General features: G+C 35.0%; 1 protein-coding gene and 1 non-coding gene across 2 annotated transcripts; both read left to right on the forward strand.

Annotated features, from left to right (window-relative positions):
- The first annotated feature begins 18,744 nt into the window (after window positions 1-18,744).
- Window positions 18,745-169,983, forward strand: KCNJ3 (potassium inwardly rectifying channel subfamily J member 3). Its single transcript, XM_063115736.1, has 3 exons — window positions 18,745-19,446; window positions 29,493-29,709; window positions 169,397-169,983. Exons 1-3 carry the CDS (start codon window positions 18,745-18,747, stop codon window positions 169,981-169,983), a joined length of 1,506 nt encoding a protein of 501 aa, XP_062971806.1.
- An 83,203-nt stretch (window positions 169,984-253,186) lies between these two features.
- On the forward strand, window positions 253,187-253,294 carry LOC134365409 (U6 spliceosomal RNA). Its single transcript, XR_010022089.1, has one exon. It is a non-coding gene; the product is annotated as a U6 spliceosomal RNA (small nuclear RNA).
- Window positions 253,295-288,358: the final 35,064 nt, after the last annotated feature.

Consider the following 288,358-nt stretch of genomic DNA (forward strand, 5'->3'; position numbering starts at 1 on the left):
ATTCTATTTTTCCAAAAACTTTTTGAAGTACCCTCATGTATTTGTACAACCAATGTGGATTAATGGAACCAAGACCTGCCTCTTTTAATAAGCACAGCAAATCATTTTTCTACCTAGTAAAATTTAAGAATAGTTTGTGTTTCTTCTGAAAGGACCTAATCGTATAATAGTTATTATTATTTCCTTGGATTGTTTGCTTTACCACATACAAAGGGATGAACAATATGCCTCCTTTCTGTTATTAGCATTGCCTTGGGTTCTAAGGGACTTGAACCAACATTTTTATTAAGGGTGTGAATACAATCCAGAAAATAAATCATGTGACCTTTTATTTGTTTATTTATTATTTTTGTTATTCTGTGTAATAAGACATCATTCATAATATTTGTTTGGAATGGCACTGGAAGAGTAAACTTGCTTAAGTTGCTGTCACCTGCCTTGCATAATATCCTAAATGTAATTAGAAGAAAACTGTATTATCCTGGAGAATAAAGATATACATAAGATATACATGAGATGAAACTATTTTATTAACTTCATATAGTGATTTGGTGAATTCATTTGTAAAAACACTTCCAAAATCTTTTCCTTACAATGTTGCTCATTTCAAAAATTGGTTAAGTAGTCAAAAAGTTCAGTTAATGTTTTATACTACACTGCTTTTTTTAAGAGTCATGATATGAATTAAATAATATTAATAACTCCGAGAAGTATACCAGTTAAAAAAAAATTGTTTCATTTTTTTTCCTAAAATGCCCCAAACTTTTTGGTCTATAAAACCATATTTTTATATTACATTGTTTAACATACTTCTTGAACATATTTTGGAAGATGCTAACTTAGCAAATCTTGTCTTTATTAACACATTCAATAACAAACATTTTTGAGCTCCTACTTTGTTCTAGGCAATGCATTACGCTCTGGGACTTAAGAATATAAGATAATGTTCCTATTGTGAAGGAGCTCATAGTTTGGGATTTCTAGACATATAAATGGATAAATTGCACACTGTGATCTGTATGTTTTATAGAAGTCCAAACAGTGTGGTACAAGGGGTTAAGGGCTACATATTTGTCTTCTAGATAAACTTGAGGTTTTTAAAAATTATTGCTTTTAGAAAAAAAACCATAATCCTGCTGTGAGGACTGGGCACAAGAAGAGGTTTTAAAGCAGGATAAGAACATGCTCAATTAAAAATGCTTTCAAGAAGATCACTTGGCAGGAATATGGTAGAGAGACTGTAGTGAGGAGAGCCTGGTGAGAGAAAGAACAGATGGGAAGCAATTGCAATATTTTTGAAGAGTGATCCTGAGTTTCTGAACTGAGGCAGTTGGAGTGGAATTGGAGAAGGCAGGCCAGATTTGACAGACATTCTGAGTAAAAAACTCACAAGAGAAGCTGACTTGTTGAATATGGGAAAAAATGAGATGAAGAAAAGGGTGTCAAAGATTGCTCTAAGATTTCTACCTTAGGATTTGGCATGGATGGTAATTTCAGTAACATCTCGGGACACAGATGGAGGAGCAATGGAGTGTCATAAGAAAGGGGGCATCGATTTCAGATTTGGACCCATAAAGTTTGATATGTTCCTTAGTCCAATTTCTGCTGCTAGAACAGAATACCACAGGCTGGGTAATTTATAACGAAAAGAGATTAATTTGGCTCATGGTTTTGAGGACTGAGAAGTTTAAGGTCAAGGGGTCTACATGTGGTGATGACCTTCACGCTGGTTATTCCATGGAAGAAAGTAAAAAAGGAGTATCAGCATGCAAGAAACTCCAGCTGAATTCATCTTTTTATCAGGAGACCACTTCCATGATAACTCACTCTTGCAATAAAGACATCAACCTGTCATGACCTAATTACTTCTTAAAGCTCCCACCTCTAATACCATCACAAAGGCAATTAAATTTCAACATGAGTTTTGGAGGGGACATTCAAATCACAACAATTTGCCTGTAAGGCAGTAAGATGGACATATCCAAGTGGAGGTAGAAATATTGAAATGAAACTCAGAAGACATCAGGGTTGACAAAGTAGATTTGGAGGTAATCAATCTATAGATAATTGAATTCTGGAGCATGGAGAAGGACATCGAAAGAGCATACAGAGTGAGGAGAAAACAGAAACAAGATAGGGATGTGGCTAAGACTAACACACATAGTGCAGAGTACTGAGGGAGAGCTCTTGTAAGAGATCAAGAGAAAGCAACTTAAAAACATGTAAGAGGAGAGAATAGTGTTCTGGATGATAGTGAAGGAAAGAGTTGCAATAAATGCATCAATGCATCCCTCAGTGCTGCACAGAGAGTGTACTTCCCTTCTCATTTTCTTCTGTAGTCTCTCTATTACTGGTGTGCTTAAAAGTTCTTCTTTAGAAATGTTAAATATATGTTGATTTATCTTGCAATTTACAGACTAAGAATTGCAAAAGTGCAATTTACCAATGCACCTTCTATTTAATGATGTCGTTTTTCTATATTGAATTCTTCATTCCACTGGCATTTATTTTGGGTAAAAATGCCATATATAGGTCTAAGTTGATGTCCCGCTCCCATCCAAGTCGATTTATCTGTCTCAGGTAGTCACCACTTCACAATGATTCTGCTTCAACTTTTCTATCTCACTTGTTTCACTTGATCCAGCCCCAGTGACTATTGTCAGGATCAGCTGGGGATAGACTGTGACCAACTTCACAACACAAGCCTCAAGCCTCCTACCCTAAGGCTTCCCTACTGATACAGAGATTTGAGAGGCTGCCGTTTCTGTCTGCGCAAAGATATGTGTTGGGGCACAGCAGTGGATCCGGAGTGATTAACCTTTTGCAGGCATATTGTTGATCAACCAATGACAGATTGGAGGCTAAAGATGAATTCTTCTGCCTTCTAACCCCACATGGAATGTTGTGAAAAACAATTGTTTTTACTGCCTCTTAGAAAGTGGTCTTCCAAGGTGGAGCAGTCAGTCAACTCAGTGATGCATTCTTGCACCCCCCCCAATGTCTTTCTCTCTTCCTTGCCTTGCTCCCCTTCTTTCACTCTTGCTGTCTGGGATTAGGCTCTCCTGCAAAGGGGTATCCTAAAACCCTTTGCCTCAGGATCTGCTTTGCATGGACCCAAAGCTAAGACATTTCTCAGCAATAACAAAAACATTTATTGAGTCCATTATTATTTCACTGGTTTGTGATTTGTTTATGGTATAATGGGTTATTAAATGGGTTTCTGGGTGTAACATCTGTTCAGTTCATGTCTCATTAGCTTACTTATTATAATTATATAACACATTTTAATATCAGATACTCCAATTTTCTTCGTATCTTCCTTCATTTAGTAGGGGAGGAAGGTTTCCTCAACCTTATTAGGATCTCTGGCTGGGCCCGAAAGTAAAACTGACAAAGACAGATTAACAGAAGAAAAACATACAAATTTACTTAATAAAAGCTTTATGTGACATAGGATCCTTCAGAAATGAAGACCCAGAGACCCAGGAAAAACTGTATTTTATGCTAATTCTGATGAAAGAGGTGGATAGTTGTGGAGAAACATGATTGGTATGACCTAATCTTAACAAACTGGGAAGAACTCAGCAAGAAAAGAATTGTTCAAGTTCTTTTCTTGTCTCTATATGACATGTCCTTTACCACCGCCCAACCCCCAAGTATAACACCTCTGTCACATGGGTCTTCAGGGGAGAAAGGAGGGGCGAAGTCAGAGAGTGATCTTCCTAGGTTTTATGGCTTGCTTCAGGGTAGAGAAATTCTAGTTTCCTAGGACCCCCTTCAGGAGAGCAAAGGAAAAGTTCACTAAGACCTTCCTGCTTCTGTAGTTTTCTTAATTTCCTTCAATTTAAAATACTCAGTATATCCAAGTACCATACTCAGGGGAATTATGTTCTGAGTCTTGACAATTTCCAAAATGTTCTTACTTCTGCCTCTCAATGTATACTTTTATCATAATAACATGATCAATATATGTGATCAATATAATATGTATATCAATATAATGTGATGAATGTCTAATGTGATCAATACATAATTATTCATAATATTATCAAAGTTATATCTGTGTTTCATTCACCACATGCCTCAAAAGCCATGAACAATGTAAGTTACCAAGTCTTTAGACTTCTAAAATGAGGTGCCAGAACGCTTAGAGACATACTAAGAGTACATGAAATTGGCTAAGTCAATATTACTCCATTAGCTATTTTGGGCTGGATATAAGAAAACAAAGAATTCTTTGAGGTTAAAATTCTGTGGTGAGAATTGCTTTGTAAAGAACTGATGGATTACTATCTGTTCTCCTCACAACTGTGTATGGGTGGGGGCAGGGCAGGGAGGAAAAGAAAGATGGAGCCAAATAGAAAGAATTTCAAGCAAATATTTTGGAGGTCTTGATATGGATCCATAGGCTCTTGTGGGCCACTGGAACAAGGAACTGAGTCACAGCAGAAAAGTACAAAGAAGAAGTGTTATGCCTGGATAGAGCAGCCAAGAAAGCCCTAGATAAGAGGGCTTTCATGAAGAGCAAGCTACACTTGATAGGGCAAAGTATTTGTGGGGAATAGAGCTTGGCTGCAAGCCATTTCAGAAATGACCCCCAGGGGTGCTCCTGCTGTGAGGGTCAAGGAGGAAGGAGATGTACTCTCAAAGGCAGGAGGAAGCTGAGGGAGGAGGCACCGGCAGCCAGTGTCCCTGGTCCGGTCCATCTGCAGTTGGAGGGCACAAGCTGGAGAATTGTAAGAGTACTTGAAAGGACACTCAAAACATCTTCAAAATGGAAATCTTCCATTGAAGAGTCTAATACCCTAGAGTTTCAGGTCCTTTTAACTCTTTGTCACTGTATGAATATGAGACAAAGAGACTCTGATCCTGGGGGCGGGCAGCAGCAGGGCACACTGGAGCTGCTGAGGAGGATTGATTTGGCTCAAAGGGGGGGCACTACCTGAACCGGCACCTGCTGGACTGTTTTCTCTGCCCAACGTTCCAGTTCTGGTGACTTAGACTATTATTACATATATTATCACTACCTCCCCAGGAAGACAAATTTAGTCCCATTAGCACTGGGTCAGGGCAGAAGCCAGCTCTCTGCCACATCATGAATGCAGAACACCTGCCTTCCACTGCCCCATCTGTCAGCCATGTAGAGCCACAACCTTTACCAAACCAAGGTTGTGACCTATTAATGTGCCTAAGGAAAGCAACTCCCAGTAATTCCCAGATGGATTACCTTTCTAAGCGATGCTACCTGCAGTGATTCCATGGAAACTTCCCATCTTTATCTGTCCTGTAATATAGTACTAGCTTTTCGCACTGGAGAAGGAAAGAGACCAGTCTCTTGTTAGGGAACTGAGATAGAAGGGCACCCATTACACATGAGCTCCTGAGGGCCATGGCTTTCTATTTACTAAAATGTGGAATAATTGGACTATTCCAGGAGGGGTAAGAATAGAGTATGTAAATTAGTAGAGGAAGAATGTGACCAATTCTTTTCTTGAAACTTGAACAAATAAAGATTCTACTTGAAAAAAACTTGAAAGAATAAAGAGTCAATATGGCTAACCTCTTATTCACTGCCACTTTATCCCAATGTTTTCTCTTTTAATTAATCTAGCTTCCATCATCCATCACATTCTGGGGAGAATCTTCTGGAATCTTCATTATTGTTAATGTATAAGTTAAAATCTGTTCAGTTTACATAGCCTTATTTTTTTCTTAAGGGATGGTAGCACACAGAAAAAAAACCTTTGTAAACCACAAACCCTGTCACATTTCTTGGGTCTTGCCTGAGAATATAAGTATGGAGCTGCCACGAGCAGGCATGACACACTCCAGTTTAATAGTTCCCCTCCCCACTGCCCATTCTGAAACTGGAATCAAGTCCACTTCATCCCACAGCAGCTAGGCTAGGCATTCTTTGAATACCCCAAATACTCAGTGATAGGTTCTGAATATAACTAGCACCATTTTAGGCAAGGCCAAGCACAAAATGGCCTCAACCCCTCCCCACTTCCCTTTATGAGAAACCTCATGATTTCTGAGAAACAGAAAATCTTTTGCTTCCACAGGGGCACAATTCCCCACCCTGCTCGCATAGCTTCCGCATTAGCATAATGCCCCTCCTTGACTGTATCAGCCAGCCCTTGGCTATATAAGCTATACATAAGCTTATATAAGCTATATAAGTTTTCCTACCCCCGCACCTGATGCTGTCCTCCACTTTGGGCACAGCCCAGCAGATTCTTTTCCTTTAATAAAGCTTAATTGGTAACCAGCATTTCAGCTCACTTTCTTTCACTCAGAAACCAAGCTTTTTTAAAACTTTGTGCCCTGTAGGGTTATACTTTTCTATAGTGGTAACAAAGAATGCTGCTTATATTCAACTTCTTTTATTTTTTTTTTAATAGAAATCTTAAAGAAACATCCTTTTCTCTTTTTATTAAAAATCCCACTAATCCTTTCCTATGCCTGCACATTTGTAAGATTTATGCATTATATCAGACCGTTAGTGCCTGGATGAGAGACATTTTTTTGTGACAGGTAACATACGGCAGAATTGCTCATCCCTCTGTGACTAAGGCTTTGCTACTAGCTTCTCTGCCTCATTCCCCCTTCCCTCAAAAAGAATGAATTAGGCCTTACTTGAGACTTCCAAGTCCCTCAAGCAATTTACTTTCGTCAGGTCTGCTTATTATTCATCCAAATGTGAGAGAATCCTGAAAGTGGGCACAGATTGGGATGAAGTTGTTATCTCTCCCTCACCCACCCCCTTCCATTCCATCTATTAAGTTCCAGAAAGTGATGAAAGATGCCCCTCAGAGACCTGTAGTTTCCTTAACTTTCCCTCAGGGACTAACAAGAGAAAGGGAGAAGGGTCTAAGCTGGTAAGCTTCAACAGTTGTAGCTCTCCTTTTATCTGTTTTATTTTTCCTCCCTTATAAACTTTCTTTTTAAGAAAGAGTTCCAAGAAATGTATTCCTTCCCAACCCCCACTCATAGTGCTAAAGGTAGCTAGGGTCATGAGTTATTTAACACTGGTAGCAAGTAGCAGTAGCAGTAACCTGGCATTAGTGCAGCCAATCCTAACTCCTTGTAAACAGACAGTGAATAAGAGGCAATTCTGGAGACCATATTTTCAGGATAACATTTCTGTCCCACCTCTCCCCATTTTCATCATAACAGTTGCATGAAAATAATTTATTACTTTTAAGTGTCCTTGATTTTGAAAATGAAATTCTCTTACTCTAAAATATGTATAAAGACATTTCTCAATAAATTTTGTGTATATATATATATATATATATATATATATTAATTATGGCTACAATTCTTTGCTATTATTTGAGGCATACACTGAAGTTACAGCTTTTCATACTGTTTGAAAGGCACGTAAAATTGAAGTATCAGTGACACTTTTTATAGTACAGCTATTTTGCCTTTAAATAGCACTGATTTAAATGTGCATTATTATGTTAGGTGGGTTTAGTTTCTAAAGTCATTATTTGAAATACTCTGTGAATGTTGCTAGATTATTTGCACAGTTATTTTAATAGCCTGGCCCACCCTTATCTCTGAATTTCAAATGCTCTTTTTCCAGTTGTGTCATTTGTAATCCATACAGAGCACAGCAGAAGGTGAGTGGTGAAAAGCTGCTTTGGTGCAGCCCCTGGTCTCTTTGACTTGGTGAGAAAAATATTTTTAAATGAATCAAAAAAAAAAAAAATCAAGATTATAAAGCAAGGGTTATTTTGGAGCCTCTCTGCTCCTCACAGAACTATTTCAATCTGCTTTGAACCTTATGACTTTATCCAATTCAAAGCCTTCTAAGAGATTTCTTTTGAGTTTTTAGGGATCATTTCTTCTTGTGTCCCTTTACGTTTAAGCTCTTGTACCTGCAAGTACTGCCTTGGCTTTGCTTTATATCAAGGTGAATGTGAAGTGCAGGCACTTCATTGGTTTCCAGAACAATCATGAAACTGATGAATTTTGTGAATATTGAAAACTATCATGGGGAGGAGTCACCACTAGGATAGGAGTGACAGGCCTACTCTACCTCTCTTCCTCTTGTCCTTCTTTCTCTCTTGCAGGAGTAACAAGCCATTCTTGAGGTCTCACCCTGAGATAGCTCCATCCACTTTCAGATGTCCCAGAGTCTGGCAGTTTCACTTCCTAAGAAGTGTTCTGTTGATTAATTTTCACCTTTTCACTACAGGAAAAACTTAAAGGTTTTGTTTTGTTATTCTTTTTGTAGCAGTTGTGCTGTTGTTGAGAGTGAGTAGAGGTTATCCTTTTGTTGGACTGCTGAGAAGCCAATTCTTTTCTTATGTAAAGGCAAGGATTTCCCAGGGGGTGAATAGGGTGATAAGTGGATATCTCCTCCTTTAAATGGGCAAAGATATCATGAATAAGACTGAATGAAGGCGCCTTTTGAACCAGGGATAGCAGAGCCAGTGTACATAACCTCAGATACAGCCAACCTTTAGAGAGTAACAACAAATTGGGAGAGTTTGGGACTAAAAGCAAGCACACTCTTATTTCTGTTGAGTTTAATAGAGAAAAAAACAGTTCGTTATTTAGAAACCTACAATGTTATAAAGGAGAAAAGAAACATTAGAACTATTTTAAATTTAGTTATTGCTTTAATTTTAGTATATTTTTGTGGCTACCAAATCATCTGCAGGCTTGCTAGCAAATTAGAAGTTCACCATGAGGATTTTATTTTCACAAAAGATAGCTTCTGAATTTATTTGTTTTTTGCTAATCTTGAAAATATTTTGTGACAGATCTTAGGCTTTATACTTTATGTAGATTTTCTCATTTAATCCTTTTATCAAACTGCCTCACAGAGGTAGGTGCTATGTCCATCTTATTTAAACAATGACAAAATCCACACACAGAAAATTTAGTAATTTGCCTAAGGTCGCCAGCCTGAAAGTACAAAGCAAGGATTCACACTTTAAAGTCATACTGATTTCGGTAATTTTGAATTGCATTTTGAGCATTGAATGTTTCAGTATGATGAATAGAGTCAAATGTTAGTGAAATGGAATACCTAATAAAACAATACCTTTTAATTATTTTTAATAGTCTTTAATATATAAAGTATTTTAATACTCTTCAGACTACTCCTTAATAGTCTTTAAAATATGAAAATGTATGATAAGTTTGTGATTACCTTGCAAGTTTTACTAATTGATTTCATAAAATACTTTTACAATACGTATTTCTGTCCATTGACAGTGCTATCTATGCCTCTTATCCCTCATTAAGTAGGGTTGGAACAGGAGACAATACAACTCCTCAGAACAACTGGGGAGTTAACAATCTTAGCCACCTTGTGTACATTTTGCTAAGACATTGTCATTGTGTCATTTGGGTTTGTTCTGTTAATGCTGACTTCATTAGTAATTGCAGGCTCTTCTAAAAATGCAGATGCCAAATCCAATCCAGAATAAAGAAACTGAAACCACCAACAATTAACGAAAAACAAATGACAGTTCCCTTTTAGTATGAATAGCTCCTTGACAGCAGAGACTCAGAAATGCTTATTAAATGTTTTGTATTAAATGTTTTGTATTAAATTGTTTAGGCATTATCTTTTCTTTCTGGAAAATCACCATAGTAGTGTGTTGGCCACTGGTAACATATCTAATTTAATGGCACAGTTTAAATGAATTCTGATGATTATATTGTCCTTCATTTATGTTACCTTTAACAATTGGTATGCAACCTTTCACAGCCATAGAGGCAGCCTTGTCATTCATTGTCATTGTCAAGAAGCATAAATAATCACTATGTGACATTCTGACACAAGGGTTTATTTAGTGAAGTTTGCATCTTGACATTGACAGAATATGTGAGGACATTTCATCAGCAGCAACTCAGCTTCACAGAATGCAAAAAAGAATGTGCACTGTACTGATAGCTAGAAATGGGACTTCAACTCTCTCTCCCGTTTTTCTACCCCCCTCCCACTTCTCTACTTGTTACATCCCTATTCTTTGATTTCACTAAAACAAACTCGCTAAAAGGATTTTCTCTCTTAATATGTAAAAAGCTAATTCATTATTTGGTATTTTCACATGTTTTTATTAATTTATTAATATTTCAGCTTGATGCAAAACAAAATGTATATGTTGAACAGCAGGCATTTTCTTCATGTTATGTATATAATAGAGTGTGAACGTCCATTCACTCTCTCTAATAAAGAAATTTCTTATTTTTAAAATTCTTTCAATCATCTAAGATCTGTTTGGAGAATAGACTTTCCAATTAGTAGCTGGAGATGAGATAAGGAAAAAAGAATAGCTTTAGAGCATCTTTAAATTTAGTTTTTACTTCAATAGAGCAACAACATCAACTATGGGGTCATAATAAATAGGTAGACATTCCCAATAAGTGGATTGAATTTTTATTTTCAGATGAGCTTTGAACAATAATTGCTACTTACTCAACCTGAAATTCAAGTTGCATAAGCACCCCCTTTGTAAGTTGGAGGAGGGACCACATGACAAGGAAGTGAAGAGTTTTAATGCATTCCCACTCCACTGCTAACATAATCCCCAGGGCCCTCTCTGTTATTTCCTGGAGAACTATGAGAATGATCTGTGGACTGCTGGGTGATCATGAAAGTGGGTGAGTTTATGCTGTCTTTTTAAAGGGTGAATTTGAAGCAATTATCTTTCCCCAAGTGAAAACCTAAATGAAAATTGTTGTGAGGGTTCCCTGAGTAAAAAGTAGGAGGAATTCTACAAATGAGTGTTTAAAAATGACATCCTAGTTTCTGGTAGTTACTGTCTTTATTTCTCTAATACGTCGCCCCTCCATCTCCAAATAATGATATTACATAAAGCAAATGGCCCGTATAGCTGCTCCCAGCTCAGCTCTCTGTGATTGTGGCCACACAGGGATGCGCACTTCCAATGGCTTATCAGTAAGCCTTTGTGATGAGAATTTTAATTTTTTCCCTCCTTCCTTCCTTCCTTCCTTCCTTCCTTCCTTCCTTCCTTCCTTCCTTCCTTCCTTCCTTCCTTCCTTCCTTCCTTCCTTCCTTCCTTCCTTCCTTCCACAGTTTAGGAAAGTATTAGGCATAGTGCATAGTAGTGAGAAGGATTATAAAGAACTTGTACATACACATACACAGAAAGCAGGAGCATTACTAATGAAAAAACCTAAAACGTTTATGGGCTTTACAATCAGTGGTCCCATTCATGGTTATTATTTGTGGCTGTGTGAGCGGTAGGACTGAATTAAACTTCAGTCAGTGCACAAAGTGTCCTGTTTTGCTCAGGTGCTTTTCCACTGAGAGGAAGATCCTACCATCACCAAAAGTTTATATCCACACATGTTGGACTCTGGTGATTTATGAGAGAGCAGGGAGCCATGGCTTACTAATCCCAACTGTCTCTCTTTGGAGCCAAAGTAAGAGGGGCTCTCAGGAGTGAGGAAGGAAGATTGATGGCACTTCTGTGTGTGACATTTCCCAGGAAAGCACTTTTACTAATAGGAATGCAGTTCCCATAGATCAGTGTTTCTCAGTCCCAGCTGTGCTGTCAGAATCACCAGTGGAGATCTGAAAACATTCTGATGCCTAGGCCCTACCCCCAGAGGGTCTGATATAATTGATCTGGACTGAGGTCCCAAGGTGATTCTAATAAGGAACTATAATAAGGCAATTTGATTTCAGAAAATTATATTCATCATTTTCCCTTTCCTTCTAACCTGGGATACCTGCCATGAAATGTTTGAGTTCTGGCCCCCATCCTTTCGTCACCGGTCTTTACTGCTTTACTGGTTTTGTCCTTATTTCTCTCCCCTGTTCTATTGTCTACCTGCTCCATTATCCCCCTTTCTCCTTTCATGAAGTCTTAGTTCGGCCTCAGTATTGGAGGACACTGAGGAAGTTAGATAGATAAATTCCTATCCTCTTGCTAACTATAGTCAAAGCTAAGATCCACATGGCCATAGGCTATCCTCCCCTTCCCCCAAATGGGATTTATGTGATTATACCAGGACAAAATTGAAGATTTATGCATATTTTCACAATCAGTTAGTTACACTATTGAAGTGTTTCTGGATGTTTGTAACAAAACTTCTGAAGAGACACTGGTGAGTTCCATTTCTCTACCCTGTCTGGCATGGAGGTGTGCTGTTGGATCTCTCTTCAAGAAGAACTTGCCCTTCAGCTGGAAGGAGTGCGGTTTGCTGCTGGCCTCTAACTACACGGCACCTTTCCAGATCCAAGGCAGCATCCAGCTGAAGACATACTCTTCCAAAGGCAGCCCCCAGCCAACGACAGCTCAGAGGGCCATTAGAACCAGGCCATCTCTGCCCAATGTGGGCCTCTTCTATCGAGCAACTTTTGCTCTGGATCTCCCATTGGGTTGGTCAAGACTTTATCTGATTTACTTCATAGTCTGAGTCTCTCTCTACGCAGTTCTGCTTCCTCCACCTTTCTTTTCAGGGTGTCAGATCTGCATCACAGTTGAAGGCTCTCTCTGCTTCATCCTGCTCCTTCCCCTTTTATCTTTCATAGGCATTGCCCCCTAAGAAACCTCTTGCCTGAATTTTCTTTCAACATCTGCTTCCCAGAAGCTGCACTGACACAATCTGTCTTTTTTTTAAAAAAGAAAATGTAATTTTATTAATACTATTTTTTACATTCTAGGATGTCGTTGTTGTGGACAGCAGGGAGGGAGGGGAAGAGGGGAAAGGGGAAGGAAATGTGATGGAAGAAGGAGGAAGGAGGAGGAGGGGCAGGATTGAGGACTGTGGCCCCCCTCATTCCCACGGGGGGGGGGGGGCTTCCAGCAGGGGCTTGGTCATTGCTGGGCTGGGTGTGAATGTCAGGGGAGGTGTGGCAAAAAACCTTGTCCCACACCATCCCAGCTCGGAAACCTGGGGTCCTTCTTGCTGAGGGCTGGTGGTCATCGCTAGGCTGGCTATGCATGAGACACAATCTTTCATAATCTTTTTAAACCTTTTATTTTCTAATTACAAAAGTTGCATTACTATCTCCTGATTATTGGAAAATAATTTCATTCTTTTCTTTATACATTAACACAGAAAATTAGAAAAAGAAATGTATTCTACCACCCCCAAAATGCTAGTTTGTATTTTTTTCTTCTAGTGTTTTAATACATGTTTACAAGGCTCTATGACATGGGTACAAATTATATCTCATTCTTATTTTGTAGATATCTTACCTCTTAGAAATCTTGTCATTAAAAATCTATTTTCAGAATTCTGATATAAGGTAGTTTGGGCAGAGGTCATTTAATGCTGAACAAAATGTAAGTGATTCCAGTTTGACGGGTTTGGAAAACTCTTATTAGCTGGAGTAGTATCTCCTAAAGCTATCTGATGCTCTGCTAATAAAGAAGTCCTCTTCCTTTAAGTACTTACACATTGCATTAATTATTATTATCATTATTATTGCTGTTAGTATACTTTGTTGGCCTAATGTCTTTAGCATTTTTGACCTGCACAACACTTGGCATGGTGTTGGATAAAAGTTTTGTGCACATTAAGTATTTATTAAATTCTTGTACATGTTTTGACATCTGGGACTTCATTAGTGTTCTCAGGGGAGAAATCCTCAAAAGCTTAACTTCCACTGACATGGATAAGGATAGAAAATTGTTATTTTTCCTTGATGTTCTGCTAACAAAACTTGACGAATGATAAAACAATTATTTAATTTTAAACAGATGTTGAGTTCTGGAAGACGTTTTAAAAATCCTTATTTTTTCATAAAACCAGAGTACTCCAATGTATAGCTTTGCAGTAAAGAGAGAATTTAAGTCAGGAAAACCTTGCTAAATAAATGGCCTCCAAGTGACAATGGTGTATTGCCTTCCTCTGAATCCTCAGGCAGAGGCCAGGTTTGGAGCCAGGATTAAAGACTGGATGAGTCATCCTCCACGGTATGGCAATGCCTCTGTTCTCACGTCTCTGCAATCAAGTCTCAAACTGATTTCTCCTTTTCACTTTTTCCTTCTTTTTTTGGCAAGAGAGAAAATAACTTTAGTATTCTTTTTTTAGGAGGATTAAAAAAAAAAAAAAAAAAAAAGAACACCATTCTATTTCCCAAAATTGCATATAGAATTTCAAAGAGTGACCTCTTCCCAGATATAGCGAAACTTATGGTGGCAATGGGAACCTATCACCTTTTGAAGCATGAGAGCTTTAGCTCCCCAGGCCTGCCTGTTTCTTCATTGTACTTTTGGAGAATGGTAGGATTATGAGTAAAGGAGTGCTAAATATGATATCATTTTCCCCTGAGAGTAATTAATATTTCTGGCCATGCAGACTGTCACGTGGTGTGTCACAGTGGCAATAAGTGAATGACAAGAAGACAGACTCCAGGGATACTGAGATGTTCAAAGGCTTGCTTTTGTCGCAGTTGACCGATTAAGTCATTTTTAGAATTCGGACCTCTCAGGGGCAGAGGTTTTTTCTTTCATATTAGATATACTCTTTTCCCCACACTGTTCAGTTACATAATAGGATAAGTGCATGTACAGAGTTATGCCTTTTTAGTATAAAATCACATCCTTCGTTTTTGAAGTTATTGTTATTCATGATATTACTAATTTTGGACACAGTAAATAAGACATTGCCAGAAGTACTTTCCAGGCAGAATAAATATGTAGCTTGCCCTGAGCTGAGTTTGTTGTTAAATATAGCTTTGAGCCCTCCACCCCCATAACTGTAAGGTAGTTTGCTTATAATCTATCACCCTATCTTTAAACATTAGACTCCAAATGATTGTGTATTCTGCAGTTAACATTTTCCAGATTTTCCCAGCTTTGTGGCCAGGCCCGAAATCATGTGCCTCTCCCTCCTGTGACCCATTCTGCCCACAGTGCTTCACTTCAGCTCATCAGACAGCACCTGATTAGGTGGCTTTCTATCATCCATTCCCTACACTTCCCGCCCGGCCTTAGCACGGTGGGGCTGGCTGCCCTCCAGAACCTCATCCTGGAAGCAGCTGTCCTTACTGGGAAAGATGATTTTGGTTCATCCGTAAACATTTTCAAGGAGTTTGACTCAATGTCACAAATAGGTCAAAGCTTCAGTCACATTTAAAGTGTGATACAATGGCATAGTGAAAAATACTTATTGGGAAGTACTGTGTCTCTCAAAGAATAAACACCTTGAAAATGGGCAGGTGATTTGGAATCCCTGCTCCACTGTGTCTCTAGCTATGTAATACAAATACTAAGTTTAATTTTCTAAGCATGTTGCCCAACACATTAAAGTAGACTCAATATATTTTAGTTCTCTGTGAAACTCTCTTAAATGTTTACCATGTGCAAGGTAAGGGTGAATCACTGGGGTACAGGACAGTATCAAAATATGAAGAGGTGAATGCTCAGGGTGTTTGTCCTTTCGTAAGGGAAATCTTGATGATTTCTAAGCTGAAATACGAGCTAGAATGTGAAAAGTGTCATAATGCAATTCTTGGGAAATGAGAGTTCAGAGAAGGAAGAAATTACTCTTGGGGGGAAGACAAGAAAAAGCTTCATGGAAGAGATGGCAAGTGAAATAAAATATGAAGAAATTCTTCCTTTCCCTTACATACTAGTGACTGTGACTTGGACTTTGCAGAGATAGGGCAAGGATATTCTAACTGAAGAGAAAAAAGGTGAGCAAATGATGTTAATGTGGGATATGTATGGGGAATTGCTAACAGTCATAGATGGCTAGAGCAGAGCCCACATTCAAAGGAAGGAAGGAGATAATCTGCAAAGCTAGGTTAGGCCATCATGTAGAGGGCTTGGATCTTAACCTATATGGGAAGTTTGGCCTACAGAGAAAGGAGGCTGGCTATGGAATAGGAATCCTGACTCCTTTCTAACTCTATCACTACCTAGTAGGGGATGACGGAGCACCCAGGTTCTGGAGACATATTGTTCTGGATTCAAATCTTAGTTCCCACTTCCCAGCTCTGTGACATTGAGCAATGTACTTTCTCTTTATAGCCTCAATTTGCTCATTTGTAAAATGAGAGGATTAGGCTATACCCTGTCTCTTGAAGTATAAAATTATTTGGTATACAAATTTTGCTATTGGAAAATGGCAAAGATTTTTTTTTAAGTGGGAATGCTTATAATCTTGAAATGAAATAACTGGAGAAATTTTTGGTTTCTACTCCAATGCTTAACTTAAAATGATTCTAAGGTGATAAATGTAGTTCACAGCATGTGCAATCTCCAACAACTCATTCATAATCTCTTCTTGGCCTTGTTGCAACTTTACAGCCCAGTAAATAACATCCCTCACAGCAGAAATAATAAAACTATTCCCTCTCTTTTTCATACCAACACTGGTATGAAAAAGCTCCCAATTTTTAGAGGAGAAAATTGAGGCTCAAAGGTTTTCAACTACTTGATCAAGGTCACACGGCCTGGAAATGTCATGGCCAGGACTCAAATCAGGTCTTGTGACTCCAGGACTAGAGCAGTTTCTACTTCCTACAGTGTCACTTTCCCTTCTTATGTAATGCTAAAAGAATAACAGAGAGTTACTGACCTCTTATCAGAGAGTCTGCAGCACAGGCATCTGTAACTGGGATAAATGTTTTAACCAAATGGTAGTGAGAGTTTCTGCTTATGGCTGACAAGCTGACATGCACTTGCCTGCACTAAGGTTTAGGGTTAGGGAGGTAGAGGGAGTAGCTATTGGCAGAGAACTGATACAGTGATTATGCACTTATTTTTCTTCGAGTGGGAGTCTTACAGCAACGTTTTGCTTTTATAATTCCATGATCTGATGATTTTCCAACAAAATCAACTTTATGTATCTGGACTGAATGGACTATGCCATAAGATACCATGGCATTTTAAAACACACATGAAATGTGGTAAATAAGCTGGTATTTACTCACGGCCACTATATTAGCTATTTCTGTACTTTGCCCCTTCATTAAGTTAACTGCCAGTGCCATTAAAAAACAGCTTTCTTCCCTCTATTACAGCCACACGTTAACTCTAGGTATTCTGAGACTTTCTCATAGAGCCGTTTTCAGAAAGGATCAGGGGCTTTCTTATTAGTGTCTCCCCTCCTTTCTGCTCCCATCCTAAGCCCCCCAATGTTTCTTGCAACTTTCAATTCTGAATATGCCCATCTCAGAGCCAGCTGGGATCTGTTTATGATGCATCCCCAAATCCAGGCATCCGTTTAAATGAGAGCCTTAGTTACAGAGACACATTGTACTTCTCTCCTTTCGGAGAGCAGCATTTGCTGCTTGCTGGGGGCTTTCTGACTGATGCAGGGGGGCGAGGAAGGAGAGTTGGCTGGCGATTGGGAGCAGATTTAGAGCTGCTGCTCATTGGAGGGGCTCACTTTTCTTGAGCTGCCAGACACTGCAGGCTCAACTGAGGCTCGGAGGTGCAATTCAGGCTGGTGGAGCAGCGGGGGAAGGCAGAGACAGGCGGGGCTAGCGCGGCTCTGCAGCTGATCACACGCTCCAGCACACACACCACACTCCCGTCGCCCCTGCTTGCGCCTCGCATCCTTCACTCCGTGCCACCGAGAGGGGGACAGGGAGTGGGGACCGAGGAAGGGAGAAACAGAGGTTTCCATCGTGCGGCAGAGGAAAAGCTGGAGCGGGGCTAGTGATTAACCTGAAAGTCTGACCTGCAGCCCAAGGCTCTAGCCCCGTCCAGCAGCACTGCTGTCGCCTGGAAGGAGAACACCGCACCAGGGAAACCCCGAGACCTCCGCTGGAGTCAGTCTATGCGCCGAGCGCCAGGATCCTTCTGGGGGTCACATCGTGGTGGCCTCGGGGAAGTGCGGAGCTTGGGGTACCTGCACCGGCGCCCATAGTGGTACACCAGGAAAAGTGGGGACGAGGAAAACAGCCGTGAGCGCTGAGTGCGAGGCCAGGCTGCCGCTGCCGCCCGCTGCGCCGCCTCCTGCCCTCGCCCGCGGGGTGAGTGCCCAGGCGTCGCGCACTGCCGCGTCTCGGCTGAGCGCGGGGGCGGCCTGCGGGCCCTTCAGGGTCCGCCTAAGCGCCCTGGTGGCGCCCGCGGAAACTCGGCGGTCCGCGAACGCTAGGCGGACAGGTTTCTGGAGTCCGGAGCGGGGGACTGTGAGCCCGGAGGGTGTGGGTAGGGGGCGTTGCACCAGTGCCAGGCAGACATGCCTTTGGGCGGGATTTTGGCTAAAAGATAGGAGGCGGGAGCGCCGGGGGGAGCCGGGAGCCTTACCGGGAGGGGGGGGCGGGAGATCGGGGAACGGCGGGGAGGGGGGAGGGTCTGGTCCAAGCAGGTAGCGGCAGCTCCGGCAGCCCAGCGAGTTGGCAGATGGGGTGGACTGGCCTGTCAACTCGTTAATTTCAAGCAGTCTGTTCGAGGGTGCTTCAGGATAGTCAGGAGAACTGTGGCAAGGTAAGAGGTGGCCCGGGATGCCGGTGGTGGGGGAAGAAAAGAGGAGTCTCGAAAAGCTTGGAAGCAAAATTGCTCTTGGGTTTCTGGTCCTTGCATCCCTCCTGCCTTGAGTGCGGGAGAACACTTTCTGGTTGGAAGACTCACCTTGGAAAGAAAGCCTCTGACCCACGGGAGAAGGAGAGGCGTTTGCAGGGGGCAGAGACCGCAGTTACCTGCCGGCTGCGCCCCCCACCCCAGGAGCTCCCGCTTCTCCCCCCTTTCCCCCGCCCCCACCTCCTTATTGGTGCTGGTTTGCAGCGCTCGGCTCCTGCGCCTTGGCTTCGCGTTTGAATCTGGCTCGCCCCTCCGTATTATGTCTGCACTCCGAAGGAAATTTGGGGACGATTACCAGGTAGTGACCACCTCGTCCAGCAGCTCGGGCTTGCAGCCCCAGGGGCCGGGCCAGGGCCCGCAGCAGCAGCTTGTGCCCAAGAAGAAGCGGCAGCGGTTCGTGGACAAGAACGGCCGGTGCAATGTACAGCACGGCAACCTGGGCAGCGAGACGAGCCGCTACCTCTCGGACCTCTTCACCACGCTGGTGGACCTCAAGTGGCGCTGGAACCTCTTCATCTTCATCCTCACCTACACCGTGGCCTGGCTCTTCATGGCGTCCATGTGGTGGGTGATCGCCTACTCCCGGGGCGACCTGAACAAAGCCCACGTCGGCAACTACACACCCTGCGTGGCCAATGTCTATAACTTCCCGTCAGCCTTCCTCTTCTTCATCGAGACCGAGGCCACCATCGGCTATGGCTACCGATACATCACCGACAAGTGCCCCGAGGGCATCATCCTCTTCCTCTTTCAGTCCATCCTCGGCTCCATCGTGGACGCCTTCCTCATAGGCTGTATGTTCATCAAGATGTCCCAGCCCAAGAAGCGCGCTGAGACCCTCATGTTTAGCGAGCACGCGGTGATCTCCATGAGGGACGGAAAACTCACGCTCATGTTCCGGGTGGGCAACCTGCGCAACAGCCACATGGTCTCCGCGCAGATCCGCTGCAAGCTGCTCAAAGTAAGTGCTGCCCTGCTACCTGCCGCTTCCCCGAGCCGGGAATTAACTCACCTGAGAACCCCCCCGCCCCCCGGTCTTTGCTATCGCCAGGTAAACTTCCGGGGGGCGGGGGAGGGAAAAGAAAAGGGGCTGGGAGATTGGTCAGAGGGACAGTGACAGTTCTGTTCTTTTCTCACTTACTCTAGTGCTCTTATTTGTATTCATCCTTTCGGATGTGCTTGTATCACTTCCTGGACTAGTAACACTTGAGGAGCGGTGTTGGCTCCTGGAGCCTTGAGGGAAATTAGTGCCCTGCTCTCCTTCCTATCCTTGCTGCTTGGCTCTTCTGAGCGCTTTTGATTTGTTGTCAACACTGCTGCATGCAACTTGAGGTACTAAAAATGAACTGAACGGTTTTAGTTTTAAGAAATAGGTGTTGAACTTGCCTCAATTTCGCTTTGGGCTTGTTTTTATTCTTTTTCTCCTAATAATATCAGCAGGAAGATTATCCCTCTAGAACCAATAACTCTATCTATGGTCTTTTTAAAAATTTTTATTTTATTTTTTATTTTTACTTTTAGCACAAGCATACAGATCCAGGGATCAGTTAATAAAGTGGAAAAAACCACACCTAGTTCATTTAGAGTTTTATTTTTACTAAAAGTTTTCCTAGAGAAGTATTCTGTGAAAGCTTGAGTGCTTTTCCTGTAGAGTCTCTTGTTAATTTTATTCTTAATTGCCTGTTTCTATGAAGCCTTTGTCAATTACAGATTTCACTTCAAGCTTTTCAGCATCCATTAAAGAAGATTGCTTCCTACCATCAGCGGTGTAAATGCTAAAACAAATTGAACATGGAGTGGTTATTAAAGTAAAGTCCATCTAGTCGTTAGAGGGCACCACCACAAACAAGAGGAGTCCTCCCTAATCATTCATCCAATTAGAGTTTGGGAATGAGAGTTTAAAGACCTGTTTCCTCTCTATGTGTCATTTACAGTTGTGTGTGAGGGATTTTCCTTAGGAGTTTTCAAATGTTCATAAATTGAAAAAGATGATTTCAAATAAATAGCTCATAAATTGAAAAAGATTTATCTAAGATTTCATAGGGAACTATAACGAAATTAATTTAGTATTAAAAAAATGAAAGTCCAATAAATATTTAAGTTGAGATATTGCTGTTGAAATTTCAATTTCCACTCTACGAGTATATATTGTTTTGCACAGTCCCAACCTAGGTTGAAGGTAAAAGTGATCCAATGTGATTTAAAAAGTTTTGTTTTAATGTCATTTTCATTATTCACTTATAAGATCTTACCCTAATTACTCTTGACCAAGTTGCTCAGTAAAATGTTTGAATTAAAGCAGTTCACTTGTCCTGTCACTTAACATCATATGCATATTTATTGTGCTCCATACAGTAAAATTGGACTACCACAGTGGAAAATTATGAGTCTAGTTCTGAAGTACACGTTCATTAAGATAACTGTGAATAAATAATTTGAATAGATCATATTATTTTATAATTAACTTCAGTGAACTGCATACATTTTTAAAAATTTAACTTAGCATATTGTTTTATAGACTGCTGTTTGAAGTGAGCAGGTTGTTGGATCAAGCTAAGCAGTTGTATCGGAGACGTTTATTGTAGCAGTAGTTGTTGTATGTGCCTGTTTCTATGCATAGACTATGACACATCATCTCTTTCTTTAGGTAAGGCCTATAGGGCAGCTAGGAGCACTTTAATTGTTAATATAGTACCAAGGTCTTTGCAAGGAATCCATGTTTATGTATCACATTGAGAGTCTTATTGAAGAGCAGTTTGCCACATTGATTAGTCTAGTGGAAATTGAAAATTAAGTGTTAAAGGTTATTTACTGCTATTCTGTAGTTTTCAAGCATATAAAGTTGTTTATGAAAACATATCTTTTCCAGGCAACATATTTTAGATGTTTTTAGATTCTATTAAATTTTATTGTAATAAAGCCAGAAATAATTAGAATTAATCTACATATTATTATTATTAATTTTTAATACAAAGGTACAATGAATCTGAAGCACTCAGTCTCTACAGTGGTGCAGGGTACTTCTAATGATTTTTCTGCATAAAGCTATGTAGCACATATACTATAAAGAATGTCTTGATTAAAAAAATTTGGAGCAAGGTGCTATATTAACACAAGGTGATAAAAACAACATTTAATTAAAATGATACGTATAATATTCCTATAAAGTTGTTTACTTTAGATTTGTTGGGATGATGTTATGCTAGAAGTAAAAATGACTGACATGTGGCACCAATTTATATTTAAGCAAAACTATGGTAAAATCCTCCCATGCTTTTTCTGAAAGGAGAGGGTTGATCAGTGGCAAGTCGACAGCCAGCCAGTGTAGTTCGTTTGAAGTTGATTTTTCCTGTAGCCATTGTAATTAAAGTGAATACTTGTGGTTCTTGTCATTGTTTAGACTTCGTTAAAAAGAAGTCATGTTTTATTGGGGAACTCAGCAAAATTAGAGGAGAGATTTACCTTTAACAAGTTGCTCTCATTTTCTTTTAGAGACTGAAGTGAAGTGACCTAAAACAGTTAACAGTGTTTTTCATGAGAAGCTATACCAAAATCTTTAAATAATATTTTGCTATCATTTTATACATTCTTCTTATAAAATAGTACACATACTCAGTCTCCTCTTTTAACCTTTGTTTAACATTGTAAATGTAAAGTTTACATGTCCTTAATACAGAATATATGGAATTTTTAAGGCAGCAAAAAGCAATATAATATTTAACGATAGTAATTATAGTGCATGTATGTTCTTCCTATAACCTAATTTAATTTCACTAACATTTTTTTACTGCTGTTTTCTTGTTTTCTGAATAAAAGCTTCTGTATCAATATAACTATGAGCTTTATTTACTAATTACAAAGCACTTTTGATTCTTGGGAAGAAACTAAGAACATGGATATGGTTTTCTAAAACTTGCTACTATAAATTTTCCATGCATAATTCTTTTGAAGTCCCTATCTTTTGATGAAAGTTTTTAAAAACTTTTTTGCCTACTTTTTAGTTATGTTTCTCATTTATATAAAAGAAAATTTTATTTCAACTCTATTCCTGTCTTCCCAGATTGAAAATACTGAAATTTCTTTCAATAATCAAATTTTGATCTTCCAACTTTATGCCTGGAGGGATCAGTCCTTTTTCTACTCAACCAAATAAACAAACAAAAAAAGTAGATTAAATAAAAATGAAAGGATATAGTTTGAAGTTATTTTTGAAAATCTATAATTTAATTATAAATACTGCCATAAAAAGCTCTTTTAAGATGACTATTTTTCTCTTTTCCTTCTCTCACTTCCATATTGATTTTTTACTTGAATTATCAATTACAAATCTATTTTAGTTGAATAGAGTCTAATTAATATTGTTAAGTTAATATATTGCCCAGTTCAAAGTTCTTATAAAAATGCCTGGATTAGGGAGTTGAGACCAATGCCTTAACTTCTGGACCCTGTAATTTAGTGTTGGGTTTAAGGGATTTGGAAATCTCACTTACTTCCTTCTGTCAGTCTAATACTAATGGTTGATTCCCCTAGAATTCTAAGTCGTTAAGGGTAGAATGAAATAATAGAATGAAATGATCTTCTTTGATACACTGTTCAAGAATTTACAAGTTTATTATCCAACTGCTGTCATATATATTTGTATATATAAATCATATATATGCATATATTCATTCAGTCAAACCTTTCTTACACAAAGAAAACATAAAATTATCTATTGTTGAATCCATATTTTGAGACAAAGAGATAAGGATAAATTTTTCTCATGGAAACATATCTTGTATCTTAATATTTCTCCTCACTGCTAATAGTCATCATGTTTCTTTTCTAGTAGGTCAGCTATGCAATCCTTAACTTGCACTTGCTGAAAGGTAGTGGAGTACATTCTTTTCCTCTTCTGACATCACTTGCATTATTTTTGTACTAACCTTTTTTATCCTCCATTTATATGGACACTCAAAACTGGATGATGTCTGGTTTCCCCATGTGAATGTGATCAAGTACAAAGGCAATAAAAAAAGAAATGTTCTCTGCAAAACCATTAAGCGTTTTATCCTCTTCATATTTCCTAACATTTTGTTAATCTTTTAACCATAATGCTTCCTGGACCACAGGATTCTTGGATTTTTCTCATATATTTATTGGTTTGTCATAATTCCACCTCTTACCCTTAAGCGCGATTACATTTTTGACTTTATATGATCTTAATTGGCAACTCTTTTCAGCAATTGATCTTAGCCAATTTGAACTTTACTTTTAATCTTGAGACAATGATTTACCTCCCTTTTAAAAATTAAAACCACAACAGAATATCTATGAAAAAAAACCTTTTCTTTTGAACACCATCCAAGCTGTTAGGAAAAATATGAAAGAGGTCAAAGACTGAGTACCTTAGAACTGTTAAGGGGTAGATACCATATTGCTTGGTGAGTTCTTTAGGTGGATTCACTATGTCTTTAAAAAATGAGCACAGTTCCTATTTAGTCTAGTTTTACTTTCTCTGACACAAGTACAATTTTCCAATAAGTATAGAACATGGATTATTTTTTAAATCTATTATTATTATTCCTTTTTTTAAAATAGTAGTAAGATGTTTTGTTTTGAATGTTTTCTTTTTTATTTTTAATGTGGTTCCTGAAAAGTACAGGGTAGCTTGTGTTCAGGGAATAAAGTGTGAATAGAAATGAGGGCCATGGAGACCCACAAATACACAGCAGTAGGTAAGAACAAATGATAAAGAGAAACAAGAAAAAGCATTTGATGGATTGAAGGGTGTTTGGTGAGTAGGAAGAAAATGTGCAAGTAGGATTACAAATCCTGTCCACAGTTATAAATTCCACAAAAGGCCCTCAAGGAATTATAAAGCTGCTCTTTCATTAGAATGGTATAAAAGCTTCACACGTCCTATTACAAGATAAATTACATTCCATTCTATAAGGTATGTTCTTTTCGTAGAAGTGAACATATTTTTATGGGTTAATTAGCTTAGCATTAAAATTTTTTATTTTAGACTTAATGTTGGTTATAGTTTTTTCCACCTGAGTATTTATGGAATTTCTAACTTAAGGAGTCCAAATAAATGTACAATTTAATTGCAGACTATCCAGATAAAATTCTAGGTCTATACTCTCCTCTACCTGACTTAAATTTTGGTCTGAGCCGTTGCCATAACAGCTTTGAGTCACCAGACATATTTGTCCTTGACCTTGGTACCTGCTTGTGGCTCATTTCCCAATGTTAGCTTCCAGATAGTGCTCAAACCTCACCCCATGTAATTTTCTTTCTGACTTCAGCATATATTCAGCATGTGCCTGCATATGTATATGCATATAATACATTCAAAGATGAGAAGTGAAATTATAGATAAAATGGTGGGAAGGTGGTAGGAAAGATGGCTCAGCCTCGTCTCCTCTTTTCTCCTCTCTTTTCCCTTCTCCATCCCCTTTCCTCCCCTAATTTTTCCGATGGGCACTTGAGAGATGTGGTGGGGTGTGGGTCAAGGCTTGGAATATGAAAGAGGTAAATCTTGAGAGTCAGATAGTAGTGATGAAATGTTTTATTCAAAATTCCTCGAGTCTAACTCTGAGCTAGAAAAGTATATGGCTGCAGATTAGAGAAATGGCGGAAAGGCAGCAAAGATATGAATGGCATTAGCGAAGTGTGGCCCTACCAAGTGACTGTGGATGCTTGGCCACATATCCCTCAGAAGGAGGATGGCCACATGTGGATCTGCTTGTCCACAGTGCTAAATGTGTATCCCAGAGGGTGTGTGTGTGTGTGTGTGTGTGCGCGTGCATCTTTGGATAAGTATCAACAGTCTATCAACTGCAATATAAAAGCTATTTGTGTTAAAGTACGTGACCACGATGGCCCCTTCCAGGCACCTGTGATTTTTGATTCTTTTCCATCTGTAGCAGCACTGTAGTTGATTATCTTGTAGGCCTTTTCTGACTCTGAGAGAGTTCAAAGTCATTTAACACTGTTTCTTTGAAATTGGTAAAATGACTGAAAACTGTACACATAGATCCATTTTTGTATAATGAAAATGTATGTGATTGAAATATTATTTATTAAATAGCATTTTTTAATATTAAATAGCATTTTTTGGAAATTTTTACCACAACCTAAATTGTACAAAATAGTTTCAAAAATCCATGATGTTAAAATTATAATTTTTTGCATGGTAAATTAAAAAAAAAATAAGCCTTAGATTATTTTTCTCTTAATTCTCCCAATTTCTCTCTTAACTCCCAGAATTTGCTGTAATGTAAGTAACCAGACAGGCTTTAAAATGGTGGAAAGATTTTTATTTCCTTCCTAAGATTCCATAAAATTGAAAATAAAAGTTGAACAGAAGTCACTCTTAGGTCATAGTTTTTGAAATTATGTTCTAAATTTTTAAGAATTACTAATTTTCCATTCACTGTCTTTCCTTTCACCTCTTTCTGACTTTCTTATTTGTTCTACAGTTTTTATCATTCTAAATATTTTTTTCATAAAATAGAAGTCAACCTTATTAGTCAGCTTTTTAGAAATTTAAATTATTTCATGCATCAATCTTAACTTTTAGCAATTGTTTCCAATTCGAAAATATTTTGAAATATTGTTGATCTAGACCACATTTATTTACACATTTTTATCTAGGAAATGATGGTTTTGTGTTCCCTGTGAAATTAGGAAGTTTATAGAGAGCTAAAGGAGATAATTGGATCACCAAGAAATTGCTCTATCAATGGTTTTTTTCCTTATACTGCAATTCTTAAGATGACATAAGTGAAGAAAGGTTAAATTGTTTTTTATCTCAAAATATTCTGTTTATTATCAAATATTTCTGGGTGAAATATAGTACTTGATAGCTAAATAAGGCAATAGGAAACTGACTGTCAGTGCTACTGATTTATTACATATTCAAGTTACAGATCACAGTTTAATTTTATAAAGGCACATACATGGCACATACATACTCCTCTTTTTTCTCTCTCTATTTCCCCTTCATATACATGTGTATATCACAGTGCTTGAACAAAAGTTCTCTCACTCCACTTATATAAGTTGAGGGACTTAAAACTAACATAGGCTTTTTTTTTTGGCTGCAGAAAGTCTCTGAAATTGCACCAGAATTAGGACAGCCTAGGTTAGAATTATTTAGAAGCTTAGAATAGAATGTGTATGCCTCTAAAAATGCATTTGGTAGGTATATGTAGGTTTCTGGAACATCAAAAGTATTTGGCTAAGCACTGATAAGGTAACTTAGACATCAAACATTCCAGCACTACAAGCCCTGCCACACTAAGACCATGCTTTTCACTTTTGACCTGGGCCAAAGCCTTATCTCTAATTCCAGTGATTAATAGACTTCCTGGTATATTTCAAAGTCAAAGAAGCAAACAAAAATCAGGTTGTTGAGCATGTCGATAGCTAGAATAATCGATGGCCTAACAAAGGATGAAGAGCTGAACGATAAAATTTTGGATATGTATAGTATCTCAGCCATTTAAAGAAAGATTAAACTCTATTGTATCCACTAGAAAATAATTTTCAATGCATATATAGGAAATTTTACTTACCTGAAAAATATATGTCTAATCATAAAAAGCATCTTTCAAAGAAATGAAGTTATTACTTTTCCCCTAGTGTCTCGTAAAAGGAAGACATGGATAGGATATAAACATTTTTTCAGGGGGGGGGCTACATAGATGTAATTTGGAGAATATAGAACTACATTTAAAATCAGAAGGGATATTGAGTCTGAATGGAATAGATCCATGCATATTTAAGAATAAATTACCTATATCTGAATAAACTACTGTGCTAAAAATAAAATATTTCTGATTCCAGGTTGGCATTGTCCTGATAGCCTGCCTGTTTCTAGGCCACTTTTTTCATGGGTTATTGAATGATTAGGGGATATAAAATTTATAGGTTACTCTAAAGCCTTTAAAATGATGCCCAGTTATAAATAACAAATAAATAAATAAGGGAGGGAAATTTAGTGTTGGTGTACATATATAATAATTAGAAAAATATATCTTCTTCTGGGAAAATTATTTTAAAATAAATGGGAAATTGAATTTTTAAAGAATTGTCATGGTCAACACTGCCATTTAGTGCAGAAAGAGCAGAACTTAGAATAGTTAGTAAAAGGACCCAAATTCTGGTTATTAATTATAGACATCAGAATACCACCTTGTGTTTATATAGCACCTGTGTCTTAGTAGGTGAGAGAACAGTGATACCGGGTTTTTGTTTTTATGTATTTTTGTTTTGCATTTGGCTTTTATTTTGTTATATCAATTAATACTTGTCATACAACTGTGTAGTTGGGAAGATGTTGGTCTCATCCATATTTTTCTAATTTGAGAATAGGTTAAGAAATATAGGTGAAAGGGAGAGCTTTTTCTTGTTGTTTGGAAATGCCTTGTTTTTTCCAACACTGGTTGCTAGAACTGCTGTTTTTATTTTTGCACCATCAGGTTTTTTCATGAATTTCTTTTTGTCAGCGATCATTTTCTTTTTTTCATTTTTTCCAACCACCCACAACGTAGAAAAGAAAAATGGTCTCAATGTTTTCATTATTATTTTTTTTCTGCACAAATAATATTCCTCAGTATCACTTACTGCAAAGGAACCTCGCTAACTGACTAATTTTGCTGTTGAGATTCTTTGCAGCAATTGCTGCCATAATAAACCACAACCAATTTGAAGACCTTTGTTCTGTTTTGCCATGAAGGACATCTTACTAAACCACATTTCTCAGTGCTTTCTAACTCATTTACTCTGCATAAAAAGAAAATATATTTCTTGGAACTCTGCAAGTAAGAATTTTGCCTTCATACTACCGTTTTATTGGACAGACCAGTGTTATAGACCCTCCTTTAGTTATTAAATAAACTTTGCAGAATTTGTTAAAATATATTGAATTCTTCAAAGTCCCATGATCACAGCAGTATGCCCCCCACCAAATTTTTCTGCATGCAGCTCTAATTACCCAGCCCTTATTTTATCACCATCATTATATAAATTAAACCCCAAAACTTGCTTGTACATGGTTATTATATATAGCAGATATGGATAATAAAAGGAAAATGAATAGAAAAAAAGGATATGTAAGTTTTCTTTTATGATTTGCTGATTTTTAATAGTCATATTTAATTTTCTTTTAGAGTCTTAGCATGTGAACAGTTTATTGAACTAAGCTTTAGAGTGATTTATACTGAAACTGCATGCTACTACCTTATGAAAATTTTACTAAACTATATTTACCAAATACAGATTTTTAAAATTGTCTTTTGATTAAGGAAAGTTCAATTTAGCACAATTTTCACTGTTTTAAAATTCATAAAATAAATATGAGTAGAAAAGTAAACAATTATAATGCAGTTTATTATGACTTTGAAAGCCATTAGCTAATAGTATCTGCCTTTTATTATTATGTGAACTCTTGTGTACATAACATAATTTGATATGATAAAATCTTCACTCTTCTATTCCAGTTTATATCTATTTGTTACTTTTTTAAAGTCCTGGAAAAATAAATTATTGTGTTTTGCTTTTTAACAATTCAATAATTTTGTTCTAAAATTATGAACAATCTTTTTCAACTTTAATAAACTCCATAAGAATTGCCTACTTAGTAGCTTTGTGAGGAAAAAAATCTGGCATGCAATAAGTTATCATGCAGTGATTTATGTCAAGCAATATCACATGTACACTCAGTTCCACAGTTTATGCTAACAGCCATTGTTGGACCAGGCATTTCTCCAAAGCTCAGGATTTAGGGAATGGTAATTATAGAAAGTTGTATATTATAAATAATGCATGTATGTTCCACATGAGCTATGTGGGATTTCGGCCCATTTGCTAGAACATAGCTGCATGATGATTTGTTTGGATTTTGTTGTAGATGACTGATAGTGCAGAATGTTGGCAATGATGTAAATTACTGTTGGGCTGCCTTGAAAATTTCAGTACAAGTGGTGATTTCTTCTCTTTTTCTATGTGCTTGTCTAGTCTCGGCAGACACCTGAGGGTGAGTTCCTTCCCCTTGACCAACTTGAACTGGATGTAGGTTTTAGTACAGGGGCAGATCAACTTTTTCTTGTGTCCCCCCTCACAATTTGCCACGTGATCGATGCCAAAAGCCCCTTTTATGACCTATCCCAGCGGAGCATGCAAAGTGAACAGTTCGAGATTGTCGTCATCCTAGAAGGCATTGTGGAAACAACTGGTAAGTAAAAAACATAGATATGCCATCAAATTTCTTTACTCAATAATGACATTATATTATATGCACAATACCTGTCATGAATTGGGCTAAATGATTCAGAGTTCACAATAATGAAAGTAATGACTTGCCTCATTTCTTTGTAATATTAAAATGATGCTACTTTGGAAATTAAGATTTACTGTTTTTTTGGGTATATACATAATATGAACTCAGGAATACTGACTGTAAAAAAAAAAAAAGGAAAACAAAATGACTCCTTAAAAATGATTATGATGTTCTGTTTTAATTAGAAACTTGGATTTCCTATAAACATTTTTCTTTAAAGATTTAAGGTTAAAAACAATCAGGGTCATTAGTGAGCAGACTGAACTCAGAAGGCATGCTCTTGCCTGGGGGATGGTGAATGTGGGTGTCATTGGTAGAGCTTTGATATCTACTATGTGTAACCTCAGTGGAAAATTCCCTCTGTGTGTGTGTGTGCGCATGTGTGCTAAAGTAGCATTTTAATTGTAAAGTGGGTCAGTAGATTTCCCCAGCTGAACCTTGACCTTTTTTTTTTTTTTATTTAAGAGACTTTTCTTCTTTTTCTGTTTCAGTAAATCTATGTGCTGTTTGTTAGTCTTTAAGATTCAGTATAGCCCTGGTATGCTCCTAGTACTCACAATTTGCTATTCTCTGAGGGGACTTAGGTTGGCAAAGGAAAGAAAGAATAAATATGAATATATTATTTGGGGATTTAATATGGCCCAGTTAGTTTGGGAACCTGCTGGATGCTTGAGATTAATAATGAGGTATCTACATCACAATATATACAATACATTAGCTCTCAATTTTTTTCTACCAATATCATCTTAATCTTAAAATGCTAATTATTTGTATAACCTATGGCAGTATTGAAATTAATGTTGGCAATAATATAGATAAATTCAAGCTTTATAACAAGGTAGTATTACTATTATTTTATTATTATTAGTGCTTCAGTTTTAAAATTAAGATTTTAAGGACAGTGGGAAAAGATTTAATGTGTCAAGGTATGTCTGCAATTTTATTTCTATGTGCTATTTTATGATTTAAATTCCCCGATTAATTTTTCAACTTAAAATTCAAATGACATCATAGAATTTTTTAAATTACCACATATGAGTAAAGAATGAAATCAATTTATAAAGGCTTTTAGTCCAAGAAATCTTTAAATTTGAATTTCTGTATTATGATCTCATTTTTTGAAGTAATAATGTTATTAGAGCTTGAAAAAAACAGATGTTGCCATTTTTATTGATTTATTTCTTATACTAGATGGTTCTTTCACACACCTGCTTATAGTTTACCAATTGCTTGTTATTATTCTACCCACTGATATGAGTGAAGTTTTTGTTTCATTTGACAGCCTTAAAAACCTCTTTAGATTTGTCTAGCTAGCTATTCATCCATTTTTTCCTTTTTTCCCTAAATACTGTGTGTATTTCTTAAGGGTAAAAGCATTTTCCTGCAAAATCACAGTCTGCAAACAGAATAGTTTCTCAACCTTACTTTGAGTTTCTTGATCTTGAGGTATTTGAAGAATATAGGCCAGGAGTTTTGTCAAAGGTCTCCTAATTTGGGTATTTCTGAAATTTCCTTATTCATTAATTCTTTTGATTTTTGACTTCTGCATTGGTACCTTAAGGGAATGTTGAAGCAAGGTGCTTTTTAAATTTACCTATATTTCAGAGGATCATGGTTAGTAAATAAAGTCCTACATAAGGTCATGAGGAGTTTTATAACATAAATAATTTATAAAGATTATAGATTTTATTTTAACATTTCTTCCCTTCTGGTTTTTTTTTTTTTTGTGTGTGTGTGTGTGTGTTTGTTTTTTTGTTTTTTTTATAAGTAACTAACAAACAATACTCTCCACAGAAAATGTGAAAACTTAGCGGGAGACTGAATTTCTTATTCAGAGATTGCCTTTTATGGAGAAGAGATTAGAGTCTGTTTCCTCTTAATCTCTTAAGTAAGCTTGCTTTCTAGATCTATTATAGCAAGACAAACAGCAAACCATTACTTACAATTTATAGAACTTATTTCATGGAAAATTTTATCTAACATTTTGTTTGCGTATATGGCCCTAACTAATTAAATCCCACACGGTTTAAACTCTGTAAAATCTGTCTCTATTTCCATGCCTCCCTGAGCATGGGAAAAATAACATAGACATTTTTATGTTCATTTGATTATTTAAAATTTTACTGAGATTTATTTAGATTCATCTTTAAAGGTACTTTTTACTTTATCCTTCCAATCGCAATACATTTTGTTTTCTCGTAATATTTATTGCTTGGAATTATACAGATATGATCACTTGGGATTGTGCTGAGGCAGGAAGAATACCATCTCTACCTCTCATGTTGTTTGGTACAGTCTGATGAATAAATTATAACTCAATGTAACTTTCCATCATATTTAGTATTAAAATACCAACTTTTTCTCATTTATTCATTCATTCATTCATTAGATAAGTATTTATTTATTTATTTATTTTTGTCTTTTTCGTGACCGGTACTCAGCCAGTGCGTGCACCGGCCATTCCTATACAGGATCCGAACCCGCGGTGGGAGCGTCACTGCACTCCCAGCGCCGCACTCTCCCGAGTGTGCCACGGGGTGGGCCGATAAGTATTTATTGAATGTATGCTGTGTCCTTGGATGTATTTGAGATTCTGGAGATGTAGTGGCAGCCTGGACAGACAGAATCTCTTTCCTCATGGGGGTTATATTCTAATCGGAGAAAGCAGAATACAGAACACAAATAAATAAGTAAAATATTATCAGTTGATAATGTGTCAGGGATTTTAAAAAACAACAACAACAAGGTAATGGGATAAAGAGTGCATGCAGGCTACTTTGGGTTGATAGTCAGGGAAGGTCTATAAGGAGGTGACACTTAAGTGAGAACTGACAGTGCAGAAGGCCCTCCCTGGCATGTCTGGGGGAGGAGCATGGCAGGCCTGTGGAACAGCTGCTGCAAGGGCCCCAGGTTGGGAATGAGCTTGATTTATTCTGAGAACTAAAAGAGGGTGGAAGTGGTTGGAGCAGAGTGAGCAATGAGGAGACTGTGGTAGGAAGAAGTCAGAGAGGTGGAGGGGCCACCTCTGCACTACAGATGATTTTATTGCATCAACAAGAAGTGTTAGGATTTCATTAAAAAGCAGAACCTGCATTTATATGAAAGAGTAATAATTTAGTAATTTCAAACTATATATATATATATATATATATATATATATATATATATATAACAGAAACCTCCACTTATTTTTCTAGTGGGTTGCATGTCGTGTATTTAAAAATTAGTAACTCTAATGTCTTGAAAATACGTACAGTTGTAGACAGGTGTCACCTGTATCACCGCCCCCCACAATTGCTCACTTCACAGCAGTCCTCTGGTAAGAATCTTCTGATCTCATTTAGTTTTTGCTTCTTCTCATTCCCATGGTCTCAGCAGGAGTGGTGGGGGGAAGGAGGTGAGAAATTAGAAGCTTTCTAATTTCCTTGAAAGTTTCAGCTTTCAGCTGAGGGATTACTACTTTTATTACTTTAAACCCACTTCCTTGCAAACTCAGCGATGATTGCCCTCCTTGCTTCAAATGAGCTGGATTTGCACTCAGCAATGCACTCCTAAGATTTGCACTCCTAAGACTCACCTCTTCCTTGATAACCTATGCATCCTTGCTCATCTAGCAAATTCTTAAATGTAGTCTACCTCTAACTCTTGCTCTCTTTTCTTCTTCTCCCAGGAGAGACAGCACTGCTAGCGGCAAACAAAGCACTGCAGATTTGGCTCATTAGAACTCCATGCTTTCAAACTTCAATCTGGTTTCTGCTGCTATCTGGCAGTCTTTTTAATTGTTTTTTCTGTACTCTCAGGCTCACTCCCCATGTGATCTATTTTAGACCTTTTCTCTCTTTTCACATCCCCAGTCCCAGCTGTCCTAGCCCTTCCTTGGCATATCATCTCTACACCTATTCTATCAAAAAGAATGTGACACTTCAATTTTTATACATTTCTTTACTCTCTTTATCCTCTTCTTATAGTTATCTTCTCTTTCTCTTTCCTGGTGTCTATGGGAAAAAGTGTCTTTATTCTTTTCTCCAAACCATCTCTTTCATAGTAATGTTTCTCATGCATTGCTTCAACCACCTATGACTAAAGCTCCAGTTCTTACCATTGACTCCTTTCTGTTTGCTCTGAAATATTTTCAGGTCTTTTCTAGTGGAAAAGAAGTAAAATTCCATTATTTGTCCCTTTATACTCTTAAGATTTATCCTGGGATTCAGAGAAACCACGCTCTTCCCCATTCTCTCTCTCTCTCTCTCTCTCTCTCTCTTTTTTCTTCTTCTTCTCTATATTTTCCAGTTGTTCCTTCTTTCCTGCATCACTGCCCTTTCCTACTACTCCTCTCTCTTTTATTTCCTAGCTCTCTACCCTCATCTTCTTTCCTTTTGTAGTTCCCAAGTCCATCATTCCTTTTAACTCCAGGTATGAGACCTCCCCCCCAGCTGTGGTCTTGTATTTGCTATTAATTTCTAGGACTTTTTTTTCACTTCTAATCACTATTTTAATTCAGAGTCATCTTGTCCAAATTCAAAGGCATCATCTTACCTTCAAATTACCTCATTTGGAAAGTGTGTTTCTATTAATGAGAGCTATTTTATCCCAGTTCCCCACCTTTCCTTTTTTAGATCCAACTAATTTGTTAGCTCCACAAATATCTACTGAGCACCTAAAAGAGGCTGAACACTATTCTCGACCTTAGAGGACACATGAGTTAGCAAAACAAAATTCCTGCCCTTATGGATACTTACATTCTTATGTGGGAAACAGACAATAAACGGATGAAGTACATCATTTAGAATGTTAGAAAGTAATAAGTTCTATGGAAAAAAATAAATGAATCAGGGCAAGAGGGACTGGGAGTGGACAGAAGTCAAGGAAGGCTGCAATGAGAAGGTGACAGCTGAGACAAAACTCAGGACCTTGAGCCAAGCAAATAACCAGGAGGAGGGCATGCTAGGTAGAGGTGTCATCAGTTGCAACTGCCTCAAGGAGGGCAGGGTGCCTGGCTGCTACTCCCTCTTAATAATTTCTCTCAACTCAACCCTTTTTCTTTGAGCCCACATAATGATACTTCTAAATCACAGCAGTCATCTCAGAAATGGATTTAGTACCTGCAGGATCTCTGCTAGATGCAGATTGCACACAATTGTCCTGTCTGTTTGCTTACAACACTGCTTTCATGATATACTTGTGCTCAAAAGTCCCTATTGGCTGCCATAGAAAATTTCACGCATTTCTTCCTGGGAAAATTAGGCTGCTCTTCTTCCTGTAATGCTCATACACTGTTGCTCACTCTTGCCTCCCATATCTATGGTCATGTCATTTCTCAGTGCCTGGAATAGCATTTCTGTCTTCTCTCACATAGAACAAGAGTGGCCTTATTTGTTGAATCTTTCCTGGACACGTTAGTCCATAGTTTTTCTTTAATGCCTCATTCAAACAAAAGTTTTTACTATTCAAGGGCTCCTAAGTACATGCTCATTATAGAAAAAAATTAAAAAATACAAATATGAAAAATATAAAAACTTCACTCAATTTCATCTGCTGCACTGATACTTGTAATTAATTTCAGGTATTTGTATTCAAATATATCATTTTTGTGCCACATGTGCTATTTTATAACTGGCTTTATTGGGTAACCTATTGTAAACATCCTTCTTGTCAAATTATAATTCTACACCATTAGTTTTAGTGGCTTTATTACATGCTAATTTATGTATCTATCTTAATTTTTTATTATCTGTCTTCTAGTTTGGGATTTTTAGGCATTTCCTTTTTAATAAAGTGAATACTTTTACAGTCTATAGTTTAAATTTAGTAACCACCAGCTTTGCTATTTTAGATAAATTCATAGAGATGAAATTCTTGGGTAAAGGGACATATAGTGGTTTCTAATACCCATGTTGGGGTAGCTATCCAGAAAACTGATATCAGTTTACAGCTATATATAAAGGTGTCCATTTTCTCTTACACTTGCCAACAATAGGCATAATTGCTTTTATTTTTGACAATTTGACATTATTTTGTTCTCTTTGATTAGCAGTGAGATTGAAATTATTGTATCTGTCTATTGGTTATGAATTTTATTTCACAAATTGTCAGTGTGTATTGATCATTTTGCTTGGAACTTTTTCTTATGCATAAATTCCTTGTATAATTAATTAGCACATTATTGTGCAAAATAATGTCACTAGTAGTTTGTATACTTTTATGGAAAGATTTTCATGTATATATGTGTAATTTTATTATCTTTCTCTCATATGTGCTTTGTTACATCTTCAAATAAACTGTAAACTTCCAATATTTTTTAAGGACTGTGTTTTATGGCTATTTATTTTGTATGCTGTAGACCCCAAAAGTGGGAGATCCCAGTAAACACTTCTGATCTGTTTGTTTTTATTTTTAAGTGATTTTAATTGAGTTAAAATTTTATACGCTTGTTTTCTGAATCCTGAATACCAGACTCAGAAATGAGTCTGTAATTTCTTATAGGAAATCAATCAATAAATGCTGGCTGGGTACCTATGTTATTAGGTGCAAGACAGTACAAGGATGGTTAAGAAGGAAGTCCACAGTCCAGAGGGAGAAAGGAGTTGAGCTAAATCAAGTATTATCACTATGTGCTTAAATGTAGGTCAGGCAATAGTAGGGGCCTAGAAGAGTGGTCCCTGATGGATTTTCTCTTAACAAGGTCTGAAAAGGTCCTTCTGAAGACATGGCATGAGCTGAAGCCGAAGATGAGGCAGAAGCTCATCAGGAGGGTACAGGGAGCTGGGCCTTCTGGACAGAGAGACAGAAAGTGCAAGCACTGACGGTTCATTTTGTTAGGGGCATCATACATTCTTTGGTATTGGTAGAGTGTCAAAAGAAAGTGAAGGAAAACTGGCTGCAAATGAGCCTAGAATTATCCCTGGGGAAAGTTGGGACCTAATTCTGCAGTCAATGAAGTCCTTGAAAGATTTGAAGTGGTGAAATGGCATTATGATATTTGCATGATAGAAAAATCCCTCTGGCTACAGATGGAGGATGGATTGAGTGGGGCAAAGACCAGAGACAGACCAGTTATTGGGCTGTTACAACAGGCCTACCCAGAGGTAACTGGGTCCTGTATGAAATTATCTGTCTCAGGCAACTATGAGACTGTTGAAGATAATGAAAAAGTCCCTAGCTTTCAAAGCTGTTACTTGTGATGAAAGAGCAAGGATCCTTCTCCCTAAAGTTCTGCAGGCTTCTAAAAAGAAGCTGAGATACCCAAAGAAATTTAAAAAAAAAGAAAATAACAAATAGAAAAGCACTAACAAGCCATTGACTCTTCCTTATTAGTGAAAAACAGCTTGAAATACTCTAATGAATAAATCACACAACAGAAACTCAACTTGTGAATAATTGAGATGTGGTAATTTTCCTCTCTTGATTCTACAATATTTAACTTTTTAAATTTTAATTGATCATTACTCCTTAGTGATACAACAGAAAGTGATCAGCAAGCCACCCACTGTTATTGTAAATGAGGTAGCACTGTCCTGACCATCTTTCCTAATTGCATATTCTGAATTATTAGCCTTTTAGATCTTCACACCTGTTGTAGCCAAAACCTAAATCAGGGGTCTCTTGTTTACCTCTCCAGTTTTTGTGTTTCTGCCCAGATTGCTGTTACCTTTTGAAGTAATTGCTGTTTTAGAATACTTACTATTTTTATCAGATAAAAGTCAAAGACACATGGATCTGTATAGATTGAACTCCTCAAAGTAACCTCATCCCCGTAACTTCCATGATTACATATTTGTTAAATATTTGTTGTCTCTGATATGAAGAAAAGAAATCAGCAAACTTTCTGGGTAATCTAGATAACTGTTAAACGTAACCATAGGGGATTTCTAACTGAGGAAAAGTAGTTTTGGTTAAGCATAGTCCAGTGACAAGGAACTTCACAATTTAGACATTAACTAATTCACTTTCAGAGTTTTTCACTGGTAGATCTTGGGACTACCGGCATGAGAATCTCATGAGATGCTTATTAAAATGCTGAATTCTGGGCCCTCACCTAGTCTTGCAGAGTTAAAATGTCTAGGGTTTTGGCCCAGAAAATTTTCATTTTTCAAAAGCCCACATGTGGCTCTTATTAAGAGTAGAATTCTTCCATTCAACAACCAAGAAAGCCACTAATATTTATTGAATTAACTGCTCAACTGCAATATATCTTGACCTAACCTACCACACTGGCATGTGGAAAGATTGTAAAAGAACATAGCTCTTTAAATTTCTAAAGTCTTTAGAGATGAAGCTTTGTGTTGAGTCAGACTGTGCTGAAAAATGTATCCCAGTGCAAATTAATGTGGGTAGAAAACAGGGAAAATCAGGAATATGAATTAAAATGCATTGCTATTTATCATCGTCACCAAGAACAAGATGTGATATCTATTGCAGAACATTGTGTGAAGATGTAATATAAATGCCAAACAAGGATGGTAGTGCTACTCACTGATGGAGAGAATTCTGATCATTGAAATTGTTATACACTCATTAGACCAGAACACTGTGTGCAGTTATTTACTGTTTCATTAGAGGCAATATCATTATGCTCATGGAAAAGTTCAAAAGGACAATTTTTATAATTTTACACTAAGACTAAACCTGGCTATCAGTGATTAAAACTAAATCATTTCAGGACTCTCTTTTCTGGAGAAATTTTGCATAGATAACAGATTTAATAGAAATATGGATTTAATAGGCAATAAAAATGAGTCGATAAGATTTGAGATCCACATAGAGTGAGTTTATCGTGACAAGGATTCTAGGCCCAGTTTGACATTGTCTCACCTTTGATTAGTTTTTACTTTGTTATTTCTATGCCTTAGGCTCTGTCTGAAAAAGAGCTAAGATCATTGACCTACTCAGCTCATAGCAGTGACCTTAGCACTGAAATTGGAGTGGGAAATCATTGCTGTTGTTGTTATGGTTGCTGTTCAATATAAATGTTGAATGAGATAAAATAATATAAATTTATAATAGAAATTATGACATCCTAATATTTATTGATGGTGGTGGCACAGTGCCATCATAACATTGAGAAAATACACTTATGGGGCAGCGTGGGGAGGGAAGGAAGGAGACAACAAATTAATTATTTGTTGTCCAAGAGGAGCATAATCTTAAGTGTGTTGATTATATATGGGGTATATTTGTTTAACCTCTTTTGCCAAAAATATACTCATAAGCCTGAGAGTGGCTCTAGTTATGATTCATTCCTGCTGCCTACCTCAGAAAAGAGCTATGTCTAGACCATTTCAGCGAGATGATTAGATCTTAAAGGCTTTTGAAGAAAGAACATCTTAGTCTCCCTTAAATTGCTATCAAGCAATTTTTCCATATGCCTCTAAATTAATTTTTAGTATAATTTAAATCCACTTTGTTTACTTTTATTTTAGTTTCAGATTTTTTGTCATTTAAGTTGGAAAGTGTCTTTTCAGTTTTCAGAGCCGTCTTCAGTCGCTTGTAGTACAGCTCTGTGCTATACCTCAAAATTTAGATACAGGTAAAATCTGGTTCCTTAACTTTCTCCCAGATACACGTAAATATAAGAGGATAAGTATGGGAGAGGACGAGCACATCGTGCTTTGATGACTGGAGAAGGTTTGGACCTTATGAACGGAATGTGCATGTCTGCTTGTGTATGAGCTCTCAGCTCTTTTTTTAGTACTTTTTCTGTACTAAGGGTTTACTTTCTGACTCATGCTCCTGATTCAGCAGTTCCCCAGAAATGGCTTCAATCCGTCTGTATTTGGCAGCACTTCTTAGAGAATATAGAGAGAAAATGCTGTAGCCTCTTTGTGTGTGTGTGTGTATTTATTCAGATTAGCATTATCGGCTCCAAAAATATTTTAACATGTGTTTGTTATCTGTTTTTTTCTATTTTTGCTTTGCTGTGCATTTTTTCCCAGTGGCCTTTTTAACATATGCTTCATTACCCTCCATTTTAATTTTTATACATTAAATTCAAAGGTTAAACTTACATGACTAATACTATTCATTAGTTAAAATTTTGATATTTTATAGCCTATAAGTTGTAGAATGGTAGTGCCTCACAGTGCTTTATGAAAAAGTACAGGTGTCTTAAGTTTTCAAGGTTGATTTGCTAAAATTGAGGATGGACTTTGGTCTTGAATGTTTTATGTTGTATGTTGTGCAGTACACTAGGAATGTATTGGCTTTAATTCAGTTATTTATTATTCTTTAGATTCAGTCTAACAAACTGAATTTAGCTTATCTTTAAATATATCTGAAATGTTACTAAAGGAAGAGATGTAACCTTTATAGAGTGTCCTCCTATATTCCAGGTTCTGCTAATACAGATATTAGTTAAAACATTGTATCTTATTTGGACTAATCATTTAATTATATCTGCCTGACATGATATCTTTCCCAGCTTAGATATGCCTGGTAAAATCTAACATGCCACTTTCAGCTTTGAAGAGGCATTATTTCTCATTTTTCTTGACAGTGGAAGCCAGAATATTATTGGAACCAGAATAAGTTGAGAGGAAGAAAAAAAGGCAAAATTATGATGTTTGAATCTTAGCTGTCACTTAGTTGAATAGCAGAATTAGAATGATAGAATTGTAAAGATAAAATACACCTTAGTGATAATCTAGTTAAAACCTTCCATTTTACGGAAATGGAAACTATGATTCAATGAGGTAAAACAACTTGCCTGTCTCAGAGTCTGTTGGTGGAGTAATCTGGAATGTGATTTTATGCTTTAAATCTTATTCCAGCATTCTTCTCATTAACAGTAATATCTCACTTATTTAAATGAGTTTCTTGCTTTCCTACTTTAAAATAGTTTATAATGACATGGAGACTATATTTTGTTTAGACATATCAATTTTCTTTTCTATTTCTAAGAGCTAAGTTTTAGATCATATCAGCTAGTAACCTGAGTAGAGAGGAAGGCCAGTCAATAGATGCATGCATTATAAATAGATCTGTTCTTGAACTAAATTGCAAAGTCCTTTTTTGGCAAATACACTAAGAGTGGTAACTATTGAGACATCCATGTGTTCAATAACTGTGTCAGGTACTGGGTACACAGGCTGAATAAGAAAGTTGAGGGTCCCAGACAGCGGAACTTATATTCCAATGAAAGATAAAAACACTTACACAAGTAGTGATGAATAGTGTAAACTGGAAAATGTATCATACTACTGGGGAACATAAGAGACCACACCTAGGCTTGGGAAGGACGAGTGGGAGTTAGCTAGGCAAAGAAGTATGGAAGGAGTATTACTTAAAGAGCGAAGAGAGTTGGAAGACTTCGAATGCAGGAGAAAGAGAAAACTTGCTGTTTTTAAGTTACTGAATAACATTCATATGGTTAGAAGTAGAGTGTATGTAAGGTAATGGGGGAAAGAAGGAGTTTCAGGACATGATGGTACAAGTTAAAGGCTGGAAAATGTGTTACTTTTAACTCATTTATGTGTTTGCACATAGTTGTAATGAGTAGTAGGGAGCCACAGATGGCTTTTAAGCAGGAAAATGACATGATCACAATTGCGCTTTAGGAAAAAAATCACTCTTCCTGACCTTAGAGAAAGTATTAAATGGGGCAAAACAGAAGGCAGTTAGACGAATTAGGTACTCTGACAGTAATTCAGATGGAAGATGATAATCTATTGCTAGTGGGAGTTTGAAGAAGCATCCATGGCTAGGATATCTGGAAGACATGTTGAAAGCTTGAAGGATGTTACATTTCATGTTGCTCTTGATGAAGTTTAATGTCTGAAGATGAAGGAGAAGACAGTTAAGATGGTGAAACAGTGCAGGCTTGGAGGGGTTGAAAATGCAGAGAATACGTAGTGGAAGTTTTTAAATTCAGATTTGGACTGAAGTGTGAGATGTCCGAAGTGAAGTAAAGCTAGAAGTTAAGGCTCCAAGGTATTGGGAGAAGACTGTGGAGAGCCTGCAGTGCCATGTCTTCAATTATTAGGCAAAGAGAAGCTATTACAGGGTTTAGAGCAGGAGAGTGTTATGATCAGATTTGTTCTTAACATCTCTGGACAATAATGTGTAGAAAGTAATAACAGTATGTATAAAATTACCTTTCTCATTTCCTTGTGTTCTGTGTTCATTTTGTCCCTCTGTGAGAGGACAAATGGATATAGTTTGAATCCATTTAGCTTTTTGAAAAATGCTTTAAATCAAAGTGATAGGTACATTTTATAAATCAAATCAGATATGCTCAGTGTTTCAGTAAAAATAAATGGTACTAAATTATTTTTTAACCAGAAAATTGCTGCAAATTTTATTCTTTAAAAAAATATTTAGAATGAGTTTTTCTTCAAAACATGATCTTTTAGAGATCCACTCCACAGTGATTTGAAAAATAAGTGTCAAATTATAATTGGAATTTAAAAAACTTCTTTAGAGGATAACTATGAAAGTTTTTGAATTCACTGAATTATACATTTGTATTCTATAACTTATAATTAACTTCTAGAGAGAACTTTTGAATATGCCCAATTTGTCTTTCAGACTTCTTTAAAAAAAGAAATTATGACTCTGTGAAGAAAAAATAAAATCTCAGAAATTTGATATGTGTTAAATTAGATGAATGCTTTGTGTGAAGATAAAATGATAAATTTTATAGTTATAGAGATTAGTCTAATAGTGACAATGTCCCATTAATAAAATACCAGGAATAGCTAAGATTACAAAATGTCAGTGTATGTGCGTGTGTGCGCGCGTGTGCGTGTGCCTCCTGGCTTCTGATGCACACACTTAGGTTTAAACAAAGGCCATTATTATTATTATTATTTTATCTGTGTTGTTATAAGAACAAATTAGTTGAATAAGTGCTGACTAAAGATAAATCCTACCCTATTTTTGAGCAGAATACATATCAAACTGATTTAGGGAGGAAAAAGTGTAAATAAGTCAAATTTTCCTACAGCTCAAAGATTTTCTTTTGATGTGTTGCCAATGTCAGTCTAAGTTGTCATCTTTCCCACTCGTGCAGTGGTTTTTACTCTTCAAGCAAAAGTGATAATAGAACATAACTTGTTGAGGAATGCCTTCCCTGACACATTTCATTCTCTGGAATTGTGCCAGCAATTACGTGTCATAGGAATGGTTTTAGCCTTTTAGTGTCAACAATGCCATGCCCTGATATGATGTGGTTTCAAATGGAAAATGAGAATTTAAACTGTGGGAATAAAATCTGATGTAATGGGTAAACGTATACTCTATGTTACTGTTAAGTGTAATATTTTACTTAAATTATTTATAAATACAAGTAAAATGTTATGTTTAATATTAATATACATATATACCTTTGATTCAGAGAGGAGACATGAAGTATTATTTTACTCTGAAGAGTTTTTAATGACTCATCTGTGCTTTTAATGTTTCCTTTGAGAGATTCTTCTGCTGCTTAATGGTGCATGTTCAAAAGTAATTTTCTTAGACATTCAAAAATCTCCAAGAAATATTGATATAATATCAACTACAGTCATTTTTTTTAACAGTAAAATCTTTCAGATTGTTACTGATTTTGATCATATTGCTAGTCAGACAATAAACATTTATTTTGGTTTTTTCTCTCTCAAAAATTCTCTTCTGGAGAGTTGTCCTCTATTATTTTCTACTTTTTATACCTTGCATCCTCCACCAAAGTTTTATTTGTTTGTTTTGAAAATAGTAGTAATAATACCTTCCCCACCTAAATTTCAGTGTTAACCTGAGAAATCAAAGAGATAATGTATAGAACATGTGTTGCAAAGTTGAAGTCCTATATAGAAAAATGTTTACAAGGTTAGTGAGTGTCATTGTGTCTTTCATTTTTCCCTTTTATCCCCCTGCTGTCACCTGTTAAAAAACATAAACTTTCATAGTTCTTCTAGTATTTTTTCTTTGAAATATTTGGTAGTTTTCCTGTATCAAACTTTATTTCACTAGTTCTTAACAATGCTCTTACCTTTCCATGTTTATTAACTTACTTGAGTAATCTAGACAGATCTGCCAATAATTGGGAAATTATTTTAATTTATGGAAAGAGCATGATTTAAAATTATTCAATAATATTGAATATTATATTGAATATTATATGGTTTTCTACATTAAAAGTTTGCTTAGATTCAAAACTTTTAGAGTGCAGGTATTATATATGAGGTTAACTTTTTGAAAAAAGCATTTAGTATACCCTTATACCTGCATGGTCAGCTACTGTGGTAGAAAGAATGTTGAGTTAGATTCCAGTTCTGCTCTTACCTGGACATGTTATCTTTGCCAAGTCAAATAATATTCTTGAGTAAAGTTTTCTTTACTTATAATAATATATAAATAATATTGCTTGACCTTTTTTACCCCTAAGGCAAAGGGAAATTAACATTTCATAAAATTACAGAGTGCCATAATGTGAAAGATATAATGATTTTGATGAATGAAAATGACTTAAATATCATTTTTACATTTTATTCTTATCTTAGTAGTATTTTATTTATGCCATTATTTCTCAGTTATGTTTTAAGTCTTCTTCTGGTATACCAAAATTTTACTAGTATTTTGTGTCATATTGCATTTGGGTTTAGTAAAGATAAATCCTCAGTTATTCATTGTGACCTATATATTTTTTTAATAATAGTGTCATTATAGTGAATAAAACCACTAATACCCTTAACATTGTTTATTATTTATAGAAATAGCCTTGTGGCTTACTTTTATCTACCCTGTTACATGCCTGTCTTTATATATTTTTGCAATGCTTTGCTCCATGTTATGAAGGCTGGGAAGCCATAGAAATGTCTGGACTACCTTCTATTGATGACAGTTTGGAAGGGGAATGTCAAAAAGATCATATATTCTAAAGCTTTTGTGATGTTACAATAAACCTCTTTCCTATAGATATACTTTCAGGATTGATCTCACTTTGTGAGAATTTATATGGTTGGTTTCTGGAAACACTGGGGCAAATCTGTCATCCTTAGTAAAAAGATTCAGTATTCTCACAGTATTTTTAATTTCCTGTAGAAGAATGTGGTGCATGACATTTCAACTTGCTAATTTTAAAATATGTCAGGTTTTAGAGGAGATTGGACTGTTATATTTGGGAGAATTAGTCTTGTGGTGATTATAGGTGTACACTTTGGAGTCAGATTGCCTAATTTTAGTCTCTATATGTCATGTATTGTTTGAGAGATTCTTGGGAAGTTGATTAACTTCCCTTTGCCTTGGTAGCCTCTTATGTAAAATGGAGGTGGAAATTATACCTATCTCAATTTATTTGGGAGGGGGAAGGGAAGAATTAAATTAACAATATTAAAATAAAATAATATAGTTAGTGTACTTAGCACATTATGCAGTTCTTCAGGGCCACCTAGTAAATATTAGTAATCGCATTGATAACATCAAAATAATTAATATTATAATGTTTTTAGTTTAATTCATTAAAAAAACATTCATTAAAAATGTTTATATATTAACATCTATAAAGATAGGAGCCATGGGCAGCTCCCACCACCCAGCACAAGGGAGGAGCATGCACAGGGTCCTAGGTAGGAGCTGTGGGCAGTCCCCACTGCCTGGCAGAAGGTAGGAACATGCATGGGGTCCTAGGCAGGACCCAAGATATGGTCTCTGCCCCCAGCAGAAGGCAGAAGCATGCATGAGGTCCTTGGAGGGAGCTGCGGGCAGCACCCACCACCTGGCAGAAGGCACAAGCATGCCAAAATAACCACTCCTACCTGGTGCCATGACCATTGCAAAAGTAGCTCACCTCCACAGTAGCAGCCATAGCCACTGTGCAGGTGGCCCACCAGCCACTTGACTGCTTTTGACACAAAGAGAGTAACCAGCAGAGACTGGAAAAAGGAGGAAGTATCTCTTCTTAAAGCCCACTCCAGCTTAATAGAAAAAGCAAGTGCTTACTAGATGATTAGACATCAACATAGAGTTACAAGAAAGACAAAAATCCAAGAAAATGTACTTAAGAAAGAATGTAGCAGAACTAATGGAACTGAAAGATTCATTCAATGAAGTACAAAATGCAACCAAGAGATTAATCAGCAGGCTAGTACAAACAGAAGAAAGAATTTCTGATCTTGGAGATAGCCTTTTTGAAATAACCCAGGCAGACAAAAAAAAAAAAAAAAAAAGGAAAAAAAAATTTTTTTTAAATGAAGAAATCCTGATAGAGCTAGCAGACAACTCTAAGCACACATTCAAATCATGGGTATTCCAGAAGGGTAGGAGAAAGGAAAAGGCATTAAACATCTATTCAACAGAATAATAAAGGAAAACATCCCAGGTATATGGAGAAACATGGACCCTCAGATCCAGGAGGTTCAAAGATCCCCAAACAGATTCAATCTGAAAAGATCATCTCCAAGACACATTATAGTCAAACTGGCAAAGCTCAAAGACAAAGAGAGAATCCTAAAAGCAGCAAGAGAAAAGCATCAAGTCACCTATAAGGGCATTCCTGTTAGAGTGACAACAGACTTCTCAGCAGACTTCTCAACAGAAACACCACAGGCTAGAGGGAATGGGAGATGTGTTCAAAATACTAAAAGAAACAAAACAAAACAAAACACAAAAACTGACAGCCAAGAGTATTACACCCAGCAAGGCTGTCCTTCGAAAATGAGAGAGAAATAGTGTATTTCCCAGAAAACCAAAAATTGCAGGAGTTTACAACCACATGGCCAGCACAGCAACAAATCTCAAGGGAGTCCTATATTGGGAATCCAAAAAATGATAACCACTAGCATGAATACACATGAAAGAACAAAACCCACTGGTAGAACAAAAATGCAAATAAGAAAGGTAAATAAACTAAATCTTACCACCTGAATAAACCAACAACCATCAAAGACAAACAATGAAAGAGGAAGAAAGGAACAAAAGATATTTAAAACATCCAAATGAAAATTGATAAAATGCTGTGGGTAAGACAGTACCTTTCAGTGACAACCCTAAATGTAAATGGATTAAGCACCCCACTCAAAAGACACAGACTGACTGATTGGGTTAAAAAGCTAAACCCAATTATATGCTGTCTTCAAGAGACTCACCTTACCTGTAAAGACACACAAAGACTAATAGATGGAAAAATACGTGCTGCACAAATGAAAACAAAAAATGAACAGGAGTAGCTATTTGTATAACAGATAAATAGACCTTACATCAAAAAACATTAAAAGAGACAAGTACACCACTACATAATGATAAAGGGATCTACCCAGCAAGAAGACGTACAATCATAAATATATACACACCCAACATTGGAGCACTCAGATATATAAAGCAAATACTATTAGACCTAAGGAAAGAGATAGACACAAATACAATAACAGTTGGGGACCTGAACACCCCTCTCTCAATATTGGACAGATCATCCATACAAATCATCAGAGAAACACAGTATTTAAACTACGCAGCAGATCAACTGGACCTGGAAAATGTCTAGAGAACATTTTATCCAACAACTATAGAATGTACATTAATCTCATCAGCATATGGAACATTCTCCAGGATAGACCATACATTACATAACAAGTCTCAACAAATTTTTAAAATTTGAAATCATTTCAAGTAGCTCTTCAGGCCATAATGGGTGAAAGCTAGAAATCAATAACAAGTGAAACTCTGAAACTGTACAGATACATGGAAATTAAACAACGTGCTCCTGAATGACCTATGGGTCCAAGAAGAAATTAAACAGGAAATAAAAAAACAAAATCTTTAACTAATGAAAATGAAATGAAGATACATCATACCAAAACCTGTGGGATACAGCAAAACTAGTACTGAGAGAAGTTTATCACAATAAATGCTTACATCAAAAGAATAGAAAGATTTCAAATAAACAACGTAATGGTACACCTTAAAGAACTAGAAAAACAAGAATAATCCAATCCCAAAATTAGTAGACAGAAAGAAATAATTAAAATCAGAGCAGAACTAAATGAAATAGAAACCTTCAAAAATGATACAAAAGATCAATAAAAGAAAAAGTTGTTTTCTTGAGAAAATAAACAAAATAGACAAGCTGTTATGTAGGCTAACCAAAAAAAGAGAGAGAAGACCCAAATAACTAAAATCAGAAATGAAAAAGGAGACATTACGACCAATACCACAGAAATACAAAGAATCATTAGAAACTATAATAAACAACTGTATGCCAACAAATTTGAAAACCTAGAGAAAACGGATAAAATTTTGGACACATCCAAACTACCAAGACTGAATCCAGAAGAAATAGAAAATCTGAACCAATAATAAGCAATGAGATTGAAGCAGTTATCAGCAGTCTCCCAACAAAGAAACACCCAGTACTGGATGGCTTTACTGCTGAATTCTACCAGATATTCAATGAAGAAGTAATACCAATTCTCTTTAAACGACTCCAAAAAACTGAAACAGAAGCCATTCTCCCAAACTCATTCTATGAGACCAGCATCACCCTGAAACCAAAACCAGGCCAAGATACAACAAAAAAAGAAAACTACATGCCAATATCTCTTATGAACACAGACGCAAAAAAACTCAACAAAATATTAGCAATGAGAATACAGTAACACATCAAAAAAAAATTATGTACCATGGTCAAGTGGGTATCATCCCAGGGATGCAAGGATGGTTCAACATATGCAAGTCAATAGTGTGATGTGCCACATCAACAAAATCAAGGACAAAAATCATATAATTATCTCAAAAGATGCAGAAAACACATTTTACAGAATTCGACATCCCTTCATGATAAAGACTCAGCAAATTTGGTATAGAAGGAAAGCATCTCAACACAATTAAAGCCATACATGACAAACCTACCAACAATATCACCCTGAAATTTTTCCCTTAAGACCATGAACAAGATAAGGAGGCCCACTCTTGCCACTCCTATTTGACATAGTATCAGAAGTGTTATCCAGAGTAATAAAGCAGGAGAAATAAGTGCATCCAGATTGAAAAGACAAATTCAAACTGTTCCAGTTTGCAGATGACATGATGATATATAGAGAAAAACCTGAAGACTCTACTGAAAATCTCTTAGAGCTAACAAATGGTTTCAGTAAAGTTGCATGATACAATATCAGCACACAAAAATCAGTAGCTTATTTCTACTCCAGTAGTGAACCAGCAGAAAAAGAAATCAAGAAAGCAAGCCCATTTACAACAGTCACCCAAAAAATAAAATATCTGAGAATCAAGTTAACCAAGGAGGTGAAAGATCTCTAACAAGAATTACAAATCACTGCCAACAAAATTTGAAGAGGACACAAAAAGATGGAAAGACATTCCATGCTCTTGGATTGGAAAAATCAACATTGTGAAAATGTCCATACTACCCAAAGTGATCTACAGATTCAATGCAGTCCCCATCAAAATACCAGTAACATTTTTCTCAGAAACAGAAAAAGCAATCCTAACATTCATATGGAACAACAAAAGACCCTGAATAGCCAAAGTAATCCTAAGCAAAAAAATAAAGCTGGAGGCATAACACTGCCTGACTTCAAATTATACTACAAAGCTATAGTAACCAAAATAGCATGATACTGGCATAAAAAATAGATATTTGGACCAATGGAACAGAATAGAGAACATATCAATCAACCCACATACTTACTGATCTTTGGCCAAGGCACCAAGATTGTACATTAGGAAAGACTGCATCTTCAATAAATGGTGCTGGGAAAACTGAACATCCATATGTAGAAGAATGAAACTAGACCAACACCTCTCACCATATACCAAAATTGACTCAAAATGGATTAAAAACTTAAAAATAAGATGTGAAACTATAAAACTCCTAAAAGAAATCAGGAGAAACACGTCAGGAAGCAGGACTGGATAAAGAGTTAATGAATAAGACCCCCAAAGCACAGGCAACAAAACAAAAAAACCAAATGAGATTATATCAAAATAAAAAGCTTCTGCAAAGTAAAAGAAACAATTATCAGAATGAAAAAACAACCTACAAAATTGGAGAAAATATTTGCAAACTATACATCCAACAAGGGTTAATATGCTGAATATAGAAAGAACTCAAACGATGTGACAGTGAAAAAACAAGTAACCCAATTAAAAACTGAGCAAAGAAGCTGAATAGGCATTTCTCAAAGGAAGATATAAAATGGCCAACAGACAAATGAAAAAATGCTCAACATCATTCAGCATCAGGGAAATGCAAACCAAAACCACATTGACATAGCATCTCATGCCAGTTACACTGGCCAATATCAGAAAGACAAAGAATAACAAATAAAGGTGAGGATATGGAGAAAGGGGAATGCTCCTACACTGTTGGTGGGACTATAAGTTAGTGCAGCCATTATGAAAAACAGTATGGTGCTTCCTAAACAACTACAGATACAACTAGTATACTATCAAGCAATCCTGCTGCTGGGTGTATAACCAAAGGAATGGAAATCATGCTAAGGAATACCTGCACTCCCACGTTTATTGCAGCTCTATTTTCAATCGCTAAGAGTTGGATTCAACCAAAATGTCTGTTGATGGATGACTGGATAAGGAAAATGTGCTATATATACACAGTGGAATATTACTCTGTTGTAAAAAGGCATGAAATTCTGCCAGTTGCAGCAACATGGATAAAGTTAGAGAAAATTATGTTAAGTTAAATAAGCCAGGTACAGAAAGAGAAATACCACATGTCCTCACTCATAACTGGGAGCTGAAAAAAAAAAAAAAAAAGAAAGAAAGTAAGAAAGAAATATGCAACAATCAAAATAATTCCTTTAACTTTCAAAAGGAGAGGATGGAACTGAAGACTCCAGAGGTGAGAATGGGGGAAGGGTTGGGGAGTGGTTAGAGACAACTTGGTAAAGAGCCACAAAAATGTTTACATTGTGTAATGATAAAAAAAAAGAATATGCAATAAATAAATCTATAATATATAGATTTTCTTAGACTAATTCTCTAAAGCTGTTAATCAAGGATAGAAAGTGTGTAGAATCACAACATATTTATAACAAAATTTTATTAATGAGTGCGAAAAATGAATCCTTCCTCAGTTTCAACATTAGATTTTTTTTTTGGCCATTGGCCATGACATTGTTGTTATAAGGCTGCAGCTCAAATCAATTGAGCTAACTGGCCAGCCTTCGATATGTTTTTAATTGACAAGTGAAGGTTTAGCATGACTAGAGTGAATTGCAAATTAGATTTATTTATACCAGTTTGGGAGGATTGCATCTAAAATTTGTACTTTTCACCATCCAAACCATCATAGAGGAATTTCAGCTATCCTTTCATTTTAAATGCTATAAAATGTCATAATGTGGTAAAGTGAGTAAGTGGCTTCTCTTTTTGACTGATTAAGCCACAGTCATTTAATTTTCTTTTGAACTGGACCATGAAATTCAATATAGTATTTAGTGTTCAGAATATCCCTCATAGATCTTATTTTATCGACAACTGTATGTTTTATTCCTGATTCAGGACTTTCTTTTTTTCTGTTCTTGTTACATAGTATTTTTGTAAGTGTTTTTCAATAGGTTAATCATTTTATAAACCATCACAGGTAAAGTAGTATATTGGCTTATAACGTCTAACAACAAAGCTAATGACTTATTTATCATTGAGAAGCAAAGACTGGGGACTAAAATGCTACATATCTACAGCAATACAGACTATAAATCAGCTTTTAAAAACAGCATGAATAAGAATAATTGATGTTTTATTATAAAGCAAACTGACAAAATAATTTTAAGTCAGAACAATTTCATATCAGAAAGCTTGATTCTTCTAAGTAACATTGTGTAAGTTAGACATTTGGTCGCAAATAGAAAATGCAACCACCAGTAGCCTAAACAGCTTGGTGTTTATTTTTTTCTGTTGGGAGATGTTCATAAGCTGGCAGTCAGGATGGCCCAGATGCTCAAAGGTGTCTTCAAAGACCCAGATTGCTCCTGCCCTCCCTTACTGTCTTTAACATTTGCCATTCCTACTTGGAGTCACCTGAAGCCATCATTTCAGTTATAAGCAAAAAGAAGGGGGGAAGAGAAAGGCCAACAGGGATTTCTCTTATAGACACTTTGCCATTTTATTAAGGAGAAGACCTTTCCTGGACATTTTTTCTCCATCCATTGCATAGGTCAGAACTACTTCGTCCCACTGGAAGATTTTTAGGAATTGAGCATATTTTTTGGGGGGATGAGGGTGGGATTAAATAAGGGTTGTTTTAGTAGGGAATAATGGGATGGGGGAATGGATAACCTGAGAGAAAAGGAAAGTTTTAAAAGTTATGTCAATGAAGCTATATATGAAAGGTATTGTTTTTATATGAAATGTCTCCAGCTTAATAATTTAAAAATGCAAATAATAAAATTAAAGAGTTCAATATTTTTCCCATAAAAGCTAATTTAGGCATGAAAAATTAAAGGTAGAGGAGTATTAAAATTATTCAATTTCGTGACTTGGTGTTAACTTATATTACTTTTTAATATGGAATAAGGCTAAGGTATAAGTACAGAAAAGCAGCACCAACTTTTTTCACTGCTTCAGGAATTTTGCATATATAAATGTTATAGAAATATCCAGTTTATTGTATCTATACTTCATTATGCATTCATACAAGGAACTTTTCCCTCCTAAGTATATTCTAGTTTGAATCTCATCACAAAGTAAAAATGTTCTTCCAGTAGCAATTTTTTTATCTATAATATATTAAGTCATGCCCTCCAATAAGTAAGTATTCCCTACTTGAGGTATGATTAGTAAGCCTACCAAAAATTGAAATCACATTTGAAAGTAATTTAGAATTTTGTTTTCTAAAAAGAAGAAAGGGTATAATTCATTTAAACTTTATGGTGTGATTCATATAATAATAGAAGCATGTGGAATAAAGAAGTACCATATAGAGGAGGGTGTGATTAAATGCCCCTGAGAGTTTGAAGTGAAGGTAGCCTATTCAGATGAAGTGTCATTTCACTGGAATTTTAAAAGATGAGTAGAATTTTAGCCAGTACCAAGAGCAAAGGCTTGAAGGAGTGAGACAGTATGACATGATTTGGGTGACGTTACCTACCCTTTTACGTGAGACACAAAATAAGAGATGGGGTTGCCCAGTCGTGAAGATATTCAAATAGCTTCTTTGGGATTAGCAGAATTCTGAACTGTTTTGAAACTTGAACTTATATGGTGAAATTTTTATGTTAAAATTGCTAGCTTCAGTTGTCTATCTTTATACTTTTTGTCAAAGTACCCATTGTGAATAAGATAATTTATCTAGTTAATTAGAGGAAAATCTTATTTCTAAAATATATGTGTTAAATACATATTTGAATTGTTCTGAATAAGCCAGATAACTTGTTGGGTATCTTTTTCATATATGTAACTAGTGCTTTAAAAAAAAATAATGATGATACCTATGTGTTGCCACCTTATATTTTTTGCCATGTGAAACTACCTTTTCAAATAGGTGATAGGTGAACAGATATTGCTCTGGGAAAAAAAAAAAGAAAGTTTTTGTCTGTCAGTACTTTTTCAAGTAAAACATTTGATTCCCTTTTTTTTTCAGTGCAGGGGATTTCTGGGATAGCCCAGGCACTCTCAAGCAAACAACATTATTCTACCAAATGAGTTTGTCAGATGAAAATGCTAATTCTTTTCAGTGGGTCTCTGTGTGATAAAAAATCATCATACTGTTCTACCATTATATAATGCTAGTACAGTAACAATGTACTGATGACAACATGCTAGGAAAGAGACTAAAACATATTAAAATGCACCTTTTATTTACTCACAACCTCCTCATGTGTGAGATGTTATTTCTCCGTATGTTCAGATGAGGAAGTAGTCTGAGAGTAACTTGCTTTTCATAAGTCAGAGTCTCAGTTTGAACTTTGGCCTGTGTGAGATAAGTGAAAATACTTACCTATTAGTTTAAAAAGTGCTAGCAATATAATTTATTAATGTTTTCTGTCATTATGAAACTCAGTTTGTAGAAGTACAGCTTGGTAAGGAGTGCTGCACCTTGTTTGATTCTGCATACCTGTGCATTTTATATTTCTGAATATCTTATTCATCCCAGGACAATCTTGTTGCTATGGCGTTTGTCATTGTTTCCTAATTAGAATGGTGTGTATGGGTTTTTCTATTTCTCACTCTTCACTGCCTTCTCTTCTTGACAGTTGATACTTTTTTACCCATTGGTGTTTGGGTAAATAAAAGACAATTGTAGACTTCTACTGATTCTTTAGAAACATAAAAACATCTTACAGGGTCATTTTGGAACAAACTCAAAAGATTTGTGGATTCAATCAATTTTTTTCCTTTGTATCACCACTTGGCTTGAAATTTTGCATGGACAAAATTCCTTGTTGGCATCCTGAGTAGCTTATATTAGTATTTGCTGTTCCTTTCTGAGCTCTTTGCATTGTTTTACTAACTGCCCATCAAAATTCAACGTGTATCTTTAGGGCTGCTAAAAACAATCTGGCAAGATATCATTCAAAGCATGTATTATTTAAAGTTCACTTGAAAGCACTAGGGATTAATCAAGGATGGAAAGTACAAAAACACATTTAGCTTTTATCAGTGATTTATTTTAAAAGTGGAAAACAAATCAAGTGTTTTAGCAGATTTTTTATTTATTATTTTATTTATTATTTTTTTAAATTTTATTTTGTCGATATACATTGTGGTTGATTATGGTTGCCCCTTACCAAAACCTCCCTCCCTTCTCCCCCCACAATGTCCTTTCTGTTTGCTTGTCGTATCAACTTCAAGTAATTGTGGTTGTTATATCTTCTCCCCGCCCCATTTTTTTTTTTGTGTGTGTGTGTGTGTGTGTGTGTGTGTGTGTGTGTGTGTGAATTTATATATTAATTTTTAGCTCCCACCAATAAGTGAGAACATGTGGTATTTCTCTTTCTGTGCCTGACTTGTTTCACTTAATATAATTCTCTCAAGGTCCATCCATGTTGTTGCAAATGGCAGTATTTCATTCGTTTTTATAGCAGAGTAGTATTCCATTGTGTAGATGTACCACATTTTCTGTATCCACTCATCCGATGATGGACATTTGGGCTGGTTCCAACTCTTGGCTATTGTAAAGAGTGCTGCAATGAACATTGGGGAACAGGTATACCTTTGACTTGATGATTTCCATTCATCTGGGTATATTCCCAGCAGTGGGATAGCTGGGTCAGATGGTAGATCTATCTGCAATTGTTTGAGGAACCTCCATACCATTTTCCATAGAGGCTGCACCATTTTGCAGATTTTTAAGAAACAGAGTCCAAGACTACCTATCACGATATTGGAAAAAGCAAATAAATAAAAACTTAAGAATTGATTTTTGGTTAACCTATTGATACATATACATTTTGTTTTCAAAATCTACTTTCCTTTATATAAACTTAGAGATTAAACCAGGCATTTTACCTATAATAAGAATCCATTTTGGTGTTGTAACAGATTCTGTTCCTAGGAGATTCTGTTTTACCTTTTTTCTTTTAGTTTCAAAATTAGATTGCTTTTCTTTTAGTTACTGTATACTGAACTGGTTATCTATCCCTAACCTAATTCTCAAGTGAATGCTTTTTTTTTTCTTACTCTATATTAATTGTAAATTTAAATGTAAAAAGCATAGATTTCTACCTTTTGCAAATTAATCTCTACAGTTTTGCTTTTCATTGAGACATAATAAACATTTATAATAAAGGGTGAATGGTCAGCTTTGTTTCCACTTTGCCTTGAAGAGCAAAAATGTGTTTTCGCAGGAAAATAAAATAAAATATAAAGTAAGTTTATCTTTCTGAATATTTTCATCATTTTAAAATTGAGGCCCTCTTTTGGATGGAAGAAGAAGCCCAAGTCAGTGATGTCTACCTGCATTAACTCAGGTGAATGAATGCTTATATAACAGAAACTTCTAGGAAAAATTCCTCAGCCTTAATTTTAAGGTTTGAAGCTCTAAAGCTGAAATTACTAGATGATAAGTGCCTCACATCATAAGGAGATGCTAGATGCATTCATGAAGCACTTTCAAAAATATAGATAAACTGATTCAGTAACTATTAACCCCCATTTTCAACCTCCATTTGAAAAGGTATTGATAAGAATTATTAATATAGGGTGTGCCAACCTATTGGGGAGTTTGTTGTCGTGGGGAATTTCTCCATCCCTATACAATAGAAGATTGAAGAGGAGAAATCCTAGTGAGAGTTCCTAGGCGAAGCTGCCACGTACTTGGCCCTGTTGGGGTTTGGTGCACATAAGACAACGTCAGGAGAAGATCCAAGTTCAGTGTGTCCTGAAGCTTATACAACACTGAGACCCCTCTTTATGTTACTTTTGCAAATTTCGACCTTGTGAACATATTTCTAAGGTCCTTTTCAGGATTTGGATTGCATGGGCCCTTAAGTTTATGACTTCCTTAATTTCATGATAATCCACTTCTAATATAAACTATATTTGCTTCTCACTTGGTGGATTCAGAAGCATGGAAATTTGTTGAAGATGTCTAAGACAGAATTCCACAAGACTGAGTGCTACTAATGCATCTAGCATTTTATATGGCAGGGATGCCTTAGTTTGTCATAAGCTAACTCCATATCAGAGGGAGTAGATGGGTTTCATGCATTCCAAGGGAATTCTGCCAAAGAGAGCTTCTAGCTGAGGGAGAGGACACCCTAACATTAACAACAACAAAAATCTGGGATGATTTCCCATGGTCAGAATCTGAGAAAGAAGTCATTACAACTACAGTCTCCATCCCTTTCATCCCCTGCAAAGACAGTGAGTTAGTGAAGTATCAACCACAAGAAATTTTGTGGAACTTAAAAAAATACAAAGCAAAACAAAAAAACCCAACAACCATTACATATGTGTCCTATAAGAGAAACAGTACCTGGTAATTGTTAGAGTGGAGGGCAAGACATTCAGGCTGTGTTCAACAAGACCTAGAGAGGTGCTTGTGCAACACCCTCCACCATTGATCACAACTTCTCCTGCTCTTTAATTTTGCAAGAGCCAGCAGGTGGAAAGAGGGTGAGAGAGGAGATGGAGAGAGTGAACAATCAGTCTACACGCTCCTACTGATATGGAGTGAAAATCTTAAATTTGAAGTTGAAGTTTGACTTTAGATAGGACTGAACCATTTAGTAGTAAAAGTAGTTTGTAATTATCAGTAAAGGGACTTTTCTATACCTTAAGGTCACCTGAAAGATTGAGATGCTGTCAGAGTATTGAAGAATGAAGATCCAACAGAGAAAATTGAAAGGCAGAGAATAGAGAAAAGGGAAGCTATTTTTTTCCTTTCCACATCAAGTTCAGGCTGCTCAATAAACTACTTTCATTTATGTTCAATCAAGTAATAATCATGGCTTTAGCTAACTGGACTTCGCACTTCTCTTGTGAGCCTGTTTCCAGGTTATTGCAGTGAATATCTTTTTTTTTTTTTTTTTTTGTGACCGGTAAGGGGATCGCAACACTTGGTGTGGTGTCGCCCACACCGTGCTCAGCCAGTGAGTGCACCGGCAGTCCCTATATGGGATCCGAACCCGTGGTGGGAGTGCCTCTGCACTCCCAGCGCCGCACTCTCCCGAGTGCGCCACAGGGTCGGCCCTGCAGTGAATATCTTAATCTGTGCTCCTATTTACATAAACTGCCTGAGATTGCAAGACAACCAGCCTTACAGGGTAGGAATAGGTTTAACTATGGCAGGTTTCCTCCAAACATGAAGGGCAACACTGGAAATACACTCAGCAAAACCCTACATGATTTTGTTTTCTTCTGGGATGTAGTTAGTTAAATTTACTTGAGTTATTGATGTTGGTACAAAATGTTGATCATTGAGAAGTCCAGAAGTCCAATTTAAAAGCAAAAAGAGACATATATAAAAACATTGCCAACTGTTCTGGACATTTAGCTTTTTCTTTATGTTATCATATATTGCTTCATTTAATTACCATTTTAATATTTGTTTTCTACAGATTATTCAAAATTTCTGAAGAAAGCCATTGTTTGTAGATCTTTTCCTTCCTCCCGCCATAATGTCTTTTAGGAGAAGCAAAGGAAAACTAAGAAATTTTGATTTAGAGTGACAGGCCCTGGACTGTTTGATGGAAAAATATTATGGCTTGGGTTAAAAAAGTTCAACTCTATTATTCTAATTTGATGCATTAAAATCTATAATTCAATTTTGAGTTTTAAGTAATAATTCTTGAATGTTAAGGAAAGGCTACTGTCTCTCTATTAAAGTCCTAGGACAATGTAAAATGTGTTGTACTTTACTGTTTGGAAACTTACAGTGTCTTCTGACTCATTCTCCTAATTTGTTTCCTGTGCTCCTCCTATTTCTCTTGTTGTAAACTATACACAGTTTCCCTGAGCTTATCATACATTTGTTGGTATAATAAATCTAAACTTAATTATTGTAGCTCTTGATGCAGTTCATTTTTATGTCTAGAACCTGGGCCTATTTTAAAACTGAGTGACACTCAAGGTCGTAAAAAGTATGTTACCTTTTTGCCATTGTATCTTGCCTTTTTCGAGTGGAGGAAAGTGACAGGGAGTCATTAGTCCTAAGTAAAAAACAAAACAAAGTAACAGAACAAAACAAAATGTCCTGACAGTGGATCCTGCTTGTGGCCACTGTGGATTAACTTATTCTAGTACCATTTACCAACCCTGAGGGTTTACAATGTGTATATTCAATGTAGCAATAGGAATTGTAAAGAGTAATGAATGTGGGGAAAAAAGAACAGACTCACTCCTAAAATTTTGTTTATATATAATTCATGTATATATATATGAAAGGAAAAACAACAAGAACAAAAGGGATTTTAAACTTCCATGCCAGCAAAGATGGAGTAACAGGGACAAGGTATGCTCTCCCACCTGAAACAACTGAAAAAGAACAAAATATGAAAAACAGCAATTTTAAGGACATTGGACATCAGACAAGAAAAAGCAGTGATCACTGAGGGACAAGAAACAACTGAGTTCAATGGATGCAGCCCTACGACTGCCCCAGCTTACTTCCTGGAGCTGTTCTAGACTGTGGTGCAGGTGTTGGGGGTTGGGAAGGGGAGCAGTTGGAGCAAGGTGGAGCCTGGAGGTTTCCCTGAATTAAGGAGAAGAACTGGGAGTCCAAGAGAGGTCAAAGTGGCTAGAGTTCACAGGGCAAAGTACCGAAGAGGAGAGAGCCGCAAAAGAGAAAGAACTTTGATCTGTAGAGGTCTACAGACTTCAGCTGGGTACCGATCAGCTCATGCCCATGAGGAAACTACCTACGGCTGGAGAAAGAACCACTCAAAAGAATTAGAAGTTAACAGTAGCTGAAAATCACAGAAGGCTAGGGAGAGTTCTTGTTCACACCAGCCGGAGATGAAAACCATACAACGCATGGGGCATTGTGTAGAATATTCAGAAAGGCTTTTTTCTTAGTATTGGTGCAAAATAGCTTTAGATTAAAATTTGTTCTAGATCTGCCTAAGAATGTTTGAAAGAACAATTTGAAAAGTTGCAACTATTTCCAAGTAACTTAATCGTGCTCAGAACAATGCTCATAAATATTTATGGGAATACAAAAATATTTAGCAGCCAACAATGTGAAGTTCTTAGTTTCTGGCATCTAATAAAGTAAATTTTACAATTTCTGGCATTTGATTAAAAGTTACCAGACATTTAAAGAATCTGAAAAATATCCATCAAGAGAAGAAAAATCAATCAAGGTCATAAAAGCATTTTTTAAAACTGAATTCCATATGGACATAAAGCTAGAGGAAGAACTGAATCAGTGGAGATATATTAAAAAGACCCCATTCAAGCTTCTAGACATGAAAATTATAATATCTGAGATGAAAAATACACTGGATATAATTAATGTAGATTAAACACTGCAGGAGAAAAAATAAATGAATTTGAAGACATGGTAATGAAAACTATTCAAAATGAAACACAGAAAATTTTTTTTTTTAATAAAGCATCACTAAGGTGGGAAGTATCTTAAATGTAGAGGGAGGAGACAGTTGAAAAACAACCACACTTTCCAAATTTGATGAAAACTATAACCTCATGTACCTACATATCCAAGAAGCTCAATAAATCCCAAGAGGGAAAAACATGAAAAAAACTACACTATGGCATATCATAATTAAGTTAATTAAAACCAATGATAAAGAGACAATCTTAAAAGCAATGAGAGAAAAAAGACACATGTACAGAAAAATAAAGATAAGGATGTTGGCAGATTTTTCTTCAGAATCAAGGAAGTCAGTTACAGTGTAGCAATGTCTTTAAGATACTGAAAGGAAAAAAAAAAAGTAAAGCTACAATTCTATAACCAGCAAAGGCTGTCTTTCAAAAAAGGTCAAATTAAACTTATTTCATAAATATAAAGGATGGAATAATTCATCGCCAGAAGATTCACATTGGAAAAAAATGTTAAAGGAAATCCCTCAGTAGGAGAAAAATAGTATAAGATGGAAATCTGGATCTACACAAATAAGTGAAGAACATGGAAAAGATAATCGCTTTAGTAAATATTTAAAAAACCCACCTAAAGTACTTAACTTGCTTTACTGTACTATTGTTAATGCAGTAAGTAAAGAAACTGGAAAGCATAAATCATAAATTATGTAAGTAAGAAAAAAACATCATTTTCAGGCTTCTCAGATTTCCTTTTCTTTTTTTTTTTTACTGGTACGGGGATCGTGACCCTTGGCATGGTATTGTCCGCACCGCGCTCAGCCAGTGAGTGCACCAGCCATCCCTATATAGGATCCGAACCCGCGGCCCCGGCGCTACCAGCGCCGCACTCTCCTGAGTGAGCCACGGGGCCGGCCCAGGCTTCTCAGATTTCTAATTACTTTTTTTTTTTTTGGCATGGCACTGTTTTTGTACTTTTCAACAGAGTTGAGTTTGTTAAATTCTGTAGTGTGAGGTAGTATTAATTAGCCTGTTAAACTGTTTGCCATTAAGATAAAAAGGTCTGAAATTGCTACAGAGAACTAAATGTTATTTTTCATGATACTCCCTGCCTTAGCTCCTAAGAAAATTCACAACTAGCTCTGTAAAATCACACGTTGAATGGAGGGCAAGATTTTTTTTTTTTCCCTTCATGTCTCGCATTTCCATAAAGAGTTCAAGTTTGCAGTCTCTGTTTGAGGTTCTTAGAATAAGTGTCCATTTGGATTTTCCATGGGTGATAATTTGATGGTGCCCTCACTCACTAATAGTTGGTCACTTTTTTTCTTTTCTTTTTTTTTTTTTTACTTGACTCCTGCCATTCACCCTCCTCCTTGCTACTTGGGAAAAGACCATCTATCCTTCTATACCTTCTTCTTCATGCTGCTATCATCTCCTACTCCTCAGAGACTCCCAACCTTCATCTTATCTTGTCTTTTGGAACAGAACAACTCAAGCATGCGTGTGAGTCTTTCAAGTACTTCTTTTATGCCCAAAGGCATAAAGCTTATTTGAGTCCTTATGTTGGTTTTTTTTCTTTCCTTTTTTTTTATTGTGGTAAAACATATATAACATAAGGATTGGCATTTTAAACATTTTAGAACATGTAATTGCATGGAATTAATTACATTCACAGTGGTATGCAACCACTATTTCTACGTATTTCCAAAACTTTTTCATCATCCTAAACATAAAGGGCAGGAGAAAAGAAAGTCAGCCACACAATGAGAGGTCCCCTTCAGATTATAGTATGGGAAGAGTGTGCCAAAAACTATACAGAAGAGTACTCAGGCTAATACTTCAAGATGTGGCCTGCCATATATGCTTTGACAAATGTATTTTTCCTGCCTTTAATTTGCTCTTTGGGAAATAAGTATTTTCATACGTACTTGGCAACTGACTGGTATGGTATCATGTCACATAGGCATATATATGAATTTTCTTCTCTGTAAATAAAAATGAGAAGCAGTGAGGTGTAGAGATGAAACGGATTGGCTGATGGGAAGAAAAACCTCCTTATCAATTTGCCTTAGAATGAAATGAAATAGAAGTGGATACCAAGGATTTCCTGGAGTGAAATAACAGTTGATGTTGATAAAATATTCTCTTATGGTACTCCTTTTATTAATATGCTCTTTGGAGTTTTTTTTTTTTTTATCATGGTTGTTTGTTTTTATTTATATCTTAAAAAGGAGAAAGGAATACATATTTATTTGAGTCTGTTTCATTAGAGTTATCTTTAGTTCATATCTCATTAAAACAGAGTTCCTATTAAAGATTTTATTGGCCTCTGAAATACTAAATAAGCCAATAACCAGACTGGGTTATGTTGGTTCCTCTTCTCACATGAAATACAAATGGAAATTTAAATTATTCTCTTACCTTTCAGAAGAAAGCAAAATAACTGCTGTATTTTTCTCATTTTTCTTTTTATTTCTTGGTGAATCTAGTATTATTTATGATGTTATGAGGGGGCTAAATAAAGCTTTATAATCCAGTTTTTCTTGGCCAGTTTAGATCTCTTGTATACAAAAACTGAACAGAGTTTGCAAGTCAGACTTTGTTTTCATAGAAAAAGTTATATGATTTCTGGCATGCATGGTTAAATCATCACGCTACCCAAATAAGCAGCCATTCTGAACCTTATGATGTTTCGTTGTAATGGAGACCCTTCTGAGATTGCCATCTGATAACCTTTGTGTTGGATTTAATGTATAGAGATATATGTGTCATCCATACTTTTAAAAATAATGCTTTATCTACTTTTTTAAAAACACATAAGTAGAAGATTTCAAATAGAAATGCTGATTTTTTTTTTTTTTTTTTTTACATTTCTCTTGAAAAATGAAATTTGACAATACCAGGCTTTCTTTCTAGAACGAATATGAGTAGCATCCATACCCCGTGCCTGTGGCATTGGCTCTGCAGGTTCCTACAGTCCTCTCACAGTTTGTTTCACTCATTCATGTTACCTGCTTGGCCTACTATTTGAGTTTGCAAACCTTGCTTTAGAAACTAAAGACACAATCAGCAGGTGCACTTTCTGATTCAGCCCGGTTCTAAAATATGTCGCAGGTGAAGACACTGAAATCTGAAAAGTTAAATCTCTTCTCCGATAGAAGTGAAAATCTAGTGGGAGTAAAAATTGAAATTCAACACTTCTTGAATGAGAATGAAATATTGAAGGATACCTGTGTTTTTGGCCCATAAACTCCCTATGTCATGGTATTAAGTATAGGTTATTTTCCATTTTTAATGCCAAATGCTACCTTTGAGTTATCAGTTTGATCTTTACATGTTTGTCAGTGTATTGTTAAAACAGAGGGAGAAATTTCCTTATTGTTTTTCTTCAACTCTGTGCTGTGATTGGAAACTATTTTTAGTAGTGGTTTCTGTTATTACTTTCCTGATTGGTCATATGTTCCCTGTTGTTGCCAAAGATTAAAAAATACCTCCGGGTCTCTTGGAAACTTGTTCAATACACATTTTACCTCCCACCCCACAAGCCAGTATTTCCATTTTCTTAAGAGAATTTTAGTAGTATAACTATTTAACAGAAGCCATTCTTCATTAAGGAGGGTGTTTTTGTTTTCTCATTAATACTTCTTGCCATTGTGGTGACTGATGCTTTTTTAGAGAGAAATTATAGGACTCTGATGTCACGCCCCAGATGAGACTTTCCAGTTTTAGCATCTGTCCCCTTGGCGCATTTCCTGGTGTTGACAGTTGGGCAAAAAGACACCCCTGGGTTTTACAAAGTCCTCCTGCTACAGATGGTAGGCTTTTGCTTTTGAAGAGTCTGTTTTAGCACTGGCTTTCTTTTTAATCTCCTTCCTATATTTTTTTCAGTGAAAGTTTTATGTAATCAAAAAGTGACAAGTCTTGCATATAAAATCAGTATAAAATTATTTTAATGTGGCACATGATATGAAATAAAACCACAAGTTTTTGATTGGCAGAATCTACCAGTTCAGGCTCTGCTTTTGACTTGCCAGACGGAAAATAATGCAAATTGCAAATAAGACCAGGACAAAGCTCTTCAGTTGCTTTTCTTCAGCTTTTGTACTGGGTACCAAATAGCTGAATACTTTAGTAACTGCAGCACAGATTACCACAGAACCTTGTAACTGGAAATAGTGTTGAGAGGATACTTAGTCTCTGTCACTGGGCAGTACTATATCTGTACTTTTCTGAGAAACACAGCTTTTAGTAATTTTAGGAAATATTTATTAAGTAGTTATTATGTGCTAGTCCTTATTTTAGCATTTTATATATGTTTTTTAAGTCTCTCACCACCCTATGAGATATATACTGTCATAACATTTAACACATGATGAATCTGATTGTTGGAGAGGCTAAATAGCTTTTTCAAAGCCACACAGCTAGCTAATAGTACATCTTAGATGTGAACCCTTGCAGTCTGACTCCAGAACACTTTTTGATAACCATTATGCCATACTGCTTGATTATCTTCAAGACATACTACACACCTCTTTTGCTCCACATTTGCCTGATAAGTTTAATTCAAACTATCTTATAGAAAGACAAAAATATAATTTTGTTTAGGTTTGCTATATATTTTTTCCCACTTTTGTATTTTAATGAAAAATTTTAACTTAGGTTTTCTTTTGTGTTTTGTCTAACTCCTTAAATGCATGACACAGAATAAATTGTGTTAAAAATTGTCAGAATTGAATTATTTTATTGATATTGGGATATGGTCATTTCTTCAGTCAAATCTTCTGCTTATAGGAGTAGGTAGAGTTGGATGAAAATTTGAATAAAATAAATTTCCAATATCTATATGGAATATTATAGCTGAAAACACAATTTAAAAGATTGAATTGAGCTTTAAGATGGCGGATCAAACATTCAAGTTTAGCTCCCCTCATTCCCCAAATTTCATTGAAATGATAGAAAAATGTACGTGCAAAGAAATGAGTCCATAACAATCCTGGGAAACAGAAAAGAATACAATCGGTAGACAAGATATTTTGATGAATTTTGTAGTTTTCAGCATACAAATCCTGTATATTTTTTATTGTGGCAAAGTACACATAACATGAAATTTACCATTGTAAACATTTTTAAGTGTACAATTCAGTAGTATTAAATACAGTAATAATGTTGTGCAACCCTCACCACTATCCATCTCCATGGACATGTTGTCTTGTAAAACTGAAACTCTGATTCATTACACAACTCCTCATTTCCCCACCTCCTCCCCCAGCCCCTGGCAATCACCATTCTACTTTCTGTGTCTATAATTTTGAGTACCCTAAGTACTTCATGTAAGTGGAATCATTATAGTATTTGCCTTTTTGTGACTGTGATGTCCGCAAGGTTCATCCATGTTGTAGCATATTGCAGAATTTCCTTCTTTTTAAAGCTGAATAATATTTCACTGTATGGTTGCTTATCTTTTTATCTGTCAATAGACACTTGAGTTGGTTCCACTTTTTAGCTATTGTGAATAATGTTGCTGTGTACATGGGTGCACAAATGTATCTTTGAGAACCTGCTCTGAATTCTTTTGGGTATATACCCAGAAGTGGAACTGTTAGGTGAGATAGTAATTCTATTTTAAATTTTTTGAGGATTCATCCTACTGTTTTTCATAATGACTGTACCATCTGCCATTCTTACCAACAGTGCACAGGGTCCCAATTTCTCTGCATCCTCTCCAAAACTTGTTATTTTCTGTTTTTTATTAGTAGCTTTCCTAATGGGTATAAGGTGGTATCTCATTGTAGTTGTGGTTTTCATTTCCCTAATGATTAATAATGGCGAGCATCTTTTCATGATCTTATTGGCCCTTTGTATATCTTCTTTGGAGAAATCCCTGTTCAAGTTCTTTGCTCATTTTGTATCAGGTTGTTTGTTTGTTGATGTTGTTGTTGAGTTTTAGGAGTTCTCTATATATTCTGGGTATCAATCCCTTATCAGATATATGATTTGAAAATATATTCTCCCATTTTGTGGGTTTTGTTTTTACTCCATTGATAATGTCTTTTGTGATGCACAAAATTTTTAAATTTTCATGAAGTTCAATTTATCTATTTGCTCTTTGGTTGCCTATGTCTTTGGTGTCATATCCACCAAATCACTTCCAAATCCAATGTCATGAAGCTTTTCCTATATGCTTTATTCTAGAGCTTTACAGATTTAGGTCTTAATTCTTTGGTATATTTTGAGTTAATATGTGTATATAGTGTTAGGTAGGATCCAATTTATACTTTTGTACATGGATATCAGGTTTTCCCAGCACCATTTGTTGAAAAGAGTGTCTTTTTGCCATTGAATGGTCTTGGCACCCTTGTCAAAAATCACTTGAATATATATAGAGGGTTTACTTCTGAGCTCTCTAATCTGTTCCACTGGCCCATGTGTTTGTCATTCTGCCAGTACCACACTGTTTTGATTACCATAGCTTTGCAGTAAGTTTTGAAATCAGGAAGTGTGAGTCCTCCAACGTTGTTATTGTTTTTCAAGATTGTTTTGGCTATTCTGGGTCTCTTGAGATTCCATATGAATTTTAAGATTGGCCTTTCTATTTCTATAAAAATCATCATTGATATTTTGTTGGGGATTGCACTGAATCTGTCAATTACTTTGGGCAGTCCTGACATCTTGAAAATCTTAAGTCTTCCAATCCATGAACATGGGATGTGTTTTGCATTTACTTATGTCTTGGTTTATTTCTTTCAGAAGTGTTTTATAGTTGTATTTTCTGTTAGATTTACTGCTAAGTATCTTTTTGAGTGATTGTAAATGGTGTTGTATTTTTTATTTGAATGTCTATGTGTTCATTCTGTGCATGTATATAGAAATATAACTGATTTTTCTATATTTAGCTTATACTTGTAACCACGTTAAACTCACACATTGTTCTAGGAGGTGTTTTTGTTTGTTTGTTTGTTTGTTTTTTAGGTCTGTCAAAATTTTCTACATAAAAAAATCATGTCACTTGAAAAAAAAAGCCCAGTTTTGTTTCCTCCTTTTCAAAGTGAATTAATTTTCTATCACTTCATAACTGTGCAATTTTGAACTTTCAGCACTATATTGAATAAGAGTGGTAGGTGTGGACATTTTGGCTTATTCTTCATCTTAAAGAGCAGCATTTAATATAGTACTGTGTGTGGTTAGTTTTGTAAATATTCATTATAAAGTTGAGGAAGTACCTCTCTATTCCTATTTTTGTGAGTGTTTTTTATTATGAATGGGTATTGAATTTTGTCAAATGCTTTTTATGCATCAGTTAATATGATTTATTCATTTTTCTTTTGACACTGCTTTGGCAGAGGAAGGAGAGGTGTCACCTCATAACTGCCAGGTAGGGGTAGAAATCCAGGTTCCCACTTAGCTTCCATCGACATCATACTTCCCTCCCTACTGCTAGGTAGGGGTGTAGTTCTGGCCCCCTACTAGGCCTCCACTAATAATCTGTCTGTTCCTACTAGGAACACCATCTTACTGCTCTCCAGGTGGCCTCTATTTATTCCTCAGGTAGAGGGAGTGGCGTGGTTCCTGATGAACGTCTTACCCATCTACAGGCCTCTTCTGACATCACCTCAATGGGAGGAGGAAGGACACCTTGTTACTACCACTTGGGTGTGGAAGTTCAGCTCCCCCTGTGATCTGCACTGATACAGCAATGGTGGGGATGGGAAGGTGGAGGTCATTACTACATGGCAAGAGTGAAAGTTCTAGCTGTCTATTCAGTCTTCTTAGAGCCTATTCTAATGGGAGAGTTAGGATACATTGTTGTAGCCATATGAGGGTGAAAATCTGGGTTCCCCACTTGGCCTTTGCTGGTCTAGGTGGAGTAGGGCCAAAGTTTTTTTCTGTGGTGTTTGACTGGAGTAGAGTGATTATTATTTATGTGTTTTCTGTCTTGCTGGGCTGTGTTTTTCATTGTTCTTTGGCTAGAGGAGAGCAGGCTTTTGTTGTATTTTGTAGTCTGTGGTTATTGGTGTTTCTCAGTTGCCGGTTCTTTTGCTCTGAGTCTGGGATATACGAGGCAAAAGAAACCTCAGTGAATTCATAACAATGTCTTCCCTTGGATCCTGAGGTACATTGCTGTCTCAGTCTGTTTGGGCTGCTCTAACAAAATACAATAAACTGGGTATCTTTTAGACAATAGAAGTTTATTTCTTACAGTTCCAGAGTCTGGGAAGTCCAAGATTAAGGCACTGGCAGATTCAGCATCTGATGAGGGTCCTCCTTCTGGTTCATAGATGGCACCATCTTGCTGTGTCCTCACATGAAGAAGGTGGCAAGGAGTCTCTCCAGACCTCCTTTATTAGGGCACCGATTCATTTATAAATGTTCCACCCCATCACCTAAACACTTCACAAAGACCCCTCCTCCCAATATCATCATTTTGGAAGTTAGGATTTCAACATATGAATTTGAGGGGGGAAATAAACATTCAGTCTCATGCAATTGCCATTTTGCCTTTTTCTCTCTAGCTTTCAGCATTTTTTATGTTTATATATAATGTCCAGGGTTCTTGTTTGTATTTAGAAGGAGGAACAGGGATAAGTATACCTATATCTTTCCAGAAGTAGAAAATCCCTCTGAACCTTAATTATTTTGTTTTTAAAACGTATATAATATAATCTATGAGTTGGTTGCCTCCCTAAAAAAAAAATTATGGAATTTGTTTTTTCTTAGACAAATGTTAAAATACTAAAGAATGTAATGAGTATTCCCATTATCATTACAGGTGGTAAGGATATATATTTATACTTATGCATATATATATATATGTGTATATGTGTGTATATATATATATATATATATATATATATACACACATGTTTTCAAATAATTCAACACATTTTAATTTCAAAATTTATCTGGAAAAAGAATCACAGTCAGCACAAGAAAATTTATAAAGGCTTTTAAAAATACGTAGGATATTCATAGGCACCAAACTGCTCCCCTTGGATGTTTTCCTACTATAATTTCCTGGAAAATTGTTTGTGAAATACATTCTCTAAATTATTGCATCATAATGATGTGGATACTGTTTTATCTTAATAGCACATTGCTTGGGTCTTAGCAGTAAAATTTAGTCTGCCTCTTGTAGAATGATAGTATGAACTTCTAACAAGAAAGCTATTTCCTCCTGCTGCTGTTGAAAGAACAGGGAAGCCCTAGAACATTACTTTTGCACGATAGGTGGTGCACACCAAACTTGTCATACTTTTTCATTGCATAAACCACCTTAGAGCTGTACTTTACAGTTAGTAAGAAGTGAGTTGAAAATCATGCCTTTTTCTTGGGAAGTCAGTATTGTGCTTGTCATGCAACATATACTTTTTGAGCTAGGAACAATTACTTCTTTTACTCATGTATGAATGGGATTAGGGCCTCAGTTCTAATAAAATTATTTGCAAAATAGAAGATTTGTGAAAGACAGGACTACAGAATTTTTGAGGGGGAAATTAAGAAAGTTTATTAGTATTCAACTTTACTTTTTATCTTTCTGCATGTATATGCACTAGCACATACATTTATTCATTTATAAAACTTATGAAACAAGGTATATTTTTAGTGTCCAAGATTTGTCGTTGCTGTGGACTCATTAGGGAAGAGTGATACTAATCTGGTTTCTACTGCTGTGCCAGGACAGCAGAAGTGGGGCACAGCATTAATGTTTCTAGAGGTCTGAGCACTCCCTATACTACCCTGCTCTGCTCTCCACTATAAGTAAACATCTTTACAATTTCTTGTTCATTCCAGATAAGAGAAAGGAGATGATATTGCTTTAATTTGAAAAGGACAAATAGTACAATATGTAGGTAATTTCTCAAGAGAAGTGGACTTAGAGTTGTAGGTCTTGGAAGTGGAAAAGCCTTGAGCCCAAAACCCTATGGAAAAGGCCAGATATTTGATGGGTGGTGTGTGGCTATTGGATGCTGAATACCAGCGACTGTGGCTTTGCGAAATAAGGTGAAAGATTCCAGGATCCAACACAGAAAAAGAGTCTATCTTTGAATGAACTACATAGGATTGGTCAGGGAGCCTCTCTATAGTAGCCAATTCTCACCGAACCTAAAGTTCTTCAAGTTTTCTGAACAAAATATGTCTCCCTGGGGCTCTATTAAAACCTTAGGGGGCCAAGCCCGTGGCGCACTCGGGAGAGTGCGGCGCTGGGACCGCAGCGACGCTCCCGCCGCGGGTTGGATCCTATATAGGAATGGCCGGTGCACTCACTGGCTGAGTACTGGTCACGAAAAAGACAAAAAACAAACAAACAAAAAACCTTAGGGATTGTTGAGCATCCATGCCCACATCAGCCACCCCAAAATACAATACATGACTAAGACAGAGCTACCTATCAACCCTGTGTGACAAAAATAAACTATGTTAGATTATTTTGATCTTTTGAAAAGTTACAAAATAAGACTTTTGCCCCACTTGAATGCTGTTCATGGACCAAACCCATAATTGTTGGACACATGCCTAGTAAATAACACTCTTTTCTTAAAAAGAAAGTGACTTCTATTTTAAAATCAATCTTAAATTATTTGATTGATTGCCTTTTTTTTCTCTTTCTCTTTCATGCACTAGAGATATAATGGCCTTTCCAATAAAACTTGTGTAAAAAATAAAAATATGTTGGCATCTTATAGGTGGTTCATCTTGACTGTCCCCTGTAAGAACTGAAGAGTAGAAAGTTATATGTGGGTTCTCTGTTAGAGGCTGGTTTTTCTTTTCCAATTGTTATGAAGTGTGATATCATCTAATGAGAGCAAGTGAAGAAGTGATTCCGGAGGACGTTTCTAGGATGCCTGGTGCTCTCGAAACTGAACTCATCCAATTGTAAGATACCTAGTTTAAAGTAAATAAAAGAGAATTAAAAACTATCAGTCATCTATCAGTTGACTACTTAGAAACCTGTACTTTTCTTTATTCAGTTGTATTAAAAAAGTAGAATAACTTACGTTCTCAAGAAACAGTGTTAAAACCCCAATTTTTCTTTTAACTAAAGCTGGCAGAGACAAAACTAATAGACATACTAGGAAGCACAAATTGTTTTATACAATCATAGAAGATTAGACATTTGGTAAACATACCACAGATATGGACATATTAACAATTATCTGTCAGCTGCTTGGCTTTCCCCTGATTTGACAATGAAAATTGAAGTGGCTTGCAAAGCACTTTGTAAGTTTCAGCTGATCAGACTCATTGCAGTAGAGAACTATTAATATTTTTATTCTCTAACATCAGCAGGAATCATTCCCATTTAATTTTTAAAGTTACCAGATGCACTGCTTCATGGGAATCACTGCTATCACTTTTGGCTGGAATGTGCAGTGGCAGGGCAAATTGTGTCAACAGAGGAGTCAAGCTGTTCATAAGAAGCTATTAATTTGGTATAAATTATAATTTAGGAATTTAGCCATTGAACAATTAATAATACATTCACTGACATATAAAAGACCTTGCAAATGTATTTAGTTGATATCATGTGATCCCCTCAAAGTAATTAAAGCTTTCCCAAATACCTACATGTACAGCAGGCTTATCTACATTTCCATGAAAAAGTTGAATATACTCGAAAGTCCCAGCAGATCTTAATTATGGTTTATGAAGGTAGTTAGCTTGCCAACACCTAGGATGGTAACCTAGTTGTCATCAATCTCAACATTGTTACAGGTGTGTTGTGAGCAAATAAGCAAAACGATTTTTGTTGCATCTGATTGTGATGATGTTACATAGATATAACTCGGAATTGTTGAACTCTGTGAGTGTATAACTCATGTCAGAGGACTGTAACTCAAGATATTGTATCTTTCGCTTTTCTTTATTTTAAAATGTGCTTGGATAATGGTTTTATCAGTTTTATGACTCTTCAGAGTAACATAATTTCTCTGATACTCATTTCTCTTATCTGTAAAATGGGAACAAAAATATTTTAGGGAATGGCGGTGAATGCATATTAACCACTAAATAATTGTTCATTCACCTACCTTTGTTTGGACTCAAAACTGTCAAAGCTGTGCTTAAAATATTAGTTTACTATAAATGTCTTACAGAAGAAAGCCTAATAAATATGAATAAAGCAACTACATCCTCCGATTAGGATGTTACATTTCCAGAAGTTATTTTTCTCATATTTCTGCCATTGAACAGTACTAGAGAGGAGACATATATAAACATTTTGTGCTGCATATAAATAACATGTGTCCTTATGAAGAGCTTCTTTCTAGTTTACTTGAAAAAAAAATTATATTATGCTGTTACAATTAATCATGTGATTAATTGACAAAGGCTTCATTTTAGCTTCAATTTCTTTAAGGTTTAGTCATAAGCTTTGCTAGTTTATGATACTATTATACTACTAATTATTGCAAATATAATTGAAATATCTATACTCAGCAAATTTTAGGTAAAAATAGTTTATGTAAATTATTGGACTTTTAAAAATTTTACAAACTTCATCATTACTTAATGCAATGGTTTTTATTGCAAAACTGATTATAATTAATTTTCTATAACTTTATATGAATTCTTATCTTAAAATTATATCATTTATTGGGATAGCTTATAAACTATGGCATAATTCCATTGCTTTGTGTCAGCCTAATACAAACACATAGACAAACACATAAGCAACAACAAAAACCTTATGTAATTGATTTATCCTCAATCCCATAGCTACTTGTGCTTTTTTTATACAATTTTATCACAGGTTAGAACTAATTAAAGGTATGGCTTTCATTTGCCCTTGTGGATTTGTTATCAACCAGAGGCTTTTGCTAGTTTTGCTTTCATTGAAACTCTTTATGGATCATGAATACCGTGAAAAAAGGTATAAATTGTGAGCCTCGTGTGACAACAGAAATCTTCATAATTGCTTCTATTTTCTAATAATAACGAGTATTTTTCACTTTTTCCCTTGATGATAGAGAATTATTTTCCTTCAAAAAAACTTTAAAAATTTGCATTTGGAATTTGACAAAATCAAGTCTTGCATTGATCATTATAATGAAAAAAAAAAACACAGAAAAACAAAACTTGGTTATCCATATTTCTTCAAAATGATAAATTTAGATGAATTTATTTTGCTGTTATTTTACTAATTTTTTGAAATGGAAGCTTAGCTTGTTGACTTTTGCCATATGTTTTTAATATATGCTGTACATTTTCCTTTAAGACACAATTTTTCCTCTAAGGAAAGCTTTAGCTGTATCCCATAAGTTTGTATACTGTAGTTTTTCATGAAATATCAAACCATTTTCTAATTTCTATTTTTATTCCATCTTTGAGCTAGGGTATTTAGAACTTTATTTCATAATTTGACAAAAATATATGACATTTCAAATTAAACTTTATCATTATCTAGTTTAATTGCTTTCCAGACAAAGATTATATCCTGTATGATTTGCATCTATTGAGCTCTACGTCTTTAGTAATCAGGGTTATGATCTGAATTGTGTCCCTCTGAAATTCATGTGTTGCATTCCTAACCCCCAATACCTGTACTTTTCTGTGTATTTATTACATTTCACTTAAAAGGTTGAAAAATTAAAATAGCCTCTCACATAAGTAATAAAATTATGAAATTATATACTCTAGGAAAATAAAATAAAAATTTTATTGCTTGTTTCTATTATATTAGTTTGTTAGGGCTCCCTCAATAAAGTACCACAGTCTGGGTGGCTTAAACAACAGAAAATTATTTTCTCACAGTCTAGAAGCCGGGAAGTCCAAGATCAAGGTGTCAGCAGGGCTGGTTGCTTCTGAGGCCTTTTTCTAGGCTTGTAGATTGGCGTCTTCTCCTTATGTCTTCACATGATCTTCCTTCTGTGGTTGCCTGGGTTCTACTCTCCTCTTTTTATAAAGATGCCAGTCTTATAGGATTAGAGCCAACCCTAATAACCTCATTTTATCTTAATCACTTCTTTAAAGATCCTATGTCTCAACACAGTCACATCCTGAAGTATTGGGGTTAGGACTTCAACACATGAATTTTAGAAGGAAATAATTCAGACCATTATAATGATGAAAATTACTTTTTGCTCATTTAAGATAATTAACTTCCTTTATATTCATTTGAAAGTAATTCCTTCTTATAAATCTTTATGAAGGTGAAATAGCTTGATGTCATCTTAAATGCTGAACAAAAAATTTTCTTGAATACAGAAACATTTTGATGTATTCAAATTGAGACTTTTTAAAAAAGTACCACTGTCATTATAGTAGTAATAGGACAAAAATCAGTAGTTTTCCTTTATAATAGCTTCTATAAACTAGAAAACATGGTGGGAAAAATCGAATTCATATATAAGAATAACATAAGCTACCACATAAACTACAAAATACATAAGAATAAATCTGAGAAGGAATCTGGAAAATATACAAAAAGAAAAGTACAAAACTTTATAGAAAGGTATAAAAAAACTTGAAGAAATGGAGAGAGACATGATGTAAGATACTAATTTACTAAAAATAATTTATTTGATACATCCTTGTCTACAGAAATAGGAAATATGATATTTTATTTATTGATAATAACAGTTTAAAAGGTAATAACAAAACTTTCCTGAATATTTATTGTTTGTAAGTTCCTAGAGTTTCTCAAATCCATATTATCTGTTAGGTCCAAAAATTTCTCAAATATTTTCTTAGATCTAAACTTTCTCTGTAAGATCTTATGTAAGCCTTTGTATCTCTCTATAACTTGGTCTCCTCAACTTTAAAATGGGGATTAACAATTGTGCCAGTAACACATAAAGTGTTAGGAAGATTGAGGCTTTATTAAGCTTTTGTAAGTAAGTATATACAACTCTATGTAAATAAGATAATGCTGTATAAGATATAATTGATAACGTGACTAGATGCAGATTAAAACTTCTGTATCAGAAAAACATCATGAACAGAGTTAAAAAATGAGCAACAGTCGGAAAGAACACATATGCGAAATAAAACAAATTCTAATGTTGAAAACATTCAATACATAAAACCAACCAGTATATGAGACTGTTTAAGAGACATAATATTGATCAGTCTTTATGTACCAGTTTTTCTTTTTCTAAGATCTTAGTTTGTTTGTGTTGTCATTGATCTCAGATGAAGACCCTAATTCTCTCACATGGGGTATGAATTTTGTCTAGTGATTTATAATGCAGTGACCACTGTTTTTGTAGCAAGCCTGTTTCAGCTGTTGAAATATTTCTTTTCAATGGATTGCTAAAACTGTAATTATGAGGTCAAAGTCCAGTGATATGACCATTCCTCATTGCTTTCAATACAGGTTATTCCAATTATACTACCCCAGAAATGGATAGTAATGTTTATTAATAGCAGCATTTCTGATTGACTCAAAGCCATTTATCAATAGCATGGCATGTTGGCTTATTAAAATTGTGTTGACGCTAACACTAACAAAAATGTCTCTTTTATGTATATATTTTTTATTTATTGTTGTCGTTACCCAGATTCAATATTGTAAGGAATCATCTTAATTGTAGAACTTATTCCAGATTTTAGCACTGAAGCATAAATACCTTGTTCTTAGCGTAAGTTTTAATTTCCAGTGGAAATATTTTTTTCTTGTACTTATTCTATTTTAGCAAGTTACATCCTAGAGTGTAAATATTTTTGTTTGTTTTAACCATGAGAATAGCTTTTAATCACAGTTTTAAAAGTATATTTGAAAATATACTGTACCTAACAAAACTCTGAAAGAATGGAGTTAAAAAAGGCTTCCAGAAGCTACTGCAGTGGTAGGGGAGGGAAATGACTTTTGGCATTTATATATGACAGATTTTAAACAAAATTCAGATAGTATTTTCCAAAAAAATTTATATATTTACTTCAATTGTATGATATATAGAGTTGCTCATTTATCCATGAAATTTGCCTTATTCTTTTCTTTAAAAAATGTATTATTTTGCAATAATTTTATATTTACAGAAAAGTCACATAATTAATAGAGTTCTCACTTACACTTCACCTAGCTTTTTATAATGTTAATGTTGTCCATAATTATAGTACAATGATCAGAACCAGGAAATTAGCATTAACTCAATAATTTTGTACTGCAATCCTTATTTGGATTTTCCAATTTTCCACTAATATAATTTTTTAAAAGAGCTTTTTAGTTTAGATAGTTATGAATTTATAGAAAAATTGCAAATATTAGTAAACTTCCCTTTTATTCCCAATTTGTATCATAAATAAGCATTGATTTTATCAAATTCTATTTCTGCATCTATTGGTCATTTTTTTATTCCATTAATGTGATGAATTACATTATTTTTTTAATATTTAATGAACCTAGCTCTTCAATAAACCAAGAACAAACATTAATTATACTTCAATATGTGGTATACTATCAGTGAATTTGATTTGGAACTAGTATTATAGGAAGTATTAGCCTACAATTTTTTTGTGTGTGAAAATTATATGTAATGACCTTCTCAAGTTTGTCATGAGGTTATACCAGCTCTTGAAACCAGTTGGGAAAATTTTACTCTATTTGTAGGAAGTTGTGTAAAATTGCTATTATTTGTCCCTTAAATATGTGATCAAATTCACTAGTGAAGTTATCGAAGTCTGGAGTTTTAATTGTAACAGGTTTTAATTTCAAATTTAATTTGTTTATTAGGTATAACATTATTCAGGTTTTCTACTTTTTTGTATCAATTTTGATCAGTTGTGTTTCCAGGGAATTTGTTTATTCTAAGTTGTCAAATTTATTGATGTAAAGTTGTTTGTGTTACCTTTGTAATATCTGCAGGATGTGTACCTCTCTTTTCATTCCTATAATTAGCAATGTGTATTTTCTTTCTTTACTTCCCCTATCATATTTGCTTGAAGTTTTTTCACAGTTTTAAAGCTTTTCAAAGAATAAACTTCAGAATTTATTGTTGTTCTCTATTGTATGTCTGTCATCTTTGTCATAGATTTCTCCCATTAGCATTCTTTTTTCCTTTCTTCTACTTCTTCCTGGAGTTTATTTGCCATATATATATATATATATATATATATATTTTTTTTTTTTTTTTGCTTTTTGAGATGAAATCATAAATTGTTGATTCTTAACGTTTTAATAAATTCAAAATATTACCTGGTTTTCATTCTGATTAAATTTTGTCATGTGTGTTTTTTTTTTTTTAGAGTTTTGTTGCTCAATTTTTAATTATTTGAACATTTTACTTAATCTGATATTTTATGCATTTACAAACATTCTATTTAAGAATCCATGCCACTAGAAAAACTAAGAATACCTGTAATGTATGTAGCAACACGAGGTACTCAAATTCAAATAATGTTGCTTTTTATTGCAGCATACTAGATTGTCTCTGACCATGGTAAGGCATTTTACTTTCAAAAAGTCTGTGAGGGCAAAGGCAGGCGTTTTATACTAAGGTTCTCATTCACACTGTCCTCACAACCTGCTTTTCTTTGTTGCTTGAAATTGAATGTAGATTAATATGTTCTTTATTGCTTAAGTGTACTTATAAATGAAGTTAATGCAGAAAGAATGTAGATAACGTAACAAACAATTGCATCTAAAGGCTAGTGTGATAGAGTGGACAGTTTGTATTTGGCTCTGATTTGTACTAGTTTTCTGATATGAGGTAAATTAAACTTTTTTTGAGTTTCTTCTTCTGTAAATTGGAGATAATTAATACAGATATAGGACTCTGGAAGATGTTATCACAAATTCTGTTACATTTTAAGTCTGCAGTTTTCCTTCCACACCATGTGCCTCTAAAGATGCCACTTTGGGAACATTCCTTTTTTACTTTCATTCTGCCACTCTTCAGCATCTTTATGTTATGGTCCCTGGATATACAGACAGGAACATATCTTTATGTAAACAGCATACTTGTTACATGCTTTCTTTCTTTTTTTAAAACAGCTTTGTTGAGACATAATTCACATGTCATACAATCGACACATGTAAAGAGTACAATCCAGTGTTTTTTGGTGCATTTGCAAAGTTGTGCAACTATCACCACGATCGTTTTTAGAGCATTTTAATTGCTTAAAAAGGATGCTCCATAGCCATTAGTAGTCATTTCCCATTTCTCACCCCATCATCTCCTCTCAACCCCCTGGCCCCAGGCAATCACTTATCTACTTTCTGTTTCTATTTATTTGTCTATTCTATTCTGGATATTTAAAAAATATTCCTCCTATCTAGCTGTAACTGTATATCCCTTGACCAATAGCTCTTCGTCTCCATCTCTCCTCAAACCGCCAAAACCTCTGGTTATCACCGCTCTACTAGCTACTTCTATGAGATCAACTTTTTTAGATTTGATATATGAGTAAGATTGTGCAATAATTGTCTTTCTGTGCCTGGCTTATTTCACTTAACATAATGTTCTCCAGATTCACCCATATTGCCACAAATGACAAGATTTCATTCTTTTATGTGGCTGAATAGTATTCCATTGTATATATGTACTTGTACTAATTGATCTGTTGATGGACACTTAGGTTGATTCCATAGTTGGGCTATTGTGAATATTGTCACAATAAATATGGGAGTGTAGCTATCTCTTTGATTTACTGATTTTATTTTCTTTGGATTTATGCCCAGTCATGGGATTGCTGGGTCATGTGGTAGTTCTGTTTTTAATATTTTGAGGAACCTCCATAGTGTATTTCTTAATGGCCGTACTAATTTACATTCCCACCAATGATGTGTAAGGGTTCCCTTTTCTCCACATCTTTGCCAACGTTTATTACCTTTTATCTTTTTGGTAATAGTCATTCTAACAGGTGTGAGGTGATATCTCATTATGGTTTTGATTCACATTTCCCTAAAGATCAGTGATGTTGAACATTTTTTAATATATCTTGGCCATTTGTGTGTCTTCTTTTGAAAAATGTCTATTTTAGGTGTTCTAATGGGGTTATTTGTTTTCTTGCTTTTGAGTGGTGTGTTTTCCTTATAAGTTTTGGTTATTAATCCCTTATCAGATGTACAGTTTGAAAATATTTTTTCGCATTGTGTAGGTTGTCTCTTCACTCTGTTGATTATTTCCTTTGTTGTGCAGAAGCTTTTCAGTTTGACATAATCCAAATTTTTACTTTTGCATTTCTTGCCTTTGCTTTTTAGATCATATCCAAAAAATCTTTGTCCAAGCCAATGTTATAGAGCTTTTTCCCTGTGTTTTCTTCTAATAGTTTTATAGTTTTGAGTCTTACATTTAAGTCTTTAATCCATTTTGTGTTAATTTTTGTATATGGTGAGAAATAAAGATATAACTTAATTTTCTCTGTGTGGATTTCCAGTTTTTTCAATACCATTTATTGAAGAGATTGTCTTTTCTTTATTGTGTATTCTTGGCACCTTTATTGAAAGGTTATAAATGTGTGGATTTATTTCTTGGTTCTCTATTCTGTTCCATTGGTCTATGTATCTGTTTTTATGACAGTACCATGCTGTTTTGGTTACTGTAGCTTTCAAGTGTATTTTGAAGTTGGTTAATGTGATGTCTACAGTTTTGTTCTTTTTGCTCAAGATTGCTTTGGCTATTCAGGGTTTTCTGTGGTTCCATACAAATTTTAGGATTGTTTTTTCTATTTCTGTGAAGAATGCCAATGGTATTTTGGTAGGGATTGCAGTGAATCTGTAGATCACATTGAGCAGAATGGACATTTTAACAACATTTATTCTTGCAACCTGTGAACACAGGATATATTTTCATACATGCTTTCTTTTTAGTAACATTTGATCACTCCTTCCTACATTCTTACATTCTTCATTTTGTATACATAAACAACAGAACTTGATAACATTATCAAAAAGAGTTAGCTATTACCTATGAATGTAAATAATAATGATAGTGATAGTAGCAATTGTCACATATATTAATTATCTCCTGTATGCAAGTTTCTAGCTAAAGTTAAGGACTTTATGCCTGTTATTTTATTTTTCAAAACAACACTGTATTATATTCTTATGCTATGATATCTTCTAGCCCAAGTGTGACTCATTTTTATATTGGAAGTCTATATCTTAGATTTTTATAAAACTAGTTCTATGAGTAGTTATACATTCATGGTGCCATTTTTATTAAAAGTGTCATATGGTATAAGAGAGAAAAGCCCTTCATTTTCAATCTAATTTAATATTTAGGACAAAAGTAAATGTATGTATTTTGACACCCAAGAAATTATAGTAGAAAAAGCACAAGATTTATATGAGAGGATTTTGACTGAAATCCACCCCTGGGAACTATATGATCTTGGAAAAATTATAGAACTTATCTCTGAGTTCCTGTATCCTTCCACTTAAAATGGGTTAAAAAATGATAATAATGTCTTTATAAGTCATTAGAAATAAATTAAGAATGAATTTAAAAGGAACTTTTAAATATCAAAGAATTATATAAATATTTTCAAAGCAAGAGTGTATTTTTCACAGTGGAATAAAGAACAAGATGTATTGGCAGATAAAATATTATAAATCAAGAGTATAATCAAGTTCTATTTCAATGTAACAAAATATCCTTTCTATCTCTGTTTTTTTTTTTTTTTTTGGCTTTTTTCTAGATGTGCAACTAAAGAAAGCTGCTGATTTTGTATTTTTGTGCAGTAGAGCAGTATAGTAAGTGAGGTGAATATTTTGGAAAGGGAGGTTTAGTATTGAGGCAGCTGGTTCAGGCTGATCCCTTATTAGAAATAGTTCTTCTAGGCTGTCAAAAGTAGGAATAGGAGCTTAAAATATAATTTTTATCCAACCAAGTAAACTCTTTGCCCTTTTCCCTTCTTAAATTTTCCTCTATCTCCCAGCTTTACATATGTGCATATTTTGTTTCTTTTTTCTCTTATTACGTAGTACGAACTAGAAGAAAATTTTTGGATACTTTATTTTTGTAAACTTATTTTTAATATTTGATTTTGATGCAGTCTTAGACCATTCAGGGACTTACAAGAAAATACCTTAGACTGGGTAATTTATAAATAATAGAAATTTATTTTTCATGTTTCTGGAGGCAGACAATTCCAAGATCAAGGTGCCAGATGATTTGGTATGTTGTGGGGCTCTCTCTCTGCTTCATAGATAGGACCTTGTTGCTGTGTCCTCACATGGTGGAAAAGGGCAAGGGTGGAACCCTCATGACTTTATCACTTTCCAAAGGCTCCACCTCTTAATACTTGGATATTTGGTTCCAATATGTAAATTTGGGGGGACAGTAATATTTGACCCTGGCAGATGCATTTTTAAAAATTCCCTTTTTACTATTGGAGAAATATGTAGCATTTCAAATTTATTGAACATAATTTTGATTAAGTAAGGTTCCTTTATTCCAGGCATTTTATAAATCTGTTAACAATGGAGAATCTCTTGACAATTGTTTCCTATATTTAAGCCGAGAGCATTTGCAGGGTTTTTGATGAAAGATCTCAATTCCAGAGCAAGGATTGTTTTTAGTATGCCAAGTATGGCACTTGGTCAACAACATTGTGCAGAATTTATACTAGGTGTTGATTGCTAGAGAAGTGGTGCATTTAATGAAGTTTAATACAAATTAAAGACATAAAGCATACAAGACAGCAATGTAAGAGCTCTGCCTAATCAAATGCTTTTGCATGCTAATGCTGGATGTATCTGGAGGAATTACAATCTAGGATGTCAGATGAGTGGTGTTAAGGGAGATGCTTCTTTTGATGCCTTGAACCCAAATGCTGATCCCTTGGATTAAAAGTTAAACTGAATGTAAAGGAAGGCAGTTTAATCAGTCAGGAACCAAGTTTTAAGGTAAAGGGTGCTTCTAAAGTGTTTGTCTTGACAGCTATTTTTTAGCTTTTCCTTTAGGGCATTATGTTTAGTGATTTCGAGTTTGCATCTTACACTGTTAATTGGACCCTTGGATTTGCCCTAGAGGCCTCTGACAACAGAAAAACAAGTTTCTTTCATGAGCAAAAAAAGTAAAGTGGTTGATGGAAATTCTCTGTTTTTGCTGACTCAGGACCAGATGGTGCTCCTAATGCTTCTATTAAAAGTCCATTTATAATGTTTGTGTCTGTGGCCAACCCAGAGCAAGTCTCATGTCTGTAAAGCAGAGGATTGTGTGGAATTAGATTGAATCCTGAAACAAACTCCCAGTGCTGAGATATTAATGTTAATTTTTAGTTCTTTATACAGTTGGACTAATACTTCAGTCTAATGTTCAGACTGAGAATAACTTTCAGATGCACCGGAAAGATTTTGTATTTTTGATACTGATGCGATTCTAGGAGCCTGCTTATTTACCATTTGAGCTGGTTTCTTTTGCAATATACATAAAAGGCCCTCTTTATATTGGTTTTAATTCACTTAATTTGCTTCATAAAATATTTCAAACATATGGGTAAGAAGAAACATTTGTTTATCTAACACCCTATTTTAACAGTTATTTACATTTTAAATACTTGTTTTATATCATTTGAAATATTTGTTTATTTTGTTTTTAAAAAATATGTATCTATAGATATAGATATATAGATATAGATGTATTTCTTATATAGATAGATACAGATATAGATATGGGTATGATATGGATATAGCTATATCACATATCGATGTCTTTCTTATATAGATAGATATGGATACAGATATCTATGTATATAATCACTAAGACCTAACACCCTTTTTTATTCACTTCTTCCTTCCCCTAAAGAAATTCAATACCATGTGTTGTTTTTTATTTTCATCATACTGTTATGTACCCATAAAAGTAAATATTGACTGTTCTATTTTTAAAATGTAGGTAAATTATATCAGTTGTGACTTTTTTTTCAGTAAATGCTCACATTTATCATATGTAAAAATTATAACCAAATTCAGTGATAAGGGGCTTTATAGTAGGAGGCATGAATGTAAAAATGGAATGAATGTGGGAACATTGTACATCTCCTTTGTGTTAGGTAATATTCTTTTTCTTTTAAATTTTATTTTATTTTGTCAATATACAATGTGGTTGATTATTGTGGCCCAATTACTGAACCCCCCCCCCCCAACAACCTCATATCTGTTTGCTTGTCGTATCAACTTCAAGGAATTGTAATTGTGATTTGTGACTTTTATTTTAAACTTCACTGTATGTTTTGAAAGCTAAGATTTCATTCACGTATTTTAACAGCTCTGTAGTCTTCCATTGTATGAATGAAGTGTTCATTCATCACTGTTTTAAGAGATCATTTGTTTCCAATTTTACGTACTATCAACCTTGTTGAATTGAATATAATTTTAGAAGTTTCTTTAGGTAAGACAGAGTTTTACAAGGATACAGAACTATTAAAACAAGTGCTGGCCGATAGGAAATGTACATCAACAGATTTTTTAAATACCATAACACATCACCAAATTGCTCTACAAAGTGATTGCTCCAATTTATATTCTTACCAGCCATTCATGAACTCTCTAACAGACATATCCTAACCAGTACCTCGTGTTACTAGACTTAAAAATTTGAGTCAGTCAAGTGACTATGAAATGACATCTTGTCATTGTTTTAATTTGCATTTCCTTGATTCTAGAGAAATTTAGTCTTTTTTCATGTGATTATTAGCCATTTGATTTTCTACTGCATTAACTGCCATTTACTAATCTGAGGGAGTTTTTTTATTGTTTTGTGTATAACCTTGCATGAGATACTTGTGTTATAACAATGTCTCTCAGTTTTTGGCTTTAAACATTTATGTTTTTCTTCTTTCTGGGCCTCAAGCAGATTGTATGGTGCCTGCCCATATTGAAGGCAGATATTTCCCACCTAGTCCACTCAAACTTACATGCTAATCTCTTCTGGAAACACCCTCACAGGCACACCCAGAAACAATGCTTTAACCATGTTTCTAGGTGTTCCTTAATCTAGTCAATTTGACACCTCAAATTAACCATCACACGTGGCAAAAGAGACTTTCCAGTTGTGGTTAAGTTAAGAATCTTAAAATGGAGAGATTATCCTGGGTTATCCAGATATACCCAATGACATTACAAAAGTTCTTGTAAGTGAGAGAGAGAGGTAGGAGAGTCAGAGAAGGGGAAAAAACAATGGAAGTAGAGGCTAGATTGATGTGGTCACAAGCCAAGGAATGTGGGTAGATAAGTGTATTAGTCTGTTTCTGTTGCTTATAATAAAATACATGGAACTGAGTAATTTGTAAGAAAATTCCATTTATTGCTTACAGTTTTGGAGGCTGGAAAGTAAAAGAATGTGCTATCCTTTTAAAACCCTCAGAACCACACCACTGATCACCATTATTAATCCATCCACTACTGCATGGTCCTACAACCTAATCACCACTTCAAGGCCCACTTTTCAATTACCATAATAGGATTTCTCACCCTCTTAACACTGTCACAGTGGGGTTAAGTTTTGGAGGGACACTCAATCCAAGGCAGCAAGGAATGGTTTCTTCCCTAGAACTTATAGCAGGAATACAACCCTTCCATTACCTTGATTTAATACTTCTTATCACCATATGTGTAAGATAATACACTTGTGTTGATTTAAGCCATTAAGTTTGTGGCAATTTGTTACAGCAGCAATAGGAAACAAACATACCTTCTGATGAAATTGCTTTGCAAGGCTCTGATCTGATTCAGTGTGGGTAAAGGTAGTGCCTTTAGTCTTATGTATACAATAATAAATGCTGTGTCATTTAAAAAGTTTATTATTTTTGTAAGGTTGATCTAGGAGTGCAGAGGTATTTAGAGAAGGTTCAGTCTTACCAGTTATGGTTCCATGATGTATACACAGGCCTCTGGAGAGTGAGTCAGGACTTAAGCCTGGCTGTAGATAAGGGAGACAGCTGGTTTTAAGAAGGAAGTTCTGTACTAGATGTTTGAAGGTGTGATAGTCACTTACTAACAAAAGTGATCCCAGCAAAACCAGTCCATCTCTTGAGAATTTGGTTTTCCTTCCCTCCCTCCTTCCTTCCTTCCTTCCTTCCTTCCTTCCTTCCTTCCTTCCTTCCTTCCTTTCTTCCTTCCTTCCTTCCTTCCTTCCTTCCTTCCTCTTCCTTTTCCTCCCTCCTTCCTCCCCTTCCATTCCTCCTTCCTTCTTTCCTTTCTTTTTTGCAAGAGGATTTATAATATCTACTATCTCTGAAGGGTTGTTGGAAGAAACAAATTAGATCCTGTATACGAACTGTCAAATGATATACAGAAGGATAGGGTCCATTCCCCAGGGCCAACACAAAGGAAAATAGTATTAGAAAGAGGAAATATATTGGTAATGAAAATGGATGAGACCCTTTTAACTGTGGCCATTACATTACATTGGATACTGACTTGAAAATGTTGTAAGTAGCCTCCTGTTGTTATTGAGAGGGCTGAGAAGCTTCAGTTATTTGGCCAAGAGAAATTAAAAGGGGGGGAAACCACAATATGCTGCAGGTGGTCTCCTGAGAAGTGCAGAAAAATCTTCTTCTACCATGAATTATCTGCTGAAGTTAGTAATTTAAATTTCCAAGCCTCAGTTTCTTCATCTGTAACATGAAGACAATCCCAAGGCTTTGCAGAGCTGTTGTAATGATAAAAATGAAATAATATAATGAAAATACCCAGTCCGGTCTATTTATATTTGTAACTTTGGGATTCACATCCTGACAGTCAATTTTGTGAAAACTTCACCTAGTTATTAAAAGCTTAAATATGTTGGGTGCACTTTTTAATTTGTTTTATATGCTGCTACCAGCGTGAATCCAGTCTCTTGCTGATGGCTACCTGAAAAAAGCTTAGAAGCTAATGTAGTTTCAAGAAGAAATAAATGGAATTTTTTGCTTCTCCTCTATGGCCCTCTAGTTTTTGTCTTTTTCAGGTGGTTCTGCACAGTTCTAGGTGGCTGGGAGTATCAGGATTTCTTACTAACATGAATGCTTATTCTTTTGAGCTACTTCTTTTCTCTGCATTACTACTGGTAGCTGGAAGATGTGAGATAGTGGGATTTACATAGCCAGTGGTCATCTACTTTGGTGGCATAGAGTGGAAGAGACTTGCCTTACTAGAGAAAGAGCAGAAAATGTGAAAGTAGGTGCTCAATTCAGAGTCTGCCCAGCAGCAATAGAGAGCATGAAAGGGCTGGAATGCAGAATGATCAGTTACAGAGGAAAGGAAAGCGAGTTCTCCTTTTCCTTTCTACTGAAGACAAGTGTGGGATAGTAGGAGCTTGCATGCTGGGAGACACAGAATTAAACCCTGGCTCTAGCTTTTAGCTTCTAGATACTGGATCTGGACAAGTGACTTTTTGTATGGCCTCAGTTTTCTCTGCCTTGAGGATATTTGAGAGGTTGAATAGAAACAAGTGAAAAGATTTATATCTGAACCTGGCATATATAAACTGACTGTTTAATAATACCACATCCCTTCTCTTTCTTTCTTCTGTTGTACAACTGCTAATTTAAGGAAGGATTTTTTTTTGAGTATGTGCTGTTTGTCATAGCCTCTGTCTGACAGTCTATAGATTAAAAGATAGCTGGTGCATGTATATCCCACCTGAATTATCCAAAGTTATTTAACTTTGAGGTATTCTCTTTGTCTTCAATTGTGACATCAACTTTTGTTGTCAGCTTATTATATCATTGAACTGCTTAAGCAAAAAAAAAAAAAAATGCTATAACTATTTCAGTTATATTCTTGGCTAAAAGAAATATTATTACTAAGAGTAATAAAAATAACCAATTACAAGGAAAGCTAGGGGTGAAAACATCTCAGGTTATAAAATACCCTTCTCTCTTTTACCCTTCAGGTTTTTTGGTTTGATCAGGTTATGCTTGATTAAACTTCAGAATCTCGCAGTTCCCAGTTGCCAACACCACCATGGTATGGCCTTTAATGACCATGTAGGCCTTTGTGTAGCCCACTTGCCTTCCATGCCATGTCACATTTCACAGCAGAAAGACAGTTGACTTGGCTTTTGCCTGAATAATTAGAGTAATAGCCGCTACTCTTCCTTTTACGCTGAAGATCACCTTTTTGATTATATTTTCCTTTAACTTTCCTGAGTGAACTTTGACAACTATTGCAATTGTCTACACTAGCTTCCATCTACACTAGCTTTCTCTTGGTTCCTTGGATGCACCATGCTCCTGAGTCTTTGCACATGCTGTTTGCTCTGACTGAAATGCCCACTGATGCCCCCACCCTCAAGCACACACCCAAATACACAGCTTTGTCTATAAATCCTCTTATGCTTTAGGTCAGTATTTCTCAATCTGGGCACTATTGTCATTTGGGGTCAGATAATTTGTTGTGGGGGAAAGGCATGAGGGCTGTTTTGTGCATTGTAGGATGTTTAGTAGCATCCCTGGACTCTACCATTACAGTGCCTGTAGCATGCCTCCCCCGACTCCAGTTATAGCAACCAAAACAACTTTGCCAGATTTCCCATGGGAGACAAACTCACCCTCGGGTGAAGACTATTGCTTCAGTGCTTACTGAAAACATTATTTCCTTTCTAAGGAAGGCTTCTCTTATCCCCTAAAATAATGTGGTTCTTTCCACCCTTTATTCGTTCTCAAGGCAGTCTATCCTATGAAACTATCAGTTTCCTTTGTGGAACTTATTACCAGTAAACTTACAAAATAAACAAATATGTATATATATATATACACACACATATATGTTTAAAATTTTTTTATATTACCTTCACTTGCTAGAATGTGAAGTCCAGAAAGGAAGTGACTTCCTACTGCCAAGCACACTGCATTGTAATATAGCTAGCACTCAATATGCACTTGCCAACTTAATGATCTTTCATTCTGTTCCTCTTTATTTCCTATTACATGAAATCAGTGTTTCTGAAACTAGTGAATCTTTGAAATCATCAGAGTCCTCACACTGAGTTTTATTATCGTGAGTATATTAACCTTTAAGCAGGTGGTTCCCTAACTGTGTGCCGAGGGGCTCCAGTGAATTCATGGGGGTGCTGTGGAATTTTTGCAATTTTCAAGGGAAATACAGTAACATTTGCCCTACACCCTGCAAACCACTAGCTCGAGTTAGTTCACAGTTTCAACATTAGAGCACATTATGCTCTAATTGATAATGTCACATCTTTTGATGATGTCACATCGTTGCGAAGCCATCTTTTTTACAGTTGCTGTGATAAAAGCAACTACAATAAGAAAAATCAATGTGAAACAGAAAATGAGTGTGATGATGTTCAGTCTGATTCTAAGATTCGAGATATGGTGAAGTGCCAAACAATTGCACACATGCCATTAATGAGTAACTGTGGTTATTTAAAAATGAAATAAGATGCTATTTTTTTAAAAAAATTATGTGTACTCGTTTTTAAAATAACTGTGATATTGCTAAGAACATAATTAGTAGATTGTTAATTCATTAACTATTTAATGAATAGGACAATTAGATGTTTCTTTTGGCCAAGGGACATAATGAAAAAAATTACTGAGACAGTAAAGGGGTGATGAAGTAAGAAAGTCTGAAATCTCTGCATTAGCCAATTTAAGCATTTTCATTCTAAACACTTTCTTTTTATAGACACTATTTTCCAGTTGCAGTAATATATTTTAAGAAATCTGACTATAATATATTTGTGTCATGATATATCATTATGATTTGAAACAGAATATATAGTAAGAAATTTAAAATAGATATTAGTTGCAGGTTTTCTTCTGCCATAATAATGAAGCTCAGTGTTCAGAGAAACTGGGATTGATTTTAGAGGATTTTCTAGGTTACCCCAAATAGAAGTAATTTTAATTAAAATGACCCATCATTATTTGTATTTTTCATTTTCATAGGGTCTATTTGTCTGCTAATGCTGAAACTAAACTATTACCGTAAGTAGATGTTGGGCCTTATCATTGATTGTATCTACAAGGACACTAGGCTACTCATAGGTTATTAATATTTTGGCTGTACTAGTTAAGTCTCTTACAAGAATTTATTTGCAATAGGTCTCAACTATCACTTTTCATTGAACTGTAAATACTTTTGATTTTTTTTCCCAGATAACTTTCACTCATTTGTGCTGCACACAAATTTTATAAATGAAATTGAAATTAAATCAAATTCATTTCAGCTGAAAATCCAATTCTATTTAATTGCTAGGGAATTCTTTACCTTTTTTTTATGGACTGTATAAGCCAATCTCAACATTCTGTGGATATATGAATTACTACAGAAATAAGCGGAAGAAACTAGTAATAAACTTTGCTTATTGGTACCATTCCTCCCTTGACAGATTTAATGCAGAAACTTTTAGTAATAAACTCAAACCTTTTAAAAGACTTTCTTAATAGTTGATTATATCTGCAGACTTGTATAATTACTAGTTCTGGAAAAGTACTGCACTAGCAGATTAAATTTCAGAATGAGCTGCACACCTTAACTGAGAAGACTAGTATGTCATTGAGAGGCTCTTCAGCAACCTACAATTCTCAGTTTTAAACATATTCATGAAATATAAATCTATAATCATGAGCTTTCTCTGGCTTCCTCGTACTCTCCTCTTAGTGCATATCTTTGCATGTCACTGCCCTCTGAACAATTCTCTTTAAAATTCAGATATTGTGCACCAAACTAATTTGTTAACAATTTGCATCACTGAGACTTCCTGGAAAGATAAGTAGAATTCATGCTGGTGGAAATCTTCCTAGTTCTAAATTCTATTCCAGCACAGCTCTTGGAAACTGGAAGCAACATATTTGGAAGCTTGAAGGAACTGAGAAACAGAATTTTTTGCCACTGTTTTTTTTCTTTCTTTCTTTCTTCCCTGTAGTGTTTTAAGGATATATAATTGTATAGTATCTTGATCATTTTGTGCCATTGCTAATTAGATAGTTTTCTGATTTAAATGAGTTGTCTTTAGTCTGTTTTATTCACTTTACTGCTGATTATTTATAAAATATTATTTTTGTAATTGTTGTTTTGGAATATCATTGCAGAAGTAGTGGACAAGGAGTGGGTTACAAATCATAAAGATCCTTAAAAATCCTGTAATTTTCATTCACTAGTTTATCAGAAGCAGTTTTTTTTATTATTCCCTAGTCTAGTCTCTGGATGTCAGCTCTCCTAGAGTAAAATATTGAAACCATCATTTTGAAGCTGCCAACAGAATTTGATTTATGTGATAAGTTTATGATAGTAAAAATATTAAATTTCCTTTCATAAACAGTAAGTCTCAAGAAGACAATTTTTTAAAGGTTATTTGTCCAGAAGAGAAAGAAAAAAAGTTATTGATTCTGTCCTCCAGAAAAAAAACAAGGCTTTTCAATAAATGATGTTGGGACAGGTGAATAGTAGTCTGGAAAAGGAAATAAATTTGGATCCATACCTCATATACATAAGATAAATTGCAGATATATCAGATATTTAAATATAAAAATGAAAACTGAAAGTACTAAACAAAAATATTGACAAATTGCTTTATAAATATGGAATTTACATGGAAACATTGAGTTTTACTGTGATAAGCTAACTTGATTGTGGTGAGTGGGGATCTAGAGAAAAGTTTGGAGCTACTAGAATAGAGCAACTGAAGGAATAAAGGCAGATGGATAGAACAGGGCAGATTCAACCACAGGAGTTGAGAGGTAGTGTATCCCAACAGGTGGAGCCCTATACCTTGGGCCAGTTATCAAGTAGTTCTTCTCCATCACAGTTAGTATCAGCTATATTAATGTGGTTAGAATGTTCTGAACATCCAGTAGAAAAGGAAGGTTCAACACTGTTCAAGAGGCAAGCAGACTCTAGGAACTCAGTATTGTCACTAAATTGCAGGTTTACCTGAGATTGGGGTCACAGGCTGGACTCCTCTAAGCCTTAGAGGATGTATTGATACAAGTAAGGTAGCACTGTGTAAGTTGCTAGATAGAAACCCCTGAAACAAGAGAGTGGTAGCTTCACACAAAAAGGGACTTGTTACTGAGTATCAGAGTAACATGCTAGCTTGAGTTCTTCTTGCTTATGCTTGGGATTCATTGGAGAAACCACACCAGGTTGTGGATGTAGCCCCACACGTACTGGAAACAGATGCAGAGATGGAAATGAAAGAAAGTCTGGTGTCTTACTGAAAATACATGAATTGATGCTAAGAAAGATGACTGGATTTGAACAAGGCCATACACCAACTTTGATGTTAACCAATCTTCTATAATGAACGCTTGAATTTGAGGAAAAATCTAACTAGTGATAAATGTTTTTCTGATTGTTTTGCAAAGAGATAGGATAGTTTTGTATCTAATATGCTGAGTATTGTACTCAGAACATCAGTCTCACTCCCCTGTCCCTGTCTCCTTATGTCTGTTTTCTACATGGGATAGTACATTGAAAGAAAGAGAGAGAGAGTGCAAGAGATAAAAGCTGAGAATGACTATGGATGAGGGTTTCTTTCATATCAGTACACTTTTTAATTTGTTACATACTCCTGGAATATATGAAAATTCTAATGTGCAATTCATGAGTGTTAAAATACATCATGAACTAGAGTTGTTGAAACACAAGTAGTATAAAATCTACTTTAATAGTCGGTTTTGTGTTTGAAATATGGTTCTTGACAGTACAATGCTGCATGGTCATCTTAACTTTTTACTCTCCTTTTTATTTTCCCTCAAATTGGTGGAAAAGAAAAGGCACTTTAGCAAATGAAAGAATGTCTAAAATATTTGATGGAATTTAAATGTTAACTCAAGAAAATCAGAGCAATCTGAAGGATGAGAATTATACTGAGTCACTATCCATAAACTTCTGTTTTCAGAGACTATTTCCTGTAAGCCTTATCAGAGATGGCAGCAGCAATCTTAAAAGGCTTATTGTCTTTATCCAAATAGTGTTTAAAAATCACAGAAAGCTCTAATCATTCAAGCTGTGCAATTAACCATGTGTGATGATTTTTTTCTCAAAAGTGATTTTATTAGCTAAATATTATATTAAAATAGTATTTCCTAGTTTATCTTTCTGTAAAATTCATTGACATATTCAGTGCTGTGAGATGTGTAATCTATGAGCCCTTAAGATGTGGGATGGCAAATTCCAGTGAATAGATTGAGATAAAGCAGTAAAGTGAATGAAATAAGGGACTTAAGAAGAGACCAGCAAGAAAGTTATCACAATTAATATGGAGAAAACAACATTCTTACTATTGAACTTAACCTTTAATTAATATTAATTACTTTAATTATTTTAATGCATTTAATCTTTGCTTTTAATATGTAAATAACTCCTGGCATGATTTACTGCATTTCCCCCAAGCATCACATAATGGGATTACTTCTTTGAGATAAACTGCTGAGATTAGTATCAAAATACGAATTTTAAGAGTGTGTGTGTGTGTGTGTGTGTGTGCGCGTGTGCGTTAGTTGGGGGGGTTCAGTGTAGTACATCTTTAGAGCATGGCTATTTTGCTAGATGGTTGGCTTAAGTGTGATTCTAAAATTAGGAATTTGTGGGTACATTAAAGGCAGCCTTAGGATATTAGGTACCTAGGGTTTAGGGAGAGATTTCATGATCCAGAGATGAACTTCAGTTGGAAGTTCTTTCAGTTTTAGAATACCTTTGGAATACCTTTCAGTTTTGTTCAGATCCATGGTGCTGCCTGAGTCACTTTCTCCTCCATATGTCAAGAACCATTAAGCCAGTGTCAAGTGAAGTATTGTTTCAATTAATGCCTTTTTATTCTGACTTCGATATCACTAGTGTTCTATATTTTGATGCTGTTTTAATAATTCAAACCTATTTTTTTTGGTTGCACGTTTTTCATTTATGCACTTTTAGAAGTTTTGAAGGGTTATTAATTTGATTGAATGTCTAATATTCATACTTGAGAGCATGTCTTAATATGTAAATTATATCTACTAAAAACATTGTGTATCGTGAAGAGATGTTCAATTTCTTTAATACTCTGTCAGAAAATGTCTTTTTAGATACAAACTCATTAGTCTTCAGCTATTTTTATACTTACTCTGCAACTATTAATACCACCAATGTGTAATTGCCTGGAGTGTTGTTTTTAAATTCTGTCCTTTCTTCAGAGTTATTTCCATTTATGACATCCCAGTGAGCTGCAAAGAAGGCCATTAAATGTACTTTTGACATGTTAAGTTGACCAAAATTAAATATTGCTCTCCTATTTTATTAAGTTTAAAAAGTTTATTCAGTAATACTTTAATATTTTAATCACTTCCAAGCAGACTGATTATCATTTGGCAATCATAATTTTCTTTAAGCACATAATTTTTGAAATGACACACATCCTCAGAATGAGACAACTCACTGGTCGAGGACAAATGTTCCTTTAAATAGAAACTATTTCCATGCCTGTAAACTCTGTTTCATTTCATCTCTAAGACTCGTTTTATAGCACTTGGATAAAGACTATACTTATTTATATCCCTATCACTTGCATTGATTTAGTGTTTTACTGAAATTATGATCAGGTGGAAAAATTTAACATGTTACATAAAATGTTTATATACAGTACAATCTTTATTACACCCCAGTAATATAAATATTCAAAGAAAAATAGTCCATTGGTGTGGTGTTTTATAATCAGTACTGACTAATATAATTTCTTGCAATATCTTTGGCTTATTTTAGGATATCATTATTTAAATTAATCATTATAGGAAAAATATTTATAGCCTTCAGAGGAGTAAAGAGCTTTCATTGATTGAAAAACTAACTGCAGTAATAAACAGACAAATATTTTGAGGAAATGGTTAAATCAGGTGGGAAAAGCTATAATTAGCAGTTGCTAGAAGCTAAGCACATCACTTAAAATTACCAGTTTTCATTCAGTACTTTGTGGAAGCAATTTTGTAATGCATAGAAAAACATAAAATTCTGAACATTGTAGAAAAGAGGAAAAGACAAATGCAAAGGTATTTTTAAAAAAATCATGATTAGCCTTTTAGGACATCATACTTTTTAAAGCTTTTATAACCACAATAACTGGCCCCTTTTTACATTTAAAATTTAGATCAACCCTGAAGCTATCCTCCTATATTTTATAAATCTCTCCCACTGTTTTATTTTTATTAATTTTTCTTTTTTAAGACAAAATAATTGCCTTCCTTATAATATTTAGTGAATATCACAGAAAATTGTAAATTACATATATTTTTACCTGGGGAAAATTTTTAAAAAATCATTTCAAAGAAGCTTGGCTAATTTATTTTGCTATTCAGGAGCAAGTATTTTTCAGAAGAGTTTTAACAAAAACACTCGTCTAATTTATTTTTATCAGATTCCTGTGTTACAGTGGTGTTTGCTTTACAGAATTGGGCATCTATATATTTTTAGTTGGATGTTTCCTTAATATATATATTTTTAAAATTTTTTCTTTCTTAAATGTCACAGACTACTAAAAATTAAGAGATTGAGTTTACAACACATTTTATGAGATAAGTAAAAATCAAAAATGATAAAATAATACCATTTCATTAAATATACTAATTGAATTGAGAACACATTTTCTATTTCTATAAATGTCCCTATGTACTGCAGCATTCATTTTAGAATCAGAGGAATTCAATATATGTTTTTCTGGAAGTTTAGAACTTCTCTTCTAAATCATTTGGGCATAAGTAATTGCATAAAACATTGAAAGAACAATGAATTAATTCACAAGCTAATTAATCTTAGTGAATTTAAAGCTGAAGTTTTCAGACATTTCATGCTAATTTTTAAACTGCATAATTTAGTAAAACAGGTTCTTTCCATTCTTGAAATTTTCATACATCTAATACAGGAAACTTTTTTTTTAGTTAAATGACTATAACTCTGGAATATGAATCAGCAAGGACAGATAAGTACTTTTTAAAATTATTCTTATCATTATGTTGAATTAATATTCTAGACCCACTGAAGAAAAGATATATAACTATAATCTCAGTTAAAAAATTACTAGAGTTAAATAATGATAATCCCAGGAAAAATATGATGGTGCTAGACATTGAGCAGTGTTCCATAAGATGACTGAAATTTTATTATCTTCGTTCTTGTATTTTCATATTTCTTAGCAATCCACTGGCAATAAATAGAAAAAAAAAGTAACAAAAACTCTCCACATTAGCAAAAGATAATTTAAGAAGAGTGGAATTATGCTCTAGTGTTCTATTTTAAAATGGCATCGCACATTCCAGTCACTCAGTTCCTAAATGTTCCAAAGAAATCATAGGCTCTCTAAATTTTTTCCAGAAGTCTGTTCAACCAATTTCCTAACACATACACACACACACACACACACACATGCACACACACACGTACACACACATACACACAGTATCAAATTGGAAAGATTCAGATGGGACATGAGCTAAATTTGTCTGATGGACTAAAATAGTAAATCCACCCTGCAAACATCTCTTCACACATAATGCACACATATGAGAACATTTTGTGTAACTAGGGTCTTTTGAAACAGTTTCCATTGAGAATGTGTAGATTGAATTGCAGTAGTCCTTGTTATTTTCCTGTGATTACATCATATTTCCCGACTTTGTTTGTGAATGTATTTGTGTATAGTGGTGGTTGTGTGTGAGTGTGTCTGTGTCTCAAACTTAAGCAAACATTCTTTCAATTTTTTTTAAGTAAGTACCGTGTGCATTTGTTAGTTTAGCCAGATTGACTGTGACTGCTGTCAAAAATTACTGACCCAATGAAAACTGTACAACCATCAACAATCCTATGAAATTTGTAGGATTATCTTTCCTCTTTTCTGTCACTTTGACGAGTTCTATTTATCTTTTGTTTCTACTTCACTTTTTTCACCTCTCTCATTTCCTGCCAGTGAACTGATACTTTTTTATATTTCGATGTGATGTAGGCGAGTGGGAGTAGTAAAATTATGAGTTGAAGCAATAATCACCCTCCCCCTGTCTCCCTATGTAGTATATCCTATTTAAGTATATAAGACTTCGGGAGCATTTTAACTTAAAAAATTTTTCTTTGGAAATGCATTCTCTTAGTAATACTTTTTCTATGGCATAAAAGATTTTTTGGCATAAACCTGCTAAATTTTTCAACTCTAGCTACTTTGAGTCAATTGTACCAATTTAATTTATAGAGATTGTTGGCCAAAAAACAAAAAAACAAAAACAAAAAACATACCTGACAGGAAAAAGGAGATTGGCTTTATGGTAGCCATTAGGAAACATAACATGAACGTGAATATGGAGCTACAATGGCAGAACCAAGAACTAACTCAATGGACCACGTTGTCCACAATCTCTGTCTCCTGCCATCCCATGTAGTGAATAATCCCTAGTTTGTTCATTGATTTATTTTCTCTTAATTCTCCTTCACAAAGAAGAGGAACAACTAGAGATTATAAAGGAAAGATACTAGGCATGATACCTATAAAACTGTGTTTTCTTCTAAATCTTTAGTGAAGAATCTTTATATCTGCCTACACAATTTGATTATTTAAAAGCTAAACATTTCTTCAAAGTTTTCATGACCAAAGGCTTATTTATATTTTCACTGTTGATTTTCACTCATGTTTTGTAAAAAACAAATTTCTAAGAAAAAGTGTGAAGTAATAGTTCATTTTGTCTTTTTATTGAGAGAATAATGATCAGTCATAGCTTCTGATTAGTATTCTCTTACCAAGATTGTTATTGTGAATTGAGATATTTAAAAGCCAAAGCAAAACAACAGATCAAGTTGTCCTTTGAAATTCTTTCAAGAATAGATGACAAATTTCTACCTGGTAATTTTTGTCTAGTAGACTGAAATTCTGAGGACAGTAAGTATTTTCTGCAGTATCGGTCAGAGAGTTTTTTTTTTTATTTATTTTTTTACTGTTTAGATAGAAAATTATTTTCTCAAAATAGAAATGAAGGAAAACATCACAAATCAGTATTAAAGCCAATTGATAAAAAATAAATTTAACACAAAGATTAACATCCTTAATCAAAAAATAACTCTTAAAAATGAATTAGAAAAATCTAAGCATCAATTCGGTGAAGGACATAGCAGATAAGTTGCACACCCCATAGAAACACACATGGCTAATAAGTACATTCTAAGATGTTGTTGTGGGGTGCGGGAAAGGGAAAAGTGGGGGAAAAGGAAAAGTGGGTGGGGCTAAGACCGTTGACCACCCCATCTCAGGACTCCAGGGATTTCTGGCTCCGTTGCTGGCCTGGTTGCGCTAGGTGGTGGGTGGGGACAAGACCCACGGCCCACTGTAGTTTCAGGACCCTGGGGGCATCTGCAAGAGTGTTCTTTTTTTTTCTTTTATCAATATAGAGTGTAGTTGATTTTTGTGTCCCTTTACCAATTCCACTTTTTCCTCCCTCCCTCTCCCCTCCCCTCCATCAACATCATGTCTATTCACTTGTCTCACAGATTGTTGTTTTTAATGATTGAAAACATTAAGCTTCTTTCAGGCTTTTAGCCTGTTACATTATAATGGGGTTTGTCATAGGATTAGACATGGATAGTTTCCCCTTAAGACAATTAAGCAACATTTAAACAATGCAATAGCTTTAGGAACTGAAATAATCTTAATTTAATTATTATTATTTATTTTCTTAATCATCATAATATGTATGCATATGCTTCTTTTGGAGATCAATAATCTTCTTATGAAATTATAGTGAAGATTGGGAATATTCTCCCTTCCCTTCCTTTCCTGGTTTTTTTTCCTCAGGTTCATAGAGAAGTAGATAAAGTTTATAGTTTAGGGATTAGTATAGTCGTTGGAGGGGGCTAAAGTCTTTTGTCTTTAGCACCAAGAATTTAGTACAGTGCCCTAAATATAGACTTTTTCCATGTGAAATAGAGATAATAATATACCGCTTACTGAGGTGTCACAGGATTAAATATGTGTAAATCCCATAGGGGAGAGTGTTTGGCAAATAGTTGATACCACTAAAAACCTAGCAACACTTTTTGTTCTTAAATGAAAGAAAAATTATTGCTACTTTATTAATGGTTTATTCTTTCCTTTTGTGGTACAGAGAAAACCACAACATGCTGATCATTCACAGTTTGGTATAGTTGGGAGATTGATTGATGGAGAATCATTTGTGAAGTTTAACTATGTTGGTTTAGAGTTACTTACCTCTAGCCTAGAAGTGGTTTCTGCAGACCATATGCAAAGAAATTATTGATAAAAAGAGGCCACACGAGATAGCACTGAGGAACCTGAAGGTGTTCACTAGCAACCCATTGGACTTACCAGGCTGGTTATTAGGGTTGATATCATGAGTGTGGAATTTGAATAATGCACTGGTTAGGGTATCTGCCAACGTCAAACTTCCAGAGTTTGACTCTTTCATGTGCTCTTCTAGCTTATGACTATGATGAGGTCCTGGAATTTCATTTTCTGTGGCTTCAAAATATGCCCCCATTAAGAACTGTTGTCTAGTAAGGAAAAGTCAGTTTTCTTTGTGATAGGATTATTAACACTAATTTGTTTTTTATTTCACAAACTTTTTTTTTTTTTTTTTTTTTTTTGTCTTTTTCGTGACCGGCACTCAGCCAGTGAGCGCACCGGCCATTCCTATATAGGATCCGAACCCGTGGCGAGAGTGTCGCTGCGCTCCCAGCGCTGCACTCTCCCGAGTGCGCCACGGGCTCAGCCCTCACAAATATTTTTTAAGTGGCAATAAGCTCCAGTTACATATTGAATATGTTCAAAGATGATCATTGTGCAGTCCTTGTCCTTGAAGGGATCAAATCCTAGTTCGAGAGAAAGAAAAAAAGGAGAGAACAGCGAGGAAGAGAGGAGAGGGGTGTGTGTGTGTGTGTGTGAGAGAGAGAGAGAGAGAGAGGGAAAGAGAGAGAGATGTGAGAACATATACTGAAGAGTAATGTGATAAACTCTCTAATAGAGCAGTATATCATGTTCTTTGGGAATACAGAGGAAATATACTACCTTGGAAAGGTCAAGGAAGAATTTACTCATGAGGAAATGTTTGAACTGGATTACAAAGAGGAGGTTTTGAGGCATGCAAAGAAGGGATTGCAGTAAAGGGAAAAAGGCACAAAGGCAGGAGACAGCCTGACACAGTCAGTATACAGTAAGTATTTCAGCATGGATAGAGGTGTGTGTGTGCCTGTGTGTGTCATACGTGTGTGGGTGCACACATGTGTGTGCACATGTTGTGACAGAGAATTGTGTGAGGTTCAGGTGACATGACTAATAGATACTAAGATAGGTGCCTTTCTTGAATGACTTAAGCTTATCCTGTAGATGATGGAAAATGATGCAACTATTTTAAACGAAGGGAACATGGTAGGATTATATCATAGAAAATAATTCATCAGGATGAAGGATGTTATGTAAGGGAAAGACTGGTAACAGTCACTAGGAATAGTCCTGGTAGAAAGCAGCTGGGGTTCAGACCAAGACAATGTTGATGGGGATGGAAAAGAACCTGATTATTGAAGAGTGAGGGTACCTTAATTCCAGTTTTCAGTCTTTCAGATATGGAGCACAGGAAGTTTGTAGTTGAATTATTTTACTTCAAAAGTTTGTGGAAAAATACAATTAAGAGATAATAGGAATCTTTCCATGAACTTTTTGAAGACCCCTCATATGTATACGGTGTGTTTATTATACATATGCATTTAAAAACTATCACTCAGCCTTTCCTCTTTTCTGAAAGAAAGAATTGATATGAGTAATTTCTGAATAGCAAAGCAGCAATGGTCCCTGTGGTTAAGCAGAATAATGGCCCCTCAAGCATGTTCATGTACTATCCCAAGAACCTCTAAACATGTTACTTTACATAGCAAGGGGGAATTAAGGTAGCAGATATAATCAAGATTGCTAATCAGCTGACTTTAAAATAGGCAGACGATCTTGAATTATTTGGGGGGGGGGGTGTCAATGTATCACAGGGGTATTTGAGTGAGGAAAAGAAAGGAAAAAGACACAACATCAGAATGATGAGACATGAGAAAGTCCCAGCTGGCCATTGCTGGTTTTAAAGATGAAAGGAGGCCATGAGTGAAGGATTGAAGGTGGAGAGACAAGGAAATGGATTCTCCCCTAGAGTCTCCAGAAAGGAATGCAACCCTGCCCACACCTCGATGGAGACCCATTTTGTATCTCTGAATCACAGAACTGTAAGAAAACTTATTTTAAACTATTAGGTTTGTGGTAATTTGTTTACAGCCAGAATAAGAAATTAATTTATCTCTGAAGCATAAATGAGCCTTGTGACTGTAACTTTTTCCCTACCAGCTTGTGCTCAGTTATTTACATGAAGATTACATTACTACCAAAACATTATGCACAACCTTTCCAAAGAAGTCCTACCTTTGAATTTTAGTCTTTTGTTGATTTTAAAAAAGTCTCAGAAAGAGAAAGGCACACAATGAAACAAAAGTACAGATGCAAGAATTTATCCCTGAAGAGTCTGTTTTGAAATTTGTACTTAAGTACTTATGTAATGTGCATTTTAACTACCGAAACAATAGCAGAATTCAATAACATTCAAGATCTTGGCTTCTGAGTGGATTGCTTCTTGGCTACTGATGATATAGTAAGTTAAAGATAGATCTTAAAGGAGAGGAAATCAATGTCCTGCACTGTTTAATAATTTATTTGCAATTGCTATATCTAATGCGTATAGAGATTATGATGTAAATCTGTGACATTTTATTTCTTTCACTATGTTTACATTCATTTAGTAGGAGCTCACTAGAGCATTAATGAATTGAATTATTTAATTCAGTGTTTTAATTAGGTCAGTCTAACAAATGGTGAACTGGCCTTTACTGCTGGACATAGTGTTGGGAAATGTTCTTATTTAAGTGGGTAAATAATATTTTGTAACTTTTAATTTGTTCTTGTGATTATTTTGCCTGTCAGTGATATTGAAGTTTGTAAAATTATTGCTTCATTTTTGGTATTTTAGGAGCTTCATGTTGCTTATGCACACAGTGATTATTGGGAAGGCTTTTGGATGAGGTAGTTTAAAGCAGCATTGTATGCTTGAGAGGAAGAACTATGGAGCCACAGTACCTGGTTAAACTTGGTTCTGCTACTTGTTAACCATGAAATTCTGGGCAAATTCCTCATCTTTTCTATGCTTCGGTTTCCTTATGTTTAAAATGGGGATAATAATAGTGCTTATTTCACAGGGAGATTGCAAGGATTAGATGAGTAATACATTTAAGGTACTCAGAACACTGTCAGGCCCATAGAAGGTGCTAAATAAGTTATAGCTATAGTTATATCTTAAACATGATTGAAAATTGGTGAAGCATACATTTTAAACTGTTATGAAACAGCATATATATTTATATTCGTACGACACACACACGGCAGTCATACATATTCATATTCCTACAACACATACACACACACTTTCACATCCAACATTTATTTTATAGATCGGGAAGTAGAGGCAAAATGACATGATAAAATGTCTATTAATAAAATGTATCCCTAACTGCCTGTCTGGTTTGCCATGCATGAAAGCTAGTGAAGTGTTTCCTCGTAATCTGCCTTGGCGAAAAGATTTGGAAGAGAGATGTGGTTTCTTCAGTGTTCTACTCAGATCAGAGCACAGCGAATCCCATCTCCATTTTGTTTACTTTTTCACTTGACCAGGTTGTGTAAAGATACAAAAGGAAAATAGAGTTAAAATTAAATTACTTCAAACAAAATTTTGCATTTCCTTTTGAATAAATAGCTCTGCATTTAAATATACTCTAAATGAATAGCTCTGCAAAATGCACTGGGGATGTAGATAAAAATCCTTTAACATCCCAGACTATTCCAACACTATTAAAATCCAAGCCAAGCTATTTTTTTATTGTCCCAATGTCTCCTCTGAATATTTCTTCATCAAAACATACTAAAAGTACTCCTTTATTATTTAAATGCAGAAAGGCTCTGTGGTACATGCTTTTCTGTCACTGCTAACATCTTGGATTAACCACATAATTATAATACTTCCATGTTGTTTTAAAAAACATATAGAAGGTAATATGTCCAAATCACATTTTCAGTGCCTTATAAACATTAACTTGTTAAATTCTCATAAAAATTCTATGAGGTAGGCATTATTGTCATCCCTATTTTATGGAAGAGAAACTGAGGCACAAAGAGGTTAAATAACTTGCCCAAGGTGGTACAGCTACGAAGTGCCAGAGTCAGCTTTGAACCCAGGTGACCTTATACTCTATCTTCTTAATTACAAAAGATGTTTTTTCTGCTCTATACAACAAACTCAGTGGTAACTATTTTCATTGTTCTATTTTCTTAAAAATATTCTATGCATGTAGCAACCTTAGATTGTGTTTGGATTACTATTATTGATTGGATTAGATGCAAAAAAATAATTTTTGAACACATATCATAATTAAATACAGCATTAATTCATAAGAGAATGATAGAAGAGCACTGTAATCTTAGTATTTTATAAACTTTAAATAAAATTCATTTTTTATAATATTCTTGCTGGGAGACAAAATTAGAGGTTTATGATTTGCCTTATTTAGATTTGAAGATATTACTTTAGTCATGTATCAATAATTATGAAGAGGGTAAATTTGTTTTGCCAGTTGGTAATATTCCCCCAAAACTTTCAATGTTTAACATAGAAATTTACTCATGACCATTGCAAAATTGGAAAAAAAATAGATTTAGCTTGTCTATCCAAGCCAAAATGATATCGGAATTACAGAAAAAGAGAAAATTCTTTGAGTGGAAAGTGGACATGACTTTTACAATGTAACGAAGACCCAGGTTATCCAAGAAGAGAAACTGAGCAAAAATGGAAGATGGTTTAACTTCCTCAAAGTTGGGGTGGTGTTTTGGAAACCCTATAACATAGTATTTATGGAATGCTCCCAGAGTTGTCCCTTCTGCATTGCATTTCTCTCCTAGCTCTGTGATTCAGGCCAAGTTACTTAACATCTCTGTTCTGCTTCCCAATTGATAAAGTGAGCACAGCAATGGTACCTACCTTGTAGAATCATGGTATGAAAATTAAAGGGTTTAATACACAAAACGTTTATAACAGTGCTTGCAGCATGCCGTGTGCTCCACAAAAGTTATATTTTCTCGCAGTGGTGGGAAATAGGAGGAGAAAGAGTTGGAGGTGGAGAGAGGAGAAGGAGGAAGAAGAGGTGAAGGGTTTTACTGACTTGTGGTCTAAAAGTGCTAAATAGCAGATAAGATATGGCAACATTAAGTCAGTGAAATATTACTCCAAATGTTGCTGCTACCAATTGTTCTCGTAAGAGAATAAATGATTTCTAAATAAAATGTGTAATTTCATGTACACAGCAAAGATTTGCTATAAAGTCATTGTATTAGTTTGCAAGGGCTGCCTTAACAAAATTCCATAGACTGGATTCTTCAACAACAGGAATTTATTTCTCACAGTTCAGGAGGCTCCTAGTCCAAGATCAAGGTATTGACAGGTTTTGTTACTTCTGAGGACTCTCTCCTTGGCTTACAGATGGCCACCCTCTGACTGTGCCCTCATGTGATCTTTCCTCTGTGTTCATATATCCCTGGTGCCTGTCTGTGTCTGTATTTCCTCTTCTTATAAGAATACCAGTCAGATTGGATTAGAACCCACCCTAACAGCCTTATTTTAACTTAATTACTTGTTTAATGGTCTTATCTCCAAATGCAGTGGTATTCTGATTACTGAGGGTTAGGGCTTTACCATATGAATTTGTTGAAGAGGACACAATTCAGCCCATAACAGTCATTTTTGGAACAAATAAATTTAAGACTCATGACTAAATGTCTGGACTAACTGAAATGTCATCATCTCTTTTCAATGTTTCTATCTTGAAATTGATGAAATCTGTCTTTTGAGACTACTGTTATGATATGAACTTCGTCTCCTAATGAAATGGATTGCTTGTAATATAATCACTGCCTACTCAGACTGAGACTATTGTAAAGGGTTTCAGGTGGATACAAAATTTTGAAATAGGGTTTTGACTGTATCTATTTAGAGCTAAAAATGACCACCGGTTAGAAAAATTCGGTGTTCCATATATTTTTACCTAGATTTGTTTCTGATGAACTTTTTAATCCCCTTTGAAAACTGTGGAGAAAAGTTTAAAACTGGGGAGAAAGTTACAAAAACTTCCCTCTATAGACCCTTGGAAACCAAGGGGCATTGAAAGCCATGCATTTCCTGGAAAAATAAGTACTCAAACTTATAAATATTTTACTCATTTCTGAGGCATTAGATAATAGACATAAGAAATATTTTTTTTTCTGGATGAGTGATGTTATCCGCCAAAGCTGTAAGCTATATAATTAACAATTGGTTATTAGACACCATTTATATGAGGAATGGAAATGGCATTGCCTATGTTATTTCCAGTCAGTCAAATTGTTTCTTAGTACTCAACACTATTGTATTTTGTACCATTGAGATACAGATATACATATATACACACACACACACACACACACACATGTATATGTGTGTATATATATATATTCAAGATTCCTCTATTATTTATTATGTCTGGTCAAAGCAAAACAAAACAAAGCATTTTCTGATTGCATCATGGATTGCTGTACATCATTAATAAAGGCATTATCATAAAAAGAATTTTATTTTAGTTAACTGAATTTTTAAAAATTATCAATAAAAGAATTTTTATTTTTGTTAACTGAAAAAAATCAAGAAAGGTTATATACCCTTTTATTTAATATAGTAGTTGCCAAAAGCTGAATTATATAATGTATTGGTTTTCATTGAAGAGCAAACCAAGAATGAATGAGTTAACCATGGAATATTAGAGGATAATGTTCGTTTGTACAGGGGAAGCAGATTTAGTAGCTATCCTTGCAAATATAAGCTAGAGAATATTAATTTGTTATTCTAAAATTTAGCTTACTATACAACTTAGAGGAATCTTTAAGATACCAAGTGGGAACATGCTGTTAATGGCTGATATCAGTTGGCTTATTTGTTGGAATAATGTTTTTTTTTTTTTTCTGCTACTGAATAGGAGGCCATCAAAGAGATTAGGAAGCACACACATCACATATCTACATTTTTCATTGATATACGATCTAGATGAACATAGTTTATCCAAAATATGCAGCTGGCGAAATAGAAATATTGAGAAGTTATAATAAAGAAACTAGCAGATATTATATATAGCAAATTATTGTATCCAGTTGCTTTTTGTAGAGAGTGATTGCTTAAACATAATCTCATGAGCTGAGGAAGTGATCCCAGTGTATATCACAGACTGCGGGTATTCTAGAATTTGAATTGAAGTACTGCACTCCTGTAACTGAGAATAGTGGCAGTCTTTTCTCATTTTGCAGAAGAAGCAATTTACTGGATAGAGTTTTCCTGTGTCTAAACAAATGTTTTATCATTTTCTTATGAATGATAAAAGTAAGTTTCCTATGAAACTTACTTCTGCTTCTCTGCTAGCAAACATAGTCTTTTAGGTAAATATTGATGAAAAATTTTGAGATAGCTAGTAACATTTATTATAGATATGTGTTTTGTATGCACACATTTTTCACTTTTCTAAAGATTGACTTCAAGTATATTTGTTTTCTGCTATTAATGTTTCCATAGTTTTTAAGATGGAAAAAATATCAGTATTTGTGTTTGAGGTGCTTTTTCAACTCAGGTGTGAAAATTACTAGTAAGAGATGTTTGAAAGGATAATTTTCAAGAAGTGAGGCGGTGTGCTGCAAGAAAAAATGAGGACATGCTGGAGAAAAAGGTTACCCAAAATTTACCTCAGTGTGACTATGAGAGTTCTGAAAAACACTATATTATCTGTTCTTGATTCAGAATGGTTTGTGATTCTCACTCAAAAAAGATAAGTTTTAGGGTTTCAGAAACCTTCACCAGGTGGTTGAGGATTTGTTGGTATGAATGTAAACTTTTGCTATTATAGGTTGATCTATGTTAGATTGATTTCATAACTTTCAATTTGTTGAAATCACAGAGATTTGGTAGCTGATATTTTTCTTGGCTGCATAATATTGTAAGAAGAAAAAGCACAGGGATCATTGAGTATTAGATTTCTATCTAATGATATAGCCCGGAAGTTACCATGTAATCAAGGCCTAATAGTAATCAAAGTAAATGTAAAGTAGAGGAGACAGTGGCCACAGGGGAAATTAAATCCACTATGTCTTTGAATTTACTTAGTTTGTTGGAAGATCATGGGGCTTCATATGAGGAAAACACTAAGGGTATTTACTTTATCTAGGAATCTGAATTGTGCAAGTTTTCTTTATGGAAGGCTTTATTAGGAACTAGAGGAACAAAGAGAGCTTGGGGACTAGAGTTTACCTTCTTTGGAAAGCTCTACATATTGTGACTTAAATATACTTAACAGAATAATTAAAGAAGTCAACTCTGATTATTAGGATAATGCATTCAAAAGTGTCTGGAGACATACGGAACACTATTCAAATGTTAGACATTGTTGGTGTATTAAAATATAAATTCTTCCAGACAAGACAAAAAGGTAACCACAGAAATTATACATATATAAGGAAATTAAACTAATTTTATTTATCCTTTGTCCTCACATTTCCTTCACATATTCCAGATTGTCATATAGAATCTAAAATCTTTGATGACATTCAGTACAGAAATGTGTAATTTGTTAGTAAAGCACTAACATAGGAAAGGCTTTGGAAATTCAAATATAAACAGGAAGAGAGGTTAAGAAAGTTTAAAGAGGGTGTGATGAAGAAAATAAGGATTTTCAACAAAGAACATTTGGGACAAAATAAAAGAATACAAAATGAACACTAATGTTATCAAGGTTCTCTAATAGGAATATTATTAATAATACTTTATAATGTTTGAAAAATTCATAGAAATCAAGTTTGATCAAGTCTTACTGATAACAAGCAGCAGCTTTATTACCTGTAGGAAAAAAGAAAGGCAACTGATCTGATATGTGGCATAAATGCCACTCACGTTGGGGGGCATGGTGTTGGCTTTCTCTTGTGCCTAATAAACAGATATCAGATACTATTTTAACAGATCAAGTCCAAAAATAGCACATCATTCAAGACAGGTTAACCAAATTATTTAAAGTAATACAGAAACTAAAAAGGTATCCTAGGATATCTATTTTTCTATCACAGATAATGGAGTGACATGTAGAACAAACTTTAACTTCAGTAAATCTTACTCTAAAAGACAAATTACTAGGGAAATAGAGCAGCAGACACAAAATATAACTTCTACCGTCTTCTGACATTTCTGCTGATTTCCTAATTATAGAGTTGCAAGAACTTCAATTATCTCTTCCACTTGTTTTCATTCTTCCTCTTACTTATTTGCCTTGAATCCAACACTCTTGCAGTACTCCAAGGCCTCCCAAAGGAATGATTAGGAAGGTATAAACATACGATGATAGATACACTAATGTTTAACTGTGTAGCTTGTCTCTCATTTCTCATTGTATTTTCATGGTGAGATTAAATGCTTTGAAGAGAGTTCCCCCCACCTCAAAAAACAATCAAACTGCTTTATAAAGTGTGGATTACCATAAAGTATAAAGTTATTCCCTTTTTTTAATGACTAAGGTTTTGGGGTTTTTTAGATTAGTTCCCAATTAGAAAGCATCCACATCTTCAGTGGATGTGACGATGCTAGCAGAAAGAAGGTATATAGAACATACATCAGGAGTTGAGTGAGAGTCCTGAGAGGTCTTCCAGAGAGGACTTGCTCCCTTTGACAAGGAATGAGGTAATGAGGGCAACCCCAGCAAGGGGAGAGAGTGATCTTTGTATAACTTTGAAAAGAATTCCAAGAGATTACCAATACTTGGATTTCATCAATCTTAGTTAAGTAAGACTTTGATTTTATCCTCACCTTCCTCTTCCTTCCCTCCAATGTGGGGATCCAGAAGCTGTTTGCTGAGTAGAGGATGGGGCTTGGAGGAGGAGGGGAGGAACACAGGGGAGAATACTGAAAAAAATGGAGAAGCCCTACCCCACTATTGGCCAGTGGAATTTGCTGGTCCTGCCTGAGCTAGGAAAGTGTTGAAATTTTAATTGGTTACAAGTAAAGTTCTAGTAGCTTAAAATACATAATATAAGAACCGCTTATTAATTAGTTTCTGAAAGTGATTAAAAGGCTAAACCATATGCCCAAATTTTGGTCCAGGGAAGAGAAAGGAGAGGGCTCCAAAGTTGATTTTAGAAGGCTCTAGTGTTAAAAAAAAATAATAGTTTCTTATTCTTTGTTGAAGCCTTCTGAGATAAGCCTGTTCTGCAACTGCTTACATGTGCTTTACCTCAATTAATCCTCCTGAGATGGATTCTATTATTATTGCTGTTTGAGGAATGTGAGTCCAAGAGAGGTTTCAAAACCTCTCTGAGTTCACACAGCTAGTGAACGGCTAGGCCGGATTTTGAAACTAGACACTCTGACCCAGAACTTTGCTTTTTCACCAATATGGATAGGTGTCAGAACAGATAATATAGGAGGTAAGCTCACATGACTGTGGAGAGCAGAAATAGGTATAAAAGTTCTGAGGTAGATAAAAGGTAGCAGAGTTAAAGCAAGGTTTGGGAACCAGAGCATCAAAGCAGCGACTAGAAAGCCTTTAGTATTAGTCTACAGGAATGAGCCAAATTTTGATACAGCCAAAGATGATGATTCAAGCAGAAAATACACATGATCCAAGTGGTTAATAGCAAAATGGTCAATAGAATGTGACAAGTTACACCAGCAAACAGGATTCATTTATTCATTCAAGAAAAAGGTATCAAAAACCCTACTCTAGGCCAGATTTTGTATTAAGTCCTGAGATGACATTAGTCAGCAGTGCAAATGAGGGCCCCTGTCCTCATGTGGCTTCTTCAGGAGGCAAGTGGAAGTGGGTGGTTTGTCTTTTAACTGCTTTTATATTTCTAGTTCTGAGCACATGACTTCCTAATTTTGGATACATACAAAACAGTTTTCAGATCTGCTGGGAGGCATTCCACCACTTGCTCCTGCTTCTCTTCCTTTGCGTGCCAGAGTTGCAAGCCCCTGACTATTCCTTCACCTGGGCCCCTTCTCAGGACTGTTTATACAGCAAGCAATTCTGAAAAGTGAAGCAATGCATTCTCAGGACACATCTTGTAGTCCTGAGCCATACTTGGTCTCCCTGTGGGCAGAACAGAGGCTTGCTTACTGCTTGTAAAAGTAGCAGATCCCCTAACCTTAGGGCTCTTCTCTGGGCACTTTGGATTGCCCTGTAGGATTTGGGGTTTGGGGAACCAGCACAATTGTGCTGGTGCTCCTGCTTCTCTGACCCAGGAGTCCCGTATCTTGTCAGAAACCATGGAGCTTGACAGGCTAACTTATTAGCTCATAGTTAGTTGTTTCAATGTGGATTGTCCTGCTATTAGCTGTTCCCCCAGCCCCACCCCCATAATCATGCTTTTTAAAGTAGGGTAAAATTCCAACAAACTTCTATTATGAGCAATACAGATTACTCAATCAGTCAATCACTAATAAGTGATTGTATTGGCCTGGAGAATCACTCTCAATTTTGATTATAGCCAAGGGCAAAGACTGAGAGATCTGTGATCTCACAGAACAGTTGTCCTTGTTTATTTTTTTCTGTTTAAGTTATTTGTGTGTTTTTAGAGAAATGACTGTTCTACATAAAAATATTAACTTAGTTATTTAGGTTGTCAACCATACTTCAACCCATTTCAGAAAATGTTTTCTGAACAAAATTGTTTCTTATGATTATAAATAAAGATCACAGAGGTAGGAAAAAGATGAAAGAAATTTTTACCACAACCTCCTAGCATGAATCTTCAGAAGTGAATTAAAAAAAAAAAAAAGAAAAAGATCTCTAAAATAGTTTTATTTGAAATGAAAACCCAGAGTTGTACTAAATAGCACATTGTAAAGTGCATCTTAAAATGGTCAGTTTTATGGGAACAGAATAAATTTAGGCCACAGGCTGATTTAAGATTCTTTTCCTTAGAATATGGTGTAGTATTTCAGGATTTATATTATGACATTTGAAAGTAAAAGACTTCAAGATTTTGGGAAAATAAGTGAGTTAATGAAAAATGTAAGGCTGAGTCATAAGACGTTGTATTGGTGAATTTTTACTGCATTTTTCTTCTCTTTGAGGCAGTCCAATATCTGCAATCTTTTTTCATCACCTCTATTTACTCACTGGAAAATATTCGCTGATGACATTTAATCATTTTGAATATCCAAAGACAACTGCATAAACTCTGTGAGGTCTGTGCCTTCTCCAGCACATGCTTATCAATTTATGGCGAAATCTGGTAACTTCAGACATATACCCAAACAAAGGAAAACGAGGAACACCACATTGTATGAGTGCTCTGCCTTTTAACATATATATATATATTTTAAATGAAATGTGATTTCCAGGACTATAGTACATAAGAAAAGTGTGATTGCTTGAGCTTACCATGACTACCTGGTCCTCAATCTTTTTTTATATTCTTTACACACAAAGAATTTTGAAGTGTTTTATAAAGCTATATCTGTAGTTTAGAACATATATGCCTCTAAAATTTTAGGTTCTCCAAGTACTGGCTGCCGGACACACACACACACACACACACACACACACACACACACACACACACACACCCCTAAAATTTTAGGTTCTCCAAGTACTGGCTGCCGGACACACACACACACACACACACACACACACACACACACACACACACAGGAGATGGGCTGGCATTTAAGTTTCCAGAGTCTGGGGACTGTCCTTTAATGTGTGTTTCTGTAAACTCTGCAAAAGGGAGGGGAGCTGGGCACTTAATAAGTATTTGCTGGTTGAATGAATAAATGAGAATAATATCAAGGAAATGGCTATGGATTGAATATATGTAATTGGATTTAATGCCTGTAGGCACTCGTATTACAAATTCTGAGCCCAACTATTATGGTAATTTTGTCCCCCCTTCCCCCCATCCCAAGCAAATGCCTTGCTATTTTCAAGGGCGGTTATGTGCTCACTTTCAGCGATGTAAAGTGGAGGTGTCTGGAAACTCCTCAAAGCCAATCTATGAGGAAAGTTTGGTTTTGCTGAATTGGGGGCTGACATTTCAAATCTAACTGGAAGACTCAGATTAATATATTCTATAATTTCATGTCTTAGGCTATTGAGTAAGAATTTCTATTGCTTTATTGTTAGGAAGCTTTTCAGATAAAGTTGTTTTTGTCTGATTATAAATGATATATATTTCATTGTCATTTCTCTTTGATGTTTTTGTTTCATTTAAGAGAAATGATTCTACTTTAGAAACTTTTGTTCTTATTCAGTATTTCCTTTCAATGCTCTTTAAAACGTATCTGCCAAAAAAAAAAAAAAATCACCTTCTTGCAAAATGTTAACATTTTCAATTTTAAGTAAAAACCACCTTGCAACACTGTTATTTCAAAATGTTTGATTTGTCATGATATGTTCAGTCTATTTTTAAGGTTCTCCAAATTGAATTTTGAGGTTGGTTCTTGTTCCAAGTTAGAGCAGCATGCAATATGTTGCAGTATGACTGAGTAGAGGAAAGAAAGAGATCCAGGAATAAATATATCTAGAAGAGTGCTCACAGCAAAATTTTCTCTTTTCATTTCCCCAGCAAAGGAGATTAACCTGCCAAGTGGCATCTTGCCCTGAAAGTCATAATGAATCTCATTTATGAACAAGTGTGATCGTCACTTCTGATGAATACTTTCCTTTATGTGAAGTACTAAATATTGTTGAATAATAAATGAATTATCTGACTCCTCATTATTTTCAAACAAAGGTAATTTAGTACTTAGTTATCTTGACATAAGTTTGTGCAGAGTGCTCAGCACATAGTAAGCATTCAAGAAATACCAGTGAAAAAGTATTGAACATCCATAAAAAGTGGCCTACTTCTTTCCTGTCAAAGAACAATTTTATTTTCTGATAACTAACACTATATGACAGTCACTGAATAATTGCATATAAAAATAAATGGGAGACAACATTATAGCCATCAGGAAACTAATAGTAAAGTTAGGGACACAGATTTGTAATCCTAAGGGGGAAATGTTACACAGAACACTAAAGCAGCTTTGTCAAGGAAGACTACCCTTTTAGTAACATTTACAAGTATCTTGAAATAATCTGATTGAAACTCTGCCTTTTTGAGTAATCTTTGAATAGTCATAGTTTCTTTTTATCTTCTATATGAAGCCTGTATATTTTTAATTTTCATTTTCATTTTAATTTATTTTTAATGTACGTATTTGTGGGACAGTGTGCAGTTACAATACATGCATATATTGTACAATGATTCACTTAGGGTAGATAGCATACCCATCACTTAAACATTTATCTTTTCTTTGTGGTGATTATGGTCAAGATCCTCCTTTCTAGCTATTTAGAAATACACAGTGTTATTAGCTGTAGTCATCCTAGAGCACCAGAACTTATTCTTCCTATTTACCTGTAACTCTGTACCCATTAATCCACGTCTTCCCCTCCCCCACTCCCTATTTTATGTTTAGTAGACAAGTGCATTGATGAACAGCAATGTACATATCCCTTGGCACTATCCATGATCTTTAGTAAATAATTTTGATTGGCAACATGAATCTTTACTAGGTTGAATTCAGATTTGTAATACTAAAAAATATATGCTGATTTCATCTATGCAAGTTGTTTCAGTTTTTAATTTTTTCTTCTTACATTTATGCCTTAAGGAAACCTATTATGCTGACCCTCTTGTTCCACCTTTAAATGGACTTAGTGCATAATTATGATGTATTTTCCACAGTTTTAGAGGAAAATTTGTGTTCTATAAAATTGGAGATTGTAAATCTGTAATCTCTTACCTAGAAAAACAAAAATCAAGCAACATCTCTCTGAAGTTGAAATTACATTTTATTGCCTCTGTATGTATGTTTATTATATATTATGTATTTTATTTACATATATTTAGTACTTTTCATTTAGTGGAAAATCAATACTTAAAATTAATTTGCTATGTTTGTTTAACTAATATAATAATATTCTTTATTATATTTTTATTTTTTTAATTTTTTTAAATTTAAAAAAAATTTTTTTAAATTTTTTAAAATTTTCTTTTGTCGATATACATTGTGGCTGATTATTGCTCCCCATCACCAAAACCTCCCTCCCTCCTCCCTCCCCCCCTCCCCCCCAACAATGTCCTTTCTGTTTGCTTGTCATATCAACTTCAAGTAATTGTGGTTGTTATATCTTCTTCCCCCCCTCCCCGGTTTTTTTTTTTTTTTTTTTTTTTTTGTGTGTGTGTGTGTGTGTGTAATTTATATATTAATTTTTAGCTCCCACCAATAAGTGAGAACATGTGGTATTTCTCTTTCTGTGCCTGACTTGTTTCACTTAATATAATTCTCTCAAGGTCCATCCATGTTGTTGCAAATGGAAGTATTTCATTCGTTTTTATAGCTGAGTAGTATTCCATTGTGTAGATGTACCACATTTTCCGTATCCACTCATCTGATGATGGACATTTGGGCTGGTTCCAACTCTTGGCTATTGTAAAGAGTGCTGCGATGAACATTGGGGAACAGGTATACCTTCCACTTGATGATTTCCATTCCTCTGGGTATATTCCCAGCAGTCATATGGTAGGTCTATCTGCAATTGTCTGAGGAACCTCCATACCATTTTCCACAGAGGCTGCACAATTTTGCAGTCCCACCAACAATGTTTGAGAGTTCCTTTTTCTCCGCAACCTCGCCACCATTTATCGTTCAGAGTCTTTTGGATTTTAGCCATCCTAACTGGGGTTAGATGGTATCTCAATGTGGTTTTGATTTGCATTTCCCGGATGCTGAGTGATGTTGAGCATTTTTTCATATGTCTGTTGGCCATTTGTATATCTTCCTTAGAGAAATGCCTACTTAGCTCTTTTGCCCATCTTTATTATATTTTTAATAAATGTTTCAGGAACTTTAATTACTAAAATTCATTTGTTTGCTTTTTTACTATCTTCATATATAGCTTTTTTTCTATTTAAGAATTTTCAAGTCTTTAGCTTATTAAGGGCATTTTTATTTATTATTCCAAAGTCAGTCTAATAGGCTAAAAGTCTTCCTTTTTAATGAATGCTTCATATTGATTTGGTAGCTAACTGCGTAGATGAAATAAATTATGAGTAGTACTTTTTTCTTATGTACACTTAAAAAGCAGGTCTCTTTTGAGTCATAAAACAATACCTAGTACTTTATTTTTGAATTTCTTTGTGAGGTGCTTTCCTTTTTAATCCTCCTGTTAAATCAGTGTGGAGCCCAAAGTGTCATTACAAAGTAAGGAAAGACTTAGGGAATTGGAATTCTACCTAGGAAATTGGATTTTGAGGAACTGATTTTCCCCAGTGAAGTGTGAATGATGGTAACTCAAACTCTAAGAGAAGGGTGTCTTTTGAAACATCTCTGCAGCCTAGTTCACAGAACAGTGGGCCATAGCTATTTTTTATTAGATTGCAGATTTTTTTTTTCATTGGCCATTCTCTGACTGTCACTTGCATAAAGTGGGTGATGGATTAAACAGCAAATGTTGCCAAATGTCTTAATAAAGGTGGTGATGCATTGCTAAATTGCATAATTGTGTGAGGTTTTCTGAGGCATTGAAGGAACAGAAGTATGTCTTTCAGGTACAAGATCTATTTGTACAATAGGGGGATTCATTGTAGGAATCGCCCTGAGGAGATGCAGTCAGAAAAGAAGAAATTCCAACTTGGGTAAATTCGAGAGCTTCTGTTGATTTCTGTAGATATAAAATCCCTCTTCATACGTAAGTAATAAATTCAGTTTTCCAATTATGTTGTCCAAACAATGTTTAAGTATCCCAATTACCTGGCTTCATTATTTTCTTTCTGTGATTGCACTGATATATTGACATAATCATTTGTTTAGTGTCTTCTAAGCACTAACCGTTCTGATAAGTGAAGTGATACCTCTGGGCCATTACTCAGTTGAGGATCCTGGTATGTTTTTCCATCAAGTGCCGGCAAAGCATTCAGCATTTTAATATGGAAGTCTATGTTGCTTATTAATTTTTGAGTCACTGAATTCAAATCATGTTTTAAAGGTTTCTTTGTGGTAATAATAATGAAAAAAGATACTATATAACAGAGAATGGCTTGATGTGGACAAAATTTTCAGTAGGTTACCTAGGTTGCCAGCTGATTACCCTGTTAATTTTATTGCTGTTTATTACCTTAAATTTGGAAAGGTGCTTAAGAGTCACATAACGTATTTATTAGAAGAAGCTATAAAATTCAATTAAGCAAATATTCCTGCAAGGGTAGAAAAGTCCTCAAAAACTTGCTTCAGAATCTGTGGATATAGCTGGCTGAGCCAGCCCATTCTGTTCTAGATTTATTCTAGCACATTCTGTCCTAGCATTGCTTCCCAACAGGCTGTAGCATACAACTGTTGAGTAATGTGTAGCAAAGGACTTACTTATACAGGATGTAGGAGGAGAAAGAGCCTCAAACTAGATGTTAAGATTCCTGGCATCTAGAAATAATCTTTTTCTTATTCGTGTCATTGAGCATTTGCTGAGAAACACACTGTGCCACCTAATGTTCTAGGTGCTTGACAAATAAAGGTGACTGTCACTTTTCTGGTGCCTGAGCATTTCAGTTACATTCTGTGGAACATCTTTTGACTTATTTTCTCATTTGTAAAACTGAGATATTAATGTGCAGTTGTGTTTCTCTCAACACACACACACACACACACACACACACACACACACACACACACACACACACACACGAGATATACATAAGATGAATACATAAGACAGTAAATCCATAAGGATTGTATATGTGAGTCTTTGAATTTAAGAGTTCACATTCAAAAAAAATTAATAAAATTTTAAAGCAATTCATGGTAAAATGTTGAGAAAAAAGGAAGGCATCGTGGGGAAGGTGGGGCTAGGAGAATTGGGAATGGTCTAATCACGTCCCAGATGTTTCCAAGGCTGTGCATGTTGAATTCAACCACTCTTTCTCTTATCTTGGACAGCTCAAAACCTCAATCTTTGGCCACGAGAACCATCTCCCGACTTAGAAGAAAGGTCCCCTTTCCTATTTGTCCCCAGTCTATCCTTTCACTCCCATTTTGAGTTCTTCTCTAAGTGTAAGTGCTGGAGGCCTGCTGTTTCCTCCTGTGTCTGTGACATGCCCTCCACCCCCTTCCTGGGTACTTCAGTCCTTAGTGAAACAAACACTTATTGACATCTTAATATGCGTCAGGCACTGTTCTCTGTTCTAGGAATTTACCCCTGAGCAGTATGAAAGAAAGTCCCATCCCTGAGGGAGCATATGTTCTAAGTCATAACACATAAGTATCTATTTGGTACAGTAACAGATAGTAAGTGTTAAGGATAAATGAAAGTAGAGTGGAATAGGATCAAGTTGAGGAGTAGGTTGTAATTTTAAATAGGATGGTCAGGACAGAGTCAACAAGACTTGTGCCAAGTCTTGAAAGAGATTGAGGGAATTAGCACTTTAAATATCTGAACTCTACCCTAGAAAGCTCGTTTTCACTATTTTTGAAACTTGAAAAAAAAAATATGGACATATTGGTTCATTTGCGTTATTTTGAGCTATGGGTTTAGGTCCTCCCTACCCCCAGCTCTGGAATGTTTACTATTAAAACCTTTGAGTATAGTTTAGGTTATTCTAGTTTCTTCTACAGGAGCACTTACAATTCCACTGAAATTTAAGCAAAATGAAGGACAGAAATCGGCTTCTTTCAATTTATGAATTGTGTAAAAATATGGACATGAGTTTAGAAGCAAGAAGTTTTAGATTTTGAACAGTCCTGAGAAAATACTTAATGAGCATTTGTTGGAGAAATGAATGCATAGATTTGCCCTTCATTCTCTTTACCCCACATATAAAATACTTCTTGTGCCATTTCTTTCAGTGATTTTCTTCTATATTTTCAGAGCACTTATGTTTTTCCTTTACCTCACTAATTTTCAGCTTTTAATTCTGCTTTTTACTGCCTTTGGCATGAATTTTAATTGAACTTAAGTATTTAGGATTTTTTAAAAAATATTTTTCCTTTTCTGCCAACTTCTTTATAATATCTTGTTCATCCTAGTTTGTCTTCTCCTTATGGCCCATTTTCCTGTTTCATTAAGACTTTATATTTTTTGATGACATCAAACAATATTTCGAAAAGTGCATTTTGAATCCCATTTTTAAAATATTTTTTACTGCTGTGCTCTTCCATAATGCCTTTAGAGGACGATTCCGCTTGTTGTATAGGTAATATTTTAAGTAAAAAATGTAAAAGCATAACTGGAAGGTGGTCATGAAAAGCAGGACTCTTGATGGTGTATCATCACCATCAGAGGAGCGAGCTCCATGGCCAACCTGTTTCTATGAGCCTCCTGCCTGTCTGGCTCCCACCTGAATTAGAGGAGGCATCCATTAGGTGTTTCATAACCTGTCTTAGACATTCTCACATTTTCTAAAGCTTCAGATACAGAAGGCAAAATGTAGTATTAAGCCTATGAACTCTACAACTAGATGCCTGAATTTAAATCCCACTTTTATCCACTCTTGTCAGCTGCATGTCCCAGGGAAAATCACCTGTCTTAATTTCTCTGGTTTTCATATCCATTTTTTTTTTTTTTTGGTAACATAGTTGATTGTACATATCTGTGGGGTGCAGAGTTGAATATACAAACCTGCGTGCAATATGTGATGTTCAAATCAGGATAATTAGTATATACAACATTATATAATGTAGTCGTTTCTGTGTCCTTTTACCAATTTCTCCTTTACTCCCCTTCCTCTCCCCTTTTCCCACCTCTGGTGACCTCAGTCCTGTTCTCTTTTTGAAAGTTCAATGAATTATTGTGATCATTGTATCTTTCTTTCTTTTTAAAAATTTATTTATTTTTAAACTCCCACTTATGAGTAAGGACATGCAGTATTTCTCTTTCTGTGCCTGGTTCATTTCACTTAGCATGATTTTCTCTAAGCCATCTATGTTTCTGTGAATGGCAGTATTTCATTATTTTTAATGTCAGAGTGGTATTCCACTGTGTATATTCCAAATCTATAAAATGGAAATAAAAATGCCATTGACTTTAGGGAGTGATTGTTAGGTCTAAGTGAGTAAATGTATGTTAAATATTTAAAAGAATGATTGGAAAGTAGTAAGAACTCTATGAATGTTAGCATATTTATTCTTAATTCTATTTACCACCATTTACAGTTAGCATAGTTTTTATTTATTTATTTCTGTTTCCTGATCTTTAAAAGAGAACACATATATCAATTTTTAGCTTTTGGTACCAGGAAGGAATTGTGTTTACCTACATCAATTTTCCCAGGCTGCTAGAATATTCCCCCTTTCATAATAAATTTAAAATTAAAACAAAACAGAACAACAATAAAAATAATTAGCATTATCCCCACTTTCTTAGCATATATTAATGTAGTTTGGAACTATAGAAGTGCTGCTTTGAGATTTTTCTCTTGCTCTGGCTACTTGATTCTAACTGTAGGTCTGAGTCAGGAATAATGGATAGCCATTCATATGAGTCTTTGATGAAATGACATGCTACCCATTATGTGATGTTTGGAGTTTTTAAGGATTTCTTTCTTTTTTGAAAATAACAATTTTTCCTTGTGCTAGCTTTCTTACCTCCCAATTGTCTACACTGATGTAGATAGAAAGTCCTGATAAGGACAGAAGAGAGGTGGTCATATGGAGAGGCATGGTTCAGAGTGGTTGGATTGCTATATTTACTCTTGAATTAAATTATTGAATCCCTTTTATGATTACTTCAAAAACCTAAGATTTAAGTTCTGACTTTTAACATGGATGCTTTTACATGGGAGTATGCTGACTTTTTTTTTCACTCTGATGGACATGAGAATTAAAATAATTAGAACATCTCCTTGACAAGAGGCACATAGAAGTACAGATATATTGTGGCATGGAAATGAAATGTAGTCAAGATTAATTACTGAATTTGAGTTGAAGTGTGTATTAGCCAATTTCTGTTGCTTATAACAAAATACACGGAACTGGGTAATTTGTAAGAAAATGAAATTTATTGCTTACAGTTTCAGAGGCTGGGAAGTCCAAAGTCCAGGGAACATATCTGGTGAGGGTTTTCTTTGGTGGCTTTACAGCAATGTAGGGGTCTCACGTGGCAGAAAATAGCAGAGCAAAGAGAGAGACAGTTTCTCTTGTGCTCTCCTTTTAAAGCCCTCAGAACCACTCCTCTGAACACCGTTATTAATCCAGTCACTACAACATGGTCCTACAATCTTATCACCTCTTCAAGGCCCCACCTTTCAATTACTGTTATAGGATTTCCCACCCTCAACAGTTACAGTGGGGATTGAGCTTCTAATATATGGATTTTGGGGAACACAATTCAATCAACCCACAGCAAAGTGCGAAAGAAAATGAGTAAACAATGCTGATCAGGTCATAGGTGAATAATAATGTTGTTCTGGCTACGGAGAATTATGACATTTTAAGTATAATTTTCAAACTAAAGAAAATGATTTTTAAAAGTGTAAAAAACATCACAAAATCTAGTATTTGTGATGAGTCTAGTATTTCAATGCATTCTGTATTAAGTTATTCAAGCTTATTTTATAAAAAGCTTTTAGATATCTAAGAATGAAGAACATTTCAAAATTTGGAGGCTTAAAATTTTATTAGCTATGATTTTTCACAAGATATAAAGTCTTTTAAGCATTGGCTTTACTTGTGAAGTGGTAAAAATATTACCTATTTCAAAGGGTAGTTTTTCAGACATGATGAAAGATAATACATGAAAAACAGTGTATTTTAGCTTGTGACACATAGAAGGTCCCCAGTGAATGTTAGTAAATGTTTAATTCAGGGGTGTAGGCTTATGGGATTTCTACAGGGAAATAATAATAAGGGTTTAATCTTCACCACAAAGTGCCAGTTTTAGCTAAGAATCTAATCAATCATATTTATGGTCGAGCTGTTTCTGATACTATGTCCCTTGCTTTTCTTGTCAGTCACGCAAACTTTATTTTTGTCCATTGCCCACATTTGCAAAAATTATTTGTTTTCCAGTTGTCTAAAAAATATTTCACATTGTTGTAATATGGAGAAGTGGTTATGCGAGTGAGAATAAGGGAGAAGCCATTTGCCATATTCTTATGATAAATTTTCTGCTGAATTTCTCATCAGATAATAAAAGTTCTGATTTACTCTATGACAAGTTAAGTGTCTGGGTACTAGACAAAGAGCTATTTGTTTTGCATCCAACCACATAAAGTAGTGTAGCAGATTGAATTATGTCTCCCCAAAACTCCCTGAAGCTTGAATTGTGTCCCCCAAGTTTTATGTATTAGAAACTTAGCCCCCACTGTGACTGTTAAGAGGGTGGGAAATCCTATTATGGTAATTGAAAGGTGGAGCCTTGAAGAGAGGATTGGATTGTAGGGCCATGTAGTAGTGAATGGATTAAAAATGATGGTCAGGGGAGTGGTCCTGAGGGCTTTAAAAAGAAGAGAGTCTGTCTCTCTCTCTCTCTTGCTATCTCTGCTTCTACATCTTACAGTGTGAGACCACTGGGTCACTTATGGACTTTGGACTCCCCAGCCTGAGAAAATTCAAGCAATAAATTTAATTTTCTTTATAACTACCCAGTACTGTGTATTTTGTTATATTCAACAAAAAACAGACTAATACAAGTAGGTATTATCTACATTTTATCGGTGAATAATCCAAGCTTGAAAGAGTTAAGGAGCTTATCCATGTTCATATGCAAAAATAAAGGATGCTGATGTTGAAATCTGGGTCAGTCTGACTTGAAGTCATGTTCTCAAGTCAAGTGGAGGAAGTATTTGCCTATGTTTGGCATGCTTGTAAACTTTTTAAACATTAAACATATATAATCTATGCTAAGAAATATTTACACATTATCAATTTTCCATTACTACATCATTTGAGTTGCTCTCTATTTCAATATAAAATTTTAGGAAGTCCCCATGCTACCAAATGGATTATTTTCCAAACGTTCATTTCCAAATCAGATTTCAGAATGTAAGGATAAGAAATACATTTTAAATTGTCTTTAAACTTTAAGTTGACAAAAAGCAAGCATAGTCAGAAGAGAATAAAGAGATAGATTAAGATGCATAAAACTCCAAAGAGGAGCCTTCTGAATCCTTTGGAGGACTAACAAATGAAATCCTGGGAAGAATGAACAATTTTCCTAAATCCATGCAGCAATTGAAATATGGTGTGGAAATGAAAACAGGTATGTATACAAGAGATGGATTTAATAATTGGTGAAAAAATGTAACAAAACAAAACAAAACAAAAGGAGGCGAATATTTAGTAATAATATCTTGTACAAACCCTCACGTAACAGACTAAAGAAAGAGCTAACAGGAAGTAATGGGAATTTGGGACAAGATAATCTTATCTTGTGCTGATGAGGTGGTACCATTGCCTTGGGGTTGCTAGATTACTGAACTGGTGTAAGTGGCTTGAAAGGAGCAAAAATTTCAGAGTCAGTAAAACCTCAGGCTAACAAGAAGGAGAAGTCTTGTGAAGTTTACCTATTTTGTACTCATATGTCAAAAAGTTCATGAAGAAATAGAATTGAAAGATAATATGAATCTTTCTATGAACTTTTTAATGTACCATTGTAAGCAGACTTACGATTTCTTTCCCCACATCAGAAAACATTTCAATGACACTTTGAAGTGATTTTAAATTTGTCTTTCTCGCTTCCTTGTTAATTATTGAATGGTGGTAGTGCAGGGAAAATTTCAAATTTGGCATGTCATATGAATTACAATTTGGATCAAAGTAACTAAAGATTGTATTTTTACTTTGTAAATTCTTGGCATCTAGATTTCTAGAATTTTTCAATTAAAGAGCTATGATATAACTAGACAAATTATTTTTAGCAGTAAAGTAACCTCCTTTAACTGTTTGTTATATTCAGATGATAGATTATGTAGTGTAACATGAGCATGTTACAATTAAATAGCCAGTTTGTTTTAAGAATGGGTATATATCATATGCGAATTCAAAAAATAACTATCAGATTTGTCAACTTTACAATAAAGTGATTACCAATTTAGAAAATAGGACTTTGAACATTTTGATATTTTGTAAGTTATAAATAGATTTACATGAAACAGACATTGGAAATTTAGTAAATAAAATACAAAATATCCCAGTATTTTCAAACTACATCAATAGATAGAGAAGTTTAAAACAATAATTAAAACCATGCTCTGCATCCATATGGCTCGGTAATGTACCTTTTGTCAGATTATAGGGAGATATTCAAGGTTTTTTTTTAGAATGATTAAGAGATGCTTAAATAAAATACAATTATATCCCATTCAAATATATGTTGCTTCTCTCAAGAACTGTGAAAGTTCTGAAATTTGATTTTACCTTACTCATAAGCTAAGTCAGCCTACCACCACTACATGGATGCTGGCAGAAGCCACAGACTCCTGGGTCAGAGATAAAAGACTTTATTACTCATGGCACAGCAAGCAGCATATTTGTGTTTGCCCCCTTGCCTCCCCAAAACTCCTTTTGTTTCACAGTTGAAGAAACCAGGACCAAGGGCCCAGCACTTTTGGGGCGAGCATCAAACATTGTTGCAAATGGCAAACAAGCAGACCCTCATCTCACTGGGGAGCAAGCAGTTACATGGTTGTCATACTCTGGTGGACTTGACCTACCTAGTTGCTTTTGTGACTAGCTAGAAAAACTGCTCAGTATCAGGAGATAAATAAGCCTTGCAGTCTGGCATACTCGGCAAGAACATATAGGTTGCTCAGAGCCCTGTAAGACTGCCTCTCCCCCCCCCAAATATACCTTGGCCCTATACATTCTTAGCCAAACTCAAATTTTCACATTAGTATGCCACTCTGCAGGCCACTCTGATTAATCTTATTAACAGAAACTGGACTTATATAGGTTCTATTAGTCTCATGCAACATTTAATTAATGCTACTATCAAGAAGACTCCAAGCAGCAGGATGGGGCCAGTCTGCACTATTAACCCCATCCATGTCCCCCACCCTGCCAGGGTCCTAAATTGACTGAGCTGAACAAATCCTATAGACATTAGAGTAAACCTTAGAAAGATATATGACTTTTTCTTTAAGTTTCTGCATTGACCTTTCCTTTTGTCCAAAGGAATTAATCCAGGTACAATAGAATACATTAAAGATTGTGCCTTGGTCTCAAAGAGAAATGTATAGGACAATACCAACTGCTAAAACCATCCTAGCCAGTGAGTTGAGGCCTATCTAAATACCTTCTGTGTCGAAAGTGGTATCATTGATAACTTCAGCTAAAGTCAGGGACAAATATTTACCATTTTTTTCTAATTGGATGGCTTCCACTGTAGTGAAAACCACCCAAAAAGTGCATATAAACAATGAGTCACTGGGAGCTCCCTGAGTAACTAAGGTGGCGCATTTGACAGAGATCTTCCTGGTGATCTCAGGGCTACGTGGTCAGCTGATGATGTTTTCTTGAACAATTGAAGGACTCTTATGACTTTTTACGTACAGGTATAGCGGGAATAGGGGGAAGACAAATTAATATTTGGCTTCCACAGAAATAATAGAGTCCTGGGAGCACACATGTTGCCCCTGGAAGAAAAGTGTTAAATGCAGTTGTTTACTCCAACTGTGACCTACAATGGTCAGAAGACACAAGTTGACAGTGCCTCCAAGCATGGTCACCACCATTTAGTGGGGGATGGCAGACCTAGGGGTCATTTAATATAAGCAGCTTGCTTCCCTTTGGGAATGCTGCACTGGGATGTTTTTCTTTGTGAAGAAGGCTTTAAAGGGGGCTATGAAACATAAAAGATCATAATGTTCCATCCTGCTCTATTCCTCCTGAGTTCTAAGATGTTCCCTCCCCAGTGTTGGATTTGTTGCTCTCCCTGTACTCCCACAACATCAGTGTGTCCCATTCTAGTAGTTACAAATTCAACTTTTCTCCAATCATCATCTACATGCACCCAGCCCTTTCATCTGGATTGTAGATGCAAGAGGGGTAAGTGCATTTTAATAAAATTTATTGAGATGTATTACATCCCCACCTTGCCTCATGTGGGCCCCTGTCATGGACGCAGCGATCAGTTTACTCAACTTAGAGATCATTATCTTTATGACCTGTGGACCATAACAACCCAACAAGAAAATTTAAGTGGCTGAACAAAATTAAGTTTAAATCCCTTAGGCTACCTTTAGGCCAGGCTGGCCTGAGGTGATTGTTAGTGGTAAAAAATAAGCATCACAGCCAAGATTGGTAAGATGGAATCCAAAATTTTCAAAATAGGTCTATATAACTCCCAACCCTTTTATCCTGATCGTTACCCAGGAAATGATCAAGAAAAGATGAACCACTGGTGGAACTGCCACATTTAGTGTCCAAACTGCCTTTACTAAAGTGTGTGAATCAGGAAAAGGTGAGAAAGGTGGAGTCAGAAATCTTTTTCAGTATACCTTTTAAAGACCATGACACTTCTTAATGGCACCAGCATTTAAGAATGCACAGGAGCCTGGAACATCCACTGAATATCTTGACTGTTGGCATAATGTTGGGTGACTTTTGAGACAAAAGTTGTACCATTGTTAGACGGTAAATGATTTGGAAAGCTAAAAACATGGTGTAGTTTAGTTTCAGGGGCCACAATGATGCAGCTGGCATTGGCTGATCAGGCTGGAATAGAGACAGTTTCAGACTCTCCCACCTCCACTTCCCGCCATACCTGAGCTTATTCCTGAGATATGATCAGCCTGAGACAGCTTTAGATAGCCCCATCCAGAAGTTGGCACCTTATCACATAGCAGAGGAGAGGCAGGAGGAAAAAAATATTCGACTACTGATAAATCACTCTGTTCCAAATCACATCAGTCAGATAAGACCAGAGAGATTAGAACTTTATTTGAATAGGCCAGAAAACTGAGAAGAGGAGCAAATGATCCTACCTACAACAGTGCTGTGAAAATGACTAGCCTAGATAGTTAGCTAATTAAATAAGATATTTAGGTTAATTGTCATGTTAAGAGACAAAGTGAATTCTCCATATAAGCAATTATCAGAAACATTCATACAAGGCAGAGAATAAGTAATGTTGCAATGATGAGGAGTAGTCAGGATTTTTTGTTTTAATTCCTTCTACCACAGAATGCCTTGGCTTAAGGAATTTCCTTTATTCACCAGTTTTCTATCAGAAGCATAGGGGATCAATTGTGTCAGTTTGTGAACTTGTATTAGTTCGTTTCTGTTGCCTAGGACAGAATTACCTGGAACTGGGTGATTTGTAAGAAAATGAAATTTATTGCTTACAGTTTGGGAAACTGGGAAGTCTAAAATCCAGGGAACGTATCTGGTGAGGGTCTTCCTTCATGGTGACTTCAGTGACACAGAGTCACATTGCAAGATGGTGGAAACAGAGAGAGAGAGACTCTCACATGCTCTCCTTTCAAATCCCTCAGAACCATGCCCATGGCCACCATTATTAATCCATTCATAAGGATATGGTCCTCAGAATCTAATCACCTCTTCAAGGCCCCACCTTTCAATTACCATAATAGGATTTCTCACCCTCAACAGTTTGCAATGTGTATCAAGCTTGAACAACTTTGGGGGGCCATTCAATCCACTGCATAACATTGGACAGATCATCTAGGCAAAAAATCAACAGAGAAACACAAGATCTAAACAACACTTTAGACCAATTGGACTTCTCAGATATCTACAGAACATTTCATCCAACAATCTCAGAATATTCATTCTTCTCATCAGCACATGGACCGTTCTCCAGGATAGATCACGTGTTATGTCCAAAACCAAGTCTCAGCAAATTATAAAATAATGGGAATTTTTCCATATATTTTTTCAGACCACAGTGGATATAAACTAGAAACCAATAACAAATGGAACTCTGGAAACTATGCAAATACATGGAAATTAAACAACATTCTACTTAATGACATATGGGTCTGAGAAGAAATTAAACAGGAAATCAAAAAATGCATTGAAACTAATGAAAATAATGACACATCATACCAAAACCTGTGGGATACTGTAAAAGCAATACTAAGAGGGAAATTTATTGCATCAAATGCTTACTTCAGAAGAATGGAAAGATGGCAAGTAAACAACCTAACACTTCACCTTAAAGAATTGGAAAAACAAGAACAATCCAAACCCAAAGTTAGTAGACAGAAAGAAATAATTAAGATCAGAGCAGAAATAATGAAATAGAAACCCAAAAAACATACAATCAATGAAACAAAAAGTTGTTTTTTTGAAAACATAAATAAAATTGACAAACCATTAGAAAGGCTAACTAAAAAAAGAAGAGGAAAGATACAAATAACAAAAATCAGAAATGAAAAAGATAATATTATAATCAATACCTCAGAAATACTAGAAATCATTAGAGACTATTATAAACAAGTATGTGCCAACAAATTTGAAAATCTGGAGGAAATGGATAAATTTTTGGATGCACACAAACTACCAAATCTCAGCCAAGAAGACACAGAAAATCTGAAAAGACTAATGACAATCAAAGAGATTGAAGCTGTTATCAGCAGTTTCCCAACAAAGAAAAACCTAGGTCTGATGGCTTCACTGCAGAATTCTACTAAACCTTTAAGGAAGAATTAACACCATTTCTCTACAAACTGTTCCAAAAAATTGAAACAGAGGCTGTATTAGTCCATTTTGTGTTGCCATAACAGAAATACCTGAGACTGGGTAATTTATAAAGAATAGAGGTTTATTTGGCTTATGATTCTGGAACAGCTGCATCAGGCATGGGCCTCAGGCTGCTTCTACTCATGGTAGAAATTGGCAGGCAGCTGGTGGGTACAAGCAGATCACATGGTGAGAGGAAGCAAGAGAGAGAGAGAGAGGAGGGAAGTGCCAGGATCTTTTAAATAATGAGCTCTCATGGGAAATAATAGAGCAAGAACTCACTCATTAACCCCCCCACCTAGGGAGAGCATTAATTGATTCATGAGGGATCTGCCCCCATGACTCAATCAGTTTCCAACACAGTCACATTGGGGATCAGATTTCCACGTGAGTTCTGGGAGGACAATACATCCAAATGCCATCAGAGGCCATTCTCCCAGACTCATTCTATGGGGCAAACATCACCCTGATACCAAAACCAGACAAAGATACAACAAAAAATGAAAACTATGGGCCACTATCATTAATGAATGTAGATGCAGAAATCCTCAATAAAATACTAGCTAATAGAATACAGCAACACATACATAAAATTATACACCATAATCAAGTGGGATTCATCCCAGTGATGCAAGGTTGGTTCAACATATGGAAATCAATAAATGTGATACACCACATCAACAAAATCAAAGACAAAAACCATATGGTCATCTCTACAGACACTGAAAAAGCATTTGACAAAATTCAACATTCATTCATGATAAAGACTCTCTATAAATTGGGTAGAGAAGTAAAGTATCTCAACACAATTAAAGCCATATATGAAAAACCCACTGCAAATATCATCCTAAACAGGAAAAAGTAGAAAGCTTTTCCCTTAAGAACAGGAATAAGACAAGAAGGCCAATCTTGCCACTCCTATTCAACATAGTGTTGGAAGTACTAGCCAGAGCAATTGGGAAGAGAAGGAAATAAAGGGCATCCAGATTGGAAAAGGTGACATCAAACTGACCCTGTTTGCAGATGATATGATCATATATATATATAGAACAGCCTAAACCCTCTACAAAAAAACTCACAGAGTTAGTAAATGATTCCAGAAAAGTTCCAGGATCCAAAATCAACATGCAAAAATCAGTAGCATTTTTATACTTCAAGAATGAACTAGCAGAAAAAATCAAGAAAGCTAACCCATTTACAATACTCACCAAAGAAATAAAGTACCTAGGAATAAATTTAACAAAGGATGTGAAAAAACTCTGCAACAAGAACTGCAAACCACTGTTGAGAGAAATTACAGAGGATACAAGAAGATGGAAAGATATCCCATGCTTTTGGATTGGAAGAATTAACATTGTGAAAAGGTCCATTTTACTCAAAATGATCCACAAATTCAATACAATCCCCATCAAAATTCCAATGATGTTTTTCTCAGAATTGTAAAAAATGATCCTTATATTCATATGGAATAAAAAAAGACCACAAATAGCCAAATCAATCCTGAGGGGGAAAAAAAATAAAGGCAGAGGCATAACTTTAAACTGTACTACCAAGTTATAGTAACAAAAATAGCATGGTACTCGCATAAAAACAGACATGCAGACCAATGAAACAGAATAAAGAATCCAGAAATCAACCCAGGCACCTATAACCATCTGATCTTTCAGAAAAGCACCAAGACCACACACTGGGGAAGAGACTGCCTTTTCAGTAAATGGTGCTGGGAAAATTGGACATTCATATGTAGGAGAATGAAACTAGACCTGTACATCTCACCACATACCAAAATCAAAAGTGGGTTAAATAATTAAATATATGTCCTGAAACACTAAAACTTCTTAAAGAAAACATAGGGGAAACACTCCAGGAAGTAGGATTGGATGCATACTTTATGAATATGACCCTAAAAGCCCAGGCAACCAAAGGAAAAATAAATAAGTGGGATTAGATCAAACTAAACAGCTTGTGCACATCAAAAGAAACAATTAACAGAGCGAAAAGACTATCAGCAGAGTAGGAGAAAATATTTGCAAAATATACATATGACAAAGAATTAATAACCAGAATATACAAGGAACTCAAACAACTTTACAGCAAAAAAACAAATAACCCAACTAAAAAATAGGCAAAGGAGCTGAATAGGCATTTCTCAAAGGAAGATATATGAATGGACAACAGACACACGAAAAAATGCTCAACATCACTTGGCATTCGGGAAATGCAAATCAAAATCACTTTGAGATACCATCTCACTCCATTTAGGATGGCCAATATCCAAAAGACTGAGAATGATAAATGCTGATGAGGATGCAGAGAAAAAGGAACCCTCCTACACTGCTGGTGGGACTGCAAAATGGTACAGCCTTTATGGAAAATGGTATAGAGCTTCCTCAAACAAATATAGATAGATTTACCAAGTGACCCACTTATTTCACTGCTTGGGTATATACCCAGAGGAATGGAAATCATCATGTCGAGTACATCACCTGTACTCCAGTGTTTATTGCAGTACTATTTACAATAGCCAAGGGTTGGAATCAGCGTAAATACCCATCATCAGATGAGTGGATAAGGAAACTGTGGTATATCTACACAATGGAATACTACTCTGCTATAAAAAAAAAGAAAGAAAGAAAAAAATACTACCATTAGCAGCAACATGGACAGACTTAGAGAAAACTATATTAAGTGAAATAAGCCAGGCACAGAAAGAGAAATACTGCATCTTCTCACTTATAGGTGGGAACTAATAAAAATAAATAAATAAATCTACAAACAAAAAAATGGGGGGAAAAAGACACAACAATCACAATTCCTTGAACTTAAGACAAGTGAACAGATATGATGTTGATGCGGGGGTGGGGGAAGAGGAAGTGGGGAAATGGGGGAATTGGTAAAGGGACATGAAAATCAACTACACTGTATATTGATAAATTAAAAATAAATAATTAAAAGGAATAAAAAAAAAAGAAAAAACAACATTTAAAGCAGTCTTCATTGCACACTCACATGGAGCAGTACCATAGTTTACAGAGTGGTGTCTTAACCATAGTGATTTTTGGGGGTGCCTAATACTCAAAGAGTCAACATTGCATTCATTGCTAGTTTATTCGAGTTTTTTATACGTGTGTATTAAGGTTTAAAAGAAACAACATCTATTTTACATATTGCATATGAAATTTTATAGCACAGAAAATTTATATATACATATATGTATGTGTATGGAATATATAACATCTGATTGTGCATACATACAACATACAAACATTTATTCTATTACATTTTTTCAAAATTTTGTTCAGTATCACATATATGGAGCATTAATATGTGCAGGGCACAAAATATGATTTTAAAGATGATTAAGACTATTCTCTACATTAAGGTTGAGGAGTAAGAAAAACAGACAAGGACACAGTAAAAAAATTCTACTCAATAGGATACTGTAAGGTCTAATTATTAAAGCAATTTATGAAAATTAAGACATCCAGTACTTAAAATAATACTGTCATAAGAATAGACAGAGCTGTTAAAACAGAAGATGCAGAAACAGATTTGGCAGGCCTCGAACCTGGCAGTTCAAATCAATTTTTACTTAAATTATTAAGTGGTACTACAATAATTGGTTTACTATTTGAAACGTTTTTCAAAAATATACCAAATTAAAGTCCAGATGGACTAAAAAATAAAAATTAATTAGCTGGAAATATAATATGAATATGTATATGAGCTAAATGTAGCTAAGCTCTTTCTTAGATCAGTAAAAATAAATTAGAATAGCTAAAAGACTAAGATGTAAATACAGAAAACTTTTTATCCTGGCAAGTGCTTTGGTCTCCAACTTTTAACAATGCTTTGTATGAATAGCACTATTTTATTTGCCTTGGCTCTTGAGGGGTCCTTTCACTATTCCAAGTTAAAGGTTATTTTAGAGCATGTTGTTGTGATGTCTCTTTTGATGTCTCTTGCATTCTCTCGTCCAAAATGAAAATAGAATGCCTAGGTTTGTTTCTGTGTAGGATAAAGCCTGGACCACTTCCTCTACTTTTACATATTTATCACAGTTTTTGTGTACTTAATATGTACCAAGCACCACTCTGGGGAATGGTCTGCGTGTATTCATTTCGAATCTCATGGGGGAGAGAAATATGCTTTGTGGCCATCTCCTCCCCGACCCCTTCTAAATCTTCTGTAGTGCATGGTCAGAAGAGGAATAGGAGACTTGGTAGATGTCCAATGACAGATTATGTTAGATGTGATTGGAACGGGAGGGTGGTGACTCAAAACTGGTTCCATATGTCTCTTTCTTTCCTCAGGAAAGGTAAGTGTTTTGGGGGCAGTTTTCTACTTTATTCCGCTTCTCTCTGTCACTTCCTAGGGGAGAGGCAGCTCTTTCCCCCATTGTCCCCTACCAGCTCGATGAACTCTCACCCCACCACATACACCATTGTCCCTTCTTGTCCTACTTCCATGAGTTGCTCCAGGAAGACTTTGGTCTCCAGAAATGTCCTGGTAGGAAGCAAGTGTCAGTGTGCTTTTCAGTCACCTTAGTAAAATGGGATAGGAAAGAAGAATTGCAAGATGTAGCAGAGATGATGGTATTTTATGTAATTTTGCCACAGTGAATAAGCCTGGAAGGAAGGGTCTGTCCCCTGTTGCTTGGGGTTCTCTTTAGAATAAGAATATTTAAATCCTCCTGTGTTTTCAGGTTGTTCCCCAGTTTTCAATTGTGGAGCAAAGGGAAAGTCCCTCTCATCATCTTTTCCTACTAAATAGTGACAACTAAACAAAATTCTATAAGAGGAAAAAGATTTTATTTACCCAAAGTGTAAAATGACTCAGAATAAACTTGAAAAATAATTAAGGACCTTTTTAAAAAGCACTGCAAAAAGTAATTGGGTGACATTTACTTATTGCTTTGATAAGTGCTTATTGACTGATTATTGTTCAAAAAAATTTAAGTGCTGTTGTCCTGGATGAAAGAAATCAATATTGCTCAGGTAAAACCTTGCTCCAAATGATCTCTAAAATTAAAGAAATTCTAACCAAAGGCCAAAACAGGTACTTAATCAAGGAAATTTCGACAAACTGCCTCAAACTGCCTTGTCATGATGTGTAGGACCCAGAGTGTATCCAAATTGTTAGATGAAAAAGAAGGGTTAGGACAAAAATTGTGTGTGTGTGTGTGTGTGTGTGTGTGTGTACACATTATGTGTGTGTGTGTACACATTATATATGTGTGTATATATACATACTTTAATTTTAAAACAATCTTTTAAAAATCTCTATCCAAGCCTTCCTAGCGTAGCATTGCTAATTCTTGACTGTTCTATTGTGAAAGCTCCAGAATCTTCTAAGTTTTGTCAAGAAGATAAATTAGAAACTTTCTAAAGGTATTTCATATATCTTGTAGGACATTGATTTCATTGTAAGAAAGTGGCCCTAATCTCCAGAATAACCCCCTTCTTTTAGAGTAGAGAATTAAATATATATATATCTTTCTACTTTTTCATTCTTATAGGCACATTATAGTATTGGGAGTTGCTGTGGGCTCGTCAAAAGTTTGTTTTGATTTATTTGGTTCTCTTATAATCAGGTGAAGAAATTTAAAAATATTTTGACTAGAATTTCCTTCGCCAGGTCATATATCAAATTGCCTGTGAGTGAAGCTGGGAAAAGACAATAAATTCTGTGTGGTGGATATTATACATACTCATCTTAACTAACGTTTGTTGAGCACTTCCTGTGTGTCTCCGATATGTTAGTGGCTTACATTTAATGTTTTCACTAATCCAGGCGGTATCCACAGGTAAGTATTATTACTATTATCACTTCTGTTTTCCAAATTCAGGAACTGATGTTAGAAGGTGAACTTATTAATCCAGGTTACACAGCTGGTGAATAGCTAGAACTCACACTACTAACCACTGTGCTGGATGGCTAAAGTGTTTCTTGCATATGCTTAGTAGTCAGCAAGGACAATCCCATCTCTCTCTCTCTCTCTTTTTTTTTTTTTTCTAGCCTATTTGCCCTCACTAATAACCAGCCTGCAACCGTGCCCTACTTTTTGCCAGGCACAACGGTCTTTTCCAAGTGCAAACCATGGGGAGCCCTCTAAAGCCTTTACTTAAAGAGTTACTGATAGTAACACATAACCCATGATCTCTCCGAGGTGGAGCATGTTATTCATGGTCTTCTGAGTTCTGCTCCACTCATTTCCCAAACAGATTTTTTCCTCATACATTGACTTCTGGATCAGAGTGGCCTTTACATCTCCCATTTCTCTCTACACTTTATTTAGCAGAAATGATTTCTGTTAGGATCCAAAGTTTAACTTTCTTTCTTTTTCCTACATGTTTTTGCCTATTTCAGTGAATTCTGGTATAACATAGGTTTAAATATATGTGCTAGTTTGCCACTTTTCAAGACAAATTTGTTATTTTTACTTTTATAATTTGCTGAGCAAAATATGAAATAACATGTATTTGATCTGGATATCATCCAGTGAGCTATATCAAATTTCACAACTAAAGATTGAAAATATATAACTCATGATCTGATAAATTCAACCATTTTGCCCTAAGAACAAAATGTTAAGAGTGTGAGAGGGCTTGAGTTAGAGACTCTGGTGATGTCCACTGGCATCTTCCTCACATGTAGAGAACAGTGCTTTACATTACTATTGAGTCAGGGATAGAAGCATTAAAGAGGTTCTTCTCAGATTCTTCAATATGTGTTTTGAATTTAACTCAGTCCTATAAAGGTAAACATACATGGTTTTTAATTCAGCTGTGAAGAATACCCAGGAATTTAAAAAATGCCAACAGCAAATTCTACTCCAAAGATCTATATTAATAATTTGTAATAACAAAAAAGTTCTGCTGTCTTTTGTTTAGTTCTTTACTTTTCTCCTCTTTTCTCTCTTTAAAACTACATTCGACATTTATATTGATTGTGTAATCAGCTTTCAGTTGTGCCCTTCTTTGTAATTTATTTATAGGTTTATTACAGATGCCCATGTTCACCAGAAAGAATCAATGGGCTAGATAGATGGAAAATGTATGTTAACTCAGTATTGACCTTGTGTGTACTTACGCATAGGCAAATACAAAGTGCTCACACATTTTGACTAGAGGAATATCCCCTTCCTGTCTTCCTTAAACCTTGTATGTCCTTCCTTTAATCTACAAAGTCTATATGAGCAGACTCCTAACTAGTTCTCTGATTCAATTTATAATATTCATGGCTTCACTCCCTGCCTTTCAACCACTGCTGCTCATACTTGCTAAATTTGTAACAACTTCATGGCCTTTGCGTTTACTGTCCATATGCTGAAACCCTGTTCTATCAGATATTTTCATGGCTTCCTTTGCTAACTTCATTCATCAGGGAAGTGTTTCTTGGCATCCAATATGCAAATGCATGCCCCAGCATACTGCTTTACTATTAGTGAGAGAGCTGATCATTATTGGACATACTGTTACTCAATTCTTTGTTTGCTTGTTTGTTTTTTTTTCCTCTTTTCCCATTAGAATGTAAATTTCATAAGGGTGTTAATTTGCCTGGCATATAATAGATTCACAAAAATATAAATGAAATAATAGAGAAAACTTCTACTTGAAATTTAGAATATTTTTAAATATAAGGGAGTAAAGTAGTTAACATAATCAAACATAAAAACAAAAGGTAAATATGTGAGGTAATGAAAAAGCAAACCAGTCATTGCCAGGATTTCAGGGGATGAGGAAGGGAAGGAAGGAGGATGACTAGGTGGAGCATGGAGGATTTTTAGGGCAGTAAAACTATTCTGTATGATACTGTAGTGGTTAATGGTAACATTATTCATTAGGCAAAACCCATTGAACTGTACAATACAAAGAGGGAAACCTAATGTAAAATTAAGTCAATGATAACATATCAATATTGAATTATAATTGTAACAAATGTGCCATGCTAATGTCACTTGTCAATAATAGGAGAACCTACACGTGGGAGGGTATGAGAATTATCTATACTTTCTGCTCAATTTCTCTTTAAAACTAAAACTGCTATAAAAATAAGGAAAAAAAATAAAAGTATATTTTTTAAAAAATCAAACACAAAATACCTCATAAAAATAACCATAGTAAGTGAGCAAAAATTGCTGTACATAGTACTATGTGAAAGGGAATATTGACTGTTGAAATTTGATCAACATTTTAAAAATGTCCATTAAGAAAGAATAGGTCTACAATACAGTGTGGATGTCACTGATTAAAAAGGAAAAAAAAAAAAAAAAAGCATCATTTTTTTGTTTTTTGACTTCCTTTTAACCTTTCCTTTCATGCAACACACATTCTGGAATACCTGCTGCATGACACCCAATATAATATATGGATAAATGGGATCCTAAAGCTGAAGGAAGTCATTTCTATTTGGAAATAAAAGCATATCCATAAATACTATTAAAGATATGTAAATTATTGAAAACATAAAAGTACTAACAATTGACTGTAACAAGTTATTCACAAGGTGTTTAATAAAATGTAAATAACTATGTATTGATAGGCTCTGTCAACAGTATTCTTTATAACTTTTGGTTGCAAAGTAATGGGTAGAAAATTTTGAATACATCAGCAAATGTCATAGTAAATAACTTTCACCATTAACTTTCAGTTTATGTAAGTCTTGGGGAAAACAAATTTCCCTGGGATGATGTTTTCATGCAAGTGTTAATTATTCTGTAGAAATGTTCTGAAATATGAATTTTAAGTGTAGTTCAGTGTGAGCCCTTTTATCCTTATTGCAATTTCTCGTTGACCTTTACTTTAGTCACAAATAATAGTTTCGTATCTAAAAGATAAAGCCCTGTGAGTGATTTTAAACAGCTCTGGACTTTTTGTTTTTGTTCTTCTAGGAAGAGAGAATGCCTTGAGGCATTATGTCAGTCCTCAGTTATGAAAGTCATTAATGTGAGGAAGCAAGAGAATACCACAATCATTTTAGTGCACTAATTGCATTCAGAATACAATCTTGCTCTTCCCCCTGATAATAAGAACCTATGTTTGGTTTTCTTCCCATTAATTTCATATTCCTTTTTCATTCTAATAATAACCTGCAATCTGTAGCCTTAATCATGATAAGCAGTCTCAAATCACTTTATCTCATCATAGTGTTGGATAAACACTTCCGATTTAAATTTCAATAATTCCACATTAGCAGTACTGATATGAGCCTTAGATGTCTGATGGAAATTCTGCACAGGGATTACTTAGCAATTACTAGTTTCATTGAGGTTTACATTAGAGCTGTATTTAGCTCTGTGCCTGAAATCCAAGCCCCAGAGAGCAAGCCAGGCCAAGCTTGCATGATCACTGCTGTTCACCTATTAGATATGTCATAAAAAAATGAAATTAAAGTCTCTCTAGTGAGTGATCAAACTCTAAAAATCTCATAGAATTTTAGAATCATGGAAATTTAAAGATGAGACAGCTCTATTAGATTATCTCATCAACCTCCCATCCCTCTCTTTCTCTTGAGGAGCTATTCTCATAATGCCATTTTTGATTATTTTGTCTAGGCTATTGAAATGACTTGGTCTATGAGACTTCTATACTTCCCCCAGGAGAACTTTCCTTGCTCTAATAGATTTCATTGTTGGGAAGTACTTCCTGATTGCTAAATCTTTTTACCCCTTAATTTCATGCTGTTCTCTTGGTTTAACCTTTGTTTTACCGTCCTTTGTTTTACCGTCCATTTGCTTCTATCTCTTACATACAACCCACGTGCCAAATAAGTTTTGCATTTATATCATTGGGATTCAAAACATGGGCAACAAGAAAACTTACAAAAGATAAAAACTGGGTCAACCAAAGTCATGTTTATTAATCCACTATGAAATTTTCTTATTTCATATGTCTTTTAGAAATTGATATCAAATAATTTTTTATATAATTGTCTATGTTCTTATGTGAAAAGCATGAGTCACACTTGATCATTCAGAGATATTTGCAACACTTTTTGGTGGAAAGAAGGTTAAAATATTCCATTGATAAGTATCAGGAAGTGGAGTATGCTTTTCTCATACGTGTTTCCTTGGGCCCCTCTGGGTTATGGGGAAACAACATATCCTTCTTCAGTCTCTGAAATGAAATCCTCTTGAAGCATGGATCTTGGATTACAGTTAACTCTGAAAATATTTTCTTGCAGAAATGGCTAGTAAGTAAAACTACATAAAAAACTGGACATAAATTAGTTTTTTATATCCTATCATATGACCGTGCTGTTCAACAGGTTCTATGGGTCAAATGTGTCCCCCAAATGTTCGTGTGCTGGAAACCTGATCCCCAATGTAACATTGTTAAGAGGGCAGGAAATCTGGTTATGATATATGAAAGTGGGGCCTTTGAGAGGTGATTGGATCATGAGGACTGTGCCCTCCTTAATGGATTAATCCATTCATGTGGTAATGAGTTGTCATGTGTGTGGACTGGTGGCTTTATAAGGAGAGCAAGTGAGAAGGTAGCTCTCTTGCTCTTGCTTGTGCCATCTCTCACTATGTGATATCCTGTGTTTCACAGAAATGTGGAGAGTCACCACCAAGAAGAAGGCCCTCACCAGATGCACCCCCTTCAGCATAGACTTCCCAGCCTCCAAAACTGGAAGAAATAAATTTCATTTTTTCTTAAATTACTCAGTTTGGGGTATTCTGTTATAAGCAGGAGAAAACAGACTAATGACAACAACATCTACTTCCTTCTCCATTGGGAGAACAGAATTAAGATGGCATCATTATTAGTTAATTTTACTTAATACTCAGTTTGCATCAGATGTTTTGCTAAGTGTTTTACATGGAATGTCACAGTTATATCTCAGCATTCTAAGTACTGTTATTATCTCTTTTATCAGATGAAGAAACTGAAGAAGATGAAGTCTCTCTTAAAGAGAGACTTAGGAAAGTAATGCACCTAGTAAAAATGTAAGATTCTAAATCCTGATTTAATCACACTGTCATACTGTCATTCAACATTTATTTTTAAGCTTTTTTTAAAAAAAATTACTAAATGTGTAGAAATTTAAGAAACTATACTTTTTCCTCTAATTACTTTCTGATTACACGCATGGAAGTTTCAAAACTTCTTAAAATCTTGACTGTGGATAAATCACAACTGATGCATGTGACATTTTGTCTGTTTTGTTAGAATGCAATAGTCTGTTATACATAATAGAAATCCCATGGCACTTGAGCTTTAGTTGCAAAAGCCTTTCTTTTTCATCTTGTGAAATTCTCCTGCAGGCCTCAAGAGTAGGTACAGAGATTGACAGGCAGCCCTTGCAACAGCAAGATCATGAGGTTGCTGTTGCACCAAACAGCATATGAGTGAAAGGTATGGGCAGAGACTGAAATGGGCTCAGAACTGTGTTCTCCTCTTATAGCCAAGCAAAAGCTACAGAATGCAAACTTTTTAGTAACTTTTTATTGTTAGGGTTTGCAAACAAACACAAATGTGGAGAGGATGGTACGATAAACTATCCTTATACACATCCTTAGTTTCAACTAACACTTGTAAAAGATAATCAATGTTTAATTTCCCTTTTTGCTTGCTGTAGAATTTTTAAGTCAAATCCTTAGCATCATGAAATTTTATCACTAAATACTTTTATTTATTTTTTCAAAATAATGAGATTTTCTTTTATAGCCACAGTAGCATAATCATACCTAACAAAATTAAGCACATTTAATATCAAATTCATATTTTAATTTCCCAGATTGTCTAAAAATAGTCCTGTTATACTTAGTGTGTTCAAATCAGGAACCAAACAAGCTGTGCACTTTGTACTTTGCATTTGTTGTGTTCCTCTATTACTTTTTAATATGAAATATTTTTAGAATTATGAAACATTACAAAAACAGTACAGAGTTGCAGAATACTCTTTTATCAGTTTCCCTAGTATTAACCACTTAACGTTGGTCACAATATTATTAGCTAACCTTCCGGTGAAATTCAGCTTTCACCATTTTTTTTCACTAGTACATTTTTTTTTTCCCTCCAGGGTCCAATCAAGGATCCTTTCTTGCATATGCAGCCCATTTTTACCCCCCTACTCCCCAAGTCGTTGAGTTACTGAAGAAAATGAAACATCTGGTGAACAGGATATTCTACATTCTGAACTCATCTGATGTTCCTCATAGTGTCATTTAATACGTACCTTGATTCAATGTGTTTTCTGAGAGTTAGAAAATAGACTAAAAAAGGCTTGTTTCAATTTTGATTCATTATTTTTGACAAAAATACTTCAAAGGTGATACTGTGCACTTGATGACAGCACCACATCAGGAGACATGCATTTGCTTGTCCCATTTTAGTGATGGGTATGGGTTAGAGGGCATAGGTAGGTGTAGCCAGGTTTTTATTTGTAAATTTTCCTATCGTTTCTCCTCTTATTGTGTTGGTATCTATTGATACTCATTGCCTGAATCATGTATTTCATTTGGGGTTGCAAAATGGTGGTAATTTTGTAATTTTATTCCTTTTTTAAAAATCTATTATCTGGAATTACTCTGTAAAGAAAATTTGCTCTTAACAGCTAGAGTTGTTTAGTTATCCTGAATTTTAATTTTCTCCCTTTAATTACCAACTTTCAGAGTAAAGGGTTGGTTCTCTAGCTACCTCCCATGGAAACCAGGAATTTGGGGTTTTTTTTTCCTTTTATTTTGTTTGAGTAATTTGTCTCTATATCTACATATATTTTTAAGTATTATTATGAGCTCCTGGATTTTTATACCTTCAGTGTTTCTGTTAATTGTACTCATTCTTTTCATGCTTAAATTCCCTATCTTTTATCAGTACTAGACCAATCAAGCTGGCGTCTGTGCCCTATGCACACAACTCCTTTAGACATTGACAATTCCCTTGTTTTTCAGCACGAGTTGTCAGAGTCTCATCTTGTGTGTTTCTTGCCCCACATCTGGAATGAGCCAATTCTTCAAAAAGACCAAGTTTCTGTGTGTGTGTGTGTGTGTGTGTGTGTGTGTGTGTGTGTGTGTGTGTGTGTGTGTGTGTGTGTGTACACAAATGGTATTGAGAGATCATAGCCTGGATACGAGTGTCAAAACATAGACACTATTTATTTATTTATTTACTTATTTTTAATTTATCAATATACAATATAGTTGATTTTTGTGTCCCTTTACCAATTCCTCTTTTCCCCCCTCCTTTTCTCTCCTCTCCCCATCAACATTAAATCTGTTCGCTTATGTTTACAAGTTCAGAAAGGAATTATTGTGATTGTTTTGTCTCCCCCCCCATTTATTTGTTTGTATATTTATCTATATACTTTTATTAGGTCCCACGTATAAACGAGAACATGTGGTATTTCTCTTTCTGTGCCTGGCTTATTTCACTTAATATAATTTTCTCTGTGTCCATCCATGTTGCTGCGAGTGGTAGTATTTCATTCTTTTTTATAGCAGAGTAGTATTCCATTATGTAGATATACCACATTTTCCTTATCCACTCATCTGATGATGGGCATTTAGGCTGGTTGCACCTCTTGGCTATTGTAAATAGTGCTGTAGTGAACATGGGAGTGCAGGTGTCCCTTTGGCACGATGATTTCCATTCCTTTGGGTATATACCCAGCAAAGGGATAGCTGGGTTATATGGTAGATCTATCTGTAATTGTTTGAGGAACCTCCATACCATTTTCCATAATGGCTACAACATTTTACCATCCTACCAACAGTGTAGGAGGATTCCTTTTCCTCTGGATCCTCGTCAGCATTTATTATTCTCAGTCTTTTGGATATTAGCCAGCCTAACTGGAGTGAGATGATATCTCAAAGTGGTTTTGATTTACATCTCCTGAAAGCTGACTGATGCTGAGCATTTTTTCATGTGTCTGTCAGCCATTTGTATATCTTCCTTTGAGAAATGCCTAGTATTATTTCATGGTCAAATTACCAAGAAATTGACTACTAGAAAATAATCTGCTACAAAAGTTTAGAGGTTGGAAATTTTGTTAAAAAGATTTTTTTCCTGTATCGCTTCAAAGCCCAAATATCTACAAATCATTTTCTGCACAGTAATTTAAACAAGGTTCCATTAGATGTATCTTATACCTTCCTTGGGATGGCTTTCTAATTCAAAGAAAGTGCAGCCTGCCTCGGAAGCTTACAGAGGCTGAATAGAAAGGCTAACACCAAAACGTTTCCATGAAAGAAAACCAGATTATGAAAATTTTGAAAACCCAGTGTGCATCTGTCTGACAGCAGAACTATACTGAAGAATGCAGTCATGCTACTTTCTTAATTCTGTATTTAGAACACTTCAGCATGCAATTGTTACTGTTCACCACCTATATGGTACACTTGTCGAACTTAATGATATGCTCCACAGAAATTAAAAACAAGATAGCAGTGTACTAGTTTTCTAACTCCAGTGTTTGGAGTATAGGAGTATATGCAGATGTTTCCAGATGAATCTGAACAGGTTTTCAAGTATCAGAGGTGGAGTAAGTCATACATACATGATCACTTAAATAGTCTTAATATATGAAATTAAACCTACAATACTAAAGGAGATATTTATGATGCTAGAATACCAGAAGAATTGGATCCATGAAAATCTATTCATTCATTATGACAAAGAAAATAGGTATCTTCCCATTCGCTTTTGCTTCATTGACAAAATGAACTGCAACCAGTTTTTCCAATGTAGCCGGTACTTTATGTAGCAGTTACTGAATGCTTTTCTATAGTAATAGATACTATGTTTGAATGAGAGTAGAACATAACTATTAGATTGGAAGAGTAAGATTCTAATTGCTCCAAGTAAATGAACCACTATTTAATTAATATGCTAAGATCTTTTAAAATATGTATTTTGAAATTGTTCAAATTATTAAATTAAAATATGCTTTCTAAAATTATTAGCAATTGAGTGTACAGTAAAACAGTAAAGAGTTGGATAAAATAATCTGGCATAGTATACAGAAACACAATTTGTGTTACTATAATTATAAATGCTATTAGCTTGACTAAGTAGTAGTTGAAAACAATATCAATCTATAATTACTATATATTGATCATATATAATTTAATGCAATATATTAAAAATTACTCAATATATAAATATGATATTAATATTTGGAAAATTTTCTAACATGAACGGCATTATTTTTATGAAGTACATAACATCATGATATTTTTTGACTGCTGGAAACCTTAACAGATGCTTCTAATAATTTACATCACAAAATAATATTGATATGGCACTCACAAAAAGTGTGGTGTAAAAAACCATGCATATGCAACATAGAGTTGACTTTTAACCATTTACTACTCTTCAATAGCGTAATTATATGAATAGTAGTTGAAAGAAAAAAAAGACAATGATAACAGAAGGAATAGTTAATGTTGATATAGAATAGAAGAGTAGGGTGAAAAAAAGAAGAAAAGGAAAGAAAAAAAAAAAAAGGCCTGGCTAAAGTAAAGAGGACCGAGATACTGTAGAAACTTTCCATATCCTCTCTTCCCACATTCAGTCAGTGACCAAAGTCCAGCAATAATTCATGGTTTTATTTATTCAGACTTTTGTCTCTCAGCCAGCAAATATTTTTGAAGCAGCTACCATGTGACAACCACATAGATTCTAATGCCTACATCTCCCAAAAGTAGTCTCCTATCTCTGATCTCATTGCCTTCATTAACCCTTGAATATATTGATTTCTTTTCTTTTATTGCCCTTCTCAATGATATAATTTATAACTTTATTGCAAGCTCAGTTTATATATTGCCTCCTTTTAAGTAGAATCCCTGACCTCATCCACCATGCCCAATATTAATTATTTACTTTTCTGTTTTCTTGATATTTATACATCCATTTTTTGTTTTATTCATATTGCTTTTTTGTGAAGTATTTGTGTCTTCTATGAAAGGCTGTGAGCTCCATGAAGTCAATGGTTGTGTGTCACTCATCTCTGTTCTCGTGACTTTTTAGTATTTAGCATAAAGGAGGCTCTCGTCATATAACTGCTGAATGAATGAATGAATGAATGAATGAATGAAGAGCTACCACCTCCTTGAAGTAAAACCTACTGGAGTGTAGTGTTTAGTTGCTTTGCTTTTGTCATAAGAGATGTAAACTTGTAAAAAGTCTATTTGGCCTTAAATTGCCCTACACTTGAGAATACATCAGTGTGATATTATTTGTATTAATATTTATTCTTAATATAATTCAAACTAGTCTCCTTAAATATCAAATATCAGCTCTTCATTTCAACAGATTTGAGTGCCTAAAATGTCAGACATCGAAGTCTCACTGCACCAAATTTTAGTGTTTTCAAAGTGATTTAAAAGTCAATGTTCACTGAGCATTTTACCACTGAAATAAAACCAGTGAGCTATCTATAAGAAGCTTAAGATATACCTCTTGCTTACAATGGCATTCTTTGTGTTGAGAAAAATATAAATGCACTTACAAAATAGGAAAACAAATAGTATGTATTTGTAAATCATATGACACAGAACACAAATACACATTTTCATGTATGGAAACTAGGAAGCAGAATCCAGTCACCAGAAGAGTATGTTGCAGAACCCAGATGAGGGGTTATGTAACCAGACGATGGTTTATATCAAAAACACATTTATAGCTAACCCCACAGGGGGTACAGACCCAAGCAACTACTATGAACTAATGACTAGTGGAACCTTCTCAAAAGGGATGCAGTAAAGCAAGTGTCAAGCCCTTTGTGGGAAAGTAGTCATGTGGATTATTTGGTGCTAGAATTCCTATGCAATTTCTCAGGGAGACTTTTGAAAGGGAAATAAAACAAATTTCAAAGAGAAGTGATTATTCTCTAGGTATGTGAAATGTTTGAAATCTTCAATGCTTGAGTATTTCTCTTAAAATTTCTTCAATCTGCTTACTATGGCTTCATGGTTTTCTGTGGCCCGGGCACTACTTACATATTCAGTGTCTCACCCCTTCCTTCTTTTTAGTAGTCTATGTTTTGCCTATAACTGCTTTTTTTCAGTACATTCAGGTGCTTTATGGCTTCCCCTCTGGGCATTCTGGTAGGCAGCTCTCTTGGCTGCCTGGAACAGTTTTCCTTCCAACTTACCCTTTCTTTATCATTCTTGTGTGTTTTACCTACCTTGGGAAGCCGTCTCACCTTCCTTGACCTCCAATGACAAGGGCAAATGCCCCAGCTTTGTGTTCTGAAAGTGCCTGGGATAGAATTTATCACACTTTGCTAAAATATTGTGTTTAGAAATCTATTCTTTGCTAGACTCTTAGAGTGGGGACCAAACCTGTTTTGCTCACCAATTTACCTTCAGTGCCTAGTACAATGCTCAATAACTAATGTGTTAATAAATTCATTAATAAGCTAACTAAAATATCTGGAGAAATGTTAAGCAACAAGAAGCAATTTTGAGGAGCTAGTCACTAAAATGATGGCTCAGGGCCCTGAGGACTCATGCAAGATTTTTCACTAGTAATCATCTATTACAAACAAGTTTCTCTGTACATGAAAACTCCATCATGAATACAGGGTTGAAATAGAAAGTTTAATATTCATAAGATCAGTGGTAAAATTACCAAACAGGATCTCACCATTTGTTTTGTTGAAACAAATCCTCAGTAATACTTCTCTTCCATTTATTGGTCTTGGAAAGCAGGCATGTTGCACATTTATTTAACTTAGACGGGAGTGTGAGGGAGACTGCTTGAGACTTGCCTTGGTTTGAATGTTCCCCAAAAGCTTAATCTCCACTGTAACTGGGTTTTTTTTTTTTGTGACTGGTAAGGGAATCGTAACCCTTGGTTTAGTGTTGCCCGCACAGCGCTCAGCCAGTGAGCGCACCAGCCATCCCTATATAGGATCCGAACCTGCGGCCTCGGTGCTGGAGCGCCACTGCGCTCCCAGCACCGCACTCTCCCAAGTGAGCCACAGTGTCAGCCCCTCCACTGTAACTGTTGATGGTGAGAAATCCTATCATGGTAATTGAAAGGTGGGGCTTTGAAGAGGTGATTAAGTTGTAGGACCGTGCAGTAGTGAATGGATTAATAATGGTGGTCAAGGGCGTGATTCTGAGAGCTTTAAAAGGGGAGCACAAAGAGTCTGTCTCTCTCTCTGCTATGCCATTTTCTCAATGTGGTATCTTACCATCAACTGAAGTCACCACCAAAGAAAGCCTTCACCAAATGCGTTCCCTGAACTTTGGACTTCCAGCCTCTGAAACTGTAAGCAATAAATTTTGTTTTCTTATAAATTACTCAATTCCATGTATTTTGTTATAAGCAACAGAAATGGCCCATGGCATCCTTCGTCACTTGGTGACTACTCAAGACTCATGAATTATTTATTGAGGGCCAGGTATGTACTAGACTCAACTAATCATTAGAAAGGCCACAGATGAATATGTGGAAATATTTATAAAGAATGACTCAGAGGACATAGAATTTTGACCAAAAGAAGTTTTTTTCTGAAATGTTAATCTTGATATCTGAAAATTTACAGGTACTTATAAACTATTTAAAGAATTTTAAACCCTTATGTTATTTTCTTTTTATATATACAAAGTGGAATTTGATGAAGATATTAGTTATTTGCAGTGTCAGTTTTTGCTAATATAATTTAATGTTTGCAAAACCTTTACTATTTCCACAGAATTTTCACTAAAATTTGCTTTTCAGACATAACATTAAAACTAATTTTATATTGAACTAGATATAAATACATGCAGGTACTCTTAAATGGTCATTTCTATTTAAAAGAGCACCCAATTAACAGTATACTGAGATTGGATTTTATGAATTTGGGCAACAGTCCTTGCTCCAAAATGCTACACAATGAATTCAGCAAATGCCAATTCTGTTATGCATATTTAGAACAGACATTTTATTTTTAAAGTAACCTACCTATTTGTTTATATATGTGCATGGGTGTGGACATGGGGGGCCAGGGGATATTTTCTGCAATTTCATTTTAATTTAAAGCAGGTACACTTCATTTAACAGAATTTTGAACTTAATAAATTTGCATATATTTGTAGTTACTGCACAAAACAGTATACATAAATTGGGGGCATCTAGGCATCTTGCACAGTTTCATTTTCAACAGCAGGTCAGAGTGTGTGTGTTTCCATTTCCTTTAGTCTGTTCAGCTGAGCTTCCAAAATCCCCATTTCCTTTTCTTACTGGGACAGTCTGTTCTCTAAGATAACAATCTTTTGCCAAATCAAATCCTTCACTTTTTCTAGCATAATAAACCTGTTTTTATTTTCCCATTCTGATAGTATGACATAAGCATATTTTTAAACTAATTTATTCTTCTTTGATTTGCTGAGAAAATCTAACTCCTATTGGTAAAGTATTCTAGGCATAGTTTTTACTTGGCTTCTTAGTTTTTTGGTTTATAATAATTTTGTTTTTTATTTTCCCACTTTAATCAAAGAAGTTCTCAAAAGGGCCCCTCATTCCTTTTGACTTGTATGTTGATAAAGTCCAGCACCATTCTGTTGCTTAGTGCTCTAACCCAGAAATTCTCTCTTAAGAACTCTGAAAGGTGATATTTTTCCTAAATCAGCTTAACAGATGTTCTGCTAAATAGGCTGCTTCATGTTAATGAAACTGTTTCTGCTTGGCAAGTATGAAGAGATTGGTGCTTGCCTGTTATGACCCCTGCTTGAAACACAATTTACAACAAGCTCTAAACCTCTAAGAGTTACACAATCTAATGGTATTTGGAGGGCACAGTGTTGACAGGAGGCGTAAACAAACAGACTTATATAGGTACTTTCTATAAATGTTCAGAAAATTATCAATTGTCATTAAATATCTGCATTTAAAATATTTTATTCTAAACTAGGTTTTTCTTATATTAGCTATATCCAGTGTAATCTATTTTAATTTAGTGACTATTAATAGACATTAATAAATGTAAACACATTATATCATTGTACAGTTCATTGTAACCGTAAAAAGCAATTTTGTTCTCCAATATAACTCTTAATGATTTTAATAACCAGATTCTGGAAGGAACAATCTATTTTCTGTAACTAACTCAGATTTTAGAAATAAAACCAGATTCTGTCAGATGTCTATTCATGTGTTGGACTAAAGAACACATAGTTTTTGGACTGCATTTCTGTATTCGATTACCTTCATATTAATTACCTTCACATTAAATTGGTGACACGTTTAACATTTGCATTGCAGTTATGCTAAAATTGTCTTAGATGATAAATAAACAACCAGAGTACAATAACTTAATTCTCAAAAGTTACTGCTACCTACTTACCTATTATTGTCTATATTTAAAAATTATAAAGCATGATTTTACAAAGTCATTGCATGGGAAGATTTTGCTGACAAGAGCCATTATATGAAAACCACACACACCTGAACCTTAGAAAAACCTATCCAATAGATAATAGATAATATCTTTTCAATAGATAATAGACAATAAAAGCTTTAGATATCCTACAGGGGATCCCAGTTATCTCTGCCCTGTCCACCTTCTATATGAAAAGGCAAACCACAGTAGAGAAGGGTAGGAGTTCCCAAGTGCTGGTGGGTGGAAGGTTGAGTTAGAATTTTCTAGTATGTTTAGGATCATCAGTTTGCCTGGAAGGGGGATGAGTGTTGGCATTTTGGGGTGGTGATTTGTCAAAACTGGTCAGGAGATTTGAAATAATCAGTGGAGTTAGCACCATCAGGGTTGAGAGATGTCAACATGGGGTGGCAGTGAGAGAACAACAACTAGACTCTCAGCTCAGGCCAACAGGGCTATTCTAGTCTAATGTCAAGCACAAGCGTGGGGCATCACCTTAGCTCCCAAGCTGCCCCCTTGAATGCTGCTCCCTCTGGAGGAGGTAGGAAGTCTGTTGTTACTAATTCTCTCTTCTATACATGGCTTTAAATATGTAAAGTCTTATATACTTTCAAAATCAAGAACTTTTGCTCTGTATTGCTAAATAGGTAGATTTAGGGGCAAAATATTGTTTGAGTTTTTCAAGCAAAAGACAATGCAAAAATAGAATTTACTCAACAAATTTACTATCTCAAAAATGTGTTATGCCAGATATATACTCTTATATATACATAAAATAGATTTTATATAATATTTAGGTCTGAATGCAAAAGTTATAAAGTACTCAATAGTGACCGTATCTTTTCATACACCATGCCATCTTGATTGTTACTTGCCTCCTTGCCCTAGTGAAGTGGAGGTTCAAAATAGCTCATGTGACCTCAGAATAGGTAGGCCAAGGACTGAAGTGCAAATATTATTTTTAAATGTTTGTAGAGAAAGAGACAGATGGCTGTTTCCTTCACAAATTCTAATAGCAACAAGAACTGTTAATTAAAATAAGGGGTAACTGAGAATAACTAAACCTGTACAGAGAAGTAAATTAATCTGGGTAACTTAGACAAAATCACAATTCTCTTCATTTTTATACAATTCATTTTTAATTGACACATAATAATTGTATATATTTATGAGGAGCAGTGTGACATTTTAATACACGTACACAATATATAATAGTCAAATCAGGGTAATTGGCACATACATCACCTCAGATATTTCTTATTTCTTAGTAGCAAGAACATTCAAAATCCTCTCTTCCTGCTATTTTGATGTACAGTATTTATTGTTAACCATAGTTATCCCACTGTGTATTAAAACACTAGAACTTACTCCTCCAATCTAAGTGTAACTTTGTACCCATTGACCAACCTCTCCCCATCCTTCTCTCCCCTCTACCCCTCCGAGCCTCTGGCAACCACAACTCTACTCTTTCCTTCTATTAGATCAGCTTTTTTAGATTCCACAAATGAGTAAGATCATGCTGTATTTTTCTTTCTTTGCCTGGTTCACTTCCTTGACATAATGACCTCCAGTTCCATCCATGTTGCTGCAAATATCAGGATTTCATTCTTTTTTTAATGGCTAAATAGTATTCCATTTTGTATCTATACCACATATTCTTCCTCCATTCATCCGTTGATGGACACAATTCTCTTCATCTTAAAGCAAGGATTTAGATTGATTGTGTTCAAATTATCTATCTGGCCATTGAGCCTGTGTTCTCACTTCGCCTTGCTATTGTTAATACCATGTATAAACCAAATTGAGTTAGAGAAAGTGAAAATAGGTAAGGCCAGCACATGTATAGGAGTTTACTCCTCTTTCCTCAGTTTTCCATTTTGATACAAATGTTTTAAATTATGTTTCCTAAAGCTTCTCCAACTCAAATTAATCTGGGTCTCTTTAACTGAATTATTTAGGCAATAGGCTACTCACTTATAAAGGCATAATTTTGTCTCATCAGAGCTCTTAATAAAATGTATTTTCTTAACCTATTTTGCTCTCATATTCCTGGAAAAGCATCAGTGAATTATGGCTGTATACCAGCAGATTTCTATTGATAATAGGAAAGTTAATGGCTTTCATTAAAACTATATTTTAACATCACTAAATCACAATAAGATTATTGATACTTATTTATCCAGAAAAGAGCCTTGGAATACAATTGCATTAAGTTCCACATCATGTATTTCAAACTTAATGTATTTAATCTGATTAGCTGGCTGAGACCCAGCCAGTGCTCTGTCAGCAGATGGGGAATAAAACAAAGAGGCTATAATTAATGAAATTAATGCCAGATATAGAAACTTGAGACTTGAGGTGACACTTCGGTCATAACATTTTCTTTGAGCTTAGCAGAATGGAGAGACAGTTTAGCTGCAAGTAATTGTTCTTAGTTTAATGGCACATGATTAGATGAGGATGGTTATTTTTCTTATGCTACTGGCTGCTAAGACTGTTGGCAGGCATGACACTATGCAACTGTCAGACAAATTTGATCAGAAAGTTTAGAAAATAAAAGGGTATGATTGAATTTACTATTTTTATCTTCTCTTTCTTACCAGAAGTACAAGTAAAATTTCAGGGTATGTCCATCTTCATCATTCTAACAATAAGATATTGCTGGTAGCCAGTCTTCCTCACTTTCTAAATCCAATTAGTTGTCAAATCCTGCCAAGTTTGCCTCCTAGACATCTTTTTGATCTCTCTCTACAGCCACTTGTTTGGCCATTGTCTTTTACTACACCTTCCCAGCTGGTCTACTTGCTTCAATCTTGACCTGATCAGATATTTTCTCTACCGAACAGTTGTGATCTTTGCAAAACACTATGAGACTGTGTCACAGCCTTTGATAAAGTACATCAATTACCCCCTACTGAGTGGAGTAACACATTTTTTCAGGTGATAAGTGCAATTTCCTTTCAGTATACAACTCCAAATACTCCTTTTCTGATAAAGGTTTTCCCCATTCTAAGGAGATAGAAAAGCCTAACCTTTTACTATGGAAATGGTTTTGTATAATATGACCTTGCTTCCTGAAAATAAATATTAAAATATTAATAATAATAGTAATTATAATAATAACCACTGTTTGTTGAGTACCTCTTGAAAGAGAACAACGGAGATTGTAAGGGAGAGTTCTTAAGTCAGGATGAATTGCCAGGTTTTGCTGTCAAAAGCTGTTGTCAGGATTAAGTTTGGGGTGGGAAAGCAAGATACCAAGTTAAGAACAGTGTCTAAGGGGCCATTTGTATGGATAAGATGTACAATTGAGGTGAAATAGACAATGCCTACTAAAGGTGTGTAACCTGCTTCCAGTGTTCATAAATATTAAGAACAGAAGATTCGTGAAACAATACCAAGGTAGGTAATAGCAAATCTTTTTAGTTGCACATGCAGTTGACCTCAAGGAGCCTTGCTTTGATTACATCAAAGTGCTTTGCAGGAACAAATCCAGATGCAGATGGAAGTTACATAATTTGGGTGGTTCTCTTTAAGGAAAAAGGAATATAGAATTATGAAACCAAATGTACAAAAATGTAGAATGTACAAATAGAATTATAGAATTATGAAATAAAATGTACATATAAGTAGCATGTTAAATTCATCTCTAGTCAATTGACATTTTGAGTTTACTTTCTGTTTCTCTTAAACAAGTCTATGCATATTTCCCTTTGTCTGATGGTGATGGGGAATATTTCTCTATTAAGATTCTAGCATATTTTCATAGCAGTATTAGACTTGGATTTTGTATTATACTGCTTTGTAGTAAGCTCTACTTCTTCTGCCATTTATTAGATATTGTATGTACTTAGAGAACTGATGTCTAAAGAAGGATTAAAAAAACAGTGTGTACTGCTTAAAGGAAGAAGGAGATTTTAAAAAGTATAACAGCCTATAAATAACTAGGAGCTGTAAGCATCAGAAGGAATGAAGCCCTTGTAGATGATGTAAGCAGTAATAATGGCATCTAATCATAGAGGAGAAATCTTTAAATTTTAAAGAATGTTTACATACCTTTGTCTTTGTGGAAACTTTGACATTAGACTTAGGTTTTGGAAATTAGACTGTAAGGACATAGAAAACATATCTGTTCCTTGCCTCCATTCATTTTGTGAATGTGAAAGAACAACAAAATAGGATTTATCTATGTGACTTCTCATTCCACCCTCAAAAGTGATCATTAAAAAATTTTGCAAATCCCTTTAATTATGGATTTATGGACTATTAGAACCAAAATTTAGAAATTGCTGGACAAGAAAACAGATTTGGTGGTAAATCTCTATGTCAATATTTTTTTCACCATATGCATCTTGGTACATAGGTCCACCCTTACAGTGAAATGGCAAAGTGAAATGGTTGCAATGTAGCAGGTAATCTTAAGTAAGGGCTCTAAAGAATAGTTAATTCAAAAGTAAGGGACCAGCCCCGTGGCTCACTCAGGCAAGTGTGGTGCTGGTAGCACCGAGGCTGCGGGTTCAGATCCTATACAGGGATGGCCGGTGCGCTCACTGGCTGAGCACAGTGCGAGCGACACCAAGCCAAGGGTTACGATCCCCTTACCGGTCACAAAAAAAAAAAAAAAAAAAAAAAAAGTAAGGTGGGCTCTACCACTTACAAGATGTGATGCCTTGAGCAAGTTACTTCTTAAATACAGGGTCTTCTGTTTGTTGGTTGGTTTTGGTTTTTAAATTATTAAACCTCAAAAATTTTTATTAATAGACTTTAGTTTTTAGAGCAATTTTAGGCTCACAGCAAAACTGAGGAGAAAGCACAGAGATCCTATTCATCCCCTACTCCAGTGTCCCCACTATCAACATCGAGCACGTCATGGAACGTCTGTTAACAATCAGAGAACCAGCACTGACACATCATTACTAACCCAAGACCACAGTTTATATCAGGGTCCATTCTTTATGTTGTATGCTGAGTTTTGATAAATGCCTAATGATATGTATCCTCCATTGCATATCATATGGAATCGTTTCACTGTCACAAAAATCTCCAGCATTCCAACTATTCATCCCTCCCTCCCCCTAAAGTCCTGGCAACTACTGATCATTTTACTGTTTCCATAGTTGCATTTTCCAGAATGTTATGTTATTGGAATAACACAGTATGTAGCCTTTTCAGATTGGCTTCTTTCAGTTAGTAATATACAGATACGTTTCCCCATATCTTTTTGTGACTAAATAGCTCACTTCGTTTTATCACTGAATAATATTTCATTGTGTGAACATACCACAGTTTATTTGTCCATTCACCTACTGAAGAACATCTTTGTTGCTTCCAAGTTTTGGTGATGGTTAATAAAGTTGCCATAAACGTTCCGGTTCAGATTTATTTTATTTTATTTTTCTGTTCATATTTTTTCATGGACATAAGTTTTCAGATCCTTTGGGTTAATATCAAGGAGTGTGATTGTTGGGGCCTATGTTAAGGATATGTTTAGTTTTGTATGCAACTGGCAAACTGTTTTCCAAAGTGGCTGTGTCATTTTGCATTTCTGCCAGCAATGAATGAGAGTTCCTGTTTCTCCACATCCTGACCAGCATTCCGTGTTGTCAGTGTTCTGGGTCGTCAGTGTTTTGGATTTTAACCATTCTAATAGATGCATAGTGCTATCTCACTGTTGTTTTAATTTGCAATTTCCTGATGTCATATAATGTTGAGCATCTTTTCTCAAGCTTACTCATCATTAGTACATCTTCTTTGGTGAGGTTTCTGTTCAGATTGTTTGCCCATTTTTTTAGATATACGCTTTTCATCCAAAAAAAAAAAAAAAAAGATGTAGTAACTTTCACAGGGATTTGGAATAAATCATTTAAACCTTTTGTCATAGGACTTAACTGACAATATATATGCAGTAAATATTAGATCATATTATTGTTATGGATTATCTACATTACTTCATACTAACATACCTGAAAAATAATCTCCCTCCTCCACCTCCCAACTGGCTTCTTTTCTCATTTTTTAAAATCAGTACCTCCAATATTCTTCCTTTTGATTTGGCTTAAAATATTTTTATTATTCTTAACTCTAAATGCAGACACATTTCTGTCATTTTTTCCCTCTAGAACTTTTATTAAAGATATGCATTAGTGTATGAAACAGTCTCAGTATAATTTTGGGTATTTATGGCAACATTCATGAGATGATTTAATCATACACAGTTCATGTATTTTGTAGGTTAATTGGGAATATTAGTTTGTTAACATCTGAGATGTTTATTAGGCAGAGTAGAATATGACTTGAAATAAAATAACTGCAGGCATTAAATTATATTTTAATTTTTCCTTTCTGTTTGTCATCTAGAACTAAGTGACATATTTAAAAATAAACATCACTAGCTCAAAGGATATTAAAATTGACCAAATGTGTAAGAATATAGTTTCTGATTCTGACACAAATATTGATACTTGTGGGTGTTTATGGCCTAAAAGTAAATCTTATCTTTACCAAACATTATTTCTGTTTTACGATTCCTAAGTGGGAATCTGGCCAAAAAGCTTGATTTCCAAAATTCCAGGTGAGTTAACTCACCTGATCTTCCTCCTTTCTCTCTTCCTTGTTTAGATCCTGGCTATGTTGTCTTGCAGTATTGATGAGCTTTTGAATACTAGGCAGTTTTGTATATTGTATATCTTAGCATCATTTGTATGATATGGATAATTCTGCTTATACATGTCAAAACATTCTGCAAAGATATACTGCATGTGATAAAATTTCTCAAAAGATCACCGGGTCATTTGAGAATTTTGCCTCTAGACCCTGGCTCTCTATGTTAAAGGACTACTTGTAGGCAGATCATTTTTCACTTTAAAGTCCAGGAGAAAATCTAGGCTGCCTTAGGAGTTAAGCTGCATTTTAGCATAAACTTACAGTCCGTTTATCATTTTCTTTCTGAAAATGTCAATGTCAAGGATGTCACTGTCTCACATGCTATTTGCCTCAACATTTTATATCTTTGACTTTTTCTTTAAATGATTTTTTTAAATAAAATTTAAGTAAATTATAATAATATCTAAGTAGATCAGAGACTGTATAGTTCAGGAAAACTTTTAATAGTTTGATTTTAAATGCCTGTTTATGCCATGGCAAAAAAAATTAAATTCTTTCAAAAGACTTGTATGTACATGTTTGTACCAATCAGTCATTTTTCTTTTAAAATACATGTGCTAAAATATCATTTGTTTGTGATTATTAGTGTGATGCAGCATTTTCACACCCAAAATAAAAGACACTCAGAAATAGTTCCCATAAAATTACAGAGAATTTATCTTTCATTTAGGCTCTATAAATAACAGGCCAGAAAATTAGAAGCAAAATTCTCTGACCTTTTACTGCAAATCAGAGAACCAGAACAACTGCTGAATTGCAAATATTTATTCAGGCTCTCTTCTAAGCCTGCAAGCAAACAAAATGTATTTGAATTTCTGCCAAAGGAGATGTTAAAAAATAGCTATAGTTTGTGATTGAAAAAGACGTGGCAGGCTATGTAAAAAGTAAGACTCATGAGTTAAGGGGAAAATAAGTTTTAAATTATCAGGTAAAAATAGATATATCGATTTTATAAGGTGGTCAATAATAGTTACTGATGGTAGAAATTTCGCTAAAACTTTAGATTCAATGGAGATCAAGTATTTCAGTGTATCAAAAATTTCTGGTTAATTTAATTATCTTATGTTTTAATGGTTAAATGCAGATAAATATAATCTCTCTAGTGAATGTATCTATATAAACATCTATCTGTATCTGTATAATTTTACAAAGATGTAAGAAAAAAACTAGTTATCATTGAATGTGATTTATCAGCAAGTATGTCTTGCCTTTTTGTGCAAGAGTTATTCATAATTTCTACAATGATTAAATATGGTTTATTTTGATATTCTCTCCCCCATACTTCACTAATCAATATAAGAAGCTCTTAGTATTGATGTTTCTAAGTCAACTTTTGAGTCCACAAGTTGAATAATTGATATAGCATCATCATGAAAACATAGAAAACAATCCAGATTGACATATTGAAGATATCTATTTTATTAATAATTATATACCTTGCATTTTTGTTAGTGCCCCTCTGTAATGGTAAAGTAGATTAATGATGGGCATGGGAGATCTGTATCATTCAAAAAGTTGACTCCATCTCCACTAACATTTTTAACTTTCTATGAAATCCTCTTCCTCCTGCTGTCTCTCCTCTGGAATTCACTGAGCATTTAATACCTGGAATAATGTTTGGTTACAGGTTCAAAAAGGTAGATAAGAGCTCCCTTAAGAAGTTTATGCTAATTTGAAATTTATTTGTGACTGCAGTGAATTAACAAATAGGAACTGTACCTTTAGTATAGGTGCAACTGGTTATGCTTTGCATAGACTCTTTCCCCACCCCACAATGTGGTTTTCTCACATTGTGGATATGGACTGTGTGACAAACTACTACTTGTCTTTCAAAAATAGGTTTAAAAATGGAAAAAATGGAGGTTCAGAGGGTTGATCCTTCACTCCTTCACTGTAGCACTTTGTAATTGAGCACCTAGAAAAGTGCCTGGCAGAAAGGAGATGTTTAATAAATTTAAAAGTGTTAATTATTATTACTGGTTAATGTTAATTAAGTGTGCCATTGAAACATTTACACTACCTAGTGGGTGAGGAATGTGTGTGCTTGAGTGCATGTGCACACGTGTACATGTGTGTGTGACAATAAATTAGAATAGAAAAATCAGGAAAGACTTCATAGGATTAAAAGCATTTGAACTGAGCTTTGAATGTGAGGAATTTTGTCAAAAGGTGGAGAGATGGAAGAGGACATGCCAAGCAGTTGAAGCATGTGGACCAAGTGATATGAATGGAAAGCAGTGACTTCTATTTAATGGAAAAGTTAATCATTCAAGCAAATTGTATCACAATAGCGTGGACGTTAAAAGGGCTGGCTCTTGAGTTATCTTGACTGCAGCCATCTCTAGTCATGACTTTAGACAAACTTCTTTACCGATCTCTACCTCAGTAGCTTTATCAATCATATGAGAAAAAGGAATAGTACGCACTTCATAAGGTGGTGGGGATAACTATGATAATATATGTATGGAAAACACTTAGGATCTGGACATATTTTTGACTGCGTGGGAGTTATTGATGTTAAGGGTTTTTAAGAGACAAACTGTAATGGTAACTTAGAAATAGATTTTGAAGAAATTAGGAACACATGCTAGAAAATTTGGGGTTTATTTTTATTTCTCATTTAAATTTTATTTATTTATTTTGTATAAGCATCACATTGTAAGTCATGAGATTTGTAAAGTTTTAGGAATATCCTTAAAACAGGGATTAATCTAAGCATTTAATTATTGTAATCTGTCTGTAACACTTAGAAAAAGTTAACATGTATGTTATTGCTTGAGACAATATTTCAAAAGGGTTTTTTTTCCCCTATGATTGGGACTAATATTCCCCCAAATAATTAAATTCCAGCATCACCTGAAGGATGGTATATTTGGGTTATTTTTAAGCTATAAATTTATTGCCTTTTCCTTTTGAAAAATATCTTTCCTGTTGTCAGTCTTATAATATAGTCTATCCTCTGAAAGTAACTGGATTACATTCTACTTATACAATTGGGATGTTTTGGAAGCGAAAAATTAGATCTTAAGAGAAGAAAACAATAACATGAATGGATTTAAGTAGCTGTTGTTTTGATTCTATAACTAACAATTCAAGGAAACATGTTTTAGTGGGTACTATGAAAAGAAAGCAGAAAAAGTGTGCTAAGAATGGAACATTTCCGTTGTTAGGTTAAGGAAGTGATAATCAGTTGAATGTGAATTTGGCAAATTCTATAATGCTTCTAGATAAAATGAGGGTGGAGAGCTGAAGATAGTGCATGGTCAACAACGCAGAGAAATTAGTTGTGTTTGGGGGAAAGTAGTTGCTACTACAAAGTTGAGTCACTTTTGCTCAACGGCAGTAGACTTGACTCAGTTCATAATGTGTGGAATGATATGCCCTTCGTTAGATTCCATGTAAGTATGGGCAACATGGTCTATATCAAATTGCCAGATTAATAAGATAAAAGTTATTTCATTTGTTTTGAGCTGTTTCTGAGGAATGAGGTGATCACTTAATAATTATTTTAAATAAATCTAAACTGAACTTTTAATTAATTGGAATCCCAGTGATAATAATGGTTGATAATAGCCACCAGTGACTGAACCTTTATTATTTATCATGTAATATGGTAAGCCCATAAATAGGTTATATCATTTAGTGTCACAATAACCTTATAAAATAGATATTATTATCCCTTATTACTATTCATATTTTATGACAATCATGGTTTAGATAGTATAAATAACATGCCGTATGTCTTATGAATGGTTCAAGCAGAAACAATCTCAAGTTTATTCGAAGCCTATTTTCTTTTGCTTAACACTGCCCTGTTTCTCCTAAGTATGTTTTCAGCAATATAATCATGAATTCCCTGTGATACTTTCACTCTCCGTTGGCCCTTAGCATCTGCACTTAACATTTCTTTTTGGAAGTCTAACATTTTGCTCTATTGGTCATTGTTAAAAATCTATTTTTTTTTTTTTTTCATTCTTCTGGGAACTCAGAAACCTAAAGTATTACATTTGAAGTATTTGTCCCTAAATTTTTTATTGAAGCTTGATTTTCTGACAAATATAATTGGGCTTTTCTTCTTTTTTTATTTTTACTTTTTTAGAATTCTTTGACCTAGCTTGAGCAATAATGGCAAACCGATGTCTGAGAACACATTGTAAGACCAAGTGCTTGTAAATAATAGAGGATGATATTGGGTTGAATGCATGCCAGGAACTCTGAAAGTCTGTCTGAGCAGAATGTGTTGAGCTTTAAAGGGATTCCATCTATTTGAAAACTGCAGTTTCTGGAAGCAATTTATGCATTCTTAATGGCTTTGCAACTTATATCCCAGAAGAGCCTGACGCCAGTAACCTTAGTATTATTGAACAGTGGTATACACAGTGTCTTTATGTTTTATAAACAAGATGAAAAAATCAACATCATAAGCTTCCTTTGAAAAGTTTATATTTTAAATTTCAGCTCAGTGCAGCACAAGAGGCAGAGTGCAGAGAATGCCAAGTAAGCCTTATAGTTATTATATCCTGGTGGATGGGTGAAATTTTGGAAGGACTTTAGGGAAGAAACAGGCACCTTATTCAGTAATCCTTAGAGCAGTGTGTAGGGTGGACTAGGAGATTACTTTGTGATATACAACATTCTCTGCATGCTAAACTATTAGCTGATTCAAGTATAAAAACAACTGCCAACTTGAAGAAAAAGTAAACAAAGATAGATGTAAGGACAAAAAACAAACCTTTCTTTGGTTAAATTTCTCAACTTTGTGTGTATGTGTGTGTGTGTGCGTGCACGCACATAATGAAACATAGTCATATAGCCTTTATTTAGGGACTCCTCTGGGAGGAAATGACCAAGATTTTTTTGTGTATGCAATTTACATATATTACTTAATTTTATTTAATCCTCACAATATTTAGGTGAAATCAACAGGGTGGGCCTCAATTTACAGGTGGGGAAAGTAAGGCTTAAGGAGATGTAGTAGTTTTTTCGAGGTCAGCCATTAATTAGTGGTGAAGCTGGGATTCGATGTTTGGTGTTAGGTAGGTCTGACATGAACACTTATGCTTTATCCACTATGCAAATGGCCTCTAGGGCTGACATGACCTGCTTATTTTGGACACCAGAATATCAGATGTGATTATTCTGTAGAATCTCCTTGGTTCAGATCATTATAGTGATACCTAAAAGTTTGTTTACTTAGGGAGGTAATTGAGAAATATGGATCCCACATTAAAAATGAACAGTGTACAATTTCCTTAATAATTAATAAACCCAAATGTCTATAAGATACTTATACACGCATATGTTTATACAAATAATATTAATTTTTAATTCTGTTATCAGATTCCGATACCCTATCACTAATGATGTCATGAGGCAGTAAAATTATTGGTCAAGAGCTTAGGTTGAGGAATCAGTATGGGTTACGGACTTAGATCTGCTGCTTATTCTCTGTTACTAAGCTCCAGTATTCTTCCTGAAATGTAGAAGTGATAAAATCTTGTTCATAGTGTTGTTGTGATGATATAGCGAGATAAAATATGTTACATCTATACAGCACAATGTTTGGCACTGAAAGAAGTGTTTTCCAAGCTAGCCGCAGTAACGCCATTCCGCAAGGCACAGAAAAATACCCTAGTAAAAAAAAAAAAAAAAAAAAAATCAACAGCAGTTTCCAGGGCGCCCTTCAGCTGTTTCAAGAACTCCCACATGACCCGCGCTTTTCCCTGGCCTTGTTTAAACCGACCAATTACCTTGCTTCTCGCTTCTGTACCCGCGCTTTTCCCTGGCCTTGTTTAAACCGACCAATTACCTTGCTTCTCGCTTCTGTACCCGCGCTTTTTGCTATAAAACAAGCTCAAAAACTCTACTCGGCGCGCCAGTCTACCGAGAGACTGAGCCGCCCGGGTACCCGTGTGTTCAATAAAACCTCTTGCTAATTGCATCCGGAGCCGTGGTCTCGTTGTTCCTTGGGAGGGTCTCTCCTGACTGATTGATCGCCCAAATCAGGCGTCTCTCATTTGGGGGCTCGTCCGGGATCAGACCCCCACCCAAGGACCACCGACCCACCAACGGGAGGTAAGCTGGCCAGCGATCGCTCCGTGTCTCGTTTCTGTGTCTGACTCCGTAACTCTGACTGTCCCTCTGAGTGCGCGCATTTTGGTTTCAGTTTGTTCCGGGCTGATCGCTCTGGGAGCGACGTGTGAGTAGCGAACAGACGTGTTCGGGGGCTCACCGCCCGGTAATCCTGGGAGACGTCCCAGGATCAGGGGAGGACCAGGGACGCCTGGTGGACCCCTCAGGAGAGGATCATTATGTTCTGATCCCACTGCCGCGTCTAGAGAGGCGCGCTCTGCCATCTGACTCCTTCTTTTGTCTCTACGCTACTCGATCTCGCCGCCGTTTCTGGTTTCTTTTTGTTTTGTTCCTGATAGGCCTCTGTGTCGTGGTCCCTCTCTTCGAAATGGGACAAAATAACTCTACCCCTCTCTCCCTCACTCTAGATCACTGGAGGGACGTAAGAGCAAGGGCTCACAATCTGTCCGTGGAAATCAGAAAGGGAAAATGGCGGACCTTTTGTACCTCCGAGTGGCCCACGTTCGGTGTCGGGTGGCCGCCGGAAGGAACTTTTAATGTTTCTGTTATTTCCGCAGTTAAAAGGATTGTCTTTCAGGAAATCGGGGGACACCCGGACCAAGTTCCATATATCGTGGTGTGGCAAGACCTCGCCCAGAGTCCCCCACCATGGATGCCGCCCTCCGTCAAGGTCGCTGTCGTCTCCAGTCCAGAGAGGCCATCCGCTCCTCCCCGACCCCCCATTTACCCGGCAACAGACGACTTGCTCCTTCTCTCTGAGCCCCCGCCCTATCCGGCAGCCCTGCCACCTCCTCTGGCCCCTCAGGCGGTCGGACCGGCGCCGGTCCAGGCGCCCGATATTTCCGATCCTGAGGGACCAGCCGCGGGGACCAGGAGTCGCCGTGCCCGCAGTCCGGCAGACGACTCGGGTCCTGACTCCACTGTGATTTTACCCCTCCGAGCCATAGGACCCCCAGCCGAGCCCAACGGCCTAGTCCCTCTGCAATATTGGCCTTTCTCTTCAGCAGATCTTTATAATTGGAAATCTAATCATCCTTCTTTTTCTGAAAATCCAGCAGGACTCACGGGGCTCCTTGAGTCTCTTATGTTTTCTCATCAGCCCACCTGGGACGATTGCCAACAGCTCCTACAGATTCTCTTCACCACGGAGGAACGAGAAAGGATTCTCCTCGAGGCCCGCAAGAATGTCCTGGGGGACAACGGGGCCCCTACTCAACTCGACAACCTCATTAATGAGGCCTTCCCCCTCAATCGACCTCAGTGGGACTACAACACAGCCGCAGGCTTTAGAAGTTGTGAGGACCCAGATCTGGGACCAGATCAAGGAGGTGTACAAGCCCGGTACCGTGACAATCCCCCACCCGTTCCAGGTCGGAGACCGAGTGCTTGTCAGACGCCACCGACCCAGCAGCCTTGAGCCTCGGTGGAAAGGCCCGTACCTGGTGTTGCTGACCACCCCGACCGCAGTAAAAGTCGACGGTATCGCTGCCTGGGTCCATGCTTCTCACCTCAAGCCTGCACCACCCTCGGCACCAGATGAGTCTTGGGAGCTGGAAAAGACTGATCATCCTCTTAAGCTGCGTTTTCGGCGGCGGCAGAACAAGTTGGAATGAAAACCCTCACCAGCCTGTGACCCTCACCTGGCAGGTACTGTCCCAAACTGGGAACGTTGTCTGGAAGACAGAGAAAGTCCAGCCCCCTTGGACTTGGTGGCCCATTCTTACACCTGATGTATGTGCCCTGGCGGCCGGTCTTGAGTCCTGGGATATCCCAGAAACCGATGTATCAACCTCTAAGAGAGTCAGACCCCCTGACTCAAACTATGAGAACGCTTATAGACAGATCACCTGGGGAGCCATAGGATGCAGCTACCCTAAGGCTAGGACCAGAATGGCAAGTTCCACCTTCTACGTGTGTCCCCGGGATGGCCGGTCCCTTTCAGAAGCTAGAAGGTGTGGAGGGCTAGAATCCCTGTATTGTAAAGAATGGGGTTGTGAAACCACGGGGACTGTTTATTGGCAACCTACGTCCTCCTGGGACCTCATAACTGTAAAATGGAATGACACAGAGCGATCATGGGGTGCCCTACTGGCAACCTGTGAAAAAACCGGCTGGTGTAACCCCCTTAAAATAAATTTCACAGAACAAGGACGGCAATCCAAAGAGTGGATAATAGGAAAAACCTGGGGATTGGGATTCTATGTGTCTGGATATCCAGGCGTACAGTTGACCATTCGGTTAGAGATCACCAGCAAGCCAGCTGAGACAGTGGGCCCCAACTCCGTCCTTGCGAAACAAGGACCCCCTAACAAAAACCCCCCTTCCCCAACGAGGGAAGCGCCGCCCATCTCTCAACCCTCGGCGGCTCCTAGCCAAGTCCCCACGGTACTGGAGGGAAGTGTTGTCCTGAACACCCTGTCTCCCACCACGGGCGACAGACTCTTTGGCCTTGTGAGGGGGGCCTTCCTAGCCTTAAATGCTACCGACCCAGACGCCACGAAGTCTTGCTGGCTCTGTTTGGCCTTGGGTCCCCCTTATTATGAAGGAGTTGCCTCCTTAGGAGGGGCCTTCACTTATACCTCCAACTATACCCAGTGCCGCTGGGAGAGCCAAGGAAAGCTTACCCTCACTGAGGTCTCAGGACACGGGTCGTGCATAGGAAAGGTGCCCTCTACCCATCAGCATCTTTGCAATCAGACCCTACCCATCAACTCCTCCACGGAACATCAGTACCTGCTCCCCACCAACCATAGCTGGTGGGCCTGCAGCACCGGCCTCACCCCCTGCCTCTCCACCTCAGTTTTTAATCAGTCTAAAGATTTCTGTATCCTGATCCAGCTGGTCCCTCGCATCTATTACCATTCTGAAGAAACTTTGTTGCAGGCCTATGACGATCCTCACCCCAGGGTTAAAAGAGAGCCTGTCTCACTTACCCTAGCTGTTCTTCTGGGGTTGGGGGTCGCAGCAGGTATAGGTACTGGCGCATCCGCCCTAGTTAAAGGGCCCATAGACCTCCAACAAGGCCTAGCCAGCCTCCAGACCGCCATGGATACTGACCTCCGGGTCCTCCAGGACTCAATCAGCAAGCTGGAGGACTCGCTGACTTCCCTATCGGAGGTAGTACTCCAAAATAGAAGAGGCCTTGACCTACTGTTTCTAAGAGAAGGAGGCCTCTGCGCGGCCCTAAGAGAAGAGTGCTGTTTTTATGTAGACCACTCAGGTGTGGTGCGAGACTCCATGAGAAAACTCAGAGAGAGACTAGATAAAAGACAGTTGGAGCGCCAGAAAAACCAAAACTGGTATGAAGGGTGGTTCAATAACTCCCCTTGGTTCACTACCCTCCTATCAACCATCGCCGGGCCCCTATTGCTCCTCCTTCTGTTGTTCACCCTCGGGCCCTGCATCATCAATAGGTTAGTCCAGTTCATCAATGACAGGGTAAGTGCAGTAAAAATTCTGGTCCTTAGACAAAAATATCAGACCCTAGACAACGAAGACAACCTCTAAATTCGCTCTAAGATTAGAGCTTCCCACAAGAGAAATGGGGGAATGAAAGAAGTGTTTTCCAAGCTAGCCGCAGTAACGCCATTCCGCAAGGCACAGAAAAATACCCTAGTAAAAAAAAAAAAAAAAAAAAAATCAACAGCAGTTTCCAGGGCGCCCTTCAGCTGTTTCAAGAACTCCCACATGACCCGCGCTTTTCCCTGGCCTTGTTTAAACCGACCAATTACCTTGCTTCTCGCTTCTGTACCCGCGCTTTTCCCTGGCCTTGTTTAAACCGACCAATTACCTTGCTTCTCGCTTCTGTACCCGCGCTTTTTGCTATAAAACAAGCTCAAAAACTCTACTCGGCGCGCCAGTCTACCGAGAGACTGAGCCGCCCGGGTACCCGTGTGTTCAATAAAACCTCTTGCTAATTGCATCCGGAGCCGTGGTCTCGTTGTTCCTTGGGAGGGTCTCTCCTGACTGATTGATCGCCCAAATCAGGCGTCTCTCAGCACATTGTTAAGTCCTCACAGTGTAATTAAAATTGTCACTATTATTTCTACTATTAATAAATACCAATTCTAACCAAAAGAACATAAGCAAATATTTTTTCCCTGTTCTGTCAAAAGATGATTCATTAATGTTTTAATTCCTAGAAGTTTACTGATCTTTTTGGTTTCCCATGCTTTTTCCACATATAATAATAGATATAATAATGTAATAAAATACAATGATAGCTAATATTTATTAAGATTTTGCTAAACATATTGCAAAGCATATTGCTAAACATATTGCATACAATATCTCCTAAAATTATTCTGATGATTCTAGAACTTAAGTACTATTATTATTTTAATCTTAAACATTAGAAAAACTGAGGTTCAGAGAGGCAAAGGCACCTTCCCAAAGTTAAACAGCATAAATAATGGAGCTGGCATGTGGCAGCAGGGTTGTCTGGCACCAGCGTACTTACTCCACGGGGCTGTGCAAATTCTGATCCCCCTTGACCACAAAATCAAAGAATGATGCTCTTGTACCCAAAAGTTGACACTTTCAGTTGAATATTCATTAACTTTATTTCTGATGCTAAACTCTCTCTTGTTCCTTTTTTCCAGCTATACACAGTACAACTTGATAGAGAGGCAGTATAATATAAGCATTAAGAGAATGAATTCTCAAGCCTGATTTCTTGACTTCAAATTCCAGCTTCACCTCCTCTGTATGATCTTACTATCTTGTAACCACTCTGTGACTCAGTTTCCACCTATAGAAAATAGGAAAGGAGATGATTACCTTTCTCAAAGAGTTGTAAGGATTGAAGACAACTTGTAAAAAGTTTTTAGACAGGTACTTGGCACATAGCCCTATACAGGTATTATTATTACATGCCTTAACTGAAGAAGTTTTTTGCTTTTGTTTTTTAGTGCACGCATGGTAAAACACAACCATTACAGGAGAATGTTCTATCTCTTTCTCTGTCCCACACCCCCTCTTTCTCTCAAAGCAACTTCTATATTAGGTAGAGTTTAGATAAAGCCCCCACTGTGCAGAAGTTATTGATTGTATATTTTCTATGTCACAGCATCCGGAATTACCCTTGGTTTGTAGTTATATTGTCTTTAACCATGTCGTAACCACCTCGTATGCACCATCTCTGGCCAGGAGAAATAATGGAGAATAAGTTAGAGGTATTCTGAAATTTAACTAAGACCTTGTCAAATAACAACTCACTTTGTTATTCTCACTTTAAAAGCTTTCAGACCTGTTTTTGAATGAACATTCAATTCAGTTAAAGAGATAAAGTTAGTGTGGTGTAAAGGCAGAACCTGGAAAGGGAAATGTCAGTAATAAAGAGGTTAGACCACATTGCTTTTACCATTTTAAACATATATAATTATGCTGGAATAAATGACTTTGAACAATAATATATACCCTTTTAAATCTACAAATCAAGGCACAGAATAAATCTTTTTCACAAAATGTTTTTCATCTGAGGATTCAGAAGCCCCAGCTATTTCCAGTAGCAGCATCTGTTGCTTCTCCAGTTTCCACAGAGATGAGCTCGTGTTGATTTTCACCACATTTGTTCAAGTCTGGAATCCAGTTAAAACATGCAAACAGTTGTATTGACAGCTAAGAAGTGCAATCACATAATACCCTTTGAATAATGGTATTCACCTGCATTTATTTTAAATCAAATGGCACAATTGTGAATCTATGCATTGCTTATTTTAAAACAATTTAAATTAGAGTAAGAAATATAAAATAAAGCATTCTAGAAGAATGCTATGATACACACATGTTCTTAGAAAACATAATTATATCTACTTTAAAACTTCTTATTTGAAATTTGCATTTTCAACACCATTTGGGGATAACTTTTGCAAAAAGAAATAGATCTTTGTCTAAACCGCAGATTGACAATCATAGACATTTTCCAGTTACCCAATTTGTAAAGTTTCCGTATCATTATTCTTATACTGATTGCAAAATAATAAGAAACAGATTTTAAAACTCTGGTGGTTGTGAATGGGAAGTGTTTGATATTTGTGTACCAAAACGTAATGAAAAGTGTGAAAGGAACAGCAGAAGAACAAAGGTAAAATGCTGACAAATGTTCTTAGTGTAATTAACATGGTACTGTATTTTAAATGATTTTAGCTGTTTGGCTTGCTGCAAGCCTTTTATACACCTCAAGTTCCCATACTTCGTCTCCCCTGCTATTAGGGGTACTTAGATGGAAAATGCTTAGAAACTCCAAAAGTTGTGAATATGAGTAATGCAACTTTTTAAAATATATTTTTAAACATTTTGAATATTTAATTGATATCAGAGATTTTTAAATTTAATTTTCTGTATTGCTAATATGAGCCAAATTACTAATATGTCAAAATTCCCCACCTATATTACTGCATTATCACTAATTTTCAGGAAGAAAAGGAAATGTAAATGATCATTACAGAATGATAAAAACAGCTGTCATTATTGAGTTTGGCCTCCTCATCACCGAGCACAGTTTTGTGCCCTTGACTTTTAAACTCTTGAAAGGTTTAGAGGGTGTTGTTATATTTAGCTTATAAAAGAGAAAACAGGCTCAGACAGCTTTAAGTAATTTTCATGAGCTACGTATTTAGTAGTGGAATTGGCAGCCAAATTCATATACTTTTCAGTTATATAAAGATGTTGCCTCACATTATATCAGTTTGCTGTAGATAGAAGTAAAGTTTATTTTACATAGTAGAATAGAATCTCCACCTTCCTTTTTAGTCAAAATCATGGACTGGCATTTCAATAACAATACTTACAGATATTTTAATGCAAACAAACACTTGAATATCTGTTCCCACTATAGATGTCAAAGCACCTGAGTACCTTAATAATCAATGGCCTGTTTCCCCAGAGTAAACATTTTATAAGATTTTTATCTCCCCCATTTTTTCCCTTCCTTTAAATCCTTCTAGTACTTCTCCATGACTTCTGAAAACCCTATAGGAAACAACTCAAGGAAACAACACTGATGATTAAGGATCATCAGTGTGGTATATTGTAATGGTAAATAGCCAGGCCAGAATTTTTATGTCTAACTTCATATTATTTTCTAATATATATATATTAAAAATATTACCAAAATGAAATGGGCTAAGGTGGTCATAATCATCAAATTTTGTTTCAGTATTTGTTGGTGTTAGAAATAACCGAACACAGTTCATCATCTAAATTCAGTTTGGTTTTTTTTGGTTGTTTGTTTGTTTGTTTGTTTTGGCATCTGGCCAGTACCGGGATCAGACACTGGAGCTTGGTGTTATCAGGACTACACTCTAATCAACGGAGCTAACTGGCCAGCCCCTGACTTTACTTTAACTCAGTATATACATGCATTTATATTGATCAAAGGACAAACCTAGAAATCTACCTTACATTTCAAAACACTGAATTGTATCGAGTACATCCCCTCATTTCAGATAATGCTCAATTTTCAATGAAGTTTTTAAAATTAAAGTAGGTTATAAGGAAAGTACTATCACTTAACAGTAAAAGTACATTTATAACCTTTTTTCTTAAATTTAAATTAATGTTCTGTACTGGAAAGATACATAGAGAATTTATGAGCATGATTAATTTCAGGGAGAAATTAGAGAGTACTTCAACATTTTAAAAATTATTTCGTATCTTAATGGATACAAACATCAGGTATTTGTTCTTTATTCTAGGCACTTTTCTGTTTCTCTAAATTTTTCTAAGTAAAATCAAGTAATATATCAGGAAATAGATTTTATATCTTTTCTGATTGGGTCATAATCTAGAATTTTTTCTAATGAGACATTTAGTCACAGACTAGAAAATTATTGGAAAATACAGGATGCTGCTGTGTGTGTGTCTATAAAACTTACAAACTATTTTTTAAACTCATTTCATATATATATATATGAGAAAATATACATATATTTTTCCCCCAACCCAGAGGCTACTCCTAACATAGTATTGATTATGAATGCTGATATTTGGTCACTGTCATATTTACACCATGACAGAGTTAAAGTAATAAATTGTTTGGAATCAAGTTCCTAATTAAAATAATAGAGGCATTATGGCAAAGTTAAAAAAAAAAAAAAGCCACACACACATAGAGAAATCACAAAATACTAGAATCTTTTCTCTACAGCTTACAGCTTACTACATCTGTGCCCAAAAAGGTCAAGAGACTTAACTTCTCTGAGCACTAGATTCCTTATCTTTAAAATGGTCATAAGAAGATCTTCTTAACAGGACTAGATTGAGGATTAGAAAATAATAGAGAAAGAGAGAGAGCACCTAACACAATGCCTGCTGTATGATAGGAATTTGTTTTCTACATAAGTTTCTTTTAAAAAATGTCGAGAAAAATAGTATATAGTGATAACAACTAGTTTCCTGGTGATATACGAGAATATTTCAAAAAGTTCATGGAAAAATAGAATTGAAAAATAATATGAATTTTTCCATGAACTTTTTGAAGTTCCCCTGTATAACATAATATTCATAAGGCAAGATTTGGAAGGATTCTATGAATGATTTAATTTATCTTCAATGTGGCTTTTTACTAATACATTTTATCCTAATTCTCTGTAACTATTTTATGTGTGCTTAATAGTCAGGGCGGAAAAAAGGCAGACTATCCTTTTTTATCCAGGATTAAAAACAATAGAAATTACTTACAGTGTGACAGGGGAGAATTGAAATGAATGAAGACTGTAATTACTTGTTTAAATCATACTTAATTATTGAAGGGATGATATGATTTTTTTAATTCATTCATTATTTTACATTTTAATAGCCTTTAATAGAAGTCTGATTGTAAAGGTTGAGGAAATCAGTGAATTTTACTACTTAAAGAAAATTACATCTTTTGAATAATACTCCTATAAGACTGAAACTTGATATATGGTTTTAATTTACTCATCTACTTCCAGTCTTCATAAAACAGATATTTAGAGGTTGACTGAATTGATAGAAACTCAATATAAATAATTGTTTTATGAAGGGAACAAAATTGAGTAAATCAGAGTACCATGAGGTAAATGATATCCAAGCAACATCATATATATAAAGAGCAAAATATTACATTTAATATCCAGCATCTAGTTCCAGATATTCCTAGAGCAGGAATGGACATGGACACAGCACATGGCCCTCATTACTGATTTTAGCATTGGATTTCTAAAGTTTGAGCAAAAGTTCATCCTGACCTTACAGATCCAAAAGGATAGAACCACCAAAGTGACTTTTCATTATCCAACACAGAAATATTTCACCTTTTATTCATTTAGCAAATACTTGGCAGAGTTGTCTTTGGTCCTCTTACCTCCCATTGCAAGCCTTCACTGTGTGAAGAGAAAAAAGTGAGCTCTAAGTTGTTGAAAGCCAACTATCTGTATACGTTATATGGTACATTTTGCATTTCTGTATATGTAATTTTATTTCATGTTTATAGCAATCCTATGAGAGTGGTGTTTTCTAGGCTGTACAGAAGAGGAAAATGATACTCAGTTAAGTATCTTTCTGAAGTTTACACAGTGGTAAAGTTTGGATTCAAAGTCAGGTTTGTTTTATATGTCACATTGCTTCTCAAATGATGGAAAATGATTATATGATTTCTCCACTATCTCCTTACAAAGGTACATATGTTCTGAAATTATTCTGTCGTTTTTACTTTTGGTTTATGAAAATTAAACAATCAATTATGTTATGATGTATGACCCTTCAAACATGAACAGTGTCAGCACCAGTGTTTTTCACTGGAAGAAAGTATATTTATCAAAGCTATTAACTTATAGTAAAACTCGTAACCTGATCTATTACTCAGTTTATTCAGATAAACAGTCCAAAACTTACGTAAAAAAGAAAATGAATTTTTTAGGTCAAACTAGCTTTCCCTGTGCTCCCACTATGCATAATTTATCAAGCATTTTCTCTTTGCTTGTAGGGATGACTTGCCAAGCTCGAACATCATACACTGAAGATGAAGTTCTTTGGGGTCATCGTTTTTTTCCTGTAATTTCTTTAGAAGAAGGATTCTTTAAAGTTGATTACTCCCAGTTCCATGCAACATTTGAAGTCCCCACCCCACCTTACAGTGTGAAAGAGCAGGAGGAAATGCTTCTCATGTCATCCCCGTTAATAGCACCAGCCATAACTAACAGCAAAGAAAGACATAATTCTGTGGAATGCTTAGATGGACTAGACGACATTACTACAAAACTTCCATCTAAGCTTCAGAAAATTACTGGAAGAGAAGACTTTCCCAAAAAACTCTTGAGAATGAGTTCTACAACTTCAGAAAAAGCCTACAGCTTGGGAGATTTACCCATGAAACTTCAACGAATAAGTTCAGTTCCTGGCAACTCAGAAGAAAAACTGGTATCTAAAGCAACCAAGATGTTATCTGATCCTATGAGCCAGTCTGTGGCTGATTTGCCACCAAAGCTTCAAAAGATGGCTGGAGGAGTAGCTAGGATGGAAGGGAATCTTCCAGCCAAATTAAGAAAAATGAACTCTGATCGCTTCACATAGCAAAACACCTCCTTAGGCATTATTTAATGTTTGATTTAGTAATTGTCCAATATTTGGCTGATGAGGTATTCCTCCCTAAGGAATCTGAAAGGTACATTTTCCCCCCAGTCCTGTAAGCATATTTGAGAGTCCTTCCTTCCCGGTTATTGCTACTTTACCGAAAGCAAAAGTTATGAAGGGAGGACATTATAAGGAAGTAATTAATGGGCATGTATTATCACATCAAGCATGCAATAATGTGCAAATTTTGCATTTAGTTTTATGGCATGATTTATATATGACATATTTATATTGTATATTCTGGAAAAAAAAATATATATATATATATATTTAAAGGGGAGGTACTCTCCCAACATTTCTAACATATGTATTAAGCCAAATGAGTGGATAGCTTTCAGGGCGACAAAACTACATACATATGTATATGTGTTCACACATATACATATACATGCACACACATATACACACACATACATACATATATATCTGATAAAATTGTGATGTTTTGTTCTAAGTTGTAGTTCTTGTGCATGTTTACTTTATTAGACTAGGAAGGCTACTGGCATTAATTATTAATACCAAATATTTTAGCCTTAAATTATTTGTCATTTTAAAATCAAATCTGATTTAATGTTTTCTACTGTTTAAGGTCCTGCAAGGTTTTCGATTGTACTTTATATGAAAGAGTCACACAAGTTTGTGCTATTTATGGCCCTGCAAAAATATAACCATTATATATTTAACTTGTAAATTTTAGAACATACCAGTATATGGTATATCATAGAACTTTTCTTATGATTTTTAAAAATTGCTAGTACTGGGGGGAATAAATGTTAATTAATTTGAGAATTGGTCTATTCCTGGACTAATTAAAATCTGGAAATCTGCTCTGTATATGATCTAATACAGATATGAGCTCTGAACAAATGCTGAATCATTGTAATAGTAGCCAAGTTTTATTAAATATATCAGAATCTGTATGAAAATACATAATTAATGGTCCCTGTTTCAAACTGAGTCAGTTGGAAACATTTTCACTCTTTTTCTGGAACTTTCTATTCATTTTAAAAACAATAATTTATCTTTAAAGAGACACACAATGCAGTGAAACAGATGATAAATATTTATGCTTAAAATATGTATGTCTAATTGAGTCTCTTTTTTATGCTGTTTTCTTATTTATGGCATTTGTTGTAACAGGATAGATTTTTTCTCACCTGGGGAAACTATCCCATGCCTGTCACTCATAGTTCAGGAGTAATATTTTGTACAGAACTGAGAGAAATTAAAATTAGATGAATTGAAGATATCTTACATAGTTTTACTGGTGTCTTGGATCCCTGGTCTACCCAAATAATTTTAGCAGTACTGTTTTCTAACCCCAATGTCTGATATTTATGACTCTTTAGTGGGAATCAAAACTATTGATCAGTAGAACCCTTTCAAAATAAAGATTTGGAATGCAGAGATTTTTATGAAAATTTATAAGTGCTCCTTATCAGAATATCATGGGTTTTCCTATAATATTTCTTAGGGCATTGCAATATAAGTCTGCTCAGAATTAATCCACTTTTCATTAATACGTAAATTTTTAATGGCTGATTTGGACACCCATTGCTTCCTATTCTTTAGCAATTCTGTGATAATTTAATTATTGGCAAATTATTACATCAACGATTCCATTATTAACTACAATAATACCTTCTGGCTACCTCTGTATCAACCGAATACTGTAGGTGCAAATATATACCAGGGAATTATTACTGACAAAATGGTCTACCTTGAGCATCCATCCACTGTGAATAGAGTGGGTTGCCCTAATCATTGGTCACCAAACTTTTTTATTGGCTGGATATAAACAAAATAGTGACAGAAAGAACAGGGTCCAAAGGTCATGGTATATTTATTTGCAGTGGAAGTGTAGAGATCATTTAGTCCAACAACTTAAAACTAAATAGAGCCATAATTTACTTTGGAGAGTCATTTTAATTTGTCTTTGGTACCAAGGAGAATGTGGAAACCAAAACAAGCTCTCCAAATGTATTAATCCATTCCACAAAATTTTGCATGCCTTCTATGTCCTAAGCATTTTTTAGTTCCTGGGGATTTGGACGTGACTAAGTCAAAGGAAGTCACTGCTCACCATGAACACTGCATATCAGTGAGAAGGAGACAGACAAAAAACAAATGAGACAATTTTAGGTAGTAAAATATATATTAAGAGAATAAAAACAGGGTAGCATGATGGAAAATGAATGTGTGGAGTAAGAATTGATTATTTTGGAAGAGATAACTGCCTTCAGGAAGGGATAATATTTCTAAACAGAAACCTGAATGATGAGAAAGAGCTACTATTGCCAAAATTAATTTATCTGAGTGAATGGTATTCTTTTATCTTTTCCACATGCGTGTGGGAAAGGTATGATTTCTGCATGTAATTGCAGTTTAACCCCTCTTTCTAGGTTCATGATAGGTCCCGGTATACCCAGGAAAATTTGTTTCTATCTGTTGTTCCTGTGTAATTATTAGTAGTACTCCCTTTCACTCTTACAGTGTCCTGGTTTGGATGATACATGGTGAAGTTTTTGTTGAAAATAACTAAATTATGAAGTCTAATATATTTGGATAAAAATAAAGAATTTTTTTCTTCTCCTTTTGCTGATTTTCTTTGGCACTGATCATTCCAAGCAAAATCATCTCAGTTTCATATATTTTAGACTGAAGGACTTCTTATTAAAATGATTCCATGTAATGTTTGTTTAATCTGTATATGACATGTCTCAGCAGTAAAACGTTATGCATTTTTTTGAGTGTGTAAAAAACAAACTTCTGGTATTTCCATTTCAGAAGGTTGTAAGAGCTCAAATCAAAGAGGGTAGAACTCAATTTAGGCCAAGATAATTTTCAGCCCACCAATGTGGTGGCTATTGGAAAGGAAAACATAATGTGATAATTGAACTGATTAACTCTACTTAAAAACTAGAAACTAGTCCCTTTTCATAGCATTTTCATAGTGTAGCTCCTGTTGTAGCAAAATATTTCATTCTATTTATCAAAATGATGTAAATAAAAGAAATACAATTATTTTGATAATGCTTATCTTCTATTTAAATATTTATCCTTTTCAGCAATATGTGAATACACTTTTGTAAATATATATCAAATGAAAAATAAGGATATTTTATCATTAATTATTTCTGAAAAAAAAATCTTAATGCTGTTGTATGGCTTTAAATACTATGAAAAGTATTCAGTTGTCTCAGGACTCAAGAACTATTTTGTCTGAACAGGACCAGTTCATAATGCATTAATTCTATTGGAGGAAGACTGAGGTTATAGGGAAGCTGACTTACATTCTATTTGTATCATGAAAATTTCTGCCATTCCATACCAGGAAGAGGGTTCAGCTTGACTACACAGCAGGTCTGTGAGCTCTACTTCAGAATTTATGCTTGAATTACATTGTACATATTCAAGTTAGTGCCAAACTAATTGCATTTTTACAGCATGCAATCTATAATTATTTAAATGTACAAGATCATTTAGGTTGCAAAGATACAAACTCTTGTATTCAATACCGCAAGTTTAGTTTTATAAAAACTATATTAAACTTTTGAAATATGATTGGGTTTAACTTTTACAGTGTGCTCATCATTTTTTCACTTTCCAACAGTTAATTATTAACATTCTTTGACTCAATTTGTTCATTATAAAACTCAACTCCTGAAATACAATGATTTAATCCATCACAAGTCATTCCTTGAGAATTACTTTTGTTTTGGCTTCTTATTGGTGAGATGATTTGGCAGTATGGAACCTGAATTTAATAACACAGATGATGGGAGACCTGCGTTTCTTGAAGGAAGATTCATGACCTTCTTACCCTTTACTGAAACAGTGTTTTAAAAGGTACAGTAAGTAAAGAAGACAAATACATAGTTTTCCTAATTTTATTTAGATATGGAACCATCTTATAATAAAGTGTTCACTTGGTTCACCTGAAAGTGTTTCACAGAAAAATAAATGTTCCTAATCTTGGATCAGATGAATTCCGTGATGTGTAATGTGACCAACTCCCAGGCACCTCACAGAATTAATTGAAAAAGCTAAGTTGCTGCAGCTTCTGACCCAGTTAGGTTCAGAGAGGATGGTCCTCATTATTTAGTAGAGTCGGTGTTTTGTTTGTTTGTTTGTTTTTAAATTAGAATTTTTTTAACCTGTAGAGTTTTCTTGAAATGATGGCTGTTTCAGAATACCTGGGTTGTGTATGACCAATGGATGCCATAGAGAACAAATATGATAGGGCCCACTGTTTCCTCATTGCTTACTAAGAATTATACCCGTACTCTGGTTCATCCTTTCCCAGCATAAATGCACCAGTCACTTGCATAGGACTGGCATATATTACTTGAATCCTCAGAACAACTCTGCATGGTAAAAATTATCCCCATTTTATACTTGAAGGAACTGATTCTCAGGAAGGCTGTTTTTTTAATTAAATCTACAAACATGAGGCATAGTCTCTGCCCCATATAAAAAAATCTATGGAGATTCCTTGTTTTTTGTTTGTTTGTTTTGTTTGTTTGTTTGTTTAACAGCTGTATATCCCAGACAATTGGTATGCATGCATGAAAATATTCAGTGACTGTGTGCAGTTGTTTCAAACATGCAGGATGTCTTGTGTAATGAAACTTGAATTTCTTCTTGCTGTGATTTGAAGTGGTGGGTGGAAAGTGATAGGAGTATAAGGAATAGACAGTCTGTTGATTAAAGAAAAAAAATAAGTAGGAAAGAAGAATAAATGAAGAAGGATATATTGGAGGAAGGTGGAAACTGTAAGTGATGCACAGAGAAATACATGCATGGTAAAAAGGTAAAATGAAAGGAAGCCAAAAAATCAGGAGTCCACTGGACATTTGAAAAAATATTTATAAAATGTTTCAAATAAACAGAAAAGAGCCTCATACCCAGGTACATCAAACCCAAGGATAAAAAAAAAAAAAAAAAAAAGATACAGGAACATTTTGCTATATTTGCTTCACATAGTTTTAAAGAAATAAACTGTGATAGAAATAGCTAAAACAGCCACTTTCTCTCTTCCAAATGCTACAGCATTCCCTTTCCCTCCCGTTCTTATCAGAAGTCACCACTATCTGGAAATTTGTGCATATGCCTCTCATGCATGCATGCACATTTTTGTGTGTGTGTATACACATAAACGTATATGTATATAAATATAAATAAATTTAAATATAAATGTATTTTACCTATAATATAAATATATTTTTTATAAATAAATATATATTTATTTATATATAAATATATATTGCATATTATAGGTAAAATATATTTATATTTTATGAATACATATTTAATATTAATATAAGTAAATTATACATATACAAACTTAATAATAGTTTTGTATTGGGTTTTTCTACTTTGGATTTTGTATTGCTTTATTTGTGCTTTTTTAAACGAATCATTTATTGTAGTAACCCTTAAAATGTAAACTTGCACACATCACCTAATAAAATTTAAAGGTAATTAATATATCTACCCTCCTTTTAAACAACACAAGGATCTTAGAGCATTTTAAATTCAGCTATATCTTCTCCTGTTTTTCATATTATTTTTGCATAATATACTTTTTTAATGTTTTAATAAAATTATTTGTTATTTTTAAGTCAATGAATTTTTATAATTACCTATGTATTTACTGATTCTTTGATCACCACAGCTTCTTGCAGTCTGCTCCTTCATTTTTTTTTTTCTTTTATCTTCATTAAGTAAATAAGTAAGTGACGGAAAATGTCTCGGCTCTTGATCATCTGAAATCTGAAATATCTTTTTTTAAATTTCTTTTTACAATTGTCTTCTGGACTTTTTTGCTGATGGAAAGTATACTCTATGTTCACTTCCTGTGTTTTGTGGTAGTGGGTATTTGTATATTCTCTTCTACCTGGGTATTCTTCAGTTTCACCATTATTCTACTAGTCAGGAACCATGTAACAAAAATTTCTTCTCTCAGAATATTTGGATAAGATATTCATAACTGCCTGATGCTTTGGTTTGGCATTTCAGCTTCTCCCAGGATACCTTTTCCTCTGTCCATAGCCACATGCACAGCCAAGCTTCCTCGTCACAGGGCCGTAGGTGGAAAGTTTGGTCCTTGATATGACTTTACAGGGCCCTAGAGTTATGCAGGGACTTTAGTTCTAGTTTCCTGATTCACAAGTGTCTGCATCTTTCCTATCATGGGTGTTAAAACATCAGTTCCTCAAATTAGGGCTTACACTCAAGTCTAATTCCCCTTAAGATGTGAGTAAGAATTCACACACCCAAATACACACACACACTCACATTCCTTTCATGAAATTATTTTCCTTCTGAATTTCAAAGACATTGTTCCATATATATGTGTGTGTGTATCACCTACACACACACACACACACACACACACACACACACATATAGTAGAAAGTCATACACACACATAAAGAGTCAGTTGCAGTTTCTGCAAGGCATGTTAAATAGTTTTCCCCACTCTACCTACTCTCTCCTTGTTTTCTCCCTAGAGACAGAGACTTTCAATCTTTGAGTGAATCTGTTGTCATTCGCTTGCAAATTTCTAATTAAGCTTATTTTGCTTCTTCTGGGTTTTCCATTTTCAGGCATTATCTGTTTGATTTCCACTCTGGTATATGAAGATTTATCTCTATTTGAAACCTTGCTACCCACTATACATCTACTACATTCACTCTACCATAGTTAAATTTCCAATATAGTTATACCATATTTTTTAACAGGTTAATTATCAGTGTTTTCATTAAGTTCTACCACAGCTGAGCCCCATGTATTCTGACAGTTTTCTCACCCTTCACAGCTTCTCCCCCTAAGATTTGATAATCGTCTTCTTTTTTTCTTTGCTCATTTATGTATATCTTTATCACCAATTCAGCCATAGAGTCTTTCCCAATTATGTAAACACGTTCTTGCTAATTTGTCAAGCTCATTAGATATTCTATCAATTTGCCTTCTTAAAGAAATCTCTACCTAGGCTTTCTGACCTGCTCTGCTCTGTAAAGTTCTCTAAGTCTGCTGCACAGCTGTTGTCTTGAGATCTCCCCCAGTTCATCATCCTGGGGATTGCGTTCTAGCTCTTGGTGTAGTAACCCTGTTACATGGAACATGTTTTTTGTTATTGTTGTTGTTGTTGTTGTTGTTTCTTTCTGGATATACTCTGCCTATTGATGAAGCAAATTTTCCAGGAGTTTCTGAGAAAGAAAATACAGTGGCAAACTTTTTGACAACTTATATATCTTAAAATAAAATAATCTTTTCCTGGTAATTAATTGGCCAATTGTAGAAATTATTTTTCTCCTGAATTTCAGTGACATTTTTGCTTTTTTCCCCCTAGTTTCCAGTATTCCTATTAAGATGTCTGTCTGATGTCATTCTGAATTTTAATCCCTTGTATGAAACTAGTTTTTCTCCTTAAAGCTCTTAAGATATTCTATCCTTCGCCAGTATTCTAAAATTTCAAGATTATCTGCCTAAATGTGGGTTTATTTTAATCTTTTTTGCTGGGTCTTTTTAATCTGGACCCTCATGTCCTCAAAGAAAATTTTCTTATTATATTTGTATTTACTTCTCTCTATTTTCCTCCATTCCTTCTTTCTGGAATTTTCATTATTTGGACGTTGGACTTCTTGGACTGATTCCCTACTATGCTAGTTCCTCTTTTATTTATCTCTTTGCATTTTCTTCTCAACTTTCTTGGCATGTTTCTTGACTTAGTCCTCTATGACTGATTATTGTCCATTTATTTCATTTTATGTCATTTATCTTCAAAGATTTTCATTTTTGCTCTTCTAGTTTTAGTTGTCAGGAACTTCTTAGTGCCCTCCAAATGTTTTTTAAAAAGTCCTTTTCTTGTTTTATAAATGCATACTTTTAGCTCTCTCAAGTTATTAATGATGGTATGTTTTAAATACATCTTCTCCCTGCGTTATACCTGTACCTTTTATACGTATCTCTTTATATGTATGATTTGAGGTCTATATTTTATATTAAATGATTTTCTCATATATCTGGTGATTGTTAGATCTTTGCTCATATTTAATAATGGGGAAATTATAAAGATCATTGAGTTTCTGTGTGTATGTATGGGGTAAGGAGAACCATGGTCTTCACTGTTGAGTGACATAGTCGAACTATTTACCTGACGTCTAGTATCTTCAGGTTTCTTCTTTAAGGCCAGTAACATTGCCCAGATAAGATTCTTTTGATCACCTTCTTGTAGGCTATGTAGATTAGGTTACTGGGCACCAATGTTCTGAGAGCAGAGTGGGCTCAGGAAAAGACGATCACTATCCCCAGTTTTCAGAAAAATGTCCTCATATTCAATTGTGCTTAGGGTCCTATATTCTAAATAAATATAAAATATTTATCCAATGTATTTCATCCAAAAATAAACTTTTGGTTTTCTGTCAGGATGTGAGAGAAGCAATCAACAAGTTGAGTTGATTAGAACAAAGGAAAATTTCTTGGGGGGTTGCTTTTTAAACAGGCTTTCAATAAGATCTTTTTGCTATTACCTCCTTTCCTGACTTCTTTGCTCTACGGTGCTTTAAAATCCCTCTACTATTGTTTTAGTAGTTTCAAGAAGCCACAGAAATAAATGTTTATATTTAATTTGCCACTTTAAGACAAAACATAAGCTTTCTGGGCTACTTTTGTATCACTGTCATAATAAATTCCACAAATTTAGCAGCTTGAATAACACAAATTTATTATCTTACAGTTATGTAGCCCTAAGTCCAACATGGGTCTCACTGGTCTAAAAATGGGTCACTAGGGCTGATTTTTCTTCTGGAGGCTCTAGAAGAAAATCCATTTCCTCATCCTTTCCAGTTTCTGGAGACCACCCTCATTTTTTGGCTTGTTGCCCCTTCCCTCCATCAACAAAGTGGCATCACTTTGGGGCTGTCTTATAGTCACACCTTGCTCTGACTCTTCTCTACCTTCCTCTTACATTCTGGGAAACATCGTGATTATATTGGGACAGACAATCTAAAAGATAATTTTGGGCTGGAAGGTTAGCTCAGTTGGCTAAAGCATGATGCTGGTAACACCAAGGTCCAGGTTTTGTCCAGCCACGAAAGAACAAACAAACAAAACACCAAGATAATCTCCTCATCTCAAGGTCTTTAACCTAATTACATCTGCCAGTCCTTTTTGCAAAGTAAGGTGATATATTCACAGTTTCCAGTGATCAAGGTATGAACTTCCTTGGAGATGATTATTCTGCCTACCTCACTAACCTTTCTTCCTTCTCCCCTTTCATAAAAAGAAAATATAATTAAAAAAAAATTTCCCTCAGAACTAAGTATATTTTATGTAAATTTAAAAATAGGGGCAGGGACTTGTTTTCATTAATGACATCCTTCCTTGCGAGGAAATATATTTAACAGGGCATTATTTAATTTTCATTTTAGAAATTCATTTTCTTCACAGTTTGTGAGCAAATTTCTTACCAGGTTTTATTCTTCACATTTTCCTAAAGGAGAAAAAAAAACAAAAACAAAAACAAAAAACAAAACAGATTGAAAATAGCATCCAAAACTTCAACATCTTGAATGTAAGCTTATATATCAAATCCACTTTTTCTTGATTAACTATCTCACCTTTTGCTCTTAAAACAAAATCAAGGGTGGATTTAAGTTTAAGTAGATCAACCTCAGAGGTTGTGTCAGTATTTATTGGCAGAAAAATATTACTGGGACACATAGCTCTTAAAATGTATGAAAGCTTGTGACCTAGAAAATAATTTTAGAAATAAATTCCAATGTATTTTAACCAAATGATCAATGAACTATATACAGAGATTTTGGAAGGGCCCATAGAAGTGGGGGCTTTGATCAAGTTTTAAGTATCAGTGCCTGACTGAATGAGAAGGGTAAATCAGGAAACATCACTTAGATTCTGGTTTATTTTGTAAATGAAAGCTGCCAGTATGTGTTCTACCAGTATTCTATTACTAAAAAGAGGACTTAGGAAATTTTGTGAAATTTATGGCTTCCTTTCTTAGCAAAAATTCCTAAATTAATAATTGTATTTTTATTTCAAATTTTAATCTTCTTCTCTTCCTTACTACTAAAGTGATGAGCTATGTGAGGAGCTGAGGGCAGCCTGCACCTCTGCACAGGCAAAAACATGCTTGGTGGCATAGGCAGAAGCTGAGGGCAGCTGCCACAACTTGGCAGTAGGCAGGAGCACACTCAGGGTCCTAGGCAGGAACCAGGGGCAGCAACCCCTGCCCAACAGAAGGCAGGAGCATGTGGAAAATACCACTTCCATGCAGGTGCCCCACCATAGCCACAGGGGCCACAAAAATGGCTTGCCACCTATAGTAGTAACCACAGCCCCTATGCAGGCTGCCTGCTAGACAGCCAACTGCGTTGACATAAGGAGAGTCACCAGTGGAAACCAGAAAAAGAAGAGGAAGTCTCCCAAAAGTCCACTGAAGAGTAATAGGAGAATCAACTGCTCTGCCAGATGACCAGACACAGAGTAGAGATACTAAAAATATGAAAATCAAAAGAAAGAAAAAAAATGACACTACCAAAAGAACAGAGTAATTCTCCATTCTTAGAGAATATAGAGCAGGTAATCTTTGAAATGGCTGGAAAGGAATTCCAAGCAACAATCTCAAGGAAACTTACTAAGATATGAGGAGAGTCAGTTAGACTACATAAAGAAACAAGAAAAAACAAATCCAGTATATGAACTGAAGAAATTTGCAAAGGGATTAATATCTTACAAAGGAATGTAGCAGAACTCATGGAACTGAAATATTTATTCAACAACAACAAACAAAACAAAACAAACAAACAAACAAAAAACACAGCCAAGCGCTTAAGCAACAGGCTAGAACAAGCAGAAGAAGGAATTTCTGATCTTAAACACATTTTTTTCTAAATAACCCATGAAGACAAAAACAGAAAAAAAAAATTTTTTTTTAATGAAGAAAATCTAAGAGAGCTAGCAGACAAATTTAGTGCACAAACATTCAAGAATCATGGGTGCTCCAGAAAGGAAAAAGGAAGGAAAAGGCCTGAAAAACCTATTCAATGGAATAATAGAGAAAACTTCTCCAGTATAGGGAGAGACAAGAACCTACAGATCCAGGAGGCTCAAAGATCCCCAGGTTCAATCCAAAAAGATCCTCTCCAAAGCACATTATAGTCAAAATGGCAAAGCTCAAAGACAAAGAAGGAATCTTAAAATCAGCAAAAGAAAAGCATCAAGCTAACTATGAGGGAGCCCCTATCAGACTAACAGCAGATTTCTCAACAGAAACCCCACAGGTCAGAAGAAAAAGGGATTATATATTCAAAATACTAAAAGAAAAAAGCTGCCAGCCAAGAATACTATACCCAGCAAGGCTATCCTTCAGAAATGAGGGAAAAATAGTGTATTTTCCAGAAAAATTAAAACTGCAGTTCATCCCACCATACAACCAACCCTGCAAGAAATCCTCAAGGGAGTCCTGCATCTATCATCCAAAAAATGATAATCATTACCATGAATACACAAAAAAGAACAATACCCAATGGTAGAACAAAAATAAAAATGAGAAAGAGAAAGAAACTAAATCTTACCGACATGAAAAACCAACAAACATCAAAGACAAATAATAAAAGGGGAGGGAAGGAACCCAAAACATTTAAAACATCAAAAGGGAAATTGATAAAATGCCAGGAATAAGACTTATCTTTCAGTAACAACCTAAATATAAATGGATTAAACTCCCCGCTCAAAAGACACACACTTACGGATTATATTAAAATGTTAAACACAACTATACAGTCTTCAAGACACTCACCTAACCTTGTAAAGATACACACAGACTAATGGTGAAGGGATGGAAAATAACATACCATGCAAATGGAAACCAAAAATAAGCAGGAGTAGCTACTCCTATATTGGACAAAATGGATTTTAAACCAAAAACCATAAAAAGAGATGAAGGAAGATGCTGTATAATGATAGACAGACCTACCCAACAAAAAGACATAACAACCATAAATAGATATACACCCCAGATTGGAAGACCCAGATATATAAAGCAAACACTACTAGGCCTAAAGGAAGAGATGGACATCAATATGATAATAGTTAGGGAAGTGAATATGCTTCTCTTTGACCAGGTTAGACTAGCTAGGAAACAAATCAACAGAGAAACTACACTTTAGATCAACTAGATCTGCCGGATATCTACAGAACCCTTCATCCAACTACAGAATATACATTCTTATCAGCATATGGAACATTCTCCAAGATAGACCATATATTATGTAACAAATCAAGTCTCAACAGATTTGAAAAAACTGAAATCATTTGAGGTATCACTGTGGACCACAACAGATCAAAACTAGAAATCAATAACAAGCAAAACTCAGGAAACTATACAAACACATGGAACTTAAACAACATACCCCTGAATGACTTATTTGTCCAAGAAAAAATTAAATAGGAAATCAAAAAATATCTTGAAATTAATGAAAATAAAGGCACTTCCTATCAAAACCTGTGGGCTACTGCAAAAACAATATTAAAAGGGAAGATTATTACAATAAATGCTTACATCAAAAGCATAGAAAGACTTCAAATAAACAACCTAATGCTATACCTCATAGAACTAGAAAAACAAAAACAATCCAAGATGAAAATTGTAGACTGAAAGAAATAATTAAAATCAGAGCATAATTAAATGAAACAGAGACCCCCAAAATGAAACAAAAGATCAATGAAACAAAAAGTTTTTTTTTTTTTTTGAGAATAACAAAAGTGATAAACTATTAGCTAGGCTAACTAAAAAAGAAGAGAGAAGACCCAAATAACTAAAATCAGAAATGAAAACGGAGACATTACAACCAATACAATGGAAATACAAAGAATCATTAGAGACTATTATAAGCAACCATATGCCAACAAATTTGGAAACCTGGAGGAAATGGATTAATTCTGGACACATACAGACTACTAAGGCTAAATCAAGAAGAAACAGAAAACCTGAACAGACCAATAACAAGCAATGAGATTGAAGCAGAAATCAGAAGTCTTCCATCGAAAAAATGCCCAGGACTGGATGGCTTTACTACTGTATTCTGCCAAACCTTTAAAGAGGATTTAATACCAATTCTCTTCAGATTATTCCAAAAGTCTGAAACAGAGGCCATTCTCCCAAACTCATTTTATGAGGCCAGCATCACCTTGATACCAAAACTAGACAAAGATCAACAGCAACAAAAAACTGTAAGCCAATATCTCTGATGAGCATAGATGCAAAAAAACCTCAACAAAAATATTAGCAAATAGAATACAGCAAGACATCAAAAAAATTATACACCGTGCTCAAATGGGATTCATCCCAGGGGTACAAGGATGGTTCAATACATGCAAATGTGATGCACCACATCAACAAAAGCAAGGACAAAAACATGATTATCTCAACAGACACTAAAAAACAATTGACAAAATTAAACACTTATTCATAATAAAGACTCTCAGTAAGTTAGGTATAGAAGGAAAGTATCTCAACACAATAAAAGCCATATATGGCAAACTCACTGCCAATAACATCCTGAATAGGAATTGACATCCCATCCCTTAAGAATGGGAACAAGATAAGGATGCCCACTCTCAGCACTCCTATTAGCATTAGAAGTACTAGCCAGAGCAATCAGGGAAGAGAAAGAAATAAAGGGTATCCATATCGGAAAAGATGAAGTCAAATTGTCCCTGTTTGCAGATGACGTGATCCTACATACAGGAAAACCTAAAGACTACCAAAAAACACTTAGATCTGATAAACTATTTCAGTAAAGTTGCAGGATACAAAATCAATACCCCCAAATCAGTCTCATGTGTATACTCCAACAACAAACTAGCAGAAAAAGAAATCAAGAAAGCAAGCCCTTTTACAATAATCACCAAAAAACCAAAGTACCCAGGAATCAAGGAGGTGAAAGATCTTTACAATGAGAACTACAAATCCCTGCTGAAAAAAACTAAAGAGAACATGAAAAGATGGAAAGACATTCAATGCTCTTGGATTGGAAGAACTAACATTATGAAAATGTCCATACTACCCAAAACGATCTACAGATTCAATGCATTCCCCTCAAAATACCAATGACATTCTTCACAGAAATAGAAAAAACAATTGTAACATTCACATGGAACAACAAAAGACCCTGAATAGACAAAGCAATCCTTAGACAAAAAAATAAGCTGAAGGCATTATACTACCTGACTTCAAATTATACTACAAACCTATAGTAATCAAAACAGCATGGTGCTGGCATAAAAACAGTCACTGAGACCAATGAAACAGAATAGAGAACCCAGAAATCAACCCACATTCTTACAGACAACTGTTATTTTACAGAGGCAACAGGAACATACATCAGGGAAAGGACTACTTCTTTAATAAGTGGTGCTGGGAAAACCAGACGTCCATATGTGGAAGAATAAAACTAGACCTGTGACTCCCACCATATATCAAAATCAAGTCAAAATGGATTAAAGACTTATATATAAGACCTGAAACTATGAAACTACTAAAAGAATACACAAGGGAAATACTCCAGGAAGTAGGCCTGGCAAAGACTTTATTAGCAAAACCCCCAAAGCACAGGCAACAAAAGAAAAAATAAACAATTTGTATTATGCCAAACTAAAAAGCTTCTGCATGTCAAAAGAAACAGTTAGCCCAAAAAGACAACCTACGGAATGGGAGAAAATATTTGCAAACTATGCATCTGACGATGGATTAATGTCCAGAATATAGAAGGAAATCAAACAACTTAGTAAAAAATAAGTAATCTGATTTAAAAATGGGTAAAGGAGCTGAATAGGCATTTCTCAAAGGAAGATATACAAATGGCCAACAGACACATGAAAAACTGCTCAACATCACTCAGCATCAGGGAAATGCAAATCAAAACCACTTTGAGATATCATCTTATACCAGTTAGGCTGGCCAGTATCAAAAAGACTGAGAATAATAAAAGCTGGTGAGGATGTGGAAAAAGAGGAACCCTCTTACACTGTTGGTGGGACTGTAAATTAGTGAAGCCATTATGGAAAACAGTATGGAGGTGCTTCAAACAACTACAGATAGAACTGCCATGTGATCCAGCAATACCACTGGTGGGTATATATACAAAGGATTGGAAATCAGCACGTTGAAGGGATTCCTGCTCTCCCACATTTATTGCAGCTGTATTTACAATAGGTAAGAGTTGAAACAAGCCTAAATGTCTTCCAACCAACAACTGGATAAGGAAAATGTGGTACGTATACACAGTGGAATATTACTCTGCTATAAAAAGGAATGAAATTCTGCCATTTACAGCAGTGTGGATGAACTCAGAGAAAATTATGTTAAGTGAAGACAGGCACAGAAAGAGAAATACAACATGTCCTCACTCATAAATGAGAACTGAAAAAAAAAAAGAAATCAAAAGGAAGAAGGATACATCAATCACAATAATTCCTTAAACTCTCAAAAGGAGAAAATGAAACTGAGGACACCAGAGGGTGGAAAGGACGAGGGGGGGGGGATGTTAGGGAGAAAATTGGTAAAGGGTCACAAAAAGTGTTTACATTGTGTAATGATAAAATAAATAAGTGAATAAACAATTATTACAACATAACAATAAACAAACAGAAACTCAAGCTATGTGAAAGTGAAAAATGAGCACAGAATGAAGCTATCTATTATTTTATTGATTCATGTTTTTTTTAACCCTGTATAGTTTTGACTTTTCTGTCTCTCTCATTATCTATTTATAAAATTTGTTCTATGAAATTTTATTCTACTTCATTTCCCTTCTGAGATTCATATTCACATTGTCAACAACTTTCCGTAAAATATCTAGATTTGGACATGTGAATACTCTCTCATCCAAACATGGTTTCTTGATTAAATATGACTCATGTATAATGCCAGACACTTTCCATTCTTGCTTACATATAGAGTTGATATTCAACTGTAAAGAAGATATTAAGCAACAGATAATTGGTAAATTGAGATCTATACAATGATAAGAACATGCAATGTTTTAAAGAAAGTAAGGATTAATCATAATCTTAGGCTTGTTAATGGATAAAATGATTAGTGATGACCAAGTTAAAAGAAAAAAAATTCATTGGGAAGTATACATTATACACAGTCTTAAAGAGGGCTGTGGATTTTATTCCCTGGATGAGAATAAAAACGTTGGTTATAGTTGGAATGGAGCACAAACAGTGAATGACCAATATTCAAGCCAATATTCTATTTTTTTCTGAGCTAATACATTATTTCGCAGTCACTAGTTGTGTATTTAATCTGGTTTCTTCTCCCAATACCTTGCTATTACTTTTCAAACTATTAAATATGCTTTTCGTATAGAGAATAATAAACTTTCTCATCCAACCATAGTTTCTTGATTAAATATGACTCATGTAAAATGCCAATCACTTGTCATTATGGCTGACTTATAGAGTTGACATTCAACTATAAAGAAGATACTTGAGAATAATGGAGTTAATCTGCACCATGTGTAAAATCTCCACCACCTCTCACCCATTGATATCAACATTCTGAGTATTTCTATCCAGTTTGAATTTAACTATAGTGTTGAAATCTCCAAGGAGACCTATCAACTTAAAAGCATTAAATCAATAATTACTTTTTGATCAATTTTCTGTGCCTACTATTGGGGCCCAGAAAGTGATACTCCAAAGTGAAGGCCTCAGAAGCAGCCTCCAAAGCAAAGTTTTTCTCTGATCTTCTCCTGCCCTCCTGTCTCTCAGCCTCTTTCTCCCTAAGGCAAGCCATAGAAACTGGAATCCCTCTTCCCCAAGGTGGGTCACAGATACTCTAATCTACCTCCCTGCCTTTCTGTCTTGGTGCTGGTCATAAAGAAATTCTCTGACCTACCTTTTCTGATTGTAGGTCATAAAACCCCCATTCCAGAAAGGGTTCTACCCCATATCATGGAGGAATGATTGCTTCACAGAGAGACCAAGAAGAATCTGGACAGGACTTACTGGGTTTTCCCACTCGGTCTTTGAGTACCAGATCATACTTTTCTTGTACAATCATATTTCTACATGGCTTTGCCTGCTTTATTGAATTTAAGTATAAATATGTACAATTTTCCCTATATGTTCGGGTCTTCATTTTGAAGGCTCCCATATCAGGTAAAAGTATGATATAATAAAATTTGTTATGTCTTTTCTTTATATTAATCTGTGTTTATCAGGTGATTTTTCAGGGAACCTTCAGGAGGTTGAAACGGATGTCTTCTCTTGGCCCCTACACTGCTATGTAGTAGGTATTATGATTTGCCCTGGAAGCATAGAAAATAATAAAGGAAAAGAAGTTGCAAACTTATTAGAGATTGCTCTATTAAAATGCTGTATTCTAAAAGTTTTTAAAGCATAACTGTACAGGATACTATGCGAACCCTGAAGAAGGAGGTGATCCAACTCATAGATGATGTGGGATTGACATGGGGTTAAGAAATTGGGAAGATCTTGAAAAGTATTTTATAGTAAATGTTATTAGAGTTGCATTTTGGGATTTGAAGAAATTACATAAATAATGAAAATGAGAACAAATACAAGAAACAGCATATACAGATTCATATAGTTTGGAAAGCATATTTTGTTTTGCAAATACAAGTAGTTCAGAAAGAATAGAACATGGGGTGTGAGAAGTAGATTAATATGGGACATAAATAAGGAGGAAAGTAGGGGCCCATTCATGAAGGGTAATTAAACCCACAGAAAATAGTTGGGTTTTTTATGTTGAAGGCAGCTTTTAAAGTTTTCAAAGGGATGGTGGGACCTTAAATGTATTTTAGAAAATTCACTCTGCCAACATACACTAGGGATAAATGAACTCCACAATTTTCATTTCATTGGAACAAATATATTTTTCATTAAACTTATAGCCCATAGCCTTCAGAAAAAGAATTTATGAGGCTTACAAAATGTCATATAAGAAGTTGAATAAAACTGGATACACAGAAAGCTCGGGGGAAAAAAAGCAAAAAATATATTCTCTCTGCAAATGTTGATAGAGATGCTGTTACTGAATGTAATATTTCACTCCTGTCAGGTAAGACCAAAAAAAGGAGAGGGGGATCATTTTATGAGGTCCCCCTTATTACAATTCCCAAAGACCAAGCAGTTATTTTAGACCAAGCAATTATTTTATTTTTTATATCTTAATGGATTTTCCCTACAATGTCTCTTTCTTCAACCCTTATAATCAAGCAAATGAACCTTTCTCAAGAGAACTGTTATTTCAAAGTTTATGTCCTCTCTTTTCTTCTCTTGTTACATTTCAGAGCATGAAGTTGGTTTACAGAAAGGCAGTAAATGCAGACAGTAAAGAAGCAAATATTAAAAAATATAACCATTTTGATCTTGGGGTGTTTGCTAATCAAGAGGTGATTTTGTATCAGGTATGTGTTTCAGATGTTAACTCTTATTCTTCTCTAATCTAAGAGGAAATAAAGAAAAGAAAGAAAAGAAAGCCCCAGTGTTGGCACATAATCAAGAGACATCTGAAATAATGTGACACATTTTATTATTCAAAATTTAAAAATTAAAGATTCACTGGTTAAATCACTAGAATTTAAAATATATGCAACAATGAGGCTTTTTCCAATAATTATTTGCATAGAAACAAATAATTGATTATTAGAAGACATTATTCTAGGCAATAAATGTTTATACATTGAACCTGTGCTTCATCCTAGGGGTTCAGAATATGACTGATCAATGTAGGTCACATGTGGACTGGTGTTTATACATAAGTCGTGCACATTTACATCCCTGAAACTTGTGTAAGCTTTGATGAAATACAATGTGAGTTGTTACTGTACAATTTTTATCTATAGCAAATTCCCATTTCTAGGAAAAGAGAAATGAAAGCATAACCAATCAATGGTGTTTACTTGGTGTCCCCCAAATCATAGATCATTTTGGAATGTCAATAAAAATTGAATTGAATTGAATTGACCACCCTAATTGATATTAGGCATGATGGGCACAAGTGCAGTGTATCTTCTGAAGAGGTTGGTTGGGTGAGACACATGCCAGCCTCCATTCAGTCTCACAATATAACTGTAGTTTAATTCATATGTAATGAAAAATTACATAAATATGGCAGATATTTTTGCGCTTGCTAATAGGTTTATTTTCCAGAATAACTTTTCAAGAGAGTGCTTTCTTGGAAGAAATTCACTCCTGGACTTCCTTAAGTACTCAGATTGATTACTAGTGGCTGACTTGGCAAAAATCAAAAGGGAAACAATATTGAGAAGTCTGACAATAAGAAGAAACAAGTCAGTCAAACTCCACCTCAAACCAAGTTTCAAAAATATCTACATTGCCAGGGCTGGCTGGTTAGCTCAGATGGTTAGAGGGCTGCCTTTTTAACACCAAGGTCAATAGTTTCATTCCCCATGCCAGCCAGCTGCCAAAACAACAACAAAAATACCTAAGTTGCCAGATTGCCGGATTACTAAGCCAAGTACTTCTTTTAATTAGTGTTACAAACCATGCCTATTCAGTGCATTAAAACAAACAAACAAACAAACAAAAAAACCCACAATTAGATTATAGTTTTAGAACAATAAATGAGTTAATATATTTTGGTGTATACATATTTGTACTCATTCTCAGATAATTTGAAATGTAAAAATTATGCTGTCTTTGGGAAGAAAGAAGTTACATTTATTATTTTAGATATTTGCACTCACATATATAAGTGATTTCAAAATAAATATGCAAGTGGTAAGAGAATATGGAAAAGGTAAAATGCTCAGATAACTTTTTAACACATCAGGAGGACTACTTTCATATTTATCTATAAATGAGCCATTCAGGTCATGGAATATTTCAGTTGAGTCTTGAAGAGGGAACTAATTATAATGGAAAAAAATCAGCCCCTCTAGTCTGTACCAGACCTCCATGTAAACAATCCAGATGGTTCAAACTCTGTTTCATCCTGTGGCTTAATTGTTTGTCAATAATTATTTTCTGTAAACAGATTTGCCGAACAGTAGAACCTTTTTCTTTTCCATAGCCATCTTCTAAATGGAAGTCCCAAGCTAGTGAGGATGTATTTGGTGTTGAACTACATCAAATTTTATTCTATTACTATAGCACAAGGGAACACATTCCTCAGCTAATAATGAGTGTGCAATTACCATTACAAACATCCTCTAGTGAGTTTTAGATACAAGCCCATTGAACTCTTACTTAATCTGTATTCCTTTTACATCCAACACAATGGAAACTTCTAACGTAAAATATGTACTAAAGGGGCTGAGTGCTATTTTCCTGATAACATGTAATTAAAATGACTCTTTTGATCTCCCACTGTTGGGTGAGAAATATTTTCGGCCTCCTTATCTTTTAAAAATAATTAACTGATGCACTGTAATAATCCTATAACTCAGAAGTAATATGATCAGGATAAGGAAGAAAATGTTCTTTACTTATGGCTGTAGGATTCATGGCAGCATGCTTCTTCAAAGCCAGCAAGGGAGAGATACAGACCCTAGTAAGACTAGTGCTACACTTTTATGTATCATGTACATGTAATCATCTAAATTTCATCGCCTATGCCGCATTCATTTCATTTAAGCAAGCCACAGGTCCTGCCCACATTTAAGGGGAGGAAATTAAATAAAGGCATTAAACCAGGAGGTGGGAATCACATGAGGGCTTTTTCTTCTCTGCCCTGGAGCCTACATTTGTTTTAAATAGAGTTTAACAATCCGAAAATATAGATAAATTCTTAAGATTCTAGGTCCAGAGGTAATTATCAGAATATTCTAGTCTATCCATCTTTAAAAAATATCAAATGTGTAGGACTCCACACAAATCTCTACTAGCTCACCAATTACATTTTTTATTAGTCCGATACAAATTTCAAGATTTCTAAAACTACTTAGAGAAAAAATACATACATATGAGTCAGATCTTGCCCATGATGTAAGTCAGACATTTATGGGGAAAAACGCTGTGTAGCAGTAATTAGGAGAGAATAGTTTTCTATTTACCCTTAATATTAATATATTGTCCTTTCCTATATCAATTATAAACATGTGCCTACTTTTGTATTTATTCATTACTTATTTTACTCTTTTTCTGCTTTTTAGATACTGATGCATGAAGGATTTGAGCTAGGTTTTAAATTACCTTGTGATTGTATAATTTAAACAAAATTATTTTTAAAATTCAAACGTAAGAACATGCTCAAATCTACATTAAGTGAAATATGTGACGTATAAGGGCTTACATTCTGTTTTAATTAAACCGAGAACTTGGGCTGACTTTGCAGACGAAGTGAAATGAGGAACATTATATTTCCTTTTTTTTTTTTTAATACGGAAAAACTCACAGGAAAATATAGTCTATGTATTACAGTTAAAGATATCTATATCCATGGTCAGTATTTCTACTTCTCCACGCATGCACTAGAGAAACTCTGGCATATTTACACCAGGATACGTGTAAAAAGGTATTTACAATAGCATGTTCATACTGTTGAAAAACAAAAAGATCCAAATGTCATTCAACAGTAGAAAGGAAAAATAAATTGTGATACAATTATCTATACAATTAAGTGCTATAAAGCAATGAAAGTAAAAGAACTAGACTACAGATAATATGAATTAATCCTGCAAGCATGATGTTGTGTAAAAGAGGACAAATTTTAAAAGTTAATTTTTCATACCAGTTTTTACAAAGGGCACCTTGTCAGATACCAGAGATGACATTATCAATCAAATTCTATCAGTAACTAGTTACTGGAATAACCAAGCTTTATCCTGCAGTGTACCTCTGTGAAGTAATAAAATGTTAACAACCCCAACCACCACCACAATGACAAAACCTTGCAAGCTGTAAATTGAAAGTTTCAGCATACTTATTTGGATAACAACTTACAAAAGCTCACAAGAAATATGATACTACATTTCCCATGGACATTGTCAGCAAGACACATGTGCACAGACTAAATATTATCCTGTTTCCAAAAACACAATGTTATTTATCTCTTATGTTTGAATTTTTTGGTATTTTCTATGTACTTAGGTTTTATTAGTCTTTCAAAGGAGAATAATTTATCAACAAATTACTTCTTTGATAATTTAGACTTTTCATTTCCCCTTAAAATCTATTCCTGCAGAAGAAATTCCAATGTGAATATGACTATGCATACAAGTCCACTTGATCACTGGATGCAATAGTTACTTTCATCTAGAACTTTTAAAACTCAATTATCTGCAAACATATTTCCTGTGGTAAGGTCAAGGCACAATTACATTTTAAAATTACAAATAAGAGCAATGTTTACTTTAATAGATTTTTAAAAAATGCAGAACAATCTTTGACAGTGGCCTAAACATTGTCATTATTTAGGATAAAAACAAAGTCACCTGTGTGTGTGTATGCAAAATGTGTTGAGCATAATTGTTTAAAAAATATTTCATCTTCTGAGATCAGTTTTTATATCTGATATTGTAATTTTGATTTGCAATATTCAATACAAAATTTCTTAAAGAGTATATTTAAGACAATGTCTTTTAGTGTACCTCAAAATCAGTATGATCTTTAGATGAAGTTGATTGCAGAATGGTAATGATGCTTAATCAATGATACTTAATCATTTTCATTCTTAAATCTTTTAGATGAAGCAATAATAGTATCACTAATTTGCTGGTACAATTTATCCATTTCTCTAGGCTATGATGTTTTAGGTAATGCAGCAAAAAGAGTAAAAGCATAAAATTAAAGATGACAACAAAAATGAGTGGATAAGGTAACATTCCAATAATATGGAAGGGAAAGCAGTTTGCTATTCCGCTGAAATGGAAAACATGTAAATAGAAGTTACATTACCAAGTGAAATGATTTGTTAGCAGGGGCAAGATGCTGCAATTGCCTCTGAGAGTTAAAATCTTGGGAATATCAATGTCTGCTTGCATGTTTTGGACTGCAGAGCTTGAGTAATGAGACAGGTGAAAGGAGAATCCTTTGCTTCCAAAGTTGATGTTTTAATTTGATAGTGTATATAAGAAGGATATTTATAATAAAGTGAAGTCACATGATAGAGAAGGAGTAGAAATTATAGAATTGAAATATACTGCTGAGGTGAACATAGAATTGGCAGGCGATACTAATAAACTTCTGAAATATGAGTCTTCTCTGGCTAGACATCTTTTAGTTGTCCAAACTCTTTATGGAATAATCAGCATGTTTTTTGTTTCAGTTTTTGTGTTTCTAAGAAACTACATTCTACCAAGTACTCCCTGAACCATGCAGCAAATCATCATTCATCTTTATCATTATCATAGCTGTTATTTATGGAGCTCTTGCTATGTGCCTGGCATAGTGCCAACACTTTTAGGTGCATTTCTTCTTTTTCAATCTCCACAGGCATTCAGTGGGATAAATGCAATTATTACCCTCATGGTAGAAATTAAGATATTGACACACACGTTAATTAGCTTGACCAATGCTCTTCTAATGCAGGGAAGTACTTGCTCAATGACTGGACTAAATGCATTTCCTAAACATACGTATATTACAAGAGAAGACAAAACAACAGAAGAAACAAAAATATATTCTCATAGATTTTATATTGTAGTATTGGGAATATAAGCAATAAACAAAGTAGGTAAAATATATGATATGTATAATATGTTAAAGTGATAAACACTATGTCTAAAAATGTAGAAAAGGAGACAAGTGCTGGCGTAGGGACACAGGAAGGCTTTACTGAGATAGTGACATTTGAATAAAGACCTGAAGGAGGTCCCAGAAGCTCTCTGGACAGAAAAAATTCCAAAAAGTGAAAATATTCTCAAGACAGGAACATGTTTAGTGATTTGATTTCAAAAAACAGCAAGCACAATTTAGCTAGGGATGGGATTAAGAGGGTCAGAACAAGTCAGTGAAGTAATAAGAGGTGGTGGTGAATGGAAGATGTGTAAAGACGTGTGGAATATTTTAATGATTTTTGATTTTGCTGCCACGAAGTGAGGTTATTGAGGAAATTTTGTGCAAAGGAGTGAAATTGATTTAATTTACATTTTAACAAGATCACACTGGCTGTGTTGCAAATCGATTGATAAGGGGCATGAACAACTCAGGGAGAATATTTAGGAGGCTTTTGCAATAGTCCACACAATAGATGTTGACAACAAAACAAAACAAAAAAGGACGAAAGCTGTACATTTAATAAAAAGTTGTTGTATTTTGGATATTTTTGAAGATAACTGACAGGATGTGCTGGCAAAATAGAATGCAATTGTCTTTATAATTTTGACACATTACAAGATAAATCAAACTGTCCATACAAATTTTGTAAAACTAGCACACCCACCAAACCATCCTCTAAATGATATTTGTCAATTAAGACTCAGACATAAAAGCATTTAGAAATGGGGGAAAAAGTTTACTTGCAAAGAAGACTTGCAAGGGAGGCCTGGGTATTGGCTCAACAAATAAAAATATCTCAGGCATTTAAAGGGAAAAAAGCCCCAACAAGAATAGCAAGGTTATTGATTGAAACCAATTGTTGATGGAAGGCTGCAATTTCCCCACAGAATTTTTATATTGGCCAGCCTGATCATAGATTTTCTGAAATCAGTACTCCAAAATGAGGAAAAAAAATTGTTTTTCTTGGGGAAGTTTCAAGAAAAGCTCAAGGTTTTATTTATTTACGGAGCTGGAACTAGGTGGAGATGGGGTGACTCTGTCTGAGGGAGGTTATTTCATTATTTCTTTTACTTATTTATATTGATTTATCTTAGGGAACGGTTTTCTTTTTTTCTTTTCTCTGACATGTTTTCTGATGCACGGTTCACCCTAAGCAGAGTCAGAGCAAGGTGTTTTCTTCAACATAGCTTTCTTCAGCTGATATTCAGTGGACCATTGGTATTAAGCTGTAACTGGATTTTTTCTCCTCCTTTGGCTGGAAAAGGCAGCCCTACCGTGCATTGTTAGGTGGTTTATGCTTTGGCCTAGCGACTGATATCCAGCCTCTGCACCGTTACCAACTATACACTTCTGTATTCACAGGATGGGGATCCTTTTTGTCTAATTGTTAGGGTGAGAGTTTTTCTCTAATGTGTCTTTCCAGAGAGAGTTCCTTTTTCTAATTTTCATGAAAGGGCTGTATTCTGAGCCTAGGCTTTAGAAGGTAGTACTATATACTCCAGTATGCCTGATCCTAGGTAAGAAAATAATATCCTTGTCTTCAAATTTGCTTCAATAGTTGATGAAAGAAAAAAAAAATGCTCTACCCATAAACCCCTAAAAAAAAAAAAATTAAAAGAAGCAGGAAAACTAGCTTTTCTAATACATAGCTAATATTAACACAATTATTATATACCGATAGTAGTTTAGTCAAAAACAAGAGAGTAGTGGATAATCAGAGACTCCCTGGTGCCTGGTGGCAAACTCAGATAACACCATCAATAAACATCTCATATGTCCTCCTTGAAAGAGTATTGTTAGTTAATCACAAGAGGATGGAGGCCTTTGGTTGGAGGAAAATTTTAGGAAATGAAGGCTAAAGTTTTTTTCTAAAGTGGAGAAAAAAACTGATGTTTCAAAAAAAGAAGTGCTCATTTTAATTTCTGAGCTGCTGAGAGACAGAGTGATAGTATAAATGAAACAAAAAAATGATTTCTTAGATGTTCGCAGAGACTATTGTTACTAATTTATGATTATTCCCAGAATATTTAGTATTGTTAAAAGAAATTCCAGAAAATATGAGCACTTCAAAAATTCATATTGGATTTAAAGGCAAGTTATTTTTCTATCTCTGGCTGACCACCTAAATATAATTACTATAGCATATTGCATATGAACTTTGGGTCTTAATATTTTTAGTTGTTAATGTTACTTTTCAAATAGTTAATACAGGCTCACAGTATAAAATCCAGAGTTTACAATAGTCTCTATTGTAAAGTGTACCTCCTATACTTTTCTCACTGAGCTAATTTCTTCCCATACCTAGAGATAAAGACTGTTGTCTGTTCTTTTTGTACATATCCAGAAATATACATTGTAGGTATAAATCACAGAATATTCCAGAGACATATTATGCAGTTCTAAACATAGAATTTATAGAATATTACACATACACACACTCATATTTGTGTTTGCATAGTTATGTATAATTACATACATAAAGCTATATATTTAAAATTTGTTTTTTCCCACACATTGTAGCATGCTACAAATGTACATTCAGAGGTTCAAAACTTTTTTTTCATTTAACGTGTCTTGGAAACATCTGTAAGATAAAAGCCTAGCACTGGAATTGCTGAGTCAAGAACAGTACAAGGATTTTACATTTTGGTAGACAATGCCCTATTGCACTGCCTGGAGTTAGCATCTATTTACACTCACACCTTCAATGTTATCCACAGCCTACTGCCCACACCCTCTCATACAAATGGCTATCAATTTTATGTTACATGGTTCAAACTTGCAGATAAAATAGAAATGTGATGCAGTTTTAAGTCGTATTTCATTATGGAAGGGATTAAGCACACTTTCATATTTTAAGGTTTCATTATCCTGTTCTGTGAATGCTCAGTTTATAACCCTTACCTATTTTTTCTGTTGAGCTGCCTTCTTCTTCTCAATATTTGCATTCTCTTGTAGAAACAGGTCTGATTGGGTAGATGGTAGATTCTCCTACTTTTCAAAGCTTTTTGCTGTGGAACTTCAATTTGAGCTTACCCTATTTTGCACCAGACACACTTACATTTGCTTCTGTGGCTTGTGTAAGCAGAGATGGTGACACAGGTTGGATTCTTTTGGAGGTCTTTTGCATAAGATGTCATTAAGGAGTGTCCTGGCATCAAAATGTATGGAAGGGAAGAGGAAGCAGCAGCACTGGGCAGAAGAAGTCAAGCCCACATGCGCTGCTGCCCACATGGGGAGCTCTGAAGCTAAATGTCCCTGAGATGCCGGGCCTGGATGTATGTTCATTGATCCAACATTGGATGTTGTCCACTGCAAAGGGACATGACCTTGGAACACTCTGAAAATGAGGCAAGTCTTGAATCAACTGAGAGCTGAAGGCATCTGCCCACAGCACCCCCAGCAACAAGGGGGAACTGGATGGGCACACTTCACAGTGTCCACAGAGATGGGGACAGAGCCCTGATGGCAATCTGACAATGTGGTTTGCCTTTGTAGTAAATTCTCTTTCAAAGCACAGGTATTTAGTACTTGGCACTGAATAACATTTGAATCACCTGGACACATTGTTTTTTAGGCATTTTCTTGGGCTTAATTTTTTTTTTAAAGAAGTTCTTGAGTCTTCTCTCTAAATAAAATAGCAATATTGTTAAGAAGCTGGAAGTCTGAATAATTTTCATAAGATTAAGAAGTTGTTATGCATAGTAAGAATATAATGCAAATACAAATTGCACTGAGAATAAGCTCCACTTAGCAGATTTTGATCAGCATTTACCAGTTACCTCAGACCTGTGGGGAGAGTATTTTCTCAATTAAAATATTTGAATGGGTCAAATATTTAAATAATTCTCCAACTTTGAATAAGAGTGTACAAAATTTAAAAGAAATTGAAAACGATAAGGCAAAATTTAAGAAAAAAAACATAAGAAAACCGGTGACACAAATTTAAAGACAATAAGACTAAAAAACTGATTAAATATGTGATTATATACCAAAAAATTATTTTGTTTATATTATTTTTAAGTTATGAAGTAATCAAAATAAAGTTGCTTTAATGTATAGGAACATGTAATTCTGTTGTTTTTAAAGAAATAATTTTAGTTTCAAATAGTCCACCATTTTTAGGTTTACCAAGATAATATATTGTATTTATTGTTTAATAGGTAAATGTTTAAAAATGGTGTGATTTTAATTATATATGGCAATTTTCACTAGCAAAACGTCACAGACTCTCTAATGACGTTAGGGATTATGAGAAACTGAATTCAGAAGACACTTATACCTATATTAAGTCTAAGCTAAGCATAACAACTTCTTAATCTTGTGAGGGCTATGCAGTCTTCCAATTTAGTAACAATATTGTTAATAGATTCAGAAAAAGAATGTATGAACCCCTTTGCACAGAATGATTAGCTATCTGACAGTATACTCAAGAAGCATTTATTTGTATATAGACTGTACTGAAATATATAAGAATGGAGTTTATCAACCAAATCAAAATTGCCTGTAAATTGGATGGGGGTACAAACCACCTAAATGAAAAGAAAGACCAAACAATTTCTAGAATTAGCATAGCTGGTCGTCAGTATAAGGGGTAAGTGGTTAGAATACAGAACTAGAACAAGATGAAAATCAAAAGAGACATGATTTGTTAAAAAGTGAAAAAAAAAAATCAGTTTCAAGCATATTTCCACACACATCATTTTTGGACTGTCATTTTTTTCTTAGGTTAATTAAATCATGTCTATTATTCTTACATGTCAATATTTCACACAGTACAAATAAAAGTGTGACAGAATTTTACAGCTAAGAGAAAACTAGAATTATAAAATTGATTAATTAGATTCTGAAAATAGGCCTTAGAAACAGCTTTGGTGAAATACTCATTACACTTTGTACAAAAGGCAATTTAAACATACTTTGGTGTAACTAATACGTCCATAGCTCAGGAATTGCTTGGCAGGTGTCCTAATACCATTGTGGCTAAAACTGCAAACTGTAAAAGTAATACAATTTCCCAACCAATTCTACTGAATGATTGTACAGTAAACAAAATTTAACTGTTTTGTTCTGAGAGACACAAGTCAAAGATGCATATAGATATACAACAAAAATGCTATCCCAAATAAACCTGATATAGATACATTAATAAGGCAAAATGGACTTTAAAGCAAAAACTTTAACAATGAAGATAAAAGGCACAAATTATAAACAGAAGAAATTTACCAAAGATAAAGAAAAACATTTTTTTTATTGCAATGGCCAAAAACAACAACATAAAACAGGAAAAAAAAATATTTAAATGAAAGGAGATATTAATAAATCCACAGTCATAATGAGATCTTTTAACAACACCTTTTTCAGTAATTGATTGAAAAATCAGATAAAAAACTGGCGAAATATTGGAAAAACAATATTCATAACAAATTTAATGACATTTAAATAGATCATTACACTGCCAAAAATAAATACATGATATTCATCCTTTTAAGTACACCTGGAAAATTAACAAAAACTAATCTTGCTTTGAAGAAAATGTCAACAAATTTTTAGATCAGAAGAGTCATAGAGGGTTAGCTGGTTAGCTCACTTGGTTAGAGCATGGTGTTTGTCACACCAATGTCAAGGATTGAGATCCCCATACCCGCAAGCTGCAAAAAAAAAAAAAAAAAAGTTATAAAATCTGCTCTCTGGCTATAATACAATTTATCTGTCAAGCAATAGGACAAAGGTAACTAGAAAAACATTCATATATTGAAAAATTTACAAAGCCCGTTAGCCCACGATTCAAAGAATAAATAATAATGGGAAGCAGTTAATGTTTGAATGAAGTGGTAACAGAACACTAGTATCAAAATTCATAGAATATGGTTAAAGCAAAGAGAATTTTATACCTTAAATGCATGCAGATAATAGAAAAGAAAAATAATTAAAATGAATGAACTGAGAATCTCTCAAGAAGTTAAAGAAAAGCAAAATAAACCCAAAGAAAACATGAATAAAACAATAAAGATAATAGCAAGAATTATTTAATCCAAGCAAATAAAGAAGAGAAATGATCAACAGGTTTAAAAAATTGACAAACCTCTGGCAAGACTGATGAAGAAGAAAAAGAAGGCACTAAAACGACATCAAGAATAAAAAATTGGGCATTATTACAGATGCTGCAGTCAATGAAAAGGTAAGAATAGGATATTAATGAACCACTCTCTATGCTGATGCCTTTGAAAATTTAGATGAAATACAAATTTTTCCTAGAGAATGTCAATTCCAAAACAGATGTGGGAATATGAATTGTGAAGGGATCTACAATCATTATAAAAACTGAATCAGTAAATAAAAATCTTATGCAAAGAAAACTCCAGGGATAGTTTCTCTAGTAAATTCTATCAAACAATCATAGAATAAATTATTCAAATGTTAAACACTTTCAGAGAATGAAGAATGAGGCACATTCTACAAATTAATATATCAAACCAGCATGATCTTAATACCACAACCTGAATAGGATCTTTTGTGAATAAAAAAATATATAGTACAATTTTACACATAAACATGGAGAAAAAGTCATTAAAAATGAGTATTATCAAACCTTATCCAAAAACATCTAAAAAGAGTAATACATCACAACCAAGTTGGATTTATCACACATATGCATGGTTAGTTTAGGCATCTAAAGGTTATTCTGTTTAATTCACCACCTCAACAGATTAAATGAGAAAAATGATAACTGTATAAAATAACTTCAGATAAAATCAACAGCTATTCAGTAAATATAAATAAATAAATAAATAATAAAACTTTTACCACCATAGGATCTGAATAAAAATTCTTTCAGAGATTAAACATTACCACAAAAATCCCACAGAAATAAAGAACACATGAGAATGAAACTCTGAAAGCTTTCCTTTCCTTTTCTCACTTCCATTCAACATTGTATGGTATTCCCTGGTGAATAAGAAAAGAATAATAATAAAAGAAAGAAAACTTGGGAAAACACCCAAATTTATTATTATTCATAGACAAAGTGATTGTATTAGAAAATTCAAACAATTGAACAAGTCAATTTTAAAATTTAATGAATGATTTGCAGAGTTACTGAATGCAGGATCACCATAGAATTACAATAATCAAATGTAAATGTATACATTACCAAGAAACGCCTACCAAAAGAAGTGCCATTTATAATACCATCAAGAATATCAAGTACACTGACATAAACTTAATAAAAGTGCATGACTTGTATAGGAAAAATTATAAAACATTACTAACATCCAATAAGACCCGAATGAATGGAATTATATGCTGTGTTTATGAATTTGAAGACTCAAATTTTAGAGATGTCAACTCTCTCAAATTCATACATATAATCGATACAAACCACTCAGAATCTTGCCCTTTTTTTTAAAAAATTGACAAGCTGATACTAAAATTTTCCAGGAAATTGAAAGTGCCAATAATAGTTGAGTCCTTAAAGAAGGAGACTTTAGAAAGTGTTGAGCCTTATAACAAGACTATCACAAACAAAACAGTATGGGATACCAGTGAAACAATATAGACATCCCAGAAACAGACATGCACATTTTTGGGAACAGGACTTATAAAAGTCTTTAGAGAAAAATAAAAGTTTTAATTTATGGAGATGATGTGCCTGATAAGTGGAAACTTTTCACTTGATTCTTTCAAAACTGTATTATTATTTTGAGCCCTGTGCTTTCAACTTTTATGACTTTTATGATCAGATTTTTAAATTCCATGAAGAGTTCTGTTGGAATTTTCATTGAAACTCCATTGTATTTTGATATAATTGAGAAGAATTTACCATATTGACTCTGTACATTACTAGAAAGTAGTATTTAACTTTACATTTCCCCAAGTCTTGTTTGATGTCCTTTAATGAGTGTTTATAATTTTCCTTATACATGCTTCACATGTCACCTATTAAGTTTATATCTTGATACTTCTAGATGTTGTTGCTTTTGTCAATATTTTTAAAATATAGTTTCTTACTAAATATTACTCATGAATAGGAATGGTCTAAAGCGCATCTAAAAGTCTGAGTTTCTTGCATTTTGTACGTAGTCATATATTTTGGGGGATAATGATATTTCATATTTCCAATCCTTTTAAGTTTTGTGTGAATTTTATTAGTATAAAATCAAATTGATTAAAGTATTAATTGTTACTCTCCATTCCTTATATATCTTATTTCTTTTAACATTGTTCTCAAACTAAGACCTTAAGTAAGATTCTAAATATAGAAAATAATACCAGGTATCGTTGTCTCATCCCTGATTATAAATTCCTGATTCTGTCTTTAACACTAAATGTGTAGTCAAAATTTTTTTCTTCACCTAAATGGTTCAGCAAACATAAATACTTTCAATCTTACCAAATTCTTCCAGAATGCAGAAAAGAAAGAAAAATTCCTTAAATTGCTGTATGAATTTAGCAATTAAAAAAAAAAGAAAAAAAACTTGACAAAGATAGATAAAACATGCAAATACATGGACTAATACACTTATTACCATGGATACAATAATTCTGAACAAAATATTACTGAAGTAGTTTAAGCAGTACATAAAAGCAATTATAAATCTTGACCAAGTTGCTTTTTATTAGACCATCAAGTTTGGTTTTCATTATACAATGAACTATTGCAAACCATAATTATTGCAATTATTGCAAATCCCACCATTAACAGATTTTATAATCATCAAACTAATTAAAAATGCACTCGATAAAATTCACACTCATTAATGATGAAAACTTGTGGCAAACAGAATGAAAAAGGTAATGTGTATCTACCAAAATGTAAAATAAATCTATTATAAGTCATTAAATGTTGAAAACATTTCCTCTGGGTTAGGAAACAAGGGAATATGGCCTCTTATCATCACTTGTAATCAACAGAGCTCTTGAGGACCTAGTGAGTACAAGTCAGGACAGAAGAAATGAATGAAAGGTATAAGGATTGGAAAGCCCTGATTCCTTGAACTTTGCCCCGGTTACCTAACAAAAGTCCAGATCCTGTTACCAGTTCTTCAACACTTTCTTACTGAGATATCTCATCATTCCCGATGTTGTTTATTCTCTTTTGCAACAATGAATAATAAACTCAACGTCTTCAATGACAGATGTATTCTTAGTGATCTTTGAAGAGAGGGCATTAACAGAACTTGATCAAAGTGTTGAGTAAGATATGCACAGCTGTATGTAGGGGTAAATTTATTCTTCATTCATAAACAGTGTAAGAAGATATATGACTGTTTTTCCAAAAAGTTCATGGAAAATGTGTATTATGAAAAAACTATGCATAAATATGTTTGTATCAAAAATCAACTCACAGTAACATGTTGTAACATGTATGAATGGGGTCTAGTTTGAGGCACTAAGAAGGATAAAACATCAGTTTGAGAAGAGATCCTATCAGAGAAACATGAATTCTCTTCAAATTGAAGCAAGAACAAACATCAAATTTATGGTGAAGCTTGGTGGAAGAACAGTGAAAGCACTGATCCTTTAGGAAAAGTCTATGGGGACAATGCCCCAAAGAAATCAGCAGTTTTAAAAGTGGATAACTTGTTTTTGGAAGGGATGCGAAGATGTGGAAGGTAAAGCCTACCGTGACAGACTACCTACACCAGTTTGTGAGACAAAATTAATCTTGTTTGTGTCTTAATTGAAGAGGACTGATGATTAACAGCAAAAACAATAGCTAACACCACAAAACCTCAATTGCTTCAGCTCATGCAATTCTGACTGAAAAATCACTGTTGAGCAAACTTTCTGCTTGATGGATGCCCAAACTGTTGCACCCAGATCTGCTGCAGACAAGAGCAGAGCTTTCAATGAACATTTTAAATGAGTGGGACAAGATCCTGAAGCATTTCTTTAAAGAATTGCAACAGGACATAAAATATAACTTTACCAGTACAATCCTGAAGACAAAGCACAATCAAAGCAATGGCTATCAAGAGGTGGAAGTGGACCAGTCAAGAGCAAAGATCATGGCAACAGTTTTTGGGAATGCTCAATGCATTTTGCTTTTGACTTTCTGGAGGGCCAAAGAATGATAACATCTGCTTATTATGAGAATGTTTTGAGAAGATTAGCCAAAGCTATAGCAAAAACTCTCAGAAAAGATTCACCAGAGAGTTCTCCACTATGACAATGCTCCTGCTCATTCCTCTCATCAAACAAGGGCAATTAAGCAAAGATTTTGATGGGAAATTATTAGGCATTCACTGTACATTCTTGACTTGGCTCCTCCTGACTTCTTTTTGTTTCTTAATCTTACAAAATCCTTAAAGGGTACCCATTTTTCTTCAGTTAATTATGTGAAAAAGATTGCATTGACATAGTTAGATTCCCAAGATCCTCAGTTATTTAGGGATGGACTAAATAGCTGGGATCATCACTTACTTAAGCGTCTTGAACTTGACGGAGCTTATGTTGAGAAATAGTTTTATTTTTACCTTTTAATTTCAGTTTCCATGAATTTTGATGTCCCTTTGTATGGGTATAGTAAAGGGCAAGATATATAAGAAGGAAACAGAAGATTGCCTCCATAAACCAATCTTCTTGCAACTTAGCAACAGACTATGTTTGTGGACATATTTCACTTCTAGACTCCATAAAAGGAAAGTGGAGGCCTGATCAAAGTGTGGTCACCATGAGCTGATCTTTTAATTTTGCTGTCTCTCTGTAACTTTAACTGTGACCCCTGTTGAATAAATGTACTACCTAGTGGCAAAGACACACTAGTTTCCAAAGATCAAATCCTCTATTTAACCCATTTCATTTTTTAGTAGAAATTTTTGGTAACAGCAAGATCTTAACCCAAGGTAATGACAATAAAGAAAACACAAGTATACATGGCTAGGCCTCTTGGTGTTCCTAAAAATTGTATATATGAGGGGACTTCAAAAGTTCATGGAAAGAGTTGTTTTTTTCAATTCCATTTTCCATGAACTTTTTGAAGTACCCTCGTGTGGGTGTGTCTGTGTGTGTGTATTACAAACCTAAAATAATTCCTTTAAAAATCTGAGAGAACATCCAAATATTTGTAAATAAGAGTACCATGTACAAGGAATGTATTTCTTTTTCAGCTTCCTTAATAAAAGGTAGACTGTCCTAGTGGCCAAATAAGATAAGGAGTGTACATGTATTTATACCATTGCCAGAGTAAGCACTAATGGCTAAAACCTCCCAACCCAAGAAACAACTCCACCAAAGCTGAAATATTTTAGGCCTTTGGTATTTCAAAAATGAATAAAATATGATTTCTGTCTCTGCATAGTTTACAGATAATTACTGTGTATATGTTATATACTAAACTAGAAAAATGATATCTGGAGAATAAATAAGACAAGTAAATCCTGTCCACCACCTACCCCCAACCCCCCTAAAAATTAAAAGAAAAATGAGAAAAAAGGCTATAGCTAATGTTACCATTAATGGACAATTCTCTACATATTTGGATAATTCTATTTAGTGTGAATCTATTTTTTTCTGATTATTCTAGGCCAAAGCCGAAATCACCAAATATTTAACAATAAGTCCATTGAGAAGATGCAGCTTTCTAAATGCACTGAAGGGTATTATAAAAAACTATATCAAACGCCTACCAGAAATACGAAGGTAATTTTTTGTGGTTTTTCCCAGATACATAAGCAGATCTTTTTGGGTAACTTGTAGGAATTCTAATTCCTCTTTCTATGGCCTTTTGAATTATTGTTCAAATGATATATGATCAATGTTATATGATCAAAGATATGTGATCAAAATCTAATGCCCAATGGCAAAGTAATTCTGGCAATTCAAATTGTTAATAGACAAATTAACATATTCATTCAAATTCCTTATTGTGGTAGCACAGTCAGCAGTGAATTGACTCTGGCCTATCAGCTTCTCCTCCCACCTCTGCATCCAACTTAGTAGGCAACCAAAATGTATTTCCTGAATTGAAATAAATCTCAAGCTAACAACAGTAAATGTAGATAGAAAGGAAAGGTTTAATATGTATGGATTTGATGGAGAGTGGAGTCATATTCAGGTATAAACTGCAAAAGTATGAAAAAATCATGCATAATTTATTTAAATTGTGCTCAACAATGATTATGAAAGAATCACAAAGTTCTGACATCACAGAACACACTTTGTTCTTAATTTGATGTTAATGCTCTGTGTTACACATGGAATTTGTTTTTTAACAGCTTTGTTGAGATATAATTTACACACATAAACTTCACCCATTTTAAATGTTCAGTTCAATGACTTTTAGTAAAGATACAACATTGGGCAATAATCATCTAAGCCTATTTTGGAACATTTCCATTACCCCCAGAAGATCCCTCAAGTCTATTTGCAGTCATTACTTTTTCCTACTCCCAGCTGCAGTTAACCGCTAATCTCCTTTCTGTCTCTATAGATTTGTCTTTTTCTGGACATTTCATATACATAGTATCACACAATATATGGTCTTTTGTGTCTGGCTTCCTTCACTTAGAATGATGTTTTTGAGGACCATCTGTGTTGTAGCATGATGTGTCAGTGGTTTCTTCCTCTTTATCAATGAATAGTACTTTACCGTATGGATATATCACATTGTGTCTATCCATTAATACTTTGATGGACATTTTGGTTGTTTTCAGTTTTGGGCTATTATGAATAATGCTGCTATGAACATTATCATACAATTCTTTTTATGGTCTTTTGTGTTCATTTCTTTTGAGCAGAATCCTAGAAGTAAATTTGCTGGTTTCTATTTAAATTTATTTTTAGCATTTTGAGAATTACCAAACATCTTTTCAAACTGTTTCTACAATTTGACACTCCCACCAACAAGGTCTGAGGATTCCAATTTCTCCACATCCTCATCACATTTATTATTATCTGTTTAATTATTGCCACCTTAGAGAGTGTACAGTGATATCTCACTGTGGTTTATTTTGAACTTTTGTAATAACTAATAATGTTGAACATTTTTTCATGTATTTAATAACCAATCATATATTTTCTTAAATGAAATACCTATTCCAACATTCATTCTCATTTATATTGGGCTAAGTTTTTCTTAGTGTATTTCAGATTGAATTATTTTTTCATAGCTGAATTGCAAATATTTTCTCTCAGTACATGACTTGCTCCTTATTTTCTTAGTGGTATCTTTTGAAACAAAAGTTTTTAATTTTTATAAACTCCAATTTATCATTTTTTCTATGTATTATACTTATAATGTCATATCTTAGAACTCTTGAATTCAAATTCAAAAATTTTTCTCCTATTTTTTAATAAAAGTTTTATAGTTTTAGCTGTTACATTGAGGCTTATCATCCATTTAAGTTAATTTTTGTGGATGGTGTGAGGGAAAGATAAAGATCTGCATATGGATATCTAATTATACTAGCACCATTTTTTTGAAAAGTTAGTCTTTTCTCCATTGAATTGCCTTGGTACCTTTGTAAAAAACCAATGTACCCTAGATATAAGAGTTTGCTTTTGCATTATCAGATCTGTTCTATTGATCTACATGTCTGTCCTTATGCTATGACCAGACTGTCCAGATTATTGTAGCTTTAAAGATGGAAAGTAATCAATGTGGATGAACAATTTTACACAAAGCATACGCATACATAAGTATATACTATCTTACTAACATTGGAATAAGTGCAAACTTAAAAAATGCTGAGTGAAATAAATTCATATTTAAACTAGAACTATAAATTTATAAAAATTATAAAATCAAGAATAAATTTAGACTTTGCAATTTTATGTTTGAGTCTATACTCTGAAGTAAAAAAATAAGAATTGTTTTTAAAAGTAAGGAACACAATATGGTGTACTATATAAAATTTAAGTAAAAAATACCATTCCAAGTAACCAACAAAAGAGGATAAACCATATGGCATACATAATATCAATAAAATGAGATAAATGTATACTTTGTTTTAATGGAAATATATTTAAAGAAATTATGTTAAGTGGCAGAAGAACTGAAAATAAGACATAAACAGCTATTAAAGCTTTTTCCTATATTACTTGGGATAAATGATGAAGATGAGATGTGAATTTGGTATAATTAAATAGCTTTAGTAGTCTCTTGTTTGTTTGTTTTGCAAATTTCTTTCATTAGATTTTTTTTTCTATAAAATTGTTTAAGTTCCCAATTATTATACACAAATCTGTATTTTAAAACAGTGTAGTATAGGTGTGATACCTTTCCTCACCCATCATAGGGGTCATGGTTGACATTCTCATAGCAAAAGACAGGTTAATAGGAATGAGGGTTCTATGACCTACAGTCAGAAAATGTATATCAGAATTTTTTTATGGCCAGCTTTCACAGAGCAATGTAAGGGAAGGTAAGAGTAATATTTCTCATTTCTGTGACTCACCTTGTCAAAGAGGAATTCTCATTTGTATGGCCTGCCTTGGAGGAGAAAGGGAAATGGGAGACAGGAGCAGGAGAAGATCAGAGACTTTGCTTCTGAGGCTCTTCCGAGGTCTTTCAGTTCAAAGTACTCAGCATGCCAAAACGGTATACATTAGGGTAAAATAGTAGCATAATTTTATGAAAAATTCTTCTACTTTTCTGTGTGTGTGTGTGTGTGTGTGTGTGTGTGTGTGTGTGTGTGTGTGTGTGTGGTATGTATGGCAACCACCACTAATGTATAAGCAATAGAAACAATAATGGTAATACTTCCTAATCTTACTGGGTAACAAACCTGCAAACCTCAGCATTTGTGAAATAAGAGTTTTGGGTTGCAAGTATATATTTCAGGTGATAACTCAAATTTATTGGATCAAGAAGACATATCAACAGACATACGGTTCTGGAAAATTCTTCCTCAACAGCAGCCGTTGCATTTTTAAGTTTTTTTTTTTTTAGGACCGATAAGGGCATCGTAACCCTTGGCTTGGTGTTGTCCGCACCACGCTCAGCCAGTGAGCGCACCAGCCATCTCTGTATAGGATCCGAACCTGCAGCCTCAGCGCTACCAGCGCTGCACTCTCCTGAGTGAGCCATGAGGCCGGCCCCATTTTTAAGTTGTTTTTTTTTTTTTTCCCCCCTGACAGGTAAGTGGATCGCAACCCTCGGCATGGTGCGGTGCTGTCTGCACCATGCTCAGCCAGTGAGCGCACCGGTCACCCCTATATAGGATCCGAACCTGCGGCCCTGGAGCTACCAGTGCCACACTCTCCCGAGTGAGCCACGGGGCTGGCCCAACAGTTTTAATATTTTTTAATCTTCCACTTCTTGCATATTATGTCACTCCATTTCTTACCTTTCATTTTACTTTCAGCTATACCTCACTTCTATCATACCTAGCCTCCTAAATTTCTCCTTCTCTTGTCTCTCTTATTGCCTGCAGACTATAATTGTTTGTAGTCTAGTTGTTCTTAAAGGGTAAGATATTACCATAGACTAAGATCTTAGCACTACAGGGCAGCTATTGGCAGGAAACTCAAGGGATAAATAGCAGATAAATGGAGTATCCTTTCTCTTCTCAGAAACAAACGTAACACTATTAACATTTTTTCCTACTGTGAAAAGAAAGACCAAGGGCCAAGCTGGGACCTGGAACAAGAGATTCCAGATAAAGACATCTACAGCAACACAGATGCTATTCAGTATACCAACACATATCACATTCAGATATGCTCCGTGCAAAAATCCAGCAGTCTGATATCGGAAGTTTGTAGAGACAGCCATCGAGATATAAAATCTGATATAAAATCTTTACTGACAAAAGTGAATATCTGTATTGCTGTCCTAATGATGTTTTCCCTCCATGAGAGAGGGAGCAGAAATACTTATTTACTACTTATGAGATGACCATATTTTAAACAGTTTTACACAAACGTATGTTAATTGTGAGTTGACTCCAGCAATTATGATGTGTTTCTTTTTTCTGTATATGTGTATTTTTCTCCTGACATTCTGACATAGTCTTTTGCATTGCTCTAGCAGTTGAATGTCACCTGTAATTTTTCTCTATTTAGGTCATGGAGGTGAACTTATTGAAGTACCCTCATAGTTAGTGTGCAGATGGATCTTTCTGCTTTAAATTTTACTGCATTCAACTCACAATGCCCTGGCTCATGATGAAGTAGAAAAGTGGTAACTGTAGCAAGACTGTTTACCATCTTTATTAAGCAAAACAAAAATTATTGCCTCATCTCATTACATCAATAAAAAAAGAAGAGAAAAGCATGATTCTTTCAAATGTGGGGCTACGCTATATAATTGTGAACAATTTGGTCTCTATAATTTGGTCTTTAAATCAATGCTTCTGTCCAAGAGAAACTGTGATTGTCTTCTACAAGTAAAGTTAACTATAACCAATGTATTGTAAATATTTTTAAAATTTTCTGTATATTTCCATTTCTGAGAAAAATGTCTTTGGAATTTTGATGGGGATTGCATTGAATTTGTATATCACTTTGGGTAGTATGGACATTTTCACTATGTTGATTCTTCCAATCCAAGAGCATGGAATATCTTTCCATCTTCTTGTATCCTCTCTAATTTCTCTCAGCAGTGGTTTGTAGTTCTCATTATAGAGATTTTTCACCTCCTTGGTTAACTCAATTCCTAAGTATTTTATTTTTTTGGTGGCTATTGTAAATGGGCAGGCTTTCTTGATTTCTCCTTCTGCATGTTCACTATTGGAGAAAAGAAATGCTACTGATTTTTGTGTGTTGATTTTGTATCCTGCTACTGTGCTGAAATCATTTATCAATTCCAACAGTTTTTTTGTAGAGGTTTTAGGCTGTTCGATATATAGGATCATGTCATCTGCAAACAGGGACAGTTTGACTTCATCTTTTCCAATCTGGATGCCCTTTATTTCCTTCTCTTCTCTGATTGCTCTGGCTAGTACTTCCAACACTATGTTAAATAGGAGTGGTGAGAGTGGGCATCCTTGTCTAGTGCCTGTTCTTAAAGGAAAAGCTTTCAGCTTTTCCCCATTCAGGATGATATTGGCAGTGGGTTTGGCATATATGGCTTTAATTATGTTGAGATACTTTACGAATAGCCAAAGCAATGCTCAGCAAAAAAAATAAAGCTGGAGGCATAACACTACCTGACTTTAAGCTATACTACAAAGCTATAATAACCAAAACAGTATGGTACTGGTATAAAAACAGACACACTGACCAATGGAATAGAATAGAGAATCCAGAAATCAACCCACACACTTACTGCCATCTGATCTTTGACAAAGGCACCAAGCCTATTCACTGGGGAAGGGACTGCCTCTTCAGCAAGTGGTGCTGGGATAACTGGATATCGATATGCAGGAGAATGAAACTAGATCCATACCTCTCACCGTATACTAAAATCAACTCAAAATGGATTAAGGATTTAAATATACACCCTGAGACAATAAAACTTCTTAAAGAAAACATAGGAGAAACACTTCAGGAAATAGGACTGGGCACAGACTTCATGAATACGACCCCAAAAGCACGGGCAACCAAAGGAAAAATAAACAAATGGGATTATATCAAACTAAAAAGCTTCTGCACAGCAAAAGAAACAATTAAAAGAGTTAAAAGACAACCAACAGAGTGGGAGAAAATATTTGCAAAATATACATCTGACAAAGGATTAATATCCAGAATATATAAGGAACTCAAACAACTTTACAAGAAGAAAACAAGCAACCCAATTAAAAAATGGGCAAAAGAGCTAAGTAGGCATTTCTCTAAGGAAGATATCCAAATGGCCAACAGACATATGAAAAAATGCTCAACATCACTCAGCATCCGGGAAATGCAAATCAAAACCACATTGAGATACCATCTAACCCCAGTTAGGATGGCTAAAATCCAAAAGACTATGAACGATAAATGCTGGCGAGGCTGCGGAGAAAAGGGAACTCTCATACATTGTTGGTGGGACTGCAAAATGGTGCAGCCTCTATGGAAAATGGTATGGAGGTTCCTTAAACAATTGCAAATAGATCTACCATACGACCCAGCCATCCCACTGTTGGGAATATACCCAGAGGAATGGAAATCATCAAGTCGAAGGTATACCTGTTCCCCAATGTTCATCGCAGCACTCTTTACAATAGCCAAGAGTTGGAACCAGCCCAAATGCCCATCATCAGATGAGTGGATACGAAAAATGTGGTACATCTACACAATGGAATACTACTCAGCTATAAAAACGAATGAAATACTGCCATTTGCAACAACATGGATGGACCTTGAGAGAATTATATTAAGTGAAACAAGTCAGGCACAGAAAGAGAAATACCACATGTTCTCACTTATTGGAGGGAGCTAAAAATTAATATATAAATTCACACACACACATACACACACACACACACACACAAACGGGGGGGGGGGAAGAAGATATAACAACCACAATTATTTGAAGTTGATACAACAAGCAAACAGAAAGGACATTGTTGGGGGGGAGGGGGGGCGGGAGAAGGGAGGGAGGGTTTGGTGATGGGGAGCAATAATCAGCTACAATGTATATCGACAAAATAAAATTTTTTAAAAAATAAATAAATAAATAAATAAATAAATAAATAAATAAAAAACAAACAAACAAACAAACAAAAAAACAAACAAACAAACAAAAAAATTTTCTGTATATTATATATTTTGACATCTTAAAACATCATTTCTTGCTGGGAAGAGACTGTTCCCCCCTGCCCTTCTAGATGAGTGTACTAAAGCAGAAACAAATGACCACGGAAGGAAGGTTTTGGAAGGAGGAATTCAAGTCAGAATTAGTGTAGCGCCCTCCTTCCTTCTCCCCAATTACCGTGAAAATATAAACCATTAGAATTTTGCTTACATTTAAAGGAAGTCTTCCCACTGCTTCTGAATAACGTAGGAAGTGTAGATCACCTGAAAGCTTCAACCGTGTAATTTTGGGTTTCCAAGTGACTTGCATGTCCCTTTGCAAACAGTCCTCCCATGTGATTGAGTTTTTTGTTTGTTTGTGTGTTGTTGTTTTGTTCTAGCTCCCTGTTAATGGCCATAACCCACAAAGTCACCTAGCTTTCCCTGGAGTCTTCCTACTTTCACTGTGCAATCTATGGTCCAGATGTATTAACATTGCTGGGGAGCTTGTTAGAAATGTAGAATATCAGGCCCACCTTAGGCCTACTGAATCAGAATCTGCATATTAACCCCCCAAGTGTTTCCTATGTATATTAAAGTAATAGAAGCACAACCCTAAAGTACTGATAGATCGAATCCATGCTGGGCTCTGTGCAGAAGTGAGATAAACGCTAACATCCCCAGCCAGCCCTGATTTGTAATCTGGAGTTCTGAGACCTGTTGATGCCTGTGCCTCTAAGATTCTCTTGTAAAAACAGCTTTTTATATTCAACCTGGAGTTCTTCTCTCCATAAGCCTCAAGCACATCAAATTCACTGCCCCTGCTGGGCAACTATTACCCAGGAAAGCAGCATGCTGTCTTCCGCAGTTCTTTCTAACTCTCCAAGGCACTGGCACAGAATTTCTTCCCTATTATTTTTCAGCCTTAAAAAAAAATTCCTCTTGTAAATAACTCCTAATGGACTCACCAATGGTACATCAGACAAACCTAGAAACAGGTTGAATCAAAATCTTGTGATACTACAGTCAATTATAAAGTGATATAATGCAGTGGTTGAGAACATAGGCCTCCAAAGCTGAATTACCTGGGTTTGAATCCCTGCTCTTTTACTTGCTTTCTGTATGATCTTGAACAAGCTATGTAACCTCTCTGTCTCAATCTCTTCCATAAAATGTAGATAATTATAGCACCTTTAGATTAAATGAGTTAATCTTTGTAAAGTTTTTAGAAATTTTCCAAGGATACAGAGCAGTAGATAATATTAGGTATTAGAAATATTATGTATTAGATAATGTTAAATGATAAACATTAGATATCATTAACGCTTCTCTAACACAGTAATATGATTTAATCAATAACTGTGACCATGGTTACCTTTTCCACCTTTGCACTCTGCTGTTACTTCATACTAATGGCGTAGGAGCTGGGTGGTATCTGCTTATAGGAAAACCAGAAAGTGTACTGAATTTTTTTCCTCAGATCCCCGAACATTGAAAATGATTACATGAGGGGCCAACCAGTTAGCTTAGTTGGCTAGAACACTGCCTTGCAACACCAAGGTCAAGGGGTTCAGATCCCTGTACCAGCCAGCCACCAAAAAAATAAAACCCCAAAAAACCGTTAAAGAAAACCATTACATGGGTTGACTAGAAATGCACAATCCATTAGTGTATCCAATTGAGATATGAATGGTAGCCCAGGGCCCTTATGTGCTCATGTACTCAACAAATATTCATTGAGCTCCTAATCTAATACAGTGATGACAATAATTAGTTCCCACTTTCAAGAAATACATAGTTTATTAGAAAGATAGGCATAAAAATTAAAAATTATAAAGGCACTAATAATATGCCTAATGTACAGGTGAGGTGGTAAAGTAGCTGAAGAAGATACTAGATTAACTTGTAAGAGCCACATAGAGTGTCCTAGAAAAAGCAACATAATCTAAGATTTGAAAGAACAGCGAGATTTTTTCTGGCAAATAAGTTGGGTATTTCAGAGAAAAAACAATAAATGCAAAGATTGTGCTGCAAGTGTGAATTATGCTTTGTAGACTGCAAGTAGTTCAATATTTCTGTAGCATAAATTTGGGGATGAGGGTGGTGTGAAAGATGGCCAGATGACAAGGGCCCTCGATATCATGTAGTAAATATGACAATTTGTCTTTCAGGCAATGGGAACCATTGAAGAATTTTGATAAAGGATACAGCATAATGCAAATTGCATGACGAGTCTCCCTGACAGAGCGATGAGCACAAGGACTCAGATCCTAGGAGACAGTGAGGCAGCTATTGGTGTTCAGGCGAGGGGTGATGAGTTCCTTAGATGGAGGGGAGCTCAGGAGATAGGAGGGGAGGGATTCAAGAGATATGTAAGTGGGAGAATTGTTACAACCTTGTGATTGCCTGGGTGCTGTGAATGAAGAATATTTTTATGTTTCTAGATGATAAATAGATGGTGAAACTGACATAAAGTACTAACTTTCCTTCTTCTCTAGCCTGAAACACTCAGCTTTGTGGATGGTCTTTGCTCTAAAAGGTCACTTTAAAATACGCAGGAATAATGGCACAAGGAGAATTGCTACCTGCCATTTCTATGTCAGAACACATTGATACGGCTTATTACATTAATCATCACATTGAAATATGTCTTGCTAGTAGGATTTCAGAAGTATGAAATAAATGTGTACATTTGGGTCAAGAAGGCAGAAGGGTAAGAACCCCGCTTTGCAAAAAGCAGCAGGCTTTGCTGGAGGGTTGAGGAAGGTCAGATATATAAATGACTATACGAATAGACACATGCTGTGAAAGGTTAGGAATAAAATAATAGCAATGGGGTGGGTAAATTAAAACCAATGAGAAGGCAAATGAGAGTTAAAGCAATTTCAATTTTTTCATATTTTGTGTGTCTATGCTGATTAGGCAAGTGAATAGTAGGCAATGTATAATAGTAATACACAATATATACTTAATAAATATGATATAAAATATTTAAATATCATATGATATTAATACATTACACATGCAATATGCTATACACTCTCTATATATTATATTTTAAATAATATTAAGTAATGAGATTACTCATAGAATGTAAATATGTTCATAAGAACCAGCTACTATTGTTTGTTAACCAGCAGTAGTTGCATCTGCACTAAATCATCACCAAAGAGAAATATAAAGAAGTCAAGGCTGACTTCTCTCCTGTCTCAATACTCTACTTTTTTCCATCCTCTAAAAATATTTAGAATTTTAAATATTGTCCTTTTATGCTTTCTTAAATGCACTTTAGCTTCTTGATACATGGCAGAGTATTTTAGGAAACTAATAAAATTTTTGAATGAGTTTAGCTATGTATATACAATTCAATTCAGCACCATTTACCAAAACCTGGTTTGCAAGGTTTCAGGATATCAATAACTACATAATAAGAATAGGTGATAAAGAACAAACTGTGTGTTTTTGGGTACATTGATTATAAAAGAAAAACTCAGTCATGAGTTGAATTGCATAAAATCCACGTGGGCTACTTTAATTATTCATATAAACATTTTATCCATACCCTTAAAACTGATTACAGTAAGCTCTGAACCTGGTATGGGGTGGTTCCAGGAGCTTAAGGCATTTTTCAGTTGATTCCATCACACATTTATTGAGCATACAGCCATGTGCTAGATAGTAAGAGCACAAAGATAAGAATCCAAAGTAAAGAATAATATAAATTCTAGATTGCGTGTCAATAAATTGTCTACTACCTTTGAGGAATCAAAGGCTTTGTATTAATGACAGTTTTCAAAGCTGGAGAGCTTCTTTTTCCAGCTTTCAGTCTTCCCTGGGATTTAATGAGCTGCAATAAATCTGTCCCTTTCGAAATCTCTTGGTTTCAGAAAATTCTTCCTCTGTAATGTGGAGCAAAGCAGGACATAAACCCTACAGCTAGTCATAGTCAGGTCTGGGAGGAATGAAAGTGTCAGTGTAATGTTGGGAGCTAAAACATTAGCATTTGTCATTACAACTAAATTGATGAAATTCGCTCCCCCAAATATGGGCTGAAATTATGTAATACATTGCTAATGTGAGACAATAGTACACAAATAAATTTTTCGTTAAAATAATTTATCTGAAGTAATCCAATCCACAAGGATTCCTCTGACACCACCCCCATGAAGAAGGGCATGGGTACCTCTAGCCAGTACCGCTAGCTGGGGCTGGCAGCCCATGTTCCCTATGTGGTTTCCATTGACACTGAAGGTCCTCATTTACAACCAGTGTGGAGGCAAGTCCCACTTCTCCACCCAGCCTCTTTCACATCGCTCCAGGGGGGGCGATTGGGTTGCCTGATGTCAGCCTTCTGAAGTCAAAAGTCTGGATTTCCTACTCAGCCTCTGCTGACATGTGTGGGATGGGATCATAGTTTTCCTATGTTATTTGGTTGCAGTACAGTGAATATTCAGTTATTGTCTACAAGCTTTCTGTCTTGCTAGGCTTCTCCTTTTCTGGTTGTTTTCTTTAGTTAGAAAGAGAAGAATTTTTGTGGGATTTTTTTCTTTCCTTTATTCATTGACATTTCTTTGTTGTCATATTTTTCATTTCCGTACCTGATATATAAGAAACAAAAAGAAAACCCAGTAAAGTCACTATCATGTCATTGTTTAGGTCCCAAGTTCTGTCTCTCGTATACTTTTTTTTTTTAATCTTTCAGATATAACGTCCATGTTCTTTAGCTGTCCTTAGCAGAAGGAACGGGGAAAAATATGTGCAGTCCTTGTTCCTGGAAGCTAAAGTCCTAAAAAGTTAGAATATGTTTCAGACAGAATCGATGAGTTAAAAAAAAATGTTTACCTTCCTTCATGACTATTGTTCGTAGCTTGTGTTATGGAGATTTTCTGACATGCAAAAGTAAAGAGAAATCTATAAGAACACTGCCCATCACCATCAGCCATTTGCTTACCTGATATGTAGTTAATACAGGAAAGTTAGAAAGAATACTTGAGTTTTTTCGCTATATTTATGTTTTCAATGTGATGAAATGGCTATCTTGCACATTCCAAAAGAAAAATGAGAGCCTTAATTTTTTTTTGGTATGATTATCCTATGAGTTTAAACATATTTGAAGTGATTCAATTCATTGCATTTACTTTTCTTATTGCAGCTCAAATTATTTTATCTTTGAACAATGAAAGCCAATTCAAATTGGCTCCTTAGTCCTTTTGACCTGCCCTATTACCTTTTATTATATTGATAACTACTCCAAAACTTAGATGACTTAAACAACAAAAATCTTCACCATCTTACAGTTTCTGTGGATGAGAAATTCTAGAGCTACTCAGCTGAGTGGCTCTGGATCAAAGTCTCTTATGAAGTTTCGGTCATAAAAATGAAGATGCCTTATCTGAGCTACAATCATCTGAAGACTTGAAGGAAATGAAGGATATACTTGTGAGTTGTTTCACTCACATGGTTGGCGAGCTTGTGCTGCCTGTTGGCTGGAGGCCTTAGTTCCTTTGCCACATGGACCTCTCCAGAGGTGTTTTAGTGTGCTTATGACATGGCTGGTGGCTTTCCCCAGAGCAAGTAATCTCTATAAGAACAAGGAACAAGTAGCAATGTCTTTTATGACTTAGCTTCAGAACATACACACAGTTACTTCCAAATATCCTATTGATTACATACATCTGCCCTCTTCAACGCAGAGGGAACTTCACAAGCCCATGAATACCAGAAGTTCAGAGGTATGGGCGGCAATTTTGGAGGCAGGCTACTGCATATATCCTCAGTAGTCTTTGAAAGCATCCTTACATCCTGGTATACCAAGATCTTTCAGGCTCACTTTCTTTCCCCAGACATGAAATCATTATTATTATTATTATTTAATAAAAGCATACATGTAAACTATACATTTTAATCTAGAATTGTTCATTCTGTGAGGTTGGTCTTTGTTTCTAAGTGTCATCAGTTAGGTGGAGCTGGAAATTTTTACATTTCCATGCCCACACACGTATACATATGTTTACACATATTTTAAGATAAAATCATAATTAATTCATAGTTTTTGAACTCATATTGAGGATTACAGGACTCTTACTTCTTTACAAGTATCTTATTCAGCTTATCTTTTCTCTCATGTCAAAAAACATCCCACTTCTCAAAGACACCAATGTAACTATTCATTTGCTTTATCTCACAACACACACACACACACACACACACACACACACACACACACACACACACACACACACACACACACACACACACACACACACACCTATGCTCCATAGCAGTATCAACATGTCTACCAACAATATGATTCTTGAAACAAGCTTAATTTTTTTGCAGTTTCTTTTTTCTTGAGTAACATTACTGTATTTTAAATTCACTTAAAATAGTTTCTGTGTGGCACTAGTTATGCATCTAACAGAGTATATAGATTTATTTTTTCACTTTTGACTTTTAGAGGTTGCTTTAAGTACTTTATCATTATGTGAATATTTTTGCATAGCTAACAAGTAAATTTTCAAAACAAATTATATTTCGAGAAACTTAGCTTCTATCATTGTCCCTTACTTCTAAACCTTCCCTTCCTCTATAGAAGATCATTGAATAGAGGTTTTTGCTTTTCTTTTCTTTTTTATTTTTTAATATAAACAAATATTTAGACAAATAGTCGTCCTCTACTTTTATGGGAGAAATCATACCACACTATGCACACCTTCTTGAATAAAATATTTTTAATTTTATCTAATAACATATATACAAGACCCTGTTCATAGCAGTGTATTGAGATATTCCTTATTTCTTTTTAGAAATGTACAGTATGTCATTGTGTATAAGAACCATAGGTAAATAATGCCCTTTAGGAAAAAGATAAGCAGTGGTTTTTAAAGAAATGACTTTCTATTTAGCATGCAATTATATTTTTTAAGTTAAAATATAACTAAGTATTCCTTTTCTTGATAGATATTATATTATTCAGGTAGTAATAAAATTAAACTTAAGTTTATGTTAATAAAATACTAAAATTTTAACATTAATAGCATTTTTACAATAAAGAAGATATGTTAATTCTTTTAGAAAATATTAACAAGAATTGTTAAGGCTAAAAACCTTAAACTTTTTTTCACAAACTCAATTTCTGCAGAACGTTGGTGACATTTTCTTTCAAACTTTTATTCTTTTTTAATGATATTTAGATTTACAACCTTAAGCATCTCATTTCCTCAATCAAAATGAAAATATGATTAAACTATAATCATATCTTAGCTTTCAGAATAGTCCAGTTCATTTTCCTATTTAGTTGAAAATAATGTGGAATCATAGAAATGGCAGAAGGATGAGATGGGTTAGAAAAAAAATTATGGAACCCTCTGATCTGAGAAATACAAGGTTATCTTAATATTTATATTTAGGTAGACAAAATATATTACATTGTAAAAGATCAAATCTGTAACTATCAATATTAATACATGATGGTTAACCTCTATTAAACTCAATACTATTTTCTGATGCATTATTTCTGTAACTGTTAAATGATGTTCATTCAACTTAATTTTATTTCACTTAGATTAACGAGAAATTTTTGCTCAAGTACTGATAAATTATTGCATAATTTCCATGTCAACTCTATTTTCCAGGATGTTTCATTTTCTAGTTTCTAAATATGGAAACTGGTTTTTCAAAAACATGTTCTTACGCATTAAAATGCCAGGATACAAATGTGATATTATTCAGATGTTAAAGCTAATTAAATCACTTAGTGATAGCCTGATAGTCTGATGTTTGGATGAGGAATAATGGAGGCTTTTTTCCCCCCATAATAACCTAAACTGCTGATCATTTTTGCCATCTTGTTGCAGAAGCATAACTAAGACCAGCATGTAAACTGTAATATTTTCCATTTTGGTTTCATTGTTAAAGTAGATACATAAAAGATCGTAGCCAATGATTATAGACTCCTTATAATTTTTTAATTCTCCTTTTATATATAAATTCTCAGTGAGCTTCGCTAAAGCCTCTCCTGTTGTGCATTAATCTATATCCCCTCACCACCCCCTGTCCCACCTACTCAGGAGCATCACACATGAACAGGAAGAAATGCCACTTTTTATTTGAAGAATACAGTAAGAAACTTGGGATTAAAATTGAATAATAGTTTTCATAAAAGTATAAAATATAAAAGCTTTAGAAATTTCTGCACTAAAAATTACCATTTATAGCAACATGGATGGAACTAGAAACTATCATGTTAAGTGAAGTAAGTCAGGCACAGAAAGAAATACTGCATGATCTCACTTACATTTGGAATCTAAAAAAAAAGTGGCTCTCTTAGAAGTAGAGAGTAGAATAATGGTTACCAGAGGCTTGGAGGAGGGGAAGTAGTCAGGAGGGGAAGTGGTGGACTAACAGGTACAAAATTATACTATTTACCCTAACTGAATCATTGCTGTATATGCATGTATTGAAACAACACACCGTACCCCGCAAATATGTACAAATAAATACTAAAATTTTAAAAAAGAAAATAAGGAAGATCTAAGTAAACAAAGAAATAAACCATACTTAGGAATTGGAAGAAAAAAGCATAATATATTAAATTTTCTCCAAAATGATATATAGAATCAATGCAATCCTAATCAAAATCTCAGCAGGTTTTTTTTTTTTTTTTTTTGGTAGGAATTGACCACTCAGTTATAAAATTTAGATAGAAAAACACCAGAACAGCCAAAATAATTTTGAAAAAGAACAAATAAATTGTAGGATACAGACTATCAGATTTCAAGACTTCCTATAAATGAAGACATTTTACTATAATCAAAAGCTAAGAGGATTCAAAGCAGTGTTGTTTTAGGGGGGGAAAAGACAAAAACATCAATGAATCAGAATACAGAGACCAGAAATGAATCCACATATATCAGTTTATTGACTTTTGACAATGGTGCCAAAGTAATTCAAAAAGGAAAGACCAGCCTTTCAAACAGAGTGCTGTAACAATTGAACTTCTGTGTGATAAAAAGGAATAAATATTTACCCTTACTTCAGATTCTATACAAAATTTCCTTGAAAGAAATGCACTTAAAGATAGAGCAAAACTATAATAATTTTAGTAAGAAGATAAGAAAAAATTATTTTACCTTGGGTTAGGCAAATATTTCTTAGAACAAAAGAACATGAACCATAAAGAGAAAAATCAATAAATTAAACTTCATCAAAATTAAATGTCTTCTCTTCAAAAGGCACTGAAAAAAAAAAAATGTAAGCCACACTTTGCCAGAAAATATTTGCAAAACACATATCTGATAAAGGACTTGTATCTAATCTATGGAAAGAGCTCTTATAATTCACCAATAAGAACATCCCATTAAATTATAGGGCTAAAGATGTGAACAAAAGAGTGTATATAGATAGCAAGTAAAGTCATGGAAAGATGCTGAGCATCATTAGTCATAAAAGAAATGCAAATTAAATGTATAATGAGATCCCTTTGCACACCTGCTAGAATGCTTAATTTAGAGATACTGACAATTCCAAATCCTAGTGAGGTGCAGACCAACTGGAACTCTCCTGTTTTGTTTTAGGAATGCAGTATGGTACAGTACTTTGGGAAACAGCTTGGTAGTTTCTTACAAAGATAACTACATACTGAACATATGAACTGACAATTCCACTTCCATGTATTTACCCAAGAGAAATGAAAATAGAAGCCTATATAAAGACCTATATGCAAATAATTATGGCAATTTTATGCATAATTGCCCCAAACTGGAAACAACCCAAATGTCTATCAACATGTAAATGGATAAACTGTGGTACCTCCATACAATGTAATACTTCTCAGTTTTCAAAGAAAATGGAAGAAGCCAGATTTATAAGGCTACATGTTTTATGATGACATTTATACGACATTCTGGAAACAACAAAGCTATAGAGACAGAAATCAGATCAATGATTTCCAGGGGCTTGGAATGGGCAAAGGGAATTGACTACAAAGTGCATGATAGAACTTTTGAGTGATGTAAATATATTTTGATTGTGATGTAGTTTTACTACTGTATTCATTTGGCAAGACTCATTGACCCACACACTTTAAAAAATGGTGATTTTTACCATACATAAATTATACTCCAAGAAATATGACTTAAATGCATTAAATGAAAATAACCATAGCTATAGGTATTCTAAAATTGAAAAGGTGTTTCTCATCACCTTTGGTATATATTTGACATAGTTTTTCTAGTTGTTTATTTATGATCACCAATATCACTTTAGACTGAAGAAGAATTCTAAAAGTAGATAGTACATATTCTAACCTTTGGTTATTCACAACGTAACAGCTGTCACTGTAACTGTAATAAAATGAAGACATTTTATTATTGTCAAGGCTTAATATAATGTTATGAACAATCAGCAGTGTAATAAATGTTTTGGGAATGGTAATTCTACACATATTTTTGTTATTTAAATTTCAAAATCATTACCTACATTTAATTATTAGGATTCTTAAAATTAATTGTAGTACTTCCTAAATTTAGACTCCCTTTTCAATTTGTGCAACACAAAAAGCAGAGCTCTTTCTAACAGTTCTCTAAACTCTGAACTTTAAATAAAGAACAGAATGTTTATTTACAAAATGTGTAAGCATTTATTCTAAAACCAAATTCAATTTAAAATTACTTTTTCATGTTACCTGTATATGCAAGATCCTGGCTCACTATATTGCATAATTCAAATCAGGTTGAATAAGTAAATATGAATAAACTCTTTTTATTATAAGGGAAGATGAATGGGGCTCTTCTCTGAACTCTTCATATTAACTCCACTGTATATAAAAAATTTAAAAACAAGTCAAAATATTTCTCTCTGCAAGCATAACTAAAAAGTGCTGATGTGATGCTAAAGCCAAGAAAATGTAAAAATTTCCAGTTTTTGAAAACAAAAAATCTGAAATGTATTTTATAAAAATTAAACATTTAAGGGCTATTAGGAATTAAAAATATTTCTAATCTTTAAGTATTAAGGCAGGTAATCTGTTCACTGAGGAGTAGCCAGATGCACATTTACTATCACCTTTCTGTTGATTCTCTTTTCTGCAAGAATCAAGTTTCTGAATCAGACATGATAGAATCTATCTGTTCTCTAAGGCTTTGGTAGACTTACAACAGACATTTCTTTCCCTTCTGGTCTTTGATACTAAAAACATTTTCCCTTCTCTTGATTTCTGATATGAAACAAAATTTAAATAGAGTCTCAGTGCCTTGTTCATAGCTATGATAACAAAATACCTCTTAAGAAATTACTGGGTTTTTGTCTCATTAATTATAATGAGATATAAAATCTTGCTTATATTTTTAAACAAGGATGATGCATAATATATTAATCACTGAATGGTGAGAAAATGACCCACTACTTGTTTAGGGTTGGATTTATTCTTTGAGGTAGTTAGACTACACTTTACTAAAAAGTCCTATTCAGTGTTATCGGTAGCAAATATTAAGCAAGAACATGTACATTTCTAATAACATTTATTTTTATTAGTACTTCTTAAATGAAGACATGTGGAAGGTTAAAACTGAGATATCTACTCAATTTCTTCCCCAGACACTTCCTCCAAATGTTAAGGAGAAGAGATTTTGTGATTTAACGAAGTCTAGGAAGACAACCACCTTTTCTTAGCCTATTAAGCCGAGCATATAATTCACAGTATTTGTTGCAAGTGACAAGAAACACAACTCAAACTAGAAAAATATGTAACGTGTAATCAGACATGGTCTTGGTTTTGACTCTTTTGTGATAAAATATCAGTAGGTTTTTATTTATATTATCATAACTTCACATTAGTTAAAAAGTGAGCACCTGCCTCTCTTCCAGCACCCCAGGGCCCCGATAAAAATCCTGTTCCATCTCATTGCTCTGACTGGGCCATATGCTCCTTCCTAAACCAATCATGTGGCTACGGGGATGTGTTACTTACGTCCATCCCTGGAAAATCAGTAGAATCTACCACTCTACATTGAGGGTATTCCCTAGAGGATGTTAGTCAGAAGCTATCAGAAAAGATGTGAAATAAATATCAGATTAGAAGACAGCAGGCAGTTAATTTTCTGAGCACTTACCATGTGCTAGGCCCTATTATAAATGCTTTAGAGGTATTAGTTTACTCAATAGTCGGAAAAACCCTGTAAGAAAGATCCTTTATCATAATGAGAAAACTGAGAATCAAAGAATATAATAAATTGCCTAACAAACCCAGGCCATCTGGCTTCAGAGACAAAGCATCTAGAACTTTCTTTGAAAAGTATAGAGTTAAATTTGCATGAAACAAGAATATATCCACTTCTAATGTAAAATAGAAAGAAGGGAGAAGAAAGCGCGGGAATTAGGGAAGACTATGTTGGAGGCCTGGGGAGTGTCCTTATCAGACTTAATAAACTCATAAAACTCAGGAAAAGGAAAGAACAAAAGAACAAAGCACACTGTGTGATCCCACTTCACCAACTCGCCCACATTCTCCTGTTTTGGAATCATCTCCAGCTCCTTTACTCAGGAAATTTGTTAAATATCCATTGATATACAGATGCATTTCTTCTGAGAAAGAGGTTTGGGAAGTGGAAAGTTAGGCGAGATTTACATCACTGAAAGGTAGAAGCATCACCCTCATTGCAGAACAGCCAGCATCTGGTGATGAAGCAGCTGGAGAACAAGAATTTGATTCCAGGATTCACCTAGGAGGTGAACAGATACACCCACTGTGGGACCAACAAAACCATTTCTAATCATAAAGGTTAAGTTTATTTCATGTAGGAAATAGATACTCACCAACTACTAATGTCTCTGACTAGTGTTCAAGGCCCATCATAATCTAAAACCATCTCTAAATCCCTCATTATCTCTCACTTTGCCCCAGAGTATAGAATCTGCTCCATTTAGATCAGGCTCCTCATTCAACCTTCAACGGATCCTAGTACTATCCACTCTGCTGACTTATCTTGTTTCTTTTCCTTGTATTACACTTGCTTATTCTATCCAAATTCTATGATTTTTGAGGCCCATTTGAGATCACAAATTGTTTTGTATTCACATTTTCTTCACTTATATCTCTTCCTTCTGTCCTATCACATTTATGTTTCAGGCCATACCATTTGCCACTTCTAATGATGCAGAATAGCTTGAGGATAGAGATTATATTTCATATGTTATTTTTTTTCTTCCAAACAAGATTGCACAGAGTAGACCCTTTATATTAAAAAGGGTCTTTTTTATTAAAAAGGTGTTAAAGTGGAAAACATCAAATTTAATAGGGAAAGGAACATTAATTATGAGATGCAGCATGTCTCTCAAAGTGTTTTTATTTTGATACTTTGTAAATTAATATTAACAATATAACTAAATCCATGTTTGTCCCACTAAGACTTATCAAATGTTAATATATAATTTTCTTTCAAATTTGTTGTGAAAGTAGAACATTATGCATACGTTTGAAATCTACTCTTTTTCTCTCCACAGTTTCTTTGCTCTTTCAATATCATTTCAGGTCATGAATATTATAAAAATCAAATTATTAAATTTATATGGTATCCCACTTTATGGTTTTACAACAAATGTATATATGAATATATACTACGGATCTACTAAAAGTTCATGGGAAGATTTGCATTATCTTTTAATTACACTTTTCCACAAACTTTTTGAAGTATTCTCATACATGCATATATGTGTGTATATATAGCTTACATGTACTTCAATAAGAATACATATACATGCATGTATATACATATATGAGAATACTTCAAAAAGTTCATGAAAGGATTCATATTGTCTTTTAATTCCATTTTTCCATGAACTTTTTGAAGCACCCTCATGTATGTGTGTATTATACATATGTATAATTATACATATGTATGTATGTGTGTGTATATGTCACTGTTGCCACTTGAACAGCATGGGTTTGAACTGCACAAGTCCACTTGTATGTGGATAGCTGTCAGTAAATGTATTTTCTTTTCCTTATGTTTTTCTTAATAACATTTTCTATGCCCTGGCTTACTGTATTGTAAGAATACAGTATATAATACACATAACATACAAAATGCGTGTTGATCTACTGTTATGTTTTCAGTAAGGCTTTCAGTCAACAATAGGCCAGAATGCATCTTTTCCTTCCATCCTTCAAGTTTTTGGGGAGTCCAGAGTTTACATTTGTTTTCAACTGTGCCAAGGGGTCAGTGACCCTAACCCCTACATTGTTTAAGGGCCTACTGTATTTTCAAATTTCACTTTATTCTCCCACTGTTTCAAACAATGCTGCACTTAACATCTTTTACATCTCTCCTGTGTACATATCACAAGTGTTTCTAGAAGGAGAATGGCTACCAGAATTGCATTAGTTATAAGAACTGCAAATTTCTCAGATTGTGGATGTCATTTTAACCTCATAGGGATAATTTTGCTTGCCTTGTTTTTTTAAAAAAAGTAGCTCTCTGCATTGATATCATAAAAATGCTTTCATATATTTCTCATAAATGCTGCAATGTTTTGCTTTCCACATACAGGTATTTAACCCATCTGGAACTTATTTTGGGGCATGGTATGAGGTAGGCATCTAATTTATCATTCTCCATATGGAGAGCCAGTTTTCTTAGCATCATTTATAGGAAGAATGCATCTTTTCCTTACTTATGCATAGCACTTCTTCTGCCAAAACCACCTTCCAATATATTCAGAAGTCTGTTTACGTCATATTCCCATGAATTTTCTTTTTATGTTTTACTAGTCTATTTTGTAGCATAAATATATATTTGCCTAACACTACTCTGAAACTACATTGTTTTAATTAGTCAATATATTTTAAATCTGATGAACAAGTTCTCATTGCTCATCACATTTTGAAATTTTCTTGGTTAATCTTGTATTCCTTTACATGCCTTTTAGATAGCTTGTTACTTCCATACAAACCCTGCTGAGACTTTTTTTTAGAGGCCTATGTTAACTCCATCACTTAATTTGATGAGAATTATTATCACCAAAATGTTGAATTTTTCCATTTAATATAGTATTTTTCATCCTTCACTAGGTTTTCTTTCATGCTCCTCAATAAGGTTTTATTAATTTATTCTTTAGGATGCTGAATAACATTTGATATTATTATTTTTGACATATTACAGCAATTTAGATATATAGAATAGGATTTTCAAAATTATATTATCTAATTGGTTGTTCCTAATAACATATCAATTTTTGTATGTAGATTATATCGCTTTCAACATTTCTGTAACTTCTCATGAATTTTCATAATTTTTTTTATTGATTCTTTTGGATTTTCTGTGTATAAAAATGTATCATCTATATGAATGAATCTAGAATCACAGTTTTTTTTTCTTTCAATCTTTAAACTTAATTTCTTTCACTAATTAATTGCATTGACAAAAATACCCTCTTGATTTAGTTTTGAAAATGTGTGTCTTCCTAGGAAGTAATCCTTTTTTCAAATTTATTTTTATAATGTATTTCATAGTACTTTTATATAGCTACTGTCTTTAGTTATGTCACTTTTTATTTCTAACATGACTTTTAATTTTTAATTGAACAATGACTTATATATACTAATCATAGGAGTATGGCTTGGTGAATTTTTCCATATCAATACATCCATTTCAATATCACTCAGATCAAGGTATAGAATATTGCATCACCCTAGAAGACTCCTTTACTCATCTCACAGACAGTAATACCCCACCACACATCAAGGTAATTGTTTTGGGCTTCTAAAAAAATCAATTTGTTTTGCTTAGTCTTGAGCCTCTTATAAATGGGAAAAAAAAATGAATTTTTTGTCTTCTTTCATTCAACATTTAATCTGTGAGGTTATTCATCTGTATTGCGTGTAGAAATAGTTCCTTTAAAGTTTTCTTTTGTTTTTAGTTTCTTTGTTATACTTCATTCCATTTCATCCAAACCATACTGATGGATATTTGGTTGATTTTCAGTTTTCTGTTGTTATGAATAAAGCTGCTGCTAACAATCTTTTAATGGACATATCAACTTATTTATCTTGTTTATCTATTTAGGAGGGCAATTGATGGATCATAGAGATAACAGGTTATACTAACATTTGACTTTTTAGGCACTGCCAACTTTTCAAATGGTTGACCAAGTTACACTCCTGCCAGAAATTTGGGAGACTTCTAGATGTCTGCACTCTTGGCATACACTTGCTATCATTAGCTCTTTTAATTATATTAGTTCCTATGAGGGTATGATGGCCTCCTTCTGGTTTTACCTCACATTTCCCTAATGACAGGAAGTTGCACATGTTTTTACATGCATACTGGGTAATTTTATGGATATATTTAATTCATGTGTATTTATTGCAAGTCTGTGACTTTTCTTTTTACTTTCTTAGTTATTTGATGAGCAGAGATTACTTTTGTTTTTCTTTTATGGTTGATACTTCTTGCATCTTGTTAAAAACATCTGTTATTATCTCATGGTCATGAGTATATTTTATTGCCATAGGTTTTCTTCTAATAGCTAATTGTTTTACTTTTTACATTTAAGCCTAATATATATATCAATTTAATTTTTACACATGGTTTGAGGTAATGGTCATTTTTTTAATGAATATTTAATTGATGGAGCACCATGCATCATTCTCATAAAGACTATTCTTTTCCAATTGAATCATGGTGGGTTTTTTGTTGTTTGTTTGTTTGTATGTTTGGGGGGTTTTGGTCTTAAATCAATTTACTGTATATGTGTGGGTTTATTTATAGACTCTATTCTGTTCCAATGATTTACTTTTCTAAACTTATGCCCAAATCACCCTCTCTTAAATAAATAACATTGGATAAATCTGGATATCTAGTATTATAGCTCTTTACCATTGTTATTCTTAGCTTTCTAAAATTATTTAGATTTCTGTTTTTTTTAATTTTAATATTTACTTGTAAATATTTATGGGGTACAGTGTATTGTTTCAATACATGCACATAGTGCACAATGATTCAGTTAAGGTACTGTTTTCTTAATCAGTCTTACCATAAGTATTTTCAAGTGTTTTCAAAGAGCCTGCTTCTTCATTTTCTTATAATTAAGTTTTTTTGTCATTTTCTATTTTAATTATTCCTACAATTATTATGTACCTTCTTTTTGTTTTATGTATTGTATCAAATTTTTATTACTGCTGTAGCAAATTACCACTTGCTGGCTTAAAGCCACTCACATTATGTCACAGTTATGGGGACAGAAGTCTGGGTAAGTCTGACTGGCTACTCTGCTCTAGGTTTCACAAGGCCAAAATCAAGGTGTTGCCTTACTTGGGCTGTTATGGGGGCAGGGTTATTTGCTTTGAAGCTCATTTACGTTGTTGATAGAATTCAGTGTCTTGTGGCTATAGGACTGAGGTCTTCCTTTCCTTGCTCTCTGTCAGCTGGTAGCCTCACTCAGCTCTCAATGTCACCAGCATTGCTGTCACATTACCCTTTCGTATTCAAACCAGGAACACAAGTCAAGTCCTTCTGGTTCTCAAATTGCTCTGACTTCTCTGCCATACCTTGTCTTCTTCTAGAAAATTCTCTACTTTTAAAGATTTATACACAAAAGAACAGATTTCATTCATATGAAACATTCAAAAAACCAAATCTATAGTTAGAGAAAACAGATCAGGTGTTCCCTAGGCCACAGGTAGGGGTTAGATAGATTGGGCAGGAACATTTTGAGGTGATAGAAATCTTCTCAATATTGATTATGTAAGTGACTAACTGGTGTACAGATTTGACAAAACTGATGAACTCAAAGTGGGTTTAACTTATAAAATGCAATTTATATTTCAGTAAAGTTGATTTCAAAAAAATATGGTTCCCTGTTGTGTACATGAACAATGAAAAAGAAAGGTAGTTGATACTATGTTCTGACTTTGTCTCATGCAGATATGTCAGAAAAATTTTGAAAGAAAGACTATCAAACAGAATTTTTTTTCCCTACTACAAACAGAAAGTGTTCAGAGAAGAAGATATTTAACATTCTTGGATCCTAGGGCTGAGTCCCAGCAGAGATAAAAGACACAAGAAAATTATTCTGGAAATTCTGAGTTCTGAGAAATCAAATGAATATACTAGATTATGCATTTGCCATGCCTGTCTGTCTAAAATTTATTTTTGGATTGTGCATTTGGAATAACTCTTCCTCAGTCTTAATGACTTTTATGAAAAGAAATAAATAACATTTTAAGGTAAGAATAGCCTCTGAGAGGGTCAATTTCAACTCTTCTCCTATGTTCTGCAACATGTTTTCCATTTTGTGCTAACTGCAATATTTATGGGCATGACCACCAATAGTAAATTTCATCCCAGTGATTAAAATGCCATTTTTTAAGAAATAATCTTCTTAAGAGAGTTCCCTTGGTTCAATGCTTGCAATGTTTAGACACCTGTCTAAACAGTTCTCTTTCAACTTTTAATTTTAATTTTTAAAACTGTGGAAAAACACACAGAACAAAAACTTTACCATTAAACAAATTTTAAGAGTGCTGTTCAGTGACATTAAGTACATTCACATTGTTGTGCAAAAATTGCCACCATCCATCTCCAGAACATCTTTATCATTCCAAACTGAAACGTTTTACCCTTTAAACAATAACTTCCCATTCCTCTTCCTTCAGCCTCTGGCTGCCACCATTCTAATTAGTTTGGCTATTCTAGGGAGCCAGATAAGTAGAAGCATGCAGTATCTGTCCTTTTGTGACGGGTTTATTTCACTTAGCATAATGTCCTCAAGGTTCATCCATATTGTAGCATGTATTAGAATTTCCTTTTTCCGGCTAAATAATAGTCTTTTGTGTGTATATACCACATTTTGTTCATCCATACATCTGCTGACAGACTCTAGGATTGTTCTCACTTTTGGGGTATTTTGAATAATGATCCTATGAACATTGTTATACAAATATCTGGTTAATCCCTGCTTTTTGTTTTTAAGTGTATATACAGAAGACTTGCTGTATCGTACTGTAATTCTATGTTTAATATCTTGGGGAACAAACATACCACTTTCCAATGCAGCTGCATCATTTTATATTCCCCTCAGCAATGCCAATTCCCCTCAGGGATGTCAATCCCACATCACTGACAACACTTGTTATGCAATTATTATTTACTATCTGTTTTTGTGTGTGTGTGTGTGTGTGTGTGTGTGTGTGTGTGTGTGTGTGTTTGATTTCATTCTTATGGGCATGAAATATTATCTCATTATGGTTAGAGTTTGCATTTTCCTAATGATTAATGATGTTGAGCATCTTTTCATATACTTGTCAAACATTTATATATTTTCTTTGGAAAAATGCCTATTCAAGTCATTTGCCAATTTTTAAATCAGGCTGTTTGCTTTTTGTTGTTGAGTTCTAGTACTTTTTAAGATATATTCTGACTGTTAATCCCTTTCCACATATATTATTTGAAAATATTCTTTTTCCATTCTGTGGGCTGCCTTTTCACTCTTTGCTAGGGTTCTAATATACAAAAGTTTTTAATATTGATGAAGTCAATTTTAATTTTTATTTATTTTTGTTGTTGTTGTTACTTGTGCTTTTGGTGTCATATCCAAGAAATTCTAAACAACTTTTTAAATTAAATTGAAAACATGTATATATTCTTATAGAGCACTATGGAAAACATTTGAATTTCACTTGGTGTGAACTCAAAACTTAGGAGTTAAGTCTTTCTGAATCCTTTTCTCAAGTGCCCAGAATAAACAAACTGTGTTGCCTATTCTTTAATCTATCCTAAACTGATACAGAAGTGTTAAAATCTGTTGGTAATGCCTGGTTAGGAGGTGATTACCAAGATAGTCTAGAATGCATGTTTTTTTGTGTGGAGGGGGGGTGTTGAATCATTATCAAAATATTGAGGCAAAATTTTAAAAAATCTTAATAGAGAATTGAAAACCCTCAGTATATGTTTGCTAATGTTGTTCATGTTTAAATATCGTATTCTAGCCTATTTAAAAAATGGTTTTGAATTTACTTACTATGTCTCTTCTAGAGGAGACTCTTCTGTGTTCACAGCATGAAAATAGTGCTGTCAGTTTGTTCCTTACCTTTCAAATATGCTATGAAACAATAATGGTGGCTTAACATATTCAAAGTTCTAATCTGTCAACATATATGAAGGATCACACATTCCTAAGACTCTTTATCTTTCTTCTCATAGTATCTTTAACTGTCTTTGAAAGCTATTAAATATTACTGAACCAGAATTAAAAGCAATTGAAGCACTTTACAGTTTTAATTTATTATATGATATGTTGTATGTTTATACAACATTTAAAGAAACTCACGCAACCACTTCATGTTTTTAAAAACAAAATCTTATGGTGCTAAGTTTATATGTTAATATAGAACTTAATGGGGAATGTTTTGGAAATAGACTCATAGCCTCTACTTTTAGCCCATTTATAAGCAATGTCTTTATATAGACATATTATTTCAGCAACACTGAAATTATGTATTTTAGTATAAGCATAACTCACATGTACGATACCTTTGTACTACCTAACAAATTTAGTGGAATTCTAAATCTGATTATTTAGAATTTTGGATATATAGCCTACAAATGACTGGTGTTCATACTGGCAATTGTCATTCTCCTGTAAGTGTGTGTTTTTCTCTCAATTGATGATTCAATGTATCATATTATCCTCCATCTGTTACATTAGCTTTACTTATAATTAATGTCATCTCCAATGAAAACCTCCTACACTTAAATAGAACAATGTATAAAAAACCAGAAGTTCTTTTTTTAATAAATGGAAAACACTTCAAGCAAATTTGAAGCAGTAATGCAGAACACCATTTCCTGTTAGTAGGTTACATAAAAATTTTATGAAATGAATCAGAACAGCTTGAATCTTCACCATGTTAAACAGGAGACACTAATGGAGGTGCAATAACTCTGCAACCACCATGATGATTCTGACTTCCAGCTCATAGCTCTGCCTGGGGCAACCCAGCACTCATAACATTAATAGCAGGGACAGAAATCCAAAAACAGGCTGCCTATATGCATTCAAAGTCTTACACAAGACAGAGGGAATGTGACTTTTCTGCTCTTGGGTTTCTAATTTCTGGGATTTACTTTCTAGTGGTGAGTTCGAGTGTACTAGTCAGGAAAATGTGCATATTTAACCACATGGTTTAGTACTGAATATTGACTCCTTCTCCACCAACTACCACAAATAAAATGATGTTAATAAAGGGAACAACAATATTGATGATAAATGTTTCACTGAGCACTTACTGTGTAAGAGGCATCATGTTAAGCAGCTTACCTTTATTATCTCATTTAGGCCTGAGAAAACTGTGGTTTAGAAAAAAATGATGTTAGAACCATGTCTACATTTAGGAGGTAAATAAATCTGATTTTTTTAGCCTATCATAAATAAATGTAATATATATGACCCAAACAGAGGAGTTTACTTCAAAACCAGCCTTTGCAGCTCCAGTGTTTCTATCCTGAGTCAACATTCTAATTGTCTTTCTGTTTTAGTTTCTCCTAGTGACTTTCTTCATAAATGTAAATAATATTATTTTACTGCAATTTCTTAATTCATCAGCTTCAGGCAGTACTTATTGGCTGCATCTTTAAAAACTAATAATTTAGCTCCTCTTAATTGCCCCCCCCTTCTTTTTCTCTCCTTAAAATTTTATTGTTGTACTGTTTTATTGGTATTGATTGCTTATATAACTTTAAATATTGTAATCAAAACTTCATTTCTTGTTTTAGCCACTTTTAAAAAATTAGTCAACCCCCTGTTTTTAAATATAATAATAATAGTGCCCTAATTTTATTTCTCTTTTTTCCCTCATTCTATATGCTATCTCTATTCATTTTAATTTTATAATGTTCAGGTAATTAACATTATATTACATTTTCAATCACAGCTGAATCTTCCTTCCTTTGTCTATACCTTGAATCTAACATCTGAGGATAGTTGCATTATCATTTTGATTAGATAAACATTGTTCATTACTGTCATGCCAGCAATTGTCACTGTCCCTGATAGTGCAGTTAATTCACAGACAGATCTTCAATTTACTGCATCCTTCATCCCTCACTTCAAACTGCATTCACCTGCTGACTAGAACCTAGATCCTCTCCTGGATTCTCACAAAGGGTTACACTCCTTACCTCTTCAGCATTCATGCCGTAACCTCCTGTCAATATCTTCTACAAGTTTAAAAATTCTTATCTACTGTAACCATTTCCTTCCATTCTCTTTGCCATTATAGATTTATTTCCTTTGTGTAACTATACTTTCATTTGAGGGGGATTGTTTGGATGAAAGGAGGGCAATGCATTTGCACAGTCTGTCATATTCAAAAGGAATTCACAAAAATTGTAACTCTGCTCAGCTGTCTCCATGGTCCAGACTTTCTCTCTCTACGTGAATGTGGCAGTGATGGATTTGGCACCTTGACTCTTTTTCAATTAAGCCTAGGTGGCACTGGATCTTTCCAAGGTCACTCTTCCAGAAAGTCTAGGAGGTTGAGTCAGGCCTCAAGGTATCAGGGAAATAGATAAGCTACACACAATGGTAAGTCCCTTGTAATGGTGACTCAATGATCACATGGTGCTCCTTACACTTACTCCTTCTCACATCCTCACCACTGGTCCATCACCCCCATGATAAAGAGCTAAATTCTCATTATTATCTTTACATCTAAGAATAGTGTAAAGAGTGTCAGATTTCCTAGTATTATTAGCTTAGTACTTTTTCTTGTTTACAGAGACTAAGAATAAAAGACCCATACTATTTTATTTTTTAGGCATAACTGACCAGTAGAGGCCCTTAATTGTTACTTTTTTATTAATAACAAGGCATGAACACAAGATCAATATTCTTTATACTAATCTCCCAGAAAAAAAAATTATAATTAGATTCCATAATTGCTACTTCTTGCAGTACTCAGGCTTGACATCAGCTTCACAGGGTACTGGATCCAGTGGGGCAATAGTGGCTTAAAGGATAAGTAAGCAAAGTAAGAGTAGAAACACCTGGGAAGGACAGGTGACTTGTCTTGTTCTGGGAGATCAAAAAGGGTAAGGAAATGAAAAAGCAAACAAAACAAAAATTCCAAACAGGCTGGCCTCAGGAATTTAGAGGATCCATTTGGGAAGGTGAGAGTTCAGGGCTGAGCAAAGGGGAAATAAAGATGTGTCTTTCAGCATCTGCGCAGCACTACTTACAGCCAAATGTCAGTTTGTGTTGATTACAGAGATGTCCCAATAAAGATTTAAAAGAAAAAAATCAGAATATAATAGAGCACTAAGAAATAACTTCAATGACATTAGGAAATAAAAGTGGAAGAGTTATTGCTCTTTGGTCGACATACACATTAAAATATTTGAACGAAGGAAGTTAACGAAACTCAGGGAAGAATTTAATAACCTGAAATCAGTGTTTCCCAGGGCATCTAGGTTCTGTTAAGCTGTGGGTCCTTAGCTTTAGTGCATAAGACAGCAGCAGACTGTTTCCAATTCCCACTTGTATGTGGCAGTAGATTTTTTTTTTTTATTTTAGGAAGTGTCTTTATTTCTTATTCTTTTAATTGGTTTTGAATGTTCATAAGACACAAAGCTGATTGTCACCCTTCGTGCCCATGATGTGATGGTGGGGTAGGAGTGAAAGGGGGAGGGGAAGAGAGGTTGGGAATAATTGGGTGGGGGACACGGGGTACAAATGCAATAGATTTTTTATTACTGAGCGGTCCCATCTTCTTTTCCTTTATGGGGTAAGGTTGGGAGATAGATAGATGGGTAATTTGCCTTGCAGCTCTTACAAAGTTTAAAAACTTATTTAAATGTGATTGTAAAATTCTTCTTTGTTTTACCAAAAAGTATCATGCTACTATTTTATTCCAATTCTACTTTTTAACTTCTCTATTACAAATTCAAAAATCAACCCTGGAACATGTAATGCTTTTCAGCAGGGATACGCAGGACGATACGTACCTGCCTCCCTTCATGCTCCATGGACACTGTATAATATAAGTGTAGTTACGAAGGTAAATTTGGCACAAACGAGTCTCTTTCTCTGATCATCTATTTTCTTACTTTTTTTTTTATATATCACATTAAGCAACATCCAAAAGTGTCACCAGAAAATTTACAACACTAAGAAACAGCTTGCTTGTTTAATGCTGTGAGAATCTACAAGATCTAGAAAGCTAAAGCCAGAAATCCAGGATAAACTTCAGTCTGATAACTGCACAGGAGTCCAATGTAAAGTACCAGATTAATTTACAAGGTAATAGGGAATCACTTGGGTTCAAGCCATGATTTTATTAGATATATTATCTGGTGCTATCATCCAACTTTTTAAGCATCTCCTAAAACTAGACTTAATTATAGCAAAATAGGGTTATCAAATGTAAGGTACCAGATGTAAGCTAAAATTAAAAATTGTTGAATGGAAAACATGCTACAGAACAAAAGGTTATAATGTAATAACATGTTTTTAAAAATATAATTTGATTGTTTCCATTTAAATGTAGCAGCATATGTTTATGAGAAAATGGTAAAATGTAGACAGAAGGAATATCACTATGTTTAAAGCCAATAAGAGATTTACTTTTTTCTAAACCCGTTGACTCGTCCAGAGCAAAAACTTGCACTGTGAAATTTTGCAAAGAATTCCACTTCTAGAAGGCAACCACATCAGTACTAACGTTTAAGAGCAGCTTGAATTTTATAAGCAAAGGGTGGCAAAACTACTTTAGTAAAGCTCACCCCTGCTGTTTTTGCTGATGGTACCTCCTGCAATGCATTAAAACTTCTCTGTGTGCCAAATGGTTGTGATTTTAATCCACAATCATTACAATACAAAGCTTTTAAAGTCCTGGAGACAGGGAGGTTATAACTAAGGAACACTACAGAAGAATAGTAGGGTTCCAACTGGGAATCCAGTTATCTCTAAAATCTCCATATAATTATGTCTAATTGGTCAACATGTGAACAAAATCCTTGTTTCTATCAAAGAGTATTTTCAAAACAGAGTTTTCTGAAATTAGATTTGCTTTTGTTTTTATAAACATTCAGAGTATGTACTTAAATGACCATGAAATTCTCAGATTTGTCCTGTTAGCAAACTGTGAGAAATGACAAACATACCAGTAGAAATTCTAATTTTCCCAGTTAGGAGAGAAATTATAATTCAGGATAATGTTACGTGACTAAAACGTGGAGAAGGAGTTCACGTTTCATGGTCAGCTCAACATTTCAAATGTAATCATTCTCACAAGTGTAGGGTTTTAAAAATATAATTCAACTAATATGAATTTATTATGCATCATAAGGAACACATTTCCTATTTATACAGTTTAATTATGGACCAATTAACACTATGAAATTTAAACACATACCATGTATTTTAAAGTCCTATCTAGAATTAGACAGATGTTGCATTTCAAGATGAGAAAAATATTTCTAATTATCTAACACTTAAAATGGTTTTAAATGATGATGAATGACACATAATTCTGGTTTTTGATGCCTCCAAACATACATAGGAAAGCATCTTTACTTAATTCAATTTTTATAATCATTTAGGATGTCAGGCTCTTGAGTATAAAATATAATTGCTTGGTACTTTTAACTAATAAATGGCAGTTTCACAATTTATTGGCCATTTGGAACTATTTCTAGCTCTTATGTTGTGTTTTCTGAGGTATGGACCTGTTGCAATGTTGTGGTATAGTGCATGCTTTTTATTTACCTGGAATAAGTTTTCTTTTTTAGATTTGCCCTTGCAGTCATTTAAGTTTATGATGTGGTGCTAGGGAGAGAAATGCTACCCAAATCAATCTTCTAACACGTCAGGGAGAAGAACTCTGTCTCTACAAAAAATGAGAAGTTTCAAATCCTCTTTCTCCATTCCTGCATGTGTGCTCTAATTTACCTGTGACTCTTCTCATCAGTGAATATTGAGACTTTTTTATATCTGATAGTAGGCTCTATACTACACTTCTCTATTTGTCAGTCGAGACCTGTGGGTGTTCTGTATCATGGTAACCTAAAAAATACACGAACTAATGAATTGTGAACTTGTTTTCCCTTTCTGTACTCAGCTCACATAAAGGTATTCCTATTATAGACCATACATTATATATTATTTACTTATCATCTATTTTATTTCTGTATTTTATATTTTATAACCTTAAACACATGTTTTATTTTATATTTTAAAATATACAGTTTATTTCAAGAGATATTGCAATGTGCGAGAAGTTAATATTTTAAATATTGCTATTTAGGGAATATCAAAACTATTAAAAAGATTATCTATTATAAAACACCAAGTCTATTTCCTAAGCAAATTACTGTGGAGGAAAGCTTAAAAATAACAATAAATTTTCTTGCAACTTTAATAATAATAATAATAGCAATTTTAATAATAAATAATTTCATTGTAGGTATATTATTGATAGAGAAAATAATGTGTGTTCTAACAATTATGATTTTATAAAATGAATTAAAATAAGCTTTCTTTGGCTCAAAATAACATTGGATGGAATTACATGAAAATTACAAGTCTTAGGAAATTCAATGTCTCTTCATTGTGGACAGTATTTCCTGGTTTGTTTTGTCTTGCTCCTGTTTCTGTTTAATGAAGAAGCAAGTGGTCACAGTGTGCTATTAAGTTCCTGTTTTCTATCTGCTTGGGACTCAAAATTTGAGAATTATTGATGTAGAGATGAGAATTCCATCAAAATCCAATTGCATAAGGAATAAGGAATAAAGCATAAAGAATAAAGCAAATATTTGGTGTTCTATGAACAACAAACCCCAGTGGCATCAGGATTTCTCTGCTCTTCCCACTTCTGTCTTCCCTTTCAATAACGCCCCTACATAGGGTAAAAAGAAAACTTACCCCTCTCAAATTCAAGGTTCATATACACATAAGGGTAACAAACATCTTTATGACACCAGATTTATTGTTGCTTCAAAACTGGTCAAACTATTTTCTTATGGAATAAGAATGAAATAAGCATAAAAAATGAAGGATTTTAATTATGGGAGGAGTTTTAGAAAACATACTGAGACCTCAGTTTAGATTTGGCAAAAGCTCAAATTTCATAAGCCCCAGTACCGATAATCAGACATCATAGAGTCTGCTCCCGTGTGTTTGGTCCTTAATTCTTAGTATTTAACACCTTTCTACATAATGGAGAAAACGTAGGCTGGAAGACATTCACAAGCATGCAAGCAAGCCAGTCTACAAAACAATATGAGAATCGTTAAGGTCTTCCAGCATCTCAAAAACTCACTATGAGGCAACAGTGGGCAAGGCATAAACATTAATGAGATGAATAGGACAAATTTTACATGGGGCTTATTATAACCAGAATGCAGTGGTTCTAATGTTTTATAACCCTTGGTGCTTTAGGCTTAAAAATAAAAGTAGATGGAGATAAAAGATATTGATTTAGCTGGTTATTTTATAAAAACCTAAATCAAGGAGGGTATTCAGAGAGAAAGTAGTTAATCACAGAATTGCATCTCAGGGAAAAATAAAATAGAACAATTCATAGATTAGTAGCTCAGCAGGTGGAACCTACATCAGTGTAGGTGAGTTTGAATTCTGGTCCTGCCACCTACTAGTTGGAAGCCCCTGGGGAAGTTATTTCACACCTCTGTGCTTCATTTTTCTCACTCATACAATGGGCTTAATAATAATAATAGCATCTTCTTCATAGGGCCATTTGAGGGTCAAATGCAGTAGACTTGTAAAGTGCTAATTATCTGGTCCTTGCAGGCACTCAATAATTTATTGTTATTAATGGGTGAAGAAAAAAAATAAAGAACTAGCTAAGGAGAAAAGGAATGAACACAAGACATAGGGAAACCAAAGTGACAATCAACATGATCAAAGCATATCTGTTGCTTTTGCTTCGTTTAATAATCATCTTTAAAATAATAAATTCAGAATCATATCTGAAAAGAATTCCTCAGGTATTAGATAACGGTGAGGTTTCGGTCGATCAACAAATTTATTTAGTTCAATTTTACAGTATGTGCTGTTCAGTGTTATAGGAAATTTTATTTATTATCATAGTTCAAAGTTTCTCAAATTTTGGAAAGCTTATGAATGTGTTTTTCCTGTCCTATATACCTTAAGCTTCTTCTTTATTTTGTCTTCTTTGTTTCTGAGGTTTTTTTTAAAAACACATTTCAATCTCTTCCAAATTATCTCAACATTTGGTGTTAAAAAATAAGTTAGTTGTTTTCTAAAAATTGCCCTGAAGATGTATTCAGTATTATTTATTACCTAGGTGTTCCATTTTATTTTGGACAGACATAGATAATATCAAAAGTCAACTCTAGGTATGAAGCCTATTCAGAAAGTCTCGGGTAGATGGGACCTGCTGGGTTATCATTCTTTGGTTTTTTTGTAGATGCTCTATTTGCATCAACATTCATTAGTTTTCATACAGTATTACAAATTCTCTGGAACAATTTTTGATTTTTTCCCCCTATTTTATGGTTTCACATTATGATCTGCATCATTTAAACCAAGCATAAATAAAGCAACTGTTCTGAACAAAGCAGACAAAGGAAATGGTTGCCTAGCAACAGAAATCACAGAACAGATCCTAAACTCCTACTCAGATGGAAGCTTCCTACCCTAGCTCGGTAGTGAAAGCATTTCTGGGGATCCATTCTCTTACCATGCATGCCCCTCACACTAGGAGCAGAGGCAGCTTTTGATGCTGCTATTGAATGGAATTGAAAATTAATAGGCTTCAGTATAGTTTGTACCATTTCTTTGAGGTTCATGAATTACTATATTGAAAATGATGAATAAGTTACACGCGTGACATTCTCATTATTTTGTTTTAGAGCTGAGTGACTATGTACCTGAGCATCATTCCGAATGCTCATGGGGTGACCATATGGGCTGTGCTGGAGATTAAAATGCATCTGAATCTGTGTGTGAACAAATCCAAAGCAAGGACGGGGACACCCTAGAAACCAAGTCAGCTTGATTCCCCCTTACTGGGAATGCTATTGCATACAGCTCTGGGAACTGAATATGAAGGTTGTGAACCCTTGCAAATTACAACTAATTTAGATTTTTAATTCATGTTATAGTTTCCTGCGTTTGAGCATAGGATTCTTCTGAAATAATTACAGGTAGATTTTGTTTTCTTGCTTTGTATGTGTGTGTTTTAAATTTCTCACTGAAACTGATAGGAAGACTAGAATATTTTAAAGTTATTTTTAATTATTTTGAAATTATAAGTTAATTTTTTTTTATTTTGTATGTGTGTCAGGTACACAGAATTGAATCAATCTTAATTTCTCTTTCTTGTATGACATCATCATTAGTCCTTGCAAGGCCTCCTGCTTTTCTAATAATTATTTAGGCAGCAGTATTTTTTGAGTGTCTGCTACGTGTCTGGTCATCTCTCATGGATAAATCAAGCCTTGTCATTGATGCCAAATCCATGGGCCAATTCATACATAGATTCTGAGAAGTCAGGATCTATCTGGTTGGAATGCCCTCTCCAATGGGGAAACTATACTTAATTCAAGCTGTACGTACCAACCTGAATGAAATATAATAAAAGAGATTATTACAGAAGCGGCATAAAGTTTCATTTGTAAGGGGAAAGCATGTAAAACTAAAGACGTAAGAAAGAAACAATAGAACAGGAACCAAGCTGTTCATGGTCACTTGAAGAGAGTACAATGTGGCATAAGGTAAGTGGTTGAGGACCTAGACCACAGACCACGTTCAGGAGCCAGTAGATGATTCTTAGTGGGAGCAGTCTATGGGCAGTACGGGAAGACAGGTTGGTAGCCAAAAGTAATCTGTTCTGGATTTCCAACACATTTTGTTCCAGGTTTTGATGACCAAGTGAATAAATGAACGGATAAGTGAATAAATAAATTATGGTCATTTTTCTCAAGAGTCCACAATGAAATGGGGGAAGATAAGCACATAAGTGATCCTGATAAAGTATGGCTAAGCAAGAACAGAGATGTTCACAAATTATATTACAAAGTAAAAGGGAGTGGGATGAAGAACTTTGCAGAGGGGAGGTGCCGTCAGAGTACGATTTGCTTAGATAGATAGCACTTCTGATCATTTCCAAGAGTTCAGCTGGGCATGTAGGTTAGGGATTTCCAGGCATAGCTCCACAGAGATTCAGTATCTACCACTCAACGGAGTCTACTTCCCAAAGATCTGGCTTCCCACAGTTCCTAGAGTTCTATCAGCAACTAACAATTAGGTGTTTTTTCTCACCTGCCCAAACCAGGACCAGCTTAGAGCTTGCCTCTCATGCCTCGCTCCCTCTCTAACATAAATGCATGTATTCTTTTCCAAAGTTCTCTTTCATTTCAGTAAAATAGGTTCTTTCTCTAAAGTCCTACACTGACTGCACAATAGTAACACAGAATGTGAACAGTTTAGAGACATTCAAATATGTGTTCTTTTTAGTTCTGTGGTTTTTATCATGGTTTCAAACTTGCTGTGAAATGAAAATATACATATAGCAAGACAGAAGAACCTACTGGAACTGGCCAAAATGCTAATTATTTATTTCCCTCTCACCTCTCTAATTTGTTGGGGTGAAATGAATGTGATTGGCATGGGGATTCATGTCAGGTAGGGGGCTCTGCAGATAAGATTTTTTCAAATTTTGCCTGCAGAAGTCAAAGTCTCTACAGAATTCATACACTCATCTTGCTTATACTTCCACCTTCAACATTGTTTAGAAAAGCAGAGTTCAATTGGATCGAAAATTAGGACATTTCCTTATTCACAATTGCCTTTTCTTTCAGTATGGCATATAACATTAGAAGGTAATGGAGTCTCTGTGGGTAGAATGGAAGTTAAAAGTAGGATCCCTCACCCTGGAAACTATTCAGATGGCTGCAAAGCAATATTCTTTCTTGCAGGATAGCAGGGTGAGAAGAAAGTGCACAGGCAATTGAAAACTTGGAGTTGAAGTTTGGCTCCATCATTTACTTACCATATAGCTTCATCAGTTACTTGAGGAGATAAGAGCTTAATTTCCTTTGCTACAAAATTAGATCTATGCCTAATAGTGTTGATGTCAGTATCAAAATAAGTAGAATTAAAGGGCCCAGCATATAGCAAGCCCTCGACAAACACTAGATCCCTTCTGTCCTTAATTTCTTCATTTGTTTTGTCCTGATGCTATCAGCCTTATTTCTTGATGGGACTTTGATGGAATGCTAATTTGTGAACTTTAGCATTGAGTGTTGTTACACCTCTGCTCTAGTGAAAAACTACCAGCTGAAGATTTGGCATCTTGTCATTCAGAATTTTATATGGTATGGAGATTTTTTCTACTGAGGAACTGAAACTCTGACTACATTCTCCTAATTTCTCAGGCCTCACTCAACTGGCAAGTGAAGTTTACTTGGGAATTTATAAAAATCTTCAGTTGTGCGATAATGCTTACATATAGCTTTGTGAGTAGCTATGACAATTAAACTTAGTATTCAGAATTCTTCCTTCCGTAGTGCAGAGAGAAGCTGTTGACACCAGAGAAGGAATGTTTTATATATACTGATAAGAAAGCATCTATAGTTAGGGATGTGTCTTTGAATTTCGACAGAGCTATTTAGCTACATTTGTACTTGTTCATTTACTTATTCATTAACTTATTACTTACTTATTCATCAATTGTTTGATGTATGCTGATTATATTCCATATGGCCTTGTATTTGCTGGGCTTTATGTTACAAGGCATAGACCACAACTTCTACTTCCCCACAATAATGTACTTAGGCAGATGCTTTACACATATGATCTCTCAATTATATGGAAAAGGATTCTTGGGAAAGAATCAGTGTGCTGTGTTTACTTTAGTGTTTCCTGGATTCCTATGATAGGATACATAAAGTAGGGAAAAGGACAAGGGTTGTTGGATTTTATTAATCTAAAGGCAATGACTTTATTTTTTCTATGTTTTCATGTACTCTTTTTTAATTATCAGAAATCAGCTACATGTATTGTACCATACTGATGCCACATATTTGCCAATTTAATATTCCTTTGGTATTCTTTAATAAATAGCAAGATTCAGTAACTGACTCTAAAATGCAAAGGTTAGTTTTCAGAACTCGGGTTGTATTTTTTTCTCAAACTACAGTGAGAGCTAAATACTATATTTTACCAGATATTCGTCTAATTAAAGTATTGTTGGTGAATAAAATTTAAAGAATTAATAGCCATATTTTACAGCATTTTAAAATAGATTATGTGACATTGTAGAGAAGCAAGTAATTCTATTTCATTTTATAAATGATGATATTGAAATTTGGGGAATTGAGAAAGTTTTGTCCCTTAAACACCCTGGGTTTCAAAACCTATGTATCTATCGACAATCATTCCAGCTCTGATTAGTTTCTATTCTTAACATGATACTGATTCATGTTGGGGTAATGTAAAAACTTAGATAGTGTTGTAAACAAATACATAAAAATAAGAAATGAATTCTGATGACTGACATCTACACCATTTTTTGAGACATTTATGTCTTATACTTCTAAATGCACACACAGCCCTTTTTCTGCAGAAATGGTTGCCAATGAGTGGACTATAGACTACATATATCAAAATCACCTGGATTAAATTCCATGGAAGTGAAAACTTGCAAATTTATTATTTTAAAAGCTCCTCTCATCATTGTTATGTAGATGAAAGTGTGAGAACAGCTGCTAAATGACTGTGCCCTTTCTCCAGGATGAGAATGTAATTCCAGACACTTTTGATTATCTAGGGAGCTGGCCAGTCACGTAGAACATCCAGGTTGAGATTTTGCAGCACAAATAATCTTCACAAGAACAGATGATACTTGATTGTACAGCACAGTACAGTTGTTTTGGAGAATAAAGAAATCCACAGAGAGCACAGAATCTGATGTCTCTCCAGTTGGCACTGGGAAACACGTTCTTCAGAAAGTGATTCTCTGTCTAGTGTGATTAGTGTTATTGACACAGGTAAATAAGTAGTGCATATGTAAGGTTGAGGTGGAAATCACAATTCACTTTTAAAAAGTGTTTTTACTTGTCTTAAAAAGCCAGTAGGTAATCAACTGAGAATTTTCCAATAGATATTTAGATTTGATAGAGGTCTAACGCAGTGCTGTTCAAAACAAATATAATTGAGCCACAAATATGAGCCACATATGGAATTTCAAATTTTCTACTAGACACATTATAAAAAGAAAAAAGTAGATGATATAAATTTTAATAATGCATTTTATTCAACCTAGTGTATCCAAAATATTATCATTTCAACATGCAAACAATGTACAGATTATTAAATGAGATAGTTTACATCCTTTATTTCATTTTAAGTTTTCATAATTTGGTGTGAATGTTGCACTTAGAATTAGCATATATCAAGTATTTAATAGCCACACATCACTAGTGGCTATTATATTAGGCTGTGTAGGTCTAATAGAAGAGTCATGTTCAAATCTTGGACTTACCATTTCTTGGGCTTAGCATTTAAATATCTAGTGATATCTGGCAAGTTACATAATTTTTAAGCCATTGTTTTTTATCTGAAAAAATTTAAATTGGGAATAATACATAACATACTTTTATACCTTACAAGACAGTTGTATCAGCTACTCTGTAATCTGCAGGTTACCAGTTATATGTATACATATATGCTAGTATACTGGTTATTAGGGATGACGAAAAAGGAAAATTTCCATCATATTCAAGTTTAATAAAAGGATGAGGTTAAGAATGTTCCAGTAGTTAAGGACACAGAAATGCTCTTTTCTTGGTACAGAGAAAATGGCTAGAAACCTAATAACAGAATTACAGTTTTGTTTTTTGGTATACAGAGTTCCTTTATTCTCATAGAGCAGGAGGAATAAATGACCAAACAAACAAACAAACAAACAAAAACAGTGTCTGCTGCACATCTCTTCCCACCATCAACCTGAGATTTTGTTTGTGAGAGAAGATAAGGATAGCTAAGAGAAACCTGATTTATAGTAATCCCATTAAGGGCAGTTTAGTTACCCATCAACATCCCTGATCCTACAAATTGTAATACTTATGTTCTAACTGATCACCTCATCTGAAAAAAGCTTTATCTAAAATGTCTTACATTTTGGCTGCATAACGCTTAAGAAGCTCACCAAATTAAAACTTTAGGGTTCTGTGACCAGTATGGAAAGTGCTTTGTGTGAAAACATTTCTGAGAAAATTCCATTTTTCTGCTTTAAAAGATGAAGCTGTACTGAACACAAAGGTATTAGCTATGCTTTAATGTGTTCTGTGATTGTATTGTGCACAGCACAGTTTTTGTTCCAAAATGGAATGACAAAGGGATACTTAATGTAAGGAAAGAAGAATGGATTCTAATGCCTATTTGCTTATTTACCTACAGGGAATATGTTCAGTGAAGCAAAAATTGTACAAAACGAAATATTAAAGCAGGTTTAATAACTACTAATTTATTTAATTATTTGTGAACTGTAAAGGGAAAAATAAATGGGGAGACATTTTCAGGCTTGGGTTTTCTTAAACTCAATCTATTTGAATTTATGACATTATGGCTAAAAAAATTTCCCCTATTATTTTATTAATTAATGCAGTTGACAAATTTCATTTTAGAGTGCATGATGTTTCTAATTTTTTTTCAATGACAGTTCAGGTGTTCACATTCTCTGACCTTTTCTTTCCAGGATCTAAATACACAGAATAGCTAATTGAAAGTGTTCATGGTTTACCATATTTTTGCTTTTTTATTCAGTCTGCAATGTTCCTTTCGGAACCTTAGGTGTAGAAAATAGTAAAACAAATGAACACATGTTTATCTTTTGTTTTCAGCACACCTATCTCCAGAGGTAATTTCCATTAGGTTAATGGTTCAGGTTATTCTTCCCACATATGCCATGTGCCATGACTTGGCATGATTTATTTGCATTTCTCAGAGTATGAGATCCAGACAGCATGCACAATATTCACAGCAAGGATTAGAGACACCTTGGTGAAAGCAAAACAAAGAGCTGAAAATAGCAAAGCCCACATCCAACTTTCTCTTCACTTCTTTTTCTCATTAGCACAGATTATCTTCCAGAAATGGCTTCTCACCAGATGATTCTCTGGCAAACATCTTTTTAAAGTTCACTTTCTCTCCTCTGAGCTAGTTCTAATTTAGGATGGTTGAAAATGTTAGTTATTAAACCCACCCCATTCAGGTACCTCAGCAAGCATCTTCTTAGAGTCAAAAGGAATCTGTTGCTATAGTGGGGTTGTGTAAACAAAACAGTTTACATAAAAGTACTACCATCCCTATGAAGCTTATAACAATAAGATTAGAACTTAGAAATTCATTAGATATCGAAAAAGCAATCTGAAAAACACACATGATTGAGAAAATATCAACCTTTTTTTAAGCCACAGTATCTGAAAAGCCACCTTAAGTTTATATAGAGCTCATAGATTACTTTCAACAAATGCTTATGACATCCTTACTAGCCTTGAAGGACTGTGTGAAAACCCAAGGATTTCAAAAAGAGTAAAATGTGGTCTCTAAATTCATACAGTTAGTCTGGTGAAGAGAAACTTACGTGTGGATAGTATGAGTAATACATAAAAACTGTGTAATAGATTCGTGCCTATGATTGTTGGGAAGCCAAGAGGTGGCATTCTTTTTCCCTGACTGGGAAAAGTGTTCAGGAGACAGCTTGACGGAAGTGATACTTGAGACGAAGAATGAGTAGATGTTTGCTAAATGGACAACAAAGAAGAAGAGTATTCCAGGAAGAAGGGCCACAAAGAGAGAACGTGGCTCATTCAGTAAACCATGTGATATCAGTGGGAGTATGTAAGGATGCTTTTAGGAGCTAGTCCAGTACCTGAAAGTACTAGATTTTCTTGCTATATTTTAGAATTTTACCTTGGTGGCTTATTTAAAATAGATTATCACAGTTAAGTTCTGTGATAGCTGAATGTTTGTCTTCCCTCACCCCCCAATGTAATGGTATTAAGGGGTGGGGCTTTGGGAGGTGATCAGGTCATGGGAGCAGAGTGCTCATGAATAGTAGTCCTTATAAAAGAGGCCCCAGAGAGATCTTTAGCCCCTCCACCATATCAGGGTTCAGTGAGAAGACTCAGTCTATGAGGAAGTGCGCCCTCACCACACACCAAATCTGCTGGCACTTTGATCTTGGACTTCCCAGTTCTAGAACTGTGACAAATAAATTTATGTTGTTTATAAGCTATCCAGTTTATGTTATTTTGTTATAGCAGCCTGAACAGACTAAGACTTCTTTTTAGAAAGAGTACTCTGGTAAGCAGTGTGGAGGTTTATAGGAAAAGAATGAGGCTTGGAGCCTTGTTCCAGATAGAAAGCTCTTATAATGATCAAGGGAAGAAATGAGATGGGCACAAATTAAAGAAGCAGCAGTGAAAATAGAGAAGGGGGTGGGTTCTAGAGATATGCAGGAGTCAGAACTGACAAAATCTGATGTCTGAATGGATATGGGAATTAAAAGAAAACAAGGAATTAAAGATGATTCCCATATTTGAAGATTGGACAACTGGATGGGTGTAGGTTCTCAAAACCAAAACTGTTGTATAGGAAGAGAAGCAGGTTTAAGATATGGGGTAGTTGCTGTAGCATATATTCTACTTTGTGTATAAATATTATTGTGGAAGGAAACTGAGGCACACTCTCAAGGATTCATAAGGAATCCTAGGACTATAGACTTCTGGTTTACGCTCCAGTCTGTGTCCTTCATGCTAAGTTCCCTTGTATTGTTCTATCATATTGCAAGCGTATTTCTAAATCAGTCTTTGTTCAAGGCTGCAGGTTCTTTCTCTTGCTAACCTCCAGTAATTTATTATATTTTCAAATGATTTTTGTTGGAATTGCTAAAATATTGGAATGAAGTCAGTTATCTCACTGAGAAAAATAGAAAAATGGATTATAGCAGGTGATCTGACAGAATTATTGGAAGGTTGATGGGTCAACGAATGTATTCTGGAGACCCTCTATGGACTGCCAGAATCTATTACAGCATATGGGACAAAGTACTAACTAGATTTTAAACTGCAGATTAGAAGACGCAATCAGGGATTGATAAAACCACTGAAACCCTGAGTCCAAATGATTTGGATGATAATTTTCATAGTCCTTTCTTCCTTCTGGAATGGAAAATGAATTAGCACAATTGCCTTATGTCTCTCTAAGTAGGTGAGTAAATTTTATGAATATACAATAGTATTTTAATCTCCAAATCTATGGACAGTCAGGATCTTAGAATTTTTGAGATGCAATTGTGATCCTGTAAGCATACCATGTAGTACACAATTTATAACAGCACCCAGAGATGGCTGAACTAAAAATCCCATGGTTTCCAAGGATAGAGAGACTGAACTGTAGAATGATAAAAATGCTTTTCTAACTCTGCTTAGTTCATGAATCCATCTGTGTTTCTCAGGCAATTTCTCACCTCAAGGTGCTCAGATGTTGCATGTACTTGGGGACATGGTTTTATTATGTCACTTTAGGCAAAATTAGAAATAAGCCACGTTTATCTTTGGCATCCAATTTACACTTTTTCCTGCCTTTCTTCCAAGCCACACTGTCCGCCCTCCTACCCCAACCTCTCCAGGCACTCAGGATTGTACTACTTTCTTATTTTCTCCATCCTCATTCTATCAAATCTGCTTTTAAAAAGACACCAGACAAACTCCTTCACACTAGGGCTTATATTTCTGATAATGCTTAAAGTGTTATCGATTGATTGATTGATTGATTGATTGATTGATTGTTAGGTCAGCTTTCCCTTCAGCCATAAAAACTAAGTGTTCCTAAGAGTGGGATCACAAGGTGCCAGCAAACCAGGTGGGTGACAGAGAGGCCACTCTAATCATCTCTCTTGGATCTGACCATCATCAACATGCTTTATTTCCTTTCTTAAATGTTTTACCACATTCTATCAGTTGGGATTCTTTTTCCCTCCAAATCTCTTTCCTCCTTTTCCCATGTACCCCAGGCTCCCTACATTAAACAAACAAAACTTTTAAAAACTTTAACATGCTTTAGTGTTTATTCCAACAGGGCAACATGCTACTAGAAGGATAACAGACAAGGATAAGTTCCAAAGAATGGTCCTTTGAAGCCTCATAAAGGGCTTTCCCAGCATTGCCTATACACATTTATAAAACCACAGAATTACCTTTTTCCTTGGTTCAGAAAAAGGGTCTCAAATATACTCAAAGCAGTAGGTGGAAAGGGCAAAATCATTATTGTTGTTACATTTTTAAACTAAGGTTTAGAAAATTGAAAAAAAAAAAAAAGAGTAAAAGAGAAACGTTGTAAATAATTTTTTAAAGGAGGAAGTAATTAAAACCTCCGTGAATGAATAAAATTGATACATATTTTTTATACCTGCATTTAAGAAATACATCAATCTAGTTTTAGTTATTGCTTATATTCAGTATCTATGCTGAAAAGATTCTAAAATTTTTACAAAGACATTATCAGAGAAACCTGAATGTGGATATGTACATATTATTCAACCAAAAATAATACAAGCAATCGTTAAAATAAATAAATAAATAAATAACAAAAAACCTTTTATTCACTTATTAGTTCCTAAAGACTTTTTTCACTATAGAATCATGCCATGGGACTGTTCTAAATATACAGAAATAAGTATTTAGTGTATACTCACTGTCAGTGGCAAAAGCTTTATTCTTCTGTAAGTACACCTCCTTAGAGCCAATTCTTTTCCTCAAAAATTCATGTAATAAAGGAAGACAATGCGTATGGTGACCAGGAGGGATAGGACAAGTTCAAACCAAACACAATGTGTCCTTATTTGCCCTCTTAGAAGCTGAAGCTAGTTTAGTTTTAGTGGTTATTTTCATCTTAAATATGCATGCCCAGGAGACCTAACAATTTGTCTAGACAGAACAATTTTCAAACATTTCTATGCCAAGTTATTTTTCCCCTATGATTTTCAATCCCAAGTTGTCTTACACATTTCACAGATATGACTCCTGAGAATTTAGCAAAACTTAATTTATTTCCGGGGATCATTAGCAGAACTTTTTGTGAACTTAATCAAGAAAAGGCCTCACTTGTCAAGTGACTTAGTGGGAATGGCCATCTTCCCCACCTCCACCCACCCTCACCCTTCTTACCTACTTGGTTATGAAAAGTCTCAGGAAATGGAGGAGGGGGAAATCCGAAACAACTGAAGCTGGACGTAGATGATACAGCAGAAACTGAACACCCTTCTTTCTCAGAGGTTCGTTCCCTTTGCAGTGAGGGCTGATGATGAACATGGCATAGCTTTGGGGGTTGCCACAAGCTCCAGCCATGTCATGAAATATGATTTTCTCACTGATGGTCAAGAAAGAGATGGCATGCTTAAAAGACTTTGACTGGACATAATTTAATGAAGGGACTATTTATAGAAGTGTTGGGTTTATAGACAACAACCAGGGATGGGGAGACACCCAGGGATTAGCAACGGCAGGGAGACATTTACCTTTGCTTGGCAGATGGGTAAGGGGAGTGGAGCCCAGTGAAATTTGGATCTGTGGAAGAGGACAGTCTCAGGTCACTGAGGGATGTAACCACTGACACTGCCGCTACTGTGAGCAGAGCTGGCAGAGATATAGCCCCACTGGCCCAAGGTCATGCTCTCTTTTCTTTTCTCTGACTTCCTATCTGTGTGTCTCGTTGGTTGAATTCAACTGGAACCCTGAAAGTGAAAGAGCAAAGGTGATGTGGGCTACAGAGGTCAGCCTCCTAAAGTACAGAGCAGACACAGAAGGACAACTCTTTGGATTAAGGGGGTTTGGAGCAAAAGAGAATAACAGAATAACTGGCATGCTTGCACTACTGTCATTATCATTTTGAGTAACTTGAACTTCAAGGTTGAGGGCAAAATATTTGGTGAAAGGGAGAACTGAAAAGTGGGAAAAACATCTTAAGCCATGTGTTTTGTTTGCTGTTGGGAAAAACATAAATCTCCATTAATATTAAAATTAATGTTCGAAGCATTATGATGGTGAAAGAGAAAAACATGACTGTCGTCAAAAAAAAAAAAAAAACATTAAGCAAAGCAATGTAAAAATGAAGTCCCCTTTCACCCATGCTCTCTGTTCATTTATCCATTCATAAATTCATTCATACTTTTATACCCTCAGCAGATTTTAGCAGTAATAATAATTGCAGACATCTCTAAATATGTGCAATACAGACTTAAAAGTGTTTTATATGAATTGAATCATCACAGCTTGGAAAATGATTGCTACTATTATCCCAGTTTGGCTAAAAGAGGATCAGGAAAGTATAAATTGTTTAAGGCCATAGAGTTGCTAAATGGCAGAAGTGGAATTTGGACATGGGCAGGTTGATTCTAAAGTTTTAGTTCCTAACTGCTATGTTGTACTGTGACAAACAGATATTTACTGAGCACCCATTAGGTGGCAGGGACTTTTCTAGGCTTTGAGGATACAGCGGTAAAAATGATAGTGCTTCTCCCTCATGGAATATATATTCCAGTGGTGGAAATAAATAAAAACCAAACAAATTAATACATGTGTAGTACAATTTCAGGTTGAAGTGAATGCTAAATGCTATAAGTAAAAATAAAGTAGGGTGAGGGGTTAGAGGGTATGTGGTACTGTATTTTAGAATGACTTGGGTAGCCTCTATGTAGAGATGATATTCAAACAGAAATTATGTGAGAAAAGTACTTATGTAAAATATGGATGAAAAAAACGTGCTCGCTTCGGCAGCACATATACTAAAATTGGAACGATACAGAGAAGATTAGCATGGCCCCTGCACATGGATGGATGAAAAAATCTTCCAGGCAAAGGGAACAGTAAATACAACAACCCTTTGGTTGTTCAAGGAAAAATAAGAGGGCCAGTGAAAGTGTAATGGGACACCAATTGACAATAAACACTCATATGGAATTTATAGCATATCATCAGGTTCTCTTCTGAATGTTTTACTAATGTTAACATTTAATCTCTTATGATCATATGAGGAAGATCCTCTTATTTTCCCTAATTATTGATAAAGTAACTGACACCCAGTGACATGTGACTAGTAAGGTAAGTCTACTAGTAGTTGAAAATCTAGGTTTCAAACTCAGGTGATATTAGTTTTAATTTTTTTTTAATTGAAAAGATTATACATGCCCGTGGAGTAAGGAGTTGCATATCAATACCTATGTGTGATAGCTGATGCTCCTCCTTTCCCACCTCTGCTAACCTCAGTTCTGTTCTCTCCTTTTGAAAGTTCAATATATTATTTTGATTGTTGTATCTTTCTTTCTTTCTTATTTATTTGTTTATTTTTTTAGCTCCCGCTTATGAGTGAGGACATGCAGTATATCTCTTTCTGTGCCTGGCTTATTTCACTTAACATAATTTTCTCTAAGTTCATCCATATTGTTGCAAATGTCAGGATTTCACTCTTTGTTTATGGCAGAATAGAATTCCATTGCTTAAATATACCACATTTTCCTTATCCAGTTGTTTGACAACGGACATTGAGATTTGTTCCAACTCTTTGCTATTTCAAACAGCTGCAATAAACATGGGCATGCAAGTATCCCTTTGACATGATGATTTCCCAAATGTTTCGAGTTTATGTGTTGAAGATCTATTTTTTGTTATGCTTTGTTTTGCTTTTTTTTTTTGATTTTGAGACTTGGACTTAATGTCAGAATGTGATTTCTTCTTGAATCACTAAAGGAATTTCCATTTTACTCACTTTGACATAATCTTTTACCTTGATCAATTCTGTTTCTTTGGAGTTTTTCAAATCTATAGGAAATTAAATGTGTTTACTTTTTAAACCCATTTTATTTCCAATAAATATGGATTTTAAAGCAAAATTTTGAGAAGTACACAATAACAGCCAGCAATATTGAAATTGATTAATCAATTGATATTGATTAGCCTCTTTTATTCTTGTGTAACATTTTCTCAAAATACAGGAGATTAGTTTTGTCTGTAAATGTTGTGGAGCAGGAGGTAAATTGTACACTTTCGGGGGGGCGTGGGATGAAGTCAATTTCTTAAGCCGTGATGAGTCACACTCTTTATCTGTCATAGCTTTTCATTATATTAATGTTCTTAGGTGATACTTGAGAGAGGATGTGGATGTGAGACTGAGGATAGGAGATGAATTAACCACAGGCACAGCTCTGCTTCTCAGGCCCTAGCAAACACGCTCACTCTGGGAGTGCCCATCAGAACCCTCACTTTAGAGAGCAGGGGGAAGTGCTGTAGCCTTGGTCTATGTTATCGAGTTTGTGGCTCTCAGAGTAAGACAGTTACATTTAATTAATTTTATTTTGACCACATCTCATGTTTTGCAGCCTTCATTTCCTCTGTTTCTTGTTCTCTTGAGGATTCTCTTAGGAAAGAAATGTGTTTTGTTGTTTTGGTATGGTTTCTTTTTTATTTCTTTCTTTTGTCCTCTGTCTTTTTAAAAATGCCTCTGGTTTTCTGGTTTCTGTTTGGGGTAGTATGTTCTTCTGTTGTTTTGAGTAGATTTTGCTCCCAATCTACAGTCATCTGCTTTATGCCATCTAGAATATCCTTGCTCTCTTTTTTGGTTTCTGTTATTATGAATATCTAAACATTTTACTTTAAAAACATTTATTACATAATTTTCTGTGGATTGAAGGAGGAAAATTAGATTACTTTTAACTTTACTCTTTCTTCTTCTGATATATTATTTCTCCCTCTTTACCATCAATGACTCAATCCACCTGCCATTTTTCTTAATCTATGTATTTGAAGGTATGTAAGATGTATTAATTTCACTATTGTTTATCTTTTTACCCTGTGTTTGTTAATATACTTTGAGAGTTGAAACCCAGATTGTTGTAATCAAATCATAACTCTATTTCTTCTTTTCAGATATAATGCTTAATTTTTGCCTTCCATTTTTAACCTTATTTGCAAGACTACTTAAAAAAATCTTTAATAGCCTTTAGGGATCACTTTTGGTATATTTTTTAAATGATTATATTTCTTTTGATTTGATGAAGATCCTTTTATTTCCCCCCTCCAGGGGAATACATTCATATGGTAAGTATATTCTCTAAGTCCTTGCGTTTCTGGGAATGACTGAGTATTACTTTCACATAGGGAAAAACAACAACAACAACACTTGGAAAGTTACAAAATAATAGGTACATAAAACAAATAGTTCCACAGGTATTGTTGCATTGACTTCTGGCATTTGTTACTGATTGACTGTTGTCGTCTCGCTCACTATCCATATGTGTGCTAGGTAAATTCCCTTCCTGGAAATATAGCTGAGGTGGTAGAAGAAATGTTGATGTGCAGATACCCTAGCAAAATTACCAGGTCTCAGAAGGAATTCATCTAATTTTCCTCTGTCTCTCCGAGGCACTTCTCCTGTACCTACTGTTGGATACTCCAAAACTGAAATACTGGAACACTCAAAACTGCAATCCCCAGGGATATGAGAAGGCCCAACACGCACCTACACACACAGAAACACATATATACCTTGTTATTTTTTTACCCCTGGATATTAAAATTACATATTACTCTACAAACAGAAGTACTGACTTGGATTTGGAATCTGGCAAACAGTGCTCTGATCACCTGAGAGTTATAATCCATAGCATAAAGGGGTAGCTCTCCATCTTCATACCTGGTAAACAATTTGATTTTCTTAACTGGGTCTATATTTGATGTTAGTAAAAATATAATCTTGCATTTGTCTGTTTTGAATCTCAGTGAGTATTCTTCCCACTGAGAAAAGGGTAGAATACCCTTTTCTTTTTACCTTATTGGTGTTTTTAAGAAAGTTATGAGAGGTTTCCTCATGGATGTTTTCCAGATACTACTTCTGTATTCAACCCAATACCAGAGCTTTTATAACGTAGACTTTTAAAGGGTGAGCAACACATTCATATTCTTCATCTTGCACTGTTTTATTACCTCTATACTATTAAAGTCTCTTCAGATCCAGCCCAAGAGGTAAAGCTAAAAGTCTCTATGCATGTATTATTTTTTCAATTTTTTTGATATCATCTGTTATTTTAAAAATATGCTTTTAAAAAATATATTCTCCTAGATGTCCATAGTAGCTCTGACAGTGGAATTAGGTCACCCTAAATGTCTCAAATAAATCTAGAGGCCTGTTGCCAGAAGACGCATAAAATTTTTAAAAATGATGCATTGTATTCCTATTGATAAATCATCTAATTCTATTCATACCAATGCAGCTTGATGAAAAGAACTCGATCTTTAAAGACTAGTTTATCCCTTGCCAAGATCATTATAGCTTTTATTATGTTAGATAAGTAGATTAAATGAAATAAATTATAAATCTCAGGTTTTAAAGTGAAATTACAAGAAAACAAGTTATAAATGAAAACATAATTAAGTCAAACATAAGCATATTTTATATGGGCTTTTACATTTATCAGAGATTCTTATTAGAATCTCAATTTTAAGAGAACAAATGTTAATATAGTAATATTAATGTTGTCTTGTTATTATTTCTAAGTGTGAGAATGAGAGCTTAATTTTTTATTATTAGCATAATATATATGCTAATAATACATATTACAAATTACCAATCATACTTATTCTTTATGCCCCTTACCCAATCTCTCTCCATCCCCCTCTTCCTCTCCCCCCCCACCTCTGACATCCCTGGATTTCTTTTTTCCCTCTGAAAGAGTAACAGTTACTCTGCTCATTTGTTGCCTAAATGATCTGTCCAGTGCTGAGAGAGGTGTGTTCAGGTCCCCCACTATTATTATAGAGCAGATGCTTCTTCTATCACTCTGGAATGGGCTTTGTGGAAAGAGACATCCTCTTCTTTTCTTTGGTCTCCACTGGTGACTCTCCTTGTATCAATGCATTCAAGTGGCTGGTGAGCTATCTGCAAGGTGGTTGTGACATCTAGCCACTTTTGCGGCAGCCATGACTATTGTGGTGACTATGGTGGGCCACAACACATGGAAGTGGTATTTTTGGCATGCTCCTTGCCTGGATGTGGGAGGAGGGGTTGTTCCCTGGCTCCATCCGTTTTTACATTCTAAGTTGTTTCAGAGCTGTTGGGTGGGAGGGGGAGAGTAGAAGGGGGAAGGAAATAGGGTGGGAGAAGGAAGATGGAAGGGCGGCATGGTTGAGGCCTGTGGCACCCCCTTCATTCCTGCAGGGGAAACCAGGGGACTTCCAGTGGCAGATTAGTCATTGCTGGGATGAATGCAGATGTCAGTGGTGTGTGGCTGAAATCTTCAGCCCCCCACTGCCTTGGCTTGGGAGACCACAGGGCTTCCAGTGGTGGTTCAGTGGTCATTGCTGGGCTGGTTGTGGGTGTGGGGAGCATGGTTGAGGCCCAAAGCCCTCCCCCATCCTTAGCTTGGGAGCCCAGTGTGCTTTTGGTCCTTCTAAGTTTTATAGTTGTTCTTTGGTGAAGTGAGACCTTTGCTAGTTAGCATCAAACTTTGTCTCTGGTCTGTGGGTATTTTGTTTTTTCTTACAGTTGTGTGTTGGATTACCCGTGGTTTCCACAACCTAAACTCTGCACTGGAACTAATTTGTTGTCCTTTGCTTACTTCTAAAACGGGATAACTTCCTGTGGGGACCAGCACTTGAGCTCTGTGGTTGAGCTAAATTGCTGCTTTGTTTCTGATTCTCTGGTGAAGGCTTTTTGTACAGCTCAGGTTCTAATGATTGACTTTGTAGGTTCTTCTGGGTCTTGTGAGATCTGGTACACCTGGATTGTGTAGAAACTCTGGTCTGGACCTGAGTCTTTTCAGCAAACTCCTCCCCCTGCAGTTCTATACTCCTGACCAGTCTATACAGAATGGGCCTGTGCTAATTGGAGGGCAGATCAGCTGTTCTTGCTTTTTAACAGTTGTAAATTGGTTGATTTGTGGGAGAGAGTGACTCTGGGGACAATCTATTCCACCATCTTTACCAGAAGCCTGAGAGCTTAATTTTCTTGAAAAAAATATAGTTGGATACAGGTAACTTTCTCTAATTTATAGTCTTTTATTGACTTCCTTTGAAAGAAATCATATCTAATAACAATCACATGATAACATTATCAATAATAACAGGGCCAACTGATTATTTATAAAAATTCAGATTCTCAGCAAATTATCCAAAATGTTTGAAACTGATTTCTCCCAAAAATTATGAATTTTTTTTCCTCTCATTAAGTAAATATTTAAATTTTTTAATACTAATTTTAAAGTACACAGATAACCTTTTTATAACATAACAATATGAATGGAAGTTAGATATTCCTATTATTTTTTACAAGATAGTTAAGAGTTATTTTCTCTAAGAGGCATAGAGGCCGATTTCTTCAAGCAAAATCAAGCCACTTATAGTGACTGTTGCACAGCTATTACAAAGACAGAGGAGAGTCCTGGACAACATAGAGGGAACTTCTGGACATTTAAAATTCTTTCAAGCCTCATTAGTATCCAGCAACATTATCTCTAAATACAAGAAAAGCAATCTAGGCCCATGAAAAGACTGCGGAATGCAGCCGTATGCAACCCCTCTAAGAAAATTATGGAGTTTCTTAATGTTGTAAAATCAAATACAGAAAAGCTTGAATGGGCTTTAAAAATTATAACAGTGAACTAAAATATGGTAATAATATCTGTCATCCAATTTCAATGTTCTCTTTGTGTCACTAAAATCATATGTGCAAAGTAAAGACTCAACCAAACAAGAATGTTTGGGATTCTTTAAAACCGTTTGTAAAACATTTATAAATGTTCTAAAGAAGTCAGCGTAGTAGCTGGAATGCAATATTTCAAAGCCCTCAGCAGACACAATGATCTTTATCTCACAAAACAAATTTCACTCAGAATCTAATATAGAGAAAAGTCGTTTTCAAATCAAAACACGTTTTAAGATAAGGTAGAATGTTTAACAACTCAGGGCAACTTGAATCTATCATTATAAACTTAAATTTATATTCTTCACTAATTCTGTTTAAAAATATGTTGTTCAAAATGGATATTATCATAGTAAATGCATTTGCAATGAACTGATATTACGATATGCTACATATAAATTCTTAGTCAGTAGGCATGCTGAATTTTCATGCTGCTTGCACATAGAAAGAAAACAAACATCTCAGAGAAAAATGAATATTTTGTCTCTATAACAAATATTTCTCATCATTAATTCATAAACATATTTTTTTTTACATATAAGTGTCACCTAGACAAAGCCCAGAGAGCTTTCTGACTTGAGCAGATGGAGAGAGAGTTCATAAGAGAGAGCACAGGAAAGCAGAGAGCTGCCCTTAGAAAGAATTCCAGAGAACTGGAAGAAGTCCTCTCAAGTATCTAGCTGAGCGTTGGTCAGTGAATGCATATGAGAAAGCTACCTAAAGCTGAGAAATAAATTTCCCAGAAGAATTAGCGGGAACAATGACAGGGCATCATATGGGGCTTAGAAGAGTGACTGTTCTCAGCAGCCTAATTGGAAAACCTCACTATCCACAGTACGAAAGGCATGTAGAGTACTCACAAAGGTTTTGTCTGAATAGCAGTGATTATCTCTAACTGAGCACTGTTCTGTTTATGACTAAGAAACTATAAAACCCCAAAAGGTTTAAATTCTTTCCCATAAACTTAACTTTGTCCAGAAAAAAAAAAGTCAAGAATATTTATAGTAATACAAATATATTTGAAACCTAACAAGGTAAGATTAACAATTTCTAACATCCATTCCAAAATTACTAAACATGAGAAGCAGGAAAATACAAATCAAAATAGGGAGAATTGACCCGTAACTGATAGAAATGTTAGAATGAGAAAACAATGACATTAAAACATTATTAATCGCTGCATTTCATTTCTTCCAAAATTTAAGGAGAGATATGAAAGATATAAAAATAAATATTAAATTAAACTTCTAGGAGTGAAAACTATAATGTGTGAGATGGAAGGTAACTGCATTATTAGCAGATTAGATATTGCAAGGCAAAAGGCAGTGAAATTGAAGACATAGCGATAGAAATGATCCAAGATGGAACAGAGACCAAAGAGAACAAAAACAAACAAACAAAAAATAAGCACAGTGTCAAAACTGTGGGACAAATTTAGCAGCCTAACATATATGTACTTGGAATCCTCCAGGGAAGAGAGGGTAAAGAGAAAAGAGAGAAGAACATCAGAAAACAAAATACGTATTTGAAGTAGTGACCAAAATTTTTCCAAATTTGTTGATAAATATACACCCACAGATCCAAAAATCTCAATTAATCACAGGACACGAAATAAGAAGAAAACTACACAAAGGTACATTATAATAAAATTGCTCCTACCCAGCAATAAAGAGAGAATCTTAAAAGCAGTCATAAATACATTACTTGCAGAGAAACAAAGATGAAAATAAGAGATTTCTTGTTGAAAACAATGCAACTACAAATATATATCTATACAAATATTCACAGCAGTTTTATATGTAATATTCTGGAACCTGAAATAACCCAAATGTCCACCAGAAGGTGAATATATACCAAACTGTGGTATATCCATGCAATGAAATACTAATCGGCAATGGAAAGGAATGAACTATAGATACATGCTACAACATGGATGAATCTCAGAATAATTATGCTAAGTGAGGAAGCTAGACCAAAATCAAATTTAAAGTTATGTTTTCATTTACACAACTTTCAGAAAGTAGAAACTTACCTATGGTGTCAGAAAGCTGTTTAGTGATTGCCTGAGAATAGAGTGGAAAGTGGGCTGTCAGTGGAAGGTGGGAGCTATTCAAAGGATCCCAAGGAAACTTTTTAGGGTGATGGCTGGTTCATTATCTTGATCCTACTAATGGTTTCACAGGTGGATGCATTTGTGAAAACTTACCAAACTGTATAGATAAATATGTGTTATTCATTGCATCTAAATTATAATACAAAAGAGTTGTTGGGGTGGATAATAATTGAACCTAATGGTAGAAAAAAAAACACCTCAAATAATTTTACCAATATATGTATACCACCAATTAAACATGAATAAAATTTAGTCCAATTATTGGTAAATTTAATTACAGTTATTAAGAAAACTGCAGATTTTTAAAATTTCAAAACATGTAAAAATCTAGATTTAAAGAATAATATACTTTTATAGCTGGGAGTAATCTTAGAGAGTACCTAGTTGGAAATCCTCATTCTTGGGTCATGATCTTAGAATTTAAGAAAGCCAGAAGGACCAAGCAAGATAGCATATCCACACGTAGTGTAGTAGATAGGGAACCGAAACCCATGGAAGCTTCCTGATTTGTGAGAAAGTATCTCCTGATTCTCAGTCTAGATCTATTTTAATTTTTATCATATTGCTTCAATTAATTTATATATCTTATTATTTCCAATTACATTTTTCTCAGATCAAAGTAGTATACATTGGCTTTGACTTTGTCTGAATTAATATAACTTATTAAATCACTATCATTTGTTAGCTGGTAAAAAATTTAAATGCTTCATGTAGGGGCACATCATAATTTCTGGAAATTTATGAAATTTTTGCTCTGTTTTCATATGATTTTTGAGCTTCACATTCCTAATAAAAAGTCGATTTGGAGATCTTCTGTCTTTACAATTTGGATAGCCACAATTCTTGTTTTAGCTATTCTTATCTCACCCTAAATCTCAATTCTACGTTTCTGGTAGAATTGAGGTATGAATTTTACCTTAATTCATAGCTGTGAGGTTGATTTTGCTAAAACTTTAATTGCTGCGATCTGTTGTTCTAAATCTGACAGTAATCCACTGTTTCTTATTTTAAATGTTATGTTTTCACCTAATAAAGAACTTCAATATTTGGACTCAAATTACCTTTATGGCTTTCATTATTCCTGCAATTCTTTATGTATCAAATTAGACTGCTTGTATTTCCCCAAAAGAAAGCACTATTTATTTCATGTGCCTAGAATACTCTTTGTCTTGATATGTACTTGAGATCTCACTAGTCTGGACATTCCAGATTAAAAACCATCGTTCTCTGTCTCTAACAAGCATTGCCTGTTCATACAAACCACAGGTAGTATCACCTTATCATAGATTCAATTATGCTTCTTTGCCTTAGCATATGCATTTAATTTTGCTTAAAATATCTACATCTGCCAACATATAAATAGGAATAAAAATTTAAATACAACTTCTGTTTGTCCAGATAGGGATGGCAAATGGTGCATGTGATTGTAGCACAGGAAGTAAAACTAATGTTGCCTTCATTAATGTTGCTGTCCTGATGCATAAATTTTTCCCTCTCCTCCAAAAACCAGAACATTTTATGTAATTTCTCTTATTTCCCCTCTTTCTGGTACAGAGTGTAAAACAGAAAAATCCATTCCTGGTGCTAGCAGATAGCAGCAGCAGTTAATTTGCAGAACTGAAGGAGAGTTGAGATTCTTGAACTTCCTGAATTGGTGTAAAACTGTATGGTAATTAGCAGAAAAAAACCCAACCATATATATATTTCTTTGATAAAGACTTAGTAATAAAGCCAAAGCCTTGAGCAATTGTAGACAGATATTGAAAATTTTCAATTTGGGGCATCTTTGTGCAAGTGTGCATTACACAAAACTATCAGAAGTAGTCCACAATCCAGGACCAAAATGAAAACATGTATGTTATTCATATCTGAATAAGAGTATAATGAGCCATTTGCCAACTAGAAGAGATTATAGGGATCCAGACTGTGTTTCATTTGTGCATACAATAGCTACACTTAACTGTTATTTGTGCTTTGGGGAACATTTTTTTCCCCACTCTGAGTCATGTAACTGCAAGGGGCATAGCAATAGTGTCCTCTGCTCTGTCTTTGGTTCCAGGTCTCATCTATCCTTCATTGACCTACCTCTAAACTTAGAAAAGGTGTTCTCCAGGATCCTAATATTCTCCCTTGAAAGTCCTACTGGGATTTTAAGCCAAAGACCAGAATGTTAAAACATATTCATTCGTTGATATGGGTCCTCTGTACTCTTTGAAGGTGGTTGGCAGGGTAGAGATAAATGATATTTTAAACTTTAATTCCTCAAAATAATCATAGCACCTAAAATTTGTTCATTTCTATATGCTTGGGAATCATTTTTACATAATCTCATTTGATTATCATACAATGTTCTGATGTAACTAAGTGAATCATCATTGTCCCTATTTTGCAAATGTTCTGAGCCAGGCCTTGTGATTAGTGGTGGGGATACATTTTGGAACAAAACTGGTATGGTTTCAGACCTTATGAAAACTATAGTCCCATGAGTAAACTAACAAATTATAATACTTACAAACTTTGGTAAGTCATGTGAATAAAAAAATAGGGTTCCAGGACAGAGAATAGTAAGAAGAAACTATTTTGTTTTAGAGAGTCATGGAAACCCTCCCTGAAAAAGTGACAATAAAAATAAGCAATGAAGAACAAGAAAGACCCAGGCACACAAAGAGATGGGGGGAAAGGTTCCAGATATAGGGAATCACTTTAGGGATGCTCCAAAAGCATGCATCTAGTTAGGTAGCAGAGCTGAAATTTAGCAGAAATTTCTGAAAATGGTAATTAACATTTGTGTAGCTCTTTTCAAAGTGCTTCCATGTGTATAATCTCATTTAATAATCATGCTATGAGGTGGAAAACTTGGAGAATGATTGACAGGTAGAAAATTTGTCATCCTCCTTTAGACTTAGATTCTATTATTAATTGTGAAGGAAAAAAAATCTAAGATTAGGTGGAAGACATTCTGAGAGGCATATGAATTGTTTGTAGGTAAAATATTCAATAAGGTATTTCCCATTTGAACAATATTGAGGATAAAAGCATTCCCCAAATATTCAGAACGTGTGATTAGATGCTAATCATTTACCTTCATTGAGCCTACACTGTATTTAGAGCTTTATGGGAAGTATTTTAAGAAGAAAAATGATTTCACAAACAAATAAATTTTTTAAAATTCTAAAAATCTTTCAACAAGGACTGAGTATACATGCATGCACACACATTTACATATTCCTAAACGATGTATATGTGTGTGTGTGGTATATCAATGTGTGCATATACATTTTTAAATTGCTGTAAGCAATATGTACCACATATATGCAAATGCTTAAAAATGTACACATTATGCTTACAATTATTTCAAAATATCATATAACTGACTCATCATGAATATGTTTTAATTTATATAGCCTGTACCAAATTTTATCTATTAAAAACAACAATCATATAAACTTACCTTTTAGGTTGCTAATTAAATTAGCTTGTCTAAATAGAAACTGATTTTTTAAAAAACACCATTAAAAGGTAAATACACTACTGAATTTCAGAAATATCATGTTGTATACTTCTCTGAAGTAATTTATTCATGTAGCTAGACTTTCAAAATATTATGTTTGTGAACATTCTATGTATTCTATGTTGAAATGCAGAATTAAGCATAAAACTATTGATTTTATTGATGTATTTCTCACGTCATCCTACATAATCGCCTATTCCACACCCTTCAGACATTTTAGCCTTTTCTCCACTTAGCAACCAGAGTGATCCTTTTAAAACATAATAAACACATGAATAAAATGGGTTTAAAGAATACCTGTACACAGATGCGTAGAAATGCTGCGTATGGTTAGTTTAAGTTCAATTGTCACCATACTATGTCATTCTAAAGCTCTAAACCCTGTCCTGGCAGCCATCTCATTCGGAGTCAAAGCCAAAGTGTTTCAGGGGCCCACAGCATCACATCATTTTCTTTCTCGACTATTCTCATTTCACTTCCTAACACTTCCTGCTTGCACACTCTAGGACAGTCACGTTGGCATCATGGAACACACCAAAAATGCTTCTATCTCAGGGCCTTTATACTTGTCCCCTCTGTCTGGAGGATTCTTCCCTCAAATATACATTTGAGTTGGTCTCTCATTTCCTTTAGAACTCTGGTCAAATGTCACCTTATCAGAGATGTCTTTCTTTAACACTCTTAAAAATTGAACACACACTCTTCCAGTCTTCCCTAGGTCTCTTATTCTATTTTTTTTTATTCTTCATGATGCTTATCACCATCTGACAAATAATTTTATTATTATTATTTTTACTTCTTCTGCTGTAAAATTAACCCACGAAGGCAGGGGCTTTGTCATTTTGTTTTGGGCTATATCTCGCATATGGGAGACAATGGGTGCTCACTAAATATTTGTTGGATGGTTGAATGAATGAAAGGGTTACAACAGTCTGTTGTAAAGAGAAATACTGATAAGTTCTTACTATTACAGTTGTTAACTCTTCATGTAAGTAGGTTTTCTATGTAGGGGTAAGACTATGCTAACAATTTTTCCAATACTTTCCCCTTGGGGAACGGTGATATAATCGCTATTCACAATGCAGAAGCAAATAGTAAAGTGAAGAGAATTTTGCCTACAGTCTTCTTTTTGGGTAATCCAATCTAATTGGGCTGTGTTTTGAAAAATTATTCAATGTTTTCTAGGGAGACACTCATACTCTGCCTCGGTACATGTGAAAATAAAATATTAGTTCATTAAAGTGTAAGGGAAGAAAAAGTGAACTTGATGGTTAACATTTCAAACGATATAAAATAAACATAAGATACCAGCCTAGAGCAAGAATGAAACAGACTCATTTGGCCAAGATGGAGATCTTTACTTAAACATCATTAATCTCCTGTAAAAAAGAGAGGCAAGCACTAATGAATGCAATGGGCAAGTAGATATTTTCAGAGAAGTACACACATTTATTTACTTTTTAACTTCCTAGTAGGGAAAACAAAATCATAGACTATTAGATCATTAAAGACCTGAAATGTCCTTATCAGCAGAAGGGGAAACTGATATCTAGAGAGGCAAGACAGACACATAGCTGATTAGAGGAGGAGGCAAGTTAAGCTAATTGTCTCTCCTCCTGGTTAGCAGTCACAACCATGCCACTGTGCTCTCTTTCTCATCACAATGAAGAATAAAGTTAAAAATCAATCAAAATAAATTTTACAAGTGATAAATAGTTAAGGGTAAAGCAGTTTGCATCTAGCAATAAACTGATAAAATCAATCACAATAAAGAGAATAATAAGATATAGAGGGAATGCTGACACATTCACATGGTGAGAAGAGCCAAAAATGTTTTTATTAGAGGGGGTATTTCTTCATCATAATTATTTGACATTATGTAGTACCATTTTTGTTATTTCAAATGGCCCCAAAGCTTTCTTCGTATTTGGATAGACTTGTCTGGTAACAAGTTGAGTGGTGAATTTTATGGGTTTTTTGGACTTTTATGTTTTTCAAGTCTCCCAACACCATCTTTGACATTACAGTCCTATTCTTATATTTTGTATACAATTTTTCCATATTAACTGACATAAATATTTATGGTAGAATTCACACATATGGAAATGCCTCCAATTTAACTAGAGGATAAGAATTATGAGTGTAGATTACACCAATAAGGTCAATAGAAGAAAACATAATTTATGCATCATTTTTCATTTTCAGTGTAAAGAATTTTCTTTGGTAAAGAAAGACAATTCACATCTTCAAAACATTTATTAGAATTGATGAGATGTCTTAAGTTACTACATAATCACTTTATTGAGAAACAGAATAAATAGCAAAATATATGCAGCAGATATTATAAAAACACGTATTGTACAAATACAAAAAAGACTTGAATTATTTTATCTTATTTTTTATCCTCATTAACCTTTTCCAAAATTCAGTAATAGCTGATAAACAAAACAATAATGACAATCAAGACTCAAGACAAATTTTTTCTTAATGTGGCAAAATCACATAAATCTTAGAACAGTTTGGGTTCCTAAGATTTATTTGTAGTAATTTTCCTATATTATTATCTAATTTTAGGTGGCAAAATACAGCACAAGCCAAATGAAATCTTAAAATTACTTAACCAAAATGGGCAGATGGGAAAAGACATTAAGATAATGAGGAAAGCAGAACAGATTTTGACTGACATTCACTGAAACAGTAGCTGATGTACAGACACTAAGTAAATATTCTCCATTTCCCCACAGGATAAAAAGGAAATGACTTAAATTTCTATAAAGAGCTTGCAACAGAGTTATTCAATGAATATTTAGGTTACATGAGCTCTAAGAAAGTGACATGTGCTATCAAGAATGGCTATAAAGTCCACTTTTCAAAATATCTTTTAACAATGGGGCAGATAAATCTTCTTGAAAGATTTACATTCACTATTTATACTGGATTCTAACAAAGTTTGAGGCTAGATGATCCTTTAGGGCTAACCATTTCTTACAAAAAAATAGAGACTAGAAAAGCAAAATCCCTGTTTCTGCATGTGCTGGCTCTTTGATCTCAGACAAGTTAGTTAACCTCTCTGCAAATGTATCCTCATATATAAAATAGAGAAAATTATAAAGTTGCCATGAGGATTAACTGATTTAGTAGATGCAAAGCACTTAGAACAATGGTAGGCACAATAGAAGGGCTTCCTACTGCTATCAGTGCTGTGACTTCTCTACTACTCTTCCTATTGTTACTGTTGTTTCAGGGATTCATAGGACTGCAAAATATGAAACTTTTACTCAAAAATTTTGTCACTCCACTATGTTTTTTTTCTGAACCTATATTCTCTCTTACATCAAAGTTAGGGAGCCAGAAAAGAGAGAGAGAAGAAGATAGTAAGAGGAATAAAGAGAGGGAAGAGTAGAATAATTGGAAGAAGAAAAACCCAGGCAAGAATTTGGAGGAAAGAAGATGCAGATATGGCATGGAGGAGGTCGGATGGTGAAAAATCTGGGAAAGGAATTTGGTAACAGCCTGTTCTGACTGAAGTACGAGAAGTATTTGACTCTTTGGAGTTTCAGTTGATGTAAACTCAAAGGCAGGTTCTCTGTTTTAGTATGCATGTGATCCATATGGATTCGCATTGGTATTTTAAACAATGAGCTGCAATGTTCTTCAAGATTCCATCCCTGGAGTGAGTGACATTAAACTGTCACTTCCCAGGGTACAACAGAGGCCGCAAGTCCTTCTCCTCAAATGTCATCTGAGAATGTCAGTCTGGACTGTGAACTATCTATAAGCAGTACTGACGAATGCAAACTGGTTGGTTAGGAATCCAACTGCAGTGGGTCTAACTGCATGGTTCAACGTATTCCAAATTGCCTTGCTAAATGAGTGTTGCTTATTTGGAAGTCACATCAAAATTTACAAAATCATGCAGTATATATGGGAAAAAGTGCATCATAAGCTGTATTAATTATTTAAAAACTGGAGCCATAATTCCTGGAGCTGCTTGCCAAACAAATCAAGTTGTTAGTTGAAGAAATGTCTAAAGCACCACATAATTTTTGAAAATTGAATTAAATCTGAAGTATAAATATATAACAATAAAAAATAAAGAGGAACATTCAAACAACTTGGAAAGGGAGAAATAAAGCAAGAAATCAGGTAGTTTATTTGTAGTCACATTGATTCATGCAGATACATTACTGAAAGTGATTATATAGAAATGGAGGAAAAAACATAGGCATCACCAGCAGTTGAAATTTTGAGACAGATATACTTTTTAAAGACTGACATCTATTGCAAATTAGAGTTACTTATAAATGAATTAAATTTTATTTCCACAAAATTTTGTAGGCTCATATGCTGAAGACCTAAGGAAATAAATATCATGTTAAATTCTGAACAAGTTTTATTTTCTAACTTTTTTATTTTTATGTTTTATTTTACTCTTTTACAGCAGAGAGTAGAAAAGAAAATCGTAGTTCACTCTTAATTATAGACTTGCAAAAGCAACGCTGTAATTAGAGCTGTGAAAATAGTCTGGCAACAAATTTCCTTTGTAGTTTGAAGGAGTGAAAAGTCCTATTGATAGTATTTGATATCAGTTTCATCGAAATACACTAAAGGGATACATCAACTTCTTAATACTTCTCCAGTACTTTGAATGTGACAACTGTTAATTGTTGTCATTTTAGTATGCGGTAGCCATTTTTAAATATTCAGGCTCAGGTTTATAATAGTTTTACCACTTTTCTTTCATCTCTGAAACTTTACATTTAGAAGATTAGAGACATGGACAGATATAAATACCAACTGAACACTAGGGTCAAAGCTTTTACTCTCTAATTTTTATATTATGGCAAAAGTATTCTCTGCTCGTAAATAGTAGATATTAAATGATTTATCCGCTGATTTCAACAGTTTATTTAAACTATGCAAGACAGATGGTTACTTCATGGTCTAAAATTCTTTAGAGACTTCCATGTTAGCTTGTTACAGTATTAACCATTTTTATTGAGAGGACAGTTGATTCCCTAACTTATAACACTTGCTGGTTCAACTAAGCAAAATTCTAAAAGTAAAAAGATGTATTTAATTTTGATTTTAAAATTAAATTTATTGATTTAATATTCCTGGTTTTATTAATTAAACTTAAATTCATAGAAACATATTATTTCAATATTTCTTATAAAAACAAGCACAGCTCATAGGAAAAAATATTGAAAAATAAAAAATTGAATAGATTGGAGGGCTGGTAGTAACAGTGTTTCCTTTGGTTTTCATTGTTATTTTAATATGTAATATAAAATAAACATTTTAAAGCACAACTTAAAAAAAACCACAACAATATATTGAATACACCGACATGGAATCTAAGTGTGTTTATGGGATCTTAGAAGCTACTTTGGTCAATTTCCAATTCAAATTTGGAATTCGTTCCAGGCACAATCTGCAGCAGTCTTTAGGAGTAACCCTCTTCTATGCAGAGGGAATGTGAAGAACTATTGACCAGAAGTGCATGATGAAATCAGATATATGCTAATTCTGCTCTGGCCACACACTGAGGTCCAGAAAATGGGCTTGCCTTTTCTCTTTCTGTTGTTTAAGAAGCCACAAGGAAACATCAAGACATATTTGCTTCATATTAAATAAAAATTAACTCATGCTCTGTTGGAAAGGAAACATACCTGCAATTCTGCCTGACTGGTCTCATTATCCTAGTTAAAGAAATATATGTATTTTTAAATAAAGCATCATTGTATTTATATTCAAAAAGGCAAACCAGAGAAAACTTTTAAAATTTTCCTTTCAAAGCAGACCTATTAGAAACTGATTATAAAAAAGGAGATAAAAGTAATACCATATTTAAACTATTTAATCAAAAATATATTTGAAGATATATTTTATAATGTTTATTTATATCATATATATAAATATGGGAATGGAAAATTTTGTGGTTCAGGTAAAATTCTTTCTCTTCCTCTGCATGCTGATTATACAGGGATTTTAATTTTGTTAAAATCACTAATTTATGCTTAAAATTTATACATATTTCTATACGTATGCTATACTTCAATAAATAGTTTATTTTTAAAAATCTTAGTAGTGATTTAAATCTCTGCTTCAAATATCTCTATATGCCTGCAACCACACCCGAAGTTATTTTCTAGAGATAGTTCACAGCCTGTTATATTTATTTGCTTCCTGTAGCCAATTCCTCTTTCTGTTTAACGACAGTTACCTTGAGCCCATCTGAAACCATAGGATTGACTGGAAAAATTATGTTCTTGATTTTTTTTTTTTCCCCTCCACAAAGCCGAGTGCTTCCTCTGATGGTTCCTTCATGGGCTTTTGTTGCTCAAAGCCCTTTTCTGGGTCTCATTTGTTGTTGAGCCTTTGCTGTTCAAAGTCTTCTTCAGTCTCATTTTCTGCTATTTGGGCTGGAAGGAAAATAGGCTTTTCCAACCTTGAGAAGAGTTTAAGCTCTGGCTTCTTTCTATTGTCCATCCTCAATTTGTTGCAGCCAGCTATTTATTCCCTTACCTCATTGCTTTCTGAAATACCTTGGTAAAAGCAGCAGGGAGAAGCCAACCTACTCTGACACATTGATTCTTTTCCAACCACTTCTCCTAGAGCTACATACTCAGTAGGGACTTTGTAAGCCTGCCAATTTATCATAAGCCATTGTTTTCCCAAATGTTTGCTGTGATGTAAAAAGGATTTTCAGCTTTCCTGTGGGCTAAATCTGTTTCCTTGTTGCCCAGTAACTGGCAGCTTGATAAATGAGCCAAAGTCATTTATTCATTTTTAGCCCTACAACTTAAGCATGGTTTTAGACTCAAATTTCCCATGTAAAACAGCAAGGTTTTTTTCCTTTTTCTTTTCTTTTCTTTTTTTAGTATTTACCAATAAAATTAGAATATATATTCTCATTTTTTTTTTTTACATAGTTGTTGAACGAATGACATATAGCATCTCTTCAGAGAATTTTTTTTTTCCCGTCTCAAGTCTTGATGCTAAATACCCCACTTGTTGTAGTTTAGGAATGTGCATGATATATAAAGAGAACTTGTTCTATTTTCAGACAGTAGTGATTACAGAGCTTTTGGCATTTGTTCTTAAAAATATTTAATTGTACAAACACTCTATTTCTGTCTTTTATGTTTAATAAAATTATACTAGCCACACATTAGTTTATGTAAAATGAATTTGGAATTTTTCACGTTTATTCACTTAGGAGACGAGATGTATTCATGCCATTTTAGCAAGGAAATCTATGTGATATTTTAAGAGAAAATCAAGTTAAGCCTATGAAGGTGATTTTGCAAAACTCATAGAGAATCATATCAGGCCTTTAAAAGTAAATGCCAGGATTAGTTGAGAGAACAAAAGATTTCACAAAGGTGATTTATTTTTCTTCTCTTCTGTTAGCACAAATAAACCACTTTCAATTATTGTGTAAATTGAACATGTAAAAAAAAAATTTAAGAAATTTTATAATTGAGAAACCAAGATAGTTACTCTGTAGTGTTACTTCATAAATGTTTTAAAATAAATTCCTAGTTGTAATTTTTCATGAAAATAAAGATATTAAATAAAAAATTGTAAGAAAGTTTTAGTAACCTGTTCAATGCAGAATTACTGGAATTCAGTAACTGTGGGGGTTACTTAATATTAATGCCTGAGGCAGAAGGCAGAAGCAGAACTAATGCTAAAAAGAGGAAAAACTTAAGAGAATTAAAGTTTAAAAAGAAGAAAAAAGAAGAGATAGATGAATATTAAAATAAATTCAATGTTGCTCACCAAAAGTTTTAAAATATTTTAGATTGAAGATAATTTTTTCTAACTGCTAGCTTCACCTTTCTGGGTCCTGTTGGTTCCCAGGAAGCACCTTACCCTTCAGTACCCAGAGCATTGCCTTTTACCTGTGTGCCCATTTCCATATTTCTGCTCTCAAGAAAGCATCTCATAAAAGTCAAGTACACCTCATATGAATAAGGGCAAATGTGAATGCTCCAGGAATAAATTCTGTCTTTTGTCATTAAGTTTTTAATAAAATCTTTCTTCTGCTTAAATAAACTTAAGTACAACCAATTTGGAAGGGAGATTTAAGGAAGTGAAAGGGATTTCCTGGTGACAAGAAATTGCAATATTGAAGTATACTTTGTAGTCTTTAGTAGCAGAGAGGGGATTTTAGTCGAGAGACGTCAGTGTGCATCCTCCTAAGCTCAGGCCTAATGATGGGAACTCCAAAGTGCCCATTTATATGTATTCTTAGTAGTTTGGGGGCGGAGGGAGGCTGAAAGAAAGTATACGGTTTTTAAAGGCTAAATAGCACATTGGAATCACATTTCTGTTCCGTTACAAAACCTTCAGTAAAAAAAAAATAAAGTATTTTATGGCAAATTATAAGATGAAGAGAGACCTTTTTGAAATATAAAGTTACATATATGTGTGTGTGTGCACACACAAAAGGGAAAGATATTTCTATAAAACAGTAAAAAAAATTCAAAAAAGAAAAATTAGGTAAACAAAAGGAAAGTACAATACCCCAAACGTAATAACCATGTTTGAGAAAAAAATACAAAGGATATTTTAAAATTTATTATTTACCTTTTTAATTTACTGTTTTTTAAAATAAGCAACATCTAGATTTCAAGAAAGAACCATCATCTTATAAACGCAAGCCAGGAAGAAAAGGATTATTCAGTTGAGAACAATAGTATTTATTTTACTAATAATCTTAAATACAACTAGGCTTAAACTAAACAAGAAGCCATTCCAACCATCTGTCCTCTCCCTCTATAATGCTCAGAGAGACGTGCCCGAAATTACAGCCAATGAGCAGTCATACGACATAACTCAGAAGCGCATTCTTGGACTGTGCCTTTACTATCATCTTACCATAAAAAATCAGCCATTAAATTCCCAATCTTCAGTTTTTCTCATGAAGACTATAAAGACTATATTGCTGGGGGTTTCTGAAAACCAAATAAACAACTGAATGCTATCCCTAGAACATACGAGTACTAGCTGTAACCAAAGTCATAAACAATGGGGACTCACAAGGTGAACAGAAAACAACTTTATTCTCTGTCCATATCAACTCAATCTATCTTGATCCTTGGGTGAAATCTAGGGCAGACCTGTGCGTTTTCTGGTAACTCTCAGGTAATAAAAAAAATCCCCTCCAGAAATTTCAAGATGCAAAAGTACTGTCATTTCTACAATCAAAATGTATGTTCCACATAATAGTCAAACTATCAAACTTTATTTAAATTTAGAATCGTCTTCCTTTCCCAGCTCAGACTTGCTTAAGGCAGGAACTTGAAATGGAAATATGGGAGCAGTGGTGGAGCGGGTGGGTACAATAGGCTTCATCTCTCTTTAATCTATCAGCTCCTTTCTCCTCTTCCATTAACTCTTATTCCTCATTCCTCCTTGGCCAAAGTGTAGAAAAGAGTGCCAGAATGAAAAAGTCATAAAAGTTCTTATCATTAGCTGAGACACACCCTGGGCTTGGCAGGCATTTATGAAACATGCTTCAGGCTTTGAAAGTGCCTCTTTCCCTCTCTCTCTTCCTCAAATATTCAGATACCTGGTCTATATGAAATGCCAATATTTTATTTCACTTCCTGTTGGTGGAAGAGCAGTTTCTTCTCTTCCACAGTCCTCCACTTTGTCTATAGGCCACTTTATTGAGGCTCTTGCCTTTTAGGGCTTTTTTGCTCAGGACTGAGGTAGACACATGTCTACTGTGACCACCTCCCTACCATCTCAGACTCCCTCTGCCCCCAAACTACTAAGAATACATATAAATGGGCTCTTTGGAGTTCCCATCATTAGGCCTGAGCTTAGGAGGATGCACACTGACGTCTCTTGACTAAAATCCCTCTCTGCTATACTACTTCTCTCTTGATCTTTCCAAATTCTTTTTATAGCCTGGAGCTGTGTAGTCAGCTATCGGTCACACAATTAGTTGTGTATATTTGAATAGATTATCTAGTCTTTGGATTAAGGAAGTATATTTTAGTTATCTATTGCAGTCTAACAAATCACCCCTAATACTTTAGTGACAGCAAGAAATTATTATTATCTCTTGGGGTTCTGTGGTTTATTTGGCTCAGCTGAAGATTTTTTTTTTTTTAATTTCATTGATTTTTTTTACATTCTGTGATGTTGTTGCAGAGCAGTTGGAGGGCGAAGAAGAGGGGAAAGAGGAAGGAAATGGGATGGAAGAAGGAAGAAGGAGGAGGGGTGGGATTGAGGCTTGTGGCACCCCTCACATTCCCACAGGGGAGACCGGTGGGCTTCCATCGATGGTTTGGTTATCGCTGGGCTTGGTGCAGATGTCAATGGGATGTGGCAATAGCCCTCACCCCTCCATGACTCCAGCTCAGTAACCTGGGGCTTTTCTGCTGAGGCTTGCTGGTTGTCACTGGGCTGATTACTTATGGGAGGGGGGTGTGGATGAGGCCCTCGGCCCCCACCACCCCAGCTCAGGAGAGCCCAGGGGGCCTCCTGCAGTGGCTCAGTGGTCACCACTGGGCTGGTTGCTCATGTGGTGGTGGTGGGGGGATGGATGAGTTCCTCAGCTCTTATCATCCTGGCTCAGGAGAGCTGGGGGCACCTTCTGCAACAGCTTGGTGGTTGTTGCTGGGGTGGTTGCACTTGTTTGGGGGAGTGTCACTGAGACCATTGGTCCCCATCCTCAGGACTGGTTGCAGGTGTCAGGGGGCATGGCTGAGGGTCCTGGCCCTCTCCCCTTCCTGGATTGGTAGCCCATTTCCGTCCTTCTAGGTGTTATAGGTATTCTTCAGTGAAATGAGACATTTACTAGTTATCTAACTGTGTCTCTAGTTGTGGGTACTTTTTTTTTCTTTCAGTTCTGTGTTGGATTATTTGCTGTTTCCACCACTTGAACTCTGCACTAGAACTAATTTGTTGTCCTTTGCTTACTTCTAAAATGGGGGAATTTCCTGTGGAGACCAGTACTTGAGCTCTGTGGTTGAGCTAAATTGCTACTTTGCTCTTGAATCTCTAGGGAAGGCATTTTTTTTTTTTTTTTTTTTTTTTGGTGCAGCTCAGATTTTAATGGTTGACTTTATAGGTACTTCTGATCTGGTGCACCAGCCTCTGAGTGGCTCCTTTTTTTCAGTTGTTGTGGCTCCTCGGTCCTATGTGGGTCCATGGGAACCCTGTTGGTGGTACTGTTGGCTTGGGGGCCACCAAGGCTCTCTTCTCCCCTGCCACCTCCAAACAACTCTATCTGAAGGGCACAGCTGCAGCTTTTGCCAGCTCCTGCTTGGCTGTCATTGCTTTTCAATAGTTGTAAATTGGTTGATTTATGGGAGAGACTGACACTGGGAACCGACTATTCCACCATCTTGACCAGAAGCCCTCAGCCGGAAGATTTTTGTTAGTGTCTTTCACGGGTTTATGTCAAGGAGTAGCTTAGGCTAGAGTTATCTGAAGGCTCAACTAGAGAAGAAGAGGAAACTTCCAAGCCAGTTAGAGACCATATCTGGAAGTGACGCAGAATTTCGGATGATATTCTATTAGGTGAGGAAGTAACAGGGTCTGTTCAGATTTTAATAAGGGGGGGAGAGATGGGCATGATCTCTTGATGAGAGTATGGCAAGGAGACCTTGCTGAAGAGCAAATGACATGAAGATATCATGGCCATTTGTGGAAAATACAGTCTTCATAGAGTACTATATTCCCGGGACATTACTTGAAACTGAGAAACATTCTCATTTTAAGTTCCTGTTATGTAGGCACTTAGAGGACGATGGGTACCTGTTCTTTCCCACCACCACGCTTCATTTTATTGCTTTCACATGCTAAAATGATTTGGATATCCCCTATTTACCAACCTCATGAGTGTATCAAAGAAGGAAATCAAATTGTTCCCGGTATTTGAAACAAGTATCCCTTGAAACCGTATGCAGGAGGAATTCTCTTGAAAAGAAAGAGAAGAAAACTTCATAGTTCTTTCTCCTTACACTATATTTGAATTTATATTTTGCAAATTAACATATATTCTTTGGTGTGCAGTTCTATGAAATCTAATACATAGACTTGTTATATACAGGCAAGACTATAACAATCAGAATAAAGAACGATCCCATGGCCCCCCAAAACTCTTATGCTACTCTTTTGTAGTCACACCCTTCCTCAATCCCTAAACCCTGGCAACCACAATCTCTTCTCCATCACTGTGGTTATATCTTTTTCAGAATGTCAAATAAATGAAATCATATTGTTTGCAACCTTTTTGAGATTGCCTCTCTTTTTTCACTCAGCATAATGCCTTTAAGATCTACCCATGTTGTTGAAAGTGTCAATAGTTCATTACTTTTTGTTATAGAATAGAGTGTATTGCATAAATTTACCACAGTTTACCAAGCTTGTCAAAAGGCATTTGTACTGTATCTAGTTTTTGGCAACACAGAATAGAGCTATATATAATTAATTTTTTTAGTAAATTCCAAAGAGTGAGATTTCTGGGTCATGGGATAGATAAATATTTGAATGTTTAAGACATTGGAATTCTCTTTTCGAAGATGGCTATATCATTTTGCATTCCTACCAGCAATATATGAGAGTTCTTATTGTTCCAAATCCTCACCAGCCCTCCCTATTTTTCAGAAATTTATTTTTATTTTAGTGATTTTATTAGTTGAATAAGTAGTATGTTGTTATTTGAATTTGCATTTCTTGAATATCAGATGATGATGAATATATTTTTATGTAGTGTTTTATATTCTTATATGCTCTTTTGTGAAGTATCTGTTCAGGACTTTTGGCCATTCTTTTAATTGAGCTGATTGTTTTCTTACGGTGAGTTTTGAGAATTTATTATATATAAAAGATACAAGTTCTTTCTCAGATATATGACTTAAAAATGTTTTTCTCAATTATGGTTTTTTAAAATTCTTTTAATGGTATCTTTATTTTTTTTTATTATATATATTTTTTAAAGATGACTGGTAAGGGTATCCTAACCCGTGGCCTTGGTGTTATCAGCATCACACTCTCCCAAGTGAGCCACAGGCCGGCCCTTAATGGTATATTTAACAGAGACATTTTTTTGCCTTGAATGAAGTCTATTTGATTATAATTTACTTCCAAGGATTATGCTTTTGGTGTTTTGTCTAAGAACTCCTTGCCTAACTTCAGGGCATAAAGATTTTCTTCCATGTATTTTTAAGTTAGTTTTACATTTTAAATTAAGGTTTATGATTGATTTTGAGTGAATTTTTATACAAGTGTGAAGTTTATGTTGAGGTACATTTTTGTGTGTATATACAATTCTTCCAACATCTTTTGCTGACAAGACAATTTTTTCTCCATTTCTTTGCCTTTGTACTTAAAAAAAAAAAAAATGTATCAGCCATACTTGCATAAGTGTATTTCTGGGCTCTACTCTGTTTCAATAATCTATGTGCTTATTCCTTTACCAATACCACACTGTCATATTTACTGTAGCAGTTTTATAGTAAGTTCTAAATTCAGGTAATATATTACCTCCAACTAGATCCTCCTTTATTAAAATTGTTTTGGTGATTTTATATCTTATTCTAGTTCATTTGTCTTTTGTTATAAACTTTCACATGAGCTTTCCTATATCTACAGAAATCCTGAAGGGGTTGACTGTAATCTGATAAATCCATAGAGAGGTTTGCAGAGAACTGACAGCTTTATTATATTGAGTCATCTGATTCATTTCCAGTTTTTCATTGTTAGTAATAGAAATAGAGCACACACGTACTTTAAGCAGGCACTAAATGACAAAATTAATGATAATATATTTTCTGAAAGTTGACCCCTGTTCTATAATATTTTACATCTGGGTCAGTAGTTATTCAAAAAGATCAATATATGATCAAGAGCTTTTCATATGACTGATATGAAATACATTCATGTGAATTTATTACTAGAATTCTTGTTCCATTACTAGGTATTAAATTTTAATCATACTTTCAAGACCATTTTAAACTGGAAAACAAAAAACTTGAATACATTTAGGAACATGTTAATTTTAAACCAAATATATTTATTTAAAAATAAATGTGAGCTTCATATATATATATGTGATTTACACAGTAAAAGTAAATAAACTATTCCAATCAAAATCCCAGCACTTCATTTTGTGAGTATCAAGAGATTGATTCTAAAGTTCATATGGAGAGGTAAATGATCCAAAAGAGCCAACACAGTAGTGAAGCAGAAGAACAAAGTTGGGGGACTAACACTGCCCTAACTCAACACTTAGTATAAAGCTACAGTACTCAAAAGTGTGGAATTGGTGAAAGAATAGGCAAATAAATAAATGGAAAGAAGAGAGAGCTCGGAGATAGGCCCACATAAATATAGTCAACTGATCTTTGACAAAGACTTGAAGACATTACAATGGAGAAAAGATGGTTTCAGCAAATGGTGCTGAAACAATTGGACATTCACATGCAGAAAACTAAGTCTGGACACAGATTTTGCACACATCACAAAAATTAACTCAAGTGGATCAGAGACAAAAGTGTAAACTGCAAAACTAAAAAATTCCTAGAAGATAACATAGGAGAAAATCTGGATGACCTTGGGTATGGTGATGACTTTTTAGATGCAATACCAAAGGCATAATCAATGAAATAAATAATTGATAAATTGGACTTAATTAAAATTAAACACTTCTCAATGAAAGACACTGTGAAGAAAATAAGACAAGCCACAGTCTGGGAGAAAATATTTGCAAATGACATTTTTGATAAAGGACTGTTATCCAAAATATACAAAGAACTCTTAAAACTCAACAGTAAGGAAACAACCCAATAAAAATGGGCAAAACATCAGAAAAGATACAAATGGAAAATAAATGTATCAAAAGATGCTTTACACCATATGTCATTAGGAAATTGAAAATTGAAACAACAATGAAATGCCACTGCATGCCTATTAAAATGACTAAAATTCAGAACACTGACAGCACTAAATGTTGCTGACAATGTAGAGGAACAGAGCCCTCATTCATCACTGATGGGAATGCAGAATGGCACAGCTATCTTAAAAAACAGTGTGGTACTTTCTTTTGAAACAAAAGATACTCATGCTGTACAATTCAGCCATTGGGCTCTTTGATATTTACCCAAATGAACTGAAAGCTTATGCCCCCAGAAAAACCTACACACATGTCTATGGCAGCTTTATTCATACTTGCCAACTTTGAAAGTAATCAAGATGTTCTTCAGTAGGTAAATGAATAAATAAACTGTGGTACATCCAGACAATGGAATATTATTTAGTGCTAAAAAGAAATGGCCTATCAAGTCATTAAGAGGCATGGAATCCGAGAGAGCTGCACACTATGATTCAAACTGTATGACATTTTGGAAAAGGCAAAACTATGGAAATAGTAAAAAGATCAGTGGTTGCCGGGGGTTGGGGGGGGGATGGTTGAATAGGCAGAGCACAGAGGCTTTTTAGGGCAATGGAACAACTCTGTATGTTACTATAAGGGTATCATAATATATGTCATTATACATTTTTCAAAATCCAAAGAATATATAGCACCAAGAGGATGCAATCTATGACAACTTAATATAACCCTAATTTAATTTAAATATAGACTTTGGGTGATAACGTCGTGTCAGTGTAGGTTCATCAGTTGTGGGGCTGGGGGGTGTTGACAGTGAGGAAGGCTGTACGTGGTGAGGGGCAGAGGGTATATGGGAAATTACTTTCTGCTCAATTTTGCTGTGAACCTAAAACTGCTCTAAAATAAAGTCTTAAAAAAAGTAAGAGAGAAAACTAAAAACAAGCTGGGTACATATGAAAGTAAATATGTTATAGAATTATTTTTATAAGAATGGAAGACAGAAGATAGAACAAAATTGAGTTATTTTTAAATTTTCAATGACTGATATTTTCTAACATGAGCCTTTTGTGAGAGAATGTACCTGAGTGTATGTTACAGCAAATAAGACAAAGGTTTATGAAAAAAAGAGAAAAAGATGAAAAACACAACTGTTAAAAACTTATAGTTTTGTTTAAATAACCAGAGTTTGTGATTCTATTTATATATATATATATCTGTCCAAGAACTTCTTGAAAAGGGAGGGTCAAACTATCAAAACATGGTAAAGTGAGGACCTGAAATATAATATTGTACAAAAGTCCAGGGGGTCAGAAATGAAGACAAGGGAAAGAAGACTTAATATTTTGTATTATGGAGATAGAAGCTAAATGCAATAATTCATTTTAACTTCTGGTAAAAAATAAGCTGTTTTTGCTACTCTCTAGAGTTAAGAAGCTAGAATGGCTAAGGTTTATCCCTAAAGAAACAAGCAAATGAAGATAAAATGCAAAAAACCTATTAATGAAAGCAAGGGGGAGGGAAGAGAGAAACAATAATAAAGCTGATAAATAAGTAACAGAACACAAATGGAGAAACCATCACTAAATATTCAAAATATCATATTAAATGTAAATGAATCTTTTAACAGAAGCAGACTTTCTGATTGTAGACATATCTTTTATTTCAAGTCTAAACATATGCCTTTAACTTCCCCAACTCCTTAAAATACATGAATTTAGACAAAAACCAAAATGTAATTAAGTAGTGAAAAGTCAGATGATAGACAAATGTATAGTAAAAAGTTTTAATCCAAATGTGATGTATTTAACAATAGCAAATGAAAAGCATAGTCATACTCTGTGACACTTAAATTTCTAATTTTTCTAATTGACCCTTAAAAACAATAGCACTTACGCCACAATCTCTGATGTCAAGCCCCCTGTGTCCAAATCTTAACGCTGCAATTTGGCAGCTGCTTGATTTTAAATACGAAGATCCAGATAAAATGAATGATGATGTAGAAAAATACCACGTACTTAACACAGAGACAGTTGGGAAGCTGCAGTAGATCAATGACCATTGTAGAAATTGGAAAGAGAACTTATTTCTGTAAAAATCTTTTATCCAGGTAACTGCTCATCTGAGAAAAAATAAACCTTCAAGAAACAGAAGTTTTCTGCTATTTAAACTGTTATGTGGCATAAAGTTGGAAATATGCTTGAAAATTCTACAATGCTTTACAACCGACATAAGACAGATAAAAATAGGAAGAAATCTCAGGAAAATAAATTAAAATATCCAATATAAATATAAGAAATCAAAGGGAGCAGTATAAGGAAAGAATATTTATCATTTTACCAAGAGTAATAGAATTCATGAATGAAAAGGAATCCAACAGTGAAATATAATTTATTACCTTAACAATTTAATGAATATTATCTATCTATCTCAAAAGGTACCAAAAATGCATTTAATATGTTGTTTTTAAAAAGCCCTTTAGGAAATAAGTTGGGAAAAAAATTCCAATTTTGATCAAGGATATTTTGTAAATGAAGAGCATACCACTTGTCAAACATTAAAAGTGTTTTTATTAATTTGAACAGCACAAGAAGGACCTCGATCACTAGTGAGCTTTGTACTAAAAACTATAATTAATGAAATAAGTCACACACACACGCACACACACACGAACAAGTACATATATGGAAAAGAAAGTGAAAATGTCTTATGTGTAAATCATATGACTATAGTCTGAGAAAAAAATTATTTAAGGCAAATAAGAGAGTTTGGGAAATTGGTTAGTTTCAATTTCAATAAAAATAAAATGTCAAAAAATAAAAAATAAAATGTCACCTTATTTATCAGCAAAATTCAGACACAAATTGTACCAGAAAAAGAATTTACTTCAAAAACTCTTTCAATCGATAAATATATGAAAATAAATTTGACAATGTATATGGAAATATTTTGTGAATCAGTTAAAAATATTGGAGAATATTAGATATCTGGATGAGAAACATCAGTATGGTAGAAGGGACAGTTCTTCAATGTAACCTAAAATATGTAACCCAGAGCAAAATTTCAAGTTCATCTTGAGGAATAAAAATACAAGAATAGCCACTATAGTCCTTTAAAAAAGAAAGAGTGACAATAGGGGTCTTTCCCATTATATATAAAAACATATTATAAAGCTACAGTGTGTCAATATGCACAGAGACCAATGGACCAGAAGGGAAAAATGGGGAAAAACAGGTTACATATCAATGGGAGTTTTCTGTATTGTCAAGATGCAATTTCAAGCCACTGGAGGAACATACCTTTTGGCCAGGGTTGTGTGTTTGAGTATGTATGTGTGTGTGTGTTGGGATATACACACTCAAATATATACTCATTATGTATATATCTCTGGCATATATCTCTGTCTATATCTGTATCTATGTCTATATCCATATAATTTCTTTTCTGTTCAGCTTTGTTTATAATAGTGAAAAATTTTTTAAAAAACAAGGCTATTTAGTAAAGTAATAGTTAAATAAAAGATTTTATCTTCATTATAAAAATACTATGTAGAGCTTTAACACAAATTTTTGTGTGCTTATATTGTTGAATAAAACAAGTAAGACAAAGACAAGTAGCCATTTGCATAATACATCATTGTATCAATACGGATTTTTGTGTGTGTCTATTACTGCAGTTATATAATGCCATTCCATTTATGTGGGGAAAAACAATAAATATGTACAAAAGCAAAGGTATGTGTGTGTTTTATACACACACACACACACACACACACACACACACACATATATGCATTTGTATATATGTATACAAGACTTGAAAAAATTGTGGTAAAATAGAATTGAAAGATAATACTAATCTTTACATGAACGTTTGAAGTACTCTCATATATATGCTTGCTTTTTATATATACACATATATAGTTTACTTAAGAAGAAAGGTGAAATTTGGGTTTATATGCATGTAAGAGTGGAAGAAGGTGGACATTCACTTTTTTACTCTGCAAATTTCTGTATTGTTGGGATATTTTACAATTAGCATTCATTTATAGTATTAAAATTTACATAGTACAAAATTTTAAGAAAAACGAAAAACAATATCCTAATTCAAGGAACTAGCAGACAATTGTTAGTCCTTTCCTCTACTTGTTTTAAACTTAAAGATATATAGAGAGATATAGACAACCTGACACATTGTCTTTTTTTAGGATCCTGCTTGCCAGAAGGATTATATGAGCATTGTGTCTGCTCATCTAAATTATGAAAGTAGATTGCTTTGAAATTCTCAGTAAAATAATTTGCTGTCATCTTGTCATATCTCAATGATCAGTGTGAACCTCTTGCCTCTACAACCACCAAATCACGAATGATTATAACCAGTAGAGTAAAGACAGACTTAGTTGTCTTCATTTTAATTTTACTTCTGAATTTTTATCATTGTCTATCTACATGCCATGCAGGTGGAATAAATAACAGCTCCAATCTGTGATATTCGATGGCTTGTAAAATTTTCAAGCTGATTTAGAGTGATGCTATTGGCCTACATCCCATATGTTACTGTGTGGTTCACAGTAGTAACACTGGCTTATCATTTTTAATCCTCAGACAAGATTTAATATTATAAAATTATACCACTGCCTTGCCATATGGATAATATAATCATGCACATTTCTATTTTTAATTCCATTTTTCAACTGTGAATATCCTGCAGTGTATACCCTTCAAGTCTACATGTATATTCCAAATAGTAGTAGAGCCATGTTTAAGGTGAATTTAACAACTATAACAGACTCATATCTTTAGTGATGTGTCACATAGGACTATTTGAATAAAGCTGGCATGTTTTTGCTTCAAAGAAACTAACAACACTTAGTAGTACATTGATTGACCAATTTATGGTTCCTGACATTTTGATCCATGAAGTGAGCACAGAATGCTTATCATGTGAATCTCCTGGGGACTAACAATAGTACTCATCAATGCATCTTTCTGCTGGTAAGAGAAAATAAAGCAGTAGAAGAAGTAGGAAAAATCAGTTAATTGTGGGCCCGTGGAGAGGAGTAAACTCTAAAAGGGCAGGGAATTAACAAAGAGAAAAACATCTATATATCTTTGTCCCTGAATAACCAGATTCTGCTCATCTTGATTCAAATAACATCTAAATATGGGTTCTCTCCCCTTCCCCTACTTCACCACTGACAGGTGTGAACACATATGCAAACAAATGTATCTGAAGATTCAATTCATGCAGGCTGTTGGTGTACTTGATAATGCCTATTAACATATTGATCTAAACAGGTCATTTTAGACTGAATATCATAAGACTCTTTACGAGGAAAATAGAATAGTTTAGTCAGGCCCTCTTGCCTCCGGTCTGGTTGGGAGTGGTGCAACACATTCTTTGTAAGCAAGCTGTGTGTGGGAGAAGTTAGTGTGCATGCATGTTGTTAGTTTCAGTTTTGTTGCTATTGTGTGTTCAAGAGTTTGCAAAGCAGCAGCTGGCCGGCAGAGAGCTCACGTCTAAAAATAGAGCATGTTTATCTTGCTGGCAGCTGCTCAGTTTTTCTTTGGACTTTGCTGGTAGCAGTTGAGTTTCTGAGTTTCTCTTTGGACTGCCTAGCTCTTAGATATGTGTGTGTGCTGAATAAAGACTACTCTTTCTTCATCTATGGCTCTAAGGAACTTTTTTCTGGTTACTTCGCTCATGGACCTGCATGTGAAGGGTTTGTGATCCAGTCTGGAGAATGGGCTTGAGGGGTCTGTGAGCTCCAGACCCAGCCCCAGCTCTACAGTTGGCATAGTTGGCAGGATTTGGAGTGGGTAAGGAGCCAAAAGCCCTTGGGAGAAGGAGGAAATGTGGCTACTTTTGAATATGTTGTGCCCTGTGGCCACTTTCCTGTTGACCGGGATCTGGTTGCTGCTCACTACACTGCAAGGCAGCATAGACCAGGCACGACAGTGGAGAACCCCATGGGAGGGGGAGGAAATGTGACTATCCTTGAGTGTGTGGTGCCTGGTGGCCACTTTTCTGCTGAATGGAGGCTGGCTGCTGCTCACCATCCTGCAAACTGGTCAAGATTGAGGCAGAAAACAGAATTGCTGGAAGTGTGGATAAATGTCCTGGAGGATGATGTGCAGCAACTGGCCACTCCTACTTCTCACACCAGGGAGGACGACAAACCCAGTGGTGACTTGGAGGAGACTGTGCATCTCCAGGCATGACCTGTCATGCACCAGAAAGTGAAATGTGAGCAGCCTATAAGACTGGGTGGACAACTGTTGGACTATCCACAGGTGACCCAATTCACCACCTATGTCCAGTGTACCCCGGTTGAATTGGTTGACTTGGGGAGACAGTTTCAGCAGAAATAGGGGGAGCCCCTGACTGCTTGGCTGTTGTGGTTGTGGGACCAAGAGGTGGTATGCTCTGGTGAGGAGCTGGAAAAATTGAGCTCCATCACCATGCACCCAACCCTGAGGCAGTGGCTACAGAATAGCTGCAGATATGCACAAGGGCCAGATAACCATTCCTTAATGGAGTGGGTGAATGCAGCGGCCCAAACTGTGTGGGTGAATGCTGAGGAAGTTCCCAAAGATTGTTAGCAAATGGCAAACATATGCTGAGTTAGTTCAAATAATTCAGGAACCGGTAATGTGGCAGTCTATGTTTAATGTGAACACCCATGGCCTGGACAAGGAAAATTTTACAGGCAGCATGAGAGACATAGTGCTACAAAATGCCCCATCAATGGTCCCTTGGGTCACTGATGGCCATACTAGCCCCATACATTGGTCATCCTATACATGAAGTAATAATCATGATAGCCAGCTTGGGTGAAGTAGAGGATGGGATACAAGCAAAAGGGGTCCAAAAGGTGACTAAGACCAAACCCCCAAGAAATTCTCAGGATATTATACTGAAAGGACCAAGCAAGACCAGCTGTAAGCAGATGTGGCTTGACTTGCTTGTAGCAGGGGTTGATAGCAAGAAATCTGACTGGCAGCCAAATGCAGTCTTGTTTGCCTTGTGGCAGCAATTGCGCCCTGAACATCGTTTCACTAAACATCTGGAAACAGGTAGCATGATATGCTCAGTGGATTTAAAGGATTTTTAGATTGCTCCTGAGGAGGCAGATGAAATGTTCCATTTCGATTAGGGAACAGACCAAGGTGCTCATCTTTTGGGGGCAGGTGAGGACCAGAGGCCTCATGTTGAATTGGCAATGATGAAGCTGATGTGCTGGCTAAGTTAAGGTTGCTGGAGAGAGCTCCAGCAGCTGATGTAGCTGGGTGGCTACATTGGAGAATGCAGCATTCTTGCTGCAAGACCAGGTGGTCAATGGCTCACTGAGTGCCACGTAAACTTGAGAAAAATGCCCCTGATGGGCAGATGTGCTCCTCATGAGCAGACGGATTCCCCTGACAGGCAGATAACTCATGTGAGAGTGCCCCTGACACGGTGGCAGGTGGATCTCGTGGGACTTCTGCCAAAGTCAGAGAGTTACTGGTCTTCTGTTTGTATGGCCTTGTGGGACCCCAAACCAGGTAAGATACTTATTCCTACAACCATCCTTTCTCAGGATGGCAAACTGGCATGTATCTTACCAGAGGGGTGAGAACTCCATCTATTGGTACCAATAACTCTTCTCTCTTTTTGCCCATAGTGTTCTGGCTGCAGGCACTGCATCAGAGTCAACTGGGTACATACATATGTTCATGTGATCAATGTGCTGACCTACTGAATATGCACTGAACTTCCCATCAGTATGATTACAAGATTTGCATGGAAAATCACACCAATGATGACTACCAATTGGACATACATGGCTAATAGTTAAAGACAGAACTATAAGCCTTAATGCATATTGAACAGACAATAGGTTATACAAATGTAAGGGTCATTTGTCCTTGCTAAGGAAACATTGCAGAAGATTCTGAACTTGTACATTGTACTGGAGGGCCCCTGAAGGGGTGGATTCTGAGGAAAATAGAATAGTTTAGTCAGGCCGCCTCACCTCAGGTCCTGTTGGGGGTGGTGCAGCACATTCTTTGTAAACAAGTTGTGTGTGGGTAGAGTTAGTGTGCATGTGTGCCTGTGTATCTTTTTAGTTTTGTTGCTATTGTGTGTTCTTGAGTTTATGAAGCAGTGGCTGGCTGGCAGAGAGTTCATGCCTAAAAATAGAGCATGTTTACTTTGCTGGCAACTGCTCAGTTTTTCTTTGGACTTTGCTGGTAGCAGTTGAGTTTCTGAGCTTCTCTTTGGATTGCCTAGCTTAGGTGTGTGTGTGTGTTTGTGTGTGTGTGTGTGTGTGTGTGTGTGTGTGTGTGTGTGCGCGTGTGCGTGTGCGTGCGTGTGTGCTGAATAATGACTCTCTTTCTTCATCTACGGCTCTAAGGACTTTTTTTTCTGGTTACCTAGCTCATAGACCTGCATGTGAAGGGTTTGTGACCCAGTCTGGACAACAGGCTTGAGGGGTCTGTGAGCTCCAGACCGAGCCCTAGCTCTACACCCTCCTTTTAGAATTTTAAAAATGAATTAGATCTTTAATCCTTGCAGGTTATAAAACCTATGAAAAATCCTGTGGTTCGCACATAGCCTTGGGACACTGGTACCTTGTGTTTTTCCACTACAGTTTTCTTCGATGGCTTTCATGTCTGAGTTCACAAAATGTCCCTGTCTAATCTTTTGCTTTAAACAAGAATTTTTCAGATTTGTCACGTAGCCACATTGGTACCATCCTTCACAGAGAAAAAAAAAAAAG

The sequence above is a fragment of the Cynocephalus volans genome, chromosome 1 (assembly GCF_027409185.1).
Source record: "Cynocephalus volans isolate mCynVol1 chromosome 1, mCynVol1.pri, whole genome shotgun sequence".
NCBI lineage: Eukaryota > Metazoa > Chordata > Mammalia > Dermoptera > Cynocephalidae > Cynocephalus > Cynocephalus volans.

Coding starts and splice junctions, on each gene's coding strand:
- KCNJ3 (XM_063115736.1), top strand. CDS start 18,745: ATGTCTGCACTCCGAAGGAAATTTGGGGACGATTACCAGGTAGTGACC. Junction 19,447..29,492: donor TCCGCTGCAAGCTGCTCAAA/GTAAGTGCTGCC, acceptor GTGCTTGTCTAG/TCTCGGCAGACACCTGAGGG. Junction 29,710..169,396: donor AGGCATTGTGGAAACAACTG/GTAAGTAAAAAA, acceptor CTTTGCTTGTAG/GGATGACTTGCCAAGCTCGA.